General features: G+C 42.9%; 11 protein-coding genes and 1 pseudogene across 16 annotated transcripts; 7 read left to right on the forward strand and 5 right to left on the reverse strand.

Annotated features, from left to right (window-relative positions):
- Nucleotides 1-6,736: 6,736 nt before the first annotated feature.
- On the reverse strand, nucleotides 6,737-27,936 carry LOC139441969 (stress-induced-phosphoprotein 1-like). The gene is made up of 13 exons (XM_071222714.1): nucleotides 27,842-27,936; nucleotides 21,247-21,456; nucleotides 20,907-21,048; nucleotides 17,052-17,202; nucleotides 16,225-16,399; nucleotides 13,811-13,937; nucleotides 13,439-13,541; nucleotides 11,789-11,909; nucleotides 10,619-10,715; nucleotides 10,167-10,328; nucleotides 9,240-9,343; nucleotides 8,436-8,599; nucleotides 6,737-7,514 (listed from the first exon to the last, which is right to left on the reverse strand). Exons 1-13 carry the CDS (start codon nucleotides 27,863-27,865, stop codon nucleotides 7,442-7,444), a joined length of 1,653 nt encoding a protein of 550 aa, XP_071078815.1. The 5' UTR covers nucleotides 27,866-27,936; the 3' UTR covers nucleotides 6,737-7,441.
- A 653-nt stretch (nucleotides 27,937-28,589) lies between these two features.
- Nucleotides 28,590-31,386, reverse strand: LOC139443873 (collagen alpha-1(III) chain-like). The gene is made up of 2 exons (XM_071224765.1): nucleotides 29,198-31,386; nucleotides 28,590-28,599 (listed from the first exon to the last, which is right to left on the reverse strand). Exons 1-2 carry the CDS (start codon nucleotides 31,384-31,386, stop codon nucleotides 28,590-28,592), a joined length of 2,199 nt encoding a protein of 732 aa, XP_071080866.1.
- Nucleotides 31,387-32,004: 618 nt separating this feature from the next.
- LOC139441970 (uncharacterized) lies at nucleotides 32,005-48,218 on the forward strand. The gene is made up of 3 exons (XM_071222715.1): nucleotides 32,005-32,402; nucleotides 43,432-43,578; nucleotides 46,418-48,218. Exons 1-3 carry the CDS (start codon nucleotides 32,177-32,179, stop codon nucleotides 46,564-46,566), a joined length of 522 nt encoding a protein of 173 aa, XP_071078816.1. The 5' UTR covers nucleotides 32,005-32,176; the 3' UTR covers nucleotides 46,567-48,218.
- Nucleotides 48,219-53,537: 5,319 nt separating this feature from the next.
- On the forward strand, nucleotides 53,538-68,757 carry LOC139442338 (sorting nexin-6-like). Its single transcript, XM_071223136.1, has 14 exons — nucleotides 53,538-53,615; nucleotides 53,722-53,772; nucleotides 57,611-57,712; nucleotides 58,320-58,430; nucleotides 58,643-58,764; nucleotides 60,404-60,527; nucleotides 60,764-60,859; nucleotides 61,171-61,276; nucleotides 62,117-62,192; nucleotides 62,414-62,453; nucleotides 62,952-63,134; nucleotides 65,940-66,003; nucleotides 67,808-67,893; nucleotides 68,682-68,757. Exons 1-14 carry the CDS (start codon nucleotides 53,538-53,540, stop codon nucleotides 68,739-68,741), a joined length of 1,299 nt encoding a protein of 432 aa, XP_071079237.1. The 3' UTR covers nucleotides 68,742-68,757.
- Nucleotides 68,758-73,870: 5,113 nt separating this feature from the next.
- LOC139442901 (coiled-coil domain-containing protein 175-like) lies at nucleotides 73,871-112,828 on the reverse strand. 2 transcript variants are annotated; one of them, XM_071223809.1, is made up of 24 exons: nucleotides 112,711-112,828; nucleotides 112,066-112,151; nucleotides 111,552-111,663; nucleotides 110,853-110,988; nucleotides 108,863-108,940; nucleotides 108,377-108,431; nucleotides 108,019-108,117; nucleotides 105,936-105,991; nucleotides 105,553-105,616; nucleotides 104,838-104,947; nucleotides 102,454-102,535; nucleotides 102,214-102,286; nucleotides 100,551-100,614; nucleotides 95,979-96,089; nucleotides 95,166-95,237; nucleotides 94,295-94,430; nucleotides 93,775-93,906; nucleotides 86,157-86,295; nucleotides 84,552-84,631; nucleotides 81,475-81,627; nucleotides 80,617-80,719; nucleotides 79,437-79,480; nucleotides 78,428-78,590; nucleotides 73,871-74,196 (listed from the first exon to the last, which is right to left on the reverse strand). In XM_071223809.1, exons 1-24 carry the CDS (start codon nucleotides 112,769-112,771, stop codon nucleotides 73,904-73,906), a joined length of 2,502 nt encoding a protein of 833 aa, XP_071079910.1. In that variant the 5' UTR covers nucleotides 112,772-112,828; the 3' UTR covers nucleotides 73,871-73,903. The 2 variants fall into 2 exon arrangements, with proteins under 2 accessions (XP_071079910.1, XP_071079911.1); XM_071223810.1 differs by lacking the exons at nucleotides 79,437-79,480; nucleotides 80,617-80,719.
- Nucleotides 112,829-116,156: 3,328 nt separating this feature from the next.
- On the reverse strand, nucleotides 116,157-126,957 carry LOC139442275 (lysophospholipase-like protein 1). Its single transcript, XM_071223067.1, has 5 exons — nucleotides 126,864-126,957; nucleotides 125,119-125,218; nucleotides 124,327-124,493; nucleotides 123,033-123,148; nucleotides 116,157-118,776 (listed from the first exon to the last, which is right to left on the reverse strand). Exons 1-5 carry the CDS (start codon nucleotides 126,955-126,957, stop codon nucleotides 118,537-118,539), a joined length of 717 nt encoding a protein of 238 aa, XP_071079168.1. The 3' UTR covers nucleotides 116,157-118,536.
- Nucleotides 126,958-126,984: 27 nt separating this feature from the next.
- On the forward strand, nucleotides 126,985-165,752 carry LOC139442360 (tubulin polyglutamylase TTLL5-like). Of its 2 annotated transcripts, XM_071223162.1 has the most exons (33): nucleotides 126,985-127,023; nucleotides 129,286-129,523; nucleotides 129,943-130,052; nucleotides 130,313-130,395; nucleotides 131,422-131,528; nucleotides 131,815-131,878; nucleotides 134,203-134,269; nucleotides 134,478-134,560; nucleotides 134,910-134,979; nucleotides 136,020-136,104; nucleotides 136,411-136,512; nucleotides 137,371-137,462; nucleotides 138,641-138,748; nucleotides 139,560-139,641; nucleotides 139,817-139,878; nucleotides 140,138-140,226; nucleotides 141,245-141,277; nucleotides 142,894-143,081; nucleotides 143,649-143,711; nucleotides 144,041-144,103; nucleotides 144,931-144,982; nucleotides 145,090-145,216; nucleotides 145,846-146,182; nucleotides 146,985-147,099; nucleotides 147,245-147,391; nucleotides 147,588-147,700; nucleotides 148,005-148,201; nucleotides 154,700-154,870; nucleotides 156,570-156,632; nucleotides 158,183-158,275; nucleotides 159,479-160,256; nucleotides 160,607-160,704; nucleotides 163,193-165,752. In XM_071223162.1, the coding sequence occupies exons 2-33, from the start codon at nucleotides 129,393-129,395 to the stop codon at nucleotides 163,198-163,200; spliced, it is 3,981 nt and encodes a 1,326-aa protein (XP_071079263.1). In that variant the 5' UTR covers nucleotides 126,985-127,023; nucleotides 129,286-129,392; the 3' UTR covers nucleotides 163,201-165,752. The 2 variants fall into 2 exon arrangements, with proteins under 2 accessions (XP_071079263.1, XP_071079264.1); XM_071223163.1 differs by lacking the exon at nucleotides 141,245-141,277.
- Nucleotides 150,370-151,343, forward strand: LOC139442187 (uncharacterized; annotated as a pseudogene).
- An 8,952-nt stretch (nucleotides 165,753-174,704) lies between the features above and the next one.
- Nucleotides 174,705-198,633, forward strand: LOC139443910 (triadin-like). The gene is made up of 3 exons (XM_071224800.1): nucleotides 174,705-177,186; nucleotides 185,112-185,300; nucleotides 196,537-198,633. Exons 1-3 carry the CDS (start codon nucleotides 175,320-175,322, stop codon nucleotides 196,641-196,643), a joined length of 2,163 nt encoding a protein of 720 aa, XP_071080901.1. The 5' UTR covers nucleotides 174,705-175,319; the 3' UTR covers nucleotides 196,644-198,633.
- Nucleotides 198,634-199,086: 453 nt separating this feature from the next.
- LOC139442081 (heterogeneous nuclear ribonucleoprotein L-like) lies at nucleotides 199,087-213,465 on the reverse strand. Of its 4 annotated transcripts, XM_071222863.1 has the most exons (20): nucleotides 213,375-213,465; nucleotides 212,841-212,901; nucleotides 210,940-211,058; nucleotides 210,586-210,634; nucleotides 209,866-209,904; nucleotides 209,619-209,692; nucleotides 209,072-209,147; nucleotides 208,657-208,742; nucleotides 206,961-207,057; nucleotides 206,469-206,532; nucleotides 203,682-203,756; nucleotides 203,265-203,297; nucleotides 202,819-203,009; nucleotides 202,453-202,614; nucleotides 202,093-202,214; nucleotides 201,693-201,823; nucleotides 201,078-201,151; nucleotides 200,813-200,870; nucleotides 200,422-200,526; nucleotides 199,087-199,555 (listed from the first exon to the last, which is right to left on the reverse strand). In XM_071222863.1, the coding sequence occupies exons 2-20, from the start codon at nucleotides 212,868-212,870 to the stop codon at nucleotides 199,497-199,499; spliced, it is 1,644 nt and encodes a 547-aa protein (XP_071078964.1). In that variant the 5' UTR covers nucleotides 212,871-212,901; nucleotides 213,375-213,465; the 3' UTR covers nucleotides 199,087-199,496. The 4 variants fall into 4 exon arrangements, with proteins under 4 accessions (XP_071078964.1, XP_071078962.1, XP_071078961.1 ...); XM_071222861.1 differs by lacking the exon at nucleotides 212,841-212,901 and having other exon boundaries at nucleotides 200,422-200,523; nucleotides 213,375-213,464; XM_071222860.1 differs by lacking the exon at nucleotides 212,841-212,901 and having other exon boundaries at nucleotides 213,375-213,464.
- An 840-nt stretch (nucleotides 213,466-214,305) lies between these two features.
- LOC139443893 (galactose mutarotase-like) lies at nucleotides 214,306-225,697 on the forward strand. Its single transcript, XM_071224780.1, has 8 exons — nucleotides 214,306-214,416; nucleotides 215,300-215,430; nucleotides 216,056-216,219; nucleotides 217,460-217,669; nucleotides 221,994-222,081; nucleotides 223,913-224,057; nucleotides 224,489-224,657; nucleotides 225,614-225,697. The coding sequence occupies exons 1-8, from the start codon at nucleotides 214,358-214,360 to the stop codon at nucleotides 225,695-225,697; spliced, it is 1,050 nt and encodes a 349-aa protein (XP_071080881.1). The 5' UTR covers nucleotides 214,306-214,357.
- A 3,476-nt stretch (nucleotides 225,698-229,173) lies between these two features.
- Nucleotides 229,174-238,419, forward strand: LOC139442913 (galactose mutarotase-like). The gene is made up of 8 exons (XM_071223835.1): nucleotides 229,174-229,614; nucleotides 230,691-230,821; nucleotides 231,402-231,565; nucleotides 232,883-233,092; nucleotides 233,409-233,496; nucleotides 233,925-234,069; nucleotides 234,563-234,731; nucleotides 238,099-238,419. Exons 1-8 carry the CDS (start codon nucleotides 229,556-229,558, stop codon nucleotides 238,180-238,182), a joined length of 1,050 nt encoding a protein of 349 aa, XP_071079936.1. The 5' UTR covers nucleotides 229,174-229,555; the 3' UTR covers nucleotides 238,183-238,419.
- The last annotated feature ends 2,139 nt before the right edge of the window (nucleotides 238,420-240,558 follow it).

The raw sequence follows: 240,558 nt of genomic DNA on the forward strand, positions 1-240,558 counted from the left end.
CCCCGCACTATAACACCTGACGCATCCTCGACTATCCAGTCTAATTATTCCTCGTTCTATTATCATAAAAGACTCGTCACTACATGGTTGAAATTTTGGCAATGTTACGTAGAACTATAACTAGCATTTATCATAATAAAATAATGAATATAAATTAACTATGACGATCGAGGATGCGTGTATTTTAAAATAATGGAGATGGTATACCCCAGATGACATGAATCATGTCTATGCTCATCCCATAGTCTCGAGGGAGCACGAGAGGCCCAGCCGTCTACAATTCGCTGTGCAGAGTTACGTCCCTTGGGCACGCCAGAAACCTGTGATCGTGGGTTCGAATTCCGATTATGTTTGTCAGCACCAGGCCTGCTCGTGGGTTCCACGGAAGTGGTAAACGTCTAAGACCTGCACCACTTAGCACTTTCCTCTCACATTAAGCTGACGCCGTGATACAACTGGAATATTATTCAAAGCAGCGTTAATCTCACTCACTCACCATATGTCTAGAGTTTGTCACACATCGTTCCTACTGTGAAGTAGTCTATGGCTCAGTCGGGGGCTGGACATTAGTTCTGCAAACTATCGATACACAGGAAACCGCAAACGCTCACAAGCACCACGCCAGGATAACAACACTGCCTTGGTTGTGTTCGTTGTGCAGCCCTTGTTTTGTCACCTGTAGCAGTGGTACCAGGCAGTATTCAGATCTGAAGACGAGGGTTCCTCACCAAGCTCTGTTATGTGAACTTGAGATACATATGTCGTCATTGTTAGTTTTTGTTAAACAGAATATTATCTTATGGACACGGATTTATATCTATTTGGTTTGGCAAGGGACTGGCCACTTATTGTAGGATGTGCGTGTGGAAGGTGAGAATGGTCTTAGGACTGTATCAGAATGTGCTACCCACCCCACCCCATGTTATGTAAGTTTTTGTTGACCCCTCCCTATAATTAATGACCAGTCCCTAAACAATGTTCAGATTTATAACAAATTTATTTGAAAAAATATAACTGTAAACCTTTAACATTTTGATTAAGAAGACATGAAAATTAAGTCACTTGTCCTGAAGTTCGTCACAATGTGCCGTTAGAGTTTACCTGCCCTTATCTCAACTCCAAATACAGAAAAAACATGACAAACACATGATTTCATAGATTTTCTCAAGTTTGTTGAACTTTCAGTAATTCAAGGATTCAAAGATTTATTGACCACAGATAAAGTCATGTGACTCGCTTTCAGTACAGTTCTTCTTCAATTAAATGGTGTTATCATTGTTTCTTGTTTTCACTGTCAATTGTTCATTTAGACCAAATAACAACCATATGTACATGGACATATTGTAAGCTTACTCGAATAATAAATGACATTACTGATTCCAAGGTACTGTGGTTCTTTTTTGCTTATTAGTTTCCTGGTAAATACATACAGAACAATATTCCCTGGTACAATTGGTCGCCACCAACCTGGAACTGAAATAGATCGGGTGATCAGGCTTGGTGATTGGCTGATTGCGTGCCATTGTGACCAAAGGTGTTGATCGGTGCTCATGCTTTCAGCCATTGGTTTGCCTGATCCAGACTTGATTACTCACAGACTGTTGACCAGAGATTTGTATACCACCTTCAGATGACTAATGTTCTGTCGGATATCTTTCCACAATGGTCTGTTCGGATAATAGATGACACTGCTGTTGAAACATTCCTGGGATTGTTCTACAGGGAATAACATACACATACAGGGATGTATCTAGTATTCACAATGAGTGCCCTTGGCAACAGAACACTGGATCTACGGACCACAGAACACTGGATTTCCGATCACAGAACACTGGTCTGTAGCCTGGACCTTCAGAGAGAAACCCTTCCTACCATAGAACACTGGATCTACGGACCACAGAACACTGGATTTCCGATCACAGAACACTGGCTGGACCTTCAAACAGAACACCAGTTAGTTGCCTGGACCTTCAGTGAGTGAGTGAGTGAGTTGGGTTTAACGCCGCTTTTAACAGTATTCCAGTTATATCGCGGCGTGTCAGCTTAATGTTGGAGGAAAGCCCGAAGTGATGCAGGTCTCAGGCGTTTACCACTTCGGTGAAACCCACGAGCACGGGTATGGTGCTGACAAACCTAGAAACATAATCGGGGCGAACCGGGATTCGAACCCACAATTATAGGTTTCTGGCATGCCCAAGTTCGCAACTCTGCACAGCGAATCGCGGCGCCTTAGACGACTGGGCCACCCGTGCCCCCTGGACCTTCAGACACAACACTGGTCTGTAGCCTGAACCGTCATACAGAACACCAGTTAGTAGCCTGGACCTTCAGGCAGAACACCAGTTAGTAGCCTGGACCTTCAAACAGAACACCAGTTAGTAGCCTGGACCTTCAAACAGAACACCAGTTAGTAGCCTGGACCGTCAGACAGAACACCAGTTAGTAGCCTGGACCTTCAGACAGAACACCAGTTAGTAGCCTGGACCTTCAACAGAACACCAGTTAGTTGTCTGGACCGTCAGACAGAACACCAGTTAGTAGTCTGGACCGTCAGACAGAACACCAGTTAGTCGCCTGGACCTTCAGACAGAATACCAGTTAGTACCTGGACCTTCAGACAGAACACCAGTTAGTAGCGTTGACCGTCAGACAGAACACCAGTTAGTAGTCTGGACCTTCAGACAGAACACCAGTTAGTCGCCTAGACCTTCAAACAGAACACCAGTTAGTAGCCTGGACCGTCAGACAGAACACCAGTTAGTACCTGGACCTTCAGACAGAACACCAGTTAGTAGCCTGGACCGTCAGACAGAACACCAGTTAGTAGTCTGGACCTTCAGGCAGAACACCAGTTAGTAGCCTGGACCGTCAGACAGAACACCAGTTAGTAGTCTGGACCTTCAGACAGAACACTAGTAGCCTGGATCGTCAGACAGAACACCAGTTAGTAGCCTGGACCTTCAGACAAAATCAGTTAGTAGTCTGGACCTTCAGACAGAAAACCAGTTAGTATTCTGGACCTTCAGACAGAACACCAGTTAGTAGCCTGGACCTTCAGAAAGAAAACCAGTTAGACAGAACACCAGTTAGTAGCCTGGACCTTCAGACAGAACATCAGTTAGTAGCCTGGACCTTCAGACAGAACACCAGTTAGAAGTCTGGACCTTCAGACAGAACACCAGTTAGTAGCCTGGACCTTCAGACAGAACATCAGTTAGTAGCCTGGACCTTCAGACAGAACACCAGTTAGAAGTCTGGACCTTCAGACAGAACACCAGATAGTAGCCTATCTATACTTATAGAAATGAACACAAGTAATGATTAACTGAGATAGTGGTGATGTTAAACAGAGCACTTGAGGTAAATAGGCAGGTGTCATCTGCCTGGGTACAAACTAGCACACACCACTGATCTGTGTATTACAGGTGCTCCTTGATACATCAAACTGATTTGTGTGATACAGATGCTCCTTGATACATCAAACTGATCTGTGTGATACAGATGCTCCTTGATACATCAAACTGATTTGTGTGATACAGATGCTCCTTGATACATCAAACTGATCTGTGTGATACAGATGCTCCTTGATACATCAAACTGATTTGTGTGATACAGATGCTCCTTGATACATCAAACTGATCTGTGTGATACAGATGCTCCTTGATACATCAAACTGATCTGTATATTACAGATGCTCCTTGATACATCAAACTGATTTGTGTGATACAGATGCTCCTTGATATATCAAACTGATTTGTGTGATACAGATGCTCCTTGATACATCAAACTGATCTGTGTGATACAGATGCTCCTTGATACATCAAACTGATTTGTGTGATACAGATGCTCCTTGATACATCAAACTGATCTGTGTGATACAGATGCTCCTTGATACATCAAACTGATCTGTATATTACAGATGCTCCTTGATACATCAAACTGATCTGTGTGATACAGATGCTCCTTGATACATCAAACTGATCTGTGTATTACAGATGCTCCTTGATACATCAAACTGATCTGTGTGATACAGATGCTCCTTGATACATCAAACTGATCTGTGTGATACAGATGCTCCTTGATACATCAGGTGCTTGATACATCAAACTGATCTGTGTGATACAGGTGCTCCTTGATACATCAAACTGATCTGTGTGATACAGATGCTCCTTGATATATCAAACTGATCTGTGTATTACAGATGCTCCTTGATACATCAGGTGCTTGATACATCAAACTGATCTGTGTGATACAGTTTGATGTGCTCCTTGATACATCAAACTGATCTGTGTATTACAGATGTGCTCCTTGATACATCAAACTGATCTGTGTGATACAGATGCTCCTTGATATATCAAACTGATCTGTATATTACAGATGCTCCTTGATACATCAAACTGATCTGTGTGATACAGGTGCTCCTTGATACATCAAACTGATCTGTGTGATACAGATGCTCCTTGATATATCAAACTGATCTGTGTATTACAGATGCTCCTTGATACATCGAACTGATCTGTGTGATACAGGTGCTCCTTGATACATCAAACTGATCTGTGTGATACAGATGCTCCTTGATATATCAAACTGATCTGTGTATTACAGATGCTCCTTGATACATCAGGTGCTTGATACATCAAACTGATCTGTGTGATACAGTTTGATGTGCTCCTTGATACATCAAACTGATCTGTGTATTACAGATGTGCTCCTTGATACATCAAACTGATCTGTGTGATACAGATGCTTCTTGATACATCAAACTGATCTGTGTGATACAGATGCTCCTTGATATATCAAACTGATCTGTATATTACAGATGCTCCTTGATACATCAGGTACTTGATACATCAAACTGATCTGTTTGATACAGTTTGTTGTGCTCCTTGATACATCAAACTGATCTGTGTGATACAGATGCTCCTTGATACATCAAACTGATTTGTGTGATACAGATGCTCCTTGATACATCAAACTGATCTGTGTGATACAGATGCTCCTTGATACATCAAACTGATCTGTGTGATACAGATGCTCCTTGATACATCAAACTGATCTGTGTGATACAGACCCTCCTTGATACATCAAACTGATTTGTGTGATACAGATGCTCCTTGATACATCAAACTGATTTGTGTGATACAGATGCTCCTTGATACATCAAACTGATTTGTGTGATACAGATGCTCCTTGATACATCAAACTGATCTGTGTGATACAGATGCTCCTTGATACATCAAACTGATCTGTGTGATACAGACCCTCCTTGATACATCAAACTGATCTGTGTGATACAGATGCTCCTTGATACATCAAACTGATTTGTGTGATACAGATGCTCCTTGATACATCAAACTGATTTGTGTGATACAGATGCTCCTTGATACATCAAACTGATTTGTGTGATACAGATGCTCCTTGATACATCAAACTGATCTGTGTATTACAGATGTGCTCCTTGATACATCAAACTGATCTGTGCATTACAGATGTGCTCCTTGATACATCAGGTGCTTGATACATCAAACTGATCTGTGTGATACAGATGCTCCTTGATATATCAAACTGATCTGTGTGATACAGGTGCTCCTTGATACATCAAACTGATCTGTGTATTACAGATGTGCTCCTTGATACATCAAACTGATCTGTGCATTACAGATGTGCTCCTTGATACATCAGGTGCTTGATACATCAAACTGATCTGTGTGATACAGATGCTCCTTGATATATCAAACTGATCTGTGTGATACAGGTGCTCTTTGATACATCAAACTGATCTGTGTATTACAAATGCGCCTTGATACATCAGGTGCTTGATACATCAAACTGATCTGTGTGATACAGATGCTCCTTGATACACCAAACTGATCTGTGTGATACAGATCCTCCTTGATACATCAAACTGATCTGTGTGATACAGATGCTCCTTGATACATCAAACTGATTTGTGTGATACAGATGCTCCTTGATACATCAAACTGATCTGTGTATTACAGATGCTCCTTGATACATCAGGTGCTTGATACATCAAACTGATCTGTGTGATACAGATGCTCCTTGATACATCAAACTGATTTGTGTGATACAGATGCTCCTTGATACATCAAACTGATCACTTCATGTAAACATTAGGAAATATCTCGGTATCCAAGTGATTTTGCGCCAGGCAATTGTTACCAGCGCATTTTCATTATTTTAGAAATTCTTGATTGTAAAATTCCCGTTTCCACCTTTGGCAAACTAGCTAGAATTCTGGGTTCGATCATAACGCCACCAGTGGCTATTACAGGTTTTGTCCCTCCTATTGACCAATCAGATTCCACCTCTCATATTACTTGCATTTGCTTCAAATCAATAAGTCAATAATCAAAATCTTTATTGTAATAAAAAGGGTCTTACTTCGTGAAGTGCATCAAATCACATGAGCACATTGATTTTAAAGCTGAAATGATTTGGAAAATATCTGTTGACGACGAGTTGGCAGTACAGGTTTTGCAAATCCTGCAATCAAGCGAAATCTGCATGGCAGTTTACAAACCGCATGTTGATTTCATTACGCGATTTTGATTAGACAATGCATAGCCTCGTTAGTCCAGCCAAAATATAACTTCATAATTCCAGCCAAATTCGGCAACGGTGGAAACTGGACTTTTATAGTCTGTTAACACCCTTGCCCTGGGAAGATGACTCTACACATATTTTTGAAAAAGTAAAATGAAAACAAACTCAACAATTCAAGACTGACAATGTCCTTCTTTATATAGCACTTTTTAGAAACAACTGACTTTGTGCACATGGTTATTCAATATTCCTGCAGGCAGTGGCCCATATATTCAGTTACACAACACATTAGGCATGACAAGTATATTTGATGGTAGAAACAAGCACAAAGATGACTCCCCATCAGAGCTGCAAGAAATGTTTCTTATCGAAAATGAACCTCTTCAATGAAAGGCTAGCCTGGTGAAGAGAAGCTGGTAGGAAAGTTAGAGTTGTCTGCCCTTAGGTAACCCAGACCCAGACCATGTGACTATGTGTAAACCTACTGGGGGAGCTGTCATGCGATGTCCTATTACAAACAATGATGTCCTAGAATGTTGTCATTGAACAATGGATTACTTCATTTTACAATATGAAAGAGAAAAATACCAATTACATTTCAAGTATGTGCTAAACATAACTTAATACAAATAATTAAATTCATACGTCCGAACTGTTGTTTTTTTCAAATATGAACAACAAGCACACATATGAGAGAGCAAGGTTCCTGGCGCTGATCGAGGCAGGTTTATAATGGTTCAGTCTTCATATATACATACACATGCACTATCAAAGGCCAGTTGCGTATCGGAGACATGAAGATGATCATGAGGTGAGCTGAACAAGCACAGCGCCCCCTGGGGGCATGATAGAAGTGGCGACCTAGTCAAGGGTGTCCTCAGTGTATGGCGATGATGCCAACTTCCATCAACTTCTGGATCTTAGCTGCGATGTGGGGGTTCTTCAGGTGCCTGCAACAACAGCAGCATTGTCACAAACAATAACATCTCAAACATCCCTTACACTTTACGAAACGTTCTAGACGCTGATAAAACAAGATATTACCAGGTCAGTCTCAAACAACAGCATTGTCACAAGCATTCCTTACACTCTACAAGACATTCTAGACGCGGATAAAACAAGATATTACCAGGTCAGTCTCAAACAACAACATTGTCACAAACATCCCTTACACTCCACAAGACATTCTAGATGCAGATAAAACAAGATATTACCAGGTCAGTCTCAAACAACAACATTGTCACAAACATCCCTTACACTCCACAAGACATTCTAGATGCAGATGAAACAAGATATTACCAGGTCAGTCTCAGACAACAACATTGTCACTAACATCCATTACACTCCACAAGACGTTCTAGACGCAGATAAAACAAGATATTACCAGGTCAGTCTCAGACAACAACATTGTCACAAACATCCATTACACTCCACAAGACGTTCTAGACGCAGATAAAACAAGATATTACCAGGTCAGAAGCCCATATCAATTTACATTCTGTCCTGTCAGGTAAGCTCAGCTTTTATAGTCTATTCCATAGCTGTAGTATATACTATATATACTACAGGTAGTATGTCTAACTAAAGTCTGGTCAAGTATCTGGTATCTTGTGGTACAGCGCTGTCATACATCTTGACGTCTACCTTGGAAGCCCCAACATGTGTGAGTGAGTGAGTGAGTATGGTTTTACCAATTTTCCAGCCATATCATGACAGGGGACACCAGAAATGGGCTTCACACATTGTACTCAAGTAGGGAATCAAACCTGGGTCTTTGGCGTGACTGGCGAACACTTTACACAAAAGGCTACCCAACGGCCCCAACTGGATGATGTACATCCACTGGTTTCAAGGATCAGTGGAACACTTACTCTCGGACTGCGTTGGGGTCTTTGGTCATCTGTTGGAGGATCATCTGCATGGCAGGATCCTGCAGGATCTGCTGCACCTCAGGGTCACTCATTGCTCGCTTCTTCACTGCCTCGGGGTCGCTGTTCTCAGCAGTTACCGCCTTCTTGTAGCCTTCAAGTGCTTCCTGGTATCAAAGCAGAGTTTCAGAATCAAACTGACAAGGATGGAGGATGAGTTGCGTCTGACTTAGCATTGACCAGACTTAATACATCACAGGGTGTTGCGGCTGACTTAGCGTTGACCAGATTTAATACATCACAGGGTGTTGCGGCTGACTTAGCGTTGACCAGATTTAATACATCACAGGGTGTTGCGGCTGACTTAGCGTTGCCCAGACTTAATACATCACACGGTGTTGCGGCTGACTTAGCGTTGACCAGACTTAATACGTCACAGGGTGTACTGTGGTCTGTCTGTTGTTTAACGCTGCGTGCAGCAATATTCCAGCTATATGACTGCGGTTTGTAAATAATCAAGTCTGGACCAATCAACCAAGTGATTGACATCATGAGCATCAATCTACACAGTGAGATACGATGACATGCATCAACCAAGCTCACAGAGCCTGACCACGCGATCTCGTTAGTCACCTCTTGCGACAAGCACCCTGATCTTCATGCATGTACGTGCCAATTACTGACTGCACGTGAACATCTCCGACTACAGGTCAATCATTTCTGACTGCATGTCAAATGTCGGTGACTGCATGTCAAACATCCCTGACTGCATGTCAAACATAGCTGCCTGCATGTCAAACATCGCACCTGACAGCTGGGGTCGATGTCCAGTGCCTTCTGATACCACACAGCAGCCTTCGTCGTCTCCCTCATTGCTAGTAGATTAGCTCCCTTACGTAGATAGCCTTTAACTGAAATAAAGGTACACGTTTCACTGACATTATATTCTACACAAGGTTTTGTTTACATTCAAGAAATCTCATTTCAATCAGATCTTAGATCTGATGACATCCCAGAACAGGTGACGTCAGAACGACCTTTCGCAAACATTGACCGACCACTTGAAACGACTAACACAAAGCCAGCCAGAAAGCAGCTTTCTCGTAATGAACGGCACACGTGTCAAACTGGCGATATCCATTTCAGACTATACTTTGAAACAAGTCAATTCAAACATAAAAACTGAATAAAAGAAAATTCAGGAATTTCTAACAGATCCATTTTAGTTGCCAGCCAAATGAACAATGAATTCTTTGATAGGCATTTCTCAGAATTTGACGAATGACACACAAGTAGACACAATCTTACGGATAACAGTAAATAAAGAAGTTGTTATCCATAAAATTGTGTCTAATTAGCCTCATGACCAGGTATAGAGGTCCCCAGAGGTAAACGTGTGTGTGAATTGTGTGACCAAGGTAACTATCACATGTTGAACAGATATTATGGAGTGAGTGAGTGAGTGAGTGAGTGAGTGAGTGAGTGAGTCGGGTTTAACGCCACTTTTAACAGTATTCCAGTTATGTCACTGCGTGTTAGCTTAATATGGGAGGAAAACTCGAAGTGATGCAGGTCTCAGACGTTTAGAACTTCGGTGAAACCCCCGACAGGGCCACCCATGCCCCCCGACTTGTTATGGAATGACAGTGATAAACACAAGACCTCCACTTGATGAGGTGGTTGGCCCACAAACTTAAAAAAGTCATCTAACAAAAAGCAGAGTTATAAACTTACTAAATGCGGGGTCAATCTTGATGCATGTATCACAATCTTTCAGTGCCAGCTCGAATTCCATGAGCTTGGTGTAACAGGCAGACCTGTTGCTGTATATCTTGGCATCCTCTGGGTTCCGTTTGACAGCCTCGGTGTAATGCTTCACCGCATTCGGGTAATCCCCTGCAACAAGTGAACCATGTCCTTCAGAGAAACTAATACAGAAACAGAAAGACCATTTGGCTGCTATATGCATACCATTAGGACGGCCCTTGATATTGTCTCGGTAAATACTTGATAAAAAAATTGTGGTTCCTTCCTACCATTGAAAAAAAATGAAGAAACTATCTGGCATTTTGACATGCCCAAGGGATGTAATACGGCATCAAATTATGTCTTTTGTGACAATACATTGTGCCGATTCTGGAACATATGTACTTTATGATCAGTTTGTTGTGCTTGGTGGACTTTACCCTTCTTGAAGCATTCGTTCCCCTTCTCCTTTTCTTGAAGAGACAATTCGGGGTTGATATATGCTAATTTTTCCCTCTCCTTGATCAACTTTTCAACCTGTTCCAACAGAAGGATAGTTGGTACATTTGATTCAATTCCCATAAAAACAATGGATACATACACATGGTACACTGGACACATACACATGGTACACCAGACACATTAACACGGTACACCAGACACATACACATGGTACACCAGACACATACACATGGTACACCAGACACATTAACACGGTACACCAGACACATACACATGGTACACCAGACACATACACATGGTACACCAGACACATTAACATGGTACACCAGACACATACACATGGTACACCAGACACATTAACATGGTACACCAGACACATACACATGGTACACCAGACACATTAACATGGTACACCAGACACATACACATGGTACACCAGACACATACACATGGTACACCAGACACATACACATGGTACACCAGACACATTAACACGGTACACCAGACACATACACATGGTACACCAGACACATACACATGGTACACCAGACACATACACATGGTACACCAGACACATACACATGGTACACCAGACACATACACATGGTACACCAGACACATACACATGGTACACCAGACACATTAACATGGTACACCAGACACATACACATGGTACACCAGACACATACACATGGTACACCAGACACATACACATGGTACACCAGACACATACACATGGTACACCAGACACATTAACATGGTACACCAGACACATATACATGGTACACCAGACACATACACATGGTACACCAGACACATATACATGGTACACCAGACACATACACATGGTACACCAGACACATATACATGGTACACCAGACACATATACATGGTACACAGTACACCAGACACATACACAAGGTACACCAGACACATACACATGGCGTTAGATGCTGCAGGCCCTGACTCAACTCTTCAGGCCCTCATATGAAAAACCATGCAATTTATTGAAACAAATAAATGGACTTGTAAATTACAGGTCCTACACAAAGTCTACTGTTTCCAACATGACATGATAACTTCCTTATCAATAGCGGAGTAGAATACAACACATTGTCCTATTCTAAGACAAACCCTGGCCAACATACCTCCAATGCTTTCTTTACTACGTCTTGCACTCGATGCTCCGACAAAGATTTGTTGAAAAACGCCAATGCATTTGTCAAATCTTCCTTTTTTAAATATGCATTACCTATACGAAAGAATGCTCTGCAAAAAAATAAAAATACAAAATCAATGCACCACACATGAATAAGTTCTTGAACCTAAAGTCGGGGGCTACACAGACAGGTCGTCACTCCTTTCACAGGTACTGACGATGGTTGTCTCTAAATGTTCAGTATTGATACGCAGGGATGAGAATGTCTATTGTTTTTAACAGACTGAAAGTTACCTAGGGGTCTTGGGTCTGGGGAAGGGTGGGGGACCATATGATATGCATGTGTTGTAATGGCATGTATCACAAAAGTGATCCTTGATGTATCAAACTTCCCAGAATTCCGAAGATCTTCAGAAAACGTCTCCCCCTTGCATGTCTCCTATTACTGAGTGTGTTGGGATGTCTTAAGTTCAAAGGACAATCAGGCACATATCGTCTGTTATGTTATCGTCCAAAGGGGAAGTTTCAATACACTGTCAACATTACGTAACATGACGTGTTCTAACAACATGCTCTGACGTGTTCTAACGTGTTCTGACATGTTCTAACAATGTGTTCTTCTAACAATGTCTTCTAATTTGTACTGACAACATGTTCTAACAATGTGTTCTGACGTTTTCTAACAACAATGTGTTGTAACAACATGTTCCAACAATGTGTTCTGACGTGTCCTAACAACGACGTGTTCTATCATACTCAAGGATCTTCAATACTGTCGAGATACTGAACATGTAAGAGCAAATTATTTCTAAATTCCTGGTGTAACCATGGTAACAACATGAGTTAACATTCTCAGACACATCACAGACGTTCAGTAGGTTTTGGTGTCAAATACTTACATCACTAAATACTGACAGCCACTAACTTACAATAATGGGGATATACATGCAAAGTTTTGTTTTACCATGTTGTCATGGTAACTAAATTCAATCGTGGGAAATTGCCAGCAAACATAGACATAATCTTTTCAAAATACATGTGTGATTTTGGTTTAATGCCGCTTTGCACAGTATTCCAGTTAAACAAGGCGTGTCAGCTTAATGTGGAAGGAAAGCCTGAAGTGATGCAGGTCTCAGACGTTTACCATTTCAGCAGGGGTGCGGTGCTAACAAACCCAGGAACATAATTGGCGAGATCAAAATACATGAAACCAGCTTTAAGTTAATAAATGTTTATGATGAAAATTCACCACAATTATTGTAGTTAACTGAGTGACCAGAGTCACGATGATCTGAAGGTTGTATCAACAACATGGCTGCCGTCACATGACCCCGGACCTGGAGGGACCTCGGGACCCATGTCCAGTACAGCCTGTAACAGCTACATGTGTTACCATGGTTACTGCTTCCATGATAATGCAGTGTATCATATCTCCTTTCTACGCTAATAAATACATTGGCCCAATTCATCCCCCAGCTTCCTCGAGTCCTGTACCAAACACGAGATACTACAAGAGAGATGGGAGATGCTGAGATCTCTTCCCAACGAAGGCAGAGTATTTATCCTACAAGAATGGAGATCCAGAACACTGGGTAATCGAGATGAAGTTACTAAGCAAACAGGATCTGGGGAGTCTTACTTGGCTATAAGTTTATAGTCAGCTCGGTGTTCCCGTCCTGTATCAATGGCTGTCTTGCATTCCTCTATACACTGGTCGTAGTTGCCTTGTTCGAAATACACAGCTGGAACAGACAAGCAAGGAAGGTTGAAGACACAGCAGATAGACAGTCAGTGCAACTGGAGTTCTAATCGAAATATTCCACAAAGACATTTTAGATATTTACTTCTTAAATGTTCCTAAGTTCATCAGGACCAGAGGAGGTTCATCAGGGTCAATGGAGGTAAATGAGGACTATTTACCAACTTGTTCTGACTACTAACAAGCTCACATCACTAATGAAGCTGGAATTACATTTCTAATTAGTTCTTAGTGTGACTTCCTCTGACTGACCTGCCCTGTTGGTGAGGATGGTGATGTTTGTGGGGTCCAGGTCGGCAGCCTTCTGGTAGTGCTCGAGTGCAGCAGCAAAGTCCTTCTTCTTGTATGCTGCATTCCCCTCATCTTTTTCCACCAGGGCCTGAAGCATGTCAACCAGGTAACCATAGCAACAAAAGATACAGAAACAACTGTGAGACCACCAATAGCTCACCAGGTACACCCAAAACCTATTACTGGAAATCATTGCAGATCTTACCTTGAATGAAATGACCTGTGGAAAAACTAGGCTAAATATTCATGTTTTCAAAATAGGCTCTTGCCCCGATAAATAGTGCAATGTGAACTTAAGTATTGTCGGAAATGCTAGAAAACTGCTTTTATAGCTTCATTTAATAAATACGAGTCATATGACTATAAAAAGAGCATACATCAAAATAACGCGAATTGACCTAATCTAGCCTGTCTTAACTGACATTGTGATTACCCTTAAAATGTACTTTTACAGTTAAAATGATGATAAACTTAGAAAATATTTGTGTGTTGTCATGCTTGTATGAAATGGTCTATAACCTGAGGTAATCACCTAACACCTGTCCCGTGGTGATGACCTCACACCGTCCCGTGCATTCTCCCGGATGCAAATGTTACCGAGATGGGGGTGGTCTCAAAATATTCATGTTATTGTACTTTATTGACATGAGTTGATGGGGTAGCAATTTAGGATATGTACAGCATATATACTGCTTGGAAACATGGACTACTACTTAAAAGCTATGAAACGAGATGAGTATTGGAAGGTTGCGATTATTGAATCCAGAAGTATTTGTTGTTCTACAGATGGTTTCTTGAGGTAGCATTTATCTCTGCTAATGACGTATATGATTCTGTACTTTTGAATGTTGTGTTATGTCTTTCTACGAACCCGTTACACTTAGCCAAGATGGGCACAGCAGGGTTGAACTCACAATGTCTGACTGGCGTACGTAAGACAACGTAACTGTGTTGTGCCGCCAGCACATATGTCTTGTACTTTACTGGTTTCTTATTCAGCCGAATTTTCTCCATGAGTTGAACTTTCGTTTCAATGGTCTTAAGTCGACAATGTCATATATTCCTGTATGGTCGCCTTTTAGACTATTAATTTGTTTGGGCGACAGCATCTGATTCCCAGACGTTATATTAACTGGCGTTATCCATGATGATAACACTGACGTTGTTTAAAATGAGCAATAGCTGAAGTTCCAACCAGTCTATGAATAAATCACATCCTATAATTTCCTTATGAAAATCGCCAGTTTTCTTTTTCGCCTCGAAAACTAGCACACACCCATAAATAAGCCCCATATCATGGGCTGTAGCATGCAAAACAAGGACACGATTACCTTTACCCGATGGTACAATGGGTGCTTTTTGTCCGTCTGCCGATAGTTACCTTCTGCTCATAAAGCTTGTACACTATACTCCTAATCATCCTGTATCAAAGCTGTCATATATCCGTTTATGTGCCAGTTTTGTTTTTAAGACCACCCCTATACTTGTTTTGTTTTCTCATCATACTGTAGATTTGATGGTATGAATTGAAAACCCCATAGTTTGGGCAGTTCGGTAATTCACCCTATCTAAATTAATAAAAGGTTTCCCTCCATCTCTCTAAAGTGTAAAGAGCTTGTATACATTTCCCAGTACAGACTCCATGTCGTGTACCATGGTTATGGCTATGCAAGTGTAATGTAACATGCATCATCGGAGCGATGTTAACAAAACAAACACATCGTCATTTTGTCATTTTAGAAGATGCACATCTTGAATTTTCTCAAAATGATTTTTGTCTGTGGATTAGATGTTTTATGAAGACAACATCATTATCATTATAACAGAGTCACGTGCGCGTATTTCTATGTCCATTTGAGACTGCTACCATCAATGTGAACTTCCTATTTTCGTTAGAATTTGTTGCCTGTAAACTTGTTGATAGGACTCCTTGTGACTGAAATACTTCAAACCACAGGTAGGGCGATCAGTTGTTACTCGATATTTCAATAACAACTGTCCGTGAAAAATCATATCCTTCTTTAACAGGCACAAAGCAGTTTTCTATCATTTCCGACAGTACTTTAGTTAGACAGTGGTAGATAATCACACTGCAGAGTATCGCCCTACCCCAGCCTTCAACCCAAAGCACATCTCCCTACCCCAGCTTGAACACCAAAGCAGACATCCTTGATCCCCAGCCTTGCACCTCAATGGGTCTCCTGGCTTCTATCATTACCTCTAAAATACATACCCCCCCCATCCCTGCCCCCAAAGGAAATACCATCCCACCCCTAAATCTGATATTCTGACCTTGACAGCCTGCCCTAAATGCATTTTGATCAATTGCTACTAAACAATAATGGCTGCATATATGCAGAAATTAGTTTCTCTACCTGTTTTTGATTTGAGGATAAAGATTTGTCTTCTGATTTTGTTTGTTGTTTGTTGTTTGTGGGCGATGCTTGCTCCGGCTTCCGGAACGGCATCGGGTCCTCACGCTCATCACCCAAAGTTTCAAACCCAAACAAGACACCAAGTGTTGCGATGATGCGGGGATCTTGAATATTTCTGGAAATAATATTGAAATAGAACAAATCTATTTGTAACAAGAAAATGCAAACACAGAGGCAGCCCCATTTCCAGCTGATCTGAATGGCCCCAAACTTCCCAACCAAAACCATTCTGACGTCATCTAATCATATCATCTACCTACATTCATCTTTGATCCTTTATGTCATTTAAAGCAGTACATCTTAGTCGTCTGCCTCCAGCTACCCTAAGCAAAAAGATGACATATCCCCCTGGCCCCCACTTTAGCAAAAGGTACCATTTTCAGCCCATGGTCAATACATGTAATCTTTCACGGTTTTCAAGTAATGCTCTGGCATCGACGTACGGATCGACCAGATGATTACTATATCCCATCACATTACATGCCCAGTGGGATACATAAAGTTGTAAGCACTTCCTGTTTAATGACATCACTTCCTAGTTTAGGAGAGCACATGTCCAGTGAAGTACAACTTTAAAACTGAACATGCTCTGCCTGAAGCTACATCACAAAGTTACCTCTGGTTTGACGACATCAAGGATAAAGAAGTTTTCAGACTTGACCCCTGTACATTTTCTTATGAGCATGAAACCACCATCAATACTGCTCCTGTGCTTATTTCATCTTTTCAAAATGGAAATTCTAGCAGGTCTCTCTGCTGCCACTCACTGTAAACTGTTGGGGTTTTTCTGCAAGGCTGCCATCATCATCCGATAGTCCGGCTGTTTCAGAAACTCACGCGTTTTGGGATTAGCTTCCAGCTTATCAAACAAATCAGGCATAGCAAAGGGGTTGGTGACTGGCTGACTGCCTGCAGGGCCTGAAACGAAATGAGTAACTGGTGACATTGGGAGTCAGGGGCTACACCAAGGGGTATGTGACTGGTGACATTGGGAGTCAGGGGCTACACCAAGGGGTATGTGACTGGTGACATTGGGAGTCAGGGGCTACACCAAGGGGTATGTGACTGGTGACACAGGGAGTCAGGGGCTACACCAAGGGGTATGTGACTGGTGACATTGGGAGTCAGGGGCTACACCAAGGGGTATGTGACTGGTGACATTGGGAGTCAGGGGCTACACCAAGGGGTATGTAACTGGTGACATTGGGAGTCAGGGGCTGCACCAAGGGGTATGTGACTGGTGACATTGGGAGTCAGGGGCTACACCAAGGGGTATGTGACTGGTGACATTGGGAGTCAGGGGCTACACCAAGGGGTATGTAACTGGTGACATTGGGAGTCAGGGGCTACACCAAGGGGTATGTGACTGGTGACATTGGGAGTCAGGGGCTACACCAAGGGGTATGTGGCTGGTGACATTGGGAGTCAGGGGCTGCACCAATGGGTATGTGACTGGTGACACAGGGAGTCAGGGGCTACACCAAGGGGTATGTGACTGGTGACATTGGGAGTCAGGGGCTACACCAAGGGGTATGTGACTGGTGACATTGGGAGTCAGGGGCTACACCAAGGGGTATGTGACTGGTGACATTGGGAGTCAGGGGCTACACCAAGGGGTATGTGACTGGTGACACAGGGAGTCAGGGGCTACACCAAGGGGTATGTGACTGGTGACACAGGGAGTCAGGGGCTACACCAAGGGGTATGTGACATTGGGAGTCAGGGGCTACACCAAGGGGTATGTGACTGGTGACATTGGGAGTCAGGGGCTGCACCAAGGGGTATGTGACTGGTGACATTGGGAGTCAGGGGCTACACCAAGGGGTATGTGACTGGTGACATTGGGAGTCGGGGGCTACACCAAGGGGTATGTGACTGGTGACATTGGGAGTCAGGGGCTACACCAAGGGGTATGTGACTGGTGACATTGGGAGTCGGGGGCTACACCAAGGGGTATGTGACTGGTGACATTGGGAGTCGGGGGCTACACCAAGGGGTATGTGACTGGTGACATTGGGAGTCAGGGGTTGCACCAAGGGGTATGTGACTGGTGACATTGGGAGTCAGGGGTTGCACCAAGGGGTATGTGACTAGTGACATTGGGAGTCAGGGGCTACACCAAGGGGTATGTGACTGGTGACATTGGGAGTCGGGGCTACACCAAGGGGTATGTGACTGGTGACATTGGGAGTCGGGGCTAAACCAAGGGGTATGTGACTGGTGACATTGGGAGTCGGGGCTACACCAAGGGGTATGTGACTGGTGACATTGGGAGTCGGGGCTACACCAAGGGGTATGTGACTGGTGACATTGGGAGTCGGGGCTACACCAAGGGGTATGTGACTGGTGACATTGGGAGTCAGGGGCTACACCAAGGGGTATGTGACTGGTGACATTGGGAGTCAGGGGCTACACCAAGGGGTATGTGACTGGTGACATTGGGAGTCAGGGGCTACACCAAGGGGTATGTGACTGGTGACATTGGGAGTCAGGGGTTGCACCAATGGGTATGTGACTAGTGACATTGGGAGTCAGGGGCTACACCAAGGGGTATGTGACTGGTGACATTGGGAGTCGGGGCTACACCAAGGGGTATGTGACTGGTGACATTGGGAGTCGGGGCTACACCAAGGGGTATGTGACTGGTGACATTGGGAGTCGGGGCTACACCAAGGGGTATGTGACTGGTGACATTGGGAGTCGGGGCTACACCAAGGGGTATGTGACTGGTGACATTGGGAGTCGGGGCTACACCAAGGGGTATGTGACTGGTGACATTGGGAGTCGGGGCTACACCAAGGGGTATGTGACTGGTGACATTGGGAGTCGGGGCTACACCAAGGGGTATGTGACTGGTGACATTGGGTGTCGGGGCTACACCAAGGGGTATAAGACTGGAGTTATGTAGCAGTGTATTTTATTGTTGAACTATGATTGTAACTGTGTTACATTGTTTCTGTTGACAGTTGTGTTTGGATGTGATTAGTTGTCAGGAATGTAGTACTACTTAAAGTTAGCAGTTTTGAGGAAGTTACTATAATTAGAAGCTACTGTGATACCGTATAGTTTTCCAAAAAACACAGCTGTGTAGAAGGGGGTGCACCTTACACACGAATTAATGAGTTTTGATGTTTTTCCCCCATGGAAAGACATTACCGTGAGCACGTAACACTGGAAATACCATGTCAACAAATCCATACTGAAGTACGCAAATTAATCATGTAATTACACTGTCTGGCTATATGTTTGTAACTTATTTCACGTGCATGGGAGCCTTGACAGTGACTGGTGAGACTGGTTCCATCTAAAAAATAATACCCGGCAATAGCGATCAGCTTCTTCGCTTAGGGTTATTATTATTTTAAATATGTTTAGTATAAGCTGCATCTAAATTAACAAGATATTTGAATATATTATTCCCGATAAAAGAATAGTTTCAGATACAATTTCTGCCGATCCTTTCATTAAAATCCTGTAAAGTTATATCATTGGGTGTGTCTTGACCGAATCACCGGTCGATTCCAAGAAAACGTGTGTACAGCTGATTGCTGTTTCCGGCTTAGTTTACGAGAAAATACACAAGGTAATCTTAAACCTTGGATATAAAACAATGCCCAGCAGAACAAAAATACAATTTTAACGGTAAACCAACATGTCTGGTGATTTTTTATGTCAAATTTCGAATTTGTACTGACCAAGTTTCTCATCACCTGTTCGTTTGCCGGACTTCACTAAAGGGTTACTGTGTAATTATTTCCAAAATATTGAATCTGCTAGAAGGGGGGGGGGTGCGCATAATACATGGGTGTGCGCTATACTCAAGAAAATATGGTATGTAAACTTCTAGAATACCGTTGACTGAGCTGGAATATTGTGTAATGCTCTTGTGCCACTAGACTGGTGAGGGCACTGTGCAGAAATTTCCAGTAGCTAGTTAGACTGTAAATAAGGGGTCAAGAGTGAGTGAGTATGGTTTTACGCCGCTTTTAGCAATATTCCAGCAATATCACGGCGGGGGACACCAGAAATGGGCTTCACACATTGTACCCATGTCGGGAATCGAACCCGGGTCTTCGGCGTTACGAGCGAACGCTTTAACCACTAGGCTACCCGACCGCCCCTATGGGATCAAGAACATGCCCCTCCCACACATTTTGTCTCTCACACATTTCATGACATCAAGACCAACTTTCGTGTGAAGATCACTCATCACCCCAGCCTAGGTGTTTCCCAGAAGCTTGACCGCTGTCGCCGCTGGGTGAATATACTATTATCACTGACTTTTGCTATCACCACTGTATTTTTGTATTTGCTACAGGACACTGCCATCATATTATATATTGCCATTGAATATTATACAACCACTCTATTATGTTCTGCCTAAAATAATTTCTGTGCAGTAATATGTATTGACTTGTAAACCTAGTTAATCTTGTAATACATTTGTTGATCGTATACCACTTGTTGGTTGTTTGTTGGTTTCACACCAAGTTCTTTTACATACAGATTTCAGGGTTAACATATTATTTCAATTTGGGAGTTAACACGCAACACTGGTGACGGGTGACACACACAGCCAGTCAGGGGCTACACAAACAGGTGTGGAAGGAACTATTTCACACCTGTAAGATGCTTCTTGGCATCCTCCAGACCATCCAGAAGCTGCTTATTGCTGGGATCCAGCTTCAGGCCCTCTTCATAGACTTCGGAAGCCTCCTGGTACCTCTCCAGGTAACACAGCGCCGCACCTTTACGTGAATAGCCCTGAAACCACAACAATAAACACTCAGGTATTTCCCATAAAGCATCAACCAAGTCAGCGAGCCTGACCACCCAATCCCTTTAGTTGCCTCTTACGACAAGCATATTCGCCTTTTACAGCAAGCATGGGTTGCTGAAGACCTATTCCACCCCGGATCTTCACGGGTAAGGTCATAGAAACTCAGTGAGGATTTTACCTACCTTTCCCCAATCAGGTTTGATCTCGACCGTCCGATCTGCGTCTCCCAGGGCCTCGAGGTACTTGCCACACTTGAGAAGTGCTGCCGAGCGGTTGCTGTAGAGGACGTGATTGCCGTCGTCCAGCTTGATAGCTTCGCTGTAACACTGTACAGCTTCCTCCGTGTCGCCCTGCTCCAAAGCTTTGTTTCCTTTAAGTTTCAGCTCTGCTGCCTGCATTGGTCACATAGAAAAATTATAGTTTTACATTATAATACATGTCAGGGAAAATATTTGGCACACAGGACAGTGCCAATTATCGAAGATATGCTTCAGCACAAATGCTAGGCATATCCCTGTAAAAAAAATGGAAGAAACAATGAATCCAAACACTTGCCAAAATGTCTGTTGAAGCAGTATCATGAGGGGTACTTGAGGTCTGATGTGTCCCGCGATAGGTTTCATAAAAGTGATATTACTACAATCAATTTATCTCATTGTAATGTTTTAATCTGCTACTGTAAAAGAATTAAAACAAATTCAAAATGGATAGGACACAGTTGTTCGATTGAGATGAGGTTAACTTGTCCAGTCACATGACTTTAACTGATTTGTGTGGAACTTATTGTTTTGTAGTGGGGTATTAGGGATTTATTCTGCCGATGAGAAATTCATGTGTAGCCTGTGTTCTTTGTGGAGGGGTATAAGAAATTCATTTCCTTCGCTGGTGGAGTACATAGTATTTAATCAAGATCACATGGACCAATCAGGTCTGGTCATTTTGACATGGAGGTATGATAGTACATCTTTAGAGGCCAGTTTCTCGTGTTTGCAGTAAGATACCTCGGTCTTTCAGGGCCAGATTGTGAGCATGGTGGGTCAAAACAATCACAGAAGTCTCTCAGTGAAAATAATTCATGGTTACAATCTCAAATCTACAGGAAAACAGGAGAACTACACAAAAACACTTGCTTACAAAAACAGGAACAGTGAGCGAGTTCTTCATTTCCTCATGCACTTAAAAAAATTCTTAAGACCCAACAATTATTCAAGTGTCAGACTTACACCATGTGTAGAAGCAGAAGTGCAACAGTAACTAACAATAAACAGATGATACAACCAAGTTTCCAAATAACCTCAAAAACAGCCTTGACCTTTGATAGACATGTTGTTAACATTTCATGCGGTAGGATTTGTAAAGATACATGGCATTATAAAGATTCATACCTGTAAAGGTAACCATGACAATGATATAATCATATTTAACAAAAAATGAATGCCGACCTTGACCTTTGACTAATCATAATTACAACCTTTCATAACAAAGGGCCCATGGAAAAGAGGTAATGGAAAATGCATCAATACTTTTTGACAAAGTGTAACCACACTCTTTTTGATGAGTTTTTTTCTATTCCATGACTATGACTTTGAACTTTGAATGACATGTATCAAAAGAATTCTCCAGGGCCACATGGAAGATGTACATGGAAGAACAATCTCTTATGTCAATAATGTTTGTGTAGTAAAACTAAAAACATCACCAGTTGAGCCTGTCAAACAGTCCTGTCAACCACTGTAAGCTATCTTGCCAAGTAAACTTCAAATACGCTGTTGCTGTAACACGTTTATCCGTGACATTGCTTACATATCGTGGACATGTTCAACCAGTCATGTATCAAAGAATACAGTGTACACTTGCCAAGCAATGATTGAATGATAGAGGCCCATGTTCATGGTCTTCACCAAGTGTGTGTGTGATGGGGGAGGGAGAGAGATGCTACAATTGGCTGTGAAAAGCTGCGTCCCTTGGGCATGAACCCCATTTCACCCAGATTTTGATTCTAGGTTTGTCAGCACCATGGTGGGTTTCAAAAAAATGGTAAACGTCCAAGACCTGCATCACTTTGGGCTCTTCTCTCATAACTCGAACACTGTACACAGTGGTGTAAAACCCAACTCACTGTTCAGGGATAAAACATTTATTTAAGAGAAACACCTTGCATCCTCCCCCCCCCCCCCCCCCCCCCCCCCCCGGCCCCGAGTAGCCACCTGTGTCCCTACACTTCATATAGCAGGCCCAGCTAAAATGTCAAATGTGGAGCTACAAACCCGTTTATCGTTCTGTTAACTCTAGGATTCTATTTTATTGTGATTCTGACTGACATGCATGGCTGAAAACGATAAGGTGCAATTATCACTTTAAGTAACCCTTCTGAGGTCTTACATTCACAACAATGGATTGCCACCCGTGTAAACAGTAATGGAGTAAGCAAAAAGCAAAGTAAACCACAAGACAGTCAAATGTCAACACAAAGCTTACTTTTGTAGCAAATATGAATTTTACAAGATAAATTTAGTCAATTTCCGAGAGAAAAATTCATAACATTCGTAGAAAGTATTTAAACGTCCAAGTGAAAGTGCTGCAATCACATGCTCCGTGTTCGGCTTCCCAAAAAAACCTGTGGCCTAAAGCTACGATGGGGACAACTGTTTTCATTGGCTGATTTGTTTGTCATGTTTATCTACAGTCCATTTGACTCCAAATGAGAACGATGATTACCGTGTCCACAACGTGTCCACCGCTGTGCCTTCCACGGTTTGTACCCCCTACGTGTCATGTACACATTTCTATACAAAATTACATGATAGTTTCTTAAAGAACTTCATCCGTCATGGGTCTTAAAATAAACAAAATTCAGATTTTGTTGGGTACAGGGTATTTATGGTCAAGTACCGTATTGATGTTTCATACACTTTTCTGGATTTCGAGTTATTTTGCACTTCATCGTTCTCATTTGGAGTCAAACGGAATGTTCTTTGTGATTCTTAGCTGTTATACATACACTATCTCTGCTTTTCCTTTTAATCCTACAAAAATAACAACATTACATACATTGTTGAACATGTGATCGACTTTTGATCTTGTCATTGTGAAGAATTAAATAACAATTAACAAATTGTAACTAGTGTTTTATTACTAACATCCTGTTTGGCCCTATTCCACATAGTACATTGAGGGATTAATCAGCTGAGTAAACAACTGAAAGCATAGTGAGTGTTGTTACTAAGGTCGGTAAGGTGACGTACGTTGTGGACACGGTAATCCAATGGATGAGCAGACAGAAAAAATATGTAATGTACTAATATTTCAGAGGCGGGAGAAGGCAGACTGGTCGTCATGATCTTTGAAATTGAATCCTCTCAGTTGTGTCATTTTTAACCTGTCTTTTCCCGGTTTTTTTTTCAAATTCAATTTCAAGCATTTGAAATTAAGAATGCCCTAGAGTATTAAAATTTGCAAAGTTGTTATGTTGGCTTTATTTGCCCTTTAAATTGACAGGGTCCCCCCAAGAATTCGGGTGTTGGAGACATTACAAAGACATTACACCAAGCACCTCATACACTGCTCACACACCATACACACCAAGTTGGATTTAGAAAGTCGGATCAATTTACCTGATGAATACTCTGCACTTGTTTTACTCCAAGCTATGAAAATGATCCATTTATCAATGACACCACCACAAACACAAAGAACATTTGTATGTGCTTCTACCAACATACCTCTACCAAGTCTGGAAGATTTAATGAAAATAGATTTTTCAGACATTCTGAAATGTTCTTTTGTTCAATCAATGTAAATCTTTGAATGAAAGCTAAACCACTAGGATAGATTGTGAGCATAATAATCAGATAACACTAACCGATATCAGAGATAGAAATGTATTTTGTCGTTTAGTATTTTGTCACGTGTAGTCTGTCTTAAGTCTAGAATGATTTTGCAAGTCAAGACTACCTCTATCCTGTAATGAAGTGTTGTTCTGAAATGAAGTGTTGTTCTGAAATGAAGTGTTGTTCTGAAATGAAGTGTTGTTCTGAAATGAAGTGTCTGTTGTGCTTGAACTGACAAGAATATAGTCACATGATAGTGCTTAAGTTGAGGGAATCTCTTCTTGTCAAATCAGACTTCTAGACTTGAGTTGGACTCCTTTTTAATTTTTTCTCTCTTGGGTCTTGGTTGGTTTAGCATGGGTAGCTGAAGACCTATTCTACCCCAGATCTTCACGGGTCTCTTGGGTCAGGGAGACAGACTACATGTTTTGAACTCTAGTATATAGTGCCTTAGGTCTCTAGAATTTAGTGCTTTTGGTGCCAAGTGGGACACAATAGTATGCATTTTGCACTGTTGGTACCGTATATGACGTAATAAACGCCCAGGGCGCTCTCAAAATTAGAAATAGGGGTCTCTTATTAGAATATTATTTTGGTGGAAAAAAAACAGAGTTGAAAGATAAATTTTGTGGATTATGCTGACAGCCTGAACTGTTTATATACAACAGATATATTTAATAGAATTTAATTGCCCATAATTAAGGGTGCATATAACACACGAGTGCGTATTATACAGATAATAGATAAAAATAGATAATATCGCTGTGGGCGCTTATTAGAGCGGGGCGCTTATTACGTCAAATACGGTAATTGAAATTACTGTCCAGATCTAGAAACTGGATTTCCGAATATATGAATCATATACCACAACGGTCTCTGCCCTAGGTCACATGTCTCAAAGACAAGCAATCGTCGGACGCGAACCCGCGACCTTCGGATTGTTAGCCTGACAGCTAACAGACTGAGCTACATCCACACTGTGAAACAAAGTGCAAATTAACCTAGTTATGCCTACGACGTTACGGAACTGAACGAAAAGGGTTGAATAGGTGACGGACCATTTCAAAGGTTACGGGTAGGCATGGTGTCTCGTGACTATTGTCTATAGACACTGACGAATGATCCCGATGCCATATGGCAACTCGTCCCATCCCGTAATCTACAAGATACTGAGTGGCGAGGAATGATCCGATATGACGCAAACTGAAAACGGTTCCAGGCATCAGACGTCGAACTCGCAAGTACGCATGAATGATGTGTTATTTAATAATTCGTCGGGTGGATTTTGTGACAGAAAAGTGTGGTAGGGAACAGGATGATGTGGATAATAGTAAGGAACGAGGGAGGCATGATCATGGCTATAGTGACAACACAACGGTGTGTTCGCTTTTGAATCAGTACTGAAAAGATGTAGCCGGTGAAAGTTGCTTGTGTGAATGTTCCAGGACAGTTTCCAGTAGCAAAAGTATTTGACACAAAACCATTTCATTCTTTTTACTCGATGTTTTTGTGTGAAGAATATTAGGAGCCGCTATAGAATCTATAATAGAAACTAAACGGGTAGATTTACCGAACCCTAATGACCGTAAAGGGGTGATTGATCGTAAAGGGGATCTAAGGGCTAAGGACAGAATACGGGTAATCTAATAGGCACTAAACGGGTACCTAACCCTAATGATCGAAAAGGGGTGATTGATCGTAAAGGGGATCCAAGAGCTAAGGATAGCGTTCGGGGTAACCTACCCTAACACTAGCGATATTTGGATGTGTTCAGCGCCAATATAATATCCCTAATAAACTACATTCTTGTGCATAATAAGAAAATTAATGCACCGAAAGAATAATATATGCATATTAGTTCCCACTTATAACCCTTTTAGCCACTTGAATTACGAGAAAAACGAAATAAAAAATATATACAAAATAAAAGTGCTTTCGTAAACTAGCGCTTGCTATAAAATGCGCAGCCGCAGGCTATGTTCAATAAACAAATATTCAAAACTCTCCACAGCGCTCTTGGCCTTTTCAAAGACATTGCTGTGTGGAGATGATAGATCACTGGGAGGAGCTTATGCACACTCGATGACCCCTGACGTCACAGGGCATTTTTCGCCTGTGTGACTTGCAACAAAATACTACAAATTACGTCATAGTGTATTGTCACGTGTTTGAAAGGTTTGTGGTACTGTATTCTAAAGGTAGGCCAGTACATATCGTCCAGTAGGTGAAGTTTCCGTATATCTGGGGTCCGGATAAGCGGGATTTCACTGTACTTTCCCGAGACAATATGTTTACACATCAAAAATGCATAGTTGGAAGCCTTGTTGCAGAGTACAAGGAAGAAGGAAATCCTGTGCACTTGTGCATGTGGTGAATTGAAAACTTTCAATCACTAATTTTAGTTGTGATTGTTTGCTCCAAAGGTTGTTCAAAGGCTGGAATTAAACCCCATTTGTAGTTGAATTAGACTTATATATCTGCATTTAGATTCTGCACAGTCAGTGGTCATTTATGTGTTTCATGTTACGCAAAATGGCTCTATAAACATGATATATGCAACAATGCTTTATGTGATGATGCCCCAGCAAGATGATACCTCTTTGGAAGGTCTTGATGCGTGGAACAAAGGCACCAATTCCTCAAGAAAAATTCAACATAGAGTACAGAAAGAGCTGAGCTGGATCAACATCGTTATACAAAGAAAGCGTGTTTAAATAGATAGGGGTGGTGAAAGATCATATTTATCAGTCACCTCCGTATATCAGCATCACTGATCTCAACTTGTAACTTTGCAAGTAAAGAGCTTTTTGAATAGGCACGTGGTTATTGAATACTCATTTTACTCCTGATACAACGGTAACTTGTTAAGCTAAACAAGCCAACAACGTTTGGTTTTGATATCAATCACGAAGAGTGAGTTTCTCCAATGATTGTTCTAAAGCATTACCTTAGCCTTGTTGTCGTCCGCCATCTTGGTGAAGAAACTTCTAGCAAACCACGCTTTGGCAGAGGTAGGAAATTAGAGTTATCTCCCCTCTTGAGTGACAGCTTGATTTTCAACTGGACCTTTCTGGAATATACGTCAACAAACACATGTATCACGCGTCAATTGAATAATATAAATTTTCTTGTGTTCATTATATCCGTATGGAAATAATGATCGCTGGAATGTTCTATAAAAAGCGAGCAGTATTTTTTAAAGTGGTTTCTTGGCCTGGTGATTGCATGTTTCTTCTGGTATGCTGCCCTACTTGTAACCATGATTAAACCAAGAAATGTAATAGAATTATTTTTTTAGAAACCCAGATTCAACCAAACCTCGGGTAGGCAGGAATAAAAAGCTGTAGCTGTTTTCTACAGCAAATTCGATATTTGATGGTAAAATTCTACCCATTTTGTTTTACGGCTCGGAAATCCAATTAGAAAGTTCACACTTTGTATTTTAAGCAGTTTTTATGCATTGGTAAATATGCTTCAAATAAGGCAGTACTTGGTGAAACTGGTCGCTGTAGTCTATGTTTACATAGCCAGCTGCGTGTTGTTAAATATTGGATAAAATGATTTAAAAATGGAAGCTCACAGGTACCCATTTCAATGTACAAAATGCTACAGCAATCAGATGGTGAAGGGAAAACGAATTGGGTGTCTGGTGTAAGAAGCATATTATTTAATACTGGATGTCCTTTGTATGGATCTCATAAGACACTGGTAATGAAAAACTATTTTTACATAAATTTAAACAAAGATTATTAGACCTATTTCAGCAAAACTGGCACCAACAAGTTTCTTCTTCACAATTTCTCAAGCATTATGATGGTATTAAATCATTGTTACAACCAGAAAAATATTTACGCATATTACAAGATAAAACTCTGTTGAGAACTCTTTGTAAATTTTGAATATCTCTCCATAACGCCCTTGTCAATAATATCGTAGAACCAAGGATAGTGATTTCGAAAATTGAAGATGTTCTAACTGTACCAGCCAGAAGATTGAAGACGAGATTCATTTTCTTTTTATATGTTAAAAACATAAAACGTTGAGATTAAAGTTTCTACCTAAATTAGATATTACGCACAAAGACAAACAATTAATGATCATATGATTGTCGTAAAAGGCGACTAACGGGATCGGGTGGTCAGGCTCGCTGACTTGGTTGATGCATGTCATCGATCCCAATTGCGTGGATTGTTCCTCATGATGTCAATCACTGGATTGTCTGGTCAAGACTCGATTATTTACAGACCGACGCCATATAGCTGGAATATTGCTGAGTGCGGCGTTAAACAACAAACCAACCAACCAAGCATCTGACACTCCAGGGTTACTGTCATCACCTGGTACTCGCGTGTTACTGTCACCACCTGACACTCCAGGGTTACTGTCATCACCTGGTACTCGCGTGTTACTGTCATCACCTGACACTCCAGGGTTACTGTCATCACCTGGTACTCGCGTGTTACTGTCACCACCTGACACTCCAGGGTTACTGTCACCACCTGACACTCCAGGGTAACTGTCATCACCTGACCCTCCAGGGTAACTGTCATCACCTGACACTCCAGGGCTACTGTCACCACCTGACACTCCCGGGTTACTGTCACCACCTGACGCTCCAGGGTTACTGTCATCACCTGACACTCCGGAGTTACTGTCATCACCTGACACTCCAGGGTTACTGTCATCACCTGACACTCCAGGGTTACTGTCACCACCTGACGCTCCAGTGTTACTGTCATCACCTGACACTCCAGGGTTACTGTCATCACCTGACACTCCAGGGTTACTGTCATCACCTGACACTCCAGGGTTACTGTCACCACCTGACACTCCAGGGTTACTGTCACCACCTGACGCTCCAGGGTTACTGTCACCACCTGACGCTCCAGTGTTACTGTCATCACCTGACGCTCCAGTGTTACTGTCATCACCTGACACTCCAGGGTTACTGTCATCACCTGACACTCCAGGGTTACTGTCACCACCTGACACTCCAGGGTTACTGTCACCACCTGACGCTCCAGGGTTACTGTCACCACCTGACGCTCCAGTGTTACTGTCACCACCTGACGCTCCAGTGTTACTGTCATCACCTGACACTCCAGGGTTACTGTCACCACCTGACGCTCCAGAGTTACTGTCATCACCTGACACTCCAGGGTTACTGTCATCACCTGACACTCCAGGGTTACTGTCACCACCTGACGCTCCAGTGTTACTGTCATCACCTGACACTCCAGGGTTACTGTCATCCCCTGACACTCCAGGGTTACTGTCATCACCTGACACTCCAGGGTTACTGTCACCACCTGACGCTCCAGAGTTACTGTCACCACCTGACTCTCCAGGGTTACTGTCACCACCTGACACTCCAGGGTTACTGTCACCACCTGACACTCCAGGGTTACTGTCATCACCTGACACTCCCGTGTTACTGTCACCACCTGACACTCCAGGGTTACTGTCACCACCTGACACTCCAGGGTTACTGTCATCACCTGACCCTCCCGTGTTACTTTCACCACCTGACGCTCCAGGGTTACTGTCACCATCTGACACTCCCGTGTTACTGTCATCGCCTGACCCTCCCGTGTTACTTTCACCACCTGACACTCCAGGGTTACTGTCACCACCTGACGCTCCAGGGTTACTGTCACCACCTGACCCTCCAGGGTTACTGTCACCACCTGACACTCCAGGGTTACTGTCACCACCTGACACTCCAGGGCTACTGTCACCACCTGACACTCCCGGGTTACTGTCATCACCTGACACTCCATGGCTACTGTCACCGACTGACGCTCCAGGGTTACTGTCACCACCTGACACTCCAGGGTTACTGTCACCACCTGACCCTCCAGGGTTACTGTCACCACCTGACCCTCCAGGGTTACTGTCACCACCTGACACTCCAGGGTTACTGTCATCACCTGACACTCCCGTGTTACTGTCATCACCTGACACTCCAGGGTTACTGTCACCACCTGACACTCCAGGGTTACTGTCATCACCTGACACTCCAGGGTTACTGTCACCACCTGACACTCCCGTGTTACTGTCACCACCTGACACTCCAGGGTTACTGTCATCACCTGACACTCCAGAATTACTGTCATCACCTGACACTCCAGGGTTACTGTCACCACCTGACGCTCCAGGGTTACTGTCACCACCTGACACTCCCGTGTTACTGTCATCACCTGACACTCCAGGGTTACTGTCATCACCTGACACTCCAGAGTTACTGTCACCACCTGACACTCCAGGGTTACTGTCACCACCTGACGCTCCCGTGTTACTGTCACCACCTGACACTCCCGTGTTACTGTCACCACCTGACACTCCAGGGTTACTGTCATCACCTGACACTCCAGAATTACTGTCATCACCTGACACTCCAGGGTTACTGTCACCACCTGACGCTCCAGGGTTACTGTCACCACCTGACACTCCAGGGTTACTGGCACCACCTGACACTCCAGGGCTAGTCATCACCTGACCCTCCCGTGTTACTTTCACCACCTGACACTCCAGGGTTACTGGCACCACCTGACGCTCCCTTGTTACTTGTTTGATTATATGTTATTTTCTAGTTTAGCCACACCAAAGGAAGGATGTGTTTAATCGTAAAAACCTGACGCAGTCCACAGCGCTTCTTTTGTTATAGTTCGTTCACGAAGCACAACGCAGACGCCATTGCTTGTCGGATTGTCATCAGTTACTACTGCACATTATAGCGACATTGTCTGCACCCCAGAAATAATAAATCAAAACATAATCCAACCAAGTCCAGATTGATTTAGCAAGTCTAGATTGCATCAGCTCTAGAATATATTATTGTTCTGGGGTCCATTTGGATTTTACTTTTTATTTTGTAGATATTTATTTTTAAATAAGATAACTTTATTTCTGGGACTACATGTTGGTCTCTGCCGTCACCGACCCCCATGCAGATGTGTCAACGTCCGGGGAAGTTATGGGGACGTAAATGATTCAGGAGGGGGTGGGTTGAGAGATAGGGAGGGGGAGGGGGTGTTTCGTTACAATTCAACCTTGGCAGCTGCACTCTGCTGATCGTACCACAGGCCATACATTGAAACTCATCTTCACAGGTTGCTATGGCAACTCGCGCAATTCCGGTAAAAATAGTAAACTCTGGAAGAGTCCTGCTACCGGTGGGCCGACACATTCGCCGCTAGCTAAGTTAGTCAGTCAGCTTCGTTGAAGTAGTTAGGGCGGGATCTCTCTCTCTCTACTCCACTGTCAGCTTAATTCTAGCAAGATGGCGAATATCATGGCTGCATCGATGTATATGAAGATTGCCTTGGTGTGCATGTTGGTAGGCACACTGTTGTTTGTGATCGGCTTCTCCACGGTGTCGTGGATGGTCTCTAGCGCCTACAACAGATGGGAAGCCCGCGGAGTATGGAAAGTGTACAGTTGCGGGACTTCCTTCTGCACCTATTTGTCCTATGGTGCCTGGACTTACTTCGGACGCAATGATTACGGTGGGTCATTCTTTTTAACTTTTCCAACTAAAATCTGGTTAGTTGTTCCTTCGGTCAAATTGGAATATCCCAATTCGTTCTTTTATGGGGATGGCGGAGTTTCGTAGACAATTATGCAATGCTGAAGTGTCCCGATGTTTACAAATTCCAATTTTACACATTATTGCATCTACTTTTTAATTTATGTTTTCCTAGCAATGTATCCGAATTTTATCCTCAGGACCAGTGTGCCAACTGAGAATTCTTGTTCATACGCTAGGGACACCGCCCGGCCCACAACCGGCATTCCTCGCCAGTGGTTATCAATTAGAGGCCTGTTCCCCCATCCCCATCCCCCTTCCCCCCATCTTCCGCTCTCGGCTGCCTGGATTCCACGTCATCCGATACGGCTGTGCCGCCGTCTCAGTCCTTATACACAGGCGGTGGGGGTTGCCGCGTTCACGTAGCACCGAGTGGAGGGGTGGGGTGTAGGAGTCGGGTTGCAGTTGAGGGGTGGGGGTGTAGGAGTTGGGTTGCAGTTGAGGGGTGGGGTTTAGGAGTCGGGTTCCAGTGGAGGGGTGGGGTGTAGGAGTCGGGTTGCAGTTGAGGGGTGGGGGTGTAGGAGTCGGGTTGCAGCTGAAGGGTGGGATGTAGGAGTCGGGTTGCAGCTGAAGGGTGGGGTGTAGGAGTCGGGTTGCAGTTGAGGGGTGGGGATGTAGGAGTCGGGTTGCAGTTGAGGGGTGGGGTTTAGGAGTCGGGTTCCAGTGGAGGGGTGGGGTGTAGGAGTCGGGTTGCAGCTGAAGGGTGGGGTGTAGGAGTCGGGTTGCAGCTGAAGGGTGGGATGTAGGAGTCGGGTTGCAGCTGAAGGGTGGGGTGTAGGAGTCGGGTTGCAGTTGAGGGGTGGGGATGTAGGAGTCGGGTTGCAGTTGAGGGGTGGGGGTGTAGGGATCGGGTTGCAGTTGAGGGGTGGGGGTGTAGGGGTCGGGTTGCAGTTGAGGGGTGGGATGTAGGAGTCGGGTTGCAGCTGAAGGGTGGGGTGTAGGAGTCGGGTTGCAGTTGAGGGGTGGGGGTGTAGGGGTCGGGTTGCAGTTGAGGGGTGGGGGTGTAGGAGTCGGGTTGCAGTTGAGGGGTGGGGGTGTAGGGGTCGGGTTGCATTTGAGGGGTGGGGTGTAGGGGTCGGGTTGCAGTTGAGGGGTGCGGATGCGGGTGCCGGGCGTGAGGCACAGCGATGTCTCCTTTCGCATGGGAACTGTCTTGCGACTGTCTTTGCGCTGCGGAAACGTGACTATGCATTGAGACAATTTATTTAATTGAAACGAACAGTGCCTAGCCGACATCTGTGCTCGGGTTCGGTGGTCACTGCCTGGTCAACCTGTCATTAATTGTTTGACCAGCCGAGAAATGCACCCCAGGCTGACCGTGCGGGAAGCCTTCTCCGGCACATTGGCCGAGCTCTGCATGTAATGTCAGGCGGCCAACAGGACCATGTAACTACAAATAATAACAAACACACACGCAGACGAGGCCAAAGTTTGTTTCTTCTTCTTCATATTATTATTAGCTATATGGTCCTGTGGGAGGCGGCCTACTAACTCATGCTTACATTCATATCACTCACTCACTCATCCCTACATACATATCACTCACTCACTCACTCACTCACTCACTCATCCCTACATACATATCACTCACTCACTCATGCCAACATTTATATCACTCACCCACTCATGTCTAAGATAAGCTAGATAATACTTATTGCAGAAACATTCTATTACGAAACAGATGCAATTTTTTTTTAAATGACAAAATATCATGATATCATAGTTGCCGTATACGGTGTCATATAAGGTTAGCAGAAAAGTACTGGGCGAGTCGGAAGCCCAATATTTTTCAGCTAACCTAATATGACACCGCATACAGCAACCAAAGGCACCATAACGAATTTATTATGCCGATAAGTTTACACTCTCTGGTATCCATATCGCACATTTTCAAAATTAAAATATGACACTTACAACATCACTGACGACAAAAGGAGACCGCTCATCAAACCCGAGCGGCCAAACCTTGTGGAAAATTTTGACTATAATCTTTATCAGTAAAGTCACGAACGTGATCTAAAAATCAGAATAATGTCCTTGCACAACACAATTAATGATAGTAAAATACAAAACAGTGCCAAATAACGAATTTTGGTACCAGAAGTTCCATGTGAAATATGTGAAGTGGGTTTTGGAAAATCCAAGATGGCTGTTACTGACGGTATACGGTCTCAAATTAGGTCAGTATCAACCATCTTGGATTTGTATTGACGGTATATGGGCTCACGTGGGGGTCAATGGTTCTGCTATCTGATTGGTCAGTCTCACTTTGAGGCATAATAAGTACATAAATACCGATATACATACATTCCTGTAGACACAAAAAAACAATCTATATTAAATATTTGATGATGTTATACATAAAATGTCAACAGTCAAGAGGTATTTATTGCTTGAAATGATAGACATGGAAACAAATGCAATTGCTATTGATGGCTTCATTATTTGAGAGGAAGTAGTGATATAATTTGTTTTCATGACTGTGGACATATACATTTTGTGTGGATAATTTCCCAAAGAGTATATTTTTTTCTTGAGTGTGTTTGGTACAGTGAAGTATGTAGTGTTTTTCATCACCAATGGTTGAACATGTAGAGCACAGCCTCTGATATAGTGGGGTTGGTGGCTTTGTGTGTCTTCCATTCATATTACTGACTGGCTCATCCATGGATACATATCACTGACGCGTATCGCACCGGTCCACAAATTGGGTCAAAGCATTGATGGGCACAACTCAGAGCTGGGCAAGGACAGAAGAAACAGTCAAATAGGGAACTACTTTCAGGGTTATTAGCGCAGCATTGGACAATTACAAAACGACATTAACTGTTCATTAACTCTACATCATAACAGCTGTGAATAACAAACGATAGCCTTACTCTGGATTGCTTCAACACGTCATCTACTATTTGCTGATGATTGGGTTCTTGTCTCCGATTCGTCAGCTTCTCAAAATACTGCGTAGACAATAAACTCAGCACCGCTATCGAAAAAACTGCTGTAGTTACGTTTGGCACAGACAGTCAAAATCCAATTTTCAAATGGTCCGTGGCAGGGCAAGATATTAATGTTTCAGACAGATACACTTACTTGGGTGTTGTATTTCATTAAAATTATAAATTTAAACATTGAGTTGAATATCTTGTACAAAATTGTCCAAAGAGCATACTATGTGTCCTCTTTTAGCCTGTTTAGAGATTTAGACCCAAATGTCTATCTCAAAATGTTCAAGGCATTTATTGAACCTGTTGTCCTATATAACTGTGAGGTACGGGGAATTGACTCGGTTCAGCTCAGGTATATAGATACTTTTGCTCCGGAAATATTACAAACAAAATGTTGCGAACAGGTCCCTGGAGTCTCTCAACAAACACATAACGGGGCATGCAGGGAGGAGCTTGGTATGTTTCCCCCACTGTCTCAGGTAATTAGATCGATTGTTCAATTCTACAAACATGTTTTTACAATCTCCCAATACTGTTTTAAAACATGCTAATGAACACTAATGAATAAATAGCTATGGCCAAACACAAAATTGGATGGTACTAAAAATTCCCTTGTCTCCAAGATAAATTTGTCATCAAAGAAAATGATCTAACCTCTTCCTCAGTAATCAAGGACCTACAATCAAAATGTACAGATATGATCCACTCATCTCTTTAAGATAAGCCAAATAAATTAGATTCAAGAAACAAACTTAGAACAGAGTAGAAAATTGAAATCAGAAATTGAAACTGAACCTTATTTACAACACCGCAACACTGATTTACAACAAGCTAAGACATTGATCACAGACTAACACTGAACTGGGTAGAAGAACAAGGCCACCTTCACCTTTGAACGAACGCCACTGTGATCATCACTGCTCAGTGAAGATGAATAACACTATCTGATGTCTTGTAGTAAATATTCAGGTGTAAGGCACACCCTGTTTAGTTCTCCTTCCTAAACAAATTTTGTTGTTGAAAGCCTTACAATCATAGAAACATTTAGCCTACGTTTTTTCAAATAATTAACACAGACATGACCTGCTATCACGTCTACAACTTCAAACAAATATGAAATACTTTTGTAGATAATCCAAGGTCATGACATAATATGTTGTATTGGTACGTTGTATTGTTATCCTGACTTCACCACAAAGAGGCACATTGTACCCATGTGGGGAATCGAACCCGGGCCTTCGTCGTGACGAGCGAACGCTTTAACCTCCCATCTTGTAGCTTGACATTGCATGAGCTCATTGAATGAAGACGGGGATATGAATATGGATGAGGCTGATGAGAGTAGTGATCGACCTGCTCAAGCCAGTCACGACAATAACATTTACATTCCGGTCTGAAGACTCGGGGTTAGATATGATGTATATCTGCACGAGGATGGCGTGCCTGAGTTGTCTTGCCGCCATGAACAGACCCTCTGGTATCGCTCAACTTGATATGATTCAGCTCTCTCATCAAACACATTGATTCTTGGCCATCTTGTGTAGTGTATCCATAGGTTCATCAATATTCCAGATAAGACACGGCCTGTACATAATCGAGCTAGACAAAACAGTGGTAGCTATGACTGAGGACCTATTCTAACCCATATCCCAAAAAGGGGACAACCGAAAGCGTCCTAGGGACCTATTCTAACCCGGATCTCAAAGGGCGGGGACAACCAAAAGCGTCCTAGGGACCTATTCCAACCCGGATCTCAAAGGGCGGGGACAACCAAAAGCGTCCTAGGGACCTATTCTTACCCGGATCTCAAAGGGCAGGAACAACCAAAAGCGTCCTTGGGACCTATTCTGGGAACCCCACAAGAGGGAAGGGGTTAGCAACATAGATGAAGTCCCGTCGTCTATTGAGATCCCACCGTCGGTCCTGTCCTCTATTGAGGATCCCACCGTCGGTCCTGCCGTCTATTGAGGATCCCAACGTCGGTCCTTCTGTCTATTGAGGGGCCCATCGTCGGCCTTCTGTCAATTGAGGGTCCCACCGTCTATTGTGGATCCCATCGTCGGTCCTGCTTTTACTGAGGGTCCCACCGTCGGACCTGCCGTCTATTGAGAATCCCACCGTCGGTCCTTCTGTCTATTGAGGATCCCATCGTCGGTCCTTCTGTCTATTGAGGGTCCCACCGTCGGTCTTGCCGTCTATTGAGGGTCCTTCCCTTGGTGTTCTGGTGTTCGGTCTCCACCAGCTGGTGTATTCTCCACGGTAGTGTCAGTTAACGTCGGAACGCCGCCGTCCGGTGCTGCATGAAGCGTGTGCTTTTCCTTGCAACATGGAGACGTGTTAAGCAGACTGGGGAACCGCCAAAATAAACACCGACCGCCAACCGATCCCTCCTGTGCACATGTAACAGCTCAATCCATACAATTTACAGTAATTTACAGTAATTTCCCTGCATTGATTTATGCATATGCTAATTTTGGCAAAAAAACAACAAACATCACGGCATTGGCTCTGAGCCTGGTTCTACATTAGTGAATATATGTGCGAAGTGCATAATTCTAAACGTGCATTTTAAACAAGTAAAATGGATTCAAGTATAGCTCATTATGCAAAATTACAGAGAAGGTTTACATCACACATGGTACTCGTTGATTCTACTTCATCAGGTCATCGCTCGCCCTTGTACCTCACACTGTTATGTGTGGTGAGATGGCATCATGCGTTCTGTGTGTATTTTACGCGAATTCTTTGCGTTTGGTGAGTGAGTAAGTTGGGTTTAACGCCGCCTTGGACAGTAGGGTACATTTAACCGGGAATAATTCGTTGCAGGTATCAATGAACGTCAGCATTATCTGAACTGTTCCTATACAGGACTGGTCCCCTATTTTCCCAGAAGTATGTACATCAACTCAAGTTTATCCCTCGTTAGAGTTGGTTCTCTGCGCATTCGACGTTTTGAGGTGAGGTGAAATGGGGTTTAACGTCGCGTCCAAGATTATTGCACTTATACAGTGACGTGTATGCACGTGTGTGTGTGGCTGCTTGTACTAGTCAGAGTTCTAGTGCTAGCCCACTGAGATACCATGCCGCAGTGAACATGAATACCCCACTCAGACACAGAATACTTACTCCGAGCGGACCAGTCCTTGTTTTAGCACCTTAATGCCGAACGTCAGACAGGGTAACAACAAGTACCATCTCTTAAAGTATTTGGTATGACGCGGCCAGGGATCGATCCCGGCGCGACTCCCTACCTCCGGACCACTGAGGCGGTGGCATTCGACGTTCCAACTGAACTACCAAGTTCGATCTCTCTACACCTTGCACCGTTAATGTTGTAAATAAACTGCCAAGTCGGCATGTCTCTAACAGCCGATGTACAACTCCTGGACAGGTCTGCTGTGATCATCAGTGCATCTTCCCTGCGGCCGACACACAGAGGAGGCAGATGAATTTCGACTTCTCCTACCGGGCCGGTACCTGCTGATGTATGTGTAGTGTTACCGGTGTTTATGGACCATTTCATGCTAGCTGGCACGGCGTGGGTAGCAAGTCGACGGCTGCATATGTGACCTTGACACTGCAGGCAGTGCTGACAGCGCTATCGCGAGAGTTGGGCGTGGCTGTATACGATATGAGGATGTTACGTAACCTTTGTGGCAGCATCTTAACATTATGTTAACGGATACGTTGTTGTGTATTACTTAATGGCGAATGATTTCTTTTGGCCAAGTTCCATCTGTAAGAGCAATACCTCTAAAACAATACACTTTGACTCATGGGAAAGCACTTCTGGTATGTCTGAGTATCGACAAACAAGCAGGGGAAACGACACTGCTAAATGACTGTTAGGATATAGACTTGCACAGATCCCTAAGGCAATAATTATTAGGTTAAATCATAATTTCTCGATTATGGAAATTTTAAGACCAAGTTGTCCCTATAAGACCCTCGAGACTTGTACTGTCCACATATCTAGACTTGCCTGTTATAGGAGGATAGAATTACTACACATCCATGGACTCTTTTCTGTACAGCCTTGGCGCAAGGCTAGTTAGGATACTACTTAATATGTACATGTACTAGTATAGTCTCTGACCGTGTGGCAGTGTTGGGAGCTAGGAGGCCCTTGGATGACCTGTTTATGACCTGTTTATGACCTAGGGGGTGAACACCATATCAAAGTGATACGACAGGTTGAGCCTGTATGGATAGACATGAATGATGAGGTGAAGTGGGTTTTTTACCGCGGCGTTCAGAAGTATTGCAGTTGTATAGCGCCATGCTTGTACTAGTCCGGGGTAATGCCGGTTTTCTATCCCACCGTGATACAATGCCACAGTTTAACATTTACACCCCAGACACAGTGTATTGACTGCGAGCCGACCAGTCCTTGTTTTAGCCCCTTAATGCCGAGCGCCAGACAAGGTAACAACAAGTACCATCTTTTGACGGTCTTCTGGTATGACGCCACCGGGGACCGAACCCCCGACGTTCAGCTCTCCACTCTATCCGTTAGACCACGGAAGCGGTCCAGGGGTTGAATGTAGTACATGCAGTAACTCCACAAGCATTCTGTGGAAACATGGTAGAACTGATTTAGTCACAAGATGATTATTTTTCCTTCTGGAAATAATATTAAAAACACCAGAGACGAAAAAAGTCCGCAGATTATGCTCAAAGTATAAATTGTGCAATATCCATTTGTTTTCACTAAAGTATTAAAAAAATACATAATTTTGAGCTACACATTGTTACTAATTGTTCTACATAAGAGCCCACTGATTTTATGGAGAGGAAATACACAACAATAGTAATTAGAGTACATGGACTATAAACCACCGTGTACAATAACAATATCATCTCTGGTGTAGATGAATATACGTCATTAGATCGGAGTGAATCCACCCTTCCTTGATAATACAAGCCTATGTCCTTCTGTTGCTCGTGTGTAGCAGTAATATAACACCGCTGTAACTATAGTCGGAAGTCTACATGGTGGGCGTGTCAGGATGGGCGTATCTGGACGGGCAAACTGACACGCTAGGGCGTGGCACTGAGTCATACTCCCCGATAACGCATGACAGGCTTAGTATAATTATAAAAATATTTTTCTAGAAATTTTAGAAATAATTTTAGTTTCGAATTTGGGAGCGTTTCTTAAGGCATAGATAGAATGTATGACCAGATACTTTAATCTACGTTTCCTGGCATACCGACTAACACGCTAAACCGCTCACCGCTCAACTGTGTATCCGGGGGAAATAGGTCTCCAGCAACCCATGATTGCCTTAAAAGGCGACTATGCTCGTCGTAAAAGGCAACTAACGGGATCGGGTGGTCAGGCTCGCTGACTTGGTTGATGCATGTCATCGATCCCAGTCGCGTGGATCTATGCTCATGATATCAGTCACTGGATTGTCTGGTCCAGACTCGATTATTTACAGACCGCCGTCATATAGCTGAAATATTGCTGAGTGCAGCGTTAACCAACAAACCAACCAAGAAGAGTATGTAAGTTTTAAAAGCCGCTCCGCCAACCTGCCTGACCACACCGTCGGCAGTGCTTCCCGGTAAGGTCCCTCGGTTCTGTTTCTGTTAGCCTTGCTCCAAGGCTATACTGAAAGAATAATCTGTGGCTGTTAGTAATTCTATGTTCCTAATACATAGGCAAGTCTAGATATGTGGACAGTATAAGACTCGAGGGCTTACAGGGACTAAATGTTCTTGTTATTTCAATAATCTAGAAAATATGATTTAAACTAATAATTATTGCCTTAAAGACTTGTGCAAGTCTACGTTTCTGTGTTCTCGCGAGTTTAACACACTTCAAATCCAATCTGGTGCCTTACTAACATTCAAGTCAAGTCAGTGTGCGAAGTGTCTTCACTTTAACACCGCCCTGAGCAGGCGTAGACTGTCTCACAGGCCCTGAACCATATTATTTTCCCTTCCGCCAAGCCCTTTCTGTTGAAGCAAGTCTAGATTTTCCTCAGGTTTAGGTTCTGAATCTACCATCTCACTAGGGCTCTTTTAAACTATAGATGAAATTAATTGGTTCCATCAGTATTATATATTTTCAGAGGGGCTTCTCACTAAACAGTCCCTACCCCGTCACTTCTAACTAAACCTGCAATCCCCGCACTATCGCTTCTAACTAAACACCCAATCACCACTCGAACACTTCCCACTAAACATCCAGTCCTCACCCCACCACTTCCCACTAAACATCCAGTCCACACACCACCACTTCCCACTAAACATCCAGTCCACACACCACCACTTCCCACTAAACATCCAGTCCCCACCCCACCACTTCCCACTAAACATCCAGTCCTCACCCCACCACTTCCCACTAAACATCCGGATCCCTCCACACCACTTCCCACTAAACATCCGGATCCCTCCACACCACTTCCCACTAAACATCCAGTCCTCACCCCACCACTTCCCACTAAACAGCCAGTCCTCACCCCACCACTTCTCACTAAACATCCAGTCCACACACCACCACTTCCCACTAAACATCCAGTCCTCACACCACCACTTCCCACTAAACATCCAGTCCACACACCACCACTTCCCACTAAACATCCAGTCCTCACCCCACCACTTCCCACTAAACATCCGGATCCCTCCACACCACTTCCCACTAAACATCCGGATCCCTCCACACCACTTCCCACTAAACATCCAGTCCTCACCCCACCACTTCCCACTAAACAGCCAGTCCTCACCCCACCACTTCTCACTAAACATCCAGTCTTCACCCCACCACTTCCCACTAAACATCCAGTCCTCACCCCACCACTTCCCACTAAACATCCAGTCCCCACCCCACCACTTCCCACTAAACATCCAGTCCTCACCCCACCACTTCCCACTAAACATCCAGTCCTCACCCCACCACTTCCCACTAAACATCCAGTCCCCACCCCACCACTTCCCACTAAACATCCAGTCCTCACCCCACCACTTCCCACTAAACATCCAGTCCTCACCCCACCACTTCTCACTAAACATCCGGATCCCTCCACACCACTTCCCACTAAACATCCAGTCCCCACCCCACCACTTCCCACTAAACATCCAGTCCTCCCCCCACCACTTCCCACTAAACATCCGGTCCCCACCCTGATGACCACCAGGGCCGTGAGTTCGGACACATCGCCCCGTGGAGGGGAATCGATACAATAGCCCTCGTGGCGTGTCTGGTCTGTTTGGAAATCTCGATTAAGGCCTTCCCGTGAACACCAATCCCAAACACATGGCTCATGGTAATTATGTCTCTTCTCATAAAATCTGGAATCTTGACGCAGCGGACACTGTATTGATGAGTGTTGGTTACGTGTACACTGGGCAGATGGGGGTGATTGAATAAACACAAAACATTTCCATAATCATAAGAAATCTCTAGTAATCAAAATCAAACAGTGATGGTATCAGGTTTTAGCGGAGAGGTGAGCGTATCCTGCACCACCAACACACGAACACTTGTAGGAGTTTCTGTCTGTCAGGGGATGTTATTGCTCTGACCATTCTACCACAGTAGACTAAGTGTCCAGTGCCACAAATGCGCGCCTCCTTGGCGGGATTACGAAGGAGAATCAGTTGGACCCTACTGACTCCTGTATTTAGTGGAAGCACCCTATTGACTCCTGTATTTAGTGGAAGGACCCTACTGACTCCTGTATTTAGTGGAAGGACCCTACTGACTCCTGTATTTAGTGGAAGCACCCTATTGACTCCTGTATTGAGTGGAAGGACCCTACTGACTCCTGTATTTAGTGGAAGGGCCCTATTGACTCCTTTATTTAGTGGAAGGACCCTACTGACTCCTGTATTTAGTGGAAGGACCCTACTGACTCCTGTATTTAGGGGGAGCACCCTACTGACAACTGTATTTAGGGGAAGCACCCTACTGACTCCTGTATTTAGGGGGAGCACCCTACTGACTCCTGTATTTAGGGGGAGCACCCTATTGACTCCTGTATTTTCCTTGTTCAGAACACGTACGAGCGACCCAGGCCCTGGAGTGTATTGGCCTCATCTTCGCCCTGGTGTCCCTTCTGGTGCTGCTGCTGTACCTGCTCGTGGACAGCTGTAGACGCAGGAACTCCCTCATCGCCTTCGTCGTCTGTGTCTTCGCTGCAGGTCAGTCTTGTAACGTGTGAGTGAGTGAGTGAGTTCGTGCGTGCGTGCGTGCGTGCGTGCGTGAGTGAGTGAGTGAGTGAGTGAGTGAATTGTTTTAGTCGCACTGCATGTGTCGGTGGATCAAACACTGAGATGGACGTCAACAGATTGTATGTAGCCATTTAATTTCACGAAACGAATGTCATTCCGAGCGATGGCGAGGGTAACACATAAGTTCTTGCACGAGTTTCGTAATATCAGTATGACACAAATGCGTGTGTAATACTTTCTTTATTTCCCATTGTTTCTTATCATAGCTTAAATGGATAGAATTATAATTAAACCCGCCCGCATGTTATGAGAAATCATTGGGCCACTGTAAGTTGATAATGCGCTAATATTGCCTGACGACGGGCCATTATCACGCATGTTGTTAGGTGACGTCATAGGGTAGGGATAGGTGACGTCACGTTCAATAGTGAGGTCATCTGGTTCTATGACGTTTCTATATTTGTTATAAGTGGGTCAGTGACATTCGTGTTGATTGCAGTAAATGTTTCAAAACCGATATTGTTGTTTATTTTTATTTGATAACAATTTCCATCCATTTTAGCTATAATAACGGAAACGCTCTTTTTCATGACAATATTATTTGCAGAAGCCCTCGGTCTCGATGGGAGACCTCGGACTTCTGCCAATAATAATGCCCTGAAAATAGCGTACCCTTATAATATTTTTAGCTACCATTCAGAAAAAAGCACTTATCACGCCCGTTGTCAACAATCTTTATCGTTTCTAATGTGTCGTCATTCCGACCTTACGTCACAATAAGATTCGAATGACGTCAACAATGCCGGACGTACGAGCTTTATGATCTCGTTTATTTTAATTATATGGATAATTAACAGGCTGTATGTATTAGTCTGGATAGACACTCGACGTCAACTGGCTGTATGTATCAGTCTGGATAGACACTCGACGTCAACTGGCTGTATGTAGCAGTCTGGATAGACACTCGACGTCAACTGGCTGTATGTAGCAGTCTGGATAGACCTCGACGTCAGCGGGCTGTATGTAGTAGTCTGGATAGACACTCGACGTCAGCGGGCTGTATGTAGCAGTCAGGATAGACACTCGACGTCAGCGGGCTGTATGTTGCAGTCTGGATAGACACTCGACATTCAACGGGCTGTATTTAGCAGTCTGGATAGACACTTGACGTCAACTGGCTGTATGTAGCAGTCTGGATAGACACTCGACGTCAAGGGGCTGAATGTAGCAGTCTGGATAGACACTCGACGTCAGTTGGCTGCATGTATCAGTCAGGATAGACCCTCGACGTCAGCGGGCTGCATGTATCAGTCAGGATAGACCCTCGACGTCAGCGGGCTGCATGTATCAGTCTGGATAGACACTCGACGTCAACTGGCTGTATGTAGCAGTCTGGATAGACCTCGACGTCAGCGGGCTGTATGTAGCAGTCTGGATAGACATTCGACGTCAGCGGGCTGTATGTAGCAGTCTGGATAGACACTCGACGTCAGCGGGCTGTATGTAGCAGTCAACTGGCTGCATGTAGCAGTCTGGATAGACATTCGACGTCAGCGGGCTGTATTTAGCAGTCAGGATAGACCCTCGACGTCAGCGGGCTGCATGTAGCAGTCTTGATAGACCCTCGACGTCAACGGGCTGTATTTAGCAGTCTGGATAGACACTCGACGTCAGTGGGCTGTATGTTGCAGTCTGGATAGACACTTGACGTCAACGGGCTGTATGTAGCAGTCTGGATAGACGCTCGACGTCAGCGGGCTGCATGTAGCAGTCTGGATAGACACTCGACGTCAGCTTGCTAAGTGAAGAACTAGATAGATACTCGACGTCAGCGTGCTAAGTGAATTAGTAGATAGATACTCGACGTCAGCGTGCTAAGTGAAGTAGTAGATAGATACTCGACGTCAGCGTGCTAAGTGAAGTAGTAGATAGATACTCGATGTCAGCGTGCTAAGCGAAGTAGTAGATAGATACGACGTCAGCGTGCTAAGTGAAGTAGTAGATAGACGCTCGACGTCAGCGTGCTAAGTGAAGTAGTAGATAGACACTCGAAGTCAGCGTACTAAGTGAAGTAGTAGATAGATACGACATTAATGAATTATACCCCTTTCATATGTTGTGAGACTTAGACGTTAAACTCGTAATATCCCTTAAAAAGCATTTTCGAAATCGATTGTTTTCTCTATCACGGAATGTGTTATGTTTTTGCTGACGTAGTTTATAATATGTTCAAAATTGAATGGTCCTTAATTAACGTGTCGGGTCCAATAACCCTATCTTTTAGACAAGCCGCGTATGTGTATTTATATTCACGTAGACAGATTGTCAGGTTTGACGTCCTCCGCGTTGTTATTTAGAAGCGGCACTGATCTCTTCATGACGCATGAGAACCAGCTGACCTCTTATGAAAATATCAGAAGTTTATGATGCAAATTTGTGATTCCTGCGTCAGCATTTATCTCTTGAGACGCTGAACGCTGAAAACAATCAATGCTTGATACCGACACCGTCTGTGGCGATACAAAACAACCCTCACTAGATAATATCGATTGATGGAGGGGGGGCCTAATGATTCCAATTATAGAAATATTTCCTGACCAAATATTATCCCAGCATGCCATTTTCTGCCTTTTTGTCTCTTTAACTAAACTAGTCACGGACGTAAGTGTTACTCATTACATAAAGCACATCGTCTGAACTTTATTTCTAGTCTATGTTAATCCACACCCAGTTTTGTCGGTCTAGGTCGAGTTGCGGCCATGTTAGCTCTCTATGGCAAATGTAAAACTGTTCTTCCTTTTTGTTTCAGTGTTCTTCATCGTGGTGGGTATTGCCGTGTTCGCCATCAAGCTTGGTTACAGTTACCACGTGGGCTGGTCCATGGGCTTCGCCATAGTCGGCGCCATCTTCATGTTCGTAGGTGGAATCATGGGCATCCTACAGTTGACTTGCCGGTAGTTCCGTCACGTGATAGACTTTTAACCAATCAGAGCTCGAGGACATGCGGTGGCGGTTCTGCACGGGACTGTTGGTTGTTTGTTCGCTCATGTGATTTGCTTTGACGTTTACACTCAAGCAAGGAGAGGAAAGTGCTCTTATAACCTTCTTCCGTATTGTCAAAAACTATTTTACTATATTTATACTTTTTTCTGCTTTTCTATTGAATTTTGTCTTTGTAGGTAACTTTTAATATGTATTTTGTATCCAAAGAAATGAAGTGAAAATACTCATTTTTGTTAATTGAAATAATGTTATAGGTGGACGCGGGTAGCAAATTGAACTGTTTTATCTCACGTACATCAGGAACACATGACCGTGAAGGGAAACATATTGCTTCACTTGGTCGGAAATTCAGGTCGAGTCTTCCATTGGTCACGCGCCCTAGGTAAATGAGTCGTTTGTTTGAAGATGTTTTTCTTCCCACGACACATACCTAAATCATCAGGTTTGGGATTGCCTGAGCAGGGCCAAGAACAGTCGGGTCGGGTTAGGCCAGAGGGTAATGCTAAAAAATGGATTGCTGAATATTAAAACGAAACTTGTGTTTCTGGGAAATATATCGAGCATCATTTATTCAAGCTGTGTGGCTAACCGTATCATGCCTTCTTTTGTATTTTGTGCTTTAATATTAAAATACCATCATGGCTTCTTTATAACATACTCTGTCATATTTTTGAAGATTCTAAAAAGCGCACACATTATCATGTAGATTTGCATTCGTTTCGATAAATCTAAATAAAATAAAATGGATATTTAATCCTCATGAATTATTGATTGGTCAGGCATGCATTGACAATTCAACGTGAATTCCAAATTCATGTGTCTGACGGGTGGCACGGCGGGCCAAGTCGTCGAATGCACCACAGAGTTGCCTCCCTTGGGCACGCCAGAAACCTATGATCGTTGGTTCGAATCAAGTTCGCCCCCGATTGTTTCCCGGCTTGTCAGCACCATACCCGTGCTCGTGGATTTCACCAAAGTGGTAAACGTCAGGGACATACATCACTTCGGGTTTTCCTCCCCCGTTAAGCTGACACGCCGTAATATAACTGGAATACTGTTCACAGCGGCGTTAAACGCACGTGTCTGTCTTATGAATAAAACGGAATGAGATTCGGAATACACAAACTATTTGATTAAGTATGGTAATCTTCCGTGTCTGTCGTAAGCATAATAATGTGGCAACTCTAGATGTGTTTCCAGCTGTAACACCTGATGAGATCCCTATACTTCTGTGTTAAGATTATGTTCACATTTTCACACGTTCATCTTGATAACAGTTTGTATTTTGTATCGTTATATAAAGATGTAAGTTTTCTTCCGTTATATTGGATCTGCTTGTATACTTTGCAATGATTTTTGTTCTTCTATACATTTACAGCTTGTTATACGTTCTTCCCCTAGACCACGGGGGTTTCTGTTCTTGTGATCTCGGTTGTAGCGCTTGTCATAGTGTACTACATGTAGTCAGTCAACACTGATGTACAACCGGAAGTCGGCACTTGTATCTGTCAGTCTCACACCTTGCCATAATTATTTAGATGTGTGTTAATTGAAAGCAACTGTTGTCCTAACTTTGTGAGTTGAATAAATGTCTTTTGTAATGGTAAGCAGTGTTGGTTTTGTGCTCTTCCTACTGAAAGTCAAGTGTACTTGGCGAGTTGTCTGTCGTCCGTCGTCTGCCCTTCGTTTACTGTTACAGTTTCCTTTGAAACTACAAGGCCTACGGGAATTAAACTTGTATGAATCGTGCCAGTTATGGTGTCGACAAAAGTGCTCACAGAATTCCGATCCAACTAACATGGCTCCCATGGCGGCCATATTGAAAATGTCATTTTTGCTCAATACTCTGCCGTTTCTGCATATCTCATAATGACATTGGATATTCAGCAAATGCGTGGTATGAGTTGTGACGTGTTTTTTTGTTGATATATTGATATTTTTCACTTAACTACGACTATTGACTTTCACGTACCCCCATTTTTCTTGTGTTATTGGATTTCCGACATCTCCTCTGGAACTACAAGGCCTAAAAAGCCCTCTAAAAACATTACAATCCCATAATCAAAGTTTACAAAAGTTTTAAAATCTTAATCTCAAGAAACATCAGTCGCAGAGTGCTGACATGAGCAAAATAATGCACCAGAATCCACGTGGTATATAAACCCACCACCAATACAAGAGAGCTGATCACACGTGGTATATAAACCCACCACCAATACAAGAGAGCTGATCACACGTGGTATATAAACCCACCACCAATACAAGAGAGCTGATCACACGTGGTATATAAACCCACCACCAATACAAGAGAGCTGATCACACGTGGCATATAAACCCACCAGCAATACAGGAGAGCTGATCACACGTGGCATATAAACCCACCACCAATACAAGAGAGCTGATCACACGTGGCATATAAACCTACCAGCAATACAGGAGAGCTGATCACACGTGGCATATAAACCCACCAGCAATACAGGAGAGCTGATCACACGTGGCATATAAACCCACCAGCAATACAGGAGAGTTGATCACACGTGGTATATAAACCTACCAGCAATACAAGAGAGCTGATCCCACGTGGTATATAAACCCACCAGCAATACAGGAGAGCTGATCCCACGTGGTATATAAACCAACCAGTTTTGGATCTGTTCTGCGATGGAATCTCCACGGGGAGACAAACGAGGGGTACTGGGGTGCTATTCTGCAATGTAATCTCTGCGGGTATAGAAACTTCACTGGGCAGTTGAGTGTACCTTGTTCTCGATACACGAAACGAAGAGAAGGGATGATTTGCGATCTACACTTTTACGGAGAAAACAGCGTGAATGTCATTCAATTTTCACACAAGAGAGTCACAGATTTACCTTTTTTATACTAAACTTGTCAGTCTCAAAACAACTTCGCATTATCAGATTAAACATGGACATGATATTATAAACCAAAATTGGGAATCAGTTTGCAAACCATGTGTTGAGCAGACAAGTAGACGCTGTGCAACAAAAACAGCTGCAGCACACACACAGGTGGCTGCGGTGTCTCCAAACACGTGTTTGAGCTCACTCTTGGAGAGACGCCGTCCAGCCCAAGTACAGTCAAGGGGACATAACTCCGCATAGCTTCGCGCAATATTCATCGCTTAACAAGCAAGTAAAGTCAAAGCCTATGGATTCCGTTCTGACGGTAAATACGTCAGTCTCGCTCTCTCATGATGTGATATCCGGCACATGTGCAAGGCACGTTGAGTAATGTGTCATACGCGCTGGTTTATGTAGAATCCAGTCTGAAGTCTGCTGCCAGGAGAATCCAGTCTGAAGTCTGCTGCCAGGAGTGTTGTGCTAACGATAGGTACATCAGCGTTTAAAATACCCGCCTGCCCGACAGCCCGAGACAGTCTATTTTGCTGGCGGACGGTCAGTTTTTAAAAGTTGCACGCCTGATGGTCGGGAGTTAAAGCTACTAAGTTGACAACTCACCAGTTTATTGTTATTTTCTGAGTGCTATTCTTATGTTTACCCTTTTGTTACTGTTGTTTGTTTACCAAGAGAATTCTGGACTGGCAACATTTTATCTGGTCTGGTAACTTTGTAATATTGCGGGTCCGGTCGTCTGACGTAAAGTTTGGGGAATGTTATACACTGTGTACATGTCACTGGACATTCGTTACAAACATGTGCGAGACAGTGCATCAAGCTGTTACCAATGTAAAGTTACGCGTCCGTTATCTGAAAAGTGACAAAATACTGCGTAATCAGATTAAAATACAGACTGAAAGTTAAACTACATCAATAAATTAACACAAATATGCTGCACGGAAATTGCAAGCAATACATTTAATAAACGTGAGAATCTTTAACTTCGTGCTTTGATATCGTGCTGTATTTGAACTGGCCCGTATATTCGTACTGCACGTGCAATTTGGGCGAACTGATCGTTGTAGTCGGTACATTTGTAACAATGCACGTGCTTAGATTTATGCATGAACCAAAATTTGCAATGTGTCAGTAAAGTGTCAAATCGTTACAGATAATCTGCAGTTAAAACAATAGAGTGACGTCATAGCTGTATTTTAATTTTGCATACTGACATGTTTTGGAATTGTGTGGTCGGATCTGTTCTTTGAAAATCTCCAGCAGCGGGTAGCAGGTCACACCCGTGATCATGAGTTTCACCACGTGGACCTGTCTGACACCTGTTACACTTCTGGATTTCTCTTTTACATGAAGCTGACGCATACACTGGAACATGCATATGTCGTCTACACCCATAACTGGCGTCACCCAGCTACCTATGATTGTCTACTGTGTATACGAAATGCTTGCCTGACTGCCGACATTCTTTATGGAATAAAATGTTTTAGCAATATCCCAGCTGTATGACGGTCGTCTGTAAATAATCGAGGCTCTACCTGGCTCTACGCTGATCCCATGGATGCTAGATTGCATTCAGGTCTGGGCTTTGAGAAGGTCTAATGGCGTTGTTCTGGAGATAGCCAGTGACAGCTCGTGCTGGGTGGGTCGGGCATTGTCGTCCATGAAGACGGGACGTATGGCAAGTGCATGGTTTTCTGTTAAAATGGTGAGGCACAACAAAACCGTCCAATGTGTTATCTTTGTACCTTTGTTCATTTAATGTCCCCTGAACTGTGATCAAATCAAGTTTACAATCAAAGGTGCAACATGCACTATTTCCTGGATGTTGCGCTGATGATAAGATGTTCCCCTTCTGCCTGACACGAGTCCTACCATCAGTGTGGTGCAATATGAACCGACTCGCGTCAGACCGCTGAATCCTCCTCAATTACATCAAGTCCCAGTGTTCTGGAGCCTGACACCAGGCTTAACGGTCCCGTATGTGTTGGCGTGAGAGGATTGAACGTCTTATTGGTCTTCTGGCCCTTACTCCTGCTGCCTTCAGTCGACGCCTGATGGCGCTTAGGAACACTGTTGTATGTAGCTTTGACTTTCTAGGATAGTACGCTTAGGCATTTCAGTTACAATCCTTCCAAGGACTGTCAAATTGATAGAACTTTCATTCAAAATTAACAGCAGTATTGCCGTATCTTCTGTCATCAAACATGAATTTTTCTATAGAGACCCCTTAGGTCTGCATACGGTTCGTATAAACTCAGCCACAAGGTTGGACAGTTAAGATGACCACCATTCTACAGGCAGATGATGTGTCTACGCACAGATTACAATTCGAAAATCTCTACATTGAAGAATGAACTCACAATTACACTTCAAATTTGGCGGTGCAATACTTTGACGAGGTGTCTATAGCTGACTCACTTTCATTTTTCAATTATATAAAAGCGACAAAAGCATTTCCATAGTCATTAACGTTAATGACTGAAAATAACCAGTCTCGATTATCCATTGGCATTAGTAAGGCAAAATAGTAGTGAAACGTATATGAATAGATCACTAAATATCAGAGATGACACCAGGTGTTCATCGCAGTATGGACTGTCCTAACACGGCCGAGAAACGTCCAGCCCCTATGGCTACAACCGCAATCAACCAGCCAGGCCAGCCTCCCCTGAAAGGCAGATGCAGATGACCTCCTGTACCGGTGCTGTTGAGTGACCACCACCCAACGTGTCTTGCAATTGTGAGAACCCTTGGAGGACCCACAACAAAAACAACGACAACAACAACATGGTCATGGTCTGGGTGACCTGAGTGACCTAAGCAGCGGTAGTAACTAACATTTTTAGCCCACTAGGCCTTAAAATGATAACTTGTAAGCAAAACCCGTAGAAATGGCAAATTTCTACTAGTCCTTGGGCAGTTTGGCAAGGACTATAGGACTAGTGCCAATTTCTAACGATGCCTTCGTTAGTCAAGCGAGGCTAGCACAGGATCAAGGAAATAGAACGCATAAAATGCAACCTTAGGTATGATACAAAATGGCTGCCAGAAGGAGAAAACCAGCACAGCCTTGTGTATTGCTATAGCAAGCACACTAGCGGAGGCTAACACGTGTGTCAGTGATTGACAAAGCTGGTGTTGTATCGTATCTATTCAATGCATGTGAAACGACAAGACTGTTGAAATAAAGATTAGAATACCGGGGTCGTAAGAGGCGACCAAGGAGATCAGGTGGTCAGGCTCGCTGATTTGGTTGATGCATGTCATCGTATCCTAATCGTGTAGAACAATGCTCATGACATCAGTCACTGGATTGTCTGGTACAGACTCGATTATTTAGACCGACGTCAGATATAGCCGTCAACAAACATTAAACCGAACGTTACATTTTCCTTACACATATCAGAATATCTAATATCAATTGCTAAATAATTGTATTTTACTAATTCAGTAAAATGTTTTTATTCATGACTGAATCAATAAATGAAACTATATTTATAATTTGCTCTAACTATGACCTCAAGCTGCTAACCACTGTATGGCACCCCATGGGGTTAGTAGGAATGGGCAAGTTTTGTCAACCGAAGTACGGCATGCTCCCGACCACGGATTAACCTGGACCGTCTAGGGCTTTGAAATAGAATGCAAGTTCAATATTTCCTGTCACCAGCTGGTCACCTACCGCACATATCGTCCTCACGAGAACTTGTGATACTGATTTCTAAAGGTACCCCAAATAATCATATCACAGCTCTAATAAATCTGCAACAAAGTTTATATTTCCTTTTACTCTATTTTACGCTCACACAAAGACAAATTTATTTGGTTTCGTTAGTTGTATGGCTCGTCTTCCTCTCCGAAACATGAATACAAAACAAATGACTGCTCCCGTAGCAGGGAAAAATAATGGTAGATCCCTAGCTTCGAAGTTCGCTTGGTCTCAATCCATTTTTGCAGATTTCGGTGAAGCTATACACTAATTTTAGTCCACTTCATGAAAAATAGTTTCCAATAAATTAAAATCTTCACACAAACTTGTCCAGATAAATCATGACTCAAAAATACGAAAATAACAATTTAGCTCTGTGTCACTCATTTCGTCACGTGACAAAAGCTGCAGCCATGATGGTGGGTGTGCTTCTTGTTTCTGGTACCTGATCAGACATTTTATTGCTATGTTTATAATACGTTCTCTAATAATTTGACAAAAAATGTATTGTTGTTGTGTTTATAGGACGGAATCGATGACAGTCCTGACCTCTTGGCAGAGGATCATGGAAATAAGGTAAGTGTGAACGCCGGTTTTGGTGGGTAGCAACGCCTACCTGCGACCCAACTAGGAAATAGGATATGCAATAAACGCTAAACCTTCGGTTGACAGGTGCATGATGTGATCCGCGCATATTAGGTAGATAATTAAAGAAGAGGTCATCCTTGGTTTTGTGTATGTGTTATCAGTGACAGCTTATGGCAGGTTTATTGTATGATGCATTTCATTCAGGTTATCGGATGATCACCGAGGTGGGTGGTTTCTGAAGTCAAACATGGATGACTGTCAGTAATATTGACAAAGTGTAAAATAGTGGAGGTTTGAGAGGCATATTATTTTTAAACGAACACAGATTTTATCGAGTGGGTAAGACATTTGCTGTCACTCAAAAAGGATTTCATTATACGAAATTAACATTATACCAAATAGGCAGTAGGCTCGTGGGTTATTGTGGAATAGTTTAGTTTCTGTCAAATATCAGAACCAAATAGCACATTTCCAAGCATATGCATACTATTTATTGTTCTTCTATGCATATTTTTATAACAGGTGCCATTTTAGAGAGTGAATTTGTTGTCATCATATTTTACAAAGTTTATTAACATAATAAACACTGTTCAAGAACACTTGATAAACACTGTTTAAAAAATAAGATCATACTGTACCTATTTTCGGGTCCAATTTTCTTTATCATTAGAATCTTAATATTAGAAAACTTGTGCATGTTTTGTGTAAGTGTTCTGAAAAGGTTTTAATTCCAGTAAATTTCTAGATGTTCTGATATTATTACACTTAGTCGTTTGATGACAACGAACTTAAAGGGGCACTGATCTAAAGCAAATGTTTACAGTCAAAATGTGCAAAACTTTCACCTAGGAAATTTATTAAATGCCAAAGTATTCAGTTACTTTACAAATTGACTGAAAAATATGTTCGTCTGTATTATTATGATTAAGAATTCCAAACATTTTTATGTTTAATATCATCACCAAGTCACTGAAAATGTTAGGATTAAAAGTACATTTGTATATCGTTTGGCTTCTAATCCTAGCATAATTAATCTATTGTGATGTTTTTGACCGTCTTAATAATTTTTAGTCATTCTGTTAAATAAATGGACAGATTGTTCAGTCAATTTGTAAAATGACTGAAATATCTAGACATTTTATAAATTGCCTGAGTGAATCACATTTTACACATTGACTGTAACATATACACGCTTACAAAGGAAAAGACTTATGAAAACAACGTCTATCTCGCATCGAAGAACTTCCCAACTAAGATGTAAAGGAATAAGAATGATTCTGTTCAATGCTTCAGCAAAAGAATGAAAACAAAAGACAAATATCATAATGACAACCTACCAAAGTTATATATTTTAGGCGGCTTCCTTGTTCGAGGAATGTATCAGTGAATATCCACATAAAGGAACAATATCCCATATGTCTGCAGCTGTACAAAGAAACTTATTTGATGTCACGTGTCACTGTATTAATCAAATATTTTAAAATATATATATCGTTTCAGGATATTATAACCCGTGTTCGTTTCTCAATGGTCAGCTGAGAAAGCCCATGTGACAACTATTTTCATAATATCCACGTTTCTTTTAAAAAAATCCATTGAGTTAGATAACAATGAGCAATCAATCAACATATTATCGGTTAACCCTTTGAACAAGTATGCTGTTTTTACATCTGCACCCCACGTCATGATATGAGTGTATTCCCTTTGCTTTAGTGAACCTACACATGTACACACTTACTTTTGACTTATCTACTGTGCAAGATAACAATGATTAATCAATCAATATATTTTCTGTTGATCCTTTGATGGCAAGGAATGATCCATTGATTTACAAAAAAGTAAATCAACTTATCATTCATCTCTTGCTGGGCTGCCACGTGCATATTACATAACACACATTTCACCTCACTTCAAACGTGGATTTAGATTAAATAATTACCACACACACAAGAAATGCCGAATGGGAACCTTTATCAAGTAATCTGAGTGGTGCTAACACTAATACCTGTAATAAATTCATTAACTGAGCGTTAAGTGAATGACCACAAATACACAAGTGTAGGGTTATACCAGAAAACACAATCTCATTAAAATCAGATCTTAGTTTTCGCTACCGCTAAACAAAGATCTGAGGACAATCCCATTATGGGTCACATCAGAACAGTGCTTATTAAGACAAAATACTTTTTTGGTTCAATAGCCAGGAGATATATATTTCAATTATGCCAAACCTCGACTTTACAAAATTGTGAAGCTTAAGTTATGATTCTCAAATGTGGTTCTTTTTGCACCCTGCAGTTGTGACAACCTATCAGTACATTTTATAGAAATAAAGACAAACACTGGCACAAGGCATTCAGATCCTTCCGGGTTATACAGTCAGCATGCCAATCACTGCTACTGCTGCTGCTGTAGGGTGTGGCAACAATCAGTTTTAACGCCAGACCCAGTGGTTCCTGGGGGTGGTGGGGTAGGTAGCCTTGTGGTTAAAGCATTTGCTCGTCACGACGAAGACCCGGGTTAGATTTCCGACGTGTACAATGTGTGAAGCCCATTTCTGGTGTCCCCGGCCGTGATATTGCTGGAATGTTGCTAAAAGCCGCGTAATTAAACTCACTCTCTCATGCAATCACAGTGATTTCTCATAGTTTGTGTTTGTTGTTTGTATTCATGTATGGGTCTATCATCAGCATCCCTTGCAGTGTTGGACTTAATCAAGTGACTCGTCCTTGTCTTGAACACTTCCACATAGATCATTGTAGTCCTAATCACAATGTGTACATATTTCTGAAGATTTAATCTATTCTGCTAAAAGAATTGAAATATATCTGAAAAATTGCTCACAAGTCATTGTCGTGAAATATTACAGACAAAATGACAAAACCTATGCATAAGTTGTTTATTAGAAGTAGGGAAAGACTGATAGATTGATGTTTATTTACCAAGTTTCTGTCATTTTTGTTGATAAAAAAAGTTCATGATGTTGATTGTCTTGAAGTCTCAAATCCTTTTGTCTAGTATATTTAAGAAAAAGACTTCTGTCAAAATGTTTAAGAATTTCTAGCATGTCCAGCTTTGTCTAGAGGCAATCTCATTAAAATCAGACCTCAGTTCTCGCTACCGCTAAACAAAGATCTGAGGACATCCCATTAGGGGTCACGTCAGAACAACCTTTCATCCGACCAATCAGAGCATCGCTTACCAGATTATGAAAGTGACAGTCGGAATGTGATTTCTAATCATGCAACCTCAAAAACTTTAACTCCGAACGATAGTTACGGGTTTAACGACGGAATCCATACAATCTAGACCGTCTAATAGCCATTCCAGAATGTTCTTTTGTTCAGGTTTCAAATTTGTAATTGAGAATTTCTCAAAATATGTTTTGAAGCGTAGTTGCCAATTTGAAATTAGTGCCGTAAAGCACAAGAAAGCTGCCTTCTGATTGGTCATTCCATTGGTCGGTCAAACTTCGCGCAAGGTCGGTCTGTAATGGGATGTCCTCAGATCTTTGTTTAGCTGTAGCGAGAACTGAGGTCTGATTTTAATGAGATTGTGTCTAGAGGTTATATCATTTGCCTTCATTTAAAGGGAGGTAACTCAGCCATGGACTATAACATTAACAAACCAAGTTACTGCATTGATAGATTCCAAAATTCCACCACATTTTCACATCCAATATCTGCTTATACTTGTCCATGTACAGAGTTCCACCTTATGGGTTTCTAAGTTCAGCGTCTGTACAAGTAATGGCAAGTCTTAGTCAGACATATATCCATTAAAAATATCTTTGGTGGAATGAGCACATTTATCTCTTCTTTTCCAGGGTCGATCTGATACTGTGGACTTGACAGACACCTCACTTCTTGTGGACATTTCTGATGCTCTGAGTGAGAGAGATAAGGTCAAGTTCACTGTTCACACAAAGGTTGGTAATGAACTATTTGTTTGGGTGTATGATTAAGATGAATATGACTTTCTGACATACGAGGAAAAGCCTGTTTTGACAATATGTCCCTACGGTTGGATGCATCACCCAGCATATGGCCATCATGTTAACATCTGGAGTTGTTCGTGTGCATGTTACAAAGCAAGCTCCACCCCATTGCCTGACACCTTTATTTACCTCCCAGATTAGAGTTCAAGGGAGGATTTATTGCTGTGAGGAGCTTTGTTACAAAACTACTAAAGTAGATGTGCTGATGGCAATACTTGACGGATTCTTGTTACGATGGGCTTCTGTTGTAATGTGTAAATCTGTCAATGGGCATGTCAGATAAATGACGAAGTAAAGGGAGCAACAAGGGTTTTCAGGCTCTTTGTGTCTCCAAAACAAATTATGGAAAATGCAAAGTGGAGATTCAAGCACAAGTTTGTTGAGTGGCATAGTCTAGTCATGATTCTGAATGTCAGTGAGGCAGACAAGCCAACAAGCAAGCCGGCGACTCACAATGCCATCTGTAGCATCATCTTCCATTGATGTTTTGTTCCAGCCAAGAAAAGAGAAAACTGAATATTACTTATTTTACTTTCAGACCACTTTGCAACAGTTCAGAAACCCTGAGTTTTCAGTTGTTCGTCAACATGAAGAATTTATTTGGCTTCATGACAGATATGGGGAGAATGAAGAATATGCTGGAATCATTGTAAGTTTGTGTTTCGTAAATTTTGATTTTAAAATCATTGTTGATGCAACAATAACATGTGTTAATATAACCATGATAACACTAGAAGTTTATCTTCTCATCTTCTAATAATCTGGATCTTCTTGTTTTAACCGCTAACATTGACTGAAGTCTCTTGAAATACATATGTGAGTTTGATGGGAGATAACACAGTGCAATTATGTCTGGTGTAGATCCCCCCGGCGCCACCCAAGCCTGACTTTGATGCCTCGCGGGAGAAGCTGCAGAGACTGGGGGAGGGGGAGGGTACCATGACAAGGGAGGAGTTCACCAAGATGAAGCAGGAACTGGAAGCGTAAGCAAAATCATATGGTCATAAATGATGTACACCCATCACTGCTTTCTGAATCCTGGCTTGTTAGAGGCGAGTGTCATGAATGATGTACTCCCATCACTGCTTTCTGAATCCTGTCCTTGTGAGAGGCGAGTGTCATGAATGATGTACTCCCATCACTGCTTTCTGAATCCTGGCTTGTTAGAGGCGAGTGTCATGAATGATGTACACCCATCACTGCTTTCTGAATCCTGTGCTTTTAAGAGGCGAGTGTCATGAATGATGTACACCCATCACTGCTTTCTGAATCCTGGCTTGTTAGAGGCGAGTGTCATGAATGATGTACACCCATCACTGCTTTCTGAATCCTGTGCTTTTAAGAGGCGAGTGTCATGAATGATGTACACCCATCACTGCTTTCTGAATCCTGGCTTGTAAGAGGCGAGTGTCATGAATGATGTACACCCATCACTGCTTTCTGAATCCTGGCTTGTTAGAGGCGAGTGTCATGAATGATGTACTCCCATCACTGCTTTCTGAATCCTGTCCTTGTGAGAAGCGAGTGTCATAAATGATGTACACCCATCACTGCTTTCTGAATCCTGGCTTGTAAGAGGTGAGTGTCATGAATGATGTACTCCCATCACTGCTTTCTGAATCCTGTGCTTTTAAGAGGCGAGTGTCATGAATGATGTACACACATCACTGCTTTCTGAATCCTGGCTTGTAAGAGGCGAGTGTCATGAAGATGTACGCTCATCACTGCTCTCTGAATCCTGGCTTGTAAGAGGCGAGTGTCATGAATGATGTACACCCATCACTGCTTTCTGAATCCTGTGCTTGTAAGGCGACTGCAATGGATGATTTATACCTAATGCTGCTTTCTGAATTTTTAATCTCTCACTATGCATTCCTTCTTATTTCTCCTTCGATCCTATGTGGAAATGTGCTTGAACAAAGTTTCCAGCTTCTAAAAACACTTGACCCAAACACACCCAGCATCTGCACAGGTCAACAAATGGGTCACGCACATACTCCTCTCCTTTTGTTTCTCAAAAGCAGGGAACTTTGAAAGGGGATTGAAAGAAGAAATGCTTAGTGTGAGATAAGTATTGTGAGGTTGTTCCCGCTACTGGACAGCTTCGCCCAAACGCAACGGTCCCCAACAGTAGTTTGTGGCTGCACGTTGAATCATAGACTATGACGCGTGATCCGATTTCTATTGTAACCAGTCTCGTTATTGTCCTTGTCTTGTGTTCGTACCTCTGTGTTGTATGTTATGTGGGCCCAAAGACCTTACAGTATATAAACATACAATTTATTCGAAACTTTCAAAATTCTGTGCTTGTAAGAGGCAACTTTAATAAATGTTTTAGACCCATCACTGCTTTCTTATTCTATGCTTGTAAGAGTCGACTTTGTGGATGATTTGCACCTATCACTGCTTTCTGAACTTCATGTACTTGTAAGAAGCAAGTTTAATGGGGGTGCTTATAAGAGAGGACTGGGTACCAATTGGTCACAGTGCTTCCTGATTCATAGCAGGAATGTTGCGAACTGCAGCCCAAACAAATAATCTCTTATCCAACAACATTCTAATGAGGCGCACAGACTGTGCGAGTTACAGCTGTGTAATTGTGGATGTAAACATGTGTTACAGAGAGTACCTGGCGACCTTCAAGAAGACTGTGGCTATGCATGAAGTGTTCCTGCAGAGGTTGGCAGCCCACCCGGCTCTCCGGAACGATGTCAACTTTGAGGTGTTCCTGGAGTTCGATGGTGATGTATGTGGAATATTTTATGCGAGGAGTTCCTATTCCTGTGCTTATCGTACTCAAAGCTCCAATTTACAACTTAAGTTACACAGAGACATAACAAGAAGGTTTTCCCCTATGATCATACCAGTTTAAAGTATTTTCATATTTGATTTGTTTAAAGAATGGAATAGATTCATTGTTCTTGGCACTGGTTTGTTTCACATGTGGTTGTCATGGTGCTGTATGTTTGGGCTTATTTCTAGCTGAGCGTGCGGGGGAAAAACAAGCGAGAGAAACTAGGTGGATTTTTCAGAACAATAACCAAATCTGCAGACGAGGTGCTGCTGTCATCCCAAAAGGTAAGGTGTCCACCATGTATACAGTAATGACAATGTGAAGTAACTTCTGTTGTACGCACTCACTTGATTGGCCGTGTGTCAGGGGAGGCTGCTCATTATATCCACCACCGGTTTGTCGGGCCCACCATGCTACAGCTGTAATATGGCTGACTGGTGTTTAACAACACGCAATAATTGAAACTCTTTCTGTACATGTTCTTTCACGTAAATGTGTTGATCAAAACTATATTTTATTTGTCATTACTAAAGATCATTTGTGTTTAGAACTTTCTAGAGGGAACAAAGTAAAAATCTTATATCATTTGTTATAGGATGTGGATGACTTCTTTGAAGCTGAAAAAGTATTTTTGGTGGACTACCATGTGAAGATCAAAGACAGCACTGGCAAGTCTGACAGGATGACAAGAACACATAAAAGTAAGTAGAGGCTGGAAGCACTTCACAGTCTGTTTTGGTTTACTGAAACTGTGAGCACTGGCTTGAAACTGACCCTGCAGCTTTTCTCTGACCCTGCAGCTTTTGTCTGACCCTGCAGCTTTTCTCTGAATCTGCAGCTTTCCTCTGACCCTGTGGCTTTTTACTAACCCTGCAGCTTTTCTCTGATCCTGTGGCTTTTTACTGACCCTGTGGCTTTTCTCTTGTCCCGTGGCTTTTCACTGATCCATTGGCTTTTTACTGACCTGTGGCTTTTTACTGATCCTGTGGCTTTTCTCTGACCCTGTGGCTTTTCTCTGACCCTGAGCCTTTTCTCTGACCCTGTGGCTTTTCTCTGACCCTGTGGCTTTTCTCTGACCCTGAGCCTTTTCTCTGACCATGTAGCTTTTCTCTGACCCTGTAGCTTTTCTCTGACCCTGAGCCTTTTCTCTGACCATGTAGCTTTTCTCTGACCCTGTGGCTTTTCTCTGACCCTGAACCTTTTCTCTGACCCTTTGGCTTTTCTCTGACCCTGTGGCTTTTCTGACCCTGTGACATTTAACTGACAGTGGGGCTTTTTACTGACTAATTTGAGATTTTTGTAAAACATGTTTTCGAGGTGTATATCATTGTCATTTTCTGAGTAAAGGGGCATGTATTACTTACTATTTGCTTGTATCCTCAAACCCCAAGTTTTTCTCCCTGTCGTCATGGTCGTATATAAAGTACAGCGCCCATTAACTTGAGTAAATAAGTACTTCCAAACACTTCCAGTTTACCCATCAGCTACCACTCAGTGTTATGTTAACAAATGAAGTCATTGCCTTGTGTTCTTTATTTCAGATGTTGCTGACACATATATTCAAATATCCTCCGGATTAGTGCAGCTAGCAACTATTGAAAATACTGAACTAAATAAGTAAGTCATGGAAGACATTTATAATTTCATGTGATCTTCAGCAGCTACCGACTGTTGAAGTGATCATTGTAAAAGTCATTCAAGCCTGATACTGTATGTTTCATTTGAATGTGTAGATGTGATTCCAACTGTTGCCTCTCTTGTGTTTGTTCATGACAACTAAGGATTCTTCTGCCCCATCTGATCCATCTAATAATCACCTAAATATTTTCCCTTTTCAGAATTTTCACAAAAGTGGCTGAAGCCTTGGAGAAAGCCAGGGTAAGTTGGGACAGGGTGGGGCGGGGTGGGACAAGGTGGGACAGGGTGGGACAGGGTGGATCATGGAGTGGCATTAACAGTCTATAGACAGTCTATGTTTTAGTGATGTTTGTTGTTTAACGCTGCACTCAGCAATATTTCGGCTATAATTACTGTGGTCTGTAATTTATCGAGTCTGGACCAGACAATCCAGTAATTAACACCATGAGCATCGATCCATGCATTTGGGATGTGAATTGTGTAAGTAGCCTTGTTGTTTGTGTATTTGTTTGTTTAACCCCCAAACTCAGCAATTTTCCAGCTATATGACGGCGCTGTGTAAATAATTGAGTCTGGACCAGACAATCCACTCACCCACTGAACCACTCAGCTAATCAACTCACTCATGTTAATGTGATGGGTCAGCTGTCGGAGCAGATACAAACCTGACAATGCAGATTATGTTTTCTAGTTTGAAGATGACACCAATTCACTGTAACACATATCTGTGTCTTGCAGAAACTGGAGGGTCGAGTAGCATCAGACGAAGACCTCAAGTTGAGTGACACACTGCGGTATTACATGAGGGACTCCTCAGCAGCTAAAGACCTCTTGTATCGCCGGACACGCTCACTCGCTGACTACGAAGCCGCCAACAAGGCACTCGAGAAGGCCAGAACCAAGAACAAAGAAGTCCAACAGGTGTGTTCTCACTGTACATTGTGTACACGTCGTTCATGACTCTCACTGTACCTAGTGTACACGTCGTTCATGACTCTCACTGTACATTGTGTACACGTCAATCATGACTCTCACTGTACATTGTGTACACGTCGTTCATGACTCTCACTGTACATTGTGTACACGTCGTTCATGACTCACTGTACATTGTGTACACGTCGTTCATGACTCACTGTACATTGTGTACACGTCAATCATGACTCTCACTGTACATTGTGTACACGTCGTTCATGACTCTCACTGTACCTAGTGTACACGTCGTTCATGACTCTCACTGTACATTGTGTACACGTCAATCATGACTCTCACTGTACATTGTGTACACATCATTCATGACTCTCACTGTACATTGTGTACACATCATTCATGACTCTCACTGTACATTGTGTACACATCATTCATGACTCTCACTGTACATTGTGTACACGTCATTCATGACTCTCACTGTACATTGTGTACACATCATTCATGACTCTCACTGTACATTGTGTACACGTCATTCATGACTCTCACTGTACATTGTGTACACATCATTCATGACTCTCACTGTACATTGTGTACACATCATTCATGACTCTCACTGTACATTGTGTACATGTCATTCATGACTCTCACTGTACATTGTGTACACGTCAATCATGACTCTCACTGTACATTGTGTACACGTCATTCATGACTCTCACTGTACATTGTGTACAGGTCAATCATGACTCTCACTGTACATTGTGTACAGGTCATTCATGACTCTCACTGTACATTGTGTACACGTCGTTCATGACTCTCACTGTACATTGTGTACACGTCATTCATGACTCTCACTGTACATTGTGTACACATCATTCATGACTCTCACTGTACATTGTGTACAGGTCATTCATGACTCTCACTGTACATTGTGTACACGTCGTTCATGACTCTCACTGTACATTGTGTACAGGTCATTCATGACTCTCACTGTACATTGTGTACACGTCATTCATGACTCTCACTGTATATTGTGTACACATCATTCATGACTCTCACTGTACATTGTGTATACATCATTCATGACTCTCACTGTACATTGTGTACACGTCGTTCATGACTCTCACTGTACATTGTGTACACGTCATTCATGACTCTCACTGTACATTGTGTACACGTCATTCATGACTCTCACTGTACATTGTGTACAGGTCATTCATGACTCTCACTGTACATTGTGTACATGTCATTCATGACTCTCACTGTACATTGTGTACACATCATTCATGACTCTCACTGTACATTGTGTACACGTCATTCATGACTCTCACTGTACATTGTGTACACGTCATTCATGACTCTCACTGTACATTGTGTACAGGTCATTCATGACTCTCACTGTACATTGTGTACATGTCATTCATGACTCTCACTGTACATTGTGTACACGTCATTCATGACTCTCACTGTACATTGTGTACACGTCGTTCATGACTCTCACTGTACATTGTGTACACGTCGTTCATGACTCTCACTGTACATTGTGTACACATCATTCAAGACTCTCACTGTACATTGTGTACATGTCATTCATGACTCTCAATGTACATTGTGTACAAGTCGTTCATGAATCTCACTGTACATTGTGTACACATCATTCATGACTCTCACTGTACATTGTGTACACATCATTCAAGACTCTCACTGTACATTGTGTACATGTCATTCATGACTCTCAATGTACATTGTGTACAAGTCGTTCATGACTCTCACTGTACATTGTGTACACATCATTCATGACTCTCACTGTACATTGTGTACATGTCATTCATGACTCTCACTGTACATTGTGTACAGGTCATTCATGACTCTCACTGTACATTGTGTACACATCATTCATGACTCTCACTGTACATTGTGTACACGTCATTCATGACTCTCACTGTATATTGTGTACAGGTCATTCATGACTCTCACTGTACATTGTGTACAGGTCATTCATGACTCTCACTGTACATTGTGTACATGTCATTCATGACTCTCACTGTACATTGTGTACACGTCATTCATGACTCTCACTGTACATTGTGTACAGGTCATTCATGACTCTCACTGTACATTGTGTACAGGTCATTCATGACTCTCACTGTACATTGTGTACATGTCATTCATGACTCTCACTGTACATTGTGTACAGGTCATTCATGACTCTCACTGTACATTGTGTACATGTCATTCATGACTCTCACTGTACATTGTGTACACGTCATTCATGACTCTCACTGTACATTGTGTACAGGTCATTCATGACTCTCACTGTACATTGTGTACATGTCATTCATGACACTCACTGTACATTGTGTACAGGTCTTTCTGTTTTGGGGGGGCATGGGTGGCCCAGTCGTCTAAGTTGCCACGATTTGCTGTGCAGAGTTGCGTCCCTTGGGCACGCCAGAAACCTATGATTGTGTTTTCGAATTCCGGTTCGCCCCAATTATGTTTCTAGGTTTGTCAGCACCATACCCATGCTCGTTGGTTTCACTGAAGTGGTAAATGTCTGAGACCTGCATCACCTCGCGCTTTCCTCCCACATTGAGCTGACACGCTGTGATATGACTGGAATACTGTTAAAAGCGGCGTTAAACCCAACTCACTCACTCACATACTGTTTAGGTAGTTCCATTCTGCTAATTGTCTGGTAAAAGCATAAGAAGGTTGTATCACCAAGCGAGGTGTTTTTGAGCTCTTACCCATGTTCACCCTTTGCTCTTCTCAGTGTATGTTTTTCTGTTTGTTCTTCAGGCTGAGAAAACACAGGAGATATGTTGCAAGAAGTTTGAAAAAATATCTGAGATGGCAAAGAAAGGTATGTGTCAGAATGAACTCTTCCAACATCTGTCAGAATGAACTCTTCCAACATCTGTCAGAATGAACTCTTCCAACATCTGTCAGAATAAACTCTTCCAGTATGTGTCATCAGGCCTCAAAGTTGCGACTAAAACGGTCGCCAATGCGACCTAAATTTCAATTTGTCTACTGACTAAAATTCAGAGGTAGCCAAATGGCTACATTGAAAAATATCTTGTGGTGACTAAATTCTATTACTTCACATAGATCTACCTTGACACAAGCATAAATAATTTGATTGACATTAATTTTGTGACGCCATTTTCACGATTACCAGTGTTTTCCCGGTCCCAATGGTACGCATTTACCGTACTCATCGTTCATTAATATTCCCATATCTCAATGCAGCATTACGAGGAATTCAGTTACGTAAACTCTTTCAACACAATAGCCTCGAGTCCCCAGACACCGTAGGTCGGTAAGCCGGCCAAGCCGTAGTCACCTCAAAATAGTATATATTATTTTATGAACCTACCTGTCATATCATGCAGTTATTAAATTTGTCACATTTCACAATGTCTGAAATACATATTTCATTTCAATTTATAATTTTATATCGATAGATTAAAAAAATATCCACTATTTCCTGCAATGTTATTGAAAATATAATTTTCGGACACAGTTCACTTCGATAACGGGTCCACATTGATCATGCCAAAGAGCGAAATAAAGACGTTTCAAGCAAATCTTTAATTATATTATACTAAGTAAAATAACAATTAACAAAAATATTTCTAAAAGTTGTAAATTCGAAGTTATTATTTCCATCTTTTCCTGCGATCGCATGTAATGTCCATGTCAAATGACATCTCGACTTTCGTCACCTCGATTTCTCAGCTCGGACACAATGTTTAATGCCAAAATATATTCATGAAAACTCTTTATCACAGCTCATAACCTAGCATGATACATTCATGAAGGTCCATATATTTAATATTGATCACGATTTCCTGCCTCATAACTTTAGGAATAACAAGATTTAACAAAAATCTTTCATCAAAATCTGAAATTCAACACACACGCAGACAGTACCATAGCTGTAATTTGATTGGCTGCCTCACATGCTCAAATTTGACCAATCACAGACCTTGTAGCATATTTCGACAAGAAAGCATCATTAGAAACCAATTTTTATCCAATACAATAGTATGTTATGATCATGTAGATGAATATACAAGCTTTGCTGTGTGTCATATGACAGTCTTCGAGGAACGTGTTATTCATAAGAAGCTTAGAAAACGGAGGTATTTTTTCATGTTGATGAGCACCTTTTGTCGGAAATAAATTATTTAGTTGTTGCTAATTGCTGCTAAGTTGCACACATTTGTTGCTATGTGAACCTGGAGAATATTCATTCCATAATGAAACTGTAACACCATTTACAATACCAGTATTCGCTTTCAATGTCTTATCACTTTGAATGACACAAATGACAAAAATCATGTACAGTTTCCACTTATATACAATTTCAAGCTATTTCAAGTGCTATGACTTGTAAAAATATTATAATAGTTATTTGATAAAAGTTCTTAAAAATGTTTTTGGCTACCTAAAATTTTGGCTTGTCTTGTTAATTTTACAAGTGGCTACCTGGAAAGTACTCGTAGCCATATGGCTACTAGTTAAAAAATTATACTTTGAGGCCTGGTCACAATTAACTCTTCCCTATGTGTCAGAATGAACTCTTCCAACATGTGTCATAATGAACTTTCAGTTCTTTGTTTTTATTGTACAAGTCATGACGCTACTGTTGTTTATTACAGAATTAACAGAGTTTAAGACACGGAGAATAGCATATTTTAGGAAAAACATGGTGGACTTAGCAGAGTTGGAAATGAAACATGCGAAGGTGAGAGAACTCGGGGCCAGCAGACGTGTAGACAGTCGGAAGTGTAGAAGTGCAATGATCCATGATCGTCATGCACAGACAGTAGGGACAGTGTAACAGAGAATAAACATATAGAGGGACTTAAACCATGTTATGGTTGATGCATAATTTCTATGTGCAGAACAGCCATGGAATTCCAGGCTCAGTATCAACGGCAACAGCACCAGCCTCACTTTATCACAATGGCTGAACAATTAGGAAACAGCTGGTTGTTTGGTAGGCAAGGTGTTCAGTGTTTACTTATCACACTGACAACCCAGGATTAATTTATGATAATAAATGATCCTGTAAGCTCCTCTATTTCTGGCTGTCGATGCAGGCCAAATAACCGACTAAATCCTCTTCACTTGGTTTTAGCTGATGGATATAGTATAAAATTAAAGGAGTTCACTACCTTTTTATCATTGAGGACTGATGCTAGCTTCTCTTCTCCACATACCACCAGTCATGTCTGTCTGGACCCGTGAAGATACAGGGTTGAATAGATCTTCAGCAACCCAGGCTTGCTGTAAAAGGTGACTGTTTGTCGTAAGAGGCAACTAACAGGATCGGGTGTTCGGCCCCGCTGACTTGGTTGATGCATGTCATTGTATTCCAGTCGCGTGGTTTGATGCTCATGATGTCAATCACTGGATCGTCTGGTCCAGACTCTATTATTTACAGACTGACGTCATATGGCTGGAATATTGCTGAGTGAGGTGTCAAACAAGAAACAAACAAACTACATGTTTTTTCATATTGTTTTCCAGGCTCAAGTCCAGTTACTCAAGAACTGTATCACAGCATTGAAAGAGGAAGCCCTGTGTTGACCTCTCTGTCGTGGAGTTGCCCCGGAGGAAGTGCTCATCTTGTAAACTTGATAATGACCTCAGCCGCGTTGCATGTTGCTGACTGGCCCCTGTATATAGTGTACATAGTCATCGGTCTGTATAGTAACAGCAAGTGCTTCGTCAGTCGATGATCGATCCTCTCTCCTGTATCTGACATGTAGCCTTACAACCAGGAAGTCTTCACTCTCAGAACACAGTCAGACATAAGTTTGTAATGGACAGATGTGAACAGAGCTATGTCAGAGCAGAACATATTTCCGACTCGAAGACTACATTTGTTTCTCAGCTTGATTATGATTGCTATTGAGTGAGGGTTACTGTGAAACTATTTTATTCCTTGGAATACAGTGAATAAGATCTTTGATTCCCTGGCACACAGAAATATGATCCTTTTTTTTCTTTGCATACAGTGAATATGACCCACCATCTCTGGTACACAGTTAATATGATCAATAATTCCTAGAGTGAATATGAACTTTTATTCTCTAGCATACAGCATGAACAGTGAATATCCAGGCTGTTGGTTGTTTCTGTCAACACATCTACACACAGCAGTAAACCTGAGAACCCACAGGGACACAATACCAGGATTAGGAACCAGAATGAATTGGTAGCTTGAAATGTACTTCACACTTGTTTTCTTGTATTGTGAAATTGATAACTGATAGCAGAAAATCATTGTATATATGCATATATATATATATATATATATATACATAAAACTAACTATTACTCCAAGCAAGTGGTCAGAATGTTTCCTGGTACATTTGTGTGAAGCTGTCGTCAGCTCATGTTTCTTTGTATTTTGTATATTATGAAATATTTGATTATGGATATCAAAATTGTACAAATGTCTTGACGCTGGTAATAATTTTTAATAAGTTGTTCATGGTATTTTGTATGGCATCATTATAAAACATCTTGTGTATGAGTGGAATGAACATTTTTCGTTCTCCTTTTTTATCAGAAATTAATGATTTTCTTCCACATGTTCCCTTTGATAACTGAGCGAATCCGGAGTACAGTCAAGTAAAGAAGGTACATGAATGCTTGGTATTATACAAGGATTTGTTAGAAATGGGTGAACATTTAACTCAGAGAGCCTAGAGTTACTGAGGCAAGTTGCCAGCTCTCATGGTGGGGTGGGGGGTACACATGTCGTGTAGAGTTGTGGGCAGGGGAGACTCCACTGAACATGGTGGGGTGGGAGGGCGGCCGGGCTACACATGTCGTGTAGAGATGTGGGCAGGGGAGACTCCAATGAACATGGTGGGGTGGGGTGGGAGGCGGGGTGGGGTGGGGTACACAGGTCATGTAGAGTTGTGGGCAGGGGAGACTCCACTGAACATAATGGGGTGGGGGGCGGGGTGGGGTGGGGTACACAGGTCATGTAGAGTTGTGGGCATGGGAGACTCCACTGAACATGGTGGGGTGGGGGGCGGGGTGGGGTACACAGGTCATGTAGAGTTGTGGCCATGGGAGACTCCAATGAACATGGTCGGGCGGGGTGGGGTGGAGTACACAGGTCATGTAGAGTTGTGGGCAGGGGAGACTCCACTGAACATGGTGGGGCGGGGTGGGGTGGGGTACACAGGTCATGTAGAGTTGTGGGCAGGGGAGACTCCACTGAACATGGGTTGGAATCCCTGACTTGTCCTGACTGTGATGTACACAACATACCAAACATGTAGTGTGTAAAACCATGGGATCCTCTTTCAGTTGCAGAGCTTGTACATGTTATCGTGTTATTGCTAGAAATGTTACCAAGGCAAGCTGAGGGTCTTAAATGAGTTGACCTAGTTTCCAACTTCATTTGACCTAGTTTCCAACTTCATTTGACCTAGTTTCCAACTCCAACCAACAACTACAGAGATGCACTAAATATGTGGTCATGTTAACTAATAATTGGGGTCATTTTGTAATGAAATTCAGTTTTATAACGTCTGTATTTCGCTATGCTGTCATGGCAAGATAGACAGATGTACACTGTCTACTCACGGCACTCATACTTACACATGACAGTGAGGACACGCTGCTGCTCAACATTATTCACGTCATGCTTTCACTCAGCTTAACAACACACCTGCGTCACATCCAGCATCGCACTCTCAGCTTAACAACACACCTGCGTCACATCCAGCATCACACTGTCAGCTTAACAACACACCTGCGTCACATCCAGCATCGCACTCTCAGCTTAACAACACACCTGCGTCACATCCAGCATCACACTCTCAGCTTAACAACACACCTGCGTCACGTCCAGCATCACACTCTCAGCTTAACAACACACCTGCGTCACATCCAGCATCACACTGTCAGCTTAACAACACACCTGCATCACATCCAGCATCACACTGTCAGCTTAACAACACACCTGCATCACATCCAGCATCACACTCTCAGCTTAACAACACACCTGCGTCACATCCAGCATCACACTGTCAGCTTAACAACACACCTGCATCGCATCCAGCATCACACTCTCAGCTTAACAACACACCTGCGTCACATCCAGCATCACACTCTCAGCTTAACAACACACCTGCGTCACATCCAGCATCACACTCTCAGCTTAACAACACACCTGCGTCACATCCAACATCACACTCAGACTCGTGTCATCCTCATCAATGTCAGTTTTTTGCAATTGATTGCCAGTCCACAAGTTAATTATCAGCTTTTGGATGAGGTGTAAATCTTGAGACCTGCTGCACACCACCAGGCATGGCTGGAACACTAGGCACGGCTGGAACACCAGGCACCAGATGGCTTTCATGCTGTTCTCTTCCTTACAATGTCTGAATGATTTATATAGTTTGGTTGGGGTTTGTTTTCTACAACAGTATTTTGTAGATGACTCTGGTATGTAGGCATCTCGGTGGTGTTGCCGATTCCAAGAATGGATTATGCATGAATGTTTTGCAAGTCACTGTGAGAACATGGAATATTATATGCATATGTAAGTGTTGACATTCTTTCCCAGCATGTTGTATTTCTTGTGTTTCAATACACCGCAGCAGGTGTAGGTATATCCTCATGTTTACCTCCCCTCTAATTATGGAGGTCAAGATTAGCGGGACTGTCTCGGGATTGGTCCATTACCTCTTGGTAACAGATTACAACCTATATTATGTTGTTATTGAATTATTGCAAGATGGATTTGTCTGTGCAGGTGCCCACTTGTGTTGTGGCTATTGTAAGAAGTGACAGGGATAAGAGTGAAGAGTATTATTTTGCTGCAAAGCAGTCTTGCTGCTTATTGTGGAGATGTTGTCTTCATGTTATTGCTACTGTTAACGATACTCCCATCATGACTTCAGTCTGGCAGAGAAGGAAGTGTTTGTTTTATGATCCAATAAGAAGTCCAGCATTTATGGCAGAGATAAGCCAAACTTAAAAACACTTCATTTTAGAAACTATCTGGATGGGGCGTGGCTGGAGAAGTTGGTCAGAGTAGTGATGAACCCTGTTGAGATGCATCAATCAGCAGTAATACTGACCAGTGTATCTTCTTGTGGGCAGACCACGTGGGGATTCCGGGTTAGAACAGGTCCCCAAGGAACTGATGCTGGACTGAAGCAGTGGTCAGGTTGGGTGACATGGATTGTGTCATCATCATACACCAACAATGAGGAATGTTGCTTTAAATATTGATCACTGTATTGCCTGGTCCAGACTGGATTATTTCAATGCTGGCGTCATATAGCTGGAATATTGCTGAGTGTGGCATTAAACAAAAACAAAAGTTGTGGGGAGGGATAGGGGGGGAATCATGTTTTGTATATATGTCGCCATCAGCTGTGATTGACTCCAAGATTATATTTATACGTGGGATCATGTAAACTATCTGAGATGTTTGGAGCAGACATTGTAGCGCCACCTATATCTGCTTTCTATCTCTTCGTGTTGAGACACTTCTTTAACTTGACTGTGTTGTCACATTTCAGACTTTGGGAACAAATGAATTCAAGTCATGTATGTCTGGTATTCTTTACATCACAAAGTAGGTCATTATTGTAACATAAAGTATTTATATACTGAACGCAATAAATGATGGAAAATATGTGTTGAGTGTGTCATGTGTTGTAGCAACTACTTGAAGAGCATCCAGATGAGGCTATTATTGTTTCATCGTTCATTGTTTCTTTTTTTCTGGGGGCATGGGTGGCCCAGTCTTAGGCGCCATGATTCCCTCTGCAGAGTTGCGTCCCTTGGGCCGACCAGAAACCTATGATTGTGGTTCGAATCCTGGTTCGCTCCGATTGTTTCTTGGTTTGTCAGCACCATACCCGTGCACGTAGGATTCACCGAAGTGGGAAATGTCCGAGAACTGTATCACTTCAGGCTTTCCTCCCACATTAAGCTGACACGCAGTGGAATAATGTTAAAAGCGGCGTTAAACCTATTTGAAATACACAACAGTCTTCTCACACATTCATCACCCGTGCACATGACTTAAACAGTTAGTTTCAAATTATCAAAAGTCAATTGCGGCTCATTTGAAAAGAATATTGTGAAAAGTCTAATTAAAATATTGTTGCCTAACTGATGTCGAAGGTTACCGTTACTAGTCAGGATATAGAATCTCACCTGATATATGAGTGTGTCTTGATATGAAACACATCATCATGAGTTGATAAAACTCTGAGGTTTGCCAATGAGTTATAAAATATATCAACACTTGTCGATAAAATTTTCTATCAAAAGACACGAGAGAGTGAGATACTATTTATCATGCAACTTATTCAGTTTGTAAAGTACAAGCAGTGTCTAAAAAGTACAGCAAAGCATCTTCAGTGGGATTGGTTGTAACATTTGATTGTGACGTCATTGTTCGATTCCCCACATGGGTACAATGTGTGAAGCCCATTTGTTGTCTGTGGTAACTAGATTCCAGATGTTTAATGATCACAGTGTCCAATATATTTGCCTGTTTTCATTGACTTGTTTCACAAATGACTGGATTTCAAACAATGAAAAAGTCTGTAGTAGTGGCATGATGTATTAATATCAAATATTGGCAACAAAGCAACACAATTAAAATCTTATAATATTAATATAATTAATATATTAATTATAATATCTAATAATATTATATAGTACATCACAGCTTGGCTTCAGTATACACATAAAAGTGTTCATGACTTGGAGGACTTGGGTGTTGCCACAGCCCTGGTAGACCGTGGGGTTCTGATGTCGGTCATGCTCTTAGAGGCAGGTCTTGACCCGGACGTGGTTGGTCGAGAGGTCAGACTTTTCTCTGTGTTTGACTGGCGACTGGCTCTCAGGTCGAGACTCGGGGGGTGAGGTGTCCCAGGTGACGTGAGGTTTGCAGCGGCCACTGCTTCGACTGCGCTGCGAGCTCGGTGGGTGCTGCCTGTCGCGGGTCTCCGGGCGGAGGCTTTGCTTGGTCGCTGGCCGCTTCTCGTTTCTGTAATGCATGTTTAGGGTAACACAGTGAGACAACTGAGTGAGTGAGATATTATTCAAGGTCACATTGGCAGTATTTCAGCCATATCATGACAGATGACAAGAGGTTGAAGAGTACCAATAAGTGAAGACAAATTAATGGGGCATGTTGTTGGCAAATTCCTAATCTATTACAAGTTTAAAATGTAAATAATGTGACTTTTTCTGAACAAATCAATTGATCAATAATGCCGACAATATTGATAAACATTTGAGGACAGACAAGTAAATGTAACCATTTATCTTTCATCAAAATATGCCCAAGATGAAATATGAAAAGATTTATGAAATATTGTGAAAAGGAGTGTGATATAAGTATTTGTTACGTTGAGACTGGTCCTGTGAATTAACAAATGTTAGATGAACATGAGGATGTAAAGAAACCGAACATATCAATTGTACAAACATCCAAACTGGGAGGAAAACTGTTAAAGATGAAGAAGACAATTTGTCAACTTTTGAGTGAGTACTTCTCACATACTTGTAGATATACTACCAACAGTATTTTAAGGGACACTTGTTCAGGAGAGGCACCTCAATCCGAGGGAAACATTGTTTGACAATAACTAGAAAACTGTTTCCAAAACAAGCAGCCCCTTAACCAGTATTTCCTGTCACATAACATTACATCCCGTGTGTGGAGAAATATATCTACTACAGCCTCAAACACAAATATAGCATGTGCTCGCATTGAAAGTAGGTCATGATGACCTACTACTGTCTTCATAAGACGGGGATTTAGAAGTTGGAAGAACATCAATACATGACACTTCTTTATTACTTGTCTTCACTTGTCGTACATAAGTATTTAACCACTACAAAAAAAACTTTAAAATATCTGCAGGTAACACCATTTTAGTGAAAATGGCAGACCTACTTTGAAAATGACCTTCACTATGACCCTGATGTCAAAGAACAGGATAGATTCAACTACAAAGAGCAGTAATGGCAGCGGCGGTGGCGGCGGGAGCTGTCAAATTCTGCCTAAATCTTAAAGATTGACATGGGGCTGCTTAAACAGGCCTGAAAAATGTCAGACCTGTCACTAATAGCCGTAGGAATTAAACTCATTTCACCATCCCCATATTTCTGCAGGTAGTGAATAAATATGAGATCTCAACCAACTGGCTCATCCATTACAAACAAACTTCTTCATCACCCAAAATGTTACTTCAATGTTACTTCAATGTTACTTCAATGTTACTTCAATGTTACTTCAATGATTAATTGGTGTTAAAATAGTTTTACAAGAGGCTGTTTTTTTCAATTTTTTATTTCAATTCATATTATTTCAAAGTTTGTAGATAATCTGTAATCCTGTGTGGACCCAGACTATAATACATTATGTCCCAGAACAGCTTGGTGCCTGGATCAGGTGGTCAAAGTTGCTGACTGGTATGGAAACGAGTATTAACACTTGCATACAGCTGTAATACTGCTGGTATAGAAATGACTATTACCGGTAACACTTGCATACAGCTGTAATACTGCCGGTATGGAAACGACTATTTACACCTTGTAACAGCTGTTATTCTGCTGATTGCAGTGTAAGACAATCAACATGGACAAGCTGTAGTGAGTGAGTGAGTGAGTGAGTGAGTGAGTATGGTTTTACGCCCCTTTTAGCAATATTCCAGCAATATCACGGCGGGGGACACCAGAAATGGGCGTCACACATTGTACCCATGTCGGGAATCGAACCTGGGTCTTCTGCGTGACGAGCGAACGCTTTAACCACTAGGCTACCCGACCGCCCCTGGACACGCTGTAACAGGAGGAGTAGCAGGAGAATGCCAGACATGGCCAACGGAGGAATCATCATTCTACAGATCAGAGACCTTTACACCTTCAGCCGGTTAGGGGACAGACCATCTATTATTCTAGGGGGTTGGGACGGACTGGGGTTTGTGGGCTATGGGCTGTGGGCTGTGGGCTGTGGGCTGTGGGCTGGGATTTTTGTTAGAAACAAAATATTTTAAAGACATTGTTCTCCAAGACTTACTTTACAAAAACAGGAGCCAAACAATTTTCTTTTCACAACAGGGGGCACGGGTGGCCCAGTCGTCTAAGGCGCTGCGATTCGCTGTGTAGAGTTGCGTCCCTTGGGCACGCCAGAACCTATGATTGTGGGTTCGAATCCCGGTTCGCCCAGATTATGTTTCTAGGTTTGTCAGCACCATACCCATGCTCGTGGGTTTCACCGAAGTGGTAAATGTCTGAGACCTGCATCACTTCGGGCTTTCCTCCCACATTAAGCTGACACGCCGCGATATAACTGGAATATTGTTAAAAGCGGCGTTAAACCCAACTCACTCACTCTTTTCACAACACATTTTTGCCAGGACATCCCACATGTCCAGTGAATAATCTTAAGTCTTTGTAAAACTTGAGGCCAGTTTTTTGGTCAAAAAAATCCCAGGAACACCCAAGAATAACAAATGGTCGGTCCCTAAAGCATGATTAAACAAATACCTTCACCACACTCTCCCTCTCTAGGAATAAACATAGTCGAGTCTTGATGGCCCACGTAAAGCAATGACTTACCCATTGTTTTTATAGTAACAGAATCAAGGTGTTGTATATATTAACAGAATCAAGGTGTTGTATATAATTAACAGAATCAAGATGTTGCATATAATTAACAGAATCAAGATGTTGCATATAATTAACAAAATCAAGGTGTAGTATATATTAACAGAATCAAGGTGTTTATATGGTAACAGAATCAAAGAGTTGCAAGGTGAATCAACACACCAATAAACAGACAATGAGAATGTTTATCCATAAAGAGTAACCAATAAACACAAAGTGAGCAAACACAAGCGACAAGTGTACGTTACCTGGAGACTCGCTGTTTTCCTGTTGTTAGTGCACAAGAAGGACATTAGTAGGAGGTGCATGCAACACACATGCAGCTGGTGCAGGGTAGCATGCAGATACACGTGCACATGAAGGGAGGACTACTGTCAGCACATGCACAAACACGCACCTGCACAACCATACACAGACACACACAGACGGACACACACAGAGACAGACACACAGTCACACAGAGGGAGAGAGACACACACACACACAGTCACATACATATAGAGAGAAGAGACACACACACACACACACACATAGTCACACACACACAGACACATACAGTCACACACACAAAGACAGACACACACAGTCACACACATACAGAGAGAACTGACACACACACACAGATACATACAGTAACACACACAGAGACAGACACACAGTCACACACATACAGAGAGAACTGACACACACACACACATACAGAGAGAACTGACACACACACACACACAGTCACACACACAGAGACAGACACACACAGTCACACACATACAGAGAGAACTGACACACACACACACACACACACAGAGGAGAACTGTCACTGTGCGTAAATAAATATGCATACACATCATAAGCTTACACACAGACACATGGAGAGAGGACTGTCAGTATGCAGGTACTAGTTATTCTATACTACAGTGAAAGTGCTCCTTGCGTGCATGAGACTGTCAGATCAGATCAACATATTTTAGTGAAATATTCCAAGTGTTACACTTGTTCAAGGTGAAAATACATAGAGAGATATTACTCGAAACAATCAGATATCTATGTGCACTTTGGCCTGGTTACACAGAGTTGCTCTCATACCATGTTGTGTTTTAGTTCGCAAGTAAATCAGTGTATGTCATGCGCTACCTCAGGACCCATGAAAATCCGAGTTAGAATTGGTCTTACGCAACCCATGCTTGTTGTAAGAGGCGATTGATTGGATCAGGAGGTCAGGCTCATTGACTTGGTTGATGCATGTCATCGTATCCCAATTAGGTGAATTGATGCTCATGATGCCAATCACTGAATTGCCTGCTCCTGTCTCGATTATTTACAGACCGCCATAACATAGCTGGAATATTGCTGAGTGTGGTGTTAAACTACAAACAAACAACACTATGCATCAATGAAACAAAGGTACATGTATTGAAACAGTACGGGAGAGTGTGGACCAGCCACTGCACCCTGCCTGGTTCAACACAGACCTCTCACAAACACAATACTTTGATAGACTGTGTGTAAACTGGCCTGCAACCTACATCTTTAGGATCTGACAACAGTTAGACAGTGCCGCTCTACAACGTGCAGAGTCTTGCAGCATCAGCACCAACACCCACCTCGAGGTCGGCGGCTGGACACATTGTCCAGGAAGTTGGCCAGAACGCTGAGCTCATCAGTCAGTCGCCCTGTCACGTCAGAGATGGTGGTCTCTCGGTTCTCGGTCTTCTCCAGCAGACGTCCGAACGCTTCGACTGTGTCCTTGTCTCGGTCAGCAAACAACTGGGGCATCACACAAGATAGGTTATCATGGGTCTCACATAAACAACTTGGGCTACACAAACAGTTATAGGTTATCATGGGTCTCACATAAACAACTTGGACTACACAAACAGTTATAGGTTATCTTGGGTCTCACATAAACAACTTGGGCTACACAAACAGTTATAGGTTATCTTGGGTCTCACATAAACAACTTGGGCTACACAAACAGTTATAGGTTATCTTGGGTCTCACATAGACAACTTGGGTGACATGATCAGTTATAGGTTATCTTGGGTCTCACATAAACAACTTGGGTGACATGATCAGTTATAGGTTATCTTGGGTCTCACATAAACCACTTGGGTGACATGATCAGTTATAGGTTATCTTGAGTCTCACATGAACAATTTGGGTGACACAAATAGTTAAATTAGTGTCGGTAATGCTTGAAAAATGCTTTTCTGGATTCATTAAAAAAATATGAGTTATGGGGCTATGAAAATGTACATTGCATCAATGTACTGTTTTAGGAGTATCTATAGTAATCTCTGTCATAAGTTTCAGATTTCCTCCTGTTACACGTCATCATCATGACCTACATCACAAGGCAAACAAACACCAAAACTGACATCCAGGGAGCACTGACAGAACCAGAGGCTTCCTGCTCCATGTGACAAAAGTATGTGTGAGAGAACCATAGGCTTCCTGCTCCATGTGACAAGAGTATGTGTGAGAGAACCATAGGCTTCCTGCTCCATGTGACAAGAGTATGTGTGAGAGAACCATAGGCTTCCTGCTCCATGTGACAAGAGTATGTGTGAGAGACGCTATGGCTTGAGTCTGTACATAGATAGCCAGCCGTACCTCCTGCATGGTCTTGTCTGCCTCCCAGCTGTCCACCAGCGCCGCTGTAACACACATCACACTCACAGTTGCGTCTTGTTACCACAATGTTCTAAATCTGACATCATTAAATTGAAAAAAATGCATTTATTACCATCCCCTCTGCAAAACTACTGCGTCGTAAACATATGGACATATCTAGATGTAATAGATTCCTCTCCCTAATATACATCGAACATTCTCATACAATGTATGCTCCCTCTTGTAACAGCATGGCGATCATTCCGGTGATCAGCAAATGTGCACGCCAACCTTATGAACTATATAAACTGTTCTAAAGACTGACAGTGTTTGTTATGTGGAGTCACCACACTAGAACTAGAATAGAAGTCAACAGTTTGAAACTAGTGGTCAAAATCATCTTCAAGTACACACTGAAATGTAAACCATTTCACCAACATTCACACACCCTGTCCGTGTACCGACTCGCACTCCTCCACCTCAACAGGGACTTCACACACCCCAGCAGTGACCTCACACCTCACCCCCAACCCAGCAGTGACCTCACACCTTGCCCCCCCCCCCCCCCAGCAGTGACCTCACACCTCTCCCATAACCAGCAGTGACCTCATACCTCCCCCCCCCCCGAGCAGTGACCTCACACACCTCTCCCATAACCAGCAGTGACCTCACACTCCTCACACCCCCAGTGACCTCACACACCTCTCATAAGCAGCAGGGACCTCACACTCCCCCCCCCCCCCCCCCCCCCCCCCCCCCGCCGAGCAGTGACCTCACACACCTCTCCCATAACCAGCAGTGACCTCACACGTCTCCCCCCAACCAGCAGTGACCTCACAACTCTCCCCCAACCAGCAGTGACCTTACACTCCTCACCCCCTACCCACACACCTCACCCCCACCCCAGCAGTGACCTAACACTCCTCACCCCCAACCAGCAGTGACCTCACAATCCTCACCCCAACCTAACAGTGACCAAACCTCCCTCCCTCAACCAGCAGTGACCTCACACTCCTCACCCCAACCTAACAGTGACCTCACACCTATCCCCCACCCCAGCAGTGACCTAAAAATCCTCTCCCCTACCCCAGCACTGACCTCACACACTCCCTTAGAGTGACCTCACACCCCTCTCCCCCATTCCAGCAGTGGACAGACTGATGTGATCTTGAGTCCCTACCTTTAGATTGGACAAGTTCTTTCTGTAGCCGCAGTGTGGCCTCCTCGTTGATCTCCATCTGAGACTGGATGTCCACAATGTCAGCCTCCAGCTTCTTGCAACTCTACAGACAGGTAGTCAGTTGTCAGTTAAGTCAGTTGGGTTTTACAGGATTGTGAAGAGTTTTGATACAGCTTAATGTGAGGTCATACAGATCACATTTACAACTCATTAGCCTGGGTATGGTGTTGACAAACATTGGTTCATAACTAGGACAAGCTGTTGACTCACCACTCACCTCCTGAAACCTGTGACTCACCACTCACCTCCTGAAACCTGTGACTCACCACTCACCTCCTGAAACCCGTGACTCACCACTCACCTCCTGAAACCTATGACTCACCACTCAGCTCCTGAAACCTGTGACTCACCACTCACCTCCTGAAACCTCCAACTCACCACTCACCTCCTGAAACCTGTGACTCACCTCCTGAAACCTGTGACTCACCACTCACCTCCTGAAACCTGTGACTCACCACTCACCTCCTGAAACCTCCAACTCACCACTCACCTCCTGAAACCTGTGACTCACCACTCACCTCCTGAAACCTGTGACTCACCACTCACCTCCTGAAACCTGTGACTCACCACTCACCTCCTGAAACCTGTGACTCACCACTCACCACCTGAAACCTCCGACTCACCACTCACCTCCTGAAACCTGTGACTCACCATTCACCTCCTGAAACCTGTGACTCACCACTCACCTCCTGAAACCTATGACTCACCACTCACCTCCTGAAACCTGTGACTCACCACTCACCTCCTGAAACCTATGACTCACCACTCACCTCCTGAAACCTGTGACTCACCACTCACCTCCTGAAACCTGTGGTTTTCCTCCATGACTTTCTTCAGCTTGCTGCCCTCCCGGTAGATCTGTTCCTCGGTGCCCTGCATCACTTGGCAGTGAGTCTTCATCTGCGCCAGGAACTCCGCCCGCAGCTGCTTCAGGTCTTCCCGCAGCTTCATCTGCACACAGTCATCAGCTGCATTGTAGCTAGTCAACTAGAGCTATACAGTGATGTCAACCATCTGTCCTTGTTTTCATCATCCTCATTGTGACATTTGAATCCAGACATCAGTTTATCTAAAGCTACAGACTAAGCTGTCCTATTCCTCAACAATCAAATATATCACTCAACTGTTTACTGGGATAATCAGATATTTCAGATATATAACTAAAATATACTTGACATATTATGAGAATAATTTTTGTGTACCGTGATGAGATAAAAATATCTTTATCAATAGTGGAGTACGAACTACAATCAAATAATGACTTGATGTATTGGTTAATCCAGGTGGCACTGTGGTCTCATACTGGATCTCCTCTTGTCTCTACAGATGACGTGATCTATTGGTTAATCCAGGTGACACTGTTGTCTCATACTGGATCTCCTCATGTCTCTACAGATGACGTGATCTATTGGTTAATCCAGGTGACACTGTGGTCTCATATCATACTGGGTCTCCTCTTGTCTCTACAGATGACTTGATCTATTGGTTAATCCAGGTGGCACTGTTGTCTCATACTGGATCTCCTCTTGTCTCTACAGATGACGTGATCTATTGGTTAATCCAGGTGACACTGTGGTCTCATACTGGATCTCCTCTTGTCTCTACAGATGACGTGATCTATTGGTTAATCCAGGTGGCACTGTTGTCTCATACTGGATCTCCTCTTGTCTCTACAGATGACGTGATCTATTGGTTAATCCAGGTGACACTGTGGTCTCATTCTGGATCTCCCCTTGTCTCTACAGATGACTTGATGTATTGGTTAATCCAGGAGACACTGTGGTCTCATACTGGATCTCCCCTTGTCTCTACAGATGACGTGATCTATTGGTTAATCCAGGTGACACTGTGGTCTCATTCTGGATCTCCCCTTGTCTCTACAGATGACTTGATGTATTGGTTAATCCAGGAGACACTGTGGTCTCATACTGGATCTCCCCTTGTCTCTACAGATGACGTGATCTATTGGTTAATCCAGGTGACACTGTGGTCTCATTCTGGATCTCCCCTTGTCTCTACAGATGACTTGATGTATTGGTTAATCCAGGAGACACTGTGGTCTCATACTGGATCTCCCCTTGTCTCTACAGATGACGTGATCTATTGGTTAATCCAGGAGACACTGTGGTCTCATACTGGAGCTCCTCTTGTCTCTACAGATGACGTGATCTATTAGTTAATCCAGGAGACACTGTGGTCTCATACTCGAGCTCCTCTTGTCTCTACAGATGACGTGATCTATTGGTTAATCCAGGAGACACTGTGGTCTCATACTGGATCTCCTCTTGTCTCTACAGATGACTTGATGTATTGGTTAATCCAGGAGACACTGTGGTCTCATACTGGATCTCCTCTTGTCTCTACAGATGACGTGATCTATTAGTTAATCCAGGAGACACTGTTGTCTCATACTCGAGCTCCTCTTGTATCACAGATGACTTGATCTATTTGTTAATCCAGGAGACACTGTGGTCTCATACTGGATCTCCTCTTGTCTCTACAGATGACGTGATCTATTAGTTAATCCAGGAGACACTGTGGTCTCATACTCGAGCTCATCTTGTCTCTACAGATGACGTGATCTATTAGTTAATCCAGGAGACACTGTGGTCTCATACTCGAGCTCATCTTGTCTCTACAGATGACGTGATCTATTAGTTAATCCAGGAGACACTGTTGTCTCATACTCGAGCTCCTCTTGTCTCTACAGATGACGTGATCTATTAGTTAATCCAGGAGACACTGATGTCTCATACTGGATCTCCTCTTGTCTCTACAGATGACGTGATCTATTAGTTAATCCAGGAGACACTGTTGTCTCATACTCGAGCTCCTCTTGTCTCTACAGATGACGTGATCTATTAGTTAATCCAGGAGACACTGTGGTCTCATACTCGAGCTCCTCTTGTCTCTACAGATGACGTGATCTATTAGTTAATCCAGGAGACACTGTGGTCTCATACTGGATCTCCTCTTGTCTCTACAGTTGATGTGATCTATTAGTTAATCCAGGAGACACTGTGGTCTCATACTCGAGCTCCTCTTGTCTCTACAGATGACGTGATCTATTAGTTAATCCAGGAGACACTGTTGTCTCATACTCGAGCTCCTCTTGTCTCTACAGATGACGTGATCTATTAGTTAATCCAGGAGACACTGATGTCTCATACTGGATCTCCTCTTGTCTCTACAGATGACGTGATCTATTAGTTAATCCAGGAGACACTGTTGTCTCATACTCGAGCTCCTCTTGTCTCTACAGATGACGTGATCTATTAGTTAATCCAGGAGACACTGTGGTCTCATACTCGAGCTCCTCTTGTCTCTACAGATGACGTGATCTATTAGTTAATCCAGGAGACACTGTGGTCTCATACTGGATCTCCTCTTGTCTCTACAGATGACGTGATCTATTAGTTAATCCAGGAGACACTGTGGTCTCATACTCGAGCTCCTCTTGTCTCTACAGATGACTTGATGTATTGGTTAATCCAGGAGACACTGTGGTCTCATACTGGATCTCCTCTTGTCTCTACAGATGACTTGATCTATTGGTTAATCCAGGTGACACTGTGGTCTCATTCTGGATCTCCTCTTGTCTCTACAGATGACTTGATGTATTGGTTAATCCAGGAGACACTGTGGTCTCATACTGGATCTCCCCTTGTCTCTACAGATGATGTGATCTATTAGATAATCCAGGAGACACTGTGGTCTCATACTGGATCTCCTCTTGTCTCTACAGATGACTTGATCTATTGGTTAATCCAGGTGACACTGTGGTCTCATACTAGATCTCCTTGTATCACAGATGACGTGATCTATTGGTTAATCCAGGTGACAGTGTATTCTGTGTACATCACATGTGTACTCACCTGGGGGGCCCCCATGTCCTCTTTGTCTCGCTTGCTCTTCTCTATTGCATCTTCTAAACTCATCTTCTTGTTCTTAAAGGCTGAAGCACACAAGACATTCATCAAGTCAATCACAACACAGGACAGTCATCAAGTCAATCACAACATTGGACATTCATCATGTCAATCACAACATTGGACATTCATCATGTCAATCATAACACAGGACATTCATCATGTTAATCATAACACAGGACATTCATCAAGTCAATCATAACACAGGGCATTTATCAAATCAATCACAACACAGGACATTCATCATGTCAATCAAAACACAGGACATTCATCAAGTCAATCATAACACAGGACATTCATCATGTTAATCATAACACAGGACATTCATCAAGTCACTCATAACACAGGGCATTTATCAAATCAATCACAACACAGGACATTCATCATGTCAATCAAAACACAGGACATTCATCAAGTCAATCATAACACAGGACATTCATCATGTCAATCAAAACACAGGACATTCATCATGTTAATCATAACACAGGACATTCATCAAGTCAATCATAACACAGGACATTCATCATGTCAATCACAACACAGGACATTCATCATGTCAATCAAAACACAGGACATTCATCAAGTCAATCATAACACAGGACATTCATCATGTCAATCATAACACAGGACATTCATCATGTTAATCATAACACAGGACAGTCATCAAGTCAATCATAACACAGGACATTCATCATGTCAATCAAAACACAGGACATTCATCATGTCAATCATAACACAGGACATTCATCATGTCAATCATAACACAGGACATTCATCATGTCAATCATAACACAGGACATTCATCATGTTAATCATAACACAGGACATTCATCAAATCAATCACAACACAGGACATTCATCATGTCAATCAAAACACAGGACATTCATCAAGTCAATCATAACACAGGACATTCATCATGTCAATCATAACACAGGACATTCATCATGTCAATCAAAACACAGGACATTCATCATGTCAATCATAACACAGGACATTCATCATGTCAATCATAACACAGGACATTCATCATGTCAATCAAAACACAGGAAATTCATCAAGTCAATCATAACACAGGACATTCATCATGTCAATCAAAACACAGGACATTCATCATGTCAATCATAACACAGGGCATTTATCAAATCAATCACAACACAGGACATTCATCATGTCAATCAAAACACAGGACATTCATCATGTCAATCACAACATTGGACATTCATCATGTCAATCACAACACAGGACAGTCATCAAGCCAATCACATCATTGGACATCGCTGAAACGATGCTACATAAAATCATGTGTGACAAAGAGTAACATCATTCTCAATTGTTTGTGACAATCAGTTCATGATCATATGTCATCACATTGCTGTTGGTTCCTAACATGGAACACAATCAAACAAATTGGCGTGTCAGCATGAAGGAAAAATTAGGATTCTCTGTGGGAATTACTGAAAATAATTTCATCCACATACGGTCCCCGATGGGAAATGTTAATAACTTAGAGGTTAGGTACGAATATCCATCCAAGTTGCCTGCCATCTCACCAACAACGTCCTTCTTCATCTTGTCGTAGCCCTCTGACCTCTCCTCAAAAGTCACCTCCAGCTGCTGAAACACTGGCATCTTCTCACTCACTTCCTGGGACTTGTTCACTTGGTCTGTCTCCATGGAAACTATCTCTTCCTGTAACAGAGTGAGTGAGTGAATCTCTGTATCCTTGTGTTACACCTGCAATCTTGTGTTACACTTGTATCCTTGTGTTACACCTGTATTGCTGTTACACCTGTATCTTTGTTTCATCTGTATCACTATGTTACACCTGTATTTTTGTAACACTGTATCTTTGTAACACCTGTATCCTTGTTACCTCTGTATCTTTGATACACATGTATCACTATGTTACCCCTGTACCTTTGTGTTACACCCGTAGCTTTGTGTGAAATATATAGATATAGGGTCTCTACCCTGATCAAGGAAAGAGTATTACTTTCTATCTGTTCATTTCCCTTGATGAAAAACCACCCAGTCATTTATGTTATACCTGTATGATATATATATTTGTTATACATTTACAAAATATTTCTGTTATACATTTACAATATATTTCTGTTATACCTTTACAAAATATATATTTGTATTATATCTGTAAGATATTTAGATTAGTGTTACACCTGTACGATATTTTTGTTATACCTGTACAATATATTTGTTATACCTGAACGATATATTTGTTATACCTGTACGATATATTTGTTATTCCTGTACGATATATTTGTTATACCTGTACGATATATTTGTTATTCCTGAACGATATATTTGTTATACCTGTACGATATATTTGTTATACCTGTATGATATATTTGTTATACCTGTATGATATTTTTGTTATACCTGAACGATATATTTGTTATACCTGAACGATATATGTGTTATTCCTGTTCAATATATTTGTTATAACTGTACGATATATTTGTTATACCTGAACGATATATTTGTTATAACTGTACGATATATTTATTATTCCTGTACGATATATGTGTTAAACCGGAACGATATATTTGTTATACCTGTAAGATATATTTGTTATACCTGTAAGATATATTTGTTATACCTGAACGATATATTTGTTATAACTGTACGATATATATTTGTCATACCTGTACGAAATAATATTTGTGTTATATCTGTACAATATATTTGTGTTATACCTTTATGATATACCTCTATGTTAAATAAATTGTGTAATACTTGAATGATATAGATTAGTCTCATACCTATAAGATAAATAGATAAGTGTTATACGTGTATGATATATATACCAGTGTTATACCTGTACAGTATGTAATTGGGTTATACCTGTATGATACACAGTAAAACATGGTTATAATGAACTCAAAGGGACCACAAATTTTAGTTTGTTATAACCGTAGTTCTTTATAAGCATAAATACAGCAAATCGCTGGGACCAAAACCCAGTTCATTATATCCGCCAGTTCGTTATAAGCGTGTTTGTTATAAACATAGTTTACTGTATTAGTGTTACACCTGTACGATATATAGATTAGTGTTATACCTGTACAATATATATTAGTGTTATTCCTGTATGATATTCATGTTATAACTCTAGGGTATCCCTGAATTATGTACCATACAACCTTTATACAATCACTTCCGTCTTAATGTCCATTCCTGTTCTTGCTGTTATTGATGTTTTCGTATTGGTAGTGTCACAGTAGTGTTATGGTGATGTTACAGTGATGTTACAGTAGTGTTACATAATGTTAATTGCTGTGTTTAAATGCTCCCCACCGTGTCCTGCTGTACACAATACACCACTGTCACCTGGCCACCTTCTTACCCTCCGGTCCTTGCCTTCTTCATAGAACTGTGCTGGTGTCTGGTACACAGGAGATCCCAGATGGGTGTACAAGGGGGTGTATCAGTACAAGTAGATGTATCAGTACAAGGGGTGTATCAGTACAAGGGGTGTATCAGTACAAGGGGGTGTATCAGTACAAGGGGATGTATCAGTACAAGGGGATGTATCAGTACAAGTAGATGTATCAGTACAAGGGGTGTATCAGTACAAGGGGTGTATCAGTACAAGGGGATATATCAGTACAAGGAGGTGTATCAGTACAAGGGGGTTTATCAGTACAAGGGGGTGTATCAGTACAAGGGGTGTATCAGTACAAGGGGGTGTATCAGTACAAGGGGGTGTATCAGTACAAGGGGGTGTACCAGTACAAGGGGATGTATCAGTACAAGGGGATGTATCAGTACAAGGGGGTGTACCAGTACAAGGGGGTGTACCAGTACAAGGGGATGTATCAGTACAAGGGGGTGTATCAGTACAAGGGGATGTATCAGTACAAGGGGGTGTATCAGTACAAGGAGGTGTATCAGTACAAGGGGGTGTATCAGTACAAGGGGGTGTATCAGTACAAGAAGGTGTATCAGTACAAGGGGTGTATCAGTACAAGGGGGTGTATCAGTACAAGGGGGTGTATCAGTACAAGGGGTGTATCAGTACAAGGGGATATATCAGTACAAGGAGGTGTATCAGTACAAGGGGGTTTATCAGTACAAGGGGGTGTATCAGTACAAGGGGTGTATCAGTACAAGGGGGTGTATCAGTACAAGGGGGTGTACCAGTACAAGGGGATGTATCAGTACAAGGGGGTGTATCAGTACAAGGAGATGTATCAGTACAAGGGGGTGTATCAGTACAAGGAGGTGTATCAGTACAAGGGGGTGTATCAGTACAAGGGGGTGTATCAGTACAAGAAGGTGTATCAGTACAAGGGGTGTATCAGTACAAGGGGGTGTATCAGTACAAGGGGTGTATCAGTACAAGGAGGTGTATCAGTACAAGGGGGTGTATCAGTACAAGGGGATGTATCAGTACAAGGGGGTGTATCAGTACAAGGGGGTGTATCAGTACAAGGGGGTGTATCAGTACAAGGGGTGTATCAGTACAAGGGGGTGTATCAGTACAAGGGGGTGTATCAGTACAAGGGGGTATATCAGTACAAGGGGGTGTATCAGTACAAGGGGGTGTATCAGTACAAGGGGTGTATCAGTACAAGGAGGTGTATCAGTACAAGGGGGTGTATCAGTACAAGGGGGTGTATCAGTACAAGGGGGTATATCAGTACAAGGGGGTGTATCAGTACAAGGGGGTGTATCAGTACAAGGGGGTGTGACAGTGCAAGGTACGGACAGTCCATGTTTACATACATCCCAACTAATACTTGATAAAAGTCATCTTGCAATGTACACTGCTATTGGTACACACAACAGGCAACATGTATAGAATTTCAGTAACAGTAGTATCTGCATTAGGCAATAATACATTATCAGATTTTCTTTCCTGTTTGCCTCACTTACCTATAGTCTAGATGAAAATAAATCGCCTGACATTATTTGATTGTCCCCAAGTACCTACAGATGAAGAGCCAGACAAGCTTGTGATTGACATCCTGAGCATCAATCCGTGATGTCAATCACTGGATTGTCTGGTTCAGACTTGATTACTTACAGATTGCTGAATCGGAATATTCCTGAGTGTGGTGTTAAACAACAAACAGATGAAGAAAGAACAATGTGGTTCCCTTCTATCTTCATGTTGTTTACCACAGCATCCCTGCTTCCTCTCTGTCAACAGTGGGTGAACACAGATGCCTGTCTTCATCAGCTTGTTCAAAAAAATATACATGAAAACTAAACCTGCCTCTTGCCTCAATTATTGAATACATATGAATGAAAATATACTCAGCATCACTATTGCAGGTTCACCTAGGTATGTAGAGTGGTATAGCGCTCTGGTGAGCCACTCTAGAATGGTACACCGCTCTACAATGGAATGCCGCTCTAGAAAGGTATGCCACTCTAGAATGGTATGCCACTCTGTAATGGTATGCCATTCTGGAATGGTGTGCCGCTCTAGAATGGTATTCTGCTCTAGAAAAGTATGCCACTCTAGATTGGTATGCCACTCTGGAATGGTATGCCGCTCTGGAATGGCATGACACTCTAGTAAGGTATGCAACTCTAGAATGGTATTCTGCTCTAGAAAAGAATGCCACTCTAGAATGGTATGCCTCTCTGGAATGGTATGCCACTCTGGAATGGGACACCGCTCTGGAATGGCATGACACTCTAGTAAGGTATGCAACTCTAGAATGTTATGCCGCTCTAGAAAAGAATGCCACTCTAGAATGGTATGCAACTCTGTAATGGTATGCCGCTCTAGAATGGTATGCCGCTCTGGAATGGTATGCCACTCTGGAATGGTACGCCGCTCTGGAATGGTATGCCGCTCTAGAATGGTATGCTTCAAGTCATGATGCCATGGATGTCCACAAAAACAGAGTCAGGATAAGAAATAACATCAAATACATCAAAATTATTGTGATAAATATTGACCAAACTTATTAGATAATTAATGCAGAATCCCTTTGTCAAGTCAATTTTATTTCAAATTTCGGTTTGAGAAAAAAAGATCAAGAAAATGATTCAAACTCCCATTATTTTACAAAGCATGTTAGACATTGAGAACAGACCCAAGACTTGTTATAGAGAAAGAGAGACCCCCTCCATTATTCCTCAACAGTTGTTGTAAGGCTTGACTTGTCCCATGTACTCACCTCTCTACCTATACAGCCACACCCGAAATATACCCGACACCCTGATGACACACATAGCTGAAGTTGTATACACCCACCCACATGAAATATACCTGACACCCTGATGACACACATAGCTGAAGTTGTATACACCCACCCACATAAAATATACCTGACACCCTGATGACACATATAGCTGAAGTTGTATACACCCACCCACATGAAATATACCTGACACCCTGATGACACATATAGCTGAAGTTGTATACACCCACCCACATGAAATATACCTGACACCCTGATGACACACATAGCTGAAGTTGTATACACCCACCCACATGAAATATACCCTACACCCTGATGACACACATAGCTGAAGTTGTATACACCCACCCACATGAAATATACCTGACACCCTGATGACACACATAGCTGAAGTTGTATACACCCACCCACATGAAATATACCCGATCACCCTGATGACACACATAGCTGAAGTTGTATACACCCACCCACATGAAATATACCTGACACCCTGATGACACACATAGCTGAAGTTGTATACACCCATCCACATGAAATATACCCTACACCCTGATGACACATATAGCTGAAGTTGTAAACACCCACCCACATGAAATATACCCGACACCCTGATGACACACATAGCTGAAGTTGTATACACCCAGCCACATGAAATATACCTGACACCCTGATGACACATATAGCTGAAGTTGTATACACCCACATGTACAAAGTCTGACTTACCTGTGTCGATGCATCCCTGACTTCAGCAGTTGTTTTATCCTGAGAACACTACGTATGTGTATCACTACATCACCTTCAGCCTAGTGGGGACTACATCACCTTCAGCCTACTGGGGACTACATCACCTTCAGCCTACAGGAGACTACATCACCTTCAGCCTAGTGGGGACTACATCACCTTCAGCCTAGTGGGGACTACATCACCTTCAGCCTAGTGGGGACTACATCACCTTCAGCCTAGTGGGGACTACATCACCTTCAGCCTACAGGAGACTGCATCACCTTCAGCCTAGTGGGGACTACATCACCTTCAGCCTACTGGGGACTACATCACCTTCAGCCAAGTGGGGACTACATCCCCTTCAGCCTAGTGGGGACTACATCACCTTCAGCCTAGTGGGGACTAAATCACCTTCAGCCTAGTGGGGACTACATCACCTTCAGCCTAGTGGGGACTACATCACCTTCAGACTACAGGAGACTGCATCACCTTCAGCCTAGTGGGGACTACATCACCTTCAGCCTAGTGGGGACTACATCACCTTCAGCCTACTGGGGACTACATCACCTTCAGCCAAGTGGGGACTACATCCCCTTCAGCCTAGTGGGGACTACATCACCTTCAGCCTAGTGGGGACTAAATCACCTTCAGCCTAGTGGGGACTACATCACCTTCAGCCTAGTGGGGACTACATCACCTTCAGACTACAGGAGACTGCATCACCTTCAGCCTAGTGGGGACTACATCACCTTCAGCCTAGTGGGGACTACATCACCTTCAGCCTAGTGGGGACTACATCACCTTCAGCCTAGTGGGGACTACATCACCTTCAGCCTACAGGAGACTGCATCACCTTCAGCCTAGTGGGGACTACATCACCTTCAGCCTAGTGGGGACTACATCACTGTCAGCCTACAGGAGACTGCATCACCTTCAGCCAAATGGGGACTACATCACCTTCAGCGTACAGGAGACTGCATCACCTTCAGCCTAGTGGGGACTGCATCACCTTCAGCCTACAGGAGACTGCATCACCTTCAGCCTAGTGGGGACTACATCACCTTCAGCCTACAGGAGACTGCATCACCTTCAGCCTAGTGGGGACTACATCACCTTCAGCCTACTGGGGACTACATCACCTTCAGCCTACAGGAGACTGCATCACCTTCAGCCTAGTGGGGACTACATCACCTTCAGCCTAGTGGGGACTACATCACCTTCAGCCTACAGGAGACAACATCACCTTCAGCCTACAGGAGACTGCATCACCTTCAGCCTAGTGGGGACTACATCACCTTCAGCCTACAGGAGACTACATCACCTTCAGCCTACAGGAGACTGCATCACCTTCAGCCTAGTGGGGAATACATCACCTTCAGCCTAGTGGGGACTACATCACCTTCAGCCTACAGGAGACTGCATCACCTTCAGCCAAGTGGGGACTACATCACCTTCAGCCTACATGAGACTGCATCACCTTCAGCCTAGTGGGGACTACATCACCTTCAGCCTACAGGAGACTGCATCACCTTCAGCCTAGTGGGGACTACATCACCTTCAGCCTACAGGAGACTGCATCACCTTCGGCCTACAGGAGACTGCATCACCTTCAGCCTAGTGGGGACTACATCACCTTCAGCCTACTGGGGACTACATCACCTTCAGCCTACAGGAGACTACATCACCTTCAGCCTACAGGAGACTGCATGACGTCTAGCTCACATGCTTACTGACTGAATATCCAATATCAATAAAGTCGGACATGATGAATAGTTGTATGAAGTGTATCAAAACTCCAAAGCTCACATTCTGTTAATATTATACATGATTTGTGTATATACCACAGTCATCTATAATTTTCAAATAACTAAGCAAATTCTAGCCGCCATCTAACACTAATTCAAACTAATGTTGTTCTACATTCTGTATTCAAAATGGCTAACGTGAGGTTGTGGGTAGAGAATTCAAGACATAAATGACCTGACTCAAGTTTGTCACAAGAACACTTTTTGTCATGTATGATACACGTGACCTATAAATGATAACTCCCATCCAGTGCTGGCTGCTACACTGATCTACTGATCAAATTGCAAGTATGTTATATATTTTTCTTTAAAGTATAAAAGATGAAACCAACATGTTTGTATAATAAACTATAAAAACTATAATCCTATGATGTATTTCTGTCATCAGGACATGATTGCTGACATGTTTTTGAGAAGATGTGCAAAAATGTTGGTCCTAGCTGACCTGGCCTTGACCTTACCTCCATTGTTGTTTTCTTTGCATGTATGGCTGAGAACATGTCTTTATACTTCGCCTCCAGCGCGCCCAGTTCCGCTTGCATTTTGTGAATCTCCTCCTCATCTTTCCGTATGTCCTTCTGAATCTGGGCACCCTTTAACCAACACAGAATATGAAAGTTCAACACAACGTGACACACCACCTCCTTGTCTGAACTCCCCATGGGGATACTGGATGAGAACAGGACCCCAGCATCCTTAGATGGAAGAAACAACCAAATGGATGGGTGGTCAGACATGGTGACTTTGTTGATGGTATGTCATCGTACCCCAATGGTGTGGATCACTGTTCACAAAATCAATCCCTGGGTTGTCTGGTCTAGACTTGATTATTGACATTATTGTCATATGTCTGGGATATAACTGAGTGAGGCGTCAAACAACGACACAGTGTGTCTGAACATCATAGCGAAGTACACATCAATCTGTCATTAAGTACGTCGGAATTCATTGACAGTTCCTCTGTCTGGTGCCACAGCTTACCTCGTTAGCTAGCGCCACATGTTTGGTCTTGCCCTCCTGGATCTTCTGGTTGACAGACTGCATGAATCGCTGCTGTTCTGTCTTGAAGTCTTCCAGGTCCTTCTGTACATTGTCCTTCTTGCCCTGCATGTTCAACCTGAAGACACGATCGGGATCAGGTGTTCTTATTGTGTAGTTCCATAAAAGCACATGGAGTCAAACTACCTTCCTACAGCTACATCAACATGCATGTCAACACCATCATCATCCACACAACTACATCAACATGCATGTCAACACCATCATCATCCACACAACTACATCAACACACATGTCAACACCATCATCATCCACACAACTACATCAACATGCATGTCAACACCATCATCATCCACACAACTACATCAACACACATGTCAACACCATCATCATCCACACAACTACATCAACATGCATGTCAACACCATCATCATCCACACAACTACATCAACATGCATGTCAACACCATCATCATCCACACAACTACATCAACACACATGTCAACACCATCATCATCCACACAACTACATCAACATGCATGTCAACACCATCATCATCCACACAACTACATCAACATGCATGTCAACACCATCATCATCCACACAACTACATCAACACACATGTCAACACCATCATCATCCACACAACTACATCAACTACGCTCACCACGCATCCAACTCCACCCCACCCCCATCACCACCCTCACCACCCATCCCCATCACTACACCCATCACCCCATCCAACACGACATCCACACCCATCCCACCCCACCACCCACCCCATCCAACACCACATCCACACGCACCCCACCCCCATCACCACACCCACCCCATCCCACCCAGTGAGCAGTTACCTGTCCTTCTTCTCGTTGTTGAGCATCTCCCTGAACTCCTCGAGCTGCTTGCTGAGCTGCGCCACCACGGCCCTGTCACACAACACAGTACAGTCTGTCACTACCTACAACTTGCTGCTCCGTGGATGCTACCTGTTGTTATCACTATGGGATAACTACGGGCCAACTTAAATGGGACGGTTCAATTGCTAGCAAGTCTGATTCAAGTCATCCATACACCACTGGAATTGCCTACTGAACAAATTGAATACTCACCACCAAAAGAAATGCAAATACCATATTTGTTGGTTAAGATATGAAGAATTACTCATATTCAAGAGATAACAGATTGGTCCGATACACAAACGAACATACTGGTATGTTGTGTGAACCGACAGTCATGAACACATCACATGTGATGTCATGACTCGAGATGCACCGTTTGTCTTGTGCAGGATTAACGTGTGAAGCTTGGAAATCATGTGCAGCATATTGTGATAAGCAGAAAGACACTTGCCTGATTGTTAGTTTTGTCATTAATTAGCCCACACTGGAAACAGTGTATATCATGTTTGTTTCAGTGGAGCAGTTAACGATGACTGACCCCGACTACACAGAGATTTTAGGGGTTTAGCATCTGCTCCCAGTGACCCATGGCTACAACAACGTGGTACATATTGGTCCACGTACAAGTTCCGATATAGTTATTTGAAAAAGGAGGGGTGCATACAACATATTATGTTAGTTGAAAACCTATCTACAAATGACTTGTTTGTATGTTTCTAAATGGGGGTGGGGACGCTCCGCCCATCTAGCCCTGCGGGTAGGACGTACTTGTGAGATTCTCCCAGTGTCTCCATCTCCTCGGTCATGTCGATGTTCTCCGCCTGCATGCGACCTACCTCCTCAGCTTTCATAGCCAAGTTTTGCTTTGCTGTCTGTAATCTTCAAACAAATTGAAACATAAAACTGTAAGTATTTTGATAATGGATTTTCTACCATACAAACTACAACTACTAACAGTATATCACGTAATACACAATACTCACAGTATATCACCTAATACACACTACTCAAAGTATATCACGTAATACACACTTCTCACAGTATATCACCTAATACACACTACTCACAGTATATCACCTAATATACACTTCTCACAGTATATCACCTAATACACAATACTCACAGTATTTCACCTAATACACACTACTCACAGTATATCACCTAATACACAATACTCACAGTATATCACCTAATACACAATACTCACAGTATATCACCTAATACACAATACTCACAGTATTTCACCTAATACACAATACTCACAGTATATCACCTAATACACAATACTCACAGTATATCACCCAATACACAATACTCACAGTATTTCACCTAATATACAATACTCACAGTATATCACCTAATACACAATACTCACAGTATATCACCCAATACACAATACTCACAGTATATCACCTAATACACAATACTCACAGTATATCACCTAATACACAATACTCACAGTATATCACCTAATACACAATACTCACAGTATATCACCTAATACACAATACTCACAGTATATCACCTAATACACACTACTCAAAGTATATCACGTAATACACACTTCTCACAGTATATCACCTAATACACACTACTCACAGTATATCACCTAATATACACTTCTCACAGTATATCACCTAATACACAATACTCACAGTATTTCACCTAATACACACTACTCACAGTATATCACCTAATACACAATACTCACAGTATATCACCTAATACACAATACTCACAGTATATCACCTAATACACAATACTCACAGTATTTCACCTAATACACAATACTCACAGTATATCACCTAATACACAATACTCACAGTATATCACCCAATACACAATACTCACAGTATTTCACCTAATATACAATACTCACAGTATATCACCTAATACACACTACTCACAGTATATCACCTAATACACAATACTCACAGTATATCACCTAATACACAATACTCACAGTATATCACCTAATACACAATACTCACAGTATATCACCCAATACACAATACTCACAGTATATCACCTAATACACAATACTCACAGTATATCACCTAATACACACTACTCACAGTATATCACCTAATACACAATACTCACAGTATATCACCCAATACACAATACTCACAGTATATCACCTAATATACACTTCTCACAGTATATCACCTAATACACAATACTCACAGTATATCACCTAATACACAATACTCACAGTATATCACCTAATACACAATACTCACAGTATATCACCTAATACACAATACTCACAGTATATCACCTAATACACAATACTCACAGTATATCACCTAATATACACTTCTCACAGTATATCACCTAATACACAATACTCACAGTATATCACCTAATATACAATACTCACAGTATATCACCTAATACACAATACTCACAGTATATCACCTAATATACACTTCTCACAGTATATCACCTAATACACAATACTCACAGTATATCACCTAATACACAATACTCACAGTATATCACCTAATATACACTTCTCACAGTATATCACCTAATATACAATACTCACAGTATATCACCTAATACACAATACTCACAGTATATCACCTAATACACAATACTCACAGTATATCACCTAATATACACTTCTCACAGTATATCACCTAATACACAATACTCACAGTATATCACCTAATACACACTTCTCACAGTATATCACCTAATACACAATACTCACAGTATTTCACCTAATATACACTTCTCACAGTATATCACCTAATACACAATACTCACAGTATATCACCTAATACACAATACTCACAGTATATCACCTAATATACACTTCTCACAGTATATCACCTAATACACAATACTCACAGTATATCACCTAATACACAATACTCACAGTATTTCACCTAATATACACTTCTCACAGTATATCACCCAATACACAATACTCACAGTATATCACCTAATACACAATACTCACAGTATTTCACCTAATACACACTACTCACAGTATATCACCTAATACACAATACTCACAGTATATCACCTAATACACAATACTCACAGTATATCACCTAATATACAATACTCACAGTATATCACGTAATACACAATACTCACAGTATATCACCTAATACACAATACTCACAGTATATCACCTAATACACAATACTCACAGTATATCACCTAATACACAATACTCACAGTATATCACCTAATACACAATACTCACAGTATATCACCTAATACACACTACTCACAGTATATCACCTAATATACACTTCTCACAGTATATCACCTAATACACACTACTCACAGTATATCACCTAATATACAATACTCACAGTATTTCACCTAATACACACTACTCACAGTATATCACCTAATATACAATACTCACAGTATTTCACCTAATACACAATACTCACAGTATATCACCTAATACACAATACTCACAGTATATCACCTAATATACAATACTCACAGTATATCACCTAATACACAATACTCACAGTATATCACCTAATACACACTACTCACAGTATATCACCTAATATACACTTCTCACAGTATATCACCTAATACACACTACTCACAGTATATCACCTAATATACAATACTCACAGTATTTCACCTAATACACACTACTCACAGTATATCACCTAATATACAATACTCACAGTATTTCACCTAATACACAATACTCACAGTATATCACCTAATACACAATACTCACAGTATATCACCTAATATACAATACTCACAGTATTTCACCTAATATACAATACTCACAGTATATCACCTAATACACACTACTTACATTTAGTAGCTAATTACGCCCGTAACCCAATCACCTCTTGTAACTCAATCACCCCTGGGTCACCACCCTGCACCGTGCCCAGGGAATAATCCCGCGCAAGCATCATCCCGCCATTGTTATAGTCCATCATTCACGCACTGTACACACGTGTTTCGCTCTATCTAATCGCTTTCCTGGCGCTTGTTTTTGTAAGGATGTTATCTCCACAGGTTAGTGTTTCTTTTCAGTACATAGGCGAGCTGGGCAGCAATGCTATCTCCGCATATCGCGTGGCCGTGGGTGTGGGGTAGCACTCTGGTGCTTTGTGGCGGGGTTCTTGTGGGCTAGACTGCTAGTAACTTGCTTCCAAATTAATACTCGTGATTAAGGCTAGCTGCTTTTCAGCGGGAACCTTTCCGGGGTTACTTGCTTCTCAGTGGGAACCTTGTCTTTCCCAACTTTTCAGCCGGGGAATCGTAAAATAACATATGTTGGGGCAAACAATTGCCATGTATATGGGCCCGGCAGCAGAAGTCGTCTTGTCAAGCGGTAGCTGACAGTTGGGTCCGCGGCGGTAGTCGCACAATGGTTTTGCTAATGGGGCCACGCAGTGGGATCTGCTTTGGCCGGCTACCTGGGGCCGGGCAGCGGTAGTCTGACTTAGGCCAGCAGCGGTAGCTGTTTTTGGCAGCGTGGTAGTTGCCAAGCAATGGTAGCGTTTAAATATGCTACCGTGGGGGCCGGACAGCGGTAGCAGTCTCAGGCCAGCAGCGCTAGCTGTGAATCGCCGTTGGCCACGCTAGTGGCCATGGCAATGGTAGCATTTTGGTATACCCAACTAGCAGCTTAGTAGCCCACTAGTACCTGCACACCCTCGGCCATTTAACCCAATCTCATATTGTGTTTTTATTATAGGCACGGGCATCCACGGCTCGTTGGCCCGTGCCTCTCCCTGGCATATCGCGGGATGATTACAGTATATCACCGAATACACACTACTCACACTTTGTCCACTTATACACAATACTCACAGTATATCACCCAATACACACTACTAACACTATGTCCACCTAATACACACTACTCACAGTATGTCAACCTTATACACTACTCACAGTATGTCCACCTAATACACACTACTCACAGCATGTCCACCTAATACACACTACTAACAGCATGTCCACCTAATACACACTACTCACAGTATGTCCACCTAATACACACTACTCACTGTATGTCCACCTTATACACACTACTCACAGTATGTCCACCTAATACACAGTACTCACAGTATGTCCACCCAATACACACTACTCAGACAATATCAACCTAATACACACTACTCACAGTATGTTCACCCAATACACAATACTCACAGTATGTCCACCCAATACACACTACTCACAGTATGTCCACCCAATACACACTACTCATTGTATGTCCACCCAATGCACAATAGTCACAGTATGTCCACCCAATACACACTACTCACAGTATGTCCAACCAATACACACTGCTCACTGTATGTCCACCCAATACACACTACTCACAGTACATCCAGTTCTGCAACCCGGGCTGCGTCTGCTTTCCCCTTTGCCAATTTCACCTTCAGAACTGGCAATGAGAAATACTAAAAAGATGTATTCAAGAATCAATCATAAATAGGGGCACCTGCTAATGTTCTAATGTGATGTACATATGAATATATCATAGACAGGGGCGCCTGATAATGTTCTAATGTGATGTACATATGAATATATCATATACAGGGGCACCTGCTAATGTTCTAATGCGATGTACATATGAATATATCATAGACAGGGGCACTTGCTAATGTTCTAATGTGATGTACACATGAATATATCACAGACGGGGGCACCTGCTAATGTTCTAATGTGATGTACATTTGAATATATCATATACAGGGGCACCTGCTAATGTTCTAATGTGATGTACATATGAATATATCATAGACAGGGGCACCTGTTAATGTTCTAATGTGATGTACACATGAATATATCATAGACAGGGGCACTTGCTAATGTTCTAATGTGATGTACACATGAATATATCACAGACGGGGGCACCTGCTAATGTTCTAATGTGATGTACCTTTGAATATATCATAGACAGGGGCACCTGCTAATGTTCTAATGTGATGTACATATGAATATATCATAGACAGGGGCACCTGATAATGTTCTAATGTGATGTACACATGAATATATCATAGACAGGGACACCTGCTAATGTTCTAATGTGATGTACATATGAATATATCATATACAGGGGCACCTGCTAATGTTCTAATGTGATGTACATATGAATATATCATATACAGGGGCACCTGCTAATGTTCTAATGTGATGTACACATGAATATATCACAGACGGGGGCACCTCCTAATGTTCTAATGTGATGTACACATGAATATATCATAGACAGGGGCACTTGCTAATGTTCTAATGTGATGTACATATGAATATATCATATACAGGGGCACCTGCTAATGTTCTAATGTGATGTACACATGAATATATCACAGATGGGGGTGTTTGAAGGAGGAGCGTTTGTAGGAGGAGCGTTTGTAGGAGGAGTGTTTGTAGAAGGCATGTTTGGAGGAGGAGTGTTTTGAGGAGGAGTGTTTGGGGGGGGGGGCATGTTTGGAGGAGCAGTGTTTGGAGCAGGAGTGTTTGGGGGAGGCGTGTTTGGAGGAGGAGTGTCTTGAGGAGGAGAGATAAAGGGAAGCAGTTTTTGGGGGAGGAGTTTTTGGGGGAGGGGTGTTTGGAGGAGGAGTGTTTGGGGGAAGGCGTGTTGGGAAAGGCGTGTTAAGAGGTGAAGTGTTTGGTGGAGTAGCGTTTGGGGAAGGCGTGTTTGGAGGAGGAGTGTTTGGGGAAGGCGTTTTTGGGGAAGGCGTGTTTGGCGGAGGAGTGTTTGAAGGAGGAGTGTTTGGAGGAGGAGTGTTTGGGGAAGGTGTGTTTGGAGGAGGAGTGTTTGGGGGAGGCGTGTTTGGAGGAGGAGTGTTTGAAGGAGGAGTGTTTGGGGGAGGCGTGTTTAGAGGAGGAGTGTTTAGAGGAGGAGTGTTTGAAGGAGGAGTGTTTGGAGGAGGAGTGTTTGGTGGAGAAGTGTTTTCGGGGAGGCGTGTTTAGAGGAGCAGTGTTTGGAGGAGACGTCCAGGAGGAGATGGTCCCACGTACAGGTGCTGTTACTCACTAGCTTGTAGGTCCATCTTCTCCATCTCCAGCTCCTTCAGTCTCCCTGCTTCATCCTCAACCTCTTCGTCAAACTGGAAACAAGCAGTTACACACAAATCAACAAGATGTGACAAAAAGTGGGACACATAAAAATCTCATAGATTATTTCAACATCATCATGTGATGATGGTTTGAACACCACAGCTTGTGACTGCTTGGCACAGATTTACACTGCTTAATCAACCAGCTTGCTACAAACCTGCCCTATCTTGCGTGCTAGTTTCTTCTCGTCTTCAGCAAACCTCTTCTGCTCCTCCTCACTGTCCTTAACAATCTTCTCCCTGGACAACATCAACACCAACATCACAACGAGGACATCTCTCCCACCTTACTCACAAGTCTCTATCTCTCCTGCTGTCCTTCACACAAGTGTCATCACATACATCCCCGAGGTGTCTGGGCCACTACCCGGGACTACAACACATACATACCCGAGGTGTCTGGGCCATTACCTGGGACTACAACACATACATACCCGAGGTGTCTGGGCCACTACCCGGGACTACAACACATACATCCCCGAGGTGTCTGGGCTGAATCTGTACCGGGCCATTACCCGGGACTACAACACATACATCCCCGAGGTGTCTGGGCTGAATCTGTACCGGGCCATTACCCGGGACTACAACACATACATCCCCGAGGTGTCTGGGCTGAATCTGTACCGGGCCATTACCCGGGACTACAACACATACATCCCCGAGGTGTCTGGGCTGAATCTGTACCGGGCCATTACCCGGGACTACAACACATACATCCCCGAGGTGTCTGGGCTGAATCTGTACCGGGCCATTACCCGGGACTACAACACATACATCCCCGAGGTGTCTGGGCTGAATCTGTACCGGGCCATTACCCGGGACTACAACACATACATCCCCGAGGTGTCTGGGCTGAATCTGTACCGGGCCATTACCTGGGACTACAACACATACATCCCCGAGGTGTCTGGGCTGAATCTGTACCGGGCCATTACCTGGGACTACAACACATACATCCCCGAGGTGTCTGGGCTGAATCTGTACCGGGCCATTACCCGGGACTACAACACATACATCCCCGAGGTGTCTGGGCTGAATCTGTACCGGGCCATTACCTGGGACTACAACACATACATCCCCGAGGTGTCTGGGCTGAATCTGTACCGGGCAATTACCCGGGACTACAACACATACATCCCCGAGGTGTCTGGGCTGAATCTGTACCCGGCCATTACCTGGGACTACAACACATACATCCCCGAGGTGTCTGGGCTGAATCTGTACCGGGCCATTACCCGGGACTACAACACATACATCCCCGAGGTGTCTGGGCTGAATCTGTACCGGGCCATTACCTGGGACTACAACACATACATCCCCGAGGTGTCTGGGCTGAATCTGTACCGGGCCATTACCCGGGACTACAACACATACATCCCCGAGGTGTCTGGGCTGAATCTGTACCGGGCCATTACCTGGGACTACAAAACATACATCCCCGAGGTGTCTGGGCTGAATCTGTACCGGGCAATTACCCAGGACTACAACACATACATCCCCGAGGTGTCTGGGCTGAATATGTACCGGGCCATTACCTGGGACTACAACACATACATCCCCGAGGTGTCTGGGCTGAATCTGTACAAGGCCATTACCCGGGACTACAACACATACATCCCCGAGGTGTCTGGGCTGAATCTGTACCGGGCCATTACCTGGGACTACAACACATACATCCCCGAGGTGTCTGGGCTGAATCTGTACCGGGCAATTACCCGGGACTACAACACATACATCCCCGAGGTGTCTGGGCTGAATCTGTACCCGGCCATTACCCGGGACTACAACACATACATCCCCGAGGTGTCTGGGCTGAATCTGTACCGGGCCATTACCCGGGACTACAACACATACATCCCCGAGGTGTCTGGGCTGAATCTGTACCGGGCCATTACCTGGGACTACAACACATACATCCCCGAGGTGTCTGGGCTGAATCTGTACCGGGCCATTACCCGGGACTACAACACATACATCCCCAAAGGTGTCTGGGCTGAATCTGTACCGTGCCATTACCCGGGACTACAACACATACATCCCCAAAGGTGTCTGGGCTGAATCTGTACCGGGCCAAGAAGCAGCCCTGAAACCTCGTTACAAAGACTAAAGTACATAAACAATAGTGTTATCACATTCATGGATTCAACTTCTAAATGCCTATGAAAGACCTGAAGGATCTTTAAGGTGATGTGAGATGAAATGGGGTTTAATGTTGTGTTCAAGATTATTGTACTTATATAGCAACATGCATGCACGTGTGTGTGTGTGGCTGCTTGTACTAATCGGACTGATGCCGATTTTGGAGTGATACCATGCTGCACTTTAACATGAATACCCCACTCAGACACAGTATACTAACTCCAAGCCGCCCAGTCCTTGTTTTAGCCCCTTAATGCTGAGCGCCAGGCAGGGTAACAACAAGTACCATCTTTGAACCCCTGACCTTCCGCTGTCCGGGTGGACACTCTACCACTAGACCATGGAGGTGCTCCAGCTTGGAGTGTCTGCAGTAGGGGATGGTGAGGGAGTGAATCATTCCTACCCCTTGGCCTGCAGCGCCTTGTTTGTCTTCATCTGCTTGGACAGTCGGGTGCTGAGGTTGTTCTCCTCCTCCTCCAGGCGGGACTTGGTCGTCTCAAACCGACGAATACTCTGCAGCAGGCCACAACAGTTGCAGGGAAATCTTCCTTCAAATCTAATGATTTCATAGTATTACTTCTGAATTATTCTGGGTTAGAATGGGTCCGCAACAACCTATTCTGGTTGTAGGAGGCGACCAAATGGATCAGGTAGTCAGGATTGGTGATTTAGTTGATGGATTGTCATCGTTTCACACAGTATGATCACTGAATAGTCTGGTCTAGTCTCCATTTTTTACTGACTGCCATCATATAGCTGTAATATTGCTGAATGTGGCGTTAAACAACAAACAAACAAACTGAATTATCAAAAATACAAATGACTTGGTCAAGATTTGATTATTTACAAGCTGCTATCAAATAGCTGAAATATTGCTGAGTTTCTGTGTTGAACTTACAGAATTCTCAAAAATACAATGACCTATTTCTCTACTCAGTGAAACCAAATCAATTCATAATCCTAAGTCCAAAAGGACCTAAGTTTTAGACTCATAAACATCGTTAAAATACCCGTTCACCTACTTTACATCAATCAAATGTAACACTAGTGCTTACAGATATATAATTAATCTTTTAAAAAATACTAATTTGGCCAAGCTGGCTCCGTGAGGTCGTCACCTTTCTGAGTGCGTCCAGCTTCCCCTCACTGTCAATCAGCAGCTCATGGTACACATCCAGTTCTCTGAAACACAGGGACAGTACAGCACACAGTGGAGGAAGCTGGCACTGACAGCCAGCACACTGATGTTGCCTTGACGTGTGTGGGGACTGATGCAGTAGACATCTACATCCTACTTACATCCCAGGCAACAACTGGCATCTCAATTGTCAGTTTACATAGTATATGTGTATAGTATATGTGTGTGGTATATGTGTATAGTATATGTGTATAGTATATTTGTATAGTATATGTCTATTTGTTCTCATGAAGTGAATATCTCGTCCCTCTGACATGTAAGGTCTGTGTAATTCTCCTGTGGTGTTTTTATGGGATCACTCACTTCTTTTTGCCAATGTTGTGTTCTCGCTGGTCCCTGGTCTTCTCTGTTGTGTCAGCCTGGAACAGACACAAACCTCAGTCTTGGGCACAACCCACACAGGACCACAAGCATCGGAGTTATCACCTTTGACATCCCATTTTCAAATAGTTTTGCTTCTATCTGTACCCATGTGGAGTTAGTTGTACTTCATTTATCTCCCTGTCACATTATCCACCTGTCACATCTCTCTGTCACATCATCCATCTGTCACATCATCCACCTGTCACACCCACCTGTCACATCCACCTGTCACACCCACCTGTCACATCCACCTGTCACACCTCCCTGTCACATCTCCCTGTCACATCCACCCGCCACATCTACCTGTCTCATCCACCTGTCACATCCACCTGTCACATCAACCTGTCACATCCACCCGCCACATCTACCTGTCTCATCCACCTGTCACATCCACCTGTCACATCTACCTGTCACATCTACCTGTCTCATCCACCTGTCACACCCATCTGTCACATCTACCTGTCACATCTCCCTGTCTCATCCACCTGTCACACCCACCTGTCACATCCACCTGTCACACCCACCTGTCACATCCACCTGTCACACCTCCCTGTCACATCTACCTGTCTCATCCACCTGTCACATCCACCTGTCACATCCACCTGTCACATCTCCCTGTCACACCCACCTGTCACATCCACCTGTCACATCTACCTGTCACATCCACCTGTCACACCTCCCTGTCACATCCACCTGTCACATCCACCTGTCACATCTACCTGTCTCATCCACCTGTCACATCCACCTGTCTCATCTACCTGTCACATCTACCTGTCTCATCCACCTGTCACATCCACCTGTCACGCCTCCCTGTCACATCTACCTGTCACATCCACCTGTCTCATCCCCCTGTCACATCCACCAGTCACATCTACCTGTCTCATCCACCTGTCACATCCACCTGTCACACCTCCCTGTCACATCCACCTGTCACATCTCCCTGTCACATCCACCTGTCACATCTCCCTGTCACATCTACCTGTCACATCCACCTGTCTCATCCACCTGTCACATCCACCTGTCACATCCACCTGTCACATCCACCTGTCTCATCCACCTGCCTCATCTCCCTGTCACATCCACCTGTCACATCCACCTGTCACATCCACCAGTCACATCTACCTGTCTCATCCACCTGTCTCATCAACCTGTCACATCCACCTGTCACATCCACCTGTCTCATCCACCTGTCACATCTCCCTGTCACACCCACCTGTCACATCCACCTGTCACACCTCCCTGTCACATCTACCTGTCACATCCACCTGTCACATCTATCTGTCTCATCCACACGTCACATCTAGCTGTCACATCCACCTGTCACACCCACCTGTCACATCCACCTGTCACACCTCCCAGTCACATTTTCCCGTCACATCTACCTGTCACATCCACCTGTCACATCCACCTGTCACATCTACCTGTCACATCTACCTGTCACATCTACCTGTCTCATCCACCTGTCACATCCATCTGTCACATCCACCTGTCACATCTCCCTGTCACATCCACCTGTCACACCTCCCTGTCACATCTACCTGTCACATCCACCTGTAACATCTACCTGTCACATCCACCTGTCACATCCACCTGTCACATCTCCCTGTCACATCTACCTGTCACATCCACCTGTCACATCTACCTGTCACATCCACCTGTCACATCTACCTATCTCATCCACCTGTCACATCATCCGCCTGTCACACCTCCCTGTCACATCATCCATCTGTCACAACCACCTGTCACATCTACATGTCACATCAACCTGTCACATCCACATGTCACATCTACCTGTCACATCTACCTGTCACATCCACCTGTCACATCTACCTGTCACACCCACTTATCACGACCACCTATCACATCCACCTGTCACATGCATCTGTCACATCCACTGGTCACATCAATTTGTCACATACACCTGTCAAACCCACCTATTACATCCACCTGTCACATCCACATGCTACATCCACCCGTCACATCCACATCCACCTGTCACAGGTACACTGTTCTGCCAACTCACCACGGCTCTCTTCAGTCTCTTCTTCTCGTGTCTGGCCTCCGTCCTCTCCTGGATCAGGTCCTCCTTCAGCTGCAGGATCCCGTCCTCCAGGTCCACGATCTACACAGAGGACCGGGTCAGCACAGAACTAATTACAAACCTCCATGTACTTACACTCAGTAACACCATGACGTGTAGGTCCTCCTAGGACAACCATGTCCTTGTAAGAAATAACCTCTGATAAAGGGCAGTACACATGTTTAGTCTACAAACTGATGATTTCATACAACTTTAGTCTTATAACATTTTCAAGAGCATTCTAGAGTTTCATAATTATGATCATCAACAGTATTTATACAATCGTCACCCAAATACATACATTCTGATTGGCTTGGCGAACTTTGTCTCTGGTCTCATTCAAAGCAATCTGCATGCTGAAAGTTAAATGCATTAGATGCATGATTTCATGATGTATGACATGATGTAAGATTAACTTCCTTCTACAACCTAGACATAGCCTGACATCACAAAGTTGGCATTTCGCTCACCGTCTCCAAATGGCAAAGCTCGTGTCACGCAGATACAGTAAGCTGTGGACAGTTGAAGGAAACATAAAACTGATCTGCCACAAGTAATTAAAGAATTATCCATGTTACACCGTAACCATGCCCCCAAAATCATTCCAAAATTCTGAAATAAATAAATCCTTGGTTTTCAAAGTTATATATTGAGTGGCACTAAATGACAAGATGTGGCTGAGTGACCAGAGGTGTCTGAGTGACCGGAGGTGTCTGAGAGACCGGAGGTGTCTGAGTGACCGGAGGTGTCTGAGTGACCAGAGGTGTCTGAGTGACTCGGGTCTCACCTGGCTTTCTCTGCCATCCTCTGGTTCAGCTGTGAGATGATTTCCTCATGCTGCTGACGAACCAACTCTCTCTCGGGGCTGGAAAACACAACTGTCACATGACATAAACAATCACAAGATGACACAGTCTCAGTTGTTGGCACTTTATCATAGTCATTTCTGTTCCATCAGCGGGGAAGTGATTGAGTCATTCAGCGGGTTGGGATTAATACCACTATGAACAGTATTTCAGTTATATCACAGTGTGTCTGTTTCATGTGCCTTAAGTAATGCAGGTCTGAGACTTTGGTGAAACCCATTAGCACAGGTGGCATGATCAGGGGGACTTGGGATTCTAAACCACGATCATGGGTTTCTGGCAAGCCTGAAGTACAAACAGCCGGAAAAAAATGGAAATTTTCCAAAAAATTGTTAATCTTTATACCTATCCTATCTCACACTGTGCATTTCTTCTTTCAAACCGAGGTGGATATGTGCTTGTGTTTCCAGCATCTAAGAACACACCCAGCATCACCATGGTCACCATCCATACAAATGGATCACACACATACTCCTTGTGCATAGCGACCCACATGACCTGATCATGTGCTTACCCCTGCCATATCATTCCCTTTCATCAGAACGCCGCGATATAACTGGAATACTGTTAAAAGCGGTGTTAAACCCAACTCACTCACTTTCATCAGAGCTAACAGGCTACAGGAGTTGAGATGCAGGGATGGTCAGGTGGGCAAATAGCTGTGGGATAGGATAAGTATAGAAATAAACAAATTTATTAGAAAATACCATGCATTACCGTGAGATGTGCTTGAGGAAGCTGGTTCTAAACAGTGAAATAAATTTAAGAATTGACCTTCACTTTGTGTGAGTTCATTGGAGTATGAACCTTCATAAAGTGAGGGGCAAACTGTATGAACGTCGGAGTTTGCTCAAGAGAGAGAACAGTTGCTATGTAAGGCCATGGTATAAGCGACTGTTCTTCACTATGAAATCCCAGCCAAGACTTTGTAAAACCTTCCTGTTCTCTGACCCTTCAAACTAGATTCCGTTAACATTCAAAGCATTAATCTTGCTAACAAGTGCAGCAATTTCAAGGGCCAGTAAGAAAACGGTCTTGAAAGTGATTAATTTGAACTCTTTGCCATCCAGTGTTTCATAATCGACCAAAGTGACAAAGGGTTATGTTAAGATCCAAGGTGGGAGGCCGGAAATGGGACGTCTAGTCCGCTGTCGTCATGAGCCGAGAGTACTGGTACAGTTGAGGCAAGAGGTTCAAGGACCATGGAAGGGGTAGGATGCTTCACCGATTTCTTGACATTCTTAGTAAGTGTTTTCTTTGCCTTGGAAGAACCCTAAGGAGTTTTTTCCAGGTCCATACATTTTGAAAGACGATCCGACTCTATAAGCGACATTTATGTAGATAGACACTGAAAGATTATTTTTCCGATAGTGCACGACCCGGTTCATCCATGTTTTCAGACAGATACACACAACACTACATGCCTTGGAAGATTGTTGGATGCAAGAAAAAAACACACCAAATTCTCTCACTGGAAAAGTCACACCCAGAGCAGTTAGAAAGAGAAAGATATGGCATAGGTAAGCACAAGTCGTGTAGGTCGCTATGCACAAGAAGAATGTGCATGATCCATTTGTTTAGGTAGTAACCATGGTGATGTTGGGTGTGTTCGGGTTAATTGTTTATAGAAGTTGGAAACTTTGTTCCACAAGTTTCCACACAGGATTGAAAGCAGAAAGAAAAAAATGCAAATTGTGTGATAGTATCGGTTTAAAAAGTTCACAATTCAGTAAATACTACTGAAACTCACACATAAACCTATGACAGTTATGTCGTTAAGATTGCTGTGTACAGTAAATACTAGTTAGAAAACTACGAGACTTGAGCTTTCAATGAATTCTCCAAGGTGAAGAAAAAATAGCAGAAAAGCATGCCGACAGACAGTAGTGACACACATCGCTGGGAACCTACTGCAATATGGAGTTTTCCTTCTCCAGCTGCTTCTGGCGCTCGCCCTGATACACGATGTTCGTGTTGATGTTGTCCAGCTTGTCCTGCAGTTCCTGTTGGGCTTTCGCATTGGATTGACGGGCAGAGTTGACCGCAACTGCAAATAAAAAATATCTTATAATGGCTTTGTTTAGTTATTATAGACATAAAACATGTTGATATAAATATGACAATAACCATCATGTAAAATATCAAAGCATATATTGGCCGTATCACACAAAGGTCACAAAGGTCACAAAGGTCATTTATTTATCTTTGAAATAATCCCATCATATCACCTAGTCTCATCTAATATTTCCAACTATAAGTGTTATATGTGCAAAGTTGTATGTGATGCCTGGAGTTTGTATTGCGTGTAAGGAGCTAGTGTAGTATAGTCACATGACCTACCAAGGCGACATCCATGGATTCGCGAGCAGTCATTTTCATAGTGTCAGCACTCTAAACTTGGTAAGTTCCAGGTACTGTGGTGAGGTGGTTGATGATGTAAGTGAAGATATCCATTGGAGGTGGAGTTGTCACATGGGGATGTTGTAGTAAAGACCACTTTGACTAATACGAAGTGTTTGTTTGAAGTTTGAGTTGATCTGAGTTTGAGTTGTCAACAAGTGATCACAATGCCAGGCGGAGATATAACAAAAGCATGTACATCAAACTCACCCATAATTTCTTCTTTGATTTCAGCAGGCAGGAATTGTAACTTGTGACGATTAACACTGGCCTTGATAGTTTCTGTCTCCAGTTCATCATGAAGCTGTTTGCGCTCTTGTTCCTACAATGCAGTCAACAACATGATTGTTGTTGTAGCCCTCTACATGTAAAGCTTAAATACTTCATATCAACAGCCTTCAAGATTTATTCAATAACAGATATAGATGTTAATATGTCTGCATTATATACACATGAAGACAATTTCCACACTGAAAAACAAACGTAGATGTTCACACTGTAGGTGATGCAGTCAATCATGTCAAAATGATGACTAACGTTTTATCTGAAAATTGCTACATACGTACGTACATAACTACCTACCCACACACCCACCCAGATTTTATATGTTGACTGTAACATATACACATAACTGATCTTTGACTTTGTCTAATATAGCAAATCATACAATATACAATAACACTGACTTAGTGAAATTAAATTCATATCTGAAATTGATACTTACCAGCTCATGAAGTGCTTCAATAACTTTATCTATATTGCTAACATCACTGTTAAGAAATCCAAATTGTTCTGATCTCATTCGATCTCCTGCAACAAAAATATTATTTATTATCATTAATACTTGTTGCAAAATCCATGAATACAAAAATTTGAAGGTATTCATGTAAAATCTTTATGACACAAGTTAATGAAATAGGTCAAATGTGATGCATCAAATTTTATCATAGGGAGTAATTTTTTTTAAATATTACACCTCAAAATACTAGATCTAGTCATATCCTGATTCACCATTGTCAATTTCTAATTATACTTTGAGGGGTGCAATTGAAATTCATTCCTTTAATCCTAATGCTTTATGGAAATAAGTCAAACCAAAAAAGGGGCATGACACGTACTATCATTTAGCTTTGTATTCTACTTCTAATTCGATATGCATAGTATGCAGCATACTGTGATATCTAGAGGTAAAACGGCAGATAGGTTTTCAAAATATAATCAAGCACTATAAAATTCTACTTTCAACAATTAGATTTCAGGGAATTATTGTAAGTTCTACGTTAGATTCTTGTGAAGGATCTACATTTACCAGTCTCTACGACTTTTCTGCTATAGTAGCATCATTCCAAAATAAATATCATTCACTCACCAAGTTCCAGAAGCTTCTCCACGGCATTATTTACCCCCGGCACTTCTGTTTGAGCTGACATTTTGAAGTAACTGCGTTCACGGTTCTTTCAGAACGCCTCGGTCGCCATTTGTAAACTATTTTGTTGTCAACCAATCTTTTCAAAGGGAGGTAACTATTTGTGATAATAGTGCATACCACTACAGATAATATTGTTGCAAGGGGGAGCTAGGTCGTTATTCACTTAAAGTAAACCAACATGTGAAAATTATTAAACATTGGACTAAATTGATATTTCAAACTGATAATCCTATTTTGAAACATGTTTATGATTATAAAGTGTCCTCGGCGGATAAGGTATTGAATGTTGTGCTTTTCATGTAAAACAATTATTATTGATGATCATCATATCGTTTTGGTTCTGTCTGGTGTGATCAAGATGTTCCAAATGTAAATAGGTTTATTGTTTGTTTTAAGCAAAGGTGTATAGATATAGATCAGCAAACTTGGTTAAGTAAATTAAAAACATTTCCAAACTTACAATGTATTCACAAATTAAACCATGCATTGTATTAGAAAGACATTTAACATCAATACCTGTTAGAGTATATCAATTTACTCTTAGTTCTTTCCGTTGTTCTAGCCATAACCTTATGCTTGAAGAAGGTAGAAAAAATGGTCTTTTAGAGATGCACGCTTATGTCCATTTTGTGTAGTCCGTATAATTAAAACTGAGTATCATTTCTGCATTGAATGTCAATTTTACTCAGATCTGAGAAATAGTCTCATACCTATGTATTACCATTCACGACCTTCATTTCATCAGTTTTGCACTCTTATGTCTTGCCAAAATGAACATGTTATTAATAATTATTATTAATAATTGCTTTTAAGAAACGACGACAGTTTTTCAAATGTATGCAAATGTATGCAATAATTCAATTGTTTCAGTATATATATCACTTATATTATCTGGCGCCTGCTATTGTTGTAATCCACTGTATCCATATTGTAAAATGGGTCGGTGGCCTCTTTACTGAAATAAACTCACTAACTACAGAAAATAGCGAGGGATACAGCGCAACGAAACTTCATTAGTTTGTGATTTGCTTTTCAGTAAATCGTTTTGATCTTTATCTTAAGGGACTTTGATGATCGTTAGCTAAAAGACGTACATCTACGATAATTAAATCTATAGCGTAATTTCTGTATGGCATATGTGAAAACGGAGTGTGATTAAACACAGGACCTTCAGTCTCGTCTGCGAATTTGTTATTAATAGTAGCTACATGGTCCTGTGGGTTAAAGGTGCAGTTGATGTAAGAGTTTCGGGAGAGAATCCCTTGTTTACAGATCAGATTTTTGTATGTATATGAGCGCTGATGTCGGACAGAATTTAAAGAATTCTTTAATCAGCAATATAATTTAATTTTGTTTCTGTGTTTTGTACAAGAACAGATACGATTTATGTATTCAATATTTCTACTGGAACTGCTAAAGAGAAGAGACTGCTAGAAACACACAGAGGGAGATCCATGTATGAGTATAAAGATTTTTTGGTGTTGGGAGAAGGAACACGTAATGCTTGTTTACGTGCGAAATTAAGGGCTCCATCGAGACTAGAAATGTGAAACGATGGGATATACTTCTAACAGGGCGTATTCATCTCCTGGTTAGTTGATGTTAGAGTTAAGGGGGCGTGTTCATCGTCTGGTCAGTTACTGCTTGAGTTTAGGAGGGGCGTGTGTATCGTCTGGTCAGTTAATGCTTGAGTTTAGGAGGGGCGTGTCCATATGGTCAGTTAATGCTTGAGTTTAGGAGGGGCGTGTCCATCGTCTGGTTAGTTCCTGCTTGAGTTTAGGAGGGGCGTGTCCATCGTCTGGTCAGTTCCTGCTTGAGTTTGGGAGGGGCGTGTGTATCATCTGATCAGTTACTGCTTGAGTTTAGGAGGGGTGTGTCCATCGTCTGGTCAGTTACTGCTTGAGTTTAGGAGGGATCGTCTGATCAGTTAATGCTCGAGTTTAGGAGGGGTGTGTCCATCGTCTGGTCAGTTACTGCTTGAGTTTAGGTGGGATCGTCTGATCAGTTAATGCTTGAGTTTAGGAGGGGCGTGTCCATCGTCTGGTCAGTTACTGCTTGAGTTTAGGCTGTGATCGTCTGATCAGTTAATGCTCGAGTTTAGGAGGGGCGTGTGTATCGTCTGGTCAGTTAATGCTCGAGTTTAGGAGGGGCGTGTTCATGTTCTGGTCAGTTAATGCTTCAGTTTAGGGGGCGTGTTCATCGTCTGGTCAGTTAAAGCTTCAGTTTTGAGGGCGTATTCATCGTCTGATCAGTTAATGCTCGAGTTTAGGAGGGGTGTGTTCATGTTCTGGTCAGTAAATGCTTTAGTTAAGGGGACGTAGTCATCGTCTGGTCAGTTAATGCTTTAGTTAAGGGGGGTGGGGGCGTGTTCATCGTCTGGTCAGTTAGTGCTTTAGTTTAAGGGGCGTGTTCATCGTCTGGTCAGTTAATGCTTTAGTTTAGGGGGCGTGTTCATCGTCTTGTCAGTTAATGCTTTAGTTTAGGGGCGTGTTCATCGGCTGGGCAGTTAATGCTTTAGTTTAGGGGGCGTTTTCATCGCCTGATCAGTTAATGCTTTAGTTTAAGGGATGTGTTCACCTCTTGATCCGGTAGCAGTCATGCGTATATGTCACTGGATATTATTACTTCCGCCTGTTAAACTATTCTAGTGGAAAGTTATTCCTGGGAATATTTTTCCAAATAAGTATTTTCCCCTGGTTATATTTTCCAGGCCCTGGCTACCTGGACGAATTAGTCCTTGTCTCAGAAATGAACACATTTTACAGGAAAAAAGTTTTCAAATTAACTTTTAAATTATAATAAAAAGGAGACCAGAGACTTTCTTCATTTTCAGAAACTGCAGTAATCTAGACTTGGCAAATATTATAGACTTGCATGGGCTGTATTGGACATATTTGTTTCAGGGTCTGTATGACAGACAATTACCAATTGTGAACCCGGAATCAACACGGGTGTTCTAGAAGTTTAACCCTCAACTTACCAGGTCTTGTTGCTTGATTAGTACTGTAACCGTTGACTGACACGTTGCACAGCCGTTCTGGTCCATTTTGTAAATAATAATACCTACAAAGCTAGTTAACACGCAGCTTGAAGCTGCTGTGCGTTAACTACAATTGTCTGGCATGAATGAATGAGTGAGTGAATTTGAGATGTATTTCAGTGTGAGTGATGTTTGAGTGATGCAGTTCATCCAGGTTTAAGTGTCAGTCTGATGTTTGAGTGATGCAGTTCATCCATGTTTACCTCAGTGGTGACATCCACAACAATGTATATGGTGCAGACAAACCAGGAATCAAACTCAAGCTGAGATTCGAACCCACAATCAGGGCTTTCTGGCACAAGCCAACTAGGGATGAAAAAATAAGACAGCAACATACAGAATAACATACAGTTATATATAAAATTTATTTTCAGATTGTAAAATATAGTATAACCATATTAGTATAACAAAAATAACACTTCACCATCTTTCCCATATCCCAGTCCACATCCACCTTTATCAGTCATGCAATATTATACAGGATAACCTGATCATGCACCATCACACCATTGTATATCATTCACCTGGCAAAACATCTTGATAATATATACGAAGAAAAAAACATGTTAATGTTGTCGAGATGGCCACAATGTGTCTAACAGCATAGTTAAGGTAGAGCAGATAATCTCCTCTAAATGTTGTAATATTTGCCTTAACACAACACAGAGAACCACGATGTTCTGATTCACACTTGAATTTTCTGATAATTTTCAATGGCTGTCATTCCTTACAGAACGGATTTCTGTGAGCAAATTTTCGAGACACTAATCCTGTGATCATCATTGCTTCAGCTTCAAAGTCAATAAGGTTTCAGAGGAGGTGTCAAACATGTAAAAGGTTTATAAGTGATGGACAAACAATGTGGGTATACATACCCTGAAAAACCACACTTAGGCTCTAAAAGCATAATGAAATTTGAAAAACTTGTTATCTAATGTTTTCATGTGGTTGCCCTCCCACATCAATTGTTTTGATAATTGTTTGTGAATAGAATGTTTTGATTTTTCAGCAGTGACCAATACTAACATGGGTCCCATATCACATTGTGTTCGTCTTAATGCTACTATCATGGTCCATTTCACGCAGAACTTTCCTACATGGCAAGGGAGACAACTCTAAACGCATAACAGTGACCCATGGATTTCTGTGACTTCATTGACCTTCTGTTGACCATATCACTTATATCTTACAGATATACTTTGGCACACAGAATAGCAAATACTTAAATATGAATCAACGTATTCTGAACATCTCAGAACTATTTATTACCAATTCTTCTTCTTTGTGTTCCAAGTGTAGCCCCGAGATGGAAACCCTTATTGAAACTTTGGAGTAATCAGTGGGTTAAAAAAGTGTAACTTCATGTGAAAAGGAGTAATGTTAACAGTTTGGGTAGTTCCCTATCAATCGATAAAATGACTTGAGTGTGTTTTAACATAACTACCAATCAGTTACCTTGAATCACTGAGTAATGGATATTTTAACACAATGTGAATTAAAAGCATGGCTCTAATTGGTCAGCACAGAATGCTTCATGTCAATGACACATTAACAATTTGCTCTCTGTGATATTTTATGTAAGGAAATATTTCGTTAAAAATAAATGACAAAAACCGTAATTGTGGAGAGACAAACGCAACAGATTAATTTTAGGCTCAAAACCGTAAAAAAAAATGTTTGCAATCTCTGTAAATCCCAGACTCCAAAACACAGACTGACATACTTGTAGTACTGAGTTAGTGAGTACGGTTTTACGCTGATTCTAGCAATATTCCAGCAATATTACGGCGGGGGACACCAGAAATGGGCTTCACACATTGTACCCATGTCGGGAATCGAACCCGGGTCTTTGGAGTGACGAGTGCACGCTTAACCACTAGGCTACCCGACCGCCCCTCTTGTAGTACAGAGACTGCCGAGTGGAACAAGAGTGGAAATACAAAGCACTCACCAGCTGTTTATTGCACTGTTAATAAAGTAAAGTAGAACACCACTTCAATACTCTGAAGATCACATACATAAACATAACAACAAAACAACCACTGACACAAAGGTGACTATTTCTGGTTAAAACTTCAACAGTTGCAACTCTTCGAACATCTGATTCTTCATTGAGCTCAACAATACACCTTGTTTGAAGAAACAGCGGTTCACATACTGGCTGTGACCTAGGATTGCAATACTGATGACAAAAAGACATGTTATAAATCAAATCCTGCATACTGAAAGTCCACTGCAGTCGGACACACACAATGATATGTCTGGCAGCATAGACCATTTGACAGAACTACTTATTTCAATGAATGGTTTCCTCGGTAGTGTATAACTCCTACAATGCATTAACAAAGCTCCTTCACATCTTAGCAAAAAAAATCAAAACATCTGTCTTACATATTGCATGAGTGTTCAGATATAAAGCAAGGTATTACCATTGGCAAAACACTGGGTCCATTCGACTGAGCAAGTGAGAGAATGTTGTTGTTGGGTTTGGCGAGATCCTTAAATTTGAAATTCGCTTACATTCCCTTATAGAGATTATTTCCAAACGTTTGGTAAACTTGACAATGTGTTATATCATGTAGCCGCCATGGACAGTGAACCACAGGCTACATTCCAGATCCATTCCTCTCCTTCCATTACCCGGACTCCAGGGCTGACGAGAGCAGGGTAAGACGCATCTCTACTGTCAGCTTGCTGGATTCTGCTTGTAGCAAGTCCTGCTGTGTCTACAGTTGAGCAGCGCCGCCATCTTCAGGTACCCTGTCTGTAATCCACTTACTCAGCATCTGGATCTCTCTGATGCTCATCTGATGGTCGAGTCCCTCGATGCCGTGGAACTCTCCCTTCACCCCAAGCTCCTTCAGGCGGTCCCATGTACTCTCCCCCCATGTGTAGTCCACCAAGGGGTCCTCCTTACCGTGGCATTGAAACAGGGGAGGTAACTGAGATGCATCCTTCTGCAAGGCCTATGGAAGACAAACAGACCACCTGACATCTTCCATTGTTTACATTATCTCCTTTCAATAATGATCAATACCATGAAATCATTCGCTACCAGTTTCATTTTGTAGCTGTTTCAAAGACAAAAACATATTTTTCAGCTGAAAGATCATTCATTAAACATTCTTCTGATTCGACAATATATAACAATCAACAGAAGTTAAAGAACACATGATTTTTTCATATAACTATAGTTAATCTGCCATGGCCATCGGTGTTAAGTTCTTTTGAGTTGTAGAATGGCTCATGGGAGGCCACAATGTGTGATGTACATCTGGCCCAAACTCTCATTTAGAAGAGACATTTTGATTGGCTGCTGTTTTCAAGGTCATGAGCGATAGAAGTACCGTGCCGCCAGGTAGGTGGTGAGAGAGATGGAGTGTCAGGCTAGAGTAGTGAATGGGTTCAGGGAGTCCCATGGTGTGGTGACAATGCACTGGACAATCAAGACATTATGCTGATACATGGATGCTGGAATTGTTGCCATAGTTACTTTTTAAACTGTGCCAACGGCTGATAAGATAGCTTTTATTTTAGTTTGTGCCTTAACTAAGATCCTAGATATTTTATATATTTGTATACTTATCCTGCATTACTCCTTAATGCATATTACTGCTTGTTCTTGACAGAGAAAAGAGCTGTGTGAAGGTCTTTGCTTGAAGAAGTTGCTCCAAATAGCTGAGAGGCCAGCCCATCACGCAGCTCCCACGTGACCAAAGGAAGTGACGTAATGGATCCTCACATTACTCTGGAGTCCGAAACATCGGAAGGCATGGTGGGAAAGTAGATCTGCGATGGGTGGGTCCCTTTAGACGCAGTAATGCAGGATAAGTATACAAATATAAAAAATATCTAGGATTTTACTAGATTTTTTACTTATCCTGCATTACTCCTTAATGCATCTTTATCGGACGGAACCGGAGGCGGGCATACCTTCAGATGTGGACTTTCATCTTTTACTCTGTTCCCTAGCCAATCCTTGGCTGTGTGGTTGGCTTCGGGTGACCACTCCATGTATGGGAACCTCCAATTCCCTTAGCGGAGCTCTAGTTCATCTTCCGCGCACACAATCGATGAAAGGGGGGGGGGATGAGGAATGATCTATCGGGCTGGCCTGGGAGCTGATTCTTTGCAATGAAGTCACAGTACAGGCCCAGGCTCCGTGTGCTCCCTGTTCAAAGCGGATCCGGGTGATGTCAAGGGTGTGTAGCTCACTGACACGGGCTGCTGTGGCGAGCGCCAGTAGGAAGAACGTCTTTTTTGTCAGATTGCAGAATGACGACGTTTCCAGTGCCTCGAAAGGTGCGTCTCTCAGCGAGGTGTGAAAATGACGTTCAAGTCCCAAGCTGGGGGACGGAACTTCGCCTTTTGGTCTTCAGGTATGAATGAGCGGAGCAGTGCCTGGAGTTCCGGATTTTCGTCATGTGTCAATCTTTCGGAACTGCCAGGACGGAGTTGAGCGCCACAAGGTAGAACATTATGGTACTGCCCTTTAGCTTACGCTTGTGACGCAGATGGAGCATGAACTTGGCCAGGAATTGAGACGATGAGGATTTGCCACTTGTCATCATAGAGGCTCGTGGTGGTGGTTGGGCAATGCGCCATCATGATGGCCCTAGCCGCTCTGGCCAAGTAGCCTTTGGCGTTCAGTGCTCCCTGTAAAAGGACCAGACGTGAAGACATAACCTGTCTGGTCCTGGGTGTGGCTGTCTGCTTGTACCCATGTAGAATGATGTTGGTGACATATGGGTCCCCCAGGATTTCCCAATTCTGCCAGAAGTGACTCAGTCTCCCACCTACTGGGGTGTTTACAACTTGGGCGGCTAGGGGTGGGAGGTCCCAGTCATGCCTGTCTGGCGATTCACTTGAGGTCCCTGCGGTCGGCATTACCTCCCTTGAGGTAGCTGCGTCGGGACTGGTATGTGCCTGAGGACTTTCCTTTCCCCTTGCCTCTACCCTGAGAGGTTGAGGTGGAGCTCCCCCCCCCACAACGAGTCTGGAGGGTGTTGCATCGTGGCTGGTAGGAGCCAGACTGGGACGCCTTAGCAAAGGCTGGCTGCGACACTCTGGCCAGGGCCTTGAGAGCAGTCTCATCACGGGCGAGGGCTGAGGCCCAGGAGTGTGTCTTGGATATCTGTCCATTAAAAAGGTCAGAGCGAGACCAAGATTGACGCAAAAGGTCTCTCTTGAACTCTGGGTCCCAATTCAACAAGGCAAGGTACCCAAGGCGTGGAGTCAGGAGGGATCGAGTTGGGGTCTGCACGGATGGCCGTCTTGCTATTGACCTCTAGGCCGGGCGAGGGAGCGATTGCCTCCAATCTGTCTGCCAGCCAGTCTGCCACTTGGTCAAAACCCAGGTGGGATTTGCCGTCCGTAGGGGTGTTGTCGTAGCAAGGGATGAAGGCGCCCTCCGAAGGGTCGGATCGATAGCCACTGGAGCGCCTGCGAACCAGGGTGCGGCTCCTAGATCTATGACCCTTTCAAGAAGATCTGCTGTCAATATGCCGTGAAGACGTACTTGGAGAAGCCAAGTCCCGAAGTGACGAGAGGTAGAAGGCGTCTGTGAGGTCGGCCAACGCGGTGGAGGCAGAGGTGCATCTGTATCGGCGCTGTGTAGATAGGCGCCAGCTGAAAGGCCGCTTGAGGAGGCGTCTGCAGAGGTGCTATGGGAGGCGTCTTTAAAGGCGCTGGCGTCGACGGCTGTCTGGCCTGTAAGTACTGAATGTACTGGAGGAGAGAGGCGCCTATCATGGGCATCTGTGCCGTAAGCGGGGACGCCTGTGGGAGATCAAGCGCCTGTCCGGAGGATAGTAAAGGCGCTGTCTTGTACGTGAGCGGCACGCCGGGCGTCAAGGTGGTCGCCGCCGTAAAGATAGACTCTGTTGTGGTCGTCAAAGTGCTCTGGGTAGAGACTGTGACCGTGGGGTCCGACAACAAGGTAGCAGTTGAGATCGGGGGATAGTCATCCGAGATGGCCGATCTTGTAGGCGAATTCTCGGAGCGGTCTGACATCATGCGCCGGTGTTTCCTGGCCTGCTGTGTTCTGCGTTTATTACACACACAGAGGTACGATTAAGGCACAGGGGGTGGGAATCCCACGCCTACATATTACGCCAGCACTTTGAGCAGTAGGGCATGATATCTGCAACGAAGCAGTTTAAAATCACAATGCGTCCCCGCCCGATTATGTATACTATAATTTGTTTATCCCACTGTGTGGGTTTATGAAACAAATATTACGACAAACGTAAGACAACATACAACAAAACAAACAATACATGCGAGGATACGCCAATCATGGGGTACCAAGCAAAAAGAATATAGAACGCAAACCAGTTCACTAACTGCTGGCTACGTAAAATATTCAAGATGGCTACTTGGAACAACAAGACATCTGGCATTATGTTTTCTTTTGAGAAAATGCCAGTAAGTGTCTAATAACATTATGCACATGTTTATCAAACATAGAATGTACAAAATACAAACTGTAGGCACAACACAAAGACAAAAAACATTAACTCAGATAGCAAACACGTGAGGTTTTGAATCAGTTTTATGTAACAACAAAAAACATCTCTCATCAAGTGACAAGATTAATGTAAGGATCCGTGACCTCACTTCCTTTGGTCACGTAAGAGCTGCGTGATTGGCTGGCCTCTCAGCTATTTGGAGCAACTTCTTCAAGCAAAGACCTTCACACAGCTCTTTTCTCTGTCAAGAACAAGCAGTAATATGCATTAAGGAGTAATGCAGGATAAGTAAAAAATTCAAATTATTGGAAAGCATGTTTCAAGACTTGTAACATGAAGTTTGATTTTGGTAAGCCTAAGGTTTGTAGAATGCAGAATCTCAACATTTGGCTGATTCTGTCACACACTTTGTCCCTGTCATTCAGTACTGCTGTGTTGTCTGTAATGCTGCTTACACATAATGTTTTCAGTTTGCCTTTTAAAGCAAATGATCAATCTGATATTTTGACCAATTCCAAACACTACCTTAAAATTTAGTAATAAATGTCACACCAAACACTAATTACAAGTGAAAAGGTACATATTTTCACCCATTGTGCCATACTTAACAACACCAACAGTAATTTGTTAGTGTGCCAGGTATTTGGCAATCCTGTCTATAATAAGATGGCTTATGCACCACTGATAAGAGCACATGCAAGGTATTGTGATACGTACTGCATCGCACAGTTGCTGTATCATCCCAGCCCTACCTTATATACAGATGATTCTGTCTGCAGGAAGCTGGAGAGGTTGAAGATGCCAGCTACATCTCTGTGGAACCGGTAGCCGAGGTGAAGAGACAAACAGCCTCCATTAGAAAATCCACCTGGAAACATATCACGACAAGGTGTTTTATTCTAACTTCAAGACAAGGTGTTTTATTCTTACTTCAAGACAAGGTGTTTAATGATTACTTCAAGGCAAAGTGTTTTATGATTACTTCCAGACAAAGTGTTTTTATGATTACTTCAGGACAAGGTAATTCATTCTTACTTCAAGACAAGGTGTTTTATTCTTACTTCAAGACAAGGTGTTTTATGATTACTTCAAGACAAGGTGTTTTGTTTTTACTTCAAGACAAGGTGTTTTATTCTTATTTCAAGACAAGGTTTTTAATGATTAGTTCAAGACAAGGTAGTTCATTCTTACTTCAAGACAAGGTGTTTTATTCTTACTTCCAGACAAGGTGTTTTATTCTTATTTCAAGACAAGGTGTTTAATAATTACTTCAGGACAAGGTAATTCATTCTTACTTCAAGACAAGGTGTTTTATTCTTATTTCAAGACAAGGTGTTTAATAATTACTTCAAGACAAGGTGTTTTGTTCTTACTTCAAGACAAGGTATTTAATGATTACTTCAGGACAAGGTAATTCATTCTTACTTCAAGACAAGGTGTTTTATTCTTATTTCAAGACAAGGTTTTTAATGATTAGTTCAAGACAAGGTAGTTCATTCTTACTTCAAGACAAGGTGTTTTATTCTTTCTTCAAGACAAGGTGTTTAATGATTACTTCAAGACAAGGTAATTCATTCTTACTTCAAGACAGGGTGTTTAATGATTACTTCAAGACAAGGTGTTTTATTATTACTTCAAGACAAGGTGTTTTATTCTTACTTCAAGACAAGGTGTTTAATGATTACTTCAGGACAAGGTAATTCATTCTTACTTCAAGACAAAGTGTTTTATTCTTACTTCAAGACAAGGTGTTTTATTATTTCTGGAGACAGTGTGTTATATCATTTCTTCAATACAATGTGTTTTAATGTTATTTCAAGACAAATTCACCATATGCAAGGAATTAATGCAACTTTTGTGAAAAGTACAACATTGCACAATTACCAACAAATAGAAGTATGACATAGCTGTGTGTGTCATATTGTGTTTATGAATTGTCTCGGTCACCGGAAACAAAGGCAGGTAATTTGACGCTAAAAGTAAACAGCATCGCTAACAAACAGATGCTGTAGAAATAGCATGTGGTCGATTGTAAACATGTGTTACCCAGTAGAATTCTGTGTTTGGGAATTCCGGCCTGAACCTCTGCATCTATAAGGTGTGATATCTCGTGACAGACTTCATGCACCGAGTCGTGTTCGGCCACGTGTGGTGACACTGCCAGCCGGTCAAACCACATGTGCATAGGTGATCCTCCCGCATAGCTGCATGGTCTTAAAAAACAAGATTTCACAGGAGTTCTACAAACTCAGACAACTCCAGTGATATATGCATGGGGAGTTTTTAGGGTAATCACTGCATGTTCACTCAATCCATAAAACATTACTTCCAAGTACACTCTATTAACAGAGCCCACAGTTTTTAATCTGCTACTCTGAGTCTGTGACAAACTGCAAGTACTGGTTGACTAGTAATTTCTCCCCAAAATGTAGTTACCTTTGTTTCATATATCACTAATCCAAAATTATTTAACTTTCTGGAGTGAGTGAGTGAATATTGCTTTTAGCAATATTCCAGCATATCACACGAGGGACACCAGAAATGGGCTTCACACATTGTTCCCATCTGAGTCTTTGGAGTGATGAGCGAACACTTTAACCACTAGACTACAGCACTGTCCCATTTAACTTCTGGAGTCTACCACTGACTGATCACTAGAAACCTGTTGACAATCAATATGATGAGACACATATCCCCAGCTCACTCCAATTCCAACAGGGATATTTTATTTCCACGTTTGTTCCGACTTAGTATCAACAAATGGAAGATATGATAGTAAAAAGAAGATATTAAATATGGTTCTGCAGATCTGTAGAAAACCCTGGTCACCATGGTTACCTCATTGGCGCTGTTGGAAACACAGTTCTGATGTGGGGGAAGTTGAACTGTCCTCCACACAGAGACCCCAACCATTCTTCAATACCTCGCCCTGTGTCACCTGAAGAGGCGAGGAATCAGAGTCAGGATAAAAACAGAAAACTATTTTGCAATAACATCACCAGAACAAATCTATTATGATGAAAGTTTACACTATCTAGTATCTTTATGGCACATGAAAATGAAAACTCACTCTTACAACCAGTATAAATTACAGGATCAGTACATGTTTCCGCTACAATGCTTTAATGTAAATACAAACATTAATACTGGAATATAGTATGCACTAAATGTGAACGTTTAAACAAGTATTATGGCTAAAAATGGATAGAATTATCATAAAACTGCATGCATTTTATCAGAAATCTATGGGCCACTGTAACTAGCAGTCTGCTTTCCCCTAACGATAGGCTAAAATCAGTGACCTCCGTTGTGAGCTTTTCTTCTCTATAATTTGTATTAATAAAATCACAAATGTGGTTTCTTTAAAGGTAATCTCTTGGAGCATCACAAAAAATCCATAAAGGCTGTTACTGACAGTATACGGTCTCATATTAGGTCAGTAACAACCATCTTGGATTTTTACTGACGGTATATGGGCTCATATGGGGTTCCTAGTTTTGCTCTCTAATTGGTCAGTCTCACTTTGAGGCATAATATCATACAATATGAATGTAATGATATATCAAACTATCAATGTATTGAAATTTTTTGCCCTACAATTGTACTTTAACAACTGGAATTTAAAAACGCTGATGGTATTTTTGATACTATGCATAACAACCGATAGTCTCAAAAGTCAGGACATGTGTCAAACAACTAAAAACTACAGTAAGATTGCATTCATGTGCTGTGTTGATTAGCAAGGGTTATGATATCAGATTAGACTTATTTCCCTTTGGTTTGAGTAGTAACAGGGAGGAAAATGGCCAACTTTGACATTGTGTGAAATATTATATTTATTTCTACAACATTGATTAAAATAATTATCAAGCCTTAAAGTAGGTTTACTAATACCACAATATTATGGAATAGTTGACAACTATTACTATGCTATTGCAATAATGTGGGGTACTATTGCAATGCTATCACATTAGTGAAAATAGCCCCATGTAAAAGTCACTCCTATTATATACGACACATTTTGTCGGCTGGAAAGGACCTATGAAACAAATACTTCAAGTGGAAACAGAACTTAATATAATCTTCAACATCTTCAAGAAAAAAATGATAATAACAGATTGGAGACAATCAAGTCTAGGTCAGGCGATATTCCAGCCATATTATCAGGATTATAACAGACTAGAACACGGATACAGCTTATACAAGGAGGTGCTAAACGGCATTGTATCATTAGACAAGGTGTTGTTGAATGCTACTAAGTAGACTAGATATACATACAGAAGCCTTTGAGGAGAACGTTGTCTAATGGGTCATATGAACGTTTTTTGACGAATGAAATTAGGGTATTTTCAAAAATATATGTTCTACTTTTTTCTTGTTTATCAGGGCCAAGAGATCCATAAACCAATTAGTTATCAGTACATTACAGAAGACCGCCGAGCTTCAACATGGTGATATTGATAACGATTTGCGTTCCCCTCTGATAAACACTCAGGCTACAGAGACTGTATTCTTAAGTTAACGAAAAAAGGACAATTAAAACACTTTTAATCACTAAAACTATATTCAAACATAGGGCTCACCAGAACCGTGAAAAAAGATTATGGATGCAGTGCATTTTAAGCCAGTTTGTGAGACGACTCTCGGTCTAAACTTCTGAATCACGGGCGCCGCCATGTTTTCCCATCATACCCGGAAGTTGGCAGTGCGCGTGTTCTGTCAAGCTCTATGATTTCACCAGTCGTAAGTATGTAATGCTGTTTTGACAGGTTTCATGTTAATAGCCCGAATTTGCCGTACATTCCGAGTTAAAAGAGTTATGTGCGATAATTTTTCATGAAGGTATGTTCAGAATCTGTTGTGTTTTTGTGACTGATCTAAGTGTTTACATTTGTAGACAGCGAAACAAATTTGTGGTCTTCCCGCTTTATAACGCCGTGGGTCACCGGTAGAAATACCGAGAATCTGAAGACATACATGCGACTACTTATGCATGTGCATCTTTGAAGTCATTTAAAAATTATCCTTTTACTTTTCATGGTTGTTATGTCATAGTTTGTTCTGTTTTTATATACGAAATTAAGCTTCCGGTACAGCAACCGCCATATTGAATTGTGTGTCTATGGTTACTGTAAACTATCAAGCTAAAACTAGGTCAACTCCTACATTCACACATTTCGAGACACCCTTCTTTGTAACATTCATCATTAAAAACTTGATGTGATATAGACTTCACTTATATCTAGTGTAAAGATATAAACAATGAAATAAATGAAATATTCACAAAAAAATAACAATTAGGCTATGAGACCTACCTGTTCTCAAATCTTGTTTATTTATTTCCCAGCTGGACTGACTTGCAAAGAGCAACCCTTTTGTGGCAATATTAACTGCATACCTAAACATATACTTACAACCGATGTAAATGTTTGAAAGAGCATGTAGATGATGTTAGAATGCATTACAACCACTTGTCAATAAGTATGAACGTGAAAATTTCTTTTGTTTATGTTGTACTTTTGTTGATATGTCAATCACACATCAGCTAATGAAAACCTTGTCATCACTCCTGCGTCAGTACCTTTAAGCCACACCGCAAGATATGTTTGTTTTGGCAACTGATTACGGAGCGTGTGATGTCAGCACTTTTACTTGGATATTTAAATAATTTTTACTGATGTTGTGAATTGTTTTACCTTTGGAAATTGACTTGATACATTAGGACAATTGATATTCTAAAACAAAATGCAAAAATGTTTTTTTTACTTGCCCTTTTATGCTTTGATCCACCTTCAAACATGTCAAAGTTGTTCAATGTCTGTCACGTTGTGAACTCGATAGCCAAATGTTCGGACCCTTTCTTTTCATGGAGATTGATAATACCTTTTTTTCAATTTATGAAACCCATGAATCATACTGTGCATTTAGCATGTTTGTATTTCATGTTTGTCAGTTTTACATGTTCCTGTCTCCGACTAGCAGACTCATGTTAATTTTGAACTCTTCATGAAAACATCATCTCAAGGAATTTTAGCAAAATATGTTCATGCACGGCAAACATTTGTACGATTAATTATGACCTTAACCTGGAGGTGCTCAAATACAAGTAATTTCAAAGACTGTGATGAATGTGTTGATGTTAAGAATGTTTACCCATTGAACTGGTTGTATGAACACTGAGGTTTACAATTTGATATGAAAATAGCATTTTCTCCTCAATCAGGCATCAATCATCAATTATGTATTTATGTTTGGAACACCCCTACCTTATCAAATGATTATGCATCTTCCCTAGGCAAGCATGTCCACTAGCCTGTATCAAAGCTTAGTTTCTACCCTTGCCACATCAAGGCCACTTTTCTTGACTCGACTCTGGCGCCTCCTCACGTAGATCACGAGATGTGCCCCTTGTAATGAAAATGTGATTTATCCAATCAGATCGCTGTTCTTATCTGGTATAGCTTCACAAAGATGACGACTACCATAGCAATGGACCTAGTCAATCAGATAATGAAAACATTCATGATTTCATCCCTAACACAAAAACAAAGGCTATCGTTTGGAGGTTTAAAAAATTAAAAAGACACATTGGTGTCAACAAAGACAGATAGCGGTAATCACTTTCATGCGAAGGTGTACAGTCGTGGATGTTGATTTTGTGAAATGTTCTCTGACTGGACTATCAATTTCAATATGGGTGATAGTCCATTCATATTTAGCACAGGAAAGTGGGCTTGATGTGGCGAGGGTGGAAACAACATTTGATAAAAAGTCTAATGGGCACTCTGGCCTCGGGATGCTGATGCTGATGTGGCCAATGAATGTTTTTGTTTTAATTTCTAACACTGCAATGGAGCACTTTGGTAATCCATGCATGAACCTATCGTTGCTCTAAAAGGTTTTGGCAGGTACCAGTTAGTGGCACCATCATTCCATCATGGCTAATTGTTGAACAGAATTTCAGTGAACCAAATACTATATATTATTCTAGTTATCTTTCTCCAGGATTCCTTGTCCTCCGGGTGGAAACAGTTGGGTTAGATGGGGTTGTGCCCATCACCAGTGCGTATGTGCACTAGCAACTAGGCTGGGTCAACACACAAGGGTGGTGCATGATGGCTGCCAAGGCCACAGACTCGGACACAGGGTCACTGACCCCTTCCGAACAAAGTGATGGCGAGGAAAGAAGTGAACATGACTCAGACTATGAAACAGATGAAGAGGAGGAGGATAAGAACAAAGGGTATTTCTCCAAATCTCCATCCTGTCATGCTTCAGCTTCTAGGGTCTGTTTAACATGGAAGTGTTCTCAATCTTTGGCTGTAGAAGTAATTTACATCACCATCATATGTCGAGATAAATACTTCATGCACCTAAGGATTTAGAGTTTTGGTAATATCGCCATAGCAAAATCATACACAATAGTTTACTTATGTGTCTCTCCAAAATATGAATGGATTCCCTGTTTGAATTGTATTGAGCACAAGGAAGTGTCCTGTTGGGTAAACCGTAATGCTTGGCACACTCTATCAGTGCATGATGGAGTTTATTCCCGGATTTGCCCTGAATAATATTGTCTTTCAGTTGTTCATCATTGTTAAGCGTGATAAGAGTAATTCACTGATTCCTGATGTTTGCCAATGCTGGTTGTTGTGGCTCCAGGTCCGGCTCCTCTAATGTGGTGTGGACAGGGTTTGGCAGAAAGACTCCGGTGATTGTGTTCAAAGTTGAAGGTGTCCTGCAGAAAAAGCCAGATCTCAAGACTATAGGAGGTACTGTTGCTAGCTCCAGCTTGTTATGTAAAACTCACGTAGCAGAAACAGTGATCCCGATAGCTTGTTGATGTGTCTATGTCATCATTTGTTGAAATCATGTTCACCATGTTCACAGTTTAATATAAATATCAACTCATAAGTAAAGTTATTAGATATAATAATGTCAAGCTATTTGTAATAAAGTAATATGTTTGTCATGTGTTTATTACACACTTGTATCCTATGTAATTAATCCCGATGTATGCGATTGTTTACAGAGCGATATCACTTGGCATTTAAATTTGGGACAACCGAGTGCAAGATTGTCCGAAACATTCTCACCTCCCATGGTTTTCATGAGGTAAGAATTAGTTGTGATATTGTTATAGCATGGTATACATATATAGATCACTGATTCAAACCTGTTTATTTTTCTGTATCTATAGTTTTAATATTTAGCAAGAAGCTTTGCATTTGTCATATTCAGTATAGGAAGTATAAATCCGAGATTTTCACAAGCATGGACTCAAACATCATAGTTTATCTGTACAGCTGTAGACATCAGCAGCATCAGGAACTATCATGACTTGTCTCTCAGGATGTTCGCGACCTTCTGACCTACACTGGCATTGATTTTACATCAACTAATGCTTTGATGCCGTCTGTCATCCACACAGCTCAATCTCCTTAAAATCAGATTGTAGTTCTCACTACCGCTACACAAAGATCTGAGGACATCCCAACGCCAGAAAGACCTTTCGCAAATCAGAACCAACCAATGAAATGACTGAAAGGAAGTCCAGTCAACATCCACAAATCAGAAAGTAGCTTTCTTGAACTTTACAGCACTAATTTCAAACTGACGACTGCGCTGAGAAATATTTTGACGAAGTTTGCGATTCAATTTTTGAAAACTGTACAAGAGAAAATTCTGGAATGTCTAATAGATGTCTGAGATTGTATTGCAGTACTCTCTCCAAGGTATGGAAGGTCTCTCACGTTTCCAATGTTTATCCCCTTGATAGGTAGATGATGGTTTTGACGAAACCTGCTGTACTGCTGTTGTTCGGAATGCCCCATGTTGGTCCTTTGAGACAGGTATAAAGGGCATGATTAAAAACACATTTGGACTGTCACTTTCGCAATCTCGAAAGCGACTCTCTGATTGGTCGGATGAAAGGTTGTTCTAACGCGGGATGTTCTCATATCTATGTGTAGTGGTAACAAGCACTAACATATGATTCTAATGAGACTGCAATATGGCCATTTCCATAGCTTGTACGTAGTATCAGGGAATAAGAACCAGTATTTTTCAAAGCCAATCACTTGTAATTGTGACCTGCCCTAGTTATAGAAGAATGTACAGTGTGTGAGTGAATCCCAACAGGTCCACCCCAACAGTTCTGACTTCAACCTGCTGTGGACCAACGCCCATCTTAAACCATTCACGCTCCGCAGCATGACCGAGTTCCAGAAGATCAACCATTTTCCCAGGTCAGTCAGATAATTGTGTTTTTTAAAAAGTAAATTGAAGATGTACGAATAAAGATTGCTGTGTCATCATTCAGGGAAATATTTTTAATCAATACTCTTTTGGGGTGAGCGTTCAATGGTTGCTAGTTGAATGTATCACTGGAATTTCATTTCAAAAGTATAACAGTTTCATAATCAATCAAGCTTTGTTAGTCTAATTATTTCTTTTGTTGTGTATATGGTGGAAAAAATACTAAGTCAGAGACAATGAATCTATTATTGTAATGATTTGCTATAACATTTCCAGATCTTATGAGTTAACACGGAAAGACCGACTGTTTAAGAATGTTCAAAGAATGCAGCAGATAAAGGTGAGTGCCCAGCGCTACAGCAGTATATACCCCTATATTCCTGTTTTTCACCCCTTTAAATCTGTCTCCCACCCCTATATACCTGTCTCCCACCCCTATATACCTGTCTCACACCTCTATATACCCCACTCACACCCCTATATACCTGTCTCACACCCCTATATACCTGTCTCACACCCCTATATACCTGTCTCACACCCCTATATACCTGTCTCACATCCCTATATACCTGTCTCACACCCCTAAATACCCGTGTCTCACCTCTATATACCCGTCTCACACCCCTATAGACCTGTCTCACACCCCTATATACCTGTCTCCCACCCCTATATACCTGTCTCACACCCCTATATACCTGTCTTCCACCCCTATATACCTGTCTCACACCCCTATATACCTGTCTCACATCCCTATAGACCTGTCTCACACCCCTATATACCTGTCTCACACCCCTATAGACCTGTCTCACACCCCTATAGACCTGTCTCACACCCCTATATACCTGTCTCACACCCCTATATACCCGACTCACACCCCTATATACCCGTCTCACACCCCTATATACCCGTCTCACACCCCTATATACCTGTCTTCCACCCCTATATACCTGTTTCACACCCCTATATACCTGTCTCACACCCCTATATACCTATCTCCCACCCCTATATACCCGTCTCACACCCCTATATACCCGTCTCACACCCCTATATACCCGTCTCCCACCCCTATATACCTGTCTTCCACCCCTATATACCTGTCTCCCACCCCTATATACCTGTCTCACACCCCTATATACCCGACTCACACCCCTATATACCTGTCTCCCACCCCTATATACCTGTCTCACACCCCTATATACCTGTCTCACACCCTATATACATGTTTCCCACCTCTATATACCTGTCTCACACCCTATATACATGTCTCCCACCCCTATATACCTATCTCACACCCCTTTATACCTGTCTCACACTCCTGTATATGTCTCACACCTCTATATACCTGTCTCATCTCACCTCATTCACATCAGGGGCAGTCAGGTAGCCTAGTGGTTAAAGCGTTAGCTCATCACGCTGAGAACCCGGGTTCGATTCCCGACATGGGTACAATGTGTGAAGCCCATTTCTGGTGTCCCCCGCCGTGATATTGCTGGAATATTGCTAAAAGCGGCGTAAAAAACCTCACTCACTCATTCACCTAACCTATATACCTGTCTCATCACACCTCATTCACCTCACCCACCTAACGGGGAACGGGTGGCCCAGTCGTCTAAGGCGCCGCGATTCGCTGTGCAGAGTTGCGTCCCTTGGACACACCAGAAACCTATGATTGTGGGTTCGAATCCCGGTTCGCCCCGATTATGTTTCTAGTTTTGTCAGCACCATACCCGTGCTCGTGGGTTTCACCCATGTGGTAAACGTCTGAGACCTGCATCACTTTAGGCTTTCCTCCAACATTAAGCTGACACGCCGTGATATGACTGGAATACTGTAAAAAGCGGCGTTAAACCCAACTCACTCATTCACCTCACCCACCTAAGCTATATACCTGTCTCATCTCAACTCATTCAACTCACCTACCTAACCTATATACCTGTTTCATCTCACCTCATTCACCTCACCCACCTAACCTACATACCTGTCTCCACTCAATTCACCCACCTTACCTACATACCTTTCTCCACTCAATTCACCCACCTCACCCACCTCATCTACATACCTTTCTCCACCCAACTCATCTGCATACCTGTGTCCACTCAATCCACCCAACTCACCTTCCTCACCTACATACCTGTCTCCACTCAGTTCACCTACCTCACCCACCTCACCTACATACCTCTCTCCACTCAATTCACCCACCTCACCTACATACCTGTCTCCACCCTCCTCACCTACATACCTGTCTCCACTCAATTCACCCACCTCACCTACATACCTCTCTCCACTCAATTCACCCACCTCACCTACATACCTGTCTCCACTCAATTCACCCACCTCACCTACATACCTGTCTCCACTCAATTCACCCTCCTCACCTACATACCTGTCTCCACGCAATTCACCTACCTCACCTACATACCGGTCTCCACTCAATTCACCCACCTCACCTACATACCTGTCTCCACTCAATTCACCCACCTCACCTACATACCTGTCTCCACTCAATTCACCTACCTCACCTACATACCTGTCTCCACTCAATTCACCCACCTCACCTACATACCTGTCTCCACTCAATTCACCTACCTCACCAACTTCACTTGCATAACTGTCTCCACACACTGTCCCCCAGCAGAGCCTGATGGCTGGATTCCTTTGTTTCAGGGACAGAGACATTTTGACTTCATCCCCAACAGCTTTGTTCTTCCAGGAGAATACCAGGATTTCTGTGGTAAGAACATGCCCAACACCTATTTTGAAGACCTGTTCTAACATCATTGACGTTTGCTCAAGCTATTTTATTGAAACAGTAATTACAGGGGAAGTATGTTTGTTTGGAGCCAGTTTTGAATTATTAGCGACACCGTTCTTTGGCACTGGCATCATTTATGTCATTTGGAATATTAAAGATTTATTTGGCCGACGTCTTCTTGTTTCAGCTGCATTTCTTAGAGAAAAGGGTCACTGGATTGTAAAACCTGTTGCTTCCTCGCGAGGAAGGGGAGTCTTCCTCATCAACCATGTGAGTAACTAGCATTCCTAAGGACACTGGGGGATGTTGGGGTGAAACATTGCTTCATCGTCATAGACCATCATGTCTAGATCAGACTCTCAGACTGGATGCAGGTTGCGAAGTCCATTCTTGTTCTACCCCCTGTCCTATTGTGAAGTTTGGAGACATTAGGTCCACTCACTCATTCACCCAACCTCTGATATTCTTTGATGACAATTCAGTCGTGATTGAGTGTTCCCTTAGTTTAGTTTATTTTGAGTTAAAGTTTTAAAGATTCTGTTATTATGAGAAGACATATTGTCAGCTGATCTACTTCATGCATGGCAGCGATGTGAGTAGAATCATTTCTTGGTTCCAGCCGGATCAGATTCCTCTGGATGAAAACATCATCGTGTGCAAGTACCTGGGTAACCCCTTGCTTGTGGATGGTATGTACAACAGTTGAACCTGGCTATTAGTAACGTATGTAGATTGGTTTGTTGTCTACACTTGTGGGAGAGGAATTTTCTTACACCACTCTGTGGACAAGATTGAAGTCACATGATTAGTGTGAGATGCTTTATTGTCGTATGTTACTTTATACGTAACAATATATATCCTTTGCTATAAATTAATTGATTATAACTAGGTCCAGGTAATTATAACACACAGTGCTGCTATGAATAGGGTGGCAGGATACAACAGTACACAAGATCAGTACAACACAGCAACAGAAGGCAACAACAACGACAGTACACAACAACATCAGTACAGTACACCACAACAACAGTACACAACAACAACAGAGCAGTACACAACAACAGCAGTACATCACAATAACAGTACACCACAACATTAGTACACAACAACAGTACACAACATTAGTACACAACAACATCAGTACACCACAACAACAGTACACAACATCAGTATGGCTTGTGCCTTTCATGAGATGATGGCATTTATGTCATGGCCCTTAGCTAGGGTACTACAAGACTTTGGTGATTACTGTGGAAGGGATTGGGAATAATGTACAGGGAAAGGATGGAGAGCCAATATTATGATATGATATGACTGAGAAACCTGAATTATCCTAGATATGTAATATATTAATTACACTTGTTACCATGTGTTTAAACAAGTATGGGTGAATGGTGAACACAAGGTGAGTTACAGTGTGAACATGGGCGACTTACAGGGTGAACACGGTGTCATGGGGTGACTTACAGTGTGAACATGGGTGAGTTACAGGGTTAGTTAAACTGTGAACATGGGCGACTTACAGGGTGAACACGGTGTCATGGGGTGAGTTACAGGGTGAACATGGATGAGTTAGTGGGTGAACACAGGATGAGTTAGTGGGTGAACACAGGATGAGTTAGTGGGTGTTCTTGTTGTCAGTGCAGCACTCTCCCTCGTACCAATATGTCAGTACTATCACCACGTCAACGATACTGTCTGTTGATATTACATGTTTCCTCGTCTCCAGGGTTCAAGTTTGATGTCCGGTTGTACATTGCGGTCACTTCCTATGATCCACTGACCATCTACCTTTTCGAGGAAGGACTAACAAGGTCAGTGACCCTTTCGCTACATCCATTCTAATGTTTATAGGTCAACCAGTCCAGTGATACACCCCATCATTACGTCTAGTCAATAGAACATTTGGGAGTAGTATTTTTTTTTGATAAATAGAATTGGAGTCATCAGTAGTCCGTACACTGGACTAAGATACTCCTGGCTGTGTCTAACACACAAGATCTGTAGGCTTAAATATTGCCAAACTTTCCTTCTGTGAGACAGTTAAAAGCAGGATATAGTCAGAAGAGTACTGACTGTGAGACTTGTCTGCATTGACATGTAGTTTCTGTTCCTGTCAGATTTGCAACTGTGAAGTATGAGAAGAGCAACAAGCACATCCGCAACCAGTGCATGCACCTCACCAACTACAGCGTCAACAAGAAGAGCCAGGACTACGTCAGGTGAGACAGCTACATGCAGAGATAAGGAGATTGTTTTTGTTTGTCAAAGTTTGGACATTTCTAGGATTCTGAGAGATTCTTACAGTTTCCTGTTTGTATTATGATCCCTCTATTTTCTGCCTTATCTTTCTATCATAACGAGAAAAAACACTGAATTCCATCATAATACCTATATTTACATTTATCTTCCACTTATAAGCAGCATTAGAAACTAACAGTTTTACTCTACGAGTCCTTATAATGATAACATATAGCAAAACCCTTACAAATGGCCAATTTCTACTACTCCTTATGATACCTTAACTATTGGGCAGTTTGGCAAGGACTACAGGACTAGTGCCAGTTTCTAACACTGTATGAGCGAGATTGTTGTGACACCAACAGTACGTGTCTCAGGCACACTCATGTTGAAGATGAATTCATATCTTTGAATGTTCAACCTCTAACTAATTAAATAAATTTGAGGACAGCCTCTATCATTCAAGTATCATCATACACATTGTTTACTTCATAAGGATGTAGGCGCCCGAATGTACAACATGCAATTAGTCGGTCCAGTTGTGCATAGAAAAAACATGGTGGACAGAACAATTTTAAGAAATACAGAACATAGTTTGGTTATGTTCTAAAATTATTGATAGATACATGTACATAGCAAGGTTTTTTATTATCTTACATAAGATGTAGACATTAACAAATTAAATTTAAACAGTGAAGCTTATTGAAGTTTGTTGGCATTATTTTATATCACCATACACAACTTGTGTAGATTTCTTGTGTTTAAACAAGTATGGGTGAGTGGTGACCACAGGGTGAGTTAGAGAGTGAAGACGTGAAATTGGTATGACCTGTTACCAGGAATGACGACCCCGACGTGGAGGACTACGGCAACAAGTGGTCTCTGGGAGCTCTGCTGCGCTACCTGCGCTCGCAAGGCCGAGACACTGCAGGTGGGTAGTATGTGAACTCCCCTCACTCATGTGTTGTAGTGGCAATAATACAAACATGTGTATTATGTAGACCCACACTTAACACTGGCTCAACAGGAGCAATACCCATAGAAAGAAAATGCTGTTCTTATGAATTATAGCCATCTATTTCAAAAGTTTCCGTTGAAAGTTTGTTTTGTGAGAATTGGGTTGTTATGATGAATTATACAATTCAAAACATGCTCTCCTCCCATCATAGCCAGCTGTAGGTATGAATGTACTAACATGACTGTTTTGGAGTTAATCGGTGGTGTTTTGTTACCTTTCGGTGCCAGATTAGGACAGTTCTTGGAGTTAATCAGTTGTGTTTTGTTAGCGCCATTCGGTGCCAGATTAGGACAGTTCTCTGAGTTAATCAGTTGTGTTTTGTTAGTACCATTCAGTGCCAGATTAGGACAGTTCTGTGAGTTAATCAGTTGTGTTTTGTTAGTACCATTCAGTGCCAGATTAGGACAGTTCTCTGAGTTAATCAGTTGTGTTTTGTTAGTACCGTTCAGTGCCAGATTAGGACAGTTCTCTGAGTTAATCAGTTGTGTTTTGTTAGCGCCATTCGGTGCCAGATTAGGACAGTTCTCGGAGTTAATCAGTTGTGTTTTGTTAGTACCATTCGGTGCCAGATTAGGACAGTTCTCGGAGTTAATCAGTTGTGTTTTGTTAGTACCGTTCAGTGCCAGATAAGGACAGTTCTGTGTGTTAATCAGTTGTGTTTTGTTAGCGCCATTCGGTGCCAGATTAGGACAGTTCTCTGTGTTAATCAGTTGTGTTTTGTTAGCGCCATTCGGTGCCAGATAAGGACAGTTCTGTGAGTTAATCAGTTGTGTTTTGTTAGCACCATTCGGTGCCAGATTAGGACAGTTCTCTGTGTTAATCAGTTTTGTTTTGTTAGCGCCATTCAGTGCCAGATTAGGACAGTTCTCGGAGTTAATCAGTTGTGTTTTGTTAGTGCCATTCGGTGCCAGATTAGGACAGTTCTCGGAGTTAATCAGTTGTGTTTTGTTAGTACCATTCGGTGCCAGATTAGGACAGTTCTCGGAGTTAATCAGTTGTGTTTTGTAAGTGCAAATTGTAGGTGGCCTGCTAAGATTCCATATACAACAGACTTTGTACTGTGAGTCTATAAGCCATGCTCTGTTTTCCAGCACTGATGATGCGTATTGAAGACGTTATAATCAAGACAATCATCTCCGTGGAGCTCCCTATTGCCACGGCCTGCAAGATGTTCATGCCGCACCGGGGAAACTGCTTCGGTGAGATGGTGTTATGGTGATGAGAGATGCTGAGATCAGTAGGACTACTAACCCTGTACCCCATGAGGATCTGTGTTAGAATAGGTTTTCAGTAACCCATGCTTGTCGTTAGAGGCGACTAACGGGATCGGGTAGTCAGACTTGCTGACTAGGTTGATGCATGTCATTATGTTCCAATTGCTTAGGTCAATGTTCATGATGTCAATTACTGGATTGTCTGGTCCAGAGTCATTTATTTCAACAGCGAAGATAAGGGGAAGAATAGGTATTCAGCAATCCATGCTTGCTGTAAAAGGCAACTATGTATGTAAGAGGCGACTAACAGCATTGGTGTTCAGACTCAAGTTCAGACTTGGTTGATGCATGTCAATGCATCCCAGTTGCGTGGATCGATGCTCAGGATGTCAATCACTGGATAGTCTGGTCCAGACTCGATTATTTACAGACTGCGGTCATAGATCTGGAATATTGCTGAGTGTGACGTTAAACAACAAATAAATACTAACATCAGTACTGATAGTGTTAATTAGGCTATGAACAGATAGGAAAACAAAATGTTTCAACACGTGTAAGTCCAAGCTATCATGGGTGTAGGCTGTTGTCCAATGATGGATCGTTTCTTGTTACTGTGGAGCAGCTGTGTTTGTACTCATGACAGTGCATTATCAAAAATGTTTTCTGCTTCGGTACTTTCATGTCCTGATGATGTAGTGTCATTCTTATCCTCTGTTACCATGGTTTCTAAGTATTGTAATGTGTTCTAGTTATTGTATTGATAAATGATGTTCATGGTTGCCCGTGATTGTTGCAGAGTTGTACGGGTTTGATATTCTCATTGATGACAACCTCAAACCCTGGGTGCTAGAAGTCAACCTGTCGCCATCTTTAGCTTGGTGAGTCCCACAGAATTCATCTCACTATTGTCTACATGAATAATTGTTTGATTTGATTGAGAATTCCTCCACTTGGTAGGTAGATAGGTGGATGTTGCTGTTTTATAGTATTGCAAAGTTTACAGTTGGTACAACTATGATGTACCAGAGAATAACTCTGATATTGTGTTTTCAGTGACAGTCCACTTGATCTGAAGATTAAAGCCAACATGTTGTGTGACCTGTTCTCATTGGCCGGTGAGTGTCAGGAACTAAAATAGGGGTGAGGACATTCACCCAGTTACTTGAGGGATTGAGCCAGACGTTTCATCACTTATTATGACAAAACTTTCCAAAAATATTTTCCTCACAATATGTTTCGTCCAAATTGAAATTCTCACTGATTCTTTAAATTGACATGAGTTTTCGATGATATTTAAGGATTATAATATTTCCATATAATAAGTTGAGATTGACAGCTAACTGCTGCTACTACTGATGTGTGTTCATTGTCCAGGCGTGGCGTGTCATGACCCGATGATGCGCAATATGCAGCAGAGTCGACGCAATCAGGAAGTTGCATCCAAGATGGCAGCCAGAGCTAAGGTACTTGTTTCTCTGTCAACCAGATCAGAACCAAAGATGATTGATATAAAATGAGACAATTGTAAGATATTTTATGAGAAAGGATTTCATGATGAACATGACAGGTGTTTTATGGACATACATATTAATGAGCAACATTTTGTTCCTGTTTTTTACCAATGTTAAAATGTTAGTGACAGACCTATAGGATGAAAGTCGTGGATTTGTTTTCTTTGTTGATGTGTTTCCAAATCTTCATCATACATATTACAGATAGTCAAATCCTCTACAGTAAGTCCACAACTTTGTGTAGATGTCGTCGTAAATCATCTGTGAAGTCTTTATAGAAAAGCTAGACTTTTTACTGGTAGAGTCTTGTCCTCTTGATGCTAACACAGAATAACATACACGTTTCAGTGTTAACGTCTACCAAGTAGGTTTCTTCCGTCCGGTCAGTTACGACAGCCATACTAATATGTTTTCATTGGATCAAGATCATGTTTTTCACTACTTGGTCTAATGATGACAAAGGACTTGATCAGGATGATACGACGTCTGTGTGTCAATATGACCTTACCATAATTATTTAAATGATGTTATTGTAAATAAATTATCTTTCAGTTCTGCCAGTTTGATATGGGAGATGTTAAGGCTTTAAGAAGACATCTGTGCCCTGTACTTTTGGGGGAATATTAAACTCATGAAATATTGTTGTCAAGATTTAGCATGTTTAATCAACTAACATAGTGTCTACCTCATGATGATAGCGCATATCTGCCTGCTTGGCCTAATGCTTGACTGTGAGATGAAAGGCTTACTGTGTGAGAAGCTATTGCTTGTAACATGCATAAATGCTTCTTATTGAAATGCATGCATGCAGTTGGAATTTGAAAGCTTTTACTAACCTCACAAAGCTTCAAAGCTTCAAATAATGGAAAGTCATCTCTAGCGTTCGTACTCAAACAAGGGAAACCACTCTTGCCACATAGGGACTGTAGGTTTAGCATGCGTTCACATGTTAATATGGTGTATTTTCCAGTCAGCGCGCACTAGGCCTGTGTCAGCTACAACGGTAAGTGTTCCTCGCACCCCTGATGCCTGTGTTCTCCCTGTCCCCCACCTGTCTGACATACATGTTATTTACTTGCACACTAACCCTTCAAATATTGTGTTGTAAACAGTCTAATATTTCTTACTCACAAAACTGGTTTATTTAATTTAATAACAGCTTGATTTCATGTGGTTTATATAATCAGTGTCTTTGTCGTGTCCATCAGCAGAACGTTGGTTTTATGTCGTGTATATCCATGTCTTTGTTCTCAACATGAACAACTTCAATGTCAACAGTGTGTGTGTGTATTTCAAATGTTGAACCAATCTCATTTGAATGCTTTTGTTTTGTGTTTTATGTTAATTTTTTTAGAACTGTGATAAATATGAGAATATAATTTGATTTGGGTTGAGTTTCTGTAGACATTTAGTTATTCATGAGAATTGATGAACTTGAGTCCTACTGGCCAACATTTGAGTTGGTGAGAATGATGGAAAGTTGGTGAGATGGATGGTAAGTTGGTGAGATGGATGAAAGTTAGCTGTTGTCCAGATTAAACAAGAACCTTTGTGTGGGTGTTCCTCACTCTCTGGGCCTGTTGTCTCTGCAACATTTTACTGTATACCGATACTGTATGACAGGATGCCTCCATGCCCACTGAGGCATTATGGCTGACAAGGTTACGTAGTTGATGGTGAAGTAGACAGTGTAATACATCAGCTGGACTGTGAAATGCCAAGATAGCTTCATTTCTTATCCCTAATCTGTCAGCAAGAAAACCAGTGCCTTGCTTGTAGATTTCACCAAGGGCTTAGCATGTACACACCCCCTGCATGAGATGACTGCAATACTGTGTTACCTTGGTTACGCTGAGCTCACTCGCCCACTCCTGCGTATCAGCTGAGCAACCTTGTTTTTATGTTGTATTAGATACATACATTGTTCTTCAGACCGAAATCTTCAAGTTTCATGGCGTGGTTTCATATCTGTTTCCCTGACTGGACTCAAATTAAGCAGCAATAAAGTCAATGTGTTGTCTTTTCCTTCAGTATTTTTACTAGGCCCATGAAGATCTGGGGTAGAATCGGTCTTCAGCAACCCATGCTTGCCATAAAAGGAGACTTCATTTGTCCTAGGAGGCGACTAATGAGATAGGTGGACAGGCTCGCTGACCTGGTTGATGCATGTCATCGTATCCCAATTGCGTGGATTGATATTCATGATGTCAATCACTGGATTGTCTGGACCAGGCCTAATTATTTACAGACTGCCGTCATATAGCTGGAATATTGCTGAGTGCGGCGTTAAGCAACAAACAACTTTTGTGTTTACTGTGTTAATTTGCATCCCTAGATATGCCATCAATTTCTTTATTAGTGATGATAGTGTTATACTTATGTAACTTTGAATTGTTGTTCTGTTGTGTGTAAATGACAATGAATGGTCTTTCAGCCTGTCTTGTTCATGGTGGGGTATAAGGGATTTATTCTCCCACTGAGAATTATGTTTCCATCTATACATGGTATTTTATCAAGATCACGTGGACCAATCAGATCTCATCATTCTGACATGGAGATAAAATAAAGTGTCTTCTACTAAAGTGGTCATGGATAAGACAATCAGCTTTTACAATGCAGCGTCAGAGACCTCTCTCGGCTGGGCCAGCTAACTCCGCGGTCAGCGGGAAGGACAAGAACGCTAACAAGAATATGGGAGGCCTCAATAGCGAGGAGATCAAGATTATCAGGCGTTCTAAAGAAGAGGAACAACGAAAGGGAGGATGGGTGAAAATATTCCCCACAGCAGATTCTTGGGAGATCTATTCGTAAGTCAGTGACTGATGGTACATTTGTGTGGTGTCCACAGAATTCTTGTAGATCTTCTTGTGATTCAGTAGCTAAAAGTATAGTTTGGGGTCAAATGTTTCTCCATAGGAGTCTATTTGGGAATTTTCTGGTTACATTTCTCACTTGGATAATGGGAAACATATTGTTAAGTTTAGTTAAAGTGTGCAGAAGTTTGACTTTGATCACATGTCTGATATAGTGTCATTGTGCAACTGTATATGTCATGAAAGAGACAAGGAGGCCGGCTGTAGTTCAACATTGTATATCACTAGAACTTAAAGATACACTGACCTTGACAAGTCAAACATTCCAACAACTAACTCACCTGACCATGACAACCAATACACACAACCTCACTCATTCATAACATTTCAAAACTCACCAACTGTCATTCTAACAATTCCAAACATCCCCCATCTTGGTTACAGTCACTTCTCTCAAGGCCTGAGAGTTACCTCCCTTACATCAGTTGATCAGCAATAGTGATTTCATTGTGCCAGTTCCTTCCCAGTGTCTGGGAGATACATTTACACTCTCTTCTTCAGCCCGTTCCTCCAGTTCAACTCCACCCACAACCTGATGTTGCACCAGAGGCTCTACCCAGAGAGGTGGGTAATCACTGCTTGTTTTCCCTATGGGGAGTCCGTGTTAGAAAATCCCAACAACCTTCGCTAATGGAACAGGTGGTCAGGTTGTTACTTGGTTTATTGTAGGTCATTGTACCCCAATGGCATTTGTGGTATCAATCACTGGTTTGTCTGGACACACATTGATAACCTGACAAGTGGTCAGTAACACCATGTCACTCCGGCTGACTACCCAATCCAAGATAGTCATAACTTAGGCAAGTAGTGGGACCTTGATACTATCGCAACAGATATCACTCAATCAGGTAATCTCCAGACACTCCACTGAGCATGCTGACATGTGTTTTCAGACATAAAGGAAATCTTGGGAAGCTGGCCACAGCTGGGGCGACTTCTTTAGGGTCAAGGTCAAGGTAAGACACTGCCTGTGAGATGTATTAACCCCTCTTCATCTTCACTGGGGATTCAAGTGTTCTTGGTTACGATGGTCACATTTTTCATGAATCACAATTTCCTTCTTGTCCAAAATACCTCTGATGAAGCATGACTTAGAAGTTGACGGTTGACACAAATTATGGAGGGCAACTTCTTTAATTACTGTAAAGGTCATGTTTCGGTGTAGATCCTTACACTGGTGTCAAGCAGGGCTGAATAATGAACATGGTACAGAAATATATTTGGTAGGTAGGGGATTAACAATAACAACAATTGCATTCAAGAGAGAGGTTAGTGAGTGTGTGAGTATGGTTTTACGCCGCATTTTGGCAATATTCCAGCAATATCATGGTGGGGGACATGTGGGGAATCAAACCCGGGTCTTCAGGGTGACGAGCGAACGCTTTTACCACTAGGCTACCCGACCGCCCCTAGGAGAGAGGTTAATATGAGTAGGATAATACTGGAACACCATGATGGACGGAGAACGCATGATGAGGAAGCCAATGAGACAGGAAGCCAGCTAAACGGGATTAAGTGTACATAGGTGGGGGGGATTGCTTCATAGGGGGATGGGATGAAACAGCCTTGATCTCTGTTGATTGATGGCTTGTGGTGGCGAATGTGGACTGCTGTCAGTTTTCTTTTACTGAAGTCTCTTCTGTACCATGTTCATCATTCAGCCTTGCTTGACAAAAGTACAGGATCTGTATCGAAACGTCCATAACTTGTGTCTCTGTTGTAACTGTGTATTGTTCATGTCGACATTACTGGTTCACACTGACACCCTGGATACTTGTTGCAGGACCGGCTATCTCCAGATCACCGGGGCGGGCCAGACTAAAAGCGAGAATGATGTAAGACATTCAATATACTCTGTTTCTGACTGAAACCTATTCTATTTAACACTTCCTCTGTTCAGTATGTATGCCGACAGTGGTGTGATGATGTCGTCATGTTGCAGCATCGTCATGTGGAGGCGTATGCCCAGGCCATGATCAGAACACGGCAGTACGAGAGGCGGCTCGGGCACAAGAGGAGGAGGAGCAAGAACAAGAACAAGAAGAAAGCTAGAGTCTCTAATAAGAAAGGTAAATCTTCAGTCAGTCCGCATTTATCCTGGCCCTAGAATTTGAAAAATAGTTACAAATAGTTATGTGGAACCTTTTTCACTCTTGTAGGGGACATGAGTGCCCACTGTCAAAGGCCCCGGAATTTTTTGTGCAACGTTTGCCGTTATTGTATATCTAGGTTTGTCATATCCCTACTCGTGGTAACCGGCGAAGACCTACATCACTCGGGTTTTCTGCCCACGTCAAACTGACTTGCTGTGATATCACTGAAATACTGTTCAATACTCACTCCCTCACTCGCACATGGTGTGAGTTGATATGGTGTTGACATCTGTAAAATGGAGTGTATAAGAATTCATGTTTCACAGAATTGTGTTCTCGAATTAGGATGAATGTTTTTACACCTCTAACTCTGTAAAGATGAAAAGTTTCCCCTCCTTCAGTGCAATTGTCCCTTTTTACCCTTCATCCAGGTTGCTGAAGACTCGGGTTCGATTCCCGACATGGGTAAAATGAGTGAAGCCCATTTCTGGTGTCTCCCGCCGTTTTATTGCTGGAATATTGCTAAAAGCGACGTAAAATCAAACTCACTCACTTACTTCATACAGATCTAAACATTTCCTAATTCATGTCGCACTGTTTCTTAGAACCCAAGTCGAAACTAGTTCAGGGTGTCCCGGAGGACCTGGAGGAGGACCAGGTGTCGGAGGAGGAGTCAGCCAATCAACAGAAGACGGATCCCAGCGTGACGCAGGAAGAGAAGGTGGAGCCGGTGGAGTCGGTGGAGCCGCTACAGATGCTCCACCACACCCAGCCAATCGAGGCTGCTGCTCCAGAGGCAGAGGTGAAGGTCATCTCCCCGCACCAGCCGAGTCCGCCGACGGAGGAGGAGAAGGCGATGGAGACCAAGTGTGAGGAGGCTGAACCTGAAGCTGTTCCCAAGTATAACGTTGTGGAGCTCCTCCTGAAGGGCGGCTCACTCAGGTGAGGCTGGGTCTTGGCAGTGGTTCTCTGTGTTTCTGATTTCTGGTATTGATGAGATATTCACTAATAATATAGGGTGAGTATCTGTTGTTGAGTTGCAATTAGCAAAATTCCTGATTTGACAGCAGATTGTAAATGATCAAGTCTGGACTAGATAATACAGTAATTTGAATAATTAGCAACGATCCATGCTGTCAGGCTACATTGATACGCCATTAACCTCGTCAACTAGTCAACGAACCCCACAGTGGTGACTGCTAAGTTCAGAGCTTCACACAGAAGGAATTGTGGAATAGTGAAATGTTTTGTTGTGGACATTGCATGAAATCATAGAGGTATAGCCACAAGAACCTTGAGTTAGTGGAGGAAAGTGTTTCCCTGTGACACGTCTGTATAATAAGTAGGGGTGCTTGACCTGTCTCACTGAATGGATGTGCAACTGGATCTATGTCACTGAATGGAACTGCTAACCCATGAAGATCCGGGATAGAATAGGTCTTCAGCAACCATGCTTGCTGTAAAAGGCGACTATACTTGTTGTAAGAGGAAACTAACGGGATCAGGTGGTCAGACTCGTTGACTTGATTGATGCATGTCATCGTATCCCATTTGCGTGGATTGATGCTCATGATGTCAATCACTGGATAGTCTGGTCCAGACTCGATTATTTACAGACCGCCATCATATAGCTGTAATATTGTTGAGTGTGGCGTTAAACAACAAACAAACGAACAAATGGATGTGCAAATGGATCTGGCTCACTGAATGGATGTGCTAATGGATCTGTTTCAACTGTTGGCAGCAAGGTCCAGGCTCGGTCAGCGTTCGCCATGTACCTGGTACGGGTTCAGCAGAGGCTCATCAGCGACACTGGAGCCTTGTCTCAGGAGGACGTGGAGGCTCTCAATGAGCAGATGGTAGGACATCACTGGCCACGTTGTCATGGAAACTTAACACAAGACTTACTGATTACCTGATCTTACAACATTAAAAATATTTCAGTTAAATTTAATTGACCTCTTTTTGTAGTTTAGTTTCATTTATTACTGGTATCTGTTGTAGGACCTTGTTCTGAGATTCTTGAAGCGGGCGGCTGTTAATCTCCAGCAGTCATTCAAGGTCATCGTTCCCAGTCGGAAACTACCGTTGTCAGATCGCAGACGAATACTGGCTAAACAACTGGGGGATTTTGTACATATCTATAACAAGGTAGGACTTGGCATTGATGTTATACATCATTACCATTGCCATATTCTGCAGGCAGTTAAATATAAAATCATTTAGGCTAGATTCACCATTTTGTCCTCACAACCTGAACATCATCCATACATATGGAAGGACTACACATAATGATTTGTTAAGCATTGGAAGAATTCATAGTCATTTATCTCCTATGTAATCTCAGGAGACCGAGCAACTCCGGACGAGGAAGATGATAGACCGGAGACATCTGCGTCGCACAGACAGCATGGAGGGGCTGCATGAATCCAAGTTTGAGAAGTTTGTGAACACTGCTTGGTAAGAACTGTTTGTGAACACTGCTTTGTAAGAACTGTTTGTGAACACTGCTTGGTAAGAACTGTTTGTGAACACATTAGAGGACAGTTGATGATTTGACCCTCAGTAGTACAGAACTCTATTCCTTTAATACGTGCTCATCACAGTAGAGGACAGTTGATGATTTGACCCTCAGTAGTGCAGAACTTCTATCTTCCCTTCAGTAATAAACACAGTTAAGGGAGGATGTGATGATCTACTCATGGCTAGCTACTCTGTATTTAATTCTAGTAAGAATTCTGTATAATGGACTGGTTTTTTGCAGTGAGGCCGAACTGGAGGAAGTGTTGACGACTTACACCAAGATGAACAAGTCGGCCAGCATCTTCCTGGGAAGCAATGCCAAGACCTCCAGTGACAGCCAGGGAGCATCGGCAGGCATGGTGCGCTCTGATAGTTCTCTTGTGAAACGTAGAGAATCCAGTGACCTCCAAGACTCCAACTGGGAGGAGGTCCCTCGAGGTAAGATTCCTGACAAGCAGCAGCGCTAGACTTGGGCCGCAGAGAAGGGTTCATGGCGCAGGAGGAAGGTTTCAGTAATGTGACATCAAAAATGCTTTTGTAGATCTCATTAGTTATAATCTTGTACAAAAAAAAATTCAATTTAAGTTCTGTTTTATTATGATCTAAAAAGGAATAATGTTTGTATTTAGACATTTTTTAGTCCATGAACCCTTCATTAGCTTTGGCTGTAGCACACATTGTGGTGATGGCCTGTAGGATGTAGCTTCATCCTCATCTTCCTCCTCCTTCCTGCACTCATCAACCTTGGAGTACTACATCTACAACATTAACATCTTGCACATCCTGTAGAGTTAATTACATTAAGTAATACGTTACCACTGTTATACCGAGGCTATTGTCCCCCACAACTGCTCTTATAGCGAAATCTTCCACAGAGATCTCAATTACCTCATGCAGCACGTGCGTAGCCACCTAGCTGCCATGTGACACCCTTCACTCTTGTCTCTTCGCTTGCCTTCGCAAGACGTATCCATAGACTGCTCTGCGTTCTACCAGCCTCCTGCTATCCTTGGTGATATTTATTACTGTTTCTTCGGCCTAAGTAAACTGTAATTTACGGGGCGTTCGTTATTCGGCGCTTGGAAAATTTTCCCGCCTAAAATCTCCCGCCTAAAATTTCCCGCCTTTTTTCGCTACTAACGGGGTGTGGCGGCGGCACTTTGTGTTTTCCATCTACCTTCAGTGGTATATTGTGGGGTGTTTTTTTGCATCACCTATTATTATATATATATATTTATTTTTCTCTATAATACATGTATCTTATGTATTCGATATTATCGTTTGTTTTTCTTCGGAAAATCTACGTTTGTGAATATGTTTGGTGTGTGTGTTGTAACCATGTTTTGCTTTTTGTTCAAAGAACAATGTCTGACATAGAATTGGATTTGTCCAGCACCCCAACTACTCCTGCTGCCAGGCGCTGCGGCTTGTCAGAAGTTTTTGTCGTCCCGGGATCCCCACGATCGATGCCCGCGGTGCCGGGTCCCTTGCGAGGACACCCGGTGCACCCAGTGCGAGGGTCTGGGGCCTGAGGATTTTGCACGATACAGGCGCTTCGTGCGTTCTGCTATCACCCCTGAGGTGGCCGGTTCGTCCGGTCGGGCGCCCATTGCGGGCACTACCTCCTCGGCGGCGGATCCCTTGGCGGCCCTTGTTGTCGCAATTGGTGGACTCCAAACTGGCGGCCTTATCTCAGGATAAGGCCCTGATTGTTCCGTCCCTGGCCCCTTCGGTGGCTGCGGGTTCGGACGCGGGGTCTACGGGTACGACGGCGGCTACCGTTGTCACCGGTCCTTCCCCCGAGCCGATACTCCCGTTATCGACTAAGGACCGTGTGGCCATGGTGTATGACCTCGAGGACATGCCACGGCCGTAGCCGGTACCCTGGGGAATCCACGGCTCGGTGGGTTCCTCCGAGGTTTTTGACGAGTCCGCCGACAAGGCTTTTCCCGCGTCAACTTTGTTGCTCGGGATCAAGCCGTCTCTGGAGAAAGCCTTCGCGGCGGCCTCCGGTCGGGGACTCCCGTTACCTCCTCCGTCGTGGAGAAAGGGTTCGTTCCCGGTGCATGACTTGGCCTTCCCGGAATCAAGTCCCACCGCGGAGGCCCATGTAGAGAGGTTGGGTGTCCGTGCCCCACCTGCTGCTACAGTCACTCAAGCGACTTTACAGCAGATGGACACCCTCTCTCGGCACTCCATGCTCGCTATGTCACATGGCGACACCTACTTGGCGGTGGCGGCCAGTCTGGTCGAAGGTTCCCCTACGGACCGAGACCAGCGCATTTACAACTGTTTGATCGGTTTGAATGCAACCCTTGAGTACGTTGCCGGGGCTTCGGCCTTTCATTCCGGCACGTGCCATTTTTTGCGGCGGCAAGCGTAACTTGCCTCTTCTGGGTTGGACGCCGCCAACCAGGAGGTGTTACTTTCGCAGCCTTGGTCTGCGCAGACCCTATTTAATAATCGGATCCCTGGTGTTCTAAAAGAACAGCAGGCTGCTTCGTCTGCCGTGGCTTCGCAGCATACGTTGGATCTGGTTGGGTCTCTGCACAGACGCCTGGGTGGTGCCCCTAAACAGAGTGCCCCTAAACAGAGTGCCCCTCAGGATGCTGCGGCCGGGAAGTCCACGGGTCGGTGTCTTCTTCCTCCGGGAAGAGGTCCCGCTTTGAGGGCCACGGTAGGGGCAACCTGCCACCCTGTCGGGGGAAGAAGGACACTGGGGGAAGCCTAAGCCGTCTCGTGACCATAAGGGCTCCTCCAAATGACACTCTCTTGCAGGGTTCGTGTGCCAACAGCGCCAGCTTCGGTTGGCCCGTAGGCGAACCCGAGTCATTCAGCCCTGGACAGTTGTGTCTGCCACAGCCTGTCCGGCCTCCCTTCCCTTCCCCTGTCGGAGCCAGACTCCAGACTTACTGGGAGAATTGGGAACAAGTGTTCAACGACCCGTGGGTGGTCGACACGATTCGGTACGGCTATCGGCTAGATCTCTAGCCCCGTTGGAAGGTTTCTATTGGGAAGCCGATCTTCCCATCCTCGCCGATGCCATCGGCAGTTTGGTGGAGAATAGGGCGGTACGGGAGTTAGTCCTACCAGAAATAACACCGGGGTTTTACTCCAGAATATTTCTTGTTCCCAAGAAAGACAGTGCTGAACTCAGAATGATTCACAATCTGAAATCGTTCAACGAGTTTTACCTGCACAAGCCGCCCAAGTTCAGAATGTTGAGCTTGGCGGACCTGAAAGCTCTGATCATGCCGGCCGACTGGCTCGCTTTGATCGACCTGAAGGATGCTTATCTGCATGTTCCGATTCACTCGGATCATCACAAGTATCTCAGGTTTGTCTTTCAAGGCAGGCACTACGAGTGGGTTGTACTCCCATTCGGTCTTTCGTCCGCTCCCTGCCTGTTCACCCGGTTAACCACCCCCATAGTGGGGTTCTTCCACAAGAGGGGTATCAGGTACTTCGCGTACCTGGACGACTCGCTAGTTGCCAATCGAATGACGGACGCCCTGTCACGCCATCTCGATTTCGCACGTCAGCTCTTGGAGCAATTGGGGTGGATTATCAATCGAGTTAACCCCCTCACAGAACTTGCGGTTCATCGGAGGTCGGTTCGACACGGTGACCCATCGCCTCTTTGTCCCCCCAGACCGGTGGCACAAGATTCAGGCAACAGACTGTTCACTTTTGTTAGCCCAGGACTGCACCGAACGAAGTCGTCTCCAACTCCGCCCGCTGCAACGGTTTCTAATCCAGTTGTTAGCACAGGAGGAGAACAGTGCGACCGTCGCCTTCCCGGATCGGCTCCGACCGCATCTGGAGTGGTGGACGGTCCCTTGCAACGTCTTATCAGGTGTCTCTATGCGGCCCTTCCGCGTCACGTTGAACCTGTATACAGACGCCTCTCTAGTGGGCTGGGGCGCCCATCTAGAGGGGGAGGGGAGCTCGGGGCTGTGGTGCGTAGACGAACACGGTCTTCACATCAATTGCCTCGAGTTCAAGGCAGTGATAAACGCAGTCAATCACTGGAAGCATCGTCTAGTCGACGCCCAGCTCATGCTGGCGACCGACAACAAGACGGTAGTGTCCTATGTGAACAAACTGGGGGGAACCCACAGTCACTCGCTACTCAATCTCGCGTTCGAGTTTTACGCTCTGGTGGACAGTGTCCCGTGCCAGGTACGCGCCCGTCCCATCCCAGGTGTGCGGAACGTACTGGCCAATGCTCTATCGAGGCCTCGGGATCCGAGACCCACGGAGTGGATGCTAAACCCAGTGGTGTTTCAGTGGCTGTGCGAACGTTTGGGTCGTCCGATGGTCGACCTGTTCGCAACCAGGTTCAACAATCAACTCCCGTTGTTTGTATCACCAGTCCCGGACCCGAGGGCCATCGATCACGATGCTCTCGCGTTAGACTGGACGGGCATGGGCGCTTATGCTTACCCGCCGACGGCGTTAATACCACTCATTCTAAGCCGGCTCCGAGGAGTTCGCTGTCGAATGTTACTGATCGCGCCCATGTGGCCGAACAGATCGTGGTACCCCCGACTTGCTGGCCCAGGCCACGCAGTCGCCACTTCCACTGCCTGTGAGACCGGATCTAATGATCCACCCTCACACCCGTCAGCTTCAATCTGCACGCGTGGATGTTGTCACCGAGCGTCTGAGGAGTAATGGTTTTTCTCGTCGGGCGTCTCAGGCATACGTTAGTATGCATCGTGATTCTACCCAGAAGGTGTATAATGCACGTTGGGCTATTTTCACGAAGTGGTGTTGCAAACATCACATTCATTCGCAAGATGGTATATGTGCAGGATATTGCTCGTTTCATGTCTCACTTACGAGAGACCCGGAAACTCTCCGGGGGTTCCATTGCCAACTATGTCTCGTCCGTTGCTACGGTACGGGACGTTGCTATGGGTACCAGTCTCTCAAAAGAGCCGGTGATTCGGGGTATTATCAAGGGTTTCAAACAGCAAGATCTTAAAAAGGGCCGCCTTCGGGCACCGGCCTGGGATCTCTCCTTAGTGTTACAATCACTTACGGAGGCTCCGTATGAACCCTTGGGTAGTGCTTCATTCCGGCATGTGACTTGGAAAACAGCATTTCTTCTCTCCTTTGCCACGGCGGCACGAGTGTCGGAAATACACGCACTCGATGTCACCAAAGTACGATTCGATAGGGGCGACGAAGGAGCGGTCTGCCTGGGCTTGCTCATGGGCTTCGTCGCTAAGAATCAGAAATTTGGCCAAACGGAGAGAGAATTCACTGTAAGATCCCTCAAAGAAATCTTACCTCCTGCTGATACCGAGGACAGATCGCTGTGTCTGGTTAGGGCCCTTAAGTATTATCTTAAGGCTTCGAATGAACGCAGACAAGGGCGTGACCTTCTGTTCATATCGTGTAACCCTAATCGCACGGTTGACATAACTCGCAACTCGATTGCGTTATGGCTTCGTTCTGTCATCAATCTGGCGTACCGGTCTCGGGGGTTACCGGTAGCGGGGTCAAACCCGCACGAGATTAGGGCTCTAGCGGCAACATTTGCCCTACACTCCAATATATCTGTTCACAGAATATTGCGGGGTTGTTACTGGCGTTCTGACTCGATTTTTGCCAATCATTACCTCAGACAGGTCTCTGATGAAGACGTGGAGGGTGTGCACCGTCTTGGGCCGCTGATCGCGGCACAAGCGGTCATCTAAGGGGTTGTGCCCAGCGCAATTCCGAACTCCTCAGGCTTCAGACCTTGCTCGGTGGTCAATCTGGGTCTACTCCAATGTTCCCACAGCCGTGGGTACGGGAGTGGGGGTCCCGCAAGCCAGCGCGCTCATCCACAGGCGAGTGCGGCTTTCTGTGTGTTTCTTTATTTGGATTGACAATTATTCACTTAATTGTCTGTAGTGTATTGCAACCTTGTAATGCATGCTTTCCAATATTGAATTTAGGTCACGCGCCTATTACACACGCTTAAGTAGGCTTGTTCTCGGGATATACGGTCCGAATGAAATTTATTTCCCTCTTTTCGACTGTTTAACCTGATCTAAGATTAAGCTCACACGGATACTGTGTTCTCATCCGCTGCGGCGATGAAATACCTATCCAGTGGGGCCGTTTGGAGTCACCAATCGTTTTGGCAATGACGATTGAGCCTTACGGTATGCGCTTGACAGTGCTTTGGTACCCCTATATGGTAACGCCAAGCTGGGAGCATGCACATCGAGTGCTTCTGCCTTGTTGTATACTTCCGCTGGCAGGAAGGAACACGAGCAGTCAGGTTTCGGGTTGTAGGTGCTCCCCACCGCCTACTGTGGTAGTCAGCCTCGCTAGAACAGTGGTAACGTATTACTTAATGTAATTTGTAGAATTTTCCTATTCGGAATATTCTATAAGTAATACGTTACCACTAGGCTGTTGCCCGCCTGTCCGTCCCCCGAGCACTTGCTCTCGCAAGAGACAAGAGTGAAGGGTGTCACATAGCAGCTAGGTGGCTACGCACGTGCTGCATGAGGTAATTGAGATCTCTGTGGAAGATTTCGCTATAAGAGCAGTTGTGGGGGACAACAGCCTCGGTATAACAGTGGTAACATATTACTTATAGAATATTCCGAATAGGAAAATTCTACAAAATCACAAGTGTTACAATAATTGTTGAATTTAACAGTTCCGAATGACTTTCACAAATGTTGGTACGCCTGTAATTGAATATGCCATTAACCAGTTTATAGAAAAACAAAGGAAAATATTTATAATCTCTCCCACAGGGAACCAATAGACAATGTAAATGTGATTTTTAGCAGAATGAGTTTCAAGATTTTCTAAAAGAAATTGTTTACAATGCTATTTCCTTTGTTTCAACTAAGCATTTAATACTTTCTTTCAGTGTAGTTTAACATACTCTGTGTCATGATACTGTCCCCTTTCTCCACTCAGTGTGCAGTGCTTCAAATGCCGATATTAGATATGAGAGTGGGGGTTCGCACAGCTTGCCGCGGCCTGCTTCCGCCCACCTAGCCCCTCCTTCATCTTACAACAATGCTGTGTCCATATACAGCCAGAAACTGACACGCCCAAGGTCTGCTCTTGTCAGCAATCAGAAAACAGGTACTCCCCTCTACTGGCTCATCACAGATGCACTTCCAGTCTCACTGGTGATGCACTGGCTTCACATATTGCAGATTGGCTAAGAATGATGCCCTCAAACTTGACCAGACAACTCCCAACTCTAGGACTGACAGATTCAAGTTGTATTTTAAGGACTTTTTTCACCTACATCTGATTATTACTTCATGTTTGTTGTGTAGTGGGAAGTCCCCTTGTATGACCTTCATTGTGACCTCCATTGTGAAGTGGGAAATTCCGGTAGTATGACCTTCATTGTGACCTACATTGTATGACCTCCATTGTGAAGTGGGAAATTCCGGTAGTATGACCTTCATTGTGACCTACATTGTATTACCGCCATTGTGAAGTGGGAAATTCCGGTAGTATGACCTTCATTGTGAAGTGGGAAATTCCGGTAGTATGACCTTCATTGTGACCTACATTGTATACCGCCATTGTGAAGCAGGAAATCCCCTTGTATGACCTTCATTGTGATTTACAGTTTTTGGCCGCCATTGTGAAGTAGGAAATCCTCTAGTATGACCTCCGTTGTAACTTACATTTTGAAGTTGGATATTCCATGGTATGACCTGCATTGTGAAGTGGGAAATCCCCTAGTATGACCCACATTGTGAAGTGGGAAATCCCCTAGTATGACCCACATTGTGAAGTGGGAAATCCCCTAGTATGACCCACATTGTGAAGTGGGAAATCCCCTAGTATGACCCACATTGTGAAGTGGGAAATCCCCTAGTATGACCTACATTATGAACTGGGAAATCCCCTAGTATGACCCACATTATGAACTGGGAAATCCCCTAGTATGACCTACATTACAAACTGGGAAATCCCCTAGTATGACCTACATTACGAACTGGGAAATCCCCTAGTATGACCTACATTACGAACTGGGAAATCCCCTTCTATGACCTACAGTGTGAAACAAGTGAAGCTGACTAGGAGATATGAAGACCTTTTCTTTTTCTTTTCATTGATGAAATCATTGTTTTTTGTACTTTTAGCTTTATTAGCCTTAACAGTGCTTATTTGCTTTTAGAAAGTGAGAACATTGTCAATTGTTTAATGTTAAAAAACACGTTTTTGCCTGCAGGTTTTGCACTGGTTAAATCTAGAAATGTAGTTTGTAACTATTAGCACAATATTTTAGGTGGTATTACATTTTGGTTAAAAATATTCATATGATTTTTGCTTTTCTATGAGTTGGTCTATGTATTTTCTACAGTAGTTCCAGGTGATGATGTCGGGTGGTGGCACTACCTGATGCTGCATGGCACAGCCACAAGCCGGAACGTGGCTCTTAGCATTATATTGTTTATATTGTAGTGTTATTGGCTGTATTATTTCCAAAGACTACTTGGGTGCACCGCCATTGTCTGTTCAGAGTTGCCTACTTTGGGCACACCAGAAACCTATGATCATGGGTTTGAATCCTAGATTGCCCTGATTATGTTTCTTCACCTGCACCGCGTTGGCTTTTCTCCCACTTCAAGCTGCCATGCTATCATGTAGCTGGAATACTGTTCAAAGCGGTGTTGAAATCCAAATCATTCAATAAACCAAATTTGACTAGACTCTGGCTTCGCATTAGTGGTGAAAGTTGTAGACTGCATCCTGCCTGTGTAGAACCGCATGCGTGACTCAAGGCCACTGTCTGTATTGTTTGGTGTATTTCTTGCAGGAGTTTATGTTGAGACCATCCCTTTTACATATGTCCCTAATATGTATGGTGAGTTCTGTAAAGGTAAGCACAGACTAGGACAGACTAGTGTAGCAGACCAACTCACTGTCTGTGTAGGTAGATTAACGTGTAGGGGGAACGTGCCCTGCTGGTGTAGCAGACCAACTCACTGTTTGTGTAGGTAGATTAATGTGTAGGGGGAACGTGTCCTGCTGGTGTAGCAGACCAACTCACTGTTTGTGTAGGTAGATTAACGTGTAGGGGGAACGTGTCCTGCTTAGGTAGCAGACCCACTCACTGTTTGTGTAGGTAGATTAATGTGTAGGGGGAACGTGTCCTGCTGGTGTAGCAGACCAACTCACTGTTTATGGAGGTAGATTAACGTGTAGGGGGAACGTGTCCTGCTGGTGTAGCAGACCAACTCACTGTCTGTGTAGGTAGATTAACGTGTAGGGGGAACGTGTCCTGCTGGTGTAGCAGACCAACTCACTGTTTGTGGAGGTAGATTAACATGTAGGGGGAACGTGTCCTGCTGGTGTAGCAGACCAACTCACTGTTTGTGGAGGTAGATTAACGTGTAGGGGGAACGTGTCCTGCTGGTGTAGCAGACCAACTCACTGTTTGTGGAGGTAGATTAACATGTAGGGGGAACGTGTCCTGCTGGTGTAGCAGACCAACTCACTGTTTGTGGAGGTAGATTAAGGTGTAGCGGGAACGTGTCCTGCTGGTGTAGCAGACCAACTCACTGTTTGTGTAGGTAGATTAACGTGTAGGGGGAACGTGTCCTGCTGGTGTAGCAGACCACCTCACTGTTTGTGGAGGTAGATTAACATGTAGGGGGAACGTGTCCTGCTGGTGTAGCAGACCAACTCACTGTTTGTGGAGGTAGATTAACGTGTAGGGGGAACGTGTCCTGCTTAGGTAGCAGACCAACTCACTGTTTGTGGAGGTAGATTAACGCTTAGCGGGAACGTGTCCTGCTGGTGTAGCAGACCAACTCACTGTTTGTGGAGGTAGATTAACGTGTAGGGGGAACGTGTCCGGCTGGTGTAGCAGACCAACTCACTGTTTGTGTAGGTAGATTAACGTGTAGCGGGAACGTGTCCTGCTGGTGTAGCAGACCAACTCACTGTTTGTGTAGGTAGATTAACGTGTAGGGGGAACGTGTCCTGCTGGTGTAGCAGACCAACTCACTGCTGGTGTAGGATGTGACTAGTAGATCTAAAAGGAGGAACTTATGTAGTGAAGCAACTTACATGTCAGATACTTGTTTCCCATACTGTCTGTGTTAGTGAACTCAGTATTGTCCCTGATTATTTCTGTTGTTTCACCAGTGAGTGGGACTTACTTCAACACAATCATTCAACAACATCTACTTAAAAACATTAGTTCCAATAAATGCTTTTTTATGTATGACATGAACTGTTTAAAAATGTTATATGCAAAAATTGTAATCAGCTTAGAAGTTGCCATTGGCATCCATTAAATTAAGCAATTCAGGAGCATGTTGTTGTTGGTGCAAGTTGCATTGTGAGTCCTCTCCTCATACAACAAGTACAGTATTGTGTAGACTGTGTGAATGTAGTCTTTAACCTAGTCTTCAACTAACCCAGGTGGCCGCCCGCCCTTCGCTCGACCATCATCAGCCACAGTACATTCCCGGCCTTCATCAGCATCAACTTACATCACATCAGAACCCACAGTTGGTAAGTTGTGTGGCCTCCAGTACATCAGAACCCACAGTTGGTAAGTTGTGTGGCCTCCAGTACATCAGAACCCACAGTTGGTAAGTTGTGTGGCCTCCAGTACATCAGAACCCACAGTTCGTAAGTTGTGTGGCCTCCAGTACATCAGAACCCACAGTTAGTAAGTTGTGTGGCCTCCAGTACATCAGAACCCACAGTTGGTAAGTTGTGTGGCCTCCAGTACATCAGAACCCACAGTTGGTAAGTTGTGTGGCCTCCAGTACATCAGAACCCACAGTTGGTAAGTTGTGTGGCCTCCAGTACATCAGAACCCACAGTTGGTAAGTTGTTGTACATCATCTAAGGAAGGGAGGTAACTCTTGGACATACCTATGGACACTCCATGGTTTTTTTCATTTTTTAAAACAGCATGGTTTCATCCAAGTGTTGATGTGTTCTTCAGTTAGTCATGTCCTTGGAATGGGGAATACCTCAACAAGATTAGCGGGATTATCACTTCTAGCAGTATGCAAATTACATTGTTTACTGTTCAGATATGTATAAGAATGTGTCGAAGACTAACACATTTGTCTGAACATAAAAATCCTCTTACACCAGAAAGCATACTGTTGTATTGTGTTGTTGACACCTGCCACTGTGTTGTGTTCATGCCTGGTGTTGTGTTGTTTCAGTCCCTGGATTCAACAATAGGATACATATTCAATCAAAGATATCTGTTAGGTAAAAGGCGACTATGCTTGTCGTAAAAGGCGATTAACGGGATCGGGTGCTCAGGCTCGCTGACTTGGTTGATCTAGTTGCATGGATCCATGGTCATGATGTCAATCACTGGATTTTCTGGTCCAGAGTAGAATTTTTACAGACCGCCGTCATAAAGCTGGAATATTGCTGAGTGCGGCATTAAGCAAAAAATAAACAAACAAATGCTATGTGGTAAATGTCAATCATTCTGTAATGTATAGATGAAATAGTTATGATCTGACTTGGTTGATTGCATGCAATCATAGCCCCAAAACATGCTCATTATATCAACCACTGGTTTGTCTGGCTCAGATTTGTGTATTTTCAGGCTTCCAGGATATTACTGATTGAATACAGAACTACAAACAAAAGAAGATTTATTCAAAAGTAGCTATGTAAAAGTGTGTCTTGCTCTCAGTCGTGTCTGTGTATGTTGACTGATGATCATGTTCTCGTCTACAGACACCTACAATGAGGAGGCAATCCATGACGCTCTGCAACGTTTAGCCATCCGACAGCAAACCCGTCAGTACTCGGCCTTTAACGGCACCAGCGCCCTTCAGCCTGACCAACTCATCCATCATCTGACCACCCCCACCCCCAGCCGGCCCGGCAGTGCCACCCACTCCAGAAAACCGAGTGAAAGTCTACTCAATGGTGGGGAGTTCACTGACAGCTCCTCCAGTAGCAACATGATGTCCCAGCCAGGCCGGAGACAGGAACCTGGCCAGCCACTTCAAAGATATTTAACAATGGAGGAACAAATAATTAGATCACGCCCATCTTCATCTTCTGGGTCGAACCGGCCTCGTGCAGACTACAAAGTGTCTGGCAAACACGGCAAGGCAAATGTTAACATGGACAATGCTAATGCGACATTTAACAGTTTCATTGATGATCCTGGTAGTCAGTGGCAGAGTGACCTGATGGCCGCGTACAGCCAGGTGACCGGTGTCCAGCCCCAGAACTACCAGAATGCCTCCGCCAATAGCCGGCAGTACCACCTGGCTCAGCAGCAGCACTCCACCAAGCAGCAGCGGCTCATGGAGCAGAGCAAAGCACTTCTGGAGCAGAGTAAGGCTAAGCACCAAGCAATGGTTGCTCAGGCTCACGCCGCTCAGAGGACGCTTAGCTATACTGAACCTGCTGAGGTGCAGCCAGGCAAGCAGACATTCACCCCCAAACCCCCCATTCAGCCGGCGGGAGGACGCAGGATGACCCCGGCACACAGACTAGCCAGGTAGGACGTCTGACTCTTCTCCCCTCCTCTGTGTGTTCCCTGCAGCTTTACAGCATCACTCGTGTAGTCAGTGTTCCATGTACTGTGGATGCCAAATGTCCAGAGACTGTTAAGAGACAGGCCAATGACGTATACTCTTAACCTAAGAACTAATTTATTTTATTGTTTAAATGATGTAACGGAAAAATACTTCCTTATAAGGAGGTAAACACTTTGTTGTAAGATCTGGGTATTTTATTGTCTGACAGTAATTGGCTACCACAAGTTGTGCTGCACATGTACATCAATGTGCCAGATGAAATTAAATATGATCATACACTGAAATGCCCTTACTCGTACTGATATTACAGGACTCCTTCAAATGATGAAGGAAACCTCAATTTTAACTTCTACAACAGTCTCAAGTATGACATCCACACTGGCCAGATTCGCACATGGAGTGGGGATGGTGAGTTGCCCCGCCGCACTCTGAACTCGTCCTCTACACTCAGGGGGCGGTCTCCATGGTGATTCAGTTAGTACCCGCATCCACAGATTCTGCCTCATGCTAACTCTGCTTACCTGTGAACATGGTGTACATTGGATACTTCTAATCTTCACATGGTGTCTTTTACCAGTGTAATGCCACACTAGTTCAGCACATACACTGGCAAATATGGTAAAATTCAGCTTTAACAGATTTATAAGGGCAGTGGTTTGGTTGTTAGTTATTTTATTAAGTAAATCAGCAGGTGTTTGGTGCAGACATAATGGATGGATGAAGGTATTAGTTGGAGCAGCATTGGAGACTTCCCTGGGTGGGTGAGGATGTCCTGCTCTGTAGTCTACTCCTTCTTCCACAGCTAGTACCTACTCCCACGGCTAGTACCCCAGCCAGGTGCACAGCGGTCTTCACACGTTTCTTTTGTTCTGTGCACTCAAATTGGATGTTTTATTTGCCAGGTGTAGACGGACCCGATCCAAGACAGGTAACTTGTCTGTGTGTTGTAGAGATTGTGACAAAACACTGCAGGTGGTACACACGCAACCCAGGGACACTTCCTGTAGATGTATCGTTGAAAGTGACCTTGGTCATACTAAAGTGGGGTCTTGTAAATGCCGTGCATAGGTGACCTCTGTTTTGAACTTTCAAATGAAACAAGTCTATAAGTATGTGTATACAGCCAGACAAGGAGACTTCAGATTCTATGACAAGGTGTCTGTGTTTGTACCATGAGTGTGATAAGGAATGGTTATACCAAGAAACTGTTAGTGGTTGAAAAATCATTGGAAAGTGTTCGTGTGATTTGACAGCTTCAATTTTCTTATGACCACTTTTGTGAAGAACTGCTGAAAAACTTATACATAACTGAAGCATTTTGTGTATTTCTCCTTTGATAGATGACACATAGAAAGTTTCGGATACTTCTCCTTTGGCACACAGAAAACTTTGTGTATTTCTCGTTGACAGACCACACTACCCTCCGCCTACCTGCACTGTCTGACACTGGGTGTTCTGTATGTCGTGTTTATGTGGTTCAGGGTGTTGCTAGTTTAGTGTCATTCATATTTATTTCATTTTGTCATTTAAGTTTTACATATAATCTCTCTATTTTGGAGCCAAATAATGGCAGTGTCAGGTCACCAATACTAAATATATCCTCTGGCCTGGAATCAGCCAATCTTGGTAACTGAAAACAAATCCTCAGTATAATGTATTTTGGTTTCGTTTTTAAATTTTAGCAATATCCAGCAATAACTCCCACTGTGTTCAGAACATATGGACAACGATCCTGTGTGACGAGTTTTGCGAGTAGACAGAAGTTTGTGTTGTATGAGTGCTTGCTGTGTGTGGACCGGTGTGTCATGGAGCAGTTATCATCTGGATCATGTCATGTACGAGTGTGGAAAGAGGATACGTTATAATATCTCCTTTATCATGACATTGCCCTTGGGAATAATATGTAGTGTAGGTTAACTCAAAGTTGAAGACATTGTGAAGCCAGACACTGGTAAACATGATAACGTAGTCTCATTACTGTGTGTCTCTGGCTATAGTTACCCTCCAGCGACAAATGATCGTGGGTTCGAGGCTCGGGTTTGTCCTGATTGTGTTTCTGGGTTTGTCAGCACCATACCCGTGTTTAAGGATTTCACCGGAGTGATTTCACGTCAGAGACATGCGTCACTAAGTGCTTTCTGTCCACATGAAGCTGACACACCATGATGTACATGAAATATTGTTTGCCGGGGAAGTGTGCCGCGGGTCGTGGAATGCATCACTCTTCTGGTCATCTCTGTACTAGCAGCATCTCATGCCGCGGTCAGATACTGTACACGCTGATGTAGACGATGATGTACACGATGATATTGATCTACATGGCGATGTTCACGCTGATGCTGATTTTGTGAATGCAGGGTGGTAGAGCTAGAGTACAATGGGTGCTTTAGCCGTTTGTTTCATTAATATTTTAGATTCTTTATTTTGTTTCCTAATATCTCTGTCATTATTACCTCTGACTAGACATGTAGACGTGCTGGCACCATCTGAATGTGTTGCATATATATATAACTATATTTTTTCAAACAACACATTATCTCTTCAGTTTTTCACATATTTGATGTTTTTAACATACCTCATTTGATAACAAACTTCTGTCTGTACAACGTCCCTCATGTGTGTACCAACATGAACAGAAGTTAATACATCCCACTTTCTATGGAGAACAACTTCTGTTACAAAGAATAAAAGAAGTTGTAATCCTTAAAAATGTGTCTTGTATTCATGTCCTTCCAACTTCTAATTAAAGTCTTCATGAATAGAAATATTAAAGTTAAAATGATTTTGCTGATACAATATGTAATATCATTAGCCTGAAATAGGAATCTGATACTTTCTGCTTTATCCTCAGCTGTTTTTTTCAATTGCAATGAAATGTGGTTTGTTCACTTGCCAGGATGGTGATGAAAGAAGGCCTGTGACAAGGACCAGCACCAGTGTACAGAACAACAGGGTTGGAGGCAGGACCAGCACCAATGTACAAAACAACAGGGTTGGAGGCAGGACCAGCACCAGTGTACAAAACAACAGGGTTGGAGGCAGGACCAAGAGGGAACGTCCTCCTCCACGTTGTGCAAATACACAGAGCATTCCTTGATGTTTGTTGCTAGATCAATATATGTTTTTATTTACACTGACAAGAGTGTCAGGACATTGTCAAGCTGAGCCTGCTGCTGCTGCTGCTGTCATACTACTGACTGTTCTGCATGAGGATTCTGAGGTGACACCCTTGTTATCGGCATGTTCACAGTCTTCCCTTCTACTGGCCCAGTCGTCTTAAGGCCCCGTAATTCGCTGTGCAGAGTTGCGTCCCTTGGGCACACCAGAATCCTATGATAGTGGAATCGATTCCTGGTTCACCCCGATTATGTTTCTAGGTTCAACACCACTATACCTGTGCTCGTGGGTTTCACCAAAGTGGTAAACGTCTGAGACCAGCATCACTTTGGGCTTTCCTCCCACATTAAGCCGTGATATATCTGGAATAATGTTAAAAACAGTGTTAAACCCTACTCACTCACTCTTACCTGGTGTTTGTTGGTGATCACACCATTACAAAGTATTTGACGTCTGTCCTGACAAATACAGGGAAGTATTTTGTTAGGCTCCCTTCTACTTTACATCCTCCAATTCCTGACTGACGCAGCATCTTCAGCAGCAGCAGTGGCTACAGCATCCTCATCACTGTGATACACGGCCGACCAGCTGAAACAGCTGCCTGCCTCTCTGGCAGCAACATTCCTGTATATAAAGACTATTTATTTTTTATAACACATACACATTTTACCTGAATAATTGTAACGTTAGTTTTGTACTAAATGAATTTTATGCATCCTGTACATATGAGTGAGCATGTCAGTGATCTGTAGGATTTAATTTCAAACTGTGCATTTATTGTCTCAGTCTCTCACATTATGCAGTCTCTATGCTATGATACATTCCGGTAGCTAGATGGAGTGATGGAGTGTTAACTTGATAATAATCCAACAATGATATAGATTTGTTAATAAGTATTAAGTTTTTACCTTTGCCTGACACATGATGGCTCAGTGGAACTGATAATCACTGATAGTAGTACATTGTTCAGAATGAGAGGATATTTACTGTCTGCCAGGCTGTGAGACTGCTTAGCCAAATGCTGCACTCCATGACATGAACAAGTTACATAAGTATACAGAGTCTCAAGTTTTAGGCCACCCAGCCTTCACCGCACAAGTAACTTTGGTCTGGAATAATGTCTTGAGTTACAGATTGTATATATAACCTCCCCTGACAGAATGCTGTCTGGATGTGAATAATAGGGATCTGCTTTTGTAATGACCATTACTTACACAATATTCACGTAGCAATGTCTGTGATACTCACTGATCTTATACACTGACCTGGTTCATCCGTCCAATATGAGAGTCTTACAACTCACCACCTAGGTCCAGCATGGCCTCAAAATGATGGCCTTCCACACGCTCACAGACCTGGGACCAGCATGGCCTGGAAATGATGGCCTTCCACACACTCAAAGACCTAGGTCCAGCATGGCCAATAGTGACCAACACACACTCACAGACCTAGGTCCAGCATTGCCAATAGTGGGATATGCATGTCCAATAGTGACTAACACACACTCATAGACCTAGGTCCAGCATGGCCAATAGTGACTTCCACACACTCACAGACCTAGGTCCAGCATGGCCAATAGTGGGATATGCATGTCCAATAGTGACTAACACACACTCACAGACCTAGGTCCAGCATGGCCAATAGTGGCTTACACACACTCACAGACCTAGGTCCAGCATGGCCAATAGTGGCTTACACACACTCACAGGCCTAGGTCCAGTATTGCCAATAGTGACTTACACACACTCACAGACCTAGGTCCAGCATGGCCAATAGTGGCTTACACACACTCATAGACCTAGGTCTAGCATGGCCAATAGTGACTTACACACACTCACAGACCTAGGTCCAGCATGGCCAATAGTGACTTACACACACTCACAGACCTAGGTCCAGCATGTCGAATAGTGACAGACCTAGGTCCAGTATGGCAAATAGTGGCTTACACACACTCACAGACCTAGGTCCAGCATGACGGATGTGTAGTGGACATTTACAGATCCAAGATCCGGTGTCCAATGTGGCCATTAGGAAAGTCCTGCTGACGGTGTCTCATCAGGGTACACACTGACACCAGGTGTTTGATGTAGGTGTTTATATTACATGTCTGTGTGTCCTTTATTGTTTGGGAGTAAACTTGTTTCTCAGTTTGATTGTTTTTCATGTATGCCAAATGAGACCTGCACTTGTTTGTTTATGCAAAATGTTTAAAATAAGTATGAAATTTGTGATGTTGCGGTTGATTATGAAAATGTTCAAGTTTCAATTTTGCAGAGATGTGTTTTGTTTTTGACATGAGATTAAACAATACGCAACCGAAGAGAAGCTGGGTGCTGATATCTTGACTCTTGATAATCATAGTCAGTGTGTTGCAAATGGTAGTCATCATGCATTAGTGACCAATATTTTCCAGGTTGTTTGTCTCCCTCAAAAAGTCACGGCAATAACAAGGAAAGATAGTTTGTTTCAATGTTTCCTCGGACAAGTTGTACAGGGTCTCTCTACCATGGTTAGTCACGTCCTTATGTACTGTTTATTTAATAAGGTTAGTTTCATGAAATGTCATATTTCAGTGTTGCGTAGGTGAAGAAGACTACTGTCAAGGATGGAGCCGTCCGGGAACAAGACACAGTCCCATCAGCTGCACATTAGCCAACTCTTCATTCAGTGTTATCACATAATCATAACTTCATAGATTTGGTACTAATTTGTGAGAGTAGAAGTACCGGTATGTATCTCGTCTTGTGTGAGTTCTTATCTCAGGACAGTAGCACATGCAGCTCTAGGTATTGGTGAGAGAATCAATCTCTGAAAACGACTGGTTGCTTCTTGCTGTTTCTTGACAGTTTATGGCGTATTTCCAGTTGATTATATGGTTTTATGATGACTTTGGTGTGACAGTCATCCTATGAATGGCTGGTCAAGGCAGTAAGTCACTGACCCAGGAGCTGGACATTTGTTGACAGAGTCTGCTGCTGGAGGGATGTATTGCTGTTTATTGACCTGGACGTCCACGCTACACACGCCTACATGTGTGGCCACACCTAACCCTCACTATGCAATGGATATTTTGTTGATGTTGCTCTGATCAGTCCAAGGTTAATATCAATATTTTTATCTGATAATGCATTTAAACAAAACTTTTATTATTAATATATATAGATTTTGTATTATGATAGAACAGAACAGATCTGAGTTAACTGAGGAGTTTTAGGAAGTGTTTAGGCTAGGAGTTAGAAGCTTGATTAGGGGATTTGAGGATTTTGTGTTTGTTTTAGGTACTTGTGTACTGGTAATCAAAATTAAACATGTTAGGATGCCAAGGAATTTGACTTTTCTATACAAGCATCATCACAGATGTGAAGCTGTCAGGTGTAAATTAGCTGCCGTATCTTGTCTTTCACTGTGTAGTCACTTGTATTCAATATGGAGTGAAACTCATGCTGTTTGTAAAGACAGTATCAGCTCTGTCAAAACTGAATAAAACTGATAAATCTAAACAGGCTGTCTGTTATGATTGTTGTACTAAACAGTTATCATAGGCTGGCTGTTGTATTGGCCTGATGTTGTATGGGCCTGATGTTGTAGGGTCCTGATGTTGTATAGGCCTGATGTTGTATGGGTCTGATGTTGTATTGGCCTGATGTTGTATGGGTCCGATGTTGTATTGGACTGATGTTGTATAGGTCTGATGTTGTATTGGACTGATGTTGTATGGGTCCGATGTTGTATTGGACTGATGTTGCATAGGCCTGATGTTGTATGGGTCTGATGTTGTATTGGACTGATGTTGTATAGGCCTGATGTTGTATGGGTCTGATGTTGTATTGGCCTGATGTTGTATGGGTCCGATGTTGTATTGGCCTGATGTTGTATAGGCCTGGTGTTGTATGGGTCTGATGTTGTATTGGCTTGATGTTGTATAGGCCTGATGTTGTATGGGTCCGATGTTGTATTGGACTGATGTTGCATAGGCCTGATGTTGTATGGGTCTGATGTTGTATTGGCCGGATGTTGTATAGGCCTGATGTTGTATGGGTCCGATGTTGTATTGGACTGATGTTGTATTGGCCTGATGTTGTATAGGCCTGATGTTGTATGGGTCTGATGTTGTATGGGCCTGGTGTTGTATAGGCCTGGTGTTGTATAGGCCTGATGTTGTATTGGCCTGGTGTTGTATGGGCCTGATATATGGGTCTGATGTTGTATAGGCCTGGTGTTGTATGGGCCTGATGTATGGGTCTGATGTTGTATAGGCCTGGTGTTGTATGGGCCTGATGTATGGGTCTAGTGTTGTATAGGCCTGGTGTTGTATGGGCCTGATGTTGTGGAATTGTCACAGGACAGCAGGGAAGGTGTGTCTGACAATTATGTTTCAGGTTGTTACTTGCCTGATGATTAGCTTCTGGTGACTACAGTGTTTGAGTTATATAGAGAAGACATTAGGAAGGTCCTTGTGGAGGTAGTACAGAGGTGCCTGTCTTGGGTGAAATGTTTTTTGTTTTGTTTCTTTGTTTTTTAATGCCACACTCAGCAAGAATCCAGCTATATGACGACAGTCTGTAAATAAATTAGTCTGGACCAGACAATCCAGTGATTGACATGAGCATGGATCTACGCAATGATATGATGACATGTATCAACGAAGTCAGCGGGCCTGATCACCCGATCCCGTTTGTTGCCTCTTTCGATAATTATAGTGACCTTTTATTGCAAGCATGGGTTGCTGAAGACCTAGTCTATCCCGGATCTTCTTGGGTTAGGTGAAATGTGATTAAAGAAGCCATAAGCCATATCTCACAAAAATGAAACAAAATTTAATACTACCGGTATGCATTATAGCTCATCTAACTCACGTGGTTAGTCGTCCATTAACTTTTGCTGTGGTGTCCCTAAAAAAGTGCTGATCTGATTTTCAACCTTGCTGACAAATTGAAAATGTAAATTTTGGTTTTAGAATGACATAAGATATTGTTTTGGCATATTTTGATTTTTGATCCAGCTATGACTAACATCTCTGAGTCTACAGGCCTATGGAGCTGAAACTTTGTAAGAACGATCCCTGTTATGGGACTGCTTCCCTGATCTAGCAGATACAGTGTCTGCCTGGAGAGCAGAAGGTTGTGAACATCCTGGTTAGAATAGGTCTTCAGCAACCCATGCTGGTCGTAAATAGCGACTATGCTTGTCATAAGACAAGGGATGGGTGGTCAGGCTCGCTGATTTGGTTTATTCATGTCATTGTATCGCAATTACGTAGATCGATGCTCATGATGCCAATCACTGGTTTGTCAGGTCCAGACATGATAATATACAGACCGGCGTCATATAGCTGTAATGTTGCTGAGTGCGACGTTAAACAACAAACAAACTTACCCTGCTTGACGCTCGGCATTTTGGGGATAAACGTGGACTTGTCGGCTGGGAGTCAGTACACTGTGTCTAAGTGTTAAAGTGCCGCATGGTATATCAGTGGGCTGGCACTGTAAAACCGGCACGCATAATACATGTGTATACTACCAACCGAAAATAAGGGAACTATTGATTTGACTGCAGCCATTGCTGACGTGTATATTCACATTACGGTGGTGTTGCGTCTAATCACAATGCATTTTCACATCATGCACGAACGGCACCTGCTGCACGTGCGCACTGAAGCCAAACTGTGTGCGCCAAAAGGGAAGTCACTCACTTTTGCAACTGAGATAAGCGCACGCTTAGAAATGCCTCCGGGGCAGTATCTCAATGTCCAGACAAAATGGCGAAATGTGGGTACGACAGAGTTGGGGGGGCATCGTCATCCCAAGTTGCCTGAATCAGAAAGTGTACTTTCTCGACTGTACCGACAAGTACCGCCACACGGGTAGGGTTGCAATGACCTGGACATAGCGAGCTTAAAATACGACACTTAGAGAAGATCGTCTATAAGTGTCAATCACTGGATTGTCGGGTCCAGACTCGATTATTTACAGACCTCCGTCAAAAAGCTGGAATATTCCTGGGAGCGGCGTTAAACAACAAACGTTATATTAATTGCACTACAAAACCGATTCAAATCTGCTCCTGTTATCAGTCAAAGTATTCCGTACAATAAGAATAAGGCTAATTTCAACATTCCTCAGAATGGCAGGAGTATGACCGGGAACTGTCTGAAGCAGTCAGTCGCATTGCTCAGAATGGCAGGAGGACGGCCGGGAACTGTCTGAAGCAGTCAGTCGCAATACTCAGAATTGCAGGAGTATGACCGGGAACTGTCTGAAGCAGTCAGTCGCAATCCTCAGAATGGCAGGAGTAACCGGGAACTGTCTGAAGCAGTCAGTCGCATTCCTCAGAATGGCAGGAGTATGGCTGGGAACTGTCTGAAGCAGTCAGTCGCAGTCCTCAGAATGACAGGAGTATGGCTGGGAACTGTCTGAAGCAGTCAGTCGCAATCCTCAGAATGACAGGAGTATGGCTGGGAACTGTCTGAAGCAGTCAGTCGCATTCCTCAGAATTGCAGGAGTATGACCGGGAACTGTCTGAAGCAGTCAGTCGCAATCCTCAGAATGGCAGGAGTAACCGGGAACTGTCTGAAGCAGTCCGTCGCATTCCTCAGAATGGCAGGAGTATGACCGCGAACTGTCTGAAGCAGTCAGTCGCAGTCCTCAGAATTGCAGGAGTATGGCCGGGAACTGTCTGAAGCAGTCAGTCGCAATCCTCAGAATGACAGGAGTATGGCTGGGAACTGTCTGAAGCAGTAAGTCGCAATATTCAGAATGCCATTGAACTAAACATGTTTGTGTATTGTAATTCCACATCTCAGGGCGGTGTTTCCAAGCATTATTATAGATTAATCCATTGGGTTCGCCAGGCAAGACGACTAGGTATCCAAAACACCTGCAAAGGCCACTCGCTGGTCGACTTTTGAACTGTGTGTTTATCGATGTAAATATGCTATATCCACCCGAGAATCGATAGAACACTGTGTTCAACCAGTTATGTTGAACCCCATGAATCGACAACCATTGAGAGGTGTATGGTCAAAGCGTGTGCACATTTATTCAGCTGAAGCAAAACGGATGAGAAGAGGGATGAAAATAGACTTACTTCGACGTCCATTCAAGATGAGGATTACTGAATTAAAGATTGGCTTATTTGTTTCACTATCGCAAATAAAAGCGACAACACCCATTCCATAATGGAAAGAAATCTCTGCTAAAAGCAGACACTTGTAGATTGCGACTGCTATAGGCATGTGTTGATAAAAGGTGAAAACGTGCAATCCTGTCTTACACACCATTTTTTTTTAGCAAAGTCTAGCTATTTTGGGGTAACTTGCGTTGCTTGGTGAGCTGAAGTCACTCTGAACAATTAAAATAAAAGCGACGAAACCCTTTTCGTATTGATAAGAAATCGACTATGCGATTCCGAGAAAATCATGAGCATGTGTTTATGAATATCTATCAAATAGTAATGATATCAGGTGTTCGTATCCTGCCCTACCCGACACAAACACATGCAAAGGCAAGTCACTTATTCACCTGAAAAAAAGCCCACGGGAATAAATGGTACAAATCAAAATAGGGAATTGATTCAGACATCATTCTTGTCACTGACGCGTCAAATTTGGAAATATCCTCCACATGTCTTCCATTACACTGTTTGAAAGCATCGCAGGGGCCTTGGGTGTCGTGACCTTGTGTTGTGACCTTGTGTTACAACCTTTTGTTGTAACCAACAGCTTCTGAGCAAGAGTCGTATGACGGGCTTTGAAATCTTGGAAGAAAGAGCTTGTACCTCAAAAGTTGTGAAATGTAGAGGGCTGGAGCTGCAGGAATATTGTTAAAACAGCTGTTTCGTTATCAAGAAAAAGAGAAGGTGCGTCTGTTTGTCTGTCCCTTTGTACTTTGATACCTCGCTACTCTTTGTTTGTAATCGAATGTAAACTACCATGCGCCATGCATCAACTCCCAGAAAATAGATAACACGAATGACGTGGTAATGCAGAAATTCTGTAAATTGTGGTGTTTCTAATTCTCTTGTTGTGTAAGGGGATGAGGTGAGGTGAAATGGGGTTTAACGTCGCGTCCAAGATTATTTGTGCCGCAGTTTAACATGAATACCCCACTCAGACACTGTATACTGACTCCGAGACGACCAGTCCTTGGTTAAGCCCATTAATGCCAAGACCCAGGCAGGTTAACAACAAGTACCATCTATAACGTCTTTTGTGACGACGCGGCAGGGGATCGAACCCCCGACCTTCCGCTCTCCGGGCTGACGCTCTACAACAAGACCACGGAGGTGGTCTCCGGGCTGACGCTCTACGACTAGACCACGGAGGTGGTCTCCGGGCTGACGCTCTACGACTAGACCACGGAGGCGGTCTCCGGGCTGACGCTCTACAACAAGACCACGGAGGCGGTCTCCGGGCTGACGCTCTACCACAAGACCATGGAGGCGGTCTCCGGGCTGACGCTCTACGACTAGACCAGGGAGACGGTCTAGAAAGGGGATGAACGCTGGAGCGTTTTATTTATGGTTTAAACGGAGCCCCAATACCAACGAGTCCGTACCATATACATGTCTTCAGCAATATTCAGAAGTACTGGGCATGGTTTGTCATATTATTCAACCTTCAAACGAACTCGACGTTATTTGTGTTACCTGGAAAATACAACAGTGCTCATAACGATGTTCCAACACCAAACACCAAACAGATCAATAAGAACGAGACATACAGACGCCATTCCGTTGAAAACATGAAATCAATATAAAATAATCAACATTCCAGTTATTTTTTAAAAACACAAAACGTATAAGCACCTATCTACTTGTGATCTGATGGTGTTTACAGAAAACTGGTCTGAAGCCGAAGATACTCGTGCGCCTGGAGAAAGACACTGGTGTGTTATTGTTATAGTATCTCTATGGTAACGAAGTTGCTTCTGAAAACATCTTTGAAGCCTTGACGTAGTGTACAACATTGCTTTCTTGAGTCAGATCGAATCTGATCAACAAAGTCAACAATGTTGCCGCTTCAACTACACACGGCACGGAGCGCGGTGCTTCCGGTTGTCTGTTGATATCGTGGACCGAGATGCTATCGTCGTCATCGTCGTTGATCGGGAGGTCGTGAAGAACGCTGTCAGGGGCACTTCTGGGACATAACCCGGGGGCACGCCTGTACACAGTCCATCAATCTCCAGTACGTTAACTATCACGTTCAGAAGGCAGACAATGGATGAACAATGGTTTTAGCCAACCAGAGCATAACGATTGTTATTAATATTTACCATTTCCTCTCTGAGACAACATGATTGTTTCAGTGACTGTAGGGAGAGAGTAGTAAATTTTGTGAAATGACATATTTCTACTGTAAACATTTGTTTGAGCGTCATGTTAAACCCTAATGGTAACACATAATGGGGGTTGCAGCTTATACTTGAACTGACTGAACAATGTTCTGGCGACACTTACAATTAGACTGAACAATATTCTGGCGACAGATACACTTAGACTGAACAATATTCTGGTGACATAAGTACACTTAGACTGAACAATATTCTGGTGACATAAGTACACTAAGACTGAACAATATTCTGGTAAAATAAATACACTTAGACTGAACAATATTCTGGCGACTCGTACACTAAGACTGAACAATATTCTGGCGACACGTACACTTAGACTGAACAATAGTCTGGCGACAGATACACTTAGACTGAACAATATTCTGGTTACATAAGTACACTTAGACTGAACAATATTCTGGTGACATAAGTACACTTAGACTGAACAATATTCTGGTGACATAAGTACACTTAGACTGAACAATATTCTGGTGACATAAGTACACTTAGACTGAACAATATTCTGGTGACATAAGTACACTTAGACTGAACAATATTCTGGTGACATTAGTACACTTAGACTGAACAATATTCTGGCGACACGTACTCTAAGACTGAACAATATTCTGGTGACATACGTACACTTAGACTAAACAATATTCTGGTGACACGTACACTAAGACTGAACAATATTCTGGCGACACGTACACTTAGACTGAACAATATTCTGGCGACTCGTACACAAAGACTGAACAATATTCTGGCGACTCGTACACTAAGACTGAACAATATTCCGGCGACTGGTACACTAAGACTGAACAATATTCTTGCGACTCGTACACTTAGACTGAACAATATTTTGGTGACATAAGTACACTTAGACTGAACAATATTCTGAAGACACGTACACTTAGACTGAACAACATTCTGGTGACAGATACACTTAGACTTAACAACATTCTGGTGACAGATACACTTAGACTGAACAACATTCTGGTGACATAAGTATACTCGCTATTTAGCGGCTGCGGGCACATCGGTGTATGTGCGCCTGGTATCGTCTTTGGGCACGTCTCAATAATTGTCATATCAGTAGAACACTAGAAACAACAACAACAACAACAACTGCCCCTTCATCCGATGTCGCTTGGTAATTCACGCACTCACTCACTCCAACATCTTCTACATGCGTCAGTGTTATGTGGCTACCAGTTGCAGTTGACATAAAATTCATAACATGAAAAAATTATGCTTCAAATAAAACACTTGAGCAGTGTTAAGTTTATTGTTCAACACTGCAGGTGAATTCTGACGATTTTACAAGCGCGGCTTTGAGACGGGAATGTATGTACAGTGTGATGTGTCCATAATCACCAGGGCATGACATATCGCGAAATAAAATATTTAAATCGTGTTTTCTAGAAAACAGTGGGCTTGAAAAGATGATGAATGTCCATATGTACACATGTCTTTCTCTGTTCATTCGTTTCCAACTTTGAGAACGGTTTTACAACTCATATAGGCTGTATTTGTAATAAATGATATTTTTTTTATTCTCTGGTCTTGATTAAATATCTGATGAAGGAATAGACCTGATAACTTCCTGTCCGCAATCTGCCAAAAAACGATTTGTTGCTTTAAGCTTTTCACTCAATTTGTGTTAAAATAAAAGTGAAACAATTGTTTCGTTTATTGTAATCAGTCCTATTTAAGTCGTGAACTTCGTGAGCAGTAAAAGTTGATATGGAGAATCAGAGCTCTGATGTTGGTAGTACCACCACTCTCATCGATCTCTTAACGCTGATCGATCGAAACCCAGCCGTGTCTTTTTCAGAGAGATCAATCCCCCAATGGGGAAAACAGCCCGTGCATAATTTACCAGCCCTTTGTAGTCGGTATAGATCGACTATAATTCCAGGAGTGCGAGAAACCTATGGTGATCGGTGGTGATGGTTGAAAGAAAGAGAATCAGTCGGCCAATCAACATAATCGAAGATCGATACCTTCTGTTTCGGTGTCAGAAAGGAGTGACCATTTGTGTAGGCATTCAGACAACCAGCGCCATCTAGTGACAGCTCAAGAATGTTGATCCGAGATGAGATGTAGTGAACGTTAGGACCCCCGCGCAGAGAGAGAGCCACGGTTTGCCGGGAGACACAAGTGGACGATTTCCCGCCAATTGTGACTACATTCCTCGACTCGGAGTTACTCGGCAGCATGTGACAACACTCGGAGTTCCCGTGTGTCGGAAACATGTGACAGCACTTGGAGTTGGGAGTCGCACAGGCGACACGGTCTCCGGACTCTTAGCGAGCCAGGTTCGATTTTCAAACGACTATTGTGTGTTGGTTAATATGTAAATATTGGATACAGAGTGTTGTTTTATAGATGCTGCTGGAGACAAAAACAATGGCGCTACTTGATAAACAAAAGTGCCGTTCCTGACGACATTAAACATTTATGTATTTGTGTTTTTCGTGATCGTTGACAAACTCTCAAGGGAGTTCAAACCATTTGACATCAGTGGAAGTACACTTGACACGATTCTTTGTGTGAAAAAACACCTTGTTAAATATGGAACACGGTAAGACACCGCCGCCATCAGGTGATGGGAAACCAGAGGGACAAGATGGCGGTTTGAGTGAGCAGAAGTCAGACGACAAACCAAGTGATGTAACGGACGCCGCCATAACAGAAGACAAACCAAGTGATGTGACAGGCGCCGCCGTAACAGAAGACAAACCAAGTGAGGTGACAGGCGCCGCCGTAACAGAAGACAAACCAAGTGATGTGACAGGCGCCGCCGTAACAGAAGACAAACCAAGTGATTTTACAGGCGCCGCCGTAACAGAAGACAAACCAAGTGATGTAACGGACGCCGCCGTAACAGCAGACAAACCAAGTGATGTGACAGGCGTCGCCGTAACAGAAGACAAACCAAGTGATGTGACAGGCGCCGCCGTAACAGAAGACAAACCAAGTGATGTGACAGGCGCCGCCGTAACAGAAGACAAACCAAGTGATATTTTGACGGACGCCTCCACAACAGTTCCCCCTGTAAGTACAAGAAGTGCGTCTCAGGTGAATCTATTCGATGGGGAAAAGACGCCAGACGCTGCCGAAACTGGAAACCAGAAACCCCCCGAATCTCCAACACCAACTAACAGTTTAAACACTCCGAATGGTGCCCGGTACACTGACGCCTTGATCGCGGGTCCCATGGAACAGAAGGAAGGTGAAGCTAAACCTGACGGACGTAAGAAACAAGAACCAGAGTCTAAACGAGGAGGGTTAGCGAACAACGAGGCCCCTAGAGGAGTGCTGGACGAAAAGTCCTCAAAGGAGGAAGACGGTGATAACAATGTGAAGGACACTGACCCACTTCTGACAAAAACAGACTCTCAAAAAACATTACAGTCGGATACTGGTTCCAGTGTTAAGAGTGACTCATCGTCGGACTCCAAGAAGCCGCTGATAGAAAAGAAAAAGTATTCCTTTATACCTATAGTGGGTAAAGAGAAGAAGCAAAACGATTCAAAGAAAAAGAAAGGGGAGAAGCTGGATTTGAAGCGTGATAAGGACAACAAGGCAGCCGTGAGGATGAGCCGGAGTAGCCTGTCGGGGAGCTCGCAGAACATTGCACTGAAGGACAAGAGTGAACCTGTGACGTCATCGGATGCTAAGGGGGAGACAACCTTCTCTGTGGTGAACGAAAATGAGAAGAATGAACAGACCTCGAAGAATGTGAAATGGAAAGAGAATGAACTGGTGTCGAAAGACAAGAAACCCTCCCCAAATATCAAGAAGGAGAGCAAGATTCCCGAACTGGATAAAAAGAAGCAGAATGTGATACAGAAGTCGCTACAGAGAGAAAAGGCGGTGTTGTCAAACGGGTCCGTGAAAGCTGCTGAGAAGGAAACTGTTAAGAAAACAGATGAAAAACCGAAAGAAAACGAAAAGAAGGCACTGGACCCACCGGTCGTGGAAACGAGAAACGAACCCTTCAAACCTAAATCCATACTCGCACGTGCGATCATGAAGAAGGTGAAGGAAGGGTCGGGTCAAGCGCAGAATAACGCCGAATCTAAACACGTCGTCCTGAACGGCCCGCCAACGACGGTGAAGACGCCAAGTAAGACGTCCTTGGCCGTCCCGGCCCCAGTGACTCGCGACATCAGCGACGACAAGGATGACAGATTGTCCATTGGGTCACGCCGAGACTCCACCAAGTTGTCTCTGTCCGACTCCATGTCTCGGAAGTCCGTGGACTTCCGCGTCGCCAACGCCACTACCGTCATCATCCCAGCGTCCGGACAAGATGACGAGAAGCAGAAGTCGGTCGTCGCCAACAACGACTCGTGGATCAGGTCGGCCATCCCCTTCATGCCTCTCAGTCTGGCCATCCTCTGTCTCCTCCTCAACATCGTGGTCCCCGGAACAGGTAAGCAACTCGGGTTGATGTGAGGGTGGGGGGTCGGGGGTCGGGGAGGGGGTGGAGTAGGGTGGACAGGGACGGGTGGGGTTCGACGTTGTTCTGTGTAGTGAGTGAGTTTTACGCTGCTTTTAGCAATATTCCAGCAATATCACGGCGGGGGACACCAGAAATGGCTTCACACATTGTACCGATGCCGGGAATCGAACCCGGATCTTCGGCGTGGCGAGCGAACCCTTTAACCACTAGGCTACCCGACCGCCCCTTTTCTGTGCAAGTTAATGACGGGTTTATGTGAGGGGATTGGGGTATGGCGTTGTTGGATGAACCGCAGGCAGGCGGGGTGAGTGGCAGCAGTGACGTGTGATGGGTCTGACGTGTGGTGAGAAACGCACACATGGGTCTTTGTGTGGGGGTGGGGTGGTGTGTTGGATGCCGGATGTGGGATGTGTGTAGAGGTTGAATGACAAGGGATGTGTGTTGTCGCGGTACTTGGGGTGGAGGGCAAGGTGTGTGTGATGTGTGTGGTGTGTGTGGTGTGTGTGTAGAGTCTGTACTGCCATGATGGTCGTGATGGGCGACATCTTCCCGAACCAAGGAAACTAGACTTTTATAGTCAGTTAACGCCCTTGCCTCGGGAACATGGGTGGACGTATCCTGGAATGTAGTGGCTGTAGCGGTGGTTTGTTCTCACATGTATTATTCATTGCAAGGAATGCAGAAGAACCGGGTGTGATGATTGGCGTTAGTTACAGTTAACGACAGGCCCGTGGCAAGTCAGGAGTGTTTCCCTGATGTAGATAACGTCTCTAAAGAGATGATATTGTGCTTCGACGAACATTAAAATACCTGGCAACTTCGTTATGCGCGAGACCCTGATCTTCGGCAAGTGGTAGCATTGCGTAAGCGTTACTTACTGTTATACAAAAGTGTTTAATGAGCACCTGGGCCCCGTTCCAAAGCGATCTTGGAGCTACGACTGTCATTAGCCCATGCTAAAGAATGGGAGTTACGATCATCTTAGCGCTACGGTCGCTTTGTGGAACGGGCCCTGATAGTTTAACAACCATTGTATGCCGTTTACATTTAGAAACCACGTATCAGTCTCCCAGCAAACACACAAACATCCAAAATGTGCGCCGTGAACGTGCACGTGCAATTGTGAACCACGACCTTAAAGTCGAGTAAACTTCTTCATGAATATGTTTTGAAATATTCAAAATACATTTATTTGTATTGAGCTGTGTATGAAGCGCAGTTACTTGTTTGCGTGAGTGTATGTCCTTTGTTCAGTGAGTGACAGGTCTGTAGACGGGAGATTACCACTACGTTTCAGTATCAGTGCTTCTGCCGACTGTACACCAGTACCACTAAGGCTGGCTTTCTCCCACCCGTCCTGAGTTTACATTCCCCGTGGAAGAGTATGCCCCGTGTGGTACTGATATACTACTGCTACTGTACGCTCATTAACACAGGTCGGCTTCGTTTCCGAAGCAAAGCGACTCGATCTACGTCATACATTAATTTGAAGACTGGTGTCAAGTGTCTTAAACTTAAAGATATATGTCATAAAATAAGTTGTGCAATGTTGAAAAACAGTTGTTTATAGTTTTTTATTTAAATATACTCAAATTAAAAACTTCACATTTTAAAAAGTAATCCCATATATGATATACAACGGACAAATGTATCAGAGAAGGTAATTTTTAATCATTAATGTCCAAAGAAGGATTTTAATTAACGGTGGTAGCCATAATTTGTTCCAAGCACCTACGGTATTCGGTAATAACATCAACAGTTTAAATCATAAGTCCCAAGTACGAGAATCTAATGGCACACAAGTTCAGTAGCGTGTATGGCCACCATGTGCGTTGACAACTGCCACACAACGCCTCCGCATGGACCTTGTGATGCTTGTGAACACATGATTGGGAAGACGACGCCATTGTTGCTGCAAAATGTTGCTAAGACCTTGCAAATTCTGTGGTTGGTTCTGGAGAGCGCGCAGACTTCTGCCAAGAGCATCCCAGACGTGTTCGATGGATCTGAGGTCGGGAGACCTTGACGGCCAGTTGATGACGTTGACATCCCGCATTCTGAAGGAAATTCCTTGTCAAAATTGCTGTGTGGGGTCTGGCATTATCGTGTTGGAAGATCAAACCGGGTCCATGTGCTGCCATAAAAGGCAGAAGTTCTGGTGCCAGTACCTGGTCGCGGTAAGCAGCAGCGTTGAGGTTGCCACGGATGACAAGAAGCCTGGAACGTGCATTGCCACAGAAAGCACCCCACACCATGACACTTCCGCCTCGAAATCTGTCAACTTCCTGTACACAACACTGGGCGTAACGTTCATGACGGCGCCTCCACACCCTCGCCCTACCATCAGCAAATCGAAGATTAAATCGGGATTCATCACTGAAGACGACTTGATTCCAATTCCTCTGAGTCCATCGTAAGTGTCGCTGTGCCCACAATTGACGATGACGTCTGTGTAATTGTGTCAGAATCGGCCCGCAGTATGGCCGTCGTGCTTGAAGGTGATCAGTCTACCCCAAAACAGTTCATTTCTGGTTGATGGGAGGGGGGATGTCATCCCTTGTTAATGTTGCCCGCCCGTCGGCTGGTTGAGGTCGGAGATTAGAAACACATATAAAATATGGGTGGCCTAATAACATCAGCGTATGTGACGTTCCTTTTACACACGAACGTCTGCCGACGTCGATTATAGATCGTCTCCAAGTCTCAGCCTGGTTATACATCACCGCGCCCTCGTGTTTGCGCTGATGTTCTCCCGGCATCCAGAGCCATTGAACCGTAGACATATAATTGTATCGTCGTATCACATTTATAAGTCACTCCGAAAATGAAAATGTGTTGTATGGATTTAATGAGTCATGTATTTTCTCAAAAACAGACATTTTCCCTATAGTCTTGGGGGCGTCGGGGTAGCCTGGTGGTTTAAGTGTTCGCTCGTCACGCCGAAGACCCGAATTCAATTCCCCACATGGGCACAATGTGTGAAGCCCATTTCTGGTGTCCCCCGTCATAATATTGCTGGAATATTGCTAAAAGCGGCGTAAAACTCACTCACTCACTATATAGTCTTTAAATTTACCGTTTTATTGAAGGAGAAGCCATGCTACATATTGGAAGAAGAGGCAGATGGTTCTCGTGATGCCGCCGTAAATAATGTGTATATAATGACTTTGTATCATGGCCACTAGTACAACCCGGGTTTATAGTCAGTGTCCAACAATACCACCCTCTATAGCTCTTTCCCCAGGCACAGGTGGACCTTTCACAGCTGTAGACTGTAAACCCTGGTGTCAGTGGTCTCTACATGGGGGTCAGCGTTATCTCAGTGGGGGTCAGCGTTATCTCAGTTGGGGTCAGCGTTATCTCAGTGAGGGTCAGCGTTGTCTCAGTGGGGCTCAGCGTTATCTCAGTCGGGAAGCATGGTAACTATTGGTCCAGGTCAAGAAAAAATAGACTATTTTCCTAAATCAATAAGTAAATTAGAAAATAATTGCAGGTGGTTGTTAGCAATGGATTATAAAGACATTACATCGGTTTCGTTTCGTCGCAATAGACATCTTTAATTCAGAGGTGATTTACAAGGCTCGGTGTTTACGAGGGGATCAGCGAGACACAGCGCACTAGACTCCAGCATCGACCGTCGTTGAGAGAATTTACAGTAATGTCCTTAGATTATGAAACTCAGGAACACGGTATCCACCGCTGGCTACAATAATCTTCATCTTCATCAATACGGTTTAAGAAGCCAGATACATTAAGAAATATTTTAAACAGCTAATTTAGAATTTCAATTTCCTTCTCCCGGCATTTATAATTGGCCTGATTGTCGTGTGTAGTTCTAAACAACACTTATGTGGGTTAAAAATATAAAATTGCGGCTCTGGAAATATCTCCCGCCTTTATAGGTGGCGACAGGGTCTCTTTTACAAGTATAAATGAAAAATGAAAGAAATGATTAATCAAGCTCTTAAACATTTGTGAGTGCAGTAAAGGAACAGCGAGTGACGGCATTCTGTTATCGGTTTTATCCAATTGTATTCCTACTTGGGAATTACTGTTGATCCCTGCTAGTATTATGATATCATCTGAGGTGCGCGTCATACCAAAAGACGTTAAAAGATGGTACTTGTTGTTACCCTGTCTGGCGCTCGGCACAAAGGGGCTAAAACAAGGACTGGTCGTCTCGGAGTCAGTACACGGTTTCCGAGTGGAATATTTATGTTAAAATTTTCGGCATGGTATATCAGTGGGCTAGCACTATAAATCGGCATCAGTACAAGCACTACAGTACCGGACTAGTACAAGCAACCACACACACAAACACACACACACACACACACACACACACACACACACACACACACACACACACACACACACACACACACACACACGTGTGCATGCACGTCGCTATATAAGTGCAATAATGTTGGACGCGACGTTAAACCCCATTTCACCTCACCACCTCATCTGAGCCGCAGGACTATAATGACAAAAGAACATCATTTTGCATAACCCATTTAAACAGTTGTATGGCATATATGCAATTACCATGCTAACACAAACAGAAGCTAGAGATAGAAATTACCAGTTCGATGTCCCATTTTTACCTGTTTTTCTATTATCGCCCTTTGTGTTTGTTCGATTGATGGTGGGAGATTTAATCAGTATAAAGGCAGCTACTCATTGCGTAGCAAACAGAGAAGTCTCACAAACCAGTCTCTCGTTGCAACTGTGTAATTGGTAGGAGACCTCATGTTTCAGTAATCAGTTCCAAGAAAATGGCCACTATCGACAGGTATTGTATCACCTGGTCTGTTATCGACTGGGCGTTTTATGTCCGTGTGTGAATGTTGAGCGTAACATTACAACAAAGCGATTTAATCAAGGGTTTATGGAACATGCAATTATCTTGATTACCCGCTGACGGAGTCGAACTCGGACCGTTTCTTCCGTTCCTACAGGAACACTTACAGGCACCATTGTGTAACCTCTCTCCGTGTGTCCCGCCAATCATCAGCCACGCCCATCTCTTTACAATGGACGTAAAAAGCATGACATGAAAAACTAACGATTTCCTTGCAAGGAAATGCCATTTTGATGGCTGACTATTTCCTAGTGCGGATAAATACTGCATTGAAGCTGCAGGAGAAACGCATGATTGAACTGACTTGCCGAGAATAGTCACCATTAACTTAATGCGAAATATTTGCAGTAAAATGTTAGATTGAGGCACGCATCAATAGGTATTCACTAAGAATACAATGGGCTGGAACTGTTGCGGGCATTTGTGTACTGTATTGTGCCGAGGTAGTTGTCGTCGTTGTAGAGCACCAAGAGGACTGTACCGGGGGACTCTGGGCTGGTGTTGTGTCAGTATTTTGCCAGTATTGATAAGTACTGATAAGTACTTGAGGCACATATACACAAAGCAACGCATGCTTGATCACTAGTTGGTTCTTTCGGGAGGGAACAATTCGTATGAGTCAAATCTGCCCCATGAAACTAGCATGAGTTAAATCTGGTATATAGCATACATGAAACTAGCATGCGTTAAATCTGATATATAGCATACATGAAACTAGCATGAGTTAAATCTGGTATATAGCATACATGAAACTAGCATGCGTTAAATCTGGTATATAGCATACATGAAACTAGCATGAGTTAAATCTGGTATATAGCATACATGAAACTAGCATGAGTTAAATCTGGTATATAGCATACATGAAACTAGCATGAGTTAAATCTGGTATATAGCATACATGAAACTAGCATGGGTTAAATCTGGTATATGGCATACATGAAACTAGCATGAGTTAAATCTGGTATATGGCATACATGAAACTAGCATGAGTTAAATATGGTATATGGCATACATGAAACTAGCATGAGTCAAATCTGGTATATGGCATACATGAAACTAGCATGAGTTAAATATGGTATATGGCATACATGAAACTAGCATGGGTCAAATCTGGTATATGGCATACATGAAACTAGCATGAGTTAAATCTGGTATATGGCATACATGAAACTAGCATGAGTTAAATCTGGTATATGGCATACATGAAACTAGCATGGGTTAAATCTGGTATATAGCATACATGAAACTAGCATGAGTTAAATCTGGTATATGGCATACATGAAACTAGCATGAGTTAAATCTGGTATATGGCATACATGAAACTAGCATGGGTCAAATCTGGTATATGGCATACATGAAACTAGCATGGGTCAAATCTGGTATATGGCATACATGAAACTAGCATGAGTTAAATCTGGTATATGGCATACATGAAACTAGCCTGGGTTAAATCTGGTATATGGCATACATGAAACTAGCATGGGTTAAATCTGGTATATAGCATACAGTTGTTTAAATCTGCCCCATGAAACTAGCATGAGTTAAATCTGGTATATGGCATACATGAAACTAGCATGAGTTAAATCTGGTATATGGCATACATGAAACTAGCATGAGTTAAATCTGGTATATAGCATACATGAAACTAGCATGCGTTAAATCTGGTATATGGCATACATGAAACTAGCATGAGTTAAATCTGGTATATGGCATACATGAAACTAGCATGGGTCAAATCTGGTATATGGCATACATGAAACTAGCATGGGTCAAATCTGGTATATGGCATACATGAAACTAGCATGAGTTAAATCTGGTATATGGCATACATGAAACTAGCATGAGTTAAATCTGGTATATGGCATACATGAAACTAGCATGGGTTAAATCTGGTATATAGCATACAGTTGTTTAAATCTGCCCCATGAAACTAGCATGAGTTAAATCTGGTATATGGCATACATGAAACTAGCCTGGGTTAAATCTGGTATATGGCATACGGTTGTTTAAATCTGGCATATGGAAAATTAAAGTTAAATCTATCAATGGGTGAGTCATGAATACAAAGTTATACTTAAAAACAAATGTTTCATAACTGGACATAACGCTTTTATCTAGAACTGTTTAAAACACGGACTATGCGCCACCAGTAATAAACGCTGGGCCACCTGGCTGGAGACACGGTGCCTTCTTTTCCGGCACGCTGCCCCAGCAGGATTTACGTCATCACCTCAGCTACTGGTGGTTGTGCACAATACTAGCCAATATAGTACAAAATGCTCAGCAAAGAGTTTGCTTAAAACACTGGTTGATTATAGGTACGTCGATTGTCATAGGAATTACATGTCACACGGGGACAATCATTTTACGTACTTTAACCTTCCGGACAGAGCCTTTGATAATGTCTGTTGATAAAAGCATCACACCAAATTTATAAACAAGCAATTAGTTATTCACATACATATTAATAATTTATGATAGTCATTTAGGGGGCTCAGAATGAGATGCCCGCTCACACAGGAAAAAATCTTCCAGATTTACTGTGTGAAAATATGAATCCCTTGCGATTGGACAGCTCTATCCATGGAATAAATATCAATCATTTCTGACTCATCGAATAAGATCAATATGAATTATATCCATACATGATACATAGAACAAAAAAGAATTATATCTAGCCATGTAAAATAAGAATTATATCTAACCATGTAAAATATGAATTATATCTCGTTAATATGAATTAAATCTATCTATGTATAATTTTGAATTATACCTAGCCATGTATAAATATGAATTATATCTAGCCATGTGTAAATAAGAATTATATCTAACGATGTAATAACCTGAAGTATATCTAGCCATATATGAACATGAAGTATATCTATCCATGTATAAAATATGAATTTTTTTTGCAAGTCAGTGTTGAACGGGCCTTGGCAAAAACACAGCATGACTTTAATCAAACCTGGAAATTTCGTTGCAGAAATGTTTTGATATTCTGGTGTTTTAGGAAATGTTTTTGAAATTGCAGGGACCATGCTGAGTGGATTCGCTATCTTGTGTTGCGGAAAGTCCCGAGTACCGACGAAAGATGACCACGTGCCCATCACGGTGTGTGTGAATGTGTGGGTGGGCGTGGCACAGCTGTTCACCGTCACGTTCATGTTGGTGGGGTGGTTCTGGAGCGTTGCTTGGGGCATCAAGATGATCATTCTCTCAAGTAAGTAGCTTCAAATAAATAAACATAATCTCAATAAATGATGAATGAATAAATACAATTGTGAATGAATGAAAATAATGGCTCTGTTATGATATTTTGCATGATATTAGTTAAGAAACTAATACGGATACATAGTGAGTATATTCTACATGGTCGGTGTGTTCTACATGGTCGGTGTATTCCACATGGTCGGTGTATTCTACATGGTCAGTGTATTCCACATGGTCGGTGTATTCCATATGGTCGGTGTATTCCATATGGTCAGTGTATTCCACATGGTCGGTGTATTCCATATGGTCGGTGTATTCTACATGGTCGGTGTATTCTACATGGTCGGTGTATTCTACATGGTCGGTGTATTCTACATGGTCGGTGTATTCCATATGGTCGGTGTGTTCTACATGGTCGGTGTATTCTACATGGTCGGTGTATTCCATATGGTCGGTGTATTCCATATGGTCAGTGTATTCCACATGGTCGGTGTATTCCATATGGTCGGTGTATTCCATATGGTCGGTGTGTTCTACATGGTCGGTGTGTTCTACATGGTCGGTGTATTCTACATGGTCGGTGTGTTCTACATGGTCGGTGTGTTCTACATGGTCGGTGTATTCCACATGGTCGGTGTGTTCTACATGGTCGGTGTATTCTACATGGTCGGTGTGTTCTACATGGTCGGTGTGTTCTACATGGTCGGTGTGTTCTACATGGTCGGTGTGTTCTACATGGTCGGTGTGTTCTACATGGTCAGTGTATTCCATATGGTCGGTGTATTCTACATGGTCAGTGTGTTCTACATGGTCGGTGTATTCTACATGGTCGGTGTATTCCACATGGTCGGTGTGTTCTACATGGTCGGTGTATTCTACATGGTCGGTGTGTTCTACATGGTCGGTGTGTTCTACATGGTCAGTGTATTCTACATGGTCGGTGTATTCCACATGGTCGGTGTGTTCTACATGGTCGGTGTGTTCTACATGGTCGGTGTATTCCACATGGTCGGTGTGTTCTACATGGTCGGTGTATTCCACATGGTCGGTGTATTCCACATGGTCGGTGTGTTCTACATGGTCGGTGTGTTCTACATGGTCGGTGTGTTCTACATGGTCAGTGTGTTCTACATGGTCGGTGTATTCTACATGGTCAGTGTATTCTACATGGTCGGTGTATTCCACATGGTCGGTGTATTCTACATGGTCAGTGTGTTCTACATGGTCGGTGTATTCTACATGGTCAGTGTATTCTACATGGTCGGTGTATTCTACATGGTCGGTGTATTCTACATGGTCGGTGTATTCTACATGGTCGGTGTATTCTACATGGTCAGTGTGTTCTACATGGTCGGTGTATTCTACATGGTCAGTGTATTCTACATGGTCGGTGTATTCTACATGGTCGGTGTATTCTACATGGTCGGTGTATTCTACATGATCGGTGTATTCTACATGGTCGGTGTGTTCTACATGGTCGGTGTATTCTACATGGTCGGTGTATTCTACATGGTCAGTGTATTCCACATGGTCGGTGTATTCCACATGGTCGGTGTATTCTACATGGTCGGTGTATTCCACATGGTCAGTGTATTCCATATGGTCGGTGTATTCTACATGGTCGGTGTATTCTACATGGTCAGTGTATTCCACATGGTCGGTGTATTCTACATGGTCGGTGTAGTCCACATGGTCGGTGTGTTCTACATGGTCGGTGTATTCTACATGGTCAGTGTATTCCACATGGTCGGTGTATTCTACATGGTCAGTGTGTTCTACATGGTCGGTGTATTCTACATGGTCGGTGTATTCTACATGGTCGGTGTATTCTACATGGTCGGTGTATTCTACATGGTCGATGTATTCCACATGGTCGGTGTGTTCTACATGGTCGGTGTATTCTACATGGTCGGTGTATTCTACATGGTCGGTGTATTCCACATGGTCGGTGTGTTCTACATGGTCGGTGTATTCCACATGGTCAGTGTGTTCTACATGGTCGGTGTGTTCTACATGGTCGGTGTGTTCTACATGGTCGGTGTATTCCACATGGTCGGTGTATTCTACATGGTCGGTGTATTCTACATGGTCGGTGTATTCCACATGGTCGGTGTGTTCTACATGGTCGGTGTATTCTACATGGTCGGTGTATTCTACATGGTCGGTGTATTCTACATGGTCGGTGTATTCTACATGGTCGGTGTATTCTACATGGTCGGTGTGTTCTACATGGTCGGTGTATTCCACATGGTCGGTGTATTCTACATGGTCGGTGTGTTCTACATGGTCGGTGTATTCTACATGGTCGGTGTATTCTACATGGTCGGTGTATTCTACATGGTCGGTGTATTCTACATGGTCGGTGTATTCTACATGGTCGGTGTATTCTACATGGTCGGTGTGTTCTACATGGTCGGTGTGTTCTACATGGTCGGTGTATTCCACATGGTCGGTGTATTCTACATGGTCGGTGTATTCCATATGGTCGGTGTATTCCACATGGTCGGTGTATTCCATATGGTCAGTGTATTCCACATGGTCAGTGTATTCCACATGGTCGGTGTATTCTACATGGTCAGTGTATTCCACATGGTCGGTGTATTCCACATGGTCGGTGTATTCTACATGGTCGGTGTATTCCATATGGTCGGTGTGTTCTACATGGTCGGTGTATTCTACATGGTCGGTGTATTCTACATGGTCGGTGTATTCCACATGGTCGGTGTATTCTACATGGTCGGTGTGTTCTACATGGTCGGTGTGTTCTACATGGTCGGTGTATTCTACATGGTCGGTGTATTCTACATGGTCGGTGTATTCCACATGGTCAGTGTATTCCATATGGTCGGTGTGTTCCACCATGTGAAGTCCATGTACGTGTGAAGTCCATTTATGTGTGAAGTCCATGTATGTGTACATCCCATTTATGTGTGTGCGCATGCTCTGATATCGCCAACAGTAGAATATGGCGAAAACCAGCGTACAACTCACTCACTCTCTATAGACATGAGTAAGTGGGTGAGCTGCGTTCAACGCCGCTTTGAGCAATATTCCAGTTATATCATGGCGTGTCAGTGTGGGAGGACTATGGACATGAGGTCGCACACCAACCATTGCCGTCTCTCATCAGGACATAATATATTGCAAATTAGATATTTGAAACAAACCTTGGGATACAGAATACCAGCAATTTCAAAAGTCTATGAATCTGCTACTGGTGATTATCGTTGGCTGTGAATCTGCTGCTGGTGATTATCGTTGGCTGTGAATCTGCTACGGGTGAGTGTCATGGCTATGAATCTGCTACTAGGTGAGTGTCATGGCTATGAATCTGCTACTGGGTGAGTGTCATGGCTATGAATCTGCTACTGGGTGAGTGTCATGGCTGTGAATCTACTACTGGTGAGTGTCGTGACTATGAATCTGCGACTGGTGAGTGTCATGGCTATGAATCTGCGACTGGTGAGTGTCATGGCTATGAATCTGCTACTGGGTGAGTGTCATGGCTGTGATTCTACTACTGGTGAGTGTCATGGCTATGAATCTGCTACTGGGTGAGTGTCATGGCTGTGATTCTACTACTGGTGAGTGTCATGGCTATGAATCTGCTACTGGGTGAGTGTCATGGCTATGAATCTACTACTGATGAGTGTCGTTGCTATGAATCTGCTACTTTGACTATGAGTGAGTGAGTGAGTATCGTTTTACGCCGCTTTTAGGAATATTCCAGCAATATCACGGCGGGGGACACCAGAAATAGGCTTCACACATTGTACCCATGTCGGGAATCGAACCCGGGTCTTCGGCGTGACGAGCGAACGCTTTAACCACTAGGCTACCCGACCGCCCCGTCACGACTATGAATATACTACTGGTGAGTGTCATGGCTATGAATCTGCGACTGACGAGTGTCGTGACTATGAATCTGCTACTGGTGAGTGTCATGGCTATGAATCTACTTTGAGTGTCATGGCTTAAAGTGTCGACTTATTACATACAAGCTCATTCGCTTTGAGGATTATTGACTTTTGTATATGTTGATGAAATCAATAGACCTTACGTAATACCACACTGTGCATCTCCCCATCGCTCAATGCAGCGTACGTGCCTCTATAAACAGGCATAATAGCGACGCAGATTGTCCATTAACTTTTCATTTTCTAAGCCGACAGCAAGAAAGACTGGGTAAAAAACCACCTGAAACTACGATCTTGCATCCGTCGGTGTATGCATTGTACATAACTGTTGAGTCAGTGAAAACCCTGTCATCGACCGAGAGTGCTGCTTCCCGTGTCGCATTAGCTCCACGCTGTAGATGACATTGTCGGAGTGGTCGGCAGCGTGCACCTCGCCGCACATGCCCCGTTCACATGGTGAACTGCCACAAATTAAACAACATGTTTTTGTTCTTAAATCAATGAGAAACAATATGCTTTCTTTTCATGTTTGTACTTCATTCTACCTTTGTTTGCAAAGATTTCATCAACACGTGTTTTGTCGGTCTATTTCTGTACACTGGTCAAACAAAGGGCTTTTTGTTTAGTCTTGTGAGTACCTGCTCTCATGTCAGGATTAGTGGCTTTCATGACCGCACATTACTTTGTACTGTTGCTTAGATATAATAGACTAAGTATTTAAGTATTTTATCTTTCTTGTTGTTTGTACTGTACGTCTGTTGTCATGGCGACCCTGCATTTGTTCACTCTGGTATTGTCATGGCGACCCTTGCATTTGTTCACTCTGGTGTTGTCATGGCGACCCTGCATTTGTTCACTCTGGTGTTGTTATGGCGACCCTTGCATGTGTTCAGTCTGGCGTTGTTATGGCGACCCTGCATTTGTTCACTCTGGTATTGTTATGGCGACCCTGCATTTGTTCACTGTGGTGTTGTCATGGCGACCCTGCATTTGTTCACTCTGGTATTGTCATGGCGACCCTGCATTTGTTCACTGTGGTGTTGTCATGGCGACCCTGCATTTGTTCACTCTGGTATTGTCATGGCGACCCTGCATTTGTTCACTCTGGTGTTGTCATGGCGACCCTGCATTTGTTCACTCTGGTATTGTCATGGCGACCCTGCATTTGTTCACTCTGGTGTTGTCATGGCGACCCTGCATTTGTTCACTCTGGTGTTGTCATGGCGACCCTGCATTTGTTCACTGTGGTGTTGTCATGGTGACCCTGCATTTGTTCACTCTGGTGTTGTCATGGCGACCCTGCATTATTTCACTCTGGTGTTGTCATGGCGACCCTGCATTTGTTCACACTGGTGTTGTCATGGCGACCCTGCATTTGTTCACTCTGGTGTTGTCATAGAGACCCTGGATTTGTTCACTGTGGTGTTGTCATGGCGACCCTGCATTTGTTCACTCTGGTGTTGTCATGGCGACCCTGCATTTATTCACTCTGGTATTGTATAGCGACCCTGCATTTGTTCACTCTGGTGTTTACTGACATGATCTTAGCTATAGACCCAAACATGATTTTAGCTATAGACCAAAACATGATTTTTTAGCTATAGACCCTAGCATGTATTAAGATATAGACCCTAGCATGATGTTAGCTATAGACCTTACATGATGTTATCTATAGACCTTAACATGATGTCAGCTATAAACTCTGCATTTGTTCACTCTGGCGTTGTCATGTTCAGGCTCAAGTAGACCCAAATATGAATTAGCTATAGACCCAAACATGATTTAGCTATAGACCCAAACATGATATTAGCTATAGACCCAAACATGATTTTAGCTGTAGACCCAAACATGATTTAGCTATAGACCCAAACATGATTTAGCTATAGAACCAAACATGATTTAGCTACAGACCGAAACATGATTTTAGCTATAGATCCAAACATGATTTAGCTATAGATCCAAATATGATTTAGCTATAGACCCAAACATGATTTAGCTATAGACCCAAACATGATTTTAGCTATAGACCCAAACATGATCTAAGCTATAGACCCAAACATGATTCTAGCTATACACCCAAACATGATTTTAGCTATAGACCCCAACATGATTTTAGCTATAGACCCAAACATGATTTTAGCTATAGACTCAAACATGATTCTAGCTATAGACCCAAACATGATTCTAGCTATAGACCCAAACATGATCTAAGTTATAGACCCAAACATGATCTAAGCTATAGACCCAAACATGATTCTAGCTATAGACCCAAACATGATTTTAGCTATGGACCCAAACATGATTTTAGCTATAGACCCAAACATGATTTTAGCTATAGACTCAAACATGATCTTAGCTATAGATTTAAACATGATTTTAGCTATAGCCTCAAACATGATTTTATAGCTTTAGACCCTAACATTATATGATTTTAGCTACAGACCCAAACATGATCTTAGCTATAGACCGTAGCATGATCTCAGCTATAAACCCTAACATCATTTTAGCTATAGATCCAAACATGATTTTAGCTATGGACCCAAACATGATTTTATTTATAGACCCAAACATGATTTTAGCTATAGACCCAAACATGATTTAGCTATAGACCCAAACACGATTCTATAGACTGGCTAATGCCTTCATGAGATGGGGCTGACGGCATCTGTTCCGTCCGAAGGAAACGTAGCCTTGCTCCAAGGCTATACCAAATTATACCCATGGATGTAGTACAGATAAGCCGACAGCATGGAAGCCGTGTTTTATAGGGTTAACTTGTTCTTATTATTCCCCGCCGCGAGGTGGGGCGGAGGATATAGGTATGTCCTTCCGTCCTTCCGTCCTTCCCTCCGCTTCTCAAAGGGGACAAAGTTTCTCAAAAACGTTTTCAGTCCGAGAAATGAAATGTTACCCACTGATGCTACTGGTCATGCTCTCACATGAGTTCGAAAATTGGTCTCGTCAATTATTGTTTCACAGAGTAATGGCCCTTGTTCCGTGCTTTTCAGCTTAGTGCAAATTGTGTGAAATGGAGACAAGTTTTCTGAGAAGCTTCTGAAGTTACATGAATGAAAGTTTACATGTTCAAGATTGAGTTCGAAAATTGTTCTCGTAAATTATATTTTACAGAGTAATGACCCTTGATCCTTGTTATCTCACTTAGCGCATACTGTGAGCAATGGGGACATGTTTTCTCAGAAGCTTCTGAAGTTACATGAATGAAAGTTTACATGCTCAAGATTGAGTTCGAAAATTGTTCTCGTAAATTATATTTTACAGAGTAATGACCCTTGATCCTTGTTATCTCACTTAGCGCATACTGTGAGCAATGGGGACATGTTTTCTCAGAAGCTACTGAAGTTAACTTAGATGAGATACTTATCTTGACTGAGTTATGTTTTTCCAGTGAAGGGACGTTTTGTGTGGATTAGTTCCACATTTAAAAATCATTTTTGTCTGATGACATAAAGCGCCCAAAGTGCCAGTCTCTCCTTAAGGCATCATATGACTCTCTCTTAAAGGTTATATTTATGAACACAATTCTCATTGCGGGGAAATAGTGATAACGCTGTTTTCGTGTTATTTATATTATCTGGGAATTTCCTTGGAGTCCCGATCAAGTCTAGATAGACACGTAATGGTGGCCTGTGGTAAGAGATCTCTGAGTGGTCGGACCTACATGTGGGTCAGTGAGAGATGAGGACACCAGCATCTGTTGTTACCGTGTCTGCTGATAACGGTCGCGGAGTCTACCCACATCCGCGCCACGCTGATCAACGCGAGAGTGGGTGCCACCGAAAGAAACCTTTTGTCAGAATGAATGAGATTGATTCTTCATTTGTAACATATTTGCATCTCGGTTGTTTCCGTCTTACCTGGCCATGGTTGCCCATAGCAACGGGAGTTCGGCGTGACTAAGAGCCCATCCTGCATGTAGACGGCTTCACGTCATATTGTGGTTTATTTCCAAACTCCGAATGAACGAACACGAAATTAAGGATGAATAAGAGAGGTTACACAGTCGTTTGGAGGAATCTTTTCAACCCAGGAAGACCATTTGAAAACGTGTGGTTGTTTCTGTCCAAAGAAATCTTTGATAGACATTTATAAGTTGTTTTTGTCCAACCCTGCTATTTTATATACCACCCCTACTCGTTGCTATACCATCTCTACCTGTTTTTATACCATCCCCACCCGTTGTTATACCATCTCTACCTGTTGTTATACCATCCCCATCCGTTGTTATACCATCTCTACCTGTTGTTATACAATCCCAACCTGTTGTTATACTACCCCAACCGGGTTATACCATCCCCATCCGTTGTTATACCATCTCTACCTGTTGTTATACAATCCCAACCTGTTGTTATACTACCCCAACCGGGTTATACCATCCCCACCCGTTGTTATACCATCTCTACCTGTTCTTATACCATCTCTACATGTTGTTATACCATCCCCACCCGTTGCTATACCATCTTTACCTGTCGTTATACCATCCCCACTCGTTGTTATACCATCTCTACCTGTTTTTATACCATCCCCACCCGTTGTTATACCATCTCCACCCATTGTTATACCATCCCAACCCGTTATACCATCTCTACCTGTTGTTATACCATACCTACCTGTTGTTATACCATCTCTACCTGTTGTTATACCATCTCTACCTGTTGTTATACATCTCTACCCGTTGTTATACCATCCCCACACGTTGTAATACCACCCCCCCCCCCCCCCCCACCTGTTGTTATACCATCTCTACCTGTTGTTATACCATCCCCACCCGTTGTTATACCATCTCTACCTGTTGTTATACCATCTCTACCTGTTGTTATACCATTCCCACCCGTTGTTATACCATCCCCATCCGTTGTTATACCATCCCCATCCGTTGTTATACCATACCCACCCGTTGTTATACCATCTCTATCCGTTGTTATACCATCCCGCTTGTTGTTGTACCATCCCCACCAATGTTATACCATCTCTACCTGTTGTTATATCATATCTACCCGGTGTTATAAATCTGTACCCGTTGTTATACCATCCGCACCCGTTGTTATACTATTCCTACCCGTTGTTATACCATCTCTATCCATCTTATATCAACCCCACCCGTTTCTATGCACTCTACGATGACGTGATCCAGAATTAAACGCCTGTTTCGATCGTTGATCAACTCGCGGTCGATAGTCGTTCATTTTAGAGAGTCCGAGGCTAATCTTCGATGCCTGAGTGACCTGTAATAGACAGTTAATTCACACGCAATAATTTCCACCTAAATTACACCCATCAGACAATGTCTGGAAGAAAAAATCAATGATGTTCCACACAAACACAAAGTTCCTTTTGGCAAGAGTCGTGTTACCTGACGCAGTGGAGAGGCGGTGTTCGACCAGACTTCGAGATGAATGGTGGAGATTAATGAACCGTGCACCGTTTGTTCCAATAGCTTTCTCTGTGTCAACATGGGAGAGTTGACGTTAACTAGGCCTGAAATAGTACGCCGAGCACTTAAGGATTATGTCAATAGTCCGCTTCTTCATAGGAACAACTTGTTCGGAACCGTGGACTGTGGGCCTGAGCGAGGAGTCTTTCAAAGAATAACACGTTTGGCCCAACGAACCTGTTATCACAATAATATCAATATTACACTGAAACACGGCCCGTGGTGACACAAGGCTAAAATTAGAATAAACCGATACTGGTTGAGACCCATCGTCGATATAATAAGGCAGCGTGACACCGCCTTTTCCGATGTCGCTATATGGATGAATGGTACCATGCAATTTCATTGTGCCATGTGGTGAGGCTCTGTGACTTGGTTGATTGCGTATCATCGTACCCCGATGACTTGGTCGTTGCTCATAATATCAACCACTGGATAGGCTGTGACAGACAGACAGCTTTATTTCAGTGTTGGAGACCCCGAAGCCGAGAGTACAATCTTACACACATTGCCAATGGTGTATCATGAATTCTTTGAAGTCACTTTTAAGGTGCCTTTTAAAAATTATCCCTTAGTGCCACTGGTAGATATTGCTAACGTATGTCATAAGTGGACATCAAGCTACAAATCCACGTGATTCTGCCCTGAAAAGGAAATTTACGATACTATGTCTATATCAGGAATATACAGCAATTGTGGAATTTCCATTAATATTATTTAATTTCTTGTCATGGAAATGTCTAAGCTTTTCTATGTCTTGTTGACATCAAATCTATCAGCTTCTGACTTGATGGATAACGATGATTAGTATATCGGTAACAACAGATTTCTGCTTGACCTGCCGTAGGGACACACCAGCATAACATGGTGTTCATCTTCGATTTCCATCACGTTTTACATTTATCACAAATTAGGTATCTTGAATCATACACAGTTTTACTTTAGCATTTGATTTGTCGTTTCAAACCATGTAATAAACATCGTAATGTCGCAAGTATTTTTCATAAGATATTTATTAAACTTAATGTTATATATAATTCAGACTCGAGTAATGTTTTATACCAATGCATCTGCTACGGAACAAACTCATAAATTAAGATTCATCCCCAAATTCCTGGGATATCCAGACGTATAAGAATCTTTTTTGGAATATGTGACGCCCAGTTTACTCCTCTATTATCCACATACACGTTTAGCCGTCATCCCTTAAAGTGATATGAAAAAGTGATCCCTTATTTTGATCCGAAATAGTGATTTGTTATTTTGATCTGATATAGTGATCTGATATTCTGATACGAAATGGGGACCTTCCTCTGTTAAGATGGTGCTTTATTGTATATAATTTGTTTGGCATCTAAAAGTCTCAGATACAAATCTGTATAGGTACTAAAATGAAATTATATTGATGGGTCAGAATTTTCGGACAGAAGGCCCCAAAAACCCGATGCAGGTGTGATAAGGAACTTAGCCTCCAATTACTTCAGAACAAATCTGTAGGGTTTTAGTAGATTGGGGTTACACTGTTCCTATAAATTCACATACATTTACTAACAGACCCATGAAGATGCGGGGTATAATATGTCTTCAGCCACCTTTGCTTGCCGTAAAAGGTGACTATGCTTGTCGTGAGAGGCCACTAACGCAAATGTGTGGTCCGGCTCGCTGACTTGGTTGATGCATGTCATCGTATCCCGATTGTGTGGATCGTTGACAATCACTGGATTGTCTGGTCCAGACACGATTATTTACTGACCGCCGTCATATAGCTGGAATATTGCCGAGTGCAGCGTTAAACAACAAACAAACATTTGTTAAAGTGATCTGTTACACGAAACGTTACTACATACTGTATGAATGTTGAATGTTGAATGTTTCAGTCGAATATCGGAAGGAGTTAAAGCAGAAGCGGGAGAAGGAACTCCAGGCACTCGCTCTCAGCGCCTTCGGCTCACCCACTCGAGGAGCTAGAGGCCTTTTCGGCTAGCTCTACCAGGATACTCACGATACTCAAGTGATGTCTCACAGCCTTAATGAAACATTTCTAAACCGGTACATACACATCTTCAATACACGTGATCCCAGTGACAGGTGCGCGATGGGTGCAAGAGAAGCTGAGGAAGTGATCTTTCAAGGATGAAGGAGTGAATGTGTGGTGGTTCTCGGGCACGGTGAATAGGGTGAATGGGCTTCTGGACACCCACAAGCAGTGGTCATGTGTGAAGGGTAGCCAGGGCGGGTCCAGCTGGTGCGCCCTGGTGGTACATCCTACTGGAATGTCTTGTAGTTCAGGGTGTCGGCTATTCATTGTTGTAGCTGCGTAGCTTCGCGTATTTGGCAGTCATCTTTTTTAACAACACCATCGAAAGAAAGCCGCATCAGTGCCATGACATCAGCACCTGGCGAGTGGGGACGTCTGTGGTCGGAGGATGGCCTCGGTGATAACGGAGGGAGATAGACGGATCTGTCATGCCATGTACTACACAAAGTTTGATAGGGATGCGGACATTATTTCAGACAAAATATGCACAAACATTAGCTAACTTTTTGTGTCAAGGAATGATAGTACTATCCTCGTCCAGGTTGAGCTAGGACACCGACTTTAAAGAAACATTGTCTTTTGACATTGTCCGTCGTAGATTCACAGAACCTATCAGAAAGCATGATTCTAAAATGACTTCGTAGAATATCATATGGCACGCATTAAGTGCAGGGTATAAGGATCAGACTTACTTAACTTTAGTGTATTTAGTAATGGTAAATAATTTCTCGGAACGGGGTCACAAACTTTTGTCAGTCGCCTTTTCAAGAACACACGTACTAGACTTCAACTCTTCCTTCAACACTACTTAACTTTTGATAGGAGTATTCATGTCATTTTATACAAGCATACACTTGACCTGAGAATTAATTATCTTGTGTATCATAATATGACAAAAAAATATCCGCATCAAAAGTGTAGTAGTAAAATATAACGTACGTATGATATATTATGGTGTAAGTTTCCACTCCTTTTGACCTGGACGATACAAACCGTGCGACATGTCAAACTGCCCACTCACATGCTGCAGAAACTAATGGTCACATCCACCCAGTGTTTGAAAGCATGGACAAGAAAATGTGGCGTGGAAGTAGACAGACAACCAGGTCACACATTGTTACCACCTCATTTGTTAGTCATAGATTCATCCAAGTGAAACCCGTAAGACCTGCATAACTTCGGCATCGCCTACATCAAACTCAAAGCCGAGTTAACCCAATACAACTACCCTCACGAGATGGCTCGTGCGACAAGTTGGGCTACTGGTCAACTATCATGCACCAGTACCTCCACGTGGATTGCCAGAAAGATTATTTTGGGATCTTATTCTGTGTCGAGAAGTGCATGAAACAAAGGAGTTATCTAGGTCTAAGATAGAGAACCGATTTTGGCCTCTAGACACTGGGGTCTCACCAACATCTCCGGGGCAACATCTGATATCTCTACTGTGTGAAATCTAAAGTTAATATTATATCAAGGATGAAATTACACGGAGATGAGTTTTACAAGAAGCACATACTGGTGCAGATGCAGGTAAGAACAGAATGATGGTCGGTTGTGTAGAAGCACCCTGTCAGAGGTATAAGTTCTGTGGGAACAAAGGTGTCACTAAATGTGCCTAGGATAGAAAGCACCGATATTGTCGAGTGAAAGCCTGTTATACAGTGTTAATCCAAACAGTATCTTTACCAGTGAAAAGTGCAAGTCTGGATAAACAGATTTCTGTATAACGAATTGTGGGTACCAAACAATGTCGCTTTGTGTAAATGACATAACTGTACACACACCCTACAGAAGCAGTGCCTGTGGCTGGTATTCACCGGATCAGCTGGCATATCCCACCCTGGCACTTTACCGCCATGTTAAATTCCATCCATTTCTGAGCCTTACTGTTATTTTATTACACACCATTCAACTGTGATATTAATACATGCCTTGTGTGTAACATGTAATACTTGTTATAAAACTGTTTACAGTCACAAGTTCTTTTACATACTGTTATCATTGCTGAGGAAACTTAAATGCCCTGTCAGGTATGTAGGCTGAAAACAGTATTTCCTTCCATATTCGAGACATCATCATTCTACATTCTACAATGGTGAAAGGGGCAGAACTAGGATTATCCCTCCTGGAATGATGCAAGGTAGACAACTCTGATGTGTTCATTCAGGAGAGTCTGCAATGTTTGCTTGGCCTGAATCAGAACCTCAGCTATGACAGAAAATCACAAATGCCTAAAGTGATGTTGATCCAGGATTCCATATATGTTCAAAGATGTCTCCAACTCGGATGTGACTCACGATGGATGTGAATGTAAGATTTAAACCATAAACTCCAGTCAGCCAACTGACATGACAGTTGTGCTGCCTTACACAAAATAACAACTGTATATAGGTCATACGAGAATTTATTGTGACATGATGTGACAGGAAACATAAAACTTACAAAGGATTGTTCTAGACGTCTCAACTCGGCAAGACTTAGTTGCAAACATGTACAGAGAAAAGTAAAATACATACTTAAAAGTAGCTGTAGAAAAATTTAAAAGGAACTGCAATACACATCCTATGCCGGATGGCTGAAAATACAGATTGATTTATCAATGTCACCACTGAATTACATTGACAAATATACACCTTAAAACAATACAAACCGACATGCCATTACCACAGGGTGAAGTGATGATCTACCGGTTGGACTCAACATGGTGAATACTAGACAAATGTTGACTGATCAAACACTAAACTGATAACACAGATTAAAGCAAGATGCTTGTTACTGTCTGTCGAATCACTTCTCTCAACCTATGATGGGGGCTGACGAGAAACACAGCTTCATGATGAATGGGTTCTTGCCAGCTGAAACAACAAACAAAGCTTAGACTCTTCATCTTCCTGGGCCTGTTTCACAACACAACCTTAGCACTACCAATGTTGTGACTCCCCTCTTTACCAAATATTTACATAGACAATTTATGGATAACTTCTTTTCTTTACTGTCATGGCGACGTTTCAGTATAGATCCTTAAACTGTTGTCAATCAAGGATCATAAGGATTTATACCAAAACTTTGCCATTACTGTAAAATAAAGAAGTTGTTATCAATACATTGCGTCAACTTTTGTCATCCTTCAACTTCTAAGAAATGTCCATCAAACAATTCAAATATTTCCGTCTTATCTGTTTCTTGGAACAGGGCCAAGTACCAATAAAAATGGCTTGCTTAACTACCAACATCTGTTGAAACTAATATGTTGGCATTGTAAGTGTGAGAGTTGGGTTTAACGCCACTTTTACCAGTATTCCAGTTATATCACGGCATGTCAGCTTGATGGTCTCATACGTTTACCATTTCTGTGAAACCCACGAGCACAGGTACGGTGCTGACAAACCTAGAAACATAATTGGGGCAAACCGGGATTCGAACCCACAATCATAGGTTTCTGGCATGCCATTGGGTGCAACTCCTCACAACGAATCGCAGTGCCTTAGACAACTGGGCCACCGGTGCCCCTCTTGGCATTGTAAGAAATCAAGCACTCTAAAGAACGGGACAGTGCTGACATAAGTCTGGAGTGTTAGATGTCAACCGCCTGACTCCCCTAACAAGGGACACACTACACTTGAAACATAGTGCTGAGGAGGTTCAAAAAAGGACCAATAGACTGAAAACTGATGTTTACTTACTAGATGGGTATAATAATAAAATAACAATCTGTACGTACCAACTGAACCTGGGTTTTCCACTGGTGTATGATTACACATCACTAGTGCTTCCACAGCATCGGCTTTGTTATCAAACTCTGCAAGACCCGACGAGCTCCTCTCTGCTGGGAAAACAGCAAATCATCTTCATAGGAATGTACCTGTCATATACTTGTGGTTGGTACAGGTCAAATCAGTGCTATTAAGGCCTTGACAGCCATCTCAAATAAAATGTAGAATTTGTTAAAAGCAGATAAAGCAGTACTCAAATGAAGGAAATAGACACCTTGCTTTTAATCTTCACAAAACTATTGGAATTGCAGGAGAGCAATGTTACTTGACACATTAAAACTACCCCAGGGAATCAGTGCTGAGTGAACAAACATTTTAAACTGACAGAAAAACACTTACTCTTGGAAGGAAACAATTTGACTTGCATTGGTTTCTTTACTTCAGCTTTCTCAAATATCTGGAATCAATGATAATGCCATGACAACACATACATGAAGAACAATGCATATGTTCAAACAGAAGACATGATAACAATTGAGTCCAGACACTTCAAGTCTTTGGGAAGAATCATTAAAAACATTGAATGATGACCATGTTGTAAGCTGTTACACATTGCACAGATCTGGTTTAATATATATAACAGTGCACAGTAATGAAAGCAAACCTTTTCAATATCCTCTGCTGTGATGCCAGGTGGGGTATTGAAGAAATGCAACACTTTTGCCGGTCCCTGGACTCTTGAAGAAGGTTAAGGAAATTATCACAGCACATCATACCAAAACATTCCTTCTGTATAGTAAAGATGACCGTTTTACCTAATGTATCTGAAACACTGCTTCTTGGTTTGTTTGTTTTTTAATGCTGAACTAAGCAATATTCCAGCTATATGACGACAGTCTGTAAATAATCAAGTCTGGTCCAGACAATCCAGTGTCTGACATTAGCATCAAATCCACGCAATTGGATACGAAACAAAATCGGCGAGACTGACCATCTGTCAGTAGCCTCTTACGACATGCATAGTCGCCTCGTTTGGCAAGCATGGGTTGCTGAAAACCTATTCTCTACATAATCTTCACGGGTCTGCTTCATGGTACAGAGATGAATAAAGGCGTATACAAACTTTCATTTGTAGTATTGAGCACATTGATGTATTGTTCCAAGCTTAGATTTAGGCAAAAACATTGGACAACATTTTTTCTCTCCAGGGACAAAAGAACATGGTATTTATTTAGTTCCAAGCTGTTGTCATGTGGTGACTGCAATTTGTGAAGGATATTGTTCTTCTTGGCTGCCTCTGGGTTAGTGAAGCGGTTGTTCCTGTTGCCCATGAAGTCCATGTAGGAGGGTGTTCCATCAGGCAGCTCATGGGGGTTCATCACATCCTGAAGGAATGCTTGTTTTGAAGGGCTGAAAACACAAAGAAACCATGGTCAGAAACATCGTTTGAAGGACATCCCTTTAATTGCATAAAGACAATAACACAACAAAATCTTAACAACTTTACTTCTTTTTGACAATTTTTTTTTTGTACCACTAGCTTCTCTTAATTTTTTTCTGACAAAGATGTGCAGTTTAACTCTTAACTGAGGAAATGTATGAGCAGTTCAAGTCAACTGATGCATACTGGTCTCTAGGTCAAGACAATTTGTGATATCAACATCAGGGTTGAGACATACCTGAGCTGCATCTTGTTGTCGAAGAAGAATGTGTTGTGCAGGTTGAGGATCGCTCGTTCCACAGACATACCGTCACCAAGTTGAACCATGGCAGAACCTTCCTTGCTCTTCAGGAACTTCACCTGCAGGAACAGGTCATGAACAATTTCAGGACACTTGGAAGACATAACTCACATCATATAGATCTTAAACCGATATTACTAATCAGAAGGTCGGAACCCAAGACTTAAGACACTTTGCATAAATCACTGCAGTATGCATTTGCTCAGCAAATGAGAAAATCACAAACTTTAAGAGTCCTATTCATCCCACTATAAAACACATGAGGTGACTGAACTGAGGACAATTAGAATAACTTACCCTGACAACGTTGCCATAGAGACAGAAGAGATTAAAGAGCCTCTCACAGTTGAGCTTGGCCATGTTGAGACCGTACACCATGACTACAGCTCCTTGTTGGCTGCTGCTAGGGGGGCCCATCATGCCCTGGTCGGGGTAGTGCTGAGGGGGGCCGTAACGATCCTACAACCAACAGTGGCCACATCAAAGAAACATCCTCCAATCTTCACCTGTCTACCCCCTTTGACACAGTTTACCCTAGACTTGAGCACTTCCATATCATAAGATTCTTTAGCATACTCTTAGTACAGAGACCTCTAAACTTTGAATTTGAACCAGGATGACCTCATGATCCAACTATAAAAACATATTGCATGACCATCGTACCTGTCTGTGACCGTATCTGTCAGGAGGGCCATTGTATGGAGCACCTCGTGGAGATGGCCCTGGGCCATAGCCACTGTCATACTCCTGTTCATAATAGCCTGCTGGACCTGCCCCGTATCCCCCACCATAGCCACCCCCACTGCCACCATGGGCAGTGTGCCCACTCCCCCCTCGGTTGAAGTCTGGGCCATCTAGAAAACAAGTGGACGATTAATAAACAAATAAATAAAACCTATTTATTTCAGTTACTTGAGAAATGGTTGTAATCAACAGAACTGAAGGTTTAATGATTGACTGTATGGTATGATAGTAGAATGTAACTTAAACATTGTCATTGTTTTCCTTTACAGGGTACTTTGTGCAACAAGGTGGTGATGAACACCGAATGTGTGGAATGTGTTGCAACTCAACAGCATGCAGTAACACATATGAGATTTATCACATACCATGCATACCGGGGCCCTCTTCTACCATTCCATCTAAACACAACAGTTAAGGGATTTACAACATACCCCTGACTTGAGATTGCATAGAGATTGGGGGATGGGTTGTGTAGGCTACTATAACCATCATGTTACTACACAATAACTAGGTCAGGGGAATAAATCTGTTCCCAGACTTTTATCTGTTCAATTATTCAAATTTTAAAATGGATACCAGCTGATGAATATCATAAGACAAATTTAAGACCATTTGGTCAAAATAAAAGTGTTATGTAAAAACTTGATGAAGCCGTCAGAATAAAACTGTTAATCAAATTGTTCAACTTTATACAATCCTTTAGCTGTTATACACACTGATCTGGCTGTTTCTGAATGTATGTTTCAATGTTCAAGTGATAGATTTATGTAAGCAATACGTACTGTATGGGGTAGGGCCTCCTCCCATCCTTGGGTCCGCCAACAGGGGCTGGCCTCGATGACCTCCCTGGTCCGCACCTGAAAGACACCTTCAGCTTAATTGACATCTAATTCGGGTCTATCAATATTCCTTAGCAGTTTTTGGCGTTTGCAAATACAATTTCCTCCAACAACAATCTAAGATGCCCAAAAGGTTGATTTAACAGTTTCTTGGCACCATGCTCAGATCCAAACAGTGGAACCAGAGAAGGGCTTTATTCGAGCCTCATTCTGGATCCTTTAATGGTATAGTACCTGGGTAAACTCCATGACATCAATTACCAGTATGCATCATACTTTCAAAACAGTAGCATTGATGAAACAAATCATTAGGGCACAATGAAAATTCCCAAGTGAGCTGCAAAAAAGATTTCAGCAAATCTTCACAAATCTTACAGTAAGATCAGTATATATGTACCCAGGATTATCAGATCTTCACATTGTTCACACTTTACATGGTCATTTTTTACTAAGCAGTACTTAATCCAAAGTCTTGAAATTAGGTTATTCATATTTCAATGATTTTTAAGGGTGGTTATTTTACTAAAAGTCTCAGAATTTGGGATGAAACACAAACAAGGCATTTAAATGTGATGCTTGCTGTTGTCAAATAAGACAGTGAGGGAAGGGAGATAATCCTGATGGTAACATATCAAAATCACCATTACAAGTGGAGGATATTTCTACATATGAACATTACAGCAGTACAAAACAGATAGGTTGTACAAGTAGAAAGAGACTGTTACATGAAAGTAAGCACCAGTTTGAGTACCATCTACTGTGACCCACAGCTTAACGAAGGACAGGCTTTACCAGTTATCTCCCTTGATGCAGGAAGTCTACAGAAGTCCCGAGGCAAGAAGCACCTTGAACACACATCCAGGGGAGGGGCACGTAGCACCTCCTACTTACAACCCTCTCCAGGTGCTTGGTTTCATCTCATGCCCTTGGCCAGTCGTGACCGACCCTGTTCAAGGTACAATCAATTGAAATTATCAGTTTTTATCTGTCTGTCAGCCTGTTTGAAGTAAAGTGTGTTTCTGCTGTGAGTCTTGATGTTCTTCGAGTATGAGCTTGCACAGGTTTGCTGACAATTCTGATAGTACTGCAAGATGTATTGTGTTCAGTCTTCAAGTGACTACCTGTGCCAACATGTATATCTTTACTGCATATTTCACACTTGCAGGCATTGTCTTGTGCTTATCCTTCGGTGTCACGTGTAACTGCTACACAGTGATGTATTTCTGTTTGACAAGCTGAGGAGGGTCTTGTGTTCTGTCCTACTACTGTCCTATGTTTGTGTCTTGGCAACCTGGCAGGCTACTGGAGCTGCATTGACTGCCGACACTGCTGAGGCAGTAAATCCTCGTGTGACTGTTATGGAGATGGTTGTTGTGAAGGGCTGCAGGAAGGGTCAAGCTGTACCTAATGGTTGCCCACAAAGTAGGGAAGCCTGCTGGCCATGTGACAATGTATGGAGCTGTCATCATCTGTCCTATAGCTGTAGGGAGTCTGAGATGGCAGACAGAATTGAGCCGGCTCACAGTATTGGGTCAGCTGTTGCCTCATGTACATAGGGGTGTATTGTAAAGATAGTTTCAAACATTCTACTTCTGTCTAGAGTAAGGAAGAGCTGTAATGTTAGTAATGTAGTATAAGATCATTGCAAAGCAAAGACCTTTTGTTCATATGCAGTAATCAAAGACAAAGTCAGTATTAGAGAAACGCAGTTAACAATCAAAGTTACCAAAGAATGTACAACTTGCATAATGTGATCATAACACGTTACATACTTCTTTGGCATGCAATAAAAAATGGACATCTGTAAATATCTGAATGCAAAAGACATGGAGAAATCCACTAAGCTTGTACAATTTAACTCTTGGCCATGTGGTACATTGGACTCGTAGCATGCATAGAACGACTGAACCAGGTCTACAGCACCCATTACAAGCTGACAGATTCAAAGCAATCTGGGACAAGAATAGTCGGTTGTATGTGATGAGAGCATTTCCCAGGGAAAAATGATTGTTTCCAAATATTGCATGGATTATGGAGAAACTGTTTAAAAAAGGATGTCATTCTGCCATTCCTCAAACATGTGACTAACACAATGTATGTCTCCCAAATTGATTTGAAATTTGTGATCATGCAAGTGAAAATAAGTTCATAGTAATCGTGACATTGGATACATTCTTGGTGACATGTATATATACAAATATTGCCATGTAAATGTTGCACGAAAAATGTGTTGATCTCAAAACAATAAGGGTAATGTTTCTCATCTGTACACAGGTCCTAACAGATGGAAGCAATATGTAGATTCATTGTTGTGTTATGTTCGACATATAATATAAGCGAAGATCATGTACAGTAAAATGTGTGAACTGACAATATTAAAACAAGACATTCACTGACTAATACACAAGAAGCTTAATAAGCCATTCAACACTTATGAAAATGGCAGTATCACTTACAAGGTCTACTAATAAAACGAGAACACTGTACTGTTTTCTGTTCAGTTACTTTTCTGTTGCTCAATCCAAATAGGAAATAACGAAGCAGTCCTGACAAATCCATAACTGAACTTACTCAAACTTATCACCACAAAAGCACTAACTGCAACAAGTGCTAAAAGTAATATACATCAAGGTGAAAATATCTAGGACTAGCAGGAAAGATTATTGAACATGTCGAAGTGTCTTTCCTTCATGTATTACTTGACAGAAGGCCATTTTAAGTTATTCTTACCTAGGTTGGGATTGGTATAATCTCGGCTCTCGTTATCATTCCGCACAACATTCAGACGTGTTGGCTGCAAGGAAGAATTTAATGATCATGAATTTAGCAATCATTGAAAGATCCAGGGCTATAGACTTGACTCTTGGCATCATTGTCAGCTGAAATGTTAGAATATGGACTATCTGAGCTTTCACGACCAAATATGTATTTACTGGAGTCACATTTCAGATGAATGGTCGACATCAAGACTAAATGGGACTTGAAATGAATAAAATCAGAAATATCAAGACTACAGTCCATTTCATCATATCATTTCTGTAAATGAGTAAGTGGCGTCGTTGTACTAACGTAAGGGAGATTATTGCTTAACGCCAATCAGCAGTCTTGCAACTGTTGACGGCGACTGTACCAAGATAAACAGGATACCTGTTTTTTAAGGACATTATGAAGACATTTAGGCATGCGTAGTTTTCACCATTCAAACGCTGCTCAAGTACTCACCTTGGCATACTCTATCTTGAGGGTGCAGCACCCAGAGTAGATGTCGGCCCCATTCAGGGACTGTTTGCCCCGCTTAGCAGACTCAACACTGTCAAATCTTGGAAGGTTAAGGGCAACAGACAGACAAGCTTTCTGGACATGTCACTGATCAGTGGTGCATACAATTTATGAGATGTGGGGCTGTAGTGGGTTCAACAGGTCTAGTAGAGCCATTAACATTGTCACAACTACAAAATACTGAAGTCATACACTTGCACATTGATTTTGAGAGTGAGAGAGACGGGCTAAATGCCGCTTTGAACGTCCAAGACATTTACCATTTTGATAAAACTTACGAGCATGTGTATGGTGCTGACAAACTGAGAATCATAATTGGGATGAACCAGGTATTCGAAAACATGATCATAGGTTTCTTATGTGCCCAAGGGATGCAACTCTGCATTGCGAATTGCAAAGCAAGGAATAATATGTTTTCAGCAATCAGTAGATGGATTGAATGGAAGATACCAGGGATGTATCTAGGCTTCCAAACAAAGTGACCTTGGCAGGTAAATTGGGGAAAAACTTCATTTGATCTAAGACTTAAAAACAACAACAAAACAATTGGTTCTCAGGCAACGTTTTTTGAAAATAGAGTGCAGGCGGGAGGTGTATTTCTTTGGGCTTGTTCAAACTAGTATGTAACCAAATAAACAGTTGCGTACAATTAACCTGGGCAAGGGCCTCCTACATACAGAGCTCCAGATAACTTTTTGACAATTGAGTTTTCACTCTAGGGTTTCTATTTTGATTGGGTTATTACATTTTTCATTAGGTAACCAATAGTTTTTCACTCATCCATTCATCACTATTGGATATTTCCCAAAATTAGTGAACATTTTTTTTAAGATTTAAAAAAATGAAATAATGTTTTAGATGTATATAACTGTTCTAAATACATAGGCTTGACTCGGAAAGTAAATTAGCTCCTTTGTACGCATGCTGAAAAGGCTTTATTGGGTATTTATGTGAGCTATTTTTATACATTTGTGTTTTTCATTTAATGCATGTGTTTCTGTACGCAAGTTAATTGAAAGTAATTGGGTTTTGAATATTGGGGATTTTACGCAAATACATCGCTTATCTGAGGCTCTGTACATAAAAGTATTCCTTGAGTAAAATACTGGAATACAGTGTTTGTCTACCATTGGATTTGGAATATTGAAGGATATTTTTTTTTTTTTAAATGGAAATAAAAATGAAACGTGCAATGAACTTTATGATGCGGGCGGTGCCTGAGAACCAAGACTTTTTTGTTTGCCCAAATTGGGATTTTTAAAGTAATATTTCCTTAAATTCAGAGGTAGTTAAACATTGTATTTTAATATTGCTTTCAATGAAATGAAGCCTCTTCCACAGGTCACAATCAGTGAAATGCAACATATGCAAAACTTAACATCAGTGAAAACTAGATTAATAACATGAATTGGATGTCTTAAAATCATATTTGGGAATAAGTATCAACATTTGCTGAAGACTTGGGACCAAATATCGACATCTGTGCAGGTTTAGATAAGTCCCTGGATACAATACAAATGTCAGGAAAACGATTGCTAGAAATTCAAATAGGTGGGAGTGACTTTTGCAATGAGCATTTTCCCATGAATTTATTTTCAACACCAAATCTCATCACCAGCTGAGAAAAGACAAAGGATACTCGACCATAGCCTGAACACCATTCTTCTTGAAGATGACAATTCTGAGAACTTGTCCATATGGACTGCAGATTGTGTGCATCACATCCTGAAACCAAGAGTGTTGATGTAACAACTTGTACATTACACCAGCAATATAACACTTTTATCACAGCAGCAGGGAAACCGAACTAGGCTCACAGTGGTCATGGTGGAACATAACTGTCAACACCCATCCAGGCATAGCAACTGACAGAGCACAAGACAACCCTGCCCCTCCCAGCTATCTGTGACAAGCATTGTGGGACATTCTGCTCAATTCCCCAAGTGAACCTGGGAATGCTATATGACAAAGTCATATCCACTGGCAGGATAGAGAGATGAACGTGTACATTTGCAAACATGTGATCATTCCAAGTGAAATGAGATGGAACATACCACTGTGATGGGGTACTGAGGGTTGAGGATGGTGAACAGCAGCACGTGGTTCGCAGGTCGGGTATCCTCAGGGTCTCTGCAACAGGATGCAGTCATCTTACCAATACAGGGACACATGTAACATAACTAAACAGATCAGAATTGCTTTAGGCAACATATCCATAAGGCCAGATCACATCAGACAAGTTGTCACATGAGTGACAATACCACACACTGTTCACAGAGCAAGTTCCATAACCACAGAGAACACCTTACAAATATTACGGATGTTAGCATTTAATGTTGACCATTTTCATAATCATCTTAATAAAAAATCTAAACATGCTTTCATGGATTTGCATAAATGCCTTTGTTTATTAGGAGTAAATTACTCACACAGAGTTAAGGAACAATGATGGACGCTGTCTAGTGTCTGCCCACAACCTTCAGTGTACAAACTGAAGGATGGTCCTTGACCTTTGCTCCTATCACCTGGGAATTGTGGGAGCCCTTAAATTTGTGATGTTTAACATCAGGGTTATGTTAATATTTAACAGGGCATACATACCCAGGTCTCTGAATCTTTTGGCTTGTGGAGAAGTTGAAGAATGCAGGCTGAGCTGCCACGTAAATAGCACTAGTCTGAAATGTCAAAACATGGAAATAGAACCAGAAATATACATCATGTTAATATCCTCATCCTGTTGTCAAAACATTCACGTTAATAGAGAAAAGTTTTATTACATTACTTTCATCTTGATGATGAAATACAAATGAATCATTCAGGCGTATCTATATTGGAAAATAAATCTTACCTGAGCATAATCTACACAGTTCCGTGCACCAGTGATTTTCTGTAACAGAAAACATGTGCACAGATTAATTCTTTGTTATCAAAGAACAACTCATGTCAAATAAAAACTTAATAGCAAAACAATCTAACTTCTTATCTTCACAGACCCTGAGACAGTGATCTTTTTCATAGCTTTCCCTAGCAAGATAAAGATTCTACTTTCCCAATGGTTGGTCCATATATGCTAACAATACATGATCTAGGGACCTGTACATGCTTTTTGTGGCAAATATCTTATATTCTGATTATGAACCTTATCAATCTGAACTACAGAGATTAGTATGACTCTTGCTAGGAACATCAGATATTAACTTGCAAAGACCTCACTCATCTGAAGCATTTTCAGGATACCTAAGTTCACAAAATGTGCTGTAAATTAAAGAAACTACCCCTACCTCGATGCAACATTATCCTTCATTTGCTTTCAGACATGGAGACAAAAGTCAGAACTACAATGCGTAGTCACCAGCCAGACATTTACTTATGATGGTTATAAGCACTAACTGGCATTATCAGTGTGATGCAGTTGGCAACTGCTAAATTGTAATGAGATTTTAAATTAATGAGATAAAACAACTTAATGAGAAATTGCAGAATTGTGTTCCAAAGTAGTTCCTGTTTGAGTTTGAAGCACATACTGTACTAGCAGGACTAGGTTCCACACTATCCTCACAGCCTTTACCTCGAATTCTATGAGTGCTTGTCTCTTTCTTGGCATCATAATCACATCTCTGAAAGAAAATGTGAGAATATTTGACAACTTTCATACTTTTACCCAATACAATGAAGCCATTCTCATTCTGAGTAAAAATTGTAGATCAACTTTATAAATCTGTTCCTGTGGAAGAAAATGTAATGGATCAATATAAAGGTGCTTCATGAGAATGTCTTAACATTCTGTGTAGCTACATACTCAGTATTCAGTATAGATAAATCTACAGTATTTTATGTGATATCAATAATAGCATTATCATTTTCATTACAGATATGTGACACCAGTGTGGAATGCAACATTTATATAACACGGCGTCTATACCTGACAGTTCCAAAGTGCTGGACAGCTTCTACCAGATCTGCTTCTATAGCCGACTCTGACAGGCCTCGCACATGTACCACACAAGATGGTGCGGGTTTATGTGGATCATCAAATTTTTCCTGCAACACAGAAACAAATGATGTATCAGTAAACATTGAAGGGTTAGGTAGTTAAGGGAATTAAGGAATTCTTGCCTAAACCATGTACATGGTTAATGTAGGATTGTAGTAAGAATATTGTTCACATGTTTGCTATTAACAGATCAACTTGATCAATATATAACTAATTTTATATTTGGGATAACACTTTCTTAGTAAAATACAGATTCTAGTACTTTTGGGGTTGAGTCCCATCCGGATAACACTTTCTTAGTATATAATATATAACGAAATATATAATGAAATCTTAATGTCAATCAGTCAAAACATTTAACATGTACAACTATCAAACATGTCTCAGTGGACATTGTGTAAACCAAGGTTTGTCTGATAAAACTGTTACTGGTACGTTACTGGGAGCACATTTTGGGCATTTTGAAGGAGACCAGTGTTCTCAATCTCAAAGAGAGGGTTGGCTTCGACTTGAAAAACTTCTTATAAAGCATTAATCATGTTAACATGGTTAAGGAGCCACTAGAAATAGTATGAGTGTCATAACAATGATAAAGTCTGTGACCATATAAATAAAAACCCTTCATATGGAACTACTGTATAAAATGCAGCTTTAAAAAGAAATATGGCATCCTGTCCCACATGACAAGTTAGTTGATAGGTGAAATCAATATCAATATAAGAAAATGTGTTTTCTCAATTACTTGCCAATAAAACAATTATGAAGTGGATATCCTGTTGTGAAAACGCATGTGAAACTTCATATATATGTATATATTCATTTTGCAAGAACAAAGTGTGTTGGTTACTGAAGTTGGTCATTGGGAACAATCACCTAGTAGATTCAAGTTTAGGCACAGACCATCTTCACGGGGCCAAACTAGGCTGGAATTACTGGGCTCGATCGTAGCGCCACCAGTGGCTATTACCAATTATGTCCCTTATAAGCCTCTCCTATGGACCAATCAGATTCCACTTCATGTGTCACTTGTGTTTGCTTCACACAAAATGGTGGCGCCCTGTCAGGACGATCTGATCGATAATCAAGATCTATATTGTGATAAAATGGGCCTTACATAGCGAAATGCATCAAATCACATGCGCACCTTGATTAAAAACATGAAAAGACTTGGAAAATATCTGCTGACGAGTTGGCGGTGCACATGCTTTGCAATCCTGCAATGACCGAAATCTGCACGACAATTTACGAACCGGATTTTGATTTCGGTGCACGATTTTGATTGGACTATGCATAGACTCGTTAGCCCAGCCGAAATGTAATTCCATAATACCAGCCTAGTTCGGCAAGGGTGGAAACTGGTCTTTTAAAGTCAGTTAACTCTCTTGCCTCGGGAGGATGGGCAGAGACTGATGATTGTTCCAAATGTATCACACCCATTGAATCATATTAATTCCACTGACATTGCTACTTAGATGCATGTGCTGTTTCTAGGTGCATCACAACATCAATTATAAAACACATTTTGACGACCTTGGACTGTCAGTTAGACACTTACCCATCTGGAAATTTGAAAACTGGTTTCAACATGATGGGAATGCCTTGACTAGCCATGTAAGCTGCTATTCCAATCAGGAAAGCATAAATCATAATATTGGCAGAATTAATGGGGCTGAAATGCCTAAGTGGAGCCTTGAATCTTTACTTCATTATTTTGGATGTCGACTGCCGATGTATGGAAGCTAATGCAAAAGCAGTTATTTCAGTTTCAAAGTCTAAAAGATTATACAACTGATTATGTAGGTGTAACAAAAAAATTAAGATTTACTGGCCTTTGGCTTCACTTCCTCTTTATCATCCATTTTATGTGGTCTAATTTTAATTGCCGTCCATCTAAATATGAAATTTAGAGCAAACCTTTATCCACAATCAATGAAGAAATCAATCATTCAGCAGGTGAAAAGGAGGATATCTGAATACGGATTGAACAATGAAATCTTATGACGACCAACATGGCCGGAAACCACGCCGCTCGAAGAGGATCATGGGAACCACTTTCCTATGCAGTCTACACCTTTTACAGATTTAGACCTATTTCTATACCCCTATACACTAATTTACAAGCACATTCATGAAACATATTGCATTAGACCGCTTTCTTGTTAAGGATGGATTTCAAAGGCATTTACAGGTAGCAAAAACTTCAACCAAATAGAAAAACGTAGATTACTGAGGCGCGGACGACTACCAACGCCTAGAGCTGACCTACTTTTACATTTTCAACCAAACAACCGGAAATTTAAAAAAGTGAACGCAGAACATTTAACAACAAGGAAAATCTGTTCTGAACAGCATTTTGCAGATACCATTGATCCAGGCATTCCGAGCATTCCATCATCTGTTCTCTGTCTCTTTGGAAGGTGACCGTCGTACGACATCTTGGAAAATGGATTGTAGGTGGCGCTTTCGAAGAATGGGGAGGTAAGCTAAATAGTCCATCAAATTATACCACTAGATAATATTACCTCGCACGAAGAGACGGAACATGTGTCGTAACGCTAAACAAGTGTACATGAACATGTTTTTCGTATATTTCACACGTTCCTTCTATGAACAATAAAGCTGAATTAAGTATTTTGTTTGTTTTCATCCGAGCCTTGTATTTATTATTGTCACCCCCAGCTATATACATTGCGTGTTAGTACAGGGGGACTAACTATAATTATGAAAATGAGTATATATACATCATACGTACGGGAACAAAAATCATTGTTTATATAATGGAGATATACACTGGATAATTAAAGCCTAGTAACTTCACGTATGTAATATGTATAGGAACTAACTTTATATCGCATATATTTTTGCCACCGGACAGCAGAAAAAACGGCAAACACAGTATGTTTTTCAGGTGCAAGATCACACGGCCATTTGGTCATCTACCGACGTGGATATACACATTCCACTTTTAAACACTGAATTTACTTTGGTTGACTCCCTATGTTTCCACAGAGCAAGGCTAAAATATGTCAAATCGTGAAAAGAGGATCTCCAAAAAATGTTGTTCTTAAACTAAACATGGAAATCCTGTCCTTCAAGTTTGCTATTGACAACACTGGATGCAGGAACAGCATCACTATGTAGCAGAGTCCATCAGTTTCCGAACAGACAAGGAGAATGTTTGATGTTATGAATTAAATAAAAAAAAGACAATGCACCGAAGGGAGATAACTGCAATAAGTTGTATCAGGCCGGTCGTGCACGAAGGAAGCCTGGTACTTTCAGAGACATATCGTCTAGTCAGGAACTAGATCTACGCCACAGTCCGCAACAGTTTGCCAAGTCCACCATGTCGCGCGTTACACAGGACAGCTACGGTCAGTCGAGGGACGGAAGCGAGGTGACCAGGTAGGTCTGTGGTAAAATCAGTCAGGTCAGCTTCAGGTCAAGGCATGTCACTAGACTTGCTAGACGTCCCGTTTACATACTGTCGTTAAAGAGGGACAAGGCTCTAGTTGGTTAGTTGGTTGTTTTACGCCGCACTCAGCAATAATCTAGCTATATGACGGCGGTCTGTAAATAATCGAGTCTGGTCCAGACAATCCAGTTATTGATATCATGAGCATCGATCCACGCAACTGGGATCTATGACATGATTCAACCAAGTCAGCGAGCCTGACCACCCGACCCTGTTACTCGCCTCTTACGACAAGCATAGTCCTTTTACGGCAACTAGGCACTAGTGTCCAGTCTAGAATGAGTTTCATGTGTACAGACATTGTGTAATTACTGAACAGTCGGGGAAAGGGAAGTATACGCTTGGACCACCTTTGACTCTGCTCAATACGATGTACTGTGTTCATGATGCGTAACAGTTGTGTTATATGGTGATATTGAGGCCACAGTCAGCAGTGTTCGTCCTTCGCCAGGACGGGTGGCCTGTCAACACGTCTTGTCCTCGTCAGACCATTGGTTGATGTTATAACATCATGAACAACGCTGTCGGCATGTACAATGACCAACGGATGTTAGTGGGGACTTTTGTCTCCAGTGGATATATTATATGGGTCTGGGTCTGAATTATTAATGGGTTGTAACAGATTTAAAAAAAGACATTGTTCATTGTGAATTAATTTAACATCCTGTTTTGCATAATTACTTGTGTACTGGAGGATAACTTAGGGTGTGTGATGCTTTTTATACGCTGTTAGTTTCACATCACTGACAACTCGTTATACGGGGGACGCTGTTTTTGTGTACCGAAAAGGGTTCTATTTTTGGTATTTTGTAGGTTTACGTTGACCAACAAGAACGACGTCGTGGTCTGCATCATCAACTACGGCGGTACCATCACGGAGATCCGGATGCCAGACAGAGCGGGGAGGGTCGCGGACATCTGCCCAGGCTTTGAAGACATTGAAGGTATGAGCGAGTGAGTGAGTGAGTGAGTGAGTGAGTGAGTGAATGTATAGGTGTGTGGGTTGGTGAGTGGGTGGGCGAGTGAGTAAGTGTGTGTGTGCATTAAATAAACTAAAATACGCAGGCAAATCAAATCCTAGCGTATCAGATACGCGGCAAAAACGATATTGAAATAAAATCAATGCGTATATTACAACTGTAAGATAAAATGATTGTGTATCAGCCGATCGCCACTTAAAGACATACTGATAAATGCCAGTTGAAAAGCACATCGTGGCAAGTCAGTGTACATGTATCTTAAACAGTCGCTCATTGGTGACGTAAAGCGCCTTTCACATAATACTAGGTTCTGCAGACAAAAATGGCTTCCGGGAGAGGGAGCCACAAGCAGACACAGACGGGTGTACTACTATTCACAGAGTTTTTTATGATATGAGGGGATTGTTTAAGTTAAAATACCCAATTGTGAAGAAACAGATGGGTAAAAATATGAGAATACCCTCTAACAATTGTGGCCACCCTATCTAAATCCAACTCATGAGTAAAATATCCAAATAACCAAAAGGTCATCTAGACCTCTGGTCTTCAGGACTGTTGACCACATTCTAATGTCACTTCTCTCTGCAAGGTTACCAAGCCAACCCCATCTACATGGGCGCTCTTGTGGGCCGTGTGGCTGACCGCATTGCCGGAGCCACCTTCGACCTTGACGGCAAAACCTACAACCTCAACGCCAACGACCTGCAGGAGGCCCCCAACTTCCTGCACGGTGGCACCAAGGGCTTTGACAAGGTACGGCTTGTAACACGTGATACACCCTGTTGTTCATTGAGGGGATGATCTTGAGGGAATGTTTAAGTATTCATCCACAGACATTACTGTGAACATCCCCTTTTTAAAATGTCCTGGATCGGCCCCTGTTCATGTATTTTAGCAATTCCTCCGTCCATTAGGAGTGAGTGAGTGAGTGAGTGAGTTTGGTTTTACGCCGCTTTTAGCAATATTCCAGCAATATCACGGCGGGGACACCAGAAATGGGCTTCACACATTGTACCCATGTCGGGAATCGAACCTGGGTCTTCGGCGTGACGAGCGAACGCTTTAACCACTAGGCTACCCGACCGCCGCCGTCCATTAGGAGAGTGGCGTTGATTGATCTGAACCTTCCGGTTTATCGATGCCCCTGTTCCACCTGAGTATTGTATTTGCTGTCATTCAGTATCGCTATGTTCACTATAACATGGACTCTATTAGAGTCCTGGGGTATTTCTGTCTCTGTATGGATCAGACACTCCTTGTGAGTGTGTGAATGTTGTTATACGCCGTAGTCATCAATAGTTTAGCTTTCTAAATCATCAAGTCTGGACCATGTTGTTGTTTGTTTGTTATTTAACGCCGCATCAGCAATATTTCAGGCATATGACAGCGGGCTGTAAATATTCAAGTCTAGACCAGACACTCTAGTGACTGACATCATGAGCATCGATCCACGCAATTGCACATCTCTCTACGGTTGACTGAACTCACTGTTCAGCTACCCAGGTTTTGTGTTCCTGTGTGGGTCGTGTACACTGTCGCACCCCTGCTCAGCGAGTTCTTCCCCCAGATGGCGCTTAAATAGTCATAAGAAGTCCATACGATCCTGACCATATCTCGAATAGGGTTTGTGAATCACTAGCAAGTAGTAAACATTAACATGATGGTGTTTCGTGCACGATGTTTCCAAACCGGACTGGGGGCATGGGTGGCTGCGATTCGCTGTGCAGAGTTGCGTCCCTTGGGCACGCCAGAAACCTTTGATCGTGGGTTCGAATCCCGGTTCGCCCCAATTATGTTTCTAGGTTTGTCAGCACCATACCCGATCTCGTGGGTTTCACCAAAGTGGTAAACGTCTGACACCTGCATCACTTCGGGCTTTCCTCCCACATTAAGCTGACACGCCGTGAAATAACTGGAATACTGTTAAACGCGGCCTTAAACCCAACTCAGTCACTCACTCTAAACTGCACAGTCCACATTCTGCTTCCAACAGATGCTCTGGGATGCCACCATAGAAGGGAATAAGTTAGTGTTGAAGTATGTCAGCCCTGACGGAGAGGAGAACTTTCCAGGGGAGGTAACCACGGTGGTGACGTATGAGTTAGATGACGACAACGGCTTGACTCTCGAGTACACAGCGACCACCACCAAGGCCACGCCCATCAACCTCACGAACCACGTGTATTTTAACCTGGCCGGACATGTGAGTAATGGACGGGAAATGAATCCCTTTCCATAGAGACTGGGATTGGGTAGTTCTTCAAAGTTCAAGTGAATGAAGTTTCGTTATTGTCGTTCTGACCTCACCCGTCATGGGATTGCCCTATTGTTTATGGCGAGATCTGCCTGTAGGGATTGCCCTATTGTTTGTGGCGACATCTGCCTGTAGGGATTGCCCTATTGTTTATGGCGAGATCTGCCTGTAGGGATTGCCCTATTGTTTGTGGCGACATCTGCCTGTAGGGATTGCCCTATTGTTTGTGGCGACATCTGCCTGTAGGGATTGCCCTATTGTTTATGGCGAGATCTGCCTGTAGGGATTGCCCTATTGTTTGTGGCGACATCTGCCTTTAGGGATTGCCCTATTGTTTATGGCGAGATCTGCCTGTAGGGATTGCCCTATTGTTTGTGGCGAGATCTGCCTGTAGGGATTGCCCTATTGTTTATGGCGAGATCTGCCTGTAGGGATTGCCCTATTGTTTGTGGCGACATCTGCCTGTAGGGATTGCCCTATTGTTTGTGGCGAGATCTGCCTGTAGGGATTGCCCTATTGTTTATGGCGAGATCTGCCTGTAGGGATTGCCCTATTGTTTGTGGCGACATCTGCCTGTAGGGATTGCCCTATTGTTTATGGCGAGATCTGCCTGTAGGGATTGCCCTATTGTTTGTGGCGACATCTGCCTGTAGGGATTGCCCTATTGTTTATGGCGAGATCTGCCTGTAGGGATTGCCCTATTGTTTGTGGCGAGATCTGCCTGTAGGGATTGCCCTATTGTTTGTGGCGACATCTGCCTGTAGGGATTGCCCTATTGTTTGTGGCGAGATCTGCCTGTAGGGATTGCCCTATTGTTTGTGGCGAGATCTGCCTGTAGGGATTGCCCTATTGTTTATGGCGAGATCTGCCTGTAGGGATTGCCCTATTGTTTGTGGCGACATCTGCCTGTAGGGATTGCCCTATTGTTTGTGGCGAGATCTGCCTGTAGGGATTGCCCTATTGTTTATGGCGAGATCTGCCTGTAGGGATTGCCCTATTGTTTATGGCGAGATCTGCCTGTAGGGATTGCCCTATTGTTTGTGGCGACATCTGCCTGTAGGGATTGCCCTATTGTTTATGGCGAGATCTGCCTGTAGGGATTGCCCTATTGTTTGTGGCGACATCTGCCTGTAGGGATTGCCCTATTGTTTATGGCGAGATCTGCCTGTAGGGATTGCCCTATTGTTTGTGGCGAGATCTGCCTGTAGGGATTGCCCTATTGTTTGTGGCGACATCTGCCTGTAGGGATTGCCCTATTGTTTGTGGCGAGATCTGCCTGTAGGGATTGCCCTATTGTTTGTGGCGAGATCTGCCTGTAGGGATTGCCCTATTGTTTATGGCGAGATCTGCCTGTAGGGATTGCCCTATTGTTTATGGCGAGATCTGCCTGTAGGGATTGCCCTATTGTTTATGGCGAGATCTGCCTGTAGGGATTGCCCTATTGTTTATGGCGAGATCTGCCTGTAGGGATCGTCCTATTGTTTATGGCGAGATCTGCCTGTAGGGATTGCCCTATTGTTTATGGCGAGATCTGCCTGTAGGGATTGCCCTATTGTTTGTGGCGACATCTGCCTGTAGGGATTGCCCTATTGTTTATGGCGAGATCTGCCTGTAGGGATTGCCCTATTGTTTGTGGCGACATCTGCCTGTAGGGATTGCCCTATTGTTTATGGCGAGATCTGCCTGTAGGGATTGCCCTATTGTTTGTGGCGAGATCTGCCTGTAGGGATTGCCCTATTGTTTGTGGCGACATCTGCCTGTAGGGATTGCCCTATTGTTTGTGGCGAGATCTGCCTGTAGGGATTGCCCTATTGTTTGTGGCGAGATCTGCCTGTAGGGATTGCCCTATTGTTTATGGCGAGATCTGCCTGTAGGGATTGCCCTATTGTTTATGGCGAGATCTGCCTGTAGGGATTGCCCTATTGTTTATGGCGAGATCTGCCTGTAGGGATTGCCCTATTGTTTATGGCGAGATCTGCCTGTAGGGATTGCCCTATTGTTTGTGGCGAGATCTGCCTGTAGGGATTGCCCTATTGTTTGTGGCGAGATCTGCCTGTAGGGATTGCCCTATTGTTTATGGCGAGATCTGCCTGTAGGGATTGCCCTATTGTTTGTGGCGACATCTGCCTGTAGGGATTGCCCTATTGTTTATGGCGAGATCTGCCTGTAGGGATTGCCCTATTGTTTGTGGCGAGATCTGCCTGTAGGGATTGCCCTATTGTTTATGGCGAGATCTGCCTGTAGGGATTGCCCTATTGTTTATGGCGAGATCTGCCTGTAGGGATTGCCCTATTGTTTATGGCGACATCTGCCTGTAGGGATTGCCCTATTGTTTGTGGCGAGATCTGCCTGTAGGTGAGGTGAGGTGAAATGGGGTTTAACGTCGCGTCCAAGATTATTGCACTTATATATAGCGACGTGCATGTACGTGTGTGTGTGTTTGTGTGGCTGCTTGTACTAGTCCGGACTGATGTTGATTTATAGTCCTAGCTGACTGAGATACCATGCCGCAGTTTAACATGAATATCCCACTCAGACACAGTATACTGACCCAGAGCCGACCAGTCCTTGTTTTAGCCCCTTAATGCCGAGCGCCAGACAGGGTTACAACAAGTACCATCTTTAAACAGCTATTGGTATGACGCGGCCGGGGATCGAACCCCGAACCTTCCGCTCTCCGGGCGGACGCTCTACCACTAGACCACGGAGGCGGTCTCTGCCTGTTGGGATCGTCCTATTGTTTGTGGCGAGATCTGCCTGTTGGGATCGTCCTATTGTTTGTGGCGAGATTTGCCTGTTGGGATCATCCTATTGTTTATGGCGAGATCTGCCTGTTGGAATCGTCCTATTGTTTATGGCGAGATCTGCCTGTTGGGATTGTCCTATTGTTTGTGGCGAGATCTGCCTGTAGGGATTGTCCTATTGTTTATGGCGAGATCTGCCTGTTGGGATCGTCCTATTGTTTGTGGCGAGATTTGCCTGTTGGGATCGTCCTATTGTTCGTGGCGAGATCTGCCTGTTGGGATCGTCCTATTGTTTATGGCGAGATCTGCCTGTTGGGATCGTCCTATTGTTTGTGGCGAGATCTGCCTGTTGGGATCGTCCTATTGTTTGTGGCGAGATCTGCCTGTTGGGATCGTCCTATTGTTTGTGGCGAGATCTGCCTGCTGGGATCGTCCTATTGTTTATGGCGAGATCTGCCTGTTGGGATCGTCCTATTGTTTATGGCGAGATCTGCCTGTTGGGATCGTCCTATTGTTTATGGCGAGATCTGCCTGTAGGGATTGTCCTATTGTTTATGGCGAGATCTGCCTGTTGGGGTCGTCCTATTGTTTATGGCGAGATCTGCCTGTTGGGATCGTCTTATTGTTTATGGCGAGATCTGCCTGTTGGGATCGTCCTATTGTTTGTGGCGAGATCTGCCTGTTGGGATTGTCCTATTGTTTATGGCGAGATCTGCCTGTTGGGATCGTCCTATTGTTTATGGCGAGATCTGCCTGTTGGGATCGTCCTATTGTTTATGGCGAGATCTGCCTGTTGGGATCGTCCTATTGTTTATGGCGAGATCTGCCTGTTGGGATTGTTCATTGTTTGTGGCGGTCTCTGCCTGTTGGGATCGTCCTATTGTTTGTGGCGAGATCTGCCTGTTGGGATTGTCCCATTGTTTGTGGCGAGATCTGCCTGTTGGGATTGCCCTATCGTTCTCGCCACTTGAGGGATCAAAACTCAATTATGGTGTTTATTGGCAAAAAAAGTTGGACATGTCTTGAAAAGCGAACTATACAATTTTTGCCATTACTTTAAGTAATATTCCTTATGGGCGGAATGGCGTGGTTTCACTTTATAAGTATTAGCACACATGCAGCTATCTTCGTGATTCTATTACAAGTGACCAGGACTGTAGTGTGTCAGGCAAAATGTTCCTTTTGAGGTTGTCGTATTGTTTAGGACGCGATGTATTCGGACAGGCCATGGTCAGATATGTTTTCTAATTTGTTTTCTAATAGTAAACAAAACTTAGATATGAAAACTGAGAAAAGCACCTACATATCTGGTTTTGAACATCCTCACAATCTGACAAAGTAGACACAATTTATGGATAACTACTTCTTTAATACTGTAAAGGCGCCGTTTCGGTACAGATCCTTATACCGCTGTCAAGCAAGGATCCATTAATTGTGTCTACTTTGTCATCCCTCATCCGCCAAGTGATGCCTATGCAGCAATTCCTCACAATCAGATCTCGCAGCTTTAATCCTTTACACGGTTTCAGGGCGCTGGAGCAGCAGAGTTGGAGAACCACGTGGCGACAGTAAAGGCTGACACATATCTACCTATGAATAACCTCTATATACCAACAGGTGCATACACATAGACTGTATACAGTCTGCAACCACTTTATCTGCATTTAAGACATTGATAGTGATAATCTGAACCATCATTAATCCAGATGGCCCTGCGTCAAGTAAAGTAGTGTGTATTAGCGACAAGTAAAGTAGTGTGTATTGGCGACAAGTAAAGTAGTGTGTATTAACATCAAGTAAAGTAGTGTGTATTAACGTCAAGTAAAGTAGTGTGTATTAACGACAAGTAAAGTAGAGTGTATTAACGACAAGTAAAGTTGTGTGTTTTAACGTCAAGTAAAGTAGCGTGTTTTAACCTCAACTAAAGTAGTGTGTATTTACGACAAGTAAAGTAGTGTGTATTAACGACAAGTAAAGTAGTGTGTATTAACCACAAGTAAAGTATTGTGTTTTAACCTCAAGTAAAGTTGTGTGTTTTAACGTCTGCAACCACTTTATCTGCATTTAAGACATTGATAGTGATAATCTGAACCATCATTAATCCAGATGGCCCTGCGTCAAGTAAAGTAGTGTGTATTAGCGACAAGTAAAGTAGTGTGTATTAACATCAAGTAAAGAAGTGTGTATTAACATCAAGTAAAGTAGTGTGTATTAACGACAAGTAAAGTAGAGAGTATTAACGACAAGTAAAGTAGTGTGTTTTAACGTCAAGTAAAGTAGCGTGTTTTAACCTCAAGTAAAGTAGTGTGTATTAACGACAAGTAAAGTAGTGTGTATTAACGACAAGTAAAGTAGTGTGTTTTAACCACAAGTAAAGTATTGTGTTTTAACCTCAAGTAAAGTTGTGTGTTTTAACGTCAAGTTAAGTAGTGTGTATTAGCGACAAGTAAAGTAGTGTGTTTTAACGACAAGTAAAGTAGCGTGTATTAACGACAGGTAAAGTAGTGTGTATTAACGACAAGTAAAGTAGTGTGTTTTAACGTCAAGTAAAGTAGTGTGTATTAACGACAAGTAAAGTAGTGTGTTTTAACGTCAAGTAAAGTAATGTGTATTAACGACAAGTAAAGTAGTGTGTTTTAACCACAAGTAAAGTAACGTGTATTAACGACAAGTAAAGTAGTGTGTATTAGCGAGAAGTAAAGTAGTGAGTGTTAACCACAAGTAAAGTAGTGTGTCTTAACGACAAGTAAAGTAGTGTGTAATAATGACAAGTAAAGTAGTGTGTATTAACCACAAGTAAAGTAGTGAGTATTAACGACAAGTAAAGTAGTGTGTATTAGCGACAAGTAAAGTAGTGAGTGTTAACCACAAGTAAAGTAGTGTGTCTTAACGACAAGTAAAGTAGTGTGTAATAATGACAAGTAAAGTAGTGTGTATTAACCACAAGTAAAGTAGTGAGTATTAACCACAAATAAAGTAGTGTGTAATAACGACAAGTAAAGTAGTGTGTATTGACCACAAGTAAAGTAGTGTGTATTAACCATAAGTAAAGTAGTGTGTATTAACGACAAGTACAGTAGTGTGTATTAACCACAAGTAAAGTAGTGTGTTTTAACCACAAGTAAAGTAGTGTGTACTAACCACAAGTAAAGCAGTGTGTTTAAACATACAAGTATGTTCGGATTAATAGGCTTGTAGTTGAAGTAGTATTGTATTCCATTGAAGTATACAATATGCCCCACATCCGTGATCATCTGGGTGCAGACTAGCGGGGTTCGACTGTATAAGGTGAGGGGCGGCATTCCTGGCATGGGTACAATGTGTGAAGCCTATTTCTGGTGCCCCCCCCCCCCCCCGCGCCATGATATTTCTGGAATTTTGCTTAAAGCAGGGTAAACCACCCTCACTGGAATTGCGGTTCAACTGTATATGTTGTATGTATATGCAGGTGAAATCAAAGATGTGACTGGTCAGCCCCAAGACCTCCGGACACCGACCCGTGTTGGTGACCGGCTGCACAATCCCGAGCTGGGCAGAGGCTTCACCTGTAATTACAACCTGCAGGTGACGGGAAATAAAGAGTTTGCCGCCAGGTAAGCGGCCGACCACCTGATGTTCATTTGGTAACCCCGACAGTTATTGTTCGCTGGACATGAACAACAAGATAAAAGTAAATGATTCTCGTTTAATAACGGGACCACGCCTACACGCCTCCTCACCATGGTTACACATGCCACATCGCCATGGTTACAGAGACCACATTACCATTGGTACAATGTTTCCGCTATTTGCAATGTGATGGTTCATGCCGGAAGATCAGGACCATCGCATCCCATGTTTGTGGTAAGAGCCGTGGAACGAGATCTGTGACGTATTGTGCCTTGGTGGCGTGGAATGAGGTCATGCTATCAGTCACTGGTTTGCCTGGTCCAGACTCCAGTTTATTAACAGATGTAGTTGGAATATTGCTGACTTCGGCGTTAAACAACATTCACTCATTCATCTCACGTTGTTTTCTCCACAGATTCGAACACCCAGGGTCGGGCCGGTACTTCGAGTGTTCCACCACCGAGCCTGCCCTTATGTTCTACACAGGGCACTGGCTCAACAACCCCGGGAAGGGAGGGGCGGTGTATGGGAGGTACTCCGCGTTCTGTCTCGAGGCTCAACACTACCCCGACAGCGTCCACAACGTGAGTTGGCACATTTCTGAGTTGTTCACAGATTCAGTTTCTCTATGATATAATAATTATTCATATGAAAACAACCAACAAAAGGTAGATAATGTTTCTGATAGATAAATGACTAAAGAATGTCTCTTGACCACAACCGCTTGTACTGTGTTGTCGCTTGCTGTCTTGAAGTGCAGCCACGTGTCAAATTTTGCACGGAATGCACATGCAGCTCACACAAGAAGACAAAAGTGGAAGTAGCGCACAAAGCATGTATTTATTTTTATATGATTGTTTTGCGTTATCACGCTATCAATGTAGACCGCCTCCGTGGTCTAGTGGTAGAGCGTCCGCCCGGAGAGCGGAAGGTTCGGGGTTCGATCCCCGGCCGCGTCATACCAAAAGACGTTAAAAGATGGTACTTGTTGATACCCTGTCTGGCGCTCGGCATTAAAGGGCTAAAACAAGGATTGGTCGGCTCTGAGTCAGTATACTGTGTCTGAGTGGGGTATTCATTTTAAACTGCGGCATGGTATCTCAGTGTGCTAGCATCAGTCCGGACTAATACAAGCAGCCACGCACACACGTACATGCACGTCGCTCTAAAAGTGCAATAATCTTGGACGCGACGTTAAACCCCATTTCACCTCACCTCACCGCTATCAATGTAAGCCACGTGATCAAAGGCCGATCTCTTTTAGGATACCCCTGAATATCCGGGTTAGAATTGGTCCCCGACAACGCATGCTTGTCGTAAGAGGCGACTAGCGGGATCGGGTCAGGCTCGCTGACTTGGTTGATGCATGTCTGCGTATCCCAATAGATGCTCATGTTGTCAATTTCTGTATTATCTGGTCCAGACTCGATTATTTACAGACTGCTGTCATAGATCTGGAATATAGCTGAGTGCGGCGTTACTACAACAAAAAACACACTCTCGTTGAACAAGTCTTCAGCTATAATTCTGATCTGTTTAGCCCAAGTTCCCCAGCACCATCCTACACCCTGGAGAGATGTACCGTCAGAGCACCACCTATCGGTTTGGAGTCATGACGTCATAGATCTGTCTGGAGTGTGACTGGATGGAGGTGCCATTGTTTCCATGGTTACAGATAAACGACACTTGATGGTATTATTTTGGGTTTATTTGTATTATATCATTATATGCTGTCATTACTGTAATAAATATATTTTGTTGTAGCACCTTTGTAGTTGAGTTAATGAAGTGAGTGAGTGAGTTGGGTTTAACGCCAGTTTGAACAGTATTCCAGTTACATCACAGCGTGTCAGCTTAATGCGGTAGGAAAGCCCGAGGTGATTCAGGTCTCAGACATTTGCCGCCTTGGTGAAGCCCATGAGCGCGGTTATGAAACGTAATCGGACGCGCGAATGGTCATACTTCAATACAGTCTTAATTACAACTCTCGTAGCGCTAAGACTAACCGAAATCGTAGAACCGTAACGGCCGACGACCGTAACTGCTATACTTTACCACAGATGTACGACGATCGTAGAACCAAGACGACCATGACTGCCATACTTTACCACAGATGTACGACGATCGTAGAACCAAGACGACCATGACTGTCATACTTTACCACAGATGTACGACGATCGTAGAACCAAGACGACCGTGACTGCCATACTTTACCACAGATGTACGACGATCGTAGAACCAAGACGACCATGACTGCCATACTTTACCACAGATGTACGACGATCGTAGAACCAAGACGACCATGACTGTCATACTTTACCACAGATGTACGACGATCGTAGAACCAAGACGACCGTGACTGCCATACTTTACCACAGATGTACGACGATCGTAGAACCAAGACGACCATGACTGCCATACTTTACCACAGATGTACGACGATCGTAGAACCAAAACGACCGTGACTGTCATACTTTACCACAGATGTACGACGATCGTAGAACCAAGACGACCGTGACTGTCATACTTTACCACAGATGTACGACGATCGTAGAACCAAGACGACCGTGACTGTCATACTTTACCACAGATGTACGACGATCGTAGAACGAAGACGACCGTGACTGTCATACTTTACCACAGATATACGACGATCGTAGAACCAAGACGACCGTGACTGTCATACTTTACCACAGATATACGACGATCGTAGAACCAAGACGACTGTGACTTCCATACTTTACCACAGATATACGACGATCGTAGAACCAAGACGACTGTGACTTCCATACTTTACCACAGATGTACGACGATCGTAGAACCAAGACGACCGTGACTGCCATACTTTACCACAGATGTACGACGATCGTAGAACCAAGACGACCGTGACTGCCACACATGACCATGCATGCGCACAGATGTACGACAATCGTAACTTCCACACTTCGACACATATTTGAGACAATCGTAGCGCTAAGACGACCGTAACTGCCGTACTTCCTGACCCTTTTTACACGATAATTAGGTTTTCTTGTATGAATACCAGGTTTGTTCATTCAAGAATGTGTACAAACAAAATATATCACGAATGCTTTATTCTCATTTCAAAAGCGTTACAGTGGTGCTGGTTGGATTTTTTAAATACAACGACATGCCCAATGACACTGACATGCCGAGCTCAGGCACGAAGGGAGTTAATCACTGAGGGGCATGTATAAGATGACATTAGAGTGAGGACGAAGCGTGGCCCCTGTCACAGAGGAAGTGTTGTGTGAAAGTGTTCTATAACTTGCCTGTGCAGGAGCCATCGTCTGTTGTATTGTTCATCAATTCACTGATAAATTTGTATAGCGCACTTTCCATTGTATAACCTCTCAAATGCGCTTGGACCATGTTAGATCACACTATTACATGTGTCAATTGATCAATGTGCACTAGATATTCATTTTCAGCTTCCTGGGGAGTATACATCCCATGTTGTCTAGTGCTCTAGAATGTTAACATTTACCCATTTCCTGTTAAATGAACAGCGGCCTATTTCGAACAAAGTCACCTGTACATGTGAAGCCGAAGAAATTCCCAAGAGTCAAGCTGGTGTGAGTGGCCCGTGAAGACTGGGTAGAACCAGTCTTCACAGGACGCATGTGTTTACAGCTGTTTGTGTGTGAGCTACTTGAAGGTGGACAGTTCATCGGATTCTAACCCACGACCAGTTGACTCGGGCACAACTAAGGGAGACAGCTGCAATTTGCATCACCTTAACCCACTGGCCCCAGTTACCTAATACAGAATTGAATTCCTTGCTACTAATTATAGAAACCGGGGAATTCCGGGTAAGAATATAGGCCCCCAGCAAACTATACTTGTAAATGGCGACTAAATGGATGGGGAAGTCAGGCGTGGCGACTTAACTGATTGCATGCCATCTATCGCAATTTCGGGTCATTAGATTATTTAAAGAGCGCCGTCATAGAGCTGATCGAGGCGTCAAACAAAAAGCAAACAAACCTAATATAGCCACCCACATCGTTTTACTGAATAAGTAAGGAGAGGGTATATGGGTAAACTTTTTATTACAATTAGGAGCCACGTTTCGGTGTAGGTTCCAACACCGTTAACAAGCAAGTGATGCACTAAATACAGAAGGCAATATCCTGCTACCACACAGACAGTAATACTCTGAGAGTGTAGCGCTATGAGCATCCGCTTGGTGATTGGAATTTGGCGCATTATAAATGCGCATATTATTGTTATACTCTTCTGATAAATACAGAAGGCAAATGCCCTGCTAGTAAATTCAGGAGTACATTGCACCCTGCAGTGTTGTATTGTACGATAAAACAACTCCCACTCGTCGTTATTTTTCTGAAATATAACGTGTCCAACTGTCCGTGTATATTCAAAGATATAATGTACTCTGAGGCGCCGTTTTACTATTTATTCCCTATTTTATGATGTCAATAATACATGAACAACGTGCACATCCTGGTTGAATTATTCTCATTTATACTGAAGAGTTGGCATACATGTTGTAACAAGCTTGCCCCGCCCTCTTGAGATGAGGACCCGCCTGTCACTGATCCTCCTCTGTGCGCGGGCAAGGCGCCTGCTGAACAATTGCCACACTCCACAACAACTCGGAGTCAACGACCACGGCCTCAGGGAAAGATTTCATTTCAACCAATTAATTAACATCTTGTTTCTCCGTCAGATACACCCTGACAAACAACAACGTTCTTGTCCGCGTCATAAACTACGGCGCCACCGCCACTGACATCCTGGCCAAACTCGGCAACATTGACGACATCGACATGGGAGGTTGGAAGTGATGACGTATACAGCCGGACTAACGTATTCTCATTTTGACCGATAGACCAGTCCTCCCCGCTCCTCCTCTCGGCCATATGTCAACCGAAGAGCAAACACGTAGATTCAAGAGGTAGAGCCGAAACTCCCAAACTCCTAGACATGCCCTACTTTTGCATGATCAACTGAACAACCTGTATTCTTCTAAACTTCTAATGTTGTGTTTGTAACGGAAGGGAAGTAACCGCAATTGGTCTTCATTGACCTAGAAGAGATTAAAGATTATCTGGGAAAGTGGGTAGCTTGGTGCTTTTAGCGACATCTCCTGGTCAGAAGCCGTGTTGAGCCGGGCTTGTAACACAGTCTACCACAGTTCGCCAAGTCCGCCACAGTCCGCCAAGTCCGCCACAGTCTGCCACAGTCCGCCAAGTCCACCACAGTCCGCCACAGTCTGCCAAGTCCGCCACAGTCTGCCAAGTCCACCACAGTCCGCCACAGTCTGCCAAGTCCACCACAGTCCGCCACAGTCTGCCAAGTCCACCACGGTCCGCCACAGTCCGCCACAGTCTGCCAAGTCCGCCACAGTCTGCCAAGTCCGCCACAGTCTGCCAAGTCCGCCACAGTCTGCCAAGTCCACCACAGTCCGCCAAGTCCGCAACAGTCTGCCAAGTCCACCATGTCGCGCGTTTCACAGGACAGCTACGGTCAGACGAGGGATGGAAGCGAGGTGACCAGGTAGGTCTGTGGTAAAGTCAGTCAGGTCATTTTCAGGTCAAGGCATGTCACTAGACTTGCTACACGTCCCGATAATATAAAGCCGTTAAAGAGGGACTAGGCTCTAGAGTCAGTCTAGACGATGTAATGAGTGTTCATGTGTCAAGACATTGCCAGTGTGTAATAACGATAGTTAATCTGTCATGACTGGGGGTATTTAAACACACAGCCTTCTTAATGGTGATCTTCTTCAGCTTCTTTTGAGTTTTTTTTTCTAGCAATTGCTTTCACGTGGTTGTATTGAACGCCACAGTAAACAGTGTTCGAGGATAGGTGAGTCGAAATCCACGTCGCGTGCAAGATTATTGCACTTAAATAGCGACGTGCATGCACGTGTATGTGTGGGTGTGTGGCTGCTTGTACTAGTCCGGGCTGATGCCGATCTAATAGTGCTAGCCCACTGAGATAGCATGCCGCAGTTTAACATGAATACCCCACTCAGACACAGTATACTGACTCCGAGTGCATGTTTTAGCCCCTTAATGCCGAGCGTCAGACAGAGTAGAAACAACAAACATCTTTTTAACGATTGTTGGTATGACGCGACCGGGGATCGAAGCCCGGAACTTCCGGTCTAGACTCGACAGACCTTTGGATGATATCTTGACATGCGCAGCGCCCTTACAGTACAATGCCGTGCAAGCACTTGTTATTGGGGACCACAGTCGGAATCTCATTAGATACAACCTATGTGTCTAAATTATGTATATTATTTGTGACAGATTGTTGAAGAACATCCGTACGATATTCATGTAAGAAAGTCGTCGCATTGTGAATTCAACATAATCTTATCAATTTTTTTAATACTGACTGGTCTAATATAAAATAAAGGATAGGAAATATAAATCGTCAATGGAAGAGAATAACCAGTCTTGATTATCCACCGAAACAGATTTCAAAAAAGCAAAATAGCTGTGAAAATTATATGAACGGACCACTGAAAATCAGTGATGACACCAGGTGTTCGCGAAGAGGGTATGATTTTAATTTCAATAGACAACTGTTATGCATTTTTGGTATTTTGTAACCGGTTTCAGGTTTACGTTGACCAACAAGAACGACGTCGTGGTCTGCATCATCAACTACGGCGGTACCATCACGGAGATCCGGATGCCAGACAGAGCGGGGAGGGTCGCGGACATCTGCCCAGGCTTTGAAGACATTGAAGGTATGAGCGAGTGAGTGAGCTAGTGGGTGAGTGAGTGAGTGAGTGAGCGAGTGAGTGACGCTACCATATCAGTATTTTCAGCCATATCATGGGGGCTTTACACATTGTACCAATCTGGGGAATTCGGCGTGACGAGCGTGCACTTGAACCACACGGCTATCAATTGATATTTAAATTGTGTAAGGAGGTATGGTGGGAAGCTAGAGAGGAGGTTTCACAGTCTGAAGGCGGGGGGGGGGGGGGGGGGGGGGGGGGGAGGGGGGGGGGGAGGGCAGACACTGAGGCGGTCTCACTCCCAAGTCAGTATCCCTGCGACATCTTGGCGGCCTACGGAGTGATTGAGGCAGACCAGTACATGGTTGACGGTGCTTGTCACTGGTCCTCCGTACAATCGGGACACCCTACATAGGCCAGGGCACAGATGAGTGTCAGACTCTATAGTTCATGGACCACAATATGTTTTGTTACACCATAGGTATTTCTATTGTTTGTTTCAAACCATGACCAAGTCCAACGTTAACTGGTTGGGACTTGTCTTCAGGACTGTTGACCACATTCCAATGTCACCTCTCTCTGCAAGGTTACCAAGCCAACCCCATCTACATGGGCGCTCTTGTGGGCCGTGTGGCTGACCGCATTGCCGGAGCCACCTTCGACCTTGACGGCAAAACCTACAACCTCAACGCCAACGACCGCCAGGAGGCCAACAACTTCGTGCACGGTGGCACTAAGGGTTTTGACAAGGTACGGCTTGTAACACGTGATACACTCGCTTGTTCATGTATTCCACCAATTCCGTGCATCAAGAGGGTGGCAGCGTCCTGTTCACCAATGTCCCTGTTCCATTGAAGCATTTGCTGTCGTTTGTGAATACATGAGCAGCTGTCCAAGCAGTCGTGACATGATGGCCCACAATCAGCCAGGTCACCGAGCGCGACCAGCCAATGCTAACATTTGTACTCCGCACTCAGCAATATTCCAGCTGTATGACGGCGGTCTGTAAATAATCGAGTCTGGACCAGACAATCCAGTGATTGATATCATGAGCATCGATCCACGCAATTGGGATTCGATGTCATACATCAAACAAGTCAGCGAGCCCGACCATCCGATCCCGGTAGTCACCTCTTAGGACAAGCCTGGGTTGCTGGTGACCAATTCTAAACATATTCAGCCGTATCCAATAAGAGATCGTCATTTGATCACGTGACTTTTATAGCGTCCTGAAGTGCAGCTGCAAGCAACAATCTCATTAAGCTTAGATGTGGGTATCTTCAGTAACTTATCCTTGCAGTAAGAGGCGACTACTGCGATTGGGTGGTCAGGCTCGCTGTCTTGGTTGATGCATGTCATCGTATCCCAATGCGTGGATCGATGCTCATGATGTCAATCACTGGATTGTCTGGTCCAGACTCGATTATTTACAGATCGTCGTCATAGAGCTGGAATATTGCTGAGTGCGTCGTTATACAACGAAAAAACAAACGAACATGGATGCATATGTGTTTATGGTGTTTTTAATGGATATCATTCATTCATGACAGGCGTGATTTGGTTTGTAGGTTAGCTCGAAGACTAAACGTGAAAAAACCATGTGCTTTGCGAGAACCAACACGGCAAAAAACTTTCCGTTTTTCCCTTTTCCAATATAGGGACAGAAGAGATTATCATTTAATTTGATATGTAATTCCTGTAAGAACATAAGACTCCTCTATCATCCGAATATGTATACATTGAGAACGCTTCTGTCTGGTGACTAAGAAACTTATGTAAATAGCTATGTCAAAGTTGTTCAATGAGACAAAGATTTTGCAAATACTGGAATAATATAATGCAAGTTATGTATGAATTCATATACTGTTGCAATATGTACATATGCACTTTCCCTGTACACAAAAGACTTGACTTGACTAATCGTATGAAATCCCTACTACCAGTACATCATAAGTATGGGTTTAAGAATCACAAGCCAATAGTAAACATTAAACAAGATAGTGTTTCATGCACGAAGTCGCATGACGATGGTTCTAAACCGCATTGTCCATATTCTGCCTACAACAGATGCTCTGGGATGCCACCATAGAAGAGAAAAAGTTAGTGTTGAAGTATGTCAGCCCTGACGGAGAGGAGAACTTTCCAGGGGAGGTAACCACGGTGGTGACGTATGAGTTAGATGACGACAACGGCTTGACTCTCGAGTACACAGCGACCACCACCAAGGCCACGCCCATCAACCTCACGAACCACGTGTATTTTAACCTGGCCGGACATGTGAGTAATGGACGGGAAATGAATCCCTTCATTAATCTATTCCGATTACACACATTCCTCTTGGGATTGTCCTATTGTTTAAAGCGAGATGTTCGTCTTGGGTTTGTCCTATTGTTCAAGGCGAAATGTTCCTTTTGAGATGTTTCTGTTGTTTAGGACGCGATATCTTCGGACAGGCCATGCTTGTATATGTTTTCGGATATCCAACAAACCTCAGATATCAAAACAAAGAAACACACCTAAATATCTGGTTTTGTACACCTTGAACACCCTCACATATCTGATCTCGCAGCTTTAATCCTTTACACTGTTTCAGGGCGCGGGAGCAGCAGAGTTGGAGAACCACGTGGCGACAGTGAAGGCTGACACATATCTACCTATGAATAACCTCTATATACCGACAGGTGCATACACATAGACTGTATACAGTCTGCAACCACTTTATCTGCATTTAAGAAATTGATGCTAAGATGATAATCTGAAACCGTGTTATCCGAATGGTACGGTAAGTATGATTGTGTGTATTAACATATGTCCGGATTAATGGGTTAGTAGTTATCTCCCTTGAAGTATAGAAGACATCCGGGAGGTGGGGCAGCCTCGTGGTTAAAGCGTTCACACCTCATGCCAAAGGCCCGGGTTCGATTCCTCACATGGGAACAATGTGTGAAATCAACACCTAGTGTCTTCAGTTGTGATAATGCTGGAATATTGCCAAAAGCGGGGTCAAACAACACTGACTCACTCACTACTAGACGCCCCATGTCCGGGATGTACGGGGTCCAGACTAGCGCGGTTTCACTGTACATGACCTTGTTGTATATATATGCAGGTGAAATCCAAGATGTGACTGGTCAGCCCCAAGACCTCCGGACACCGACCCGTGTTGGTGACCGACTGCACAATCCCAAGGTAGACAGAGGCTTCACCTGTAATTACAACCTGCAGGTGACGGGGAACAAAGAGTTTGCCGCCAGGTAAGTGAGTGAGTGAGTGAGTGAGTGAGTTGGGTTTAACGCCGCTTTTAACATTATTCCAGTTATATCACGGCGTGTCAGTTTAATGTGGGATGAAAGCCCGAAGTGATGCAGGTCTCAGACGTTTACCACTTCGGTGAAACCCACGAGCACGGGTATGGTGCTGACAAACATAGAAACATAATTGGGGCGAACCGGGATTCGAACCCACAATCATAGGTTTCTGGCGTGCCCAAGGGACGCAACCCTGCACAGCGAGTCGCGGCGCCTTAGACGACTGGGCCACCCGTGCCGCCCCCCCCCCCCCCCCCTTCCCCGCCAGGTAAGCGGCCGACAACCTGATGTTCAAACTGGAAAAATAGTAATTTGTTCGGTAATTTGTTGAAAATGTTCGGTGGACATGAACAGCTATGTAAGTTAGTGATTCTCGTCTTTAAGGAGGATTATTAGACAAATATCGCCACTCACTCATCTCACGTTGTTTTCTCCACAGATTCGAACACCCAGGGTCGGGCCGGTACTTCGAGTGTTCCACCACCGAGCCTGCCCTTATGTTCTACACAGGGCACTGGCTCAACAACCCCGGGAAGGGAGGGGCGGTGTATGGGAGGTACTCCGCGTTCTGTCTCGAGGCTCAACACTACCCCGACAGCGTCCACAACGTGAGTTGACACATGTCTGACAAAGTTGTTCACAGATTCATTGACTTTATGATATAATAATACGTTTCGGAGTATATGCTTACTCCTTCATCAGGTAAAGCCATTGACACCAGGAGACACCAGCCATCCATCAACCGTGACCAGGGAACCTGTCTGCCTAGTGCTTGGGACTGATTGCTTTGATCTTTGTCGGTGCCTATAATGTAGCAGCCTTCCATTTGCCCATTGCTATTCCTGTTCTTTTACCTATCCGCGCTAATGACCCCCGGCCTGATGAAGGAGTAAGTATATATTCCGAAACGTTGTGTTCCTCATAATAAAGACGTTGACATCCATAAATTCTCTTGCTTATGTCTATCACTTCTAAATGCCTTTCAAAGACTTGATAATATTTATTCATATGAAAACAACCAACAAACGGTAAATAATGTTTCTGACAGACATAAACTGACGTCCAAAAGAAACTTTACCAGAGTTTGAAATCACTCTTGCTCAAAAACAACAAAACATACATGCATGAAGTAAAGTGTATTGAGAAGATCAATATATCAACATAATCAACACTGAAAATGACAATCATACCGTGACCGAGAATGACGTCAGAGCCCCCCAAAGTTGGTTGTGGTACAAAACTCGAGCTTTCAGAATCATGCACAATAGGCAGAATACATAAACAATCGCTCACGTTCAATAACAAGTCATTACTAGCGTGTGTGACCACCAAATGCCTCAATACACGCAAAAACTCTTCGACGCATAGAAAAAGTCAGTCGTCTGATGAGGTCACGTGGGATTTGACGCCATTCTTCTTGGAGGGCCAAGATCAGTTCTTGCCGGTTGGCTGGAGAGTGTGGTCGTTGTCGAACACGACGATCCATGAAGTCCCAGAGGTGTTCTTTGGGGGACATGTCGGGTGAGCGTGCAGGCCACGGCACAACGTTGACGTTGTTGGCTGTGAGGAAGTTAGTGACAATTCTGGCTGTTTGGGCTCTAGCGTTGTCATGCTGATAAATGACACCACGTGGCTGCTGTTGGAGAAATGGTAGGACAACTGGACGAAGAATGTTTTCCATGTAACGCTGAGCTGTCAAGTTTCCGTCAACGATGACCAGCGGTGTCCTCTCCTGCCCACAGATCCCTCCCCACACCATGACACTCCCTCCACCATTGATAAGACCTCCTGCACGCAACACGCCGCCGTTCGTTCACCCCTTCGGCGGTAAACACGTTGTCTTCCATCAACCCTAAACATACAGAATAGACTTTCGTCAGTGAAGAAAACCCTCTGCCAGTCACGTCGTTGCCAACGTCTTACAGTCCGGGCCCATCTCAATCGCAGACGACGATGTTGCGCTGTCAATAGCTGTCCTCTGTATGGTCTAAAAGCCCTGATTCCATGAGCCCTGAGTCTCCTGACCACTGTCTGTCGACTAACCCTGTGACCTAAGGCATTTGTCGCCGATGACGTCAGTGCCAGGAAGCGATTTCGGAGGTGCAAGGTACGCAAGTACCGGTCCTCAAGGGGCGTGGTCACCCTGGGTCTGCCTGTTCGTGACCTGTCAGCGGTCCGCCCTGTCTGTCTGTAACGTTGCATCAAGTTGGTAACAGCAACACGGAAGCAACCGAAGGTTCGTGCAATATGGGCGTGGGTGGCTCCCATCTGTACCATACCCAAGGCTCGTTCACGTTGTTCGACTGTGAGTCATGGCATTTCTTTTGTGTGTTTTTTATCACTGTGGATGTCTGACTTGCCGTTGCAATCGTTTTATACCCTTACCCGCACGTGCATTTGCAGTTGTCCATGGTGCACGTGTTTTTCACTTTTTCGCGTGTTATCTCGCAAACATGTAACAGACGATTAACATTTTCTGCATACATTATTGTTGTATTTAGGTTATGTGTTTTAGATAGACTTCATCGAATTTTTTTTATACTTTGTCTGAAATTTATATTTTCAGTTGGTAAAGTTTCTTTTGGACGTCAGTTTATAACGAATGAAATACCCATCGAAACCTAGGAAGAAAGGTTGTCTTGCTTTTCAGGAAAACTTTGCATTGTTCATCGGAAAAAGTCAAACTGATAAACATGAAATCATGTGCAAGTGGTGACTTCATATAACAGCAATCTCCACGAAATATAACGTTTACGACAAAGCAAATTCCCCATAAAGGAGTGAGTGAGTGAGTTGAGCTTTTAACAGTATTCCAGTTTAACACCTAATGTGGGAGGAAAGTTTACCACTTTGGTGAAACCCACGAGAACGGGTATGGTGCTGACAAACCTAGAAACATATCGGGGCGAACAGCGATTCGATCTCACAATCATAGGTTTCTGGCGTGCCCAAGGGACGCAACTCTGCACAGCGAATCGCGGCGCCTCATACGACTGGGCCACCCGTGACCACCGTAAAGGACAACAGCCTTTATTACAAAATGGCTGTATACAGTTGTATCAAGTTGAGTTTGATATGAGCATTAAGTTTATTACACTTTGTTAGATTGGCTACTTTTCTGCCTGCCAAGTTTTGATATATCCAGTATGGCGGAGGGCATCTTCCCGAGGCAAGGGAGTTAACTGACTATAAAAACTACACTTTTACAGTAAGATACCTACCTTGCCTAGGGAAGATGGGCGGGTTGTTCTCTGGGTCACAAAACCACGCTGCTTGTCACACAGGCTTTCCTCCTGGGATATACCGCTTTATCTCCCATCTTCCTCCTGGGATATACCGCTTTATCTCCCATCTTTCTCCTAGGATATGCCACTTTATCTCCCATTTTTCTCCTGGGATATGCCGCTTTATCTCCCATCGTTCCCCTGGGATATGCCGCTTTATCTCCCATCTTTCTCCTGGGATATGCCGCTTTATCTCCCATCTTCCTCCTGGGATATACTGCCTTATCTCCCATCTTTCTCCTGGGATATACCGCTTTATCTCCCATCTTTCTCCGAGGATATGTCGATTTATCTCCCATCTTTCTCCTGGGACATACCGCTTTATCTTCCATCCTTCTCCTGGGATATACCGCTTTATCTCCCATCTTTATCTTATAACATCTAGTCTTTGAAACGAACATTTTTTACAGAAAAACACAGTTGTTAGATTATAGTTATAAAATATAATATGAAGGAAGCAAGAGACGGTTCATTTTCCTGACAATGCATCTAGACTTGCATGGGCTGTGTTTCAGGGTCTGTATGACAGACTACCGCTTTATCCCATAAACGTGAGTAACTGTGATTATTTGACCTCAGAGTCCCTCTTGTTTTTACTGCTGTACATTTTTCAAAATTTAAATATAGGTAACGTGATCGAATGCTGATCTCTCATTGAACAAGTCTTCAGCTATAATTCTGATCTGTTTAGCCCAAGTTCCCCAGCACCATCCTACACCCTGGAGAGACGTACAGTCAGAGCACCACCTATCGGTTTGGAGTCATGACGTCATAGCTCTGTCTGGAGTGTGACCGGCTGGAGGCGCCATAGTTTCCATGGTGACGGATAAACGACACTTCCATTAAGAGATGATCTGCATCCCGTATGCGTGTAAAATGGCATTCGTATCTCATGACATATTCAGACATTTTTGTTGGGTAGAATTTTGAACCTTACTATATATTCCAGATCGTGAAAGTGATTCATATCATTTTGGAGGTATTGGTCTTATAACATTTCATGAACTCATTACTGTAAGAAATATATTTTGTTGTAACACCCTTGTAGTTGAGTTATTGAACCTAAGAAAGACGTCCACTTGACCCTACCCCAAGATAAGATCACACCATGGGACCCGTAGTTATTTTGTCACACATCTCTATAATCCCAGTTGTTACATAGTTTGGGAGGAGGACAGAAGGACAACGTCGCTAAGGCGGAGCAAGTTTTATACTTAAACACATACTTACAGCATCCAGTGTCCTATGTCTTGTTTAATGAACAGCGGTATTTCGAGTGAGTGAGTGAGTTTGGTTTTACGCCGCTTTTAGCAATATTCCAGCAATATCACGGCGGGGGACACCAGAAATGGGCTTGACGCATTGTACCCAGGTCTATTTGGAACAAAGTCACCTGTACAAGGTGATACCACATGTACTGAGTGTGTTTGAGTGTTGGACAAGGACGAAGCCATTTAAACTCTCAGGAGCCAAGCTGATGTGTGTAACCTGGGTGCGGTTGTGTGTAACCTGGGTGCGGTTGTGTGTAACCGAGGTGCGGTTATGTGTAACCGAGGTGCGGTTATGTGTAACCGAGGTGCGGTTGTGTGTAACCTGGTTGCGGTTGTGTGTAACCGAGGTGCGGTTGTGTGTAACCGAGGTGCGGTTGTGTGTAACTGGGGTTCGGTTGTGTGTAACATTGGTGCGGTTGTGTGTAACCTGGGTGCGGTTGTGTGTGGTTGTGTGTAACCGAGGTGCGGTTGTGTGTAACCTGGGTGCGGTTGTGTGTAAACGAGATGCGGTTGTGTGTAACCTGGGTGCGGTTGTGTGTAACCGAGGTGCGGTTGTGTGTAACCTGGGTGCGGTTGTGTGTAACCGAGGTGCGGTTGTGTGTTACCTGGGTGTCGTTGTACAAAGCGATCTTAGCGCTAAGGTGATCATAACTCCCATACCCTAACAAGGACTGACGACAGTCGAAGCCTTAAGGTTGTTTTGTACTACGGCACCCTGAGGCCTGGACACCGCGCCACGTGACTCGTTCAGGTTTTTGTCATCTGGCTTGCTTATCTTACTGATCCCGTGACCTTTGACATTACCTGCATACATAATCTATACTGCCCTAGCCTTGACCCGAAGTCGTCTCTTGACACGGAACGCATGCCTGCTGAAAAGAGCGAGTGAGTGAGTTGAGTTTAACGCCGCATTGCACTGTATTCCAGTGTCAGCTTAATGTGGGAGGAAAGCCCCAAGTGATGCAGGTCACAGACGTTTACCACTTCGGTGAAACCCACGAGCACGGGTATGGTGCTGACAAACCTAGAAACATGATCAGGGCGAACCGGGATTCGAACCCACAATGGATTCTGGCATGCCCAAGGGACGTTGCTGAAACGAAGTCGCGAATGTGAATATACACTTCCATGTACCCAATATCTCATACACACTTAAGTCCCGGGAAGATCCGGGGTAGAATAGGTCTTCAGCAACCCATGCTTGCCGTAACGGGATCGGGTGGTCAGGGGCACAGACTTGGCTGATACATGTCATCGTATCCCAGTTGCGTAGATGGATGTGTAACCGGGGGTGTTGATGAATAACACAGGTCGTTATTTGTCGTGAGGATTTATTATCAGATAATACAGACGCCCTGAAACATATTAAATGTAAAGATATATATACACGTAAATATATATGTATGTTAATATACACAAACACAGATATATAAGAGCACATCACATTACATTCATTCACATCGTCACACCGACGACATCATAGAAATAGATAGAACTCTTGCTTTCAACAAATACATTGAAGGATGTGTTATAACTTACAATAACTATATATACATTTGTATCCCTACACATGTGTAATAATATGATAAACACAATTAATTAATTTCATTAAATACAAGCATACCCTGTAGGTGAAACTGAGGCGGGAACTGTGTTCACTAACGCAACTGACGGGACTTATGGTGCCTGCATCTAAATACGAATACAAAGGCAAATATACTTACTTAGGTAAAACGGGTTACCTTAGAAAACACGAATTATGTGTTACACATAACATACCAATGAATGCTTTACATTATACATAAATAACATTGCCATAAGCAAACACATACATCATAAATACATACCCACTCGCTCATTCATTCTCAAATGAAACATTT

The sequence above is a fragment of the Haliotis cracherodii genome, unplaced genomic scaffold, assembly GCF_022045235.1.
Source record: "Haliotis cracherodii isolate W230 unplaced genomic scaffold, xgHalCrac1.p SCAF_5, whole genome shotgun sequence".
NCBI classification, from domain to species: Eukaryota; Metazoa; Mollusca; class Gastropoda; order Lepetellida; family Haliotidae; genus Haliotis; species Haliotis cracherodii.

Bases quoted from the DNA above. Each gene is read 5' to 3' on its own strand.
- LOC139442913 (XM_071223835.1), top strand. From the start codon at position 229,556: ATGTCGCGCGTTTCACAGGACAGCTACGGTCAGACGAGGGATGGAAGC. The intron at 229,615-230,690 runs GTAGGTCTGTGG...AACCGGTTTCAG, and splicing joins GATGGAAGCGAGGTGACCAG to GTTTACGTTGACCAACAAGA. The intron at 233,497-233,924 runs GTGCATACACAT...ATATATATGCAG, and splicing joins TAACCTCTATATACCGACAG to GTGAAATCCAAGATGTGACT.
- LOC139442275 (XM_071223067.1), bottom strand. From the start codon at position 126,957: ATGGCGGCGCCCGTGATTCAGAAGTTTAGACCGAGAGTCGTCTCACAA. The intron at 125,219-126,863 runs GTGAGCCCTATG...TCGCCTCTTCAG, and splicing joins AATCTTTTTTCACGGTTCTG to GTGACACAGGGCGAGGTATT. The intron at 118,777-123,032 runs GTAGGGCTGGGA...TGTCTTCCATAG, and splicing joins CAGAATCATCTGTATATAAG to GCCTTGCAGAAGGATGCATC.
- LOC139443873 (XM_071224765.1), bottom strand. From the start codon at position 31,386: ATGACTAGCCCTGGAGTGTCAGGTGGTGCCAGTAACCCTGGAGTGTCA.
- LOC139442901 (XM_071223809.1), bottom strand. From the start codon at position 112,771: ATGTCAGCTCAAACAGAAGTGCCGGGGGTAAATAATGCCGTGGAGAAG. The intron at 105,617-105,935 runs GTGAGTGATCCC...CCTGTGTTTCAG, and splicing joins CACAACATTGGCAAAAAGAA to AGAACTGGATGTGTACCATG. The intron at 93,907-94,294 runs GTAAGCTGTGGC...TGTTGGTTAAAG, and splicing joins ATGTGGCGCTAGCTAACGAG to GGTGCCCAGATTCAGAAGGA.
- LOC139443893 (XM_071224780.1), top strand. From the start codon at position 214,358: ATGTCGCGCGTTACACAGGACAGCTACGGTCAGTCGAGGGACGGAAGC. The intron at 214,417-215,299 runs GTAGGTCTGTGG...GGTATTTTGTAG, and splicing joins GACGGAAGCGAGGTGACCAG to GTTTACGTTGACCAACAAGA. The intron at 217,670-221,993 runs GTGAGTAATGGA...ACACGGTTTCAG, and splicing joins ATTTTAACCTGGCCGGACAT to GGCGCTGGAGCAGCAGAGTT.
- LOC139442338 (XM_071223136.1), top strand. From the start codon at position 53,538: ATGACTCAAAAATACGAAAATAACAATTTAGCTCTGTGTCACTCATTT. The intron at 58,765-60,403 runs GTAAGCAAAATC...CATGTGTTACAG, and splicing joins ATGAAGCAGGAACTGGAAGC to AGAGTACCTGGCGACCTTCA. The intron at 60,860-61,170 runs GTAAGGTGTCCA...CATTTGTTATAG, and splicing joins TGCTGCTGTCATCCCAAAAG to GATGTGGATGACTTCTTTGA.
- LOC139442081 (XM_071222860.1), bottom strand. From the start codon at position 213,446: ATGTCGTACGACGGTCACCTTCCAAAGAGACAGAGAACAGATGATGGA. The intron at 209,905-210,585 runs GTAAAGGCTGTG...TTTCTGTTACAG, and splicing joins AAGCACTCATAGAATTCGAG to AAAATCACTGGTGCACGGAA. The intron at 203,757-206,468 runs GTAAGAATAACT...GGTGTCTTTCAG, and splicing joins TTATACCAATCCCAACCTAG to GTGCGGACCAGGGAGGTCAT.
- LOC139441970 (XM_071222715.1), top strand. From the start codon at position 32,177: ATGGCGAATATCATGGCTGCATCGATGTATATGAAGATTGCCTTGGTG. The intron at 32,403-43,431 runs GTGGGTCATTCT...TTCCTTGTTCAG, and splicing joins CTTCGGACGCAATGATTACG to AACACGTACGAGCGACCCAG. The intron at 43,579-46,417 runs GTCAGTCTTGTA...TTTTTGTTTCAG, and splicing joins CGTCTGTGTCTTCGCTGCAG to TGTTCTTCATCGTGGTGGGT.
- LOC139442360 (XM_071223162.1), top strand. From the start codon at position 129,393: ATGATGGCTGCCAAGGCCACAGACTCGGACACAGGGTCACTGACCCCT. The intron at 136,105-136,410 runs GTCAGTGACCCT...TGTTCCTGTCAG, and splicing joins TTCGAGGAAGGACTAACAAG to ATTTGCAACTGTGAAGTATG. The intron at 146,183-146,984 runs GTGAGGCTGGGT...AACTGTTGGCAG, and splicing joins CTGAAGGGCGGCTCACTCAG to CAAGGTCCAGGCTCGGTCAG.
- LOC139443910 (XM_071224800.1), top strand. From the start codon at position 175,320: ATGGAACACGGTAAGACACCGCCGCCATCAGGTGATGGGAAACCAGAG. The intron at 177,187-185,111 runs GTAAGCAACTCG...TTGAAATTGCAG, and splicing joins CATCGTGGTCCCCGGAACAG to GGACCATGCTGAGTGGATTC. The intron at 185,301-196,536 runs GTAAGTAGCTTC...TGAATGTTTCAG, and splicing joins CAAGATGATCATTCTCTCAA to TCGAATATCGGAAGGAGTTA.
- LOC139441969 (XM_071222714.1), bottom strand. From the start codon at position 27,865: ATGGCGGACGACAACAAGGCTAAG. The intron at 16,400-17,051 runs GTGAGTGGCAGC...TATTATTTCCAG, and splicing joins AAAAACCCCAACAGTTTACA to AAATATTCAAGATCCCCGCA. The intron at 11,910-13,438 runs GTAAGACTCCCC...ATTTTTTTGCAG, and splicing joins GACTATAAACTTATAGCCAA to AGCATTCTTTCGTATAGGTA.